Source organism: Oryctolagus cuniculus, chromosome 1 (genome assembly GCF_051225735.1).
Source record: "Oryctolagus cuniculus isolate XC-2025 breed Fujian yellow rabbit chromosome 1, ASM5122573v1, whole genome shotgun sequence".
In the NCBI taxonomy this organism is placed as follows: domain Eukaryota; kingdom Metazoa; phylum Chordata; class Mammalia; order Lagomorpha; family Leporidae; genus Oryctolagus; species Oryctolagus cuniculus.
In genome coordinates, this window is record NC_142867.1 from 218,756,066 (window position 1) to 219,044,423 (window position 288,358).

General features: G+C 42.6%; 1 protein-coding gene and 1 long non-coding RNA gene across 12 annotated transcripts; one reads left to right on the forward strand and one right to left on the reverse strand.

Annotated features, from left to right (window-relative positions):
• Positions 1-40,406: 40,406 nt before the first annotated feature.
• TNC (tenascin C) lies at positions 40,407-136,002 on the reverse strand. Of its 11 annotated transcripts, none has more exons than XM_008273387.5 (30): positions 135,635-136,002; positions 106,563-107,151; positions 102,637-104,046; positions 101,106-101,369; positions 99,915-100,030; positions 96,632-96,788; positions 92,947-93,216; positions 90,780-90,965; positions 90,423-90,512; positions 87,285-87,548; positions 82,835-83,107; positions 81,990-82,262; positions 81,111-81,383; positions 78,439-78,711; positions 75,861-76,133; positions 74,334-74,606; positions 71,491-71,766; positions 67,078-67,350; positions 64,784-65,056; positions 59,044-59,166; positions 57,604-57,747; positions 55,457-55,576; positions 53,531-53,674; positions 52,251-52,381; positions 49,207-49,339; positions 47,366-47,517; positions 46,483-46,579; positions 45,459-45,620; positions 42,633-42,796; positions 40,407-41,140 (listed from the first exon to the last, which is right to left on the reverse strand). In XM_008273387.5, the coding sequence occupies exons 2-30, from the start codon at positions 107,017-107,019 to the stop codon at positions 41,030-41,032; spliced, it is 7,155 nt and encodes a 2,384-aa protein (XP_008271609.4). In that variant the 5' UTR covers positions 107,020-107,151; positions 135,635-136,002; the 3' UTR covers positions 40,407-41,029. The 11 variants fall into 11 exon arrangements, with proteins under 11 accessions (XP_008271609.4, XP_051711716.3, XP_008271610.4 ...); XM_051855756.3 differs by having other exon boundaries at positions 106,563-107,148; positions 135,635-135,912; XM_008273388.5 differs by lacking the exon at positions 74,334-74,606.
• LOC127493243 (uncharacterized) lies at positions 53,656-182,089 on the forward strand. Its single transcript, XR_007923361.3, has 3 exons — positions 53,656-53,792; positions 179,133-179,166; positions 181,818-182,089. It is a non-coding gene; the product is annotated as an uncharacterized LOC127493243 (long non-coding RNA).
• The last annotated feature ends 106,269 nt before the right edge of the window (positions 182,090-288,358 follow it).

Consider the following 288,358-nt stretch of genomic DNA (forward strand, 5'->3'; position numbering starts at 1 on the left):
TGCCTATGGCTGACAGACAAGGAGGGCCAGGCATTTGGCCTAGTGGTACACTGGAGTACCACTAGGTACTAGCTCCTGATTTCATCTTCTTGATAATGTAGACCCTAGGAGGCAGTGGTGATGACTAAAATAGATGAGTTCCTGCCAGCTTGAAATCCATTGCAAGTTACCCAGTCATAAGAGTATATCACATGGCTGGCGCCACAGCTCAATAGGCTAATCCTCTGCCTGCAGCGCTGGCACACTGGGTTCTAGTCCCGGTCAAGGCGCCGGATTCTGTCCCGGTTGCCCCTCTTCCAGGCCAGCTCTCTGCTGTGGCCCGGGAGTGCAGTGGAGGATGGCCCAAGTCCTTGGGCCCTGCACCTGCATGGGAGACCAGGAGAAGCACCTGGCTCCTGGCTTCGGATCAGCGTGATGCTCACGCCGCAGTGCGCCAGCCGTGGCGGCCATTTGAGGGCAAACCACCGGCAAAAGGAAGACCTTTCTCTCTGTCTCTCTCTCTCACTGTCCACTTTGCCTGTCAAAAAAAAAAAAAGTATATCACATTTTTGTTTTCCTGGAGCTCCTTCTACAAACCTTTATTGTAGCAGACCAGATTGAAGACTGCATTGAGTTCTTTGCCTCCCTACTACATAGGAGAAACAGCATCATCTATTTCTACAGCAATTAGCACAAGGCCTAGGGTATAGTGCATAACGTACATGGGTTTGAATTATTGTACAACTGCAATCTTTGTTCCTCATGGTAGCTTTCAAACAGGTGAAGACAATGACCTTGGCTATCTTCAGTCATCTCTTCTGCTGGTGAGGCTCCCAGTACCTTCCACTGGTCCTGCATAGCAAGGTCCCCAGCCTCTTTTCTATCATTGCACCTGTATGGGAGACCCAGGTGAAGCTCCTGGCTCCTGGCTTCAGTCTGGCCCAGTCCTGGCTGTTTTGGCTATCCAGGGAGTGAAACAGTAGATAGAAGATCTGTCTCTCTCTGTCTCTCCCTCTTTCTCTGTAACTCTGACTTTCAAATAAATAAATACATTTTTTAAAAGATCATATGTGAAGCCACTCTGAGTTGCAGGTAAGACCTGAAGTAGGTTGATAGGAGCTCAAACAAAAGAAAACCTGGCTAAGATGTTCAGTCTGAGAATATAGGGAGAGTTTATAGATATGTGACCTTCTGTAATGAGGGAAAGGAGAGACCAGATCTTACAGAGGGACGAGGGGAGGAGGAAATAGAGAGATGGCCTATGACTGAGGTCTCCACAGGGCAGAGCTGGGGCCACCATATGCGTGATTGTACAGGTGTCATGGCCCCTGCTGGTAGGCTTAGGGGGCTGGCTGACACTGTAATGAAACCAGTGCTCTGCTTCCCAAATTGTAATCCCTGGGCCTGTCAGTACCTGGAGGGAATGCCTCTATGGCCTGATGGTGACCCTGGGAAAAGCATCCCATGGCTTGGGGGAGGGCGGCTCCGAACTGAGTGTTTGTGTCCCCACAAAATCGATATGCTGCAATATTATTTTCCATTGTGATTTTGTTTGGTGGTGAGACCTCCCGGGGGTCATTAGGGTTTGATAAAGTCATGAGGTGAGGTCTTCGTGATGGGATTAGTGCCCTTAGATAAAGAAGGGGACACACAGGATCTTGTTCTCTCTGCTGTGTGGGGGTACAAAACTGGGAAGGCTGCTCTTACCAGACAGTAGTTCTGTTGGTGCCTTGATTTGGGGCTTCCAGTTTTCCAGAATGATGAAATAATGAATGATCGTCCTTCAATCCACCCAGTCTTGCTAGTTTGTTATTGCAGCCTGATATGACAGTGGTCTAAGATAAATTTCACCCAGGAGACACTAATGTTGACTTTGAAGTTTCTGTAATATGATAATCCTTTTCCTAGCTCTTACATAAATCTCCAAGTGAAGACATCCTACTGATTAGCTTTTTGTGGGAAGTGTGTATATGCATGTGTAGAAATTAAAGAAGGGCTGGAATAAACAGCATTTGTAGAATCAGGAACTTGGATTAGGTTCATCAGAATACAAGACACCCCCCACCCTCCGCCCTTCACTTCCTGAAATTTATAGGCTTTCGTCATCCATGGAGCATGGAGCTGATGGTTTGAGCTGGACTTATCTGGATTTGAAAGGACAGGGAGGAAGCAAGTGACGCCGGACTTACATTTCATTGTTTGGTGCCTCCAGCATAGTGTCATTGGAAAATTATTTTATGGCCATCTGTCTCTTGCTTAAGAAAGCTACTATTGCATAAGGGATGGTTCACACAAATCATTACTTTGAAGAAGCAGTTTAAAACACCAATTACGTAAATAAACTGAGATTGTTATCTCTGACCCATGAGATAGTAGTTCATATATGTACTGTCTCTTCTGGAATGCATTTTTATAGCAAATTGGACAAGCTAGCTGACTGGAATGCATGGTGTAGAAGAGTAAACAGGAGCCCTGGGTTCAGGACTAAGTTTGGGTAAAACTTTCTAGCCCTCTGTGGTAAAATACATTCTGTGATATGAGTGTTAAACAAAATGACCTCCAGTATCTATATGAATCAAGACTACATTAGGGGCTGCCGCAGTGGCATAGCAGGTAAAGTAGCCACCTGCAGTGCTGGCATCCCATATGGGTGCCGGTTTGTGTCCCGGCTGCTCCGCTTCCGATCCAGCTCTGTGCTATGGCCTGGGAAAGCAGTAGAAGATGGCCCAAGCCCTTGGGCCCCTGCACCCATGTAGGAGACCCAGAAGAAGCTCCTGGCTCCTGGCTTCAGATCGGCTCAGCTCCAGCTATTGCAGCTAATTGGGGAGTGAAACAGCAGATGGAAGACCTTCCTCTCTCTCTCTCTCTGCCTCTCCTTCTCTCTGTGTGTAACTCTGACTTTCAAATAAATAATAAATAAATCTTTAAAAAAAGACTACACTAGTTATATGAAACAGTAACTTGGGTAGAATAGAAATATCCTTTTCTTAGCTAGGCTACAGGTGTTTCCATTCCAAGAAATCCTAAAGGACCCAGGGCCCTTTTATTTATTTATTTACTTATTTTGATAAAAAAAAAAAAAAGAAAGGCAGTATAAAGAGCCAAGAAAAGCACATCTTCCCTATTGATTTATGTACAACCTGGAAGCCACACACAGCTCTTCCACGCATATCCCCATTGGCCAGAACTGTGTCATGTGGTCTCATCTAGCTCCAAGGTACATTCAGGAATCCAGTAATACACCATTCGTTCTTTGCTGTTTCTTGCCAGCTAAACACTGGTGTTCTGCCACTCTGAGAAATGACACAAATGGATATTGCAGAACAGAAAGTAGTCTGCTGCAATTTCCTTCCAGATCTAACAATCTGCAATTCTCCATGTGGTTCACAGTTTGGATGATCTGCTGTCAAACCACCCCTTATCCACGGGGTCTTGTCTTCTGGATGATAGTCAGGACCCACTACTGAGAGAGTTAGCCACTAATTTAGACCAGGGCTGTTATGTAGAAACATAATGTGACTCACATAGTAATTAAAATTTTTCTTGCATCCACAGAGAAGAAGGCAAAAAGAAGCATGTGAAATCTATTAGAATAATTCATTTCATTTAACTTAATTATATAAAGAGTTATTAGGATATTTTCCATTCTCTTTTTCATACCAGCTTCTCAAAGTTTCACATTGTAGTTTATACTTTCAACACATCTCAGCTTGAAAGAGCTGCATTTCAAGTACTCGGCAACCACTGTGGCTAGTGTCTGCCAGAATACCACCACCACTGTATGCTCTGTAAGTTGTTCTGTCTTGAAGGGACTCTGACAACTAAGTAATTCACAATTAGCACAGTTATTATAGCCTACATTAATATGAAAGATAATATTTCCTTGTCCCCTGAGGCTCTCATGTGAATAATTGGCCATTGATTATTCACTTTCTGTATCTTCATAGATCTAACCAAATGCCCACATCAGCCAACCAGGTCAGATGGAGGTGATTGGAATCCAGCTCTGTCATGATGAGTAAACTATTTCACTCTTTTGAGAACCTCATCTATGAGGAGGTCACATGTTGAGAAATCTCTTTAGCTGTAGTTTTTGGGAAAGTAGACTCAGCAGAAATGGCATGGGCTGAAGAATAACGGACGTGGATTGTAGCTTCAACTTTCCCTTCACTCTTTGAGACTAAAAAATCTCATCTTCTCTTTGTATCCCACTTTCACACTTTGGGAGGTGGCTGAGGTAATAAGATGCTTAATATTCCTCTTCCTTCTTTTCAAACGGAACAACTTGACGTTATAGCAAAAGTAATTTGCATTTCTAGGACATGATTTGGGAGATGATTATTTTCTCAACTTCCAACTATTCCCAATAATTGCATTAAAAAGACAACTAAAATCTAGAAAGGAGAGACAGCCATAACAACTGAGTATTTCTAAATTGACATAGTCTTTGGAAAAAGGAGTGGGAAAGGACCAGTTAGAAAAATCTCTACTGGTGGCAAGTGACCCTTAGCATTAAATTTGAAAAGACACAAAACATCACAGGAGACCTCTGTTATTGATGGAAGTGTGTTCATATGCTAAGGAATCTTTCTGTAAGCCAGTTTTATAACATGTATCAAGACATAAAGAGTGTACATGCAATCATGTAAGATTTTTTTTTATTTGTTTATTTGAAATAGAGATATATAGAAAGACAAAGATCTCCCATCTGCTGGTTCATTCCCCAAATGCCCGTGACGATTAGGGCTGGACCAAGGCCAAAGCTAGGAGCTGGGAATTCCATCTAGGTTTCCTGTGTGGGTGGCAGGGACCCAACCACTAAGAATTTAAGGAAACTACCTGGGGCCAGTGTTGTGGAGCAGCAGGTTAAGCCACTGCTTGCAACACTGGCCATCCCACATTGAAGTGCTTGTTTGAGTCCTGGCTGCTCTGCTTCTTGTCCAGTTCCCTGTTAATGAGCTTGGGAAGGCAGCAGAAGATGGCCCAAGAGGTTGGGGGCCCTTCCTGCCACTTATGTGGGAGACCTGGATGGAGTTCTGTGTTCTCATCTTCAGACAGAAAAAGCCCTGGCCATTGCAACCATTTGGAGTGTGAACTGGCATATAGAAGATTCCTTTCTCTTGGTCTGCCACTCTCTAACTTTGCCTTTCCAATGTGTAAATAAAATTTTTTTAAAGGACACAATCTGATGTTCTCAAAGATCTATTTACACAAGTAAATGAGAAATACGGTGGCTGCAAAAAATAAGGTGTTAATAAAAAGTTATGGTACAGCCATGTATGGGGATTTATTAAACTGTTAGGAGTTTTCAAGGATATTTAATGATATATGCAAATACTTCACTACAATGTTGGACCATAAGAGGTGAGTAATAATATGCATGCTATTGTCATTCCCAATCCTCTTCTTAAATTAGTTCCTTCAAAGAGAATGCCCTCATGGTTCCTGATTTACCTTCTTACCCTCTGGTCCCTGGTTCCTCCTTTCCTCCTTTCCGCCCTTCACTATCTTATGGGTCAGAGTTTCCCAACTGCAAAGTTGTTGATATTTCAGGCTGGAAAATCTGTTGTTACAAGGGTGGAAGGGGGGCCGCCCTGTACTTTGTAAGATGTTGGCCAACATCCATAGCCTCTACTCACTTGGTGTCAGTTGTACCATCTCCTAAATAAGGAAACCAAAAATGTCTCCAGACATTGCTAAAAGTCTCCTGGGGGCTTAGTCACCCCCCTACTTGCTCGATCATTATCCAGATTTGGTAATTATTATTTTTATTCCTGAGATGAAAATTATGCTTCCTCCTGGCTCCCTTCCTCTGTCCCTTTTCCCACCCTTAATGCACAACTTAATACACTCATCTTAACACAAATTTTAATTCTCTAAGACAGCTCAGGAGACATTTCCTTCCACAGAATTCTGACTACCCTTGGAACAGGACTAAGTTAGTATGCAGAGAGGCCATTTTTCTCGAGGTTTATCCTCTGGTTTTCAGTGTGAATGAAGATGACAGCAACACAATTTTCGGTGATCAGGATCAGGAACTGATATCTGATCTGACTTTATCATGTGTTGCAGAAAACTCTTGCCCAGGAAGATAAAGCTAGAAACCAGTAAACAACTTCATTGTTAACCTCAGATACTTCATGGAACTCATTTATTCTGCCCAGAGCAACTGCATGCTCATCTGGTAAACACCATCCTTCTTAAGAAAATAGTTTGCTCAGCTGGAAAAACCCTCTTGCTCATAAAATAGCTACTCATGAAGATTCCCCTCAAGACCCTAGGCTCCAAGTGTCTATCAATCCTAGTTTTAAGGACAAAGACCTGCTTGATTTGCCAACTACAGATCCATGACCTCTGCAAATACCACTCTTGACCTTCTCTTTCCAAATCACACAAGACTCACCAGGTGGGTTTTTCCTCTTATTTGATCAGTAAAAACTGGGTTTTGCTTGGTAAACAGAAGTGTCTTTGATACACTGACAGTTCTGCATGGCCTTCCTACTTTTAAAAAAGGGAGCAGTATTATAAAGCCACTGACCCACTGACACCTGCAAAAAGACCAGGAGGAAATTTTGCAACAACAGCTTTTCTGTGTCTGAGGTCAAATAATATTCCTAGGTGAGCTGTCTTCCCACTGCTCTCTGTAAGCAGAGGGAGGCAACATGAGAATTTATGATCTTCCTGCCCACAGAGTGCATATGTGAGTAGAATAGCATTGGGGCTGCCAGTTTTATAAGAAAAGAAACAAGAAAGCATAGAAACACATCTAATGTATTAATAAATTCCTTTAATAAAAAATTAAAAAAACACAATGTAAGCATATACATGCATAGAGTGGAATTATTATAAGAATGGAATTATTTGGTTTTATACTTTTTCATTTTAAAATTTCTTTTCTTAATGAAAATGTCATTCTGTCTAGCCACATAATTGTTGTTATAATTTCAGGTGATATAATATGTCCATATAATTCTATTCTGTAGAGATTCAGGACGTTGGCTTCAAGGAAATGTTAAAGGACTGGAAACCTTTTTAATAAAGAGTTATTTATTTGTTTATTTGAAAAGCAAAGTGGCAGAGAGAAGGAGAGACAGAGAGAAATAAATCTGCCATATACTGGCTTACCTCTCAAATAACCACAATAGCCAGGGCTGGGTCAGGCCAAAACCAGGAACCTGGATTTCTGGGTTTCCCATGTGGGTGACAGGGGACCAAGTACTTGGGTCATCTTCTGCTTTCCCAGGTGCATTATCAGGGAGCTGGATCAGAAGAACAGCAGAGACTTGAACAGGTGCTCTTTATGGGATACCAACATTGCAAGCAGTGGCTTAATTGTCTACCCCACAAATCCAGGTTCAGAAGCTGAAGACTTGGTGCAATTGTTTGCGTAGAGTTTGAATATCTTTCAAAGGTTCATATGCTGGAGGTATGATCCCAGTGTGGTGGCATTGAGATGGTGCAGTCCAGTGGAAGGTAATTAGGTTGTAAGGGCCTCACCCTCAAAGGGATTAATGTAGTTCTTGCAGAAGAAATTTACATCTTGTGAGTTGCTGTAAACCAAGGCCATCCCACATACTTGGCCCCTTTACCTGCAGGCATTTCCCATTCTATTTGTCATCCCAGAGGCTGAACAAGTGGGGCTGCTCTGTGTTAGACTTCCAGACTCTTTTCAGCTTTAGCTTATTTGTTATAGTAACAGAATGTGGACCAGTGCTTGGGCTCATCTTTGTTCTGCACTGTTGAGGAGAATATGAGTAAAAACTACTACAGAGTTGAGAGTGTGTCATTTGTACCACGTATTAATTTGAAACATGAATGAACCATTATAATTACCTATGCTTTTTTGGACTCCTATTTTTGTGGTTATTAGTATATTCACTCATCAATAATTTGGGATGGGCAAGCTATGGGTTATGTGACAGGAAACAAGGTCCAGGCACTAAAAAAAGCTGCACTACTGTATACCTAGGGACTTGGATGACTGTCTAAGCTCAGTGTGCCTTTTATGTATGTGATAGGTCACTGTCACACTCTCTGAGTATGGCTTTGACTCTACCACATACTAGTTTGGTGACCAGGATCAAAAAGCTTCAACTTTTGGCTGCAGTTTTTTTCACTGGCAAAAGTGAGATCCTGTCCCTGGCTAGTGAGCCTTGTAGATTTGTTTTAAAGGCTGAGAGAGATAATGTACATATAGATACTTGGGAAATGGCTCAAATGTGTGGTATTGTAGGTATCCATCTCAGTTTTTCAAATGTCTCTTTGATTAACATAGGCGAAGATAACCAGCCAGCGTGGAGGTTAAATACTTGTTCTATTTAACACTATGGGATTGCATGAGATAGAGATAAAGGAATTTGGGCATCCCCACCTTATCTCAGAGTACCTTGGGGTGGAACAGCATCAGGAACCTGTCTGGAGGCCCCAAACTTGGAACCTGGTTCCCCTAGGGCTGTGTGGATGCTGCTGAATGCATACTTATGGAGTTAAGGATATTTAGAATTGTTTCATCAGCTGCCTACCATCTCTCATTAGCATTTCATGCCTAGCACATAGACCTGACTTTAAATTTTCAGGGTAGGGTCAAAAGAATGAGAGGAATGAAGAGGAGCAGTTAGATAAGCACATGTCCTGTGTCCATCCACTGTTTATTTGCTATGTGCAGCCTATTTTCTAGCAAATGTTATATACTACTCAGATGCACCACTAGTATAAAGTCTATGAATATCCATTTATAGGCTTCATGAATTTAAGTAATGTGACCCAGGTCACTGAGTCCATCAGTGTCAGAGCAGGGATTCACACCCAACTACATCAATTCTGTTCCACCTTCTTCCATCTAAGTGGCTCTCATTACCACTTGTGTGATTGAATCATTGTTATCTCAATTTGAGCTTTGTTGATTAGCACTGGATTTCTTTTCCTTTACACTTTATTCTTTATATTAACTGCAAGTAGCAAGAAGGCAGTGGGCAAAAAAGGCAAAATTGGAAACTTTAATGTTTAGTGGTCTTATCAGCTCCCTGTTAGCGGAGTGAATTTATGCCTGATTATGCAAGATGATTAAATATATAAAACATCATGGAAGTGAGCAATTTCCATAGAGATATGCCTTCTGTCTGTTTCCTCTGCAACTATCCACATTCTGATGTCCAAGAATGTCATAATCCAATGTTAACTGAATGAGATATGCTTGAAATGTCATAACAAATAAGGGAGCATACTCTACACTCTTAATATAAATCGCCTCCTCTCTTGGTGAACTGCTTTGTATAGCACTGGGCTCTAGGAATGGCAGCTTCAACACAATGGTACAGATTCTGCTTCAGGTTTTCCTCCATCACCTACATTTACGTAATTCAAGGAAACAACAAAGGTGTTTTAGCTTGATCATTTATTCTATATCTAAATAGAAGAGTGACTAGCATTAAGTGTTAAATCCTTTCCCTGGGCATATGCCTGTTTGACATCTTGTCAAAAGGTACCTTGTTGCTGACTTATTACATGACATCACAAAAGAAGGTTGGCGTCTGCCATCAGATGGGGGTGCAAACTGTTGAAATCCTTACTTAATGCATACTAAACTGATCCTCTGTAAAAAAAAAAAAAAGAAATTATCAACTCCCAACTTGACTCTCACTGGGATTAAACATGACAATAGGTCTGCTCTGATTTCATCATCATTAAAAAAAAATCATCTATTATTTTTCACTTTATGTTTCTGTGTGGGAGCAAACTGTTGAAATCCATACTTAATGTATACTAAGCTGATCTTCTGTATATTAAGATAATCGAAAATGAATCTTGATGTGAATGGAAGGGGAGAGGGAGTGGGAAAGGGGAGGGTAGTGGGTGGGAAGGACGGTATTGGGGGGGAAGCCATTGTAATCCATAAGTCGTACTTTGGAAATTTATATTCATTAAATAAAAGTTTAAAAAAAAAAAGAAGTTGATCTTTGATGTCTGGCTTACCACTTGTTTGAATCATTGTGATCTCAAAGCCAAATGACTCTCTACTTTTTCTTTCTGCCTCACCTATCCAACCTCCTTACTACAACCAGGGTTGTGTAACAGACTTGCGAAAAACTCCCTTTTCTATATTCAAGATTTCTGTGTTGGTCATGCATTCCTTTGATATTTAAAAAAAAGCATGGAAATTGATAAATACAATGTGATGGAATACTTTACAGCAGTTAAAATGAATGAACTAGATCAATCTATATGCAGCATCAAAGATAAAGACTCAATTCTATTCAATGAGTGAAAAAAGCATGTTGCAGATATATTACTAATGTTTCTTTTCAAGAGCAATTTTTTCAAAATTTTTATTTATTTGAGATGTAGAGTTACAGACAGAGGGAGAGACAGAGAAAGGTCTTCCATTCTCTGGTTAATTCCCCAAATGGCCACAACAGCCGGAGCTGAGCCTATCTGAAGCTAAGAGCCAGGAGTTTCCCCCAGGTCTCCCATGGGTGTGCAGGGGCCCAAGCATTTGGGCCACTTTCTACTGCATTCCCAGGACATTAGCAGAGAGCTGGATAGGAAGAGGAGCAGCCTGGACTCGAACCGACACTCATATGGGATGCCAGCACTGCAGGCAGAGGCTTAGCCTACTATGTCACAGCATTGGCCCCTCATGTTCAATTTGGAGCAAAGAATAAAATAAGTTGAGAAGGAAATGGTACAGTAGATAGTAACTGTCTTCCCTGCCAGAGTTAAAAACCATCAAGATCCAGTGGCCAGAGGCCAAGTTCTTTATGTATCTTCTGAAGGGCCCTTCGTATGGTTGAGCTGGGGACAGTGCATCCCCTTCCCTCCCCAGTGCTGGAATGGGCGTGAGGAAAGGCAGAGAACTCTAGCGACTTCTATTTCTACAGAAGCCCAGCTCTTTATATTCATTCCCTGTGAGCCCTTTCATAAAGCATGCAAATGGGGCATGGGGTTATACTGGCCACCTGTTCCCAAGTCTTACACAGGATTCCTAGTTCAAAATAAGGGGTGTTTTACAGGTATTGCTTTGAGATGGGCTTTGGGGGATTCCTAAACAAACTCCCAGACAGTAAGAGATGTTGCTGGTGGTGTATTTTTATACTTCAGTAAGACCCAAAGGTTTCAGCCTGAACTATCAGGCTCATGGCCTTTCATTAAATACGAGGTTCTTCTGCACCCAACATTAACATTGCCCAGCTCCCAGTGTTGGGATTTCACCCCCGGCAGCAATTAGCTTCCCAGTCAGCTCTCTGCAACTGTTGCCTACAAACAAGCTATGCCTCAATCACAAGGATGACTCACAAGGATTCTACCATGCACCTCCCTACCTTGAGCCCATTTGTGTGTGTGTCCATCAACCTGAGGTGACCTTGCTTCCACCACCGAACATATACTCACCCTGAAAGCCAGGGAACCCTTGTTTATTCCCATTGTACTGCTTTCAGCCTGGCCATTGGACCCTTGCCTGTGTCCTGATAACTTTCTCGTATCTGTCAGGAGTTGGATGGAACTGGGCATAAGACTGGATGCTCTGTGAGGACAGGGGCCTCAGCTTTTTTCCTTTCTGTGTTTTCTAAAATGGCAGAGACTAACACTCGTTGAAAGGGATGACACCTGAGTGCACCACTATGCCTTGCATGCTTGGGCCTTAATTCCCTCTTTCTGGATTCTAGCAGGGTCTCAGAAAATGATATTGTAGAAAGAGAGCTGAGAGGGGCCAGCGCTATGGCGCAGTTGGTTAATGCCCTGGCCTGAAGTGCCGGCATCCCATATGGACACCGGTTCTAGTCCCGGCTGCTCCTCTTCTGATCCAGCTCTCTTCTATGGCCTGGGAAAGCAGTAGAAGATGGCCCAAGTCCTTGGGCCCCTGTATCCATGTGGGAGAAGCTCCTGGCTCCTGGCTTCGGATTGGCGCAGCTCTGGCTGTTGTGGCCATCTGGGGAGTGAACCAGTGGATGCAAGACCTCTCTCTCTGTCTCTCCTCTCTCTCTAACTCTGCCTTTCAAATAAATAAAATACATCTTTAAAAACAATTAAAAAAGAAAAAAAAGAAAGAGCAGAGAAATGCATCAGGAGACTTGGGGTGTCATCTCTACCCTCCTGGCTGTTTGAATCAGGGAAAAGTCATTTTCTCTTTCTGAGCTTCAGTCTCAAATTGGGGAATGTCACTTATAGCTCTGAATGTATAGGAATCTGTTGTTCTGTTGTGCTTCTTCCAAATCAAATCTCCCTGTATTTCTGTATCTGTTACTTTCTGTCTTCCTCTTCTGTCCTTCCTCTCAGATGCATAATAAACCAAGAGTTTACAGTAAAAGCACAGGAAGAACTAAATGATGTGTTCTCTTCAGGAAAGTACCTGGTCCCCCAGGGAGCTGGTGGCTGCCTCAGGAGCCCCTGCCTCCTGAACTGTGTCTCCGGAGGACACTCGGTGTAGACCTTGCAACCCAACCTTCACCTTTGTTGTGGCTTTGACAGTGCTTGATGCACAAGCAGGCCTGAATCAGAGCCGTGGAAAGACTTGTTGCTCTCTGCCTCTGATCTCAGAGTCTGAATAGTGGCAATAGGGTGACAACTTGAGGGTCTATCAGGAATATACACAGAGAAGGGACCTTGGTAATCACACCTAACATGATTCCCAGACTTCAGGTGGGGCCAGCCTTTTCCTCCAAAGCTCTTTGCTCTTCTGAAGAGAAAATCAGACATGCTGTTCTGATTTGTGTGCATGCTGAAAATGCACAATTCCCTAAAGAAGTCCCTACATCAAATAATAGCTCCTGAATCTTCAAGAGCTATCTGTGCTCTTGAAAATAGTGGAAGAACCCTCAATTGGCTAATCCATGTCTCGTTTTTCTTGGTAGACATGAAGGTGATGGAGGATCCCAAAGAGATGATTTCAATTTGTGGCTTTAATTCAATTCAATTCATTCATTTATTTATTCCTTCAATCACTTTGTAAAGACTTGAGGACTTTTGTTATGCAAGGCACTCTTTGGGGCATTAAGGATGCAAAGGTTTTATATGGGTAGGTAGGTAAATCTCTATTTGGATGGATGGATGTGGAGATATAGATATGGACTTAGATGTGGGTATAGATATTAGTCCAGATATGAGTATGTATATGGTTATAGATGCAGACTTGGCCCTTGAAAAACTCAGTTTGCTAGGAGACACAAGCATTATACAAATAGTGGGAAAATGTGATAACCACTCAAATGGAAAATAATGGTGTGCCACACTCACATAAAATGAAGAAATCCTGACTTATTCTAGGGAGCAAGCAAGGCTCCCACAGAGAGCCACTTGGTCTAGTTACAATGGAAGGGTGCCACACCTCCTAACATCAACACTTGTCACAGTAATTGTGGTTTGGTTTCTGGAGTCAGACTGCCTGAGGTTTCAATGTCTTTGCTAAAAACGAAGTAATTCTACAAAGTCATCCCTCTTCTAGCCTTAGAATATTCTTTTCATTTCAGGTCATAAGATGGCTGCTGCTCCTCCAGGCATCAAAACTATTTTCAGATGTGAAGAAGGAAAGTACCAAAAACCAGAGGGGGCATTTCCTTTCAAAAAAGTTACCAAGGGGCTCCACTCAATGAATTTCACTCACATCTCATTGGCCAGAAATAGATCAACAACTCCTATTTGTGAAGATGTTGGTGGCTGGGAGGTAGGGGATTTTAAACTGCATACTTTGCCTCTTTGAACAAAATCAGAGAAGAGTGGGTGGTAAACTAGATCTGTCAACCCAGGGTATAATTGATACTAATTTCCTTTTGGTAACCTACATATCTTTCCCCACTTTTGACAACACCGTCTGAACTTTCTCATGAGAAACAAACGGTCTCCTAGATGGACATTGCTGATGTTCTGCCTTCTTGACACCAAACAATGGCTCTTGGGATTCTGAATGTTGATAAGAAGAGGCAAAGTGGGCAAAAATAGTTGGAGTCCATGCATTCCAAGGCACTGGCATGACTATTGGTTATATTCTGCTACTCTAGAATCCTGAAACTTCAGTTTTCTAGCTCTCTCCCAACTCTGGTGAGCCAATGAATGACTCTGCGACTCTTCCAAGGTACCCCCCATCAGAAGCATACTTTTTCCCTGAGCACCCAGCTCTTCTCTGGAAGCTCAACCTGGTTCTCAGATAGCTTGGTTTTTATCTTAGCTAGTTGCCTGTAAGTCTGTCCTCCCCTCTCTCCAAACCCAGCCTCAAGTCTGTAAACTCCTTGAGAGCAGAGACTGAGTCTAACTCATTTCAAGGTCTTCAGCACCTGGCATGGTGATTAGCATATTGGGCTTCTTAATATATGCTTAATGGTGTTGGTTTTTAAAGGCTCAGAAAAGGTACTGGGTACAAAGCAGAAGACAGGCATCTTGGCCATGGAGAGATTCCTGAGTGTCTAGAGATCTTCACTCAGAATCCAACCTGCTGAGTGGACTTGATGCCTCACTCTTCAGTAAGTCCTGAGTCATGGAATCATCCTCCTCCCTATATTACAAGTGCCCTTCCTCTTTCGGTTCTTCTTGCTCTTTCTCTACCTCCTCTTCCTCTTCCACCTCCTCCTCCACTTTTCCCTTTTCTTTTTCCTGCTTCTCCTTCTCCTCTTCCACCTTTGTCATCATAACCTTTATCATCATATCACTACCACTGTTAACTCCTTCTGAGCATCTGTTATGTGTTGGGCCTATTCTAATCATTATCCAAGAGGATAAACCTCTAGCCCAAGGTTACAGCTACCTCATGGCAGGGTTAGTGCTCAAAGTCAAGTCATAGTGACTCCCAATCTATGTTCCTGATTCCTCTTTTCTTCCTTCCTTCAGCCACAGAGGCTGACAGGGGACTCTGGGGAGGATGGGGAACCTCTCTAGCCATATCCCACCTCAGTTTGAAATCCTGACCTGAACTTCAGTGGCCTCCATTTTTGTTACCATTGCCATCTCATCCTCTCTCTGAGAAGATGCTAGGCAGCCTACATTACCTTATCTTCCAAGGAACTGATCATCTTTAATGGTAAGAGCACTAAGAATGATGCTTTTGGCTGTTACTGCTTCTGTCTTGTCTGCTATGGTATTCATTAATCCAGTGCAATTTCCTGAAATATGGATATGTCAGTCTATGGCTGGTGGGCAGCATGCTAGACATGAATATCTGCCCCACCAAGGATGGAGACTCTGTGCAAATGGCTTTGCTTCTGGTTTGCTATTGGCAGGTCTGATAAGGTCAAACTGTGTGTGGAGAGGAGGAAGATGTATGTGCATGTGGAAGGAAAACATCCTGGTTCTTGTATGGAACTGCTTCTAACTTGCTGTGTGATTCCATCAAGTCTCAGCTCTTCTCTGGCCATGTTTCTTGTCCATACCAGGGGTTGGTGTGACTTGGTACCTAAGCAGCTTGCACCTGGATCCCCTCATTAAGGTCTGTGAGTCTGTTTTAGGGGAGTTAGCTTGACTTATGATGCGTTATGGTTGTTGTGAGAGAGGTGACTATTGCTGTAGGGTGATGATATGTGCTTGTGGGTAGACAGAGAGGGGGAAATAGAAGTGATCTCCAGGTATGTGATGTCTACCTAGGTAGAGTATTTGGGAATTCAGCACCATTCTGAATTCTTGCAGATATCGAGAGCAATCTCTGCATACCACCCTAGAAATAAGCACTTCCCATTTATAGAGTACCTATTGTATACTGATGTGCTACTTCTAGGAGTTTTATATTTGTGTTTTTATTTTTACATGCATAGGTGATAATTACCCATATACTTCATGCCAAAACACACTGTCATCATTGGTCCAAAAGACCTCTCTGGTTTTATATTTTATTAGTATTATTTTTGCTTCAGTACCCTTGGTATCCTCTCTCATCTTCTACCCACCCCGTCGGAAGGATATGTGTATGAATTTTAAAATGCATAATGTTTATGATGAATATGTAAGCTTTTAGTTTATATTTATGAAGCTATTTCAAAAAGTTCATGGGAAGTAGTGTATTTTGGTGAAAAAGTTTTGAAAACCTTGCACAGTTTTTAAGTAATACACATTTTCCCATGACCTTTTTGATGATTCATCATATAGCTTATTCCCCTTCACTTAACAATTTCTCATTCCTTCACTTTACACCTTATATCGGAATCTGCCCACATCCATAGGTACCTTCTAGCTAACATTTCTAATTGCTTCATAATGTGTTGCAGTATGCAGCCTCTACATTGCACTCTTCCCTACTCCTGGGGATGGGTTGTGTGTTGCCTCAACTCCCAGCCACCATGAGTGCGGACTGCTCTGTGTGTGCCTTCACTGACTCCCTGCTGCTCAGAGGCAACCACTGTGACTCCATTTGACAGTAGAGCTGCTGTGAGAAAGGTATCAGAATGCACTGCCCCATACCGGGCGGTGGTGGTGGTGGTGGTGGTGGGAAGTTACTAACATGAATGCATTAGGTACTATTTTTGCTATTAATGGAGATAGTTTCAGGGACTTCCTAGTGTGACTGTTAGTGATTTATAAATGGTTTGCACCCTGGAGAGCTATTGGTTTGGTTCTACTAAGTCATTACTGCCTCACTTTGCTTGCTAAGCTTCCCCTTTTTAAATAGATCAGGAGCAGACTTCAGGTAAAAATATTCACAGGCAGCACACTCTGGCTGAAATTTAATTATGTTGAAAACTTAATTAAAATATAATTTAGCAAAAAGGCATTTACTTAAATGGCTCTTTCTATTTTTTAATAAGAAAAGCTGGTTTTCCATTTAAAGAAGTGACATTTTATATTTAATAGAATCTAAAATACTACTGATTACATAAAATATCATTATATATCCCATTAAAAAAGAAAAATTCAACTAATTAAACCATCATAAATTTTTCATTGTAAGAAGTGTGTTGCTTTCAAAGCTGCTAAAATATGAAGAAATGCACATCTGCTTCTGTTTCCTTTAAAAAATACAGTTATTGAAGTGAAGAAGAGAATTGATTTAAAGAAAAAGTAAACAAGTGACAATTTGGATGCTAGGTAAGTTTGGCAGAATTGAGGAGAGTGTGACTGGAGTTTGGAAAATTACATTACTTAAGTAGGTGATCCTCATACCAGCCTGTCTGTTTAGCAGGAAAGAAAAACCGGAGCAGGGACAAGTGGCCTTCCCAAGGCCACAAGATTAAGGATGGGTCTGAGGTCTCCACTTAGAGTTACCGAAAGTCCATGAAACCCATGACTGGATTCCAGCATGGCCTGGCTCTTGCTCCTCCTCTCTGAGAGGCCTTGACAAATCCCAAGAGCATGACCCCTTTCCCTCCAATCCAGAATCCTTCAATGCTTCTAATATGTTCATGTTTGTAAATTTTTATCACCCCGCTTGACCATGCATTGGTGCATTCCATGTGTTTGTTGCAGCAACTACGTTATCAGATGGAGAAGTCAATGATGATGAGTGGAGATTTCTGATATTGTGGCATCCTCAGGAATTGGGGACAGAGAATATTCCGGTAATACTTGTAGCAGTAGTAGTAATTTCCTTGTTACTTACAGGCTCTTTCACTTTTAGTTTCATTTGATTATTAACACAATTACTTGAAAAGATTTTATTCCCATTTTATAGATACGAACAGACAATATTAACTTGCTCCAAATCACATAATAATTGGTAGAGCTATAATTAGAGCCATGAAGTCACTGCCTCTCTATTTTTTAAGTTAAAGATTTTATTTTGAGATAATTATAGATTCACATGTTCTTGTAAGAAGCAATAGCAAGAGATCTGAGAGGTTGAGTATAAAATTGGCTTTATCGCTTTCCCCTCAATGGTAACATCTTGGAGAATTACAGACTAGCAGGAACAGGGTGCTGGCATCAGCACAAGCACTATCCAAAATATTTCATAGATGTGTCTCCTGGTGTTGCCCTTTTATATCTGCATCCCCCTTCCTTTCCCACATCCCTTCTATTGCTAACTCCTGGAAATCTCCATCCTACTCTTTATTTCATAATTTTGTCATTTAAAAAATGTTACTCAAATGGAATCACAGCATGTCACCATTTGAGACTGGCATTTTCTAACTCAGCTAAATTCCCTAGATATCCATGCAGCTTTGTTCCTTTTTATTACTGAGTAATATTCTATGATATGGATATATGACAACTTGTTTAACCATTTACCCATTGAAGGACATGTAGGTGCTTCCTGTTTTTGGCAATATGAGAAAGCTGTCATAGAATCTCATATATATAGGAGTTTGCATAAGCATCAGTCTTGCTCCTCAGGGATAAGTGGCCAAGAGTGCAACTGCTGCATTATTTGCATGTTTAGTCTTTTAAGAAACTGCCAGATTGTTTCCTGGAGAGCTTATACTCATTTACATCCCCATCAGCAATGTCTGAGTGACATAATTTCTCTGCATCCTAACTGACATTTTTCCACCAAATTTTATTGTAGCCATTTTGAGAAGTGTGTAGTTATATCACATTATAGTTTTAATATGCATTTCCCTAATGGCTAATGATACTGAACATCTTTTCATGTGCTCAGTTGCCATCTGTATTTCCTCTTAGGCAAAACACTGTTGTTTTTTTCTTTATTCTCTTCCATTTCCCCCTAATATTCTTTTTAAAAAATACTGAAAGCTTTATTAAGATAATTATAGATTTGTATGCCATTATAAGAAATAATAGAAGTCAGTAATAAAAACATAAATAACTTCATTAAAAAGTGTGCAAAGGGTTTGAAGAGACATTTTTCCAAAGAAAAAGTACAAATGGCCTATCAAAATATGAAAAGATGTTCAAGCTCATTAGCCATCAGGAAAATGGAGATTCAAATGACAATGCGATACCACTTTACACCCATTAGGACGATTACAATAAAGACCTTAACAAGTGTTGATGAAGATATGGTGAAATTGGATCCTTTTACTCTGTTGGTGGGGATATAAAATCATGCAGATATTTTGGAAAACAGTTTGATAACTTGTCAGAAGTGTAAACAGTCACCAGAGAATTCAACAATTGCATTTATATGCATATACACAAGAGAATTGAAACATATATTCACATAAAAGCTTATACATGAATATTTATAGTAGCATTATCTGTAATAGGCCAAAGGTAGAAATACCCAAATCAGATCAGATGATGAACAGATAAAAAAGATGGTATACCCATATAATAGACTGTTATTCAACAATAAAAGGAAATGAAATACTGATACCTACTACCATGAATGTTAACCAAAAAGTCAGTTGTAAAGGAACATTATTTCTATGATTTTATTTATATGAAATGTCAAAAATCGGCAAATCTACAGAGAAATAAAATAGATTAGTGGTTGCCTGGGGCTTTGGAGATGGAGAGTTGAGGAGTGATGGCTAAGAGGCATGGGGTTTCTTTTTGAGATAGTGAAAAGACTCTAAATTGATTGTGGCAATGGATGTACAACCCTATGAATATACTAAAAGCCGCTGAATTGTATAGTTTAAGTGGATGAATTGTATGGTATATGAATCATATCTTAATAAACCAGTTTAAAAAAGAAATAATACGGCAAATTCATGTACCTTTGACCTATCACCCACCCATGGTATTATGTCTACACATTATAGTACAGTAGAATATTGAGATGAGGATTTTGGGATTGACACAAGCTATTGATCTTATTTATACTCCTCCAATTTAACTTGTACTCTTCTTTTCTGTCTTCCATGTTTTGTTTTATGAATGTTATTCCATCTGTAGGTTCATGTTTCCATTGAGTAGAATACTACCTGTTTTATGGCTCTATTGGATGCTGTGTGAAGCAGCACACCAGAGACCTTGAATTTTTGCTCCTGTTCATAATTAGATGCCAGGCAGTTCCCCCTCTTGCCTTTACCCTCCCACCACACAGAGCTTCCTTCTCATTATGGTCAATGGAAAGAAATCACAAAGGGACATGAATTCCCACCCCCTCAATAATAGAGGAATGGCTGGGATTGTGGGTACATTCATCTAGATTCTAGAATCACTCACACTTCTCAAAGAGTAGGAAAGGATCTTACCGAAGGGAGGAAGGTGAATTCTGGAAGGGGGCTATGCCTCCATGTCTTCCTCCCACTGATTTCGGGAGTGATTTCTATAACTCCCAGTCAGGTCTGTAGATTGTCAGCACTTTCAGGGCTCTTGTATTTATTACGTTGCCCCAGCAAACACTCTCAGTGAGAGGCCTGGCAATGATTCATCTGTACTAATCCCTGTGTTTTCACCAGCCTTGTCTCTATGCGAGGGGACAGTCCCGGTGGCTCTTCTACAGCATCATCACTTCAGTTTCTCTCAAAATGGTTTGCTCAGAAAAAGCCCAGAAATTGGCTTCAGTTCGCTTTGGGCTTCCAAGGGAATTTCCCATCCTCCTCAGACTCCATGGCTGAAGATGCCTAAATGTTCACTCCTTACCCAGCAGGGCAAGTGTGAAAACTGACTCCAGCACAGCTATCTTTCAGGATCGAAGACAAACTTAGTAGAATCGCATAATGTGGGACAAGAGATGGGGGAAGTGGTACCAATAACTACTTTCTGTCTCTCAACTGTTGTCCCAATAGCCCCAAAACACCTATCCTGTCATCACTGACCAAATGCTAGCATCAACTTTACCCTCCACCTAGATCTTAAAATCCAGCCAAGATTTATGCATCTAAAACTTACCTTGTGCATATGTACCCTGTATGACCCAACTGTGTCCTCTGCCCTTTGATTTTCCCCTCTAAAACCCCAACACTCATGGTCCCAATTAAACTTGACCTTGTGACTGTACATGGTAAAATCTGCAAAAAATGAGAACTAATGATAATGATGAAAACCATAACGCCTCATACTCATTTGTAATAATTATAATAATAAACGAATTGAGCATTTATCGGGCAGGATGGCAAGCCTTTTATAAGCATAACTTCCCTGAATACTCACAACTTTTTTGAAACAAATAGTAGCTCAGAGATAGGAAAAGACTTATCCAACATTACATAGTGTACTGGTGATACAAATTTGAAATAAAAAGTTTAAAATTCTCTCCCTTGGTCATGGTTTTCTGATTGCCTTTTACCTCCTTCAAGCTGATTGTCCCAGAGAACAGATACTTGACCTCCTTGGTGAGACTAAAGACTTACAAACTGGTTCTTATAGAGAAGAAAATGATTTATTTAATTATTTCATCTCCTATTTATCATACCAAAGGCAAAGCATAGAGGAGTCAATATGGACCTCTGTACACCAGTAAGGCCCAAGAATGAGACTGGCTCAAGTTGTACCAGTCAGAATTCTCTGGAGAAATAGAACCAACAGAGTAATGAGGGAGGGAAGAAGGCAGGGAAGTGGGGGAAGGAGAAAAGAGACAGAGACAGAATCAGAGACAGAGACAAGAGATAGAGACAGACAGAGAGAGAGAGAGAGAGAGAGAGAGCAAGCAAACTGACCTCAAGTTTCACCTGCTACAAACAGTGGCAGGGCCATCTACATTTAGGTAAACCAATGGAGTTGCTTTTCACACTAACACCAAGAAGGCTTAATGCCTTGGAGCTCCTGTGTTTCCCCTATGTTTCCTCCCACCATACCATCTTAGGGAGGAGTTGGGAATAGCAGGCAAAAGCTACCATTCTTGTGACTAGACTTTTTTATTTGTTTTTCTAGAGAGACTGAGAAATTCCTAAAGGATCTGTTTAACATTGCTGGCTAAACTAAGTATACATTTTTTTAAACATTAAAGTCACATTTTCACACTAACTGGTCTGAACTAGATTCATTAAATGAAGCAATATGTATTGGAATATGATTACATGTGTGTTCTTGTCATGTTAGTAAGTGGTTCAGGAGCTTGAAAACCAGGTGTGCATCAGTTCACACCAAACTCTCGTGCTGTCTCCCAGACAATGTCAACATGATTCTCCAGCACTCCCCAGGAGCTACCATCACCCCTGGCTAACTCCTACACAGACCTGATCCCACTCTCTGGCCATGGCCTTCAGTTTCCCCTAAGTGCATTTTAGGCTAATGCTATACCAATGCCATACTACCCAATGCTATACTTTCATTTATAAAGTCTACAAAAGTATAAAATAACATCACACATGTTGCCACTATGCAACTTAGCACATGCTAAAATGTTATCGTACTTTTGTCTATGCTTCTCAAATGTCAATGAAACGTGAATGACATGCTGTCCTCTTTGATCCTTGTCCTTCTGCTCATTTTCCTCCAACTTCTTTCAGAGGCATTCAGGCTCATAAGTTTGTTGTGGATCCATCTAGTCTGCTTCAAAAATAGTTTTAAATGTATAATTGCCTACACTCGAAAATATGAAATATTTTGTGTGTTTTAAAACTTAATGGTACCCATCTCTACATGAATATATCAGAAGTTTCATGGAAAATAGAATTTAAAGATATGTTTATTTTTGTGCAAAAACTTAGAAATCTATGTGTGCTTTTTTTTTTTATAGGCAGAGTTAGAGAGAAAGGTCATCCTTCCATTGGTTCACCCCCCAAATGGCTGCCACGGCCAGCACACTGCACTGATCCAAAGCCAGGAGCCAGGTGCTTCCTCCTGGTCTCCCATGCTGGTGCAGGGCCCAAGCACTTGGGCCATCCTCCACTGCCTTCCCAGGCCACAGCAGAGAGCTGGACTAGAAGAGGAGCAACAGGGACAGAACCCAGTGCCCCAACCAGGATTAGAACCTGGGGTACCGGTGCCGCAGGTGGAGGATTAACCAAGTGAGCCCCATGTATGCTCTTTCATATACTTTTTCAAGACCCCTCATTTATGTAATTTGTCACTACATTTTCACTAACACTTAGCTTTGGAGATGACTTGTTCATGATTCTGGTTATTTAACTGTTACATTTGATTTGCTCTCCTATTGGTGGATAGTTTTTTTATTTTACAAATGTTTACTATCTGAGAAGAAGAGAGAGAGCTACCCACTGATTCACTCCCCAAATTCCTGTAGTGGCTGGGGCTGGCCTGAGGTCAAAACTGGAGCTGAAACTCAATCCAGGTCACTCACATGCGTGGCAGGAACCCAACCACTTGAGTCATCACCACTTTCTCCTGCATTAGCAGAAGGTTGGAGTTGTCTGGAGCAAACCCCATGTTTCAATTTGGGATGCAGGTATCTTCATTGGTATCTTAACCACTAAGCTAAAATTGTCCCTTTTTAAATTTATAGCCAGACTTGCAGTGGGCATTTCTATTTATGTTTTCATGGACACCTGTGTATATTTCTCTTTTATCTGCTTCTAGAAGGGGAAGTACTGGCTTTCTCTCTTTTTTTAAAAAAAAATTATTTATCTGAGAGGTGGAGTTACAGACAGAGAGAGGGAGAGACAGACAGAAAAGTCTTCCATCTGCTGGTTCACTCCCCAAATGGCCACAATGGCTGGAGCTGGGCTGCTCTGAAATCAGGAGCCAGGAGATTCTTCTGGTTCTCACAAGTGGGTGCAGGGGCCTAATCACTTGGGCCACTTTCTACTGCTTTCCCAGGCCCTAAGCAGAGAGCTGGATTGGGAAAGGAGCAGCTGGGACACAAACTGGCACCCATATGGGATGCCAGCACTGCAAGCAGAGACTTAGCCTACTATGCCACAGTGCCGGTCCCAATACTAGCTTTCTTATACTTGTTTGATGCAGTTATCATGCTTGAGGATAGATAACTTACATATGAGCCTGTCTCTCCTCCCAGGTGGAGAGTTCTTAGAGGTCAAAGGCTGTGTTTTATTCATTTCTGTATTGCCAGTGTCTGGGACATGATGTTGAGATAAATGAGCACATACATAAATGAAGAGATGCTCTCATCCCTCCCCCTGATTTTCCAAACCATCTCCATTCCTAACCCGAGCATGACAGGAGTAAAGGAAATTCTGTGACAACTCAACAGGTGTGTTATTTCATTATTGCAGCTTTCTGAGCTGTAGCACATTACAAGTGATAAAATCGAGGCTTAGAAAGGTGAAGTGGACTCCTCCCATCAAACAGTGTGATTGGAGTAAAGATTTGAATGGAGGCCTGCCCAAACCCAGAGCCTATGCTTCTCCACTCTCTCCTGCTACCAGTGAAATAGTGGAATTTGCTCCACGAAAATGTTTGATCTTTTGTCTTCATAAACATGACACTAGCTTCAACTCTTCTGTCCCCTTTAATGATTTTTTCCCCTTACTGTCTGGGGAAATCATCTTCATTAATTGCCCTGCAGCTTCAACTAATTGACTCACATCCTTCTCTCTTGGGCTTTGAGTCTACAAGTTATAATCCTAAAATGCTCCCCAGGGTGCTTTGGGATCAACTCCTTAATTTTAGAGGTGGAGCCAAGGAAACGTGATCAGGGTGACACAGTACAGGAGAAGCCAAGCTGAGCTCAGTACCAGGTCTCCTGTGACTGGGTCTTTGGTCAGTGTTCTGAGTTAGCTTATGAGGCTACAGCCTTGCCTCCTCCTCTTCCTCCTCCTTCCCCTCCTTCTAGATTTTATTTATTTATTTGAGAGGTGCAGACAGAGAGAGGGAGAAACAGACAGAAAGGTCTTCCACCCACTGATTCACTCCCCAGATGGCCACAATGGCTAGAGCTGAGCTGATCCGAAGACAGGAGCCAGGAGCTCTCCTATTGGTAGCATGCGGGTTCGGGGGCCCAAGCACTTGGGCCATCTTTCACTGCCTTCCAAGGCCATCAGCAGAGAGCTATATCAGAAGAGGAGCAGCTGAAATGTGAACCAGCACCCATATGGGATGCTAGAGCTGCAGACAGAGACTTGGCCTACTATGCCACAGTGCCAACCACCGGCATTGCCTTCTTAATGATTCTAGAAGTAATAAAGAAAAATAAGGGCTGGAGACTTGGAATGGACATCACAGAATGTCATCAGAGAAATCCAGTTTGAAAGGGCCAGGTGGAAGCCAGGTGGAAGGTGCTGGCTTTGATGGGCTGAGGTGAGAGGAGAGAGTGGACTGGACTGTGAGGGGCTATATCAGCCAGAATAGGCTAACTGCTAAGCATCAGCTCCATAGACTCTATGGCACTGCAATATAAATGTGTGTTGCTTGCTCATATCATGGGCCAAGGCTACTGCTGGGCTTGATCTCTGCTCTATCCAGTTGTTCAGAGCCAGGCTCTTTCCATTCTTACAGTCTTCCCTCTCCAACACACAGCCTGCAAAGTCAGTGCCAGTGAGGAACAGGCAGCCCAGGGTGAGTCAAGGAGAGGCAGGGCAGGGCTAGGCCTAGAGCAGCCCTCCCAGTTCCATGTCCTGTGACTGGTCTTTCTATTCCATCATCCTGCATCTCAGCATCTCTGGTCTTCAGTTTGCTCCTCTCTGAAATAGGAATCCTACAGCCTACTCTACTTGCCCTCGGGGTCGTGAGTTCAGGCACTGGCATGCGCTTTATAAATAGGCACCCCATAGCGATGGCTGTGCTTTCCTTTGTGTATCACAAGCAGCCGAGCCTCCTGCCCTACCGGACTAGAGTCTTTTCCCTCCGAGGCTTGAAAGAGGGTGACAAATCTGAGACACATTCCTTGTGAATGAAAAGACAGCTGCAGCATGACCCATCAGGACACAGCCTACTGCTGTCAGTTTGTGACGCAAGGCACATCACCTTGCAGATGACGCTGGTGAATCCATGCTGTGTGTTTATTTTGACAATGAGAATCTCTTCCTACTTGTCTCAGCTGCAGCCATTAAGCATACATCCTCAGGGTCAATCACTGATCTTGAACCCTGGTTGCAACACCATCAGATCCTGGCAGGGTGCTTGGTTTGTTCAGAGCAGTTGAATCTTGATTCTAGCGATTAGGTGGCCTCATGTTCTCATCTATAAAGTGGGAGAGTAGCTTATAAGGTTTTGAGGTCTAAATGAGCTAATTACGAAAACTGCTTAGCAGACAGACTGTAAATAAACAGGCAACACTCAGGAAAGCCGTGGTTACTTTCATGCCAGATCCAAAGTGCTAGAGATGAGTCTGGGCACTTGCATAAACGGTTGAGTCAGACCTTTAGTTTGTGGCTTCCCTGTTGGCCTATTTCTGTGAGCAACCTTTTGGCTCAGGGTCCCTTCTCTGCCAATCCCTTTTACTGCCCTGAACTTCAGCCAGCTTTGCTGAGGCCTGTTGACTCTCTCTGGTGCTTGCGAAGCCAGATCCAACCCCTTACACGCACTCATGCCATCACTGCTTCCCGGAGGCTTGTCTGCTTGGTTTTCAGGCTGGGCACTGCTGTCTAGACTCCACTGGCCTTACGGTCTGAAATCTAAAGCTTTTCCAAGGGCTGTTGACTGTTAGGCAAGGACTGACCTCATGGATTTCATCTCATAGAGCACCCCAGATTCTTCAACCACAATGAGCTCCCTCCTTGACTTATTAGGCCAGAGGCAGAGCCTGAGACAAGGGCTTGGGAGGTGGCTCCTGGGAATAGGAGTGAGGGAGTGATTAGGGTGAGACATGGGGGAAGGAAAAACCAATATTCAGTCAGTTCCTGCTCTGGGCAGCCATGGCTCAGTCCCACTGAGGCCCTCTGAGAAGATGGGAACCTGGGACGTTCATCACTTCTCCCTCCCTCACTGGTTGAGGGGCACCCAGAGATGTCCCTCTTTGGAAATATTCCTTGCTGAGAGCTGAGTGAGCTTCTAATGCTTGTGAGCAAGCCTCAAGACAGAAGTGGAGAGACTTGGAGGCACATGGTTGAAGGGAAACCTGCCTGCATGGGATGTGACATGGACGCAAGGAGTCTGGAGAGACAGCTGGAACTACATGCTAAGTATACTTAGCAAGCTGTTTCCCATGCTAGGAGCTTTGCATGAACTTTGCCCTGGAACACACTAAAGGCCCAGGATCAGACATCACCTTTCCAAAGAGAGATTTCTTGACATCCTATACAAATGTACCTACCTGTGATTACTCCATGCCATGCTCACGTCTTCCCGTGACCCTCCATTGGCAGCTGTCCAGTGTGGCTTAAAACCAACCAACCCACAAGTGGGTTCAGGTGTTGGGAGTAGGGTTCAAACAAGATCTATACCAGATGGGGATTATTACAGAAGAAATGGGGTAAGATGCCAGTGTCCATCTGGGAAGCAAGTACAAAAAGAGAGTTAAAGCTTTGGTTGATCATCAGGTGTTGGAGGAGAGATGTTAGGAGGTGAGAGGAAGGAACCCTATAGTCAGAGTCAAGCATAGGGAGCAGGAGAGCCACTGGCAGAGAATACCTGGGTAGCAGGAAAGGGTCAGAAGACAGGCCAGTGCTGTTTTCTACAGGCAGTGCAAGGCTGGCAGGAGGATCTCTTGGGAATGAACAAGATGCATCCTCTAGCCCTGATTGAAGCCAAACTAACATACTTCTCTGCCCCACTGTCAGGGAGGCCATACGGTGATACACTGAAGGTTTGGAAAAATAACCACTTCTTCCCACCCCTTGATGAAGATGTATGTCCATCTTACTGCAGTTCGTTCTGAAACTCTGAAGGCGATGGGAATCTAGGACCTAGAAATAGACCTTTTTGTTGAGTTTTGTTTTTGGAGTCATGGGCCCAAAATAAAATGGTTTCTGATGGCATTTTCTTGGTAAGGGCTTGGAGTTCTGAAGACTCTGGACTGCAGCCCAGCAGGGCAGAACCTTCCATTGGCCATAGTTTTAAGAGCTGTAGGTAAGAGAGCCACTTCTCCATCCAACCACACAGCAAGACCAGCTCATCTGCATACAAATGAGTCACTCTCCAGACTGGTCAGGAGCCAGGGCTGCAGCTCCCTTGTTATGACCTCATGATCCCTGTCTCTGTTCTCCACCCAACAGCAATGCCATCCTGGTCATGCACAGGAGGCTGCAGAATGATGGCTGGCTTGGAGACAGTGAAAACATTAGGGTGCATATCTTTCAAGTAGAGTTACAACAACAAATAACCCTTTAGCTTTCATTGATGCTGCACCCAGGTTTTGCAGTTCCTGATAGTGGATCTTTCTATGGAATTTACTCCTCATTAGCATCACCTTCAGAGTCTGCACAGTGTGGAATTAGTCCTTCTCATCATTTGCATTGCATTAATTCTGTGTATAGCCATCTTCAGTTCTAGATGATGGGGTTCTGGATTAAAGCATTCCATTTTAGTCCTCATGGCATTAAAGGACTTCAAGAGTGGAGTTTTGATTTTCCTAACTTCTCTGTGCCTCAGTTTCCTCTTCTGCACAATGGAGATCATGACATGAGAAGTACTTTTAACAAGCCTGGCATATGTCAGGAATTACCATGTTTGCTGCTATTATCTTTCTGCATCATCACTCATTTAGAGGTGGTGAAGAGAAGTCAGAGAAATTAGTCTTCTTTATTTTTTTAAGATTTACTTTTTACTTATTTGAAAGGCAGAGTTACAGAGAGAGGGAGAGAAGGAGAAGGAAGAAGAGGAAGAGGAAGAAGAGGAGGAGAGGGAGGAGCGATATTTTCCATCTATGGGTTCACTCCCCAAATGGCTGCAACAGCTGGGACTGCACAAGGCCAAAGCCAGGATCCACGAGCTGCTTCCGGGTCTCCCAAGCACTTGGGCCGTCTTCCATTGCTTTCCCAGGCACATTTGTACAATGCTAGATCAGAAGTGGAGCAGCCAGTACTCTACCAGCGCCATATGGACTGCCAACATCTTGGGAGAGGTTTAATCTGCTATGCCACATTGCTGGCCCCAGTTGGTGTCTTTTTCAAAGTGAGAATCCAAGTACAAGTTCATGTTTTTGGTATTCTTTTGTCTTACCTTTTTTGCAAAAAAAAAAAAAAATTGCAATGGTTTCTGGATTAAACAGAAAGGAAAACTGACCACTGGGAGGAAAAGAAGACCAGGCCAACAGAAGGAACTAAAGTGAATAAGTTATGCCACAGACCATGCCATGACAACTGGAAATAAGTGGCCAATGAATTTGTCCTCAATTTCCTAGCAGCTAAGGAAGCTGGAGAATGTGTTCAATGTCACATATTTTGCTTTCTGATGGCAGCATCAAATATTCACCCTGTCGCAAAAATAAGCTCTTTGGAGGTGGGAGAGGGGATCTGTTGCAGTAGCAATTTATTCTGTGGTAACCTTGGGTACAAATGCCTTTGAGTGCAGCTCTACTATGAAAGTCTGTTGAAGATGTGACCCCTACATTATCCTCTGGAAGACACAGGGACTTTGCTTTATGGAGCTCAGATATCAAAGTAGAAACCATTGTGTAAATGAGAGATGCATGCATGTATTGGCTGCTCTCACACTGAGCAGGGAGCTACTGAATTATTACATTTGGTTCTCTCCCCTGCCCCTGTTTCCTCCGTAAGCAGCTGCATAGCTGATGTCACTTGACATAACCTGTCTTAGCTTCCTCCTAAAAGAACTGACTGCATTCATGTTAGTTCCACCTATTGATCAGCCAATCAAATGGGTATTGATTGTTTTGTGTAAAGGAAGATTGCAGGGAAAAAAGGGGGGATTCACTGAACACCAACTGCATGCCAGACACCATCTGGGACACTTAATACACATTGCTGTGCTTGCTGCAATCATACAAGTTAGCACAGTACGGTACAGACAAGACTCATCATCAGCCGATTGGTCCTTTCATTGACTTAACCTAATGTTATCTTCCTTGCCTGGTGCTGCTGATGCAAAGAATGCTAAGAAATGTTTCCTGTTTCCAACCCACCCACAATCTGGTCGGGGAGACAATTCTCAAACTCAGTGCTCAAGTGCCTTATTATACCCAATCTCAAGGCTTAGTACTGAAAACAGGAATTATTTGATATCAGCAAGCTATCTGCATTCCAGTTGCATGCTCTTGGGAATTAAGTGTTGATGAGGGAGGAAGCTGAATGATGACATCACACCTTTCTTTACACTGAAAGTCTCCTTAATGGAGACCTTGTCTTTGAGCAAGACTCTTGTAGCTTCTAAGTGAAGTTTGGCTCTGGGCAATGTCTTGCAGAAATTGTCCTGACACAGATGATGAGACGCCCTGGCAACAGCTGCAGATTCTTTTCCATTGAGCATTTGCTTCAGAGAAACTAATTAAACTGAGAATTTTTAGAGGGTTTAGGGCTTTGTCAACTTGCAAGCGTGGATCCTCTCCAGCAAGTTCCTTGGGGGAAGGGCCCAGCCTGAGCAGAGAAACAGTGAGCATTTCTGTTTTTATTCTCTCCCCTGTCTCCCCAAGATACCACCTTCTGGTTCATGATAGCATTTGAATTTCCTGGTGCCTCAGCTCTTTTGGTTGCATTTGAAACTCAGGCTGGAGATGGAAAACCTGAGATGAACACATTTTCCACACTTCCTATGCAACAACTGGGTGAGCCAGAGGAGTAGAACTAGTGCATTTCATGGCTGGGTGAGGAGGGACATTCCAGTGCCATCTTACTTAACATCCTAGTGACACCGAGGAGTAGGAGTCTTCTAGCATCAGACACTCACTGCTTCTCTGACAGCCTGTTCATTCTTTGGATGGCTTTCATCACTTGAAGTTCTTCTTTCTTTGAGTGCACATTGTTCCCCTGGAGATCTCTCCCATTGGTCCTGTTCTTCTCTCTGTCACCAGGCAACATGAGCCTGTTCTCTCCTCTCTGCAGTGACCTTCATTGTCTTTGAGACAGAGATCACATCCTTACTCAAGATCCTATTTTTCCTCTTTCTGTCTTCTTACCGCCCTGGTGTTCTAAGTGTGCTCCCTTTCAAGGATGGCAAACACAGTAATCAGGCATCTACTAATTGAGTACCAGCCTCTTTTCTGGGCCTAATTGCAACCTCTGAATCTTTCCCAATATCTTCCAGTCGTTATGATAAATTGATTTATTAACAAAGGAATCTTAATTGTGCAACTACAATGTTCAAACCTCACACCCTGGGGCTGCAGCATTGGGCATGGCGGTGCCAACATAGCAGAGCAATCCATGCCCTGAGGGAATCTGTAGCCTGCTCTGAACAAACCAAGCATTGCACTGAGTTGAAGAGTTTTTTTGGAAAAAAATTATCAGTTGACTTGACAGGCACAGAGGCAGAGAGAGAGAGAGAGACAGAGAGAAAGACAGAGAGAGCATGCTCCCATCAGCTAGTTCATTTCCCCAACACCCAGAATGGCCAGGTCTGGGCTGAGGCTGAAGCTGGGAGCTGGAAATTCAACCTCGATCTCCCACATCAGTGGTAGAGCCCAAACACTTGAGTCATCCCTGCTGCCTTCCAGGGTGCCCATTGGTAGGAAGCTGGCGTTAGGTGCCAGGGCTGGTCCACTGACCTGAGTACCGAGATGTGGGACATGCACATCTTTTTTTTAAGATTTATTTATTTATTTGAAAGGCAGAGTCGCAGAGAGACAGACAGAGAGAGAGGTCTTCCATTCGCTGGTTCACTCCCCATATGGCTGCAATGGCCAGAGCTGAGCTGATCTGAAGCCAGGAGCTTCTTCCGAGTCTCCAACATGGGTGCAGGAGCCCAAGCATTTGGGCCACCTTCTACTGCTTTCCCAGACCATTAGCAGAGAGCTGGATCAGAAGTGGAGCAGCCAGGACTCGAACCGGCGCTCATTTGGGATGCCGGCACCGCAGGTGGTGGCTTCACCCACTACGTCACAGCACTGACCCCAGACATCCACATCTTAAATCCAGCTTCTCAACTGCCCACCTGAAGACTCTCTAGTATCTCTGAATTTGAAATGAGTGATATTTAAGGCGTATTTCCCCTCCAGCTACCCTGCTGGGTCTGTGTTCTGTAAGGTGATCCCAGTCCATTGGCCTGACCCTGTAGGGGATGTTGAATATTGGGGCTCTTGACAAAGCAGCTGCTTCGCTGATTCTTTCACTCACCTTGTTAGGTTTCTACTGTTGAGGGAATGGCGTGGGTGAGTGGGAACTGAATTCGAATCCACACTGATGATACCGTTGCTATGGGAAAATCACTTCCTCTCTGGGTTGGCTGTGAAATGCTGATCTGAGAATACAGCCAGCACTCAACAAGTTGGATAGCCAGTAATGAGTCCATGGACCTCTGGACTCTCCTCCTAGATGTGGTCCTCCATTGTGTGCTGGTTGAGAGACGGCAGGACTGGTCCTGTTGCAGGCACTGGAGATACAGCAGGGACACAGGTTCCTGTTGCCATGGAGTTGATTTCTAGAAAGGACCTGCATGAGTAAGTAACCAGTAGTGTTGGGAGGAAGCAGACCCCATATGGAGTAAAACAGGAGTAGTGGGCTGGGGAAGACCTGTGTGTGTGTGTGTGTGTGTGTGTGCAGGCGTGTGGGTTCTGCCTGGGTGGGCGTGCATGTGTGGGTAACTATGTAAGGTGTAAGGAAGTTCTCATGGAGAACATGACTTTGGGAGGTGCCTAAGGAAAGCGGGAATGTGGGCTGTGCATGTGCCAGGGCAAGGAACATTTCAGGCAAAGGGCTGGCAGTGGAGTGAGCCTCTGGCCTCCGAGCACCGTGAGAGAGGAGCTGTGGTCAGGGAAGAATGGGGTTGGCAGGGCGCTGCCACATCTCAGGCTTTCCTCTGAGCCAGAAGGCCAGCACTGGAGGGTTGAGCAGGGGAGTGAGGGATGGCTCAGGGTTGCACCAGGCTCTCACTACAGCTCGTGTGGTACAGACCCGCTCGAGGTGCTGGGAACACACACAAGGTTCTTGACTCTGTATTCCGTGACTCCCAAGTGCTCACGGTGATCCACAGGGATCAGCGCCTATGCCAGGCTTTACAGAGGAAGAGAAAACAAATCGCAGCAGCAGCAGCAGCAGCAGCAGCAGCAGCAGCAGGAGCAAGCTCACATCTTTAGAGGAGTCTCTCTCTGTGCTATGAAGGAAGCCCAGTGGGAAGGCGAGCAGGCGTCTTGCTGCTCAGAGGTCAGGGTCAAGCCAAAGGAACCACACAGACAACAGAGAATGTGCGGGCTTGGCCTTCACAACTCACAAGCAGGGAATTGTAAATACGAACAAATTAGCAATGGGGCATAGATTGCAGTGGAACTGTTAAACGTGCTGGGTTTTCTTGCAAAAAAAATTTTTTTTAACTTTTTTTAAAGATTTATTTATTTTTTGAAAGAATTACACAGAGAAGAGGAGAGGCAGAGAGAGAGAGAGAGAGAGGTCTTTCATCCATTGGTTCACTCCCCAACTGGCCGCAACAGCAGAAGCTGCACCAATCTAAAGCCAGGAGCCAGGAGCCTCTTCCAGGTCTCCCACACAGGTGCGGGACCCAAGGACTTGGGCCATCTTCTACTGCTTTCCCAGGCCATAGCAGAGAGCTGGGTTGGAAATGGAGCAGCCGGGATTTGAACCGGCACCCATATGGGATACCGGCACTGCACGCAGTGGCTTTAACCTGACTTTACCTGACAGCCCCGCAAAAATTTTTTTAAAAGATTTTATTTATTTATTTGAGAGGCAGAGTTACAGACAGAAGGAGAGACAGATAGAAAGGTCTTCACTCCCCAAATGGCTGCAATGGCCTGAGCTCAGATCTGAAGCCACGAGCCAGGAGCTTCTTCCAGCTCTCACACGTGGGTGTAGGGGCCCAAACACTTGGACCATCTTCTGCTGCTTTCCCAGGCCATTAACAGAAAGCTGGACTGGAAGAGGAGCAGCTGAGACACCAACTGGCACCCATATGGGATGTAAGCGCTGCAGGTGGAGGCTTAGCCAACCAAGCCATGATGCCAGTCCCCCTTGTAGAATTTGGATGAGGATTGGACATGGTGGGGAGATGAAACATTCCCTCCCCATGTTTCTTTTCCCTGTCTGCCACCCAGTACACATGTTCAAGAGGTAATATGTGGGAGGGTTTGGGGCTGCCGGCCAGAGGTTTTATGCAGCAGGTGGAGCTGGAGACCAGGAAAGGAGTTTGCCACGTTCCTCCTGGCCTCCAGGCTGTTTCAACCACTTATGGAGAGAAAGACTGGAGCAGAAATGATGAATTGTTTTCTCAAAGGTATCTGTAACCTGGGAGCTCCAGTGGCATCAGCCCCACCCATAGCCACAAGTCACCAGGGGCATTTGAGGGTCATGCATTTTTAAAGCCTGGTGGAGACTGCCACCTGCTGGCTGACTTGAGGATTTTACCCAGTTGCTCCGCTTTTCTGAATCTCAAGAGAAGCCCGTCTTGCCAGCATTATCTTCAGACCAGTGCTACCATTGTCTCTTTTAAATGATCACAAATTTTTGCCATGGCAGGTATTTTTCACTTACATTCTAAGGTAAACTAAGGAAGAACTAAGTGACTAGGCCAAGATGATACTGTAATTCTAAAGACGTGGAACTCAAGGTTAGCTCTTGCTACAAATATGAATTTTTTTAAAACTAAAGATTTATTCATTTGAAAGGCAGAGAGAGAGAGAGAGAGAGAGAGATTGATTGATTGATTCTATCTCCTGGTTCACTCCCCAAATGCCCACATCAACCTGGCCTGAGCCAGGCCAAAGCCAGGAGCCGGGAACTCCAAGTGTGTCTCCCGCATGGGTGGCAAAGGCCCAAGTGCTTGAACCACAATCTATTGCCTCCCAGGCACATTAGCAAGAAGCTGCATCTGAAGCAGAACAGCTGGGACTCAAACTGGCACTCTGAAATGGGACGCTAGCATTGGAGGCAGTGGCTAAACCCACTGTGCACAATGCCAGCCCTAAGATGATTACTTCAAAGAAGCTGTAATGGCCACATTTGCTTTGCCAACTGTAGAGTGTGTTGGGAACCCGGAAATGGCAGATTGCAAAGTGTCCTAAATGGCGAATGGATAAGGAGTAAATACACAACCGATGTCCCTTGGGGCAGTGTGGCTGTGCTCAGAGGACCCGGGGTTGAGTCCCGGCTCTGGCCCCCAGAGGCTGAGCAGACCTGGGGGAAGTCATTTCATTTCTCTGAGACACAACTCCTTTAACTGTAGTTGCAAAGGTGCTGGGCAAATGCAGGAGCTTATTGTTTTATAAAACACTGAACTCTGTTTTCCAATCCTGGAGGGGTTGGAGTGGTTCTCTAGAGAACCTTTTCCTGCCTGCTTTCTAGAGATTCCTCTGTGCAATGCCTTGGGAAGGAAGGAGGACCGGGAGAGTGAGCCCTCTGCTGGCCATGAAAATACCCCGGTTGTGTGCAAGAACTGAGCTCTCTGCACCCTGCCCCACTGAAGCTGGAGAACTCAGATGGGGCAAATGCCTAAGTGGGGGAGTGTGCTTTGAAAGAGCTGCCCTGGGAGGACACCCAGCCTTTCGGGCTAGGCCCTGTCACCCCCTTCACCTGTGCTGCCCACTACTGTCACCCTTTGGCAGCAATCACAGATTTGACCTTGGCATTGGTACCTGGCCCTGTGCTAATCAGGGTCACCTCGGAGGAGCCTCCCCGAATCCTCCAGCTGCCCAAGCTGGGTTCCCTGGAGCCTGCCCCAGTGCCCCAGAACCCTGCAGCTCTGCCCCCCTCCCCTAGCAAGGTTAACTTCACCAAAACTGACCTCCATGCCAAGGAAGAGTGCCCTCTAGGGACTGGGGCAGCTCAGAACAGGGCTGTGGACGTGGAGGCGCTCACAGGGGTCCCAAAACCTCATGAGCTTCGCCTTCTGAATATCCCCCAGAACCATGTGCTCTGTCTTCCTGGCCCACTCAGCCAGACTCCAAAACCTTCGGCTGGACTCCTGCAGGCATCTCCTCTGGCAGTTTTCCTACCTCATCTCCCAGCCCTGATCTAAAGTGCAACAGAAGATGGCCGTGTTGCTCCCCTGCTCAACACTCCTTAGCAGCTTTCCACTGCATTTAAGGGAAGCATCCAAGTCTTACTGTGACCTCAGAAGACCTGCACAGCCAAGTTCTGCCAGCCACAGCAGCCTCATCCTCCAGGTCCCCACCTCCTGTTTCCCCTACGGCTTTTGCTGTGCACAGCCTGGCAGCTTTGCATCCGTGGGGTTGCTCTGCCCTCAGCCTTTTGCCTCTCCCACCTCCTACACCCGGTGAACTTGTACTTGTCGTTGAGATCTCGGTTCCAATACTGCTTCTCCAGGGAAGCCTTTGCGATCAGGTCCCCCATTAGACTTCATAGCGCTGTTGTACTTGCTCCTGGGGCACCGTGCTCAGTTTGTGTTTATCCATCTGCTGGTCTGACCCTGCGGCTGTTCCAAGTCTCTTCCTGGCATGGAGGCTGCACCAGGGTAGGGACCATGGCTATTTTGTTCCCTTTGTCCTGGGTATAAGGTGGTGGGTGGAGTACTCAATACTTATTTTTAAATGAAATGAGAAGTGAGAACCTTAGGGAAGACCCATCAGCGTGGTCTATCAGGGGTTCTACAGATTCTTTGGGCTTAGGCAATGTATGGTGGGAAGGATGACAGGTTGGCTGGGACTAGATGCAAAGGAATGGAGGGAGGTGGAAGTCCCGGATGGCTGGGTGTGGCTTAGGCCACAGGAGGCTCAGTAAGGGGAAACCGGCAATATTTCACTCCCTTGAGAGCACAGCCAGCCAGGATACTCTAGAGGAGGAGCAAGATGACCTAGGATCTGACCATAATCTATTGCCAAATCACTGTGGTTCCTGGGGCAACCCCGATTCTTGCCTGGACTTAGATTTCCCCATTTGGATGAGAACAACGATCACCTATTCAATACAGCAGACATGAACTACATTGTCCCTTCCTCCTTCCTCTGCCCTGCTTCGGGTCCGGCCTCCACAGCTCCTTCTCCTACCTTTTCCCTTTCTCTGCAGAGCTTCTTACATTTGCAAAGCCCATTTGATTCACTTCTGTGTCATGTTCATCACTCAGTATTCCTTGTTAGAACGTAAGTTCCCCCGTAGTGGGGGTCTTGGTCCTTTTGTTCCCTGTTGAACCTCTTCTGTGTGAGGCGTGTTGGGCAAGCACTTGTTACATGAATGAAGTGCTGTTCTCAGTGGAGCATGGTGTGTTGAAGTAAGGGAGATGTCTGGACTGCAAAGGACTTGGATTTGGGCACAGGCAGGTGGTCTAGCAATTAAGATGCTGGCTAACATGTCTACATTTCCTATCAGAGTGCCTGGGTTCCAGTCTTGGCTCTATTTCCAATTCCAGCTTCTTGCTAATGTGCATCCTGGCATGGAGCAGGGATGGTTCAGTTTTCAGGTGCTTGCCACCTGCATGGGAGTCCCCGATTAAGTTCCTGGCTCCTGGCTTCAGCTCTGTCCAACCCCGGCTGTTTTAGGCATTTGAGAAGTGAACTGGTGGATGGGGCTCTCTGTCTGTCCCCCAGTCTCTCAGCCACTGAAACAAGTAAATAAATAAAATGAAAATGAAACAAACTTGAATTTTGGAATTAGGCAACATGGCTTTTAGTCTTGTCAAGTCACCTGGTCTTTATGAGGCTCTGTTTCCTACGATGCTCAGATGACTTTGAACATCGAAACGCCAAGCAGAGTGCCAGGTGTGCAGGAAAGCTGATGAATGTGAGGGGCTCCTGGTCCAGGTGAGGAGAGTACCAGTCAAAGCATTTGGCTGCAAGCATCAGAAATCAGCTGAGACTACCCAAGCTGAAAAGGGGTTTTCTGGAAGGATTTGGGGTGTCATAAAATTTGGTGGAAGTTTGGAGATGCAGGCTCAGAAATTTCTCAGGCACCAAAGGAGGCCAGGTCACAGGAGTCATCAGCCAGAGTGCCTTTGTCCCTGCTGAAAATTATTGTCCCTTGAGATGAAGATGCTGCTGTCCCCTGCCACAAGGGCTGGTCACAGAACCCACTGATGCAGGGCCCGTGGGCAAGTCAGGCTCCTGTGTGCTTTGTTTTGCATTCCTTGCTCGAAGTTACAGGTCCCTCTGTGGGTACCCAACTGGTGAAGCCCTAGTTCAGTGCCCATACCCTGGCTGCCCTGGAAGGAGGAAAGAGCCTTCCCCCTGGGACTTTTACAGTGGGAAGCAAGGTCTCACCAGATGAGAAATTCTCAAATTCTGGGAAACCACTAGATACCCAATGGCTGCCACAGGGAATAGACGGGCTTGGAATAGACAGGAGAATGGATAAGGCAGGCAGGCACCAGGTGCCCAGGCATTCCCAAGAGCCTGTCAGGGTCTGTGAGAAGACTTTAAGTTGAGGGACTCCTTCCAAAGGTGTTGGCGGTATGGAGGACACAAGGGCTGGCACAGCTTCCCATACCTAGCAACAGCTGGGGTGCAGAGACCGCTCCCAGGCCAGAAGGGACAGGTGGGGAGAGCCATTATCTGAAACCGGAAGACAGGTTGGTGTGGGGAGGGACACAACTAGCAGTCACTGTGCCCCTCTAATGGTGGACACTGCTCACAGGGATGCCGTGGAAATGGCCAGGAAGTACATGCCTGACTCCCCTCCACTGCCTGTCTCCCCGGTTCAGTGTCCTACTGGCATTTTCATAACCAGTGGGAACCCTGGGAGCACTGATGTATGTAATTCACATGGGGTGGCCCTGAAGGGTACAGAGCTTAAAGAGGAGGGGAGAAAAGATGGGGGCGGGGGCTGGGGAGGAACAGATCGTACATACTGGAAATGAATTCTCAATGGAGGTGGTTTGGCTGCCTCGGGGGGGAGGGGGGGTGCAGAGAGTGACCTGGACCTGGAGGGTATGATGGAACTTGAAGAAACTTTTCCAGACGAAGGAAGTGGTCTGAACTAGCTGGGGAGTCTGGGACCAAATCTGTTTGAGAAACGATGAGCTCACACTTTCAACTTGATGGGAGAGCTTGGACTTCTGTGGCTTCATACCCTTGGGTCTCCATTTGGGGCCATCTGCCACCCTCCTGTTTGATGAGGCTTTGTCAGCAGCCAGAATCTGGGGAGCAACTTGATAGCCGAGGTGTCTACAATTCTGCAGAGAGGGTAAGAGTTGGGCTTAGGGACTCCGGAGTCTGCAGCCTGGAGAGAGTTAAGTCTCCCACTTGAGGCTTGGTTGTTACAGGGGGCCCATTTGTTTGGGTTTCGGCAGCCAGGAGAGTGTTGCTATGGCGGAACTGCAAGCAACAGGTCTCAGGGTCTGGAACAGCGAATTGTGTATCTAACAAGACAGCATTTATTAAAGCAAGATAAACTCCACACTGAAGGATCTGGCTGGAGCTGCAAATTCCTCTGATCATCGCTTCTGAGACCTCGCATTCCATTTGAATGAGGCCCATCAGCACAAATATTTCCATTAAATTAATCAATTTGCTGCAAGCCCATCGGCGAATGAACTGGGAATTGTTCCATGAACTAATGTGCTCCTGGTGGTTGTGCCTCACTGTGGTTGCTGGGTGCCAACAGATCTGCTATTACTGGATATGCTGAGGCTGGAAACACTGGGCTCTCTTCCTTATTGGGGACTTTAGTGTAAAGGGCAAGAGATATTTCTAACAGACATTGCTTCTAAGAAATCAGGACTGTAGGGGGCCTGATGAGGGATCCTGGTGAACGTCCCCCACAGCCCTCAGTATGAAACCTGCCCTCAATCCCCATGGCACACAGGTCCTCAGCAAGGCGAGATCTTCGTCAACGGCCTGGGAGACAGCAGGTGCATTGGAGCCAGGAGGCACGGGACCTAAATCTTTACCCTGTTATTAATCAGGCGAGTACTCACAGCCAAGTTGATGTATTTCTATGAACCCCAGTCCATCCTATATAAAATGATAGCAGTAACAGCCAATACTTAGTTTAGAATTAATTAATGTAAAACAGCATGCTACAGGCCTTATATAGATGGCGTATTTAAATTTTACAGAAAGAATGTGATCCTCAGAAGAGGAAACTGAGGCAGGGAGAGATTAGGGAAAAGGGTGGCGTCAAGGCATGAACTCAGGCAGCCTGACAATAATCCTCACCTCAGGTTACATCTTAGTATTTCAAGGAGGTTGCATCAGAAAATGGGTATAACAGCAAGTTTTATTTTAAAAATTGCTTAATTTATTTATTTTGTTCATTTGAAAGGGAGGAAGGGACGGAGAGAGGAGGAGGAGGAAGAAGAAGCAGAAGAAGAAGAAGAGAGAGTCTTTATTCTGTTGATTCATTCCCTAAATGCTTGCAATGGCCAGGGCTGAGCTAGGCTGAAGCCAGGAGCTAGGAATTCAATCCCGGTCTCCCACATCAGGGGCAGGAATACTGCTAATTGAGTTATAACCTGCTATCTTCCAAGAGTGTTCATTGGTAGGAAGCTGCAATCAGAAGCGGAGCTGGGACTCGAATACAGGCAACTCCAGTGTGGGATGTGGGCATCCCAAGTGGCATCGGAACACTTGTGCCAAATGCCCTCCTCTAAAAGCATATTTTAAAACATAAACTATTATTCTAAGAAATGCTGAGCAAGAAGCTGAATCTTAAGTTATAAGCTGTATTCCAACCTCTTCCCCATAAATATTTTTCTCTCTCCCAGCCTATAGTCTCCTATTTCTCCTGTCCCTCCCAAAGGACCATAACCCCCCCCCCCCCATCTCATCTTTCTAGCATTCCTGCTTTTATTCAAATGCATTGGCTTTGGTGGAATTTCAGACTCAACCATGAAAGGCAAAATAACAGCCATACTCAAAAGTACTTGTGCTTTTATTAAAAAAAAAAATACAACCAGGTACTGTCCAGATGTGTTTTGAAAGGAATATTTCCTTAAAAATCCTTAGTTTGCATCACCATCATCATTATTATATTAATAATATTAATCATATCCTTGAAATCAAAACAGTATTGCTTTTCTGGTTTCTGTTGTATGAAATGTAAAAAAATGGATGGGGGAGGGGTGGCAGCTTCCAATGACACACATTTAATTTTTGCTAACAAAAATAATGATAATTAATTATACAGCTTTGTGTAAAATACGGCTTGTTCTAAAATAAACTACCATTGTACAACCCACCCCTCTCCCATTCCCAGAATCACCCAAGAGAAGTAAAAACGGTTGTGTTGTTCACTGGCAGATTCTTGCTGAATCCACCAACAGAACAGAAACCTGCTGGAGGCTGTGGTCTTTGGTGTGGAGGAAGGAATCGCAGAGTGGGTGATACCAGTGCATCGATGCTCCGTCGTCAGCTGGGACTCTTGCCAAAGGCCGCAGTGTGGCTGACCTGGTGGTTGGACCGGCGGTATTGATGCTTTGGTAAACTTCTTTCCATTCTCTGGGCTCTACTCCTCTCTCTCCCAGCTGTCCCTGGAAGTCACGCCCGTTTGCGCCTGCCTTCGAGATTCCGGAAGTTGCTGGGTCTCAGCTTCATCTCAGCAAACTGGATTGAGTATTCGTGGCCTTTCCAGTGGAACCAGTTAACCCCCTGTAAGAAAGAGCAGGCTTGTGTTGGGACGGGGATGGGCGACAGAGAGGGTAAGATGCTTTACAGTGGCCCGAGCAGAGCCAGAGCTGGGACCGAGCTCCTGTGACTCCTGTGTGCCCTTCTACGTCATCCATGGAAGGATGGGAAAAGACATGTAGCTTTTTTGTTTGTTGTAGAAGGCCTCTGGAACAGGGGGAACAGGGCAATAAAGGGTGACAATGGAATAAACTCCCAGGGGAAGTGTTATTCAAGCAGCCCAAGAAGATGGAAACACCAGTGGACTGGTTTCGAGAGATGTCTTAACTCTTGCCTTCTCCGTCACAGGAGCCTGAGAAACCATGCTGTGATTCTCTCACGTGGTGAAGAGAACATGAGACGGAGAAGGTGAGAGTGTGCTGAGAAGGATCAGCCATGATGTCAAGGTCAGATCAACATTTCAGGTCACAGGTGTTATTTGCTAGCAGTCACCCCAGGTATAAACACAAGTCTCAAAGTGACTGGTAACCGAGAACAGCAGCTTCCAACATCTGCTGCCAGTCGGAAGTCACCACTGGAGCCTACGGAAAGAAAAAAAGCACACAAACCACAAGAGAACAGCACACATAAACAAGGTGAGATGCTGCAGCCCACCTGAGATTGTAGCCTCAGAATCGCTGGGGCTGTCAGATTTAACTGGACCTTGGCGTTTTTATAAAGCCCCTGGGATCCTGAAGAGCAGCACGGGCAAGAATCATTGAGGTCCAGGGACCAATGCGGCATGGCCCTGTGAGAACCTCCACCCCTTCTCCCTGGAATGCGGACAAGCCTCGGAAAAGGGACGAGGGCAGGGACTTGGTCCTGGCTCAGTAGCTGGCTCTACTTGACTTTATCTGCCTTTCCGGCCCATGCAGGTGCAGGCAGATCTCAGTGTGGGGTGGATTATAGGATTTGTTCTCATCACCTGTTTTTTTTTAAAGGGAACCTCCAAAGTCTGCCTCTGTGACTCCTGAAGTTGGGGAACAGTTATATGTGGCTTAGGATTGCCCCAGGGACTGAAACTGGGGAGACTTGACTCTGCTTCTAATTTCTCTCTGTGATCCAAGGAATGTCACCTTTCTGTGGGTCTCGGTACCTTAAAAAAAATCCGTGGACTTCATTTTAAGGTATTCTTGGGGTTCTGAAGCTACATCTGGGCCAGGGCACCTCCAGGCTCTGCATCATCCCTGCTTTAGCCTCATGTGAGGGTTCAGAGATTTTGCTTGACGATAGCTTTTTGAATTCTACCAGGGGTTCTCCCTGGGATCTCCAAGAGTCAACATGTACCATTCCTCTTTTACCCAATCTGCAGGGCCACTGAGATTTCTTGTAGTGTTGGGAGAAGCACATTGCCCTTGTTGTGTCTCTGAGGTTGTGCCTTTTAATCCCAGCCAGCGTGGAGGGGCTGAGTTGCCCTTCCCCAGTCCCCAGTCCCTTCCCAAGCCTTGCCCGCCCAGGGCCCGCACGGTCCTCTCACCTGACTGTGGTTGTTGTCCCCGTATCTGCCCATCAGGTTGACACGGTGGCAGTTCTTGTACCAGAAAGCCCCCTTGTAGGACAGGGCACAGTTGGTGATGGCTGAGTCTGTGTCCTTGTCGAAGGTGGAGAAGGACCTGCCATTGTGGTATGCCATGGAGTCCCCTGGGAGAGAGTGAGAGAAAGGAGATGTGGATCAGAGAGATCCCAGCTGGAATCTCAGAAGGGCAGTGCCAAGGTGAAAACAACGGGGTCCTTCAACGCTGGCCTTCGAGTCACGATTGAACGCAGGGCTGGGCAGGGCATGAGCATCACACCCAGGGCTCATTTCTGATAGAGGCAGCATGAAGTGGAAGAAAGAAGCCTGCAGGTTGGGGCCGGCGCCATGGCTCACTTGGTTAATCCTCTGCCTGCAGCGCTGGCAACCCATATGGGCACCGGGTTCTGGTCCCGGTTGCTCGTCTTCCAGTCCAGCTCTCTGCTGTGGCCTGGGAGTGCAGTGGAGGATGGCCCAAGTGCTTGGGCCCCTGCACCTGCATGGGAGATCAGGAAGAAGCACCTGGCTCCTGGCTTCAGATCAGCGCAGCGCTGACTGTAGCGGCCATTTGGGGAGTGAACCAATGGGAACAGACCTTTCTCTCTGTCTGTCTCTCTCACTGTCTACTCTACCTGTCAAAAAAAAAAAAAAAAAAAAAAAAAAAAAAAAAGCCTGAAGGTGGCTGTAGGTGGCTTTCGAAGGCTCAGCCCCCAGTTCCAGTTCAATTACTCATTAGCCTTTGTGACCTTGCACAAGTTACGCCTCTAGCTTGCTCTCAGTTTTCTCACCTATAAAATGGTACTAGCAAGTACAGTCTATTCTACCTCCCAGGGCTGCTGTGACACTGGACATGAAGGTGCCCTGTATAAACACTGAGAGTGGTGTGCAATTAGTTATTATGAATGTAGTTTTTAAAATGATTTTTCTGCATTCCTTTTATATAAAAATCCTCAGAGAATAAGGTGAAACATCTGCATTTAATAATGCTTCCCTCACAGACAAGTATTTATAGCCATACTTATAATTAAGCCCTTTCAAGATTTAGATGTTGCCCAACAGTCTGTGTAACATTCAGTTATATCTTTGAAGTGTTTATCAGACCAATGTTCTCTTATTTTTAGACAAAAAGCTCATTTATAGATCACACTATCTGGGACTCTAGGTTGTAATTTGGTATATTGAATAGGAGGAGTGATTCAGTGCCATTTCTTTTGGTGACCCCTCACTCCCACCCAGGGCCAAGTGCGGTATCCCCCCAAAAATCAAGATGCTGAGGAATTCTACCCTGATACTTCACAGCAAGTTATCAAAGGAACCTGGGCACCTGTTGGACTGATGAGCAAGAGAATGGCAGGCAGAACAAGAGAAGGGAGAGGAAACAGGAGGCCAGGCACAGAGAAATGCAGGCCTCCTAGGGTTGTCCTGCTAATGCGAATTACTAAGGCTCCTCTGACATTGGAAATACAAACAGAGATGGACTGGGGCCACATTCCTCCTGCTGGGTGACTTTCTCTGCATGTAACAATATCCTTCTCGCCTGAAGGCAGCTCCAGCTGAGGAAATGTCAGAATTCTTTGAGGAATGCAAGAAGGAAAACCAAACTTGCCCCTGGGTATCTCCCTTTGTGACCACCAAACTCCCATCTCAAGAGAGCTTTGTGCCTCCCTTAGATGGGAGCCTGTCTTTTGGCAACCCCTCATCCAGGGATTCTTCCATTTATGGGTGTTTTCTTTCAGGGCTTAGAGAGGTTGGAAATGTGCCATAGTATCTGTCTCTTATGTTTTCGTAAACATGAACAAAAGCCACTCAAAGTGGGCATGGGTGGTCCCCGCTCTCACCCCTGTTTCCTCTTTGTTGCCAAGAGCAGGGCTGCTCAAAGTTCTCTGCAGGCACCTGCATTGCCTTCGTGAGTTGCTTCACCTTGGGCAAGTCCACAAGCTTTCCTGGGCCTGCTTCTTTGAGTGTAAGCTAGCAGGACCTTCCTGAAATAATCTTCTTGAGGAATAAGCAGAGATAATGCAGGTGAAATGCTACCTAAGAGGCTGCTCCCCAGAAGGCCTTACCACTGGGCCCTTATTTCTTTCTCCTTATTTCTTTATTTTCCTTATTTCCTTTTTCCTTATTTCTTTCTCCTCTAACGTGGAACCAGAAAACCACACAAGAGGCCATTTCAAGCCAAAGAAATCTTCAAAACCTGGACTAGGATTATGAACCAGACAAGGAATGAAAGGGCCCGTTGGGAGTAGGGAGCATCTGGTCATAGTGTCTGCAGGCTGAGTTGTATGACCTGCATGGCAAGGGTATCTTAGAAGAGAGTCAAGTAGTGAGGTGATGGAGTAGAGTGTTTGCTACTCAAAGCGTGGTTTATACCGCAGCAACAGCAGCAGCACCAGAAATGTAGCAGCACAAGTAATGTAGCATCCTGGCCTCACTCCACACTGGTCATATGCCCATAATAAATTGAGATGTCCTGGATTAGCTGAATATTAAAGACCCCAAGATACTGGTTTTCCAATTCTATATAATGGACATTCATAAATGGATACCAAAGACACAGATTTTGAATGAAGGTAGTTATAAATTTATCTTGGTTGGCCTGATTCCCAACGACCCTATGTCTATTTCCTATCACCTGCCTAACCCTTTCAATTACAGCTCTTCTGCATTAGCACCTACTAGGTATTCAAATATTTGTTGACTGAATGAAGGAAGGAGAAGAGGAAGTAGCAGAAGACACCAGCCAGGTTTCTGTGGTTTTGGAGGCTCTGAGTGTGGCTGCCCTGTACCTACCTGCTGTCCCACTGTAGCCCTCCACCCTCAGCCGATAGCGAGTCTTGGCATCTCCCACGCTGAACTTGTCGTAGACGGCAAAGGCTGTCTCCCCATGGTCTTTCAGGTCCACTCGCAGCTCATATTGCCCCTGGGCTGTGATTTTGCTGAGGTTGTCCAGACCTGTGGATGACAGGCAAGGGTTGCTGAGAAGCCAAAGTGACCCAAGCCATTGATTTTATTGTACCCTGTAAGAGCTGCAGGTGGTGTACTTGAAAGAGGTTCCCATCACACAGACTTGGGCTTAAAACTTGGTTTGTTCCTTACGGATACAACATCAAGTAAATACAGATGATGTTTTTGAACTTCAGGTAAAATTGGGTTGACATTTTTGTTATTCCAACAGCCTAGAGTATTGAGAAGATCAAAGGGGATAAGGTGATCAAAGCATCTTTTAAACTCTAAAGCTCCTTACACATACAAGGCAATGGGTGATAAAGGCAGAAGTAGAAATACAAGGCAATGTGTGATAAAGGCAATGGCGCACAGAACAATGCTCCATGTAGATGGTTATTGGAAAAAGTGAGTGGAGTAGATGGACAAGTAGACAGATGATGGCTGAATCATTCTTCAAATGCTCACAATGTTTGGGTCTAGACCAGGGAGTCAGCAAATCAACCCAGGTCTCCCATGAGGGAGCCATCACCTGGTACTCCTCAGGGTGCACATCAGTAGGAAACTAGCATCAGGAGCAGAGCTGGGACTTGAACCAAAGTACTCTGACATAGAACGTGCACCTCTTACTCACTGTGCCAAACACCCACCCCTAGGTTGGCCTGGAGGTTGGATTTCCCTTGAGCAGGGTTTTATTTGAAAGATCCTCAGCCATTTAAATAGTCTTTTCCATTGAGAGTCTGGTGGTCTGCCTACTACCAGATCTTTTCCCCTCCTAGTTCATTTCCCCCATGGGTCACTGTGGGTTAGGAAGAATGACAAGGAGGGCAGAAAGGGATATTTCAGATTCAGAAGTGCAGGGATGCAGTACCAAGCCAGAATTCTTCTCTGCGGTCCCCAAACCCAGCAGCGTAGGCCTTCCAGTTTCGGTAGAAGTCCTCACGGCCATTTTTGCGTCTCAGGAACACCTAGGAACATAATCAATGAACCTGGATGTGCTTAGGTTATCGAGAGAAATAGCAGGCAACTTCCTGAGAGGAAGAAACATGGGACTGAGGACACAGGACCTGTTCACAGCTTTGTCCATCACTAATTTGCCCTGTGACTTTGGGTAAGCCACTTTCTCTCTCTAAACCTTGGTGATCTCACCTGAAAAAACATGAACTTAACAAACTCCCCAGCATGAGGTGATAGTGATATGTCACCATAGGCTCATTCCTTGTGGCAAACACGCCACTCTGGAGCAGGAAGTAGATGGTGGGAGACCCCGTGTATGGTGTGGGGACAGGAAGTATCAGGGAACTCTCTGCTTTCTGATCAATTTCAAAATGAACCTAAAACTATTCTGAAAAAAAAAAATAAAGTTTATCAATTAGAAAAAAATCCTACCCAGTTTGTAGGGTAGTGGGGTTGAATTTATTCCTGGAAAACTACTAACACGGTGACTGGAAGCCAGTAGATGCTCAGCCTGTGCCAATGAACACAACTCATGGTTTTGATGAGCCCTGTCATTTATATATCATAGAGTTGGATGCAGGTCAGGTGAAATAAATTATAAGGAAATTACTTTTATATATCCCCAGCTTCTTTCCTATTCCCGAGTACCTCTATGTGACAGGTGCTCTCTTGCAAAACCTCAGGTACATCGGTGTTAGAGTTCTTTGGGAGAGGGAAAACCCCTCCTCCATCCCCTGCTGGGCCCTCTCTGCCCATTCTCCAGCCCTGAGAATTCTGGAGTCCAAGGTGATACTCACAATCCATCCACCCCCATCAGAGGTCATGTCACAGTAGACTTCCAGTGCCTGGGCCTTGTCACCATTCAGGTAAATTGTGTACAGGCCAGATGTTGTGTCTCCATTCAGCATTGCCTGAGAGCAGTCCCTGGGGAATGGGTACAGGAGTCCAACTGCAAGATAAGGAGAAAAAACAAAGCTCAGAGCAGGGGGAATGGGCTAAGAGCTTCCCTATTGCAGCCCAGCGATTTACTGGCTACACTCCCACGGGTAAGCAAATTGGCCTCTCTGAGTCTCTGTTCCCTCATATGTAAGATGGGGATAAAATCGACCTTGGAGGTACTGTGAGGATTAGAGGTTATGGACATAAGGGAACCAATTTGAGCCCTTATAATGATGGAAGTCATCCATTGGTAGAAGAGCAGGGCTTCTGTGAAGGGGACGTGTCACGTTAACCTGGACCTGCCTGAAGCAGCCAAGTAGCACCTGATGGACATCCAGGTACCGGCCAGGTGAGTAACTCAACCACGGATCAGGGGACCTTAATTAGGGTGCAAGTTGCTTTGAGTGTCTGACCAAAGCTTTGGCTCTTTCAGCCCCTCAGACAAATATATTTCAACCCACAACACACATCTTAGCCTCTTTAGATTATTCTAAGACAAGGGCTCCAGTCTTGAACCTGCCACTGATTGGCTGTGTGGCACTGAAGAGGTCATTTAACTGATCTGAGGCTGGGAATCCAAGGGCGATAAACCAAGAATGCCTGGGACGTTCCAAGTACAGCAATGTGATACAAAAAAATACACACTTGATAGAAAGGGGCCATCTTTGGGCTGTGCTTAGTTGAGGGCTGGAGAAGTGATGGTCATGAGTTCTTTATTTCTGATCTAACACCATCCCCTGATGTGCATCCATTTCCTTGCCTTGAGGTTGAATCAGGAGCTGTTTTCTTATTTATTTCACAGCCCTAGTCTTAAAATTCCTTTAGGACACACTTCTATTTTGTGCTCTAAGCACCTGACCTAAGATTGGCACAGAGGATACATCCTCTTCTGTCTAGTGAAATGTGAAGGGTGGGGCATTGCTGGGGTGCACTCAAGGTATCCTGGTTCAGGGCTTTCCAAAGGGGAGCTCCTCCCTTCCTCATGAGTGGATGCCGTCTCTCAGCAGCAGAACAACTTGCCTGCTGGCTACTTGCAGGGGTTACTCAGGGGCAGGAGCAGGGTAGGCTTCTCGGCATTGGATTACCAAGCCCAACTCTAACTCTAACTCGCAATGCAGCCTTGAGCGGTCAATTAGTCTCTGGAGCCTTGCTGTCTGCACCAGGAGGTTGGGCATGATAATCCTGGCCCATTGAACTCGTTTGAAACTGGAAGGCTTTGTAAATACTAATTGGTTGAAGGAGAAGAGAAGGGATCCCAAGCTTGTATTGAGTCCTACGTATTAAAGAGCCACCCAGTTATATGCATCACACACTTCACTAGGAGTACAACTAACTATAAAACCTCAGTGACCCATACAAGGTCCTCGAAAGGAAGGGAGGATTATAATCCCATTGTACAGATGAAGAAACTGAGGCTTGTAGAATGGAAGTGATGTTCCTAAGGCACACAGAACAAGCAGTGGAAATGGGGATTGAACCCAGATGGCTTTGTTGCCAGCCCTTCTTCCCTTCTACTGGATGCCCATAAACTACCTCCTCATCCATGCCCATGTTCCTTGGGCTTCCTGGTTATATCAAGAAATTGATAGTTTTCATAGATTTGTTTGAAAAAGTTGAAGCAGAAGTCAAAGAGGAAGTGCAGCTTTGACTTTGTCAGCAGGTTGGATCCCAAGGCTGGATGCTTCCTGGGCCCTCTTACTTGTGGTGAAGATGGTCTGGATCAGCTTGCTCCTCAGAGGCCCGTTCAGTGCCTGCACCTTGGCTGTGTAGTGGGTGGATGGGCTTAGGTCAGCCAGGCTGTACGAGGTGGTTTCTGGACCCACGATGACTTCCTAAGGGCAGAAGGTAGAGGAGAGTAGCTTTTAGCCACAGAGATTCTCAGGGTATAAACGATGGAGACATTCATTCACCCATAAATTCATTCAACAGAAATCCACTGAGTACTTCCTCTGTGCCAGGCTACCTGTGCCCAGCTGGAATGTCAGAGATGAGATGAGTACAGCATGAGCAAAGGTCCTGGGGGCAGAGTAAATTAATATAATGTGAAGAGGCAACACCTACTTCAACCATACATGGTTTTAGGTAGAGAAGCAGTGGGAAAGGTGGGCAAAGACCAGACTGCACAGGGCCTTAAGTGCTAAGCCATGCAATTTAAAGTTGATCATTGCAAGGAATGGGGTCATGTATAAGAAACTCCCCAGATGATTCTGCTGTGTAGTCAGCTTGGGAACCTCTCGAGTCCACAGGTGACTTTAAGAGCTCAGTAGGCACCGTGTCATGAAGGTTAGAGCTAACCTACCCTGCATCTCTTCCAGAACAGAGACACCCAGGAAACAGAGGTGTGTGGCCCACTCAACCTGTAGTTTGTGGCTGGACCCTGTGAGTGTCAGAGAACCTAAGAGAACTGCCCCTACTCCATAATTTTGGGTGGTAGAGAATAGTCTTGCATCCTGGTTTCACAAGCCAAACCAAACTATACAATGAAACACAGAAAAAAAAAATCTTGGAAGAAAAACTAGGCAGGTCGCAGTATACAACACCAATAGCAAACATATTCACCATTAACAGTTGATACACAAGGAATTCCTGCCCAGGACTTTTTGTCCTATACAAAGTTGACTGCTTGAGTAAGACACATAAAGTTGTGGATTGGCCATGTGGGAAAGGCATTTGGGGTGAATGCCTCTTTAATGTCAGTGACCCACCGACCCTGGTGCGGCCCCCAGGTCTGGCCCCTGGGGGAAGGATCACCTGTCAGACACAAAGCTGGGCTCATTGAATTACTTGCAGATACAATTACCAGTCAGCTCTCCAGGCTGCTGTGCAGCTGTTTCCTAGGCTATCAGGGTAGATTGAAGTGAGGCTCATGATTCAGGTGGACACAGATCCTGGAATGCATGACCGGGAGGGGACCTCAGAGATGTGACAGTTCTGTGTTCTCATTTGACTTGCTTCTGATGCCCACTAAGATCAGAATAAAGGATGTAAGGTACAAAGAAATCCACCAAGATGAAGGCAATGGAAGAGAAGACAGCCACAGACACATAACAGCAACAGCAGCTTGGAAGGAAAGTAGGTGATGCAGAGACCCCTGAGGGGCAGAATAGAGATGTGGCGGGGGAGAGGGGCTACTCAACAACAATGGGCCGAGCCAATTGGAGGCTGGCTGATGTCTGCCAGGGAGTTCTGCAAGTTCAGGAATGCCAAAATCTACAAAAGCCAAAATTCTTTGAAGGCCACTGTAGGGTGTGGCTGGACAAAGGTCTGTTTTGTTCAGAAGCTTTGTATAAGAAACAGATTGGCTGATCTCTCTCATTCCAGATGGAAAGCTGAGGTTTACTCTCTAGAGAGGTTGAGCCAGAGAAGAGGCTCTGGATTCAAATCTACTGGCCTCAGATCCTGGGAAGGCTGAGGTGTGGCCCTGGAAATATAAGATGAACTGAAGGTTTGTACACAGTGAGAATGCAGGCTTTGTAGCACTGCTATTTGGGGCCTCCCAATAAAATTGCTGGTTCCTTGCTAAACCCCCTCCTGTTGGCGAGCCCTTACTATGCAGCTGAACTCCCAATTACTTCTTTCATTCTTGGTTCGAGTACAGAAGGATGAAGGAGGACCAACAGACACTTGGTGGTTGATTCCAACATAAAAGAGGGAGACCTAAATCCAAACTGAACTAAAACAACAGTGAAACAGGGAAAAACGAAAGTTGAGAGCAGCAACTATGCAAGCTGTACAATACAATACCAACAAAGTGTATCATGAGTAAAAGAAGATGAAACACAAAACACAAACAATATGCCAGAAAAAGATGAATGTGCAGAGAATCAGAAAAAATATCTTGGAAATAAAAAGTGGGATAAGTGAAAAACTCAATATCAATTTAGAAGGTAAAAGTTAATTTTTTTTTTCCACTTGAATGAAGATCTACAGTTATTTCAAATTAAAAAGCAAAAGAGGGGCAGGTGTTTGGTGAAAAGGTTAAAAGTTACTGTGTGGGATGCTAGCATCCCTTATGGTAGTGGCTGGTTCCAGTGCCAGCTCCACTTCCAATCCAGCTTCCTGCTAGTCTGCACTCTGGGAAGCAGCGGGTGATGGCTCAAGTGCTTGAGTCCTTGACACCCACATGGAAGCCTACTATTGAGTTTCAGGCTCCTGGATTCAGCCTGGCTCAGCCTGTTGCAGGCATTTGGGAAGTGAACCAGCAGATAGAAGATATATATATATATATATATATATATATATATATATATATATATTTCAAAAATAAAATGGAAATATTTAATTTTTTAAAATGGTTGAAAAATTATGGGGAAGCATATAAATATATTAACAACAAATATAAACAGATTTAAGTTGATGTCATGAGCACATGGTAAAATATATTGCAATATATAAAGAAACCACTTGTGAGATCAAATATTTGGCAAAGACGCAGAAGCAGCTCTTGGTCTTTGCTCAGAAACATGGAAGGACCAAGAGTCCAGCTCCTAAAGCATCCTCAAGTCTTGTAGGCAGTGGTTCTTGGTTGGCTGGCAGAGCTGGGGTCTGATTAGAGTGAGGGAGGCTGGAGGGTTTTATTCTGAAGGCCTGGCATGGTGTCTGGTCCCTACTAATTATTATTATTATTATTGCTTCCCATCCGCACTGGGGCAGAGAAACAGCATGAGGTAATGCTTTACCGTGTTAAAGACCACGCGCATTCTCCCAGCAGCAGTGCAGGCTGGTTTACGTTCTTCAACATACCTTGACTGTTCCATCCACAGATTCATAGAGCAAGAGGTAACCAGTGATGGAGGCCCGGGGAGGTCGCCAGGTGAGGAGGGCAGTTTCTGATTGAACCTCGGTTGCAGTCAAGTCTCTTGGAGAATCGAGGTCTGGAAAAGACACGACAGGGGATAGCGCCATAGGTCAGCAAGTGACGGACAGGAATCTCAGCTGGGCGTCAAGAGGCTCCTTACCACTGACGGGCGTGACTGCGGGCAAGGACCTTTCCTTATAGATGAGAAGGTCAAGCTGATGTGGGAAAGCTTAGACAGATAATTTTACGTTCATGGGCTGGAAGCCGTACCTCCTTCCTCTGTGTTGCCATGTTCACCTACCAGTCAATCAGGGGACCCCTCCGCAGGAAGTACTGCCTCCTACCCGGGATGTGGGGGCGGTGCCACGGAAACACTTCCGCTTTTCTAAAACGTGCTTGCCTGCACGCCTGCTCATGGGCTCAGGATGAGCAGAACAGGGTATGATGATTCCCTTTCTTTGGCCCGTTCTCCCTTAATAAAGCCCTAACGGGCCTGTGTATTTTTCTCACTTTGTAAATAAAGTTTATCACACTGCCCGCCGTGTTTGGACCTGTATTTAGAATCCTTCTCTAAGTAAAAGGCAAGAACCCGGAAAATTAATTTAGGACCAATCTTAGCCCAGAACTGAGCCCTGTGATTTTCCATGGCTCACAGCACCCTCAGGGCTGGGTTTGCATAGCACAGCATGGTCTTGACGGGTCTCGGTTGGATTTGGGCCGACAGGTACAGCTGCAAACATCAGTAGCAACCCCTTGCTTCTAGGTAGAAGGACAGATGAGGGCCAACATCCAACTCACTGGCCTGAGACCACTTCCCTGCCATCTGAGGTTTGTAAAAAGGTCTCAGTGCATAAACACCGGACGGACATCTAGGAAAACTGGCCTTTCTGTTCAAAAATATTTCCTTGCCTGGAACAGGGATCATAAAGGGCTGGATTTAGGGCTGGGGGAGGGGAGAACTGTTTTTCCACTTAATAAGCCCTCCTCTTGAAATCTTCTCCGTGCCCGTGGGGAGAACGGGGTCATTTCAGTTCAAAAGGAAGCGGTGTGTTTCTGCAGGCCCTGATTGAGTGGGCACGGGCGAGTTTAACCGATGCTAAGGTCATCACATTGCAAGGGCCTGACTTAAGAGAGAAGAGTTGGCCAGGGGTTGCCGCTGAAGGAACAGGCAGTGGGTGGGCATCTGGGAAAGATGCCCCCGGCTGTCAGGGGGCTTTGTTCGTACCTGTTGTGAACTTGGTGGTGATGGGGGAGCTTTTCTGGGGACCTTTCTCCGCAAAGATTCTGAGTGTGTATTCCGTGGCAGGCTCGAGGTCCGTCAGAGCATACTCCACCGTGTTCCCAGACACCGTGCGGGTAATTTCCGGAGCTGCACATGAAATACGCGAAGCCAGGCCATTACCTCTCCCTGTCTGAGCCATCAGCGATCTTGGCAAAGAGCGCACTGCCTCCTTCTCAGAAACTTCCAGTGACCCGCGGAAAAGCAGGTTTGATTTCTGGAACGACTCACACTCCTTTCCCTCTCCTGGGCACTCACCTCATATGCAAAGAGTTTATCATATGGAGAGCGGATTTTTCCAGGCACCAAATCAGAGGGAAGGGGAACTGGGGGTCAGAAAATTGTTTTCCACGTGGTAAAGCGGCTGGAACCGCTTTGAGGCTGACACACAAGAACCGGCAAGAGGAGAGTTGCAGGTAGCATCCCGAGCCTCGAGTCTCCCCACCCCCAGTTTAATTTGTTCCTTTGCTTACTCTCTCTGCTTTTCCATTAACTCGCAAGTCCATTTAAAAATGGCTTGATTGCACACATTGATGGGGTACAATGTGATAATTCAGTGCGTCACAAAGTGTGTAATGATCAACTCATTTGTTAGTATTTCCATCTCCTTAAACGTTTTCACATGTCCTTTTGTAATTCACCAAATGTGGTTAAATCAGGGGCCACAAAGCCTCATGTTTCCTTGCTAACTCTCAGGCCCTCTGGGTCAACGTCCAGTGGTGGAAATGAACCCACAGTGGCCAGGTGTGTCTGTTTATTTCCTAATCCTAGGCCATCAGCCACCTGGTTTGCCAGGACCGGAGGGGTTTTCCAGGCATGGAACTTTCAGTGTGAAAACTAGGAAAGCCCCTTGCAAACTGGGACAAGTGGGCCACTGCACATTGTCCTCCGGGAGCCCCTTGTCCCCTCTGGACCAAAGCCTTTTTGAAACCCAAACACACAGTTTCCGTGATTCCCATAAACTATACCCTGACTTATTTTAGTTGAGACTTAAAACACCTGAAGTTTTCTGAAAAATTCACTTACAGGAATAAGAATTAAAGGGCCAAAGGAATAAGCCCAAATATATTCCCACCCCCAGCTTTGTTCTGTCTTCATAAAAGAATGCTCTCAGGCAGTCACCAGGCCTGAGTTAAAATGTTCAAAGGACCAGGCACAGGTAATGGCACCTGTGTTCCCAGACACATACTCCACCGTGGAGTATGCAGGTTGTCATTGCAAACAAAATGCTACTGAACTGTAAAATATGAAACTGATATAGGCCAGGCAGTTGAAAGAGGAGAGGTCTTTCTAGAATAGCTCATTAAAAAATTACTGGTGGGTTCATTGAAAAGAATTCTCTCTTATTTATATCTGATTTTACTCTCTGGTGATCTTGGTTTGCTGGTATCCTGAGTGAGTGTTTGATTTGCCAACTGGGTGAATTGAAAAGGCTTATTGCAAAAACAAAGAGAAATCATTTCAGATTTTTCAATTAGATTTGCTGCAGTGGGTCTCTTCTGTGGCCTCAAAGACACACAGGCGCCCCAGTGTAGTCTGAAATAGTCTGATCTCTCTTCCTTGGTGGAGGATGAGAACTGCTTGCCAGAGATGGCATCTCTCACCAACAGGCAGAGACACTAGCTGGGAGGAAGAATCAGGCTAGGAAGACGTGCGGAGGCTGGAGGTGGGCCTTGTTTCCCTGTTGCTGTGTTCAGTGGTCTACTGGCCTCCTCCGAGGTTGCATTTGAAGAGTCCCAAGGACATGACTGACCTTTCCAACCTACCCATGTGCCTTGGTAGTCCTGTATCAAATGGCACAGAGAATGGAGGAAGCGGTGGAAGAGTTGTGCGGGGCTATCTGAGTGGGGGGAGTCTTGGGCAGGGCCTTACCTCTCTCTCCTGTGTAGGAGATGACGTAACTGTCCACAGCGGCGATGGCTGGCTGCCACATGGCCAAGGCTTCTGAATCAGTGATGTTGGCTGTCACCAGGCTGGACGGACCATCCAGAGCTGCAAAGAAAGGTGGGGAGAGGGGGCAGTCAAGTGGTAGGACATTGGACCACAGCCGCTCTGTTGTCTACACTGCTTAGGACGCTGAGATGGTTTAGAATCCTGAGCCTGGAGTCAGGCTGACCTGGCTTGGAGTCACGACTCCTTCCCTTGCTGGCTGGGTTACTTTGGGACTCTATATTCTCACCTGTAAAGTGGGGATAATAATTCTGCTGTTTTTTTCCTCAGTGTTGTTTGATTTTCACATGCTATTACAGGTGGGGAGCTGCCATATAAATTGAAAAGGGCTGAAAACACGACAAGGATTACAGTTCATAGCACCTTCCCCAGGGAAAGACCTTAGAGACCTGACAGAGTTAAGACAGCTCAAGGCTTTTCTAGGCATTGGGCAATATCTGTAGCTGAGTGATTTGAAGATAATCTGGAGCCAGGTTCTAGAAGCTAGCAGTCTAGGTTCTATTGGGGCTTCTCTGCCCAGTGCCTTTGAAACTTATTTCCCTTCTGCAGATGTCACTGTCTTGGTTGTGAAAGGGTGAGTGCTATAAAGACCCATTAGACAACATGTGTGCAATGTACTCAGGGAAATTCTCAATAATTGCAAGTGCTATTAAAGTTATTTGGAGTCTTGGGTGTGAATTTCAATTGACTTAAATTGAGTAAGCGTTGACACCCAAGGTTTATTTTCCCTGGGCCTCTTTTAACTGACCACTTCCACTGCCCAATACCCCTCTCTTGGAAGCCAACCTAGATATCACTTTTTCCCTTTTGTTTTTGCGTTCGCTACTCAATTACTCCATGGGAGCAGTGGGAGGATGGAACTCAGTATCAATCGTTCACTTCCCAGATGAGGCACCTGAGTCTCAACATGAAACAACTGGCCTGGGAGTCGGGATGTGGCAGAGTAATTGGGGGAACCCACTATGAGTTCCTTCTGTTTGCATCCCTTGCATGCACAGAATCTCCTTTAACTGGTGATGACAGTGGGATCTTGGGAGAAATGCACCCAGCTTTTGTGATCTGTTGCCATGGAGAATTCATGAATGAAAGATGTCTTTGGGAAAGTAAGAGCCCATGTGGCAGGATAAACAGGACTCTGGGTTCAGATGGGATGTTTTAGTTGTATTTCATTAATTCTTTGAGGCTACTAGGATATTTTTAAAATTTCCTATAAGGATTATTGTTTGGATCCTCTGATGGTTTGGACTGGGCAGTTGTTCATGGATCAAAGGATAAATTGTTTAGAAACATGGCTGTCTGAAGAGAAATGTTCCACTCATTCTCCTTCAGAGTGGTTCATTATTTCCCTCTTCTCTAGTGACAAATCAGGTCATAGCAGGAAAATAACCATTTGTGTTCAAATCTGGCTCCAGCATTTACTACTTGTGTGGGTTTGGTCAAGGTACTTAATTCCTCCAGGTCTTAGTTGTCTCCTCTGTGAAATGGGAATGATAATAGCTGTGGGGTTTGAATGTGAAGGGTTTGGTCACACTGGCTGAAATGCAGTGGCTGCCAAATAGAAGCTGCTTTGTCTTCATCACCTGTCCCTGTGAAGCACCTGTTTTGATGAAGTCTCACATCGGTTCCAGGCAAGAGGAGGAGAAAGTGAGAAGGTGGCAGGCTAAAGGGTACACCTGTTGACATTTACAGAGTCTCCAGCACCCTGGGGGGAAGCTGGATTGTGCCCATCTTACAGAAAAGAAAAGTGGACTCCTGAGAAATTAATTGGCAGCTCACAGGGTTTTAAGCCAGGCCAATCTCACTCCCAAACTTGGGGTCTCCCACAATGCTTCAGGAAACAGAGACTTGGCAAGGATAAGGATGCACGTAAGATTCCCTGCTCCTCAGAGGCTGGGGATGGGCCAGAGAAAGGAGGCTTTTGGTGCTCTGAATCCAATTCACTTTCCGCTAGGATTACACAAAGAAGAGCTTCCTCCAGCTGCCAAGTCACAAGCCACATAGTGCAAGGTGAGAAATAATGCAGCATGCATACGTGAGCTCTGAAAGGCAAAATGCCAAACACAACACACCTGTGATGAGTGACCCGGAGAGAGGTTCACTTTCCTCAAAGCCCTTGGTGGCGATGATGTTGACAATGTATTCCATGCCAGGGATGAGTTTCACCAGCCTGGTCTGAGTCTCGGTGCCATCCACAGTTACCGTGGTGGGTGGACCTGGATCACAGTACAGACAAGAAGGCGAGTGGTGAACTTTACTGAAGCATATTCACTGTTGCCCCAAGGCTGGGTGTATCCATTTGGAAATGAAACACTATCTTTATCCAATAACCATTTTTTTAAACTTCATTTACTCCTACCCTCTGGCATAAGGAAAGACATTTTTTTTTTATAATGCTTTTTCCATTGGTGAAGATGCCAAAAACCAAGCCCAGGAGAGGAAAAAACATGAAGTCACAACATACTAAAAATGGCAAGTTTCCGTTCTGTAGAGAGTGGGCATGTTGTGTAAGTTTAAATTCCTTTCTTTCCCACAAAGAATATGGGAAGCTCCCTATGTGATGCATAATTGATCTGTTTAACTCCTATCTTGGTTTAAGATTATGCAGTCTCCATTACTAGCAGAAATTCTATTTAGGAAGAAATGATGGTCACAGTCAAGTCTGTGCACTAAATTTATTAACAAGCACAGAATTTCTCTTTCCAAGAGTTGCCTGGTTAGTGTACAGTTTGAATATGAGCTGGTCAAACTCCCCATAGGAAAGCTACTGCACATCTGTTAGGAGGTTATCAATTATTTTCTCTTGGCACATCTGTGGTAACAGGAGCTCACTATCTTCCAGAGTGTGTTTAGATGGATTTGACTATGCTGTGGTCTCTGTCAGAATACTTAAAAAATCATGGCAAATGAAGTTAAAGATAAGTTTATTTTGTTTCAAAAATTGATTTCCATTCTAGGTTTTTTTTTCATAATACATTTTCCATGAACTTTTGGAAGACTCCTTATCTGTTGGCTTTCAATAGTTTTTGCATCCGAATAAACTTATCTTTTAATTGCATTTCCACGAGATTTTTGAAGCAGTCTCATAGCCCACTTACTCTGAACTAGAACTTGCAGCTCTGCTGGGATCACAACTCTGTATCCTATACTGAGACAGACTTGGGCACCCAAGACTAGTTTTTGAGATGACTGTGCTCCAAGGTGGAAAGACTTATGCATTTTTAGTCTTTTGTCATTGCATGAAAACATTATTGTTGGATTTCTCATTGAGTTTTATTTCTCATGGAATTTTAGGATTTCAAGACCAGAAAGGGTCTTCATACAAAGACCCTTCACAAGGTAGTTTCTTCCAAGGGCCTCACAGAACTTTACAAACGGGGACTTTTCAGAAACAAGGAAATAGTTTTCTTTGGCTGTGATGTTTAGGGGAGATGGGCACTATCTGGGTCCCTTTTACTTTCAACACAAACCCACCATGCTCCTCCTCCAGCTCCCCTCTCCGAGTCACCTACCTCCTGACAAGGGCACGTAGGTGATCCGGAAGCTCTCCACCTGAGCGGTGGGTGCCTTCCAGCTGACGGTGGCTGCGTTTTCAGTGATGTCTGAGAAAACGATTTCCTTTGGAGAGCCCATGGCTGCCAAGGAAAGAACACAAGAGAAACCAAGAACAGTTAGCTGTCTTGCTCAGTGTTGCTATCTGGATTCCTTATCCAGGAAAACTCAGTGCCTGGAGATCATGGCTGAGTCAAGACTGTAGGATGACGATGTGATGATCTGTGGTCAAACAGAGACTTGCTAGAAGCAACTGTTCTTTCATTGCAGGTACAGGGCCCAGAACTGTAGAGTAGTCATTTGTGTTTCTTCAGGGGCAGTGTGAACACTAAGACCAACTTCCAAGCAAGTGAGGGAGAGTGGTTTTACAGGTTGAAATGTGCTACCTTGCCTTCTAGTTTGGTTTCTAGCATTTCCCTCCCAAATCTTTGCAGTTGAGTTCCTTTTTGATAGTAATACCAAGATTTAGAAGCTGTTCAGGTCTTTGCAATGTATAAGACTGAATCCTCACACAGAAACCTCCGAGAAGGTGTGGTTGTAGCCATCTTACCAAGAACCACACTGAGGATCTGTTCTCCAACAAACATTTTTGTGATGCGGCCTCTCTAGTTTCCAGGCCTGGGCAGCAGAGCCAAGCACTGCCCAGGATCCTGGAAATGATGCTCCTGTGGAAAATGACCTTGACAGACCGCTTCTTAGAACTGAAAGAAGGGCCAGTCCAGAAGAACAGCCTGAGACCCTCCCCAAAGTCAACACGCAACGGACACCGGGTCTACCTGTTGGGAAAGGAAGCCACAGGGCTCCAAATACTACCCGCCTTCAAACCCAGCTTCCTTGGCTCATCTCGTGTGGTTTTTGGCTTAGGTTTCACCCTGTTCAGTTGACCAAGCTTAACCAGAAAATTCAGGAAACAATTTTCAGGCTCTAGGGAGCTCCTTCCTCATCTTTTCCTGTCTCCAACCCACGTTGCTTATTAAGCTCTGAAACCCACAGACATTTAGAGAGATTTGTTCCCCTCCCCATGTCTTAATCTCTAAGACATCTCCTTTTTCAGCTTTCTTCTGTGACCTGCATGCCACCCCCAGATTCTGCGGCTGCCTAGGTTTTTGCCCTCTCCATGGAAAGTTTCGGAAACCACAAGGTCTCTGGAGCCTGCAAGATCCTGATTGTCCAAATTCCACTGAGAGGCTGGGTAACCAGGGGCATGTCCCTTCACTTCTGTGAGCTCCAGTTGCTCCATCTGTCCAGAGGGGAAAGTGGAACCCATCCACAGCAATGTTTTGTGGATTAGCAGAAATAATGAAAATAAAAACTCCTGGCATGGTATCTGGTTTCTTGTGAGAACTGCATGAAAATGATTGCCCTCACTATTTTCTTTCCTCTGTAGTTCGCCATGAATTCTAGGGTACTCCCCCCGGAAAGGTATAGAGGAGTCCCACTGAGAATGAAACCCCAGTAAAAGTGTATGAATTCCAGCCTCAGGGTCTCCTCTGCCAGCCTGGCTCATTGTGGCTTTTGTTCTTACTGAAAACCTCATGGCTCTGGGTTCTGGCACATTTTAGGAGGTGTAGCTTATAGCCAAAGCTTTCATCCCTGGATCCCAGTTTTCTCATCTGCAAAGTGGTAATAATTTCTGCCCTATCTTGATAAAATAGGAATAAGCAACCTTGTCCATCACAGTCCTGGGAGATGTGATTGGTACAAGTAGCCGTGGGAAGACAGCTGTGCACAACTTGGAAGAATGGCTCCACTGGTGGTGGAATTCTAGGGTCAAAGGGGGTGATGTTTTTGGAACTCAGAACTTTCTATGTGTGTCTTTTTTTTGCCATGAATAGGGCCCTTACAACAGATGCTATACACAGAGCAGCTGAATCACAGCAATTGAAAAGTTGGGGAGACCCAGGCCAGACAACGCTTCTTGTCTCTTTTCAAGGAGACTGTCAATTTTCAAAAATAAATAAATAAAACTCCATTAGAGAGATTTCTGGAACTGATAAGCATTCCCAAGGAGATTGAAGTAGACTTCTATTTACTCTCTCCATAAAAAGTTGCCTTCCAAAATCTGGAGTGGATGACTTTCCTTATGAAGCCATTGACCAATGTATTTTTATGGAACATTTAATGTGTTAGGTCCTATGCAAAGGTAAAGGGTCAACTACTATAGGCAGTCTGATTTCAGAGCAAGGATTTTTGGAGTTGGACCCACCTAGGTTTGAATTCTGCTCTGGCTTCACTACTTATAAATACGTTGGCCCCTGAGGCCTCAGTTTTCACTTCTGTGAAACGGGGCTTGGATCTGCCTGTGTCATGGAGGTTCCATGAGGTCAAGTGTGTCAGTTACTCCATTGGTGGTTATTACGTTCATGCTTCTGGGGGGAGCATGTGAGTCAGAGTCAGAGGTACTGAGCACAAAGGGCTTGTGTCATGCGGAAGGATGCCAAGCAGATGTGTCTGCAGACCCTCTGACCCAGGCCCCTGGACACAACGGCCTCTCAGCTCTGTTGTGGGTGGCTTCAAGTTCATCTGGATTGGAACCAAGCTGAGGAGCTGAGAGGCTGCTTGGCAGGGAAAAATGGGTCAGGCTGGGAGTGGGGCACCTTCTGGGAGTTAGGAGGAGAGGGACTGAACACCCTATTGGCCTCAGGGGTGGAAGAGAGTACGAAGAGTACATGTGTGGGGGTCAGGGTGGGACAGGTTCAAGAAACCCTTCTGGGTCCTCACTCTGTACACCTGAGGAGGGCTGTAGGAGCCTCCGGAAGAGAAGCACTAAGCCACCTTACTCAGGTGCTACTATATTTTCCCTATTTTATGCGCACTGGGGATCCTCATGATGGTGACGAGCTCACTGACATTTAACTTCCTGGAGGCAGAAGGAGCACTGGGCAACTCCGTGTCTCTCTAAAGGGAGCTGAGGCTATTGGCAGGAAGAGGCTCAAACTGCAGAGATGAAGAGAAGCCATTGCAATTGCTAGGATGAACTGATAGAATGAACAATAACATAATAACCTCAGTGTTCATCAATAGGGAACTGGTTAATAAATAATATCTGGGGATAATCTCTGAGATCAACTAAAAAATAAACACAACAAAGTATGGAAGAATGGGTACTATGTTAAACATTGTGCCCTCCTGAAAAAGTAAAAAATATAAATTTATGTCTAATTTTGTCTAATTGTGTATTTCTTGAAGGACACATAAGGAATTGGTAATATTGGTTGCTTTTAGATAGAGTAGCTGAGTGGAGAGATACAGTAGAATAGAGATTTCACTGTATACATTTTTAACTTTATAATTTTGAAACAAGTAGTCCATTAAAACTAAAATTTGTAGCATAATAATAAAAATAAAAAATAAAAATAATAAAAAAATAAAAACCAAGCATAATAATAGCTAATGTGGTTAGTATGTGCAAGGGAATTCTGCTAAACACCTGCCATTCACGATCTTATTTAAAACTCATGGCAGGCAGACCTTTGAGTTAAATCCTGTTTTCCAGATGAGGAAATTGAGGCTCAGTGAGGAAGGGAGTTGTGTCCAAGGTCACACAGCTGGTAACAGGTTTGAACTCTGTTCAGAGAGTGCCGGCTTAGCCAGGAGGCAACACTGCCTCTCAGCGGTTGGGCTCATGCTCCGGAGAGAGGGCGACGGTGCTTTTCAGCCAGAGGTGGAGCCACAGCCACTCCTCACCAGAAGGAAGAGGGCTAGCACAATACAGAGATGGGTTTGCAAAGGTCTAAGGGATGCCAGAGAAGAGAGGAGAAAAGAAGAAAAACAGAAAGGAGACTTTATAAAGCTGACAAGGTGAAGATAGAATTAGACATCTGCTGTATGGAATCCCCTCTCCTGACCCCCTCCGGGTCCTGGAGCACAGGTGTGCAAGTGCACACTATTTTCTTTGGCTGTAATCTACAAGGCCCCAGAAAAGGGAATCAAAGAGACAGGGCTTTTCAGAAATGACTCTCCCTTTTCTTTCCTTTTGTTCTTAAAAAAAAAAAAAGTAGCTCATGATTATTCATTCTCATGTGCTTTAGAACTGCAGGACTGCTAGAAAGAAAAAGGGTCAGCAAAACAAAATCAGTGATCAGATGTAAACTTTGAAGAGTGGTGTTTATAAACCCAGGTCAAAATCCAGCTCTGCCTCTGATCTGGAGGCATTTGATGGGCAGCCACAGGGAGGAGCAGACTTAGACCTTCTCTGGGATCAGGTGTCCCTGACAATAAGGAACAGGGTTTTTTCTGTTAAAATGACTTGGTCTTTTGAGTTCTACTTGAGATCTAGTTGTGTAGCTTCCACCATTGACTGCACCTTTCTGGGCATCACATCTTCATGTACAAACGAGACCCCGAGCTACGTCGTTTCCCAGATTCTTTTGCCCTCTGCCTGTGATTTTGTGAGCTTTTCCTCTGGTTCCTCTTTGAAGGAGCTGTGTCCTGAAGTAAATCACACACACCCCCAGCTGCAGGCCCTTCCTTTTTTCTCTAAGGAGGCACGTTAGTCTTACTGATATTAGAAAAGACATGTTATTAATCACTTCTTTCTCCTTGGAACAGCTCACATGGAAAATGACTTTCCTTTCCCTCTCTCGGTGCCTTTTCAAGTTGTTCCCAGTATGGGATAAAGTTATTGAGGTCTTTGCTTCTTCCATGCCAGCCATCGCACTGATTATTGACATGGAATCTGGGCTAAATCTTAATCTTGACAGGTGCATTGACACTTCTTCATTAACCCTACCTCATGGAGCTACAACTCTTGGCCAAAGCACAGTAAAATGCATCTCTGGATAAAATATGAAGAAATAATAGAAGGGGGGACCGGTGCCATGGCTCATTTGGTTAATCCTCTGCCTTGTGGCGCTGGCATCCCATGTGGGCTCTGGGTTCTAGTCCCGGTTGCTCCTCTTCCAGGCCAGCTCTCTGCTGTGGCCCTGGAGGACAGTGGAGGATGGCCCAGGTGCTTGGACCCCTGCACCTGCTTGGGAGACCAGGAAGAAGCACCTGGCTCCTGGCTTTGGATCGGCGCAGCGCTGGCTGTGGCAGCCATTTGGGGGGTGAATGGAAGGGGTCAACGGAAGGAAGACCTTTCTGTCTCTCTCTCTCACTGTCTATAACTCTACCTGTCAAGTTAATAAAAAAAAAATAGTAGATGCGTTCTTCAAAAAGTTCATGAAAAATGGAATAAAAAATGAGTTTATTTTGGTGCAAAAAACACATTGAAATCTATGCAGAGGTTTTTCATAATATACATTTTCCACAAGCTTTTTGAAGACTCATGGTATGCACGGGTTTAGAAAAGGTTTTACACAAAATGTATTTAAATTCCATTTTCCATGGACTACACTCTAGATAGGAAAGAAGAGTCTTTGGAATCTAAGATATGTGATAATTATAATGATGATAATGTATTGATGACAATGTGAATAGCTCTCATTTGCCCAGCTCCTGCCATGTGCCAGGCCTTCTGATATGGGCTCTATGTGAATTACCTCATTTCATCCTTACAATCCTATTAAGTCATAGGCACCACACTCTTTCTGCATAAAGACAGCCAAATTGTCCAAAATACCCCAATCAATAATTGAAAGAGCCAGGGTTTGAAGGCAAGCTTGTGTGCATCCAGTACTCTTGTGATCATGGACACCTGTGGGAAGAAAACCCTCAATTCATGACTTTTCTTGTTTTTTTCCTGTTTGTTTACGGTACCTGTTGTTGCTATAGCACTGACTGGCTGGGATCGCCTTCCATTGCTTATTCCATAGAGTTCGATTTCATATTCAGTCGCCTCTCTGAGACCTGTAACATCCCTGGTACGTTCAAGGGCAGGTAGGATTATTTCCAGTGGCTCAGACTGCTTTTTGGTGTCTCTTATTTTGAGAACAAAACTGTCAAACATCCCTTCATCAGCTGTCCAGGATAGACGGAAACCATCTGGGGTGGCATCTGAAACCAGAAGGTTATCCACTTCTGGTTCGGCTTCTAGAGAGGGAGAAAATGGAGGGGAAAGGAGGAAGGAACAACATTTAGCAGCCCGTGGAATGCTTTCTCCAGTGAGGGTATCAGAATGCAGTGATGCCCCAGCTTTCAGGACAGAAGTATCCTGAGATACCAAAAACAAAATCACTCAACATGAACAAGTCTAGTAGGGCTACGAGAGGGGAGAGATGGTGTTAACACAGTCAATACAGGCTACATGTATGCTTGCATATGTGAGTTTTGTCTACAAGCAATTCTATAAATCCACATCTGGACTCAGCATTGGTCCCTCCCATGCATTATTAAACAAGTTCAAAGCCAGTAACTTGTTTACATTTGCTCTCTGTCTTCCCGTGGCTGAATGCCCATCCTCTGTGAGACCTTCTTGAAAGGACAAATAAACCAGCATTAATGATCTGTGGAGCTGCCATTGATGACACTTCTGATTACATTTCCCTTGAGCCTGACCAAAATGGCTTTTAAACTGCTTCAGTCTTTTTGCTTTGTTCTTGGATCTGTTCTACAAAAGAAGGTTCCAACTCCCTGCTATTTGTTCTTCCTTGACTTTCTTTCCTTGCCATTTTAACCATTACATAAATGTTCAGATGGCAGAACTGAGGCTTTGAACCTCCTGTGATACATTTGAGTGTCATTCAAAAAGTTTATGGGAAAGTGGAATTTAAAGATAAGTTTATTGTGGCACAAAAAATGAAATCTATGCTTGTAATACACATTTTCCATGAACTTTCTGAAGATACCTTGAATTTTTGCCCCAAGGTTTCATCTTGGATTGTCTTAACTAGACAAAACTCTATTTCAAGGTAAATTTAGAGCCGAGTTTCCCAAAGTGTGCTCAAAGCAAACTTTCTACTTGATCTTCTTCCTTAAAAGGCATCCATTATCAATACGCCTGGAGGAGTTGCTCTTGGAGCCACCAATGCACATTAAGATGCTCTGAAAAGCCTCATGGTCGGCCGGCGCTGCGGCTCACTAGGCTAATCCTCCGCCTAGCGGCGCCGGCACACCGGGTTCTAGTCCCAGTCGGGGCGCCGGATTCTGTCCCAGTTGCCCCTCTTCCAGGCCAGCCCTCTGCTGTGGCCAGGGAGTGCAGTGGAGGATGGCCCAGGTGCTTGGGCCCTGCACCCCATGGGAGACCAGGAAAAGCACCTGGCTCCTGCCATCGGATCAGCGCGGTGCGCCGGCCGCAGCGCGCCGGCCGTGGCGGCCATTGGAGGGTGAACCAACGGCAAAAAGGAAGACCTTTCTCTCTGTCTCTCTCTCTCACTGTCCACTCTGCCTGTCAAAAAAAAAAAAAAAAAAAAAGCCTCATGGTCAAAGATCCTGCTGAACTTTGTCTAACTCAGTGTTCCCAAACATGGAACACTAGAAACACGAACATGGAACTCCTTCATCAAGTAAGACTTTTCATTTTTAGAGAGACTTTGGGAAACACAGGTTTCTGACTGTTAAAATTGTAATTGTTTTATTTCTCTAGGAATTATTAATCATGTGAAAATTATGGATTTAATCTGTGTTGAAGATTCTCTCTGATGTTAGTGTGTATTGATATCAGTTCATACATGGTTTGCCAGTAATGAACTCCCTGGGTAAATTTGTTAAGATCACTTTTGAGACTTTGAGGTGGCAAAAGTTTCACGTACATTTTCAAAATATACTCATTGGTATATTTTTCCTGAGAAGGCTGAAATGTAGCTGGGGACCAGCCAGGATGAACACAAGGGAAAGTGACATGGAGTAAGTATGTAAGAGCTATGGACAAGACATGGTCTACAAGGATTTGGGACACCAAGTGGAAACATTTCGACCTTCTCATTGCTAGGGTGGCAGTAGGGAGTGCTCATTAGATACATAAGACATGGGGTAGTATGGGAGGACGTGACAAAACAGTCCACATCTATGGAGTAAGCAGAGAATATTGACAAAGATGTTAAAATCACGTGATCTGGTAGACAAATGGAAGGGGACTGGGAAGAGGAGAGAATGGCTCACTTGAATTGAAATACCTGTGACAACCTCAGCCCTCAAGGGCTTGGTTTGATGCCCTTGGGTGAAGCCAGAGACCATAACCTCATAGCCAATGCCGGTTATGAGGCCTCTGAGCTCCAGCTTCCTCTGGGTTCCTGAAAGTGTGAATTCCTGGGGGTCCAGCAGCTTCCCAGAATCCACCACCGTAACTAGGAAGCTGTCAAAGGCATGCTCCGATGCCGTCCAGGAAACTGTGAACCCGTAGGGATTAATGTCGGAAATGGTTAGGTTTTCCAGAAGGGGCAGGGCCTCTGAAAGAAGGGGGGAGGGGTAAAAATAATGCAGGTTAGCAGCACTGACGTTGCCAGGACAGTACCCGTTTCCAAGAACACCAGCAGATACCCAGTCAATCATTCAGTGTGTTATACTCAGAAAATGAATATTTAGTAAGAGCTTATTGGGTGCCGGATAGTGTTAGCATGTATCATCCTCCTAACAAGCCTTTGCAGTAGGTACCTGCCCCATTTTTCAGGTGAGAAAACAGTTTCAGGGAGGTAGATTAACTTGGCCAAAGTCATAAGCTGTTGTGAGACAGGGCAAAGTTTTTGATTGGATCTGATTCTGAAGGCCATGGTTTTCTCCCAGTGTAAGCAGGATCTCTTATGTTGGGTTCGGACTCCTTCCTCTATTCCCTACTGCCTTCAGTCATGAGGCAAGTCAGTTTTCTATTTGTCTTTTTGCTGTACTTCATATGTTTCTATCCCACTTCTAGCTCACATTTTGAATCAAGTTGGTTAGGCCATTTAGTGAAATACCCTTACAAGTTGACATAAAGGTAAGATTTGCTATTTTTTTCCCCCTGTTTTCCTGGATAAAGTTAAAAGGAAGGCTATATCCGGGTCTTCAGTGAGGTCTATCATCCCTTTTTTCATTCATTCACCAAACATCTGTATCCCAGGCACTCTTCTTTCTCAGGTACCCAAGGGTTATTTTGTAGATTCAGGTTCCCAAAAAGAGTGAGGTTGTATCAACAAGTTCCTGTTAGTAATTATTCAGTTGATGAGGCTTTACGTTCATTATCCTGTTTAATCCTTACAGTGATGAGGAAGGAAACAGAGAGATCATGACTTATCCAAGATCACGCACCCACTAGGTGACTAAGCTGGGCTCTAGCTGGGGCTTCTGACTCCAACTTCTGTGTTCTTATCCATACCCCAAGGCAACATCTAATTAGCAAAACCTGTCAGTGCTAATAAGCTCTGAGTCAGTAGCAGGAACAGTGGAGAAGGCTCAGCACCTCCTCTCTATTAAGTTAACAGCACGTGTAATGGTGGACATATATATGTATATATATTTAAAACCGAGGGGCTGGGGATGGGAATTCCATGGCCAAGGCTTGTCCAGTTTAGAACCTCTTTTCCATTGCAGGTGCATGGAAACGTTCAAAGAGCTAAATGACCTTGCAATAATGCCCAGGGTCTAATTTTATGGGATACAAAGAAAAATGTTTTAAAAAGAAGTGTTTGGTGACTGAATGAATAAGTGAATGCATACCCTCATCTGCTAAGCAGGGACTTAAGTTTTGCTGTGGTTTGGACTTCCTGTACTTATTTTGAAACACTTGGTGTTTCTTTTGAGTCTTTTTTTTTTTTCCATGTAAAGAGCTCTCAAGAACCATAACTCTATCAAAGGCAAAGATGATCACAAATACAGCGCAAACAGTCGTCTTGGTCTGAGAGACAAGGGTTTCGAATTCTGTTGCAGGGTTTTGTTTAGATAAGTGAGCCTTTCTTTCATAGCTGCCCTTTTTTGCACCTCCCCAACATCAAAGCAGCAGATTCCAAGGAAAATGAGGGTGTTTAGGCTAATTAGTCAATCAAGGGCTTGTTTCTTAGAGTCCCTCCTATGTAGATTTTTTTTTTCTTTTTAACAAGCTGTTACAATGCAGACTCTTTTCACAGCAAGGATTAGCTGAGACAAAGCTGCAAAGACCTCTAGATTTCCAAGCCCTACTCTCCCAGCCTTCCTTTCTTCTGTGGGAGGTCCTGCAAGAGGCTACAAGTAAGGGCCTGATGGGATCTGTGGCCGTTCCTCCGCTCCTGGGCAGAGCATCTCATCTCATACCTGTGCTTCCCATTCTTCTGAACAAGTCACCAGATTGTGCCTTTGAAGATGGATGTGACTCATTTATTTCACATTAGAAACTGGATAAAAAAATAATTACTTTTTAATCTAACACTGAAATGTGCAGAGATGGGTGTTTTATCTAGCAGTTAAGATGCTGCCTAGGACAACCATGTTCCACGTTGGAGTGCCTGGGATTGACTGCTGACTCCAGCTTCCTGCTAATGCAGATCCTGGGAGACAGCAGTGATGGCTCAAGTAGTCGGATTCTGTCACCCGCAGGGGAAACCTGCATTGAATTCTCAGCTCCAGATTTCAGCCTGGTCCAGTCCTGGCTGTTGCTAGCATTTGGGGAGTGAACCAGTGGAAGGGAGCAGTCTCCTTGCCTTCCTCCTTCCCGCCTTCCCACCTTCTCAAATAAACACACGATAAAAATCCATTATTCTCTTAAAATTAATAGGGAAATTGTGATTGCATAACTCTGTATTTAGGCTCTTTGGTTATACTTTGCTTATACTGTTGGGAGGCAATAGAAAGGACCCAGAATCTATAAAATGCATACCAGATGCCAGGCACCCACACCTACTTAATCCAGAGACAGGTTGCTGGAGGTGCTGGTGGGTATCTTCTTTCCATATAGAAGGAAATAGGGGTTCAAACAACTTAAGTACTTGTTAAGTTTATATAGCTAAAAATGTGGGAGAAGTTTAGAAACCTTGCAGGCTTAACCTAAAAATACTCATTCTTTCTGGATACCTTAATGCTTCCAATTAAATATTTAATTAACCTTATTAACATATTTATAGCAATTTCAATTTCGGGAGAGACCTGGTTTAATGTCAAAGTCAAATGGCAAAGTCTGTCTCTTGAAAATTGTCTTTAATGGAAGGCAAGATACTTCTAAATGCTTTCTGAGACTTTTCAGCCTGGAGATCAGGAAAACTGACACCATGTGCAGCTGTTGCCATTGACTTAGGATAATATCAGGAAAGAAAATAGATAACCGTTGTTTATGCAATACAAAGGGAATTTAAAAGTCAAGGTCAATGAATGGATAAGGTTCAGTTAATTTAAGAATTTATTTGTCAGAATACTGAATTGAAGCTTCAGTCTGTTGTAGTTGTTAGTTCTAAAAAGATTTTTTAAAAGATGCTTTTTAAGAGAGAGAGACAGAGAGAATCTCCCATTTGTTGGTTCACTCCCCAAATGCCTACTGTGACTGAGACGGGGCTGGAGTGGGTGACAGAGCCCCTACTACTTGAACTACCACGTGTTGGCTTCTTTTGAGGTTTGGATTAGCAGGAAATTGGACTCAGGAGCTGGAGGTAAATATTGAACCCAGATGCTCTAATGTAGAATGCCATTAGGCCAAATGCCCAAGAAGCTTTTCTAAAGATAAAGATTGTTCTGGTATAAGTAGTTTATGAACTGTTTTACCTAGCATGATTTATGGGCAAAATTCCTGTTCTAGACCTTATTAAATTAGAATTCTCTCTTTTAGACAGAATCTCCAAACTCTGGATCAGACAACTAAAAAACTAGGCACAAAAAATCCCTGAAAACTTTATGTAGCTGTTGAGTTTCAGGTTTTGAAGTGTTGCTGTGAAAGACCTCTACTTTGCAACGATACCTCTTCTCTCTTGACTTAGACGGTACCATTGGCTGTTGTCAATAATGCTGCATTGCAACATAGGTGTCATAGGTGGATGAATTGGATGGCACAGTCACAAAATGGAATAGTAGTAGGCTTTATAAAAAAAAAGGGAATTTTGTCATTTGTGACAACATAGATGGGCCTGGAGGATGTTTTGTGAAGTGAAACATGCCTCACACAGGGACAGGGAATGCATGATCTCACTTCTGTGTAGAATCTAAAGATGTTAAACTCATAGAAGTGGAGAGGAGAATGGGGCATGCGGAAATGGAAAATGTTGGCCAAAGGTTACAAAGTTCAGGTGGAGACTACGCATAAGGTTTAGCGATCTTTTGTACAGCATGATGGCCATAGGTTATAATAATGTATATTTCAAAATATAAAAGAGAAGATTTTAAATGTTCTCACCATACACACAAACAAATATGTAAGTGAGGTGATGGCTATGTTAATTAGCTCGATCTCATCATCCCAGAATGCATACATATTTCAAAGATCATACTATACCCCATAAATATATACAGTTATTATTTGTCAATTAAAAACTGAAAAGTTTGCAGTTAGAGTGAAAACTCTGTTTTGAGTTGAATTTTCCCCCAGAGTGTCTATCTCCGTCTCCCCCTTTTCCTGTGTCAGCATTCTAAACAGTAAGTGAGAACCTCTGATTGAGTACCTGTAATGACAAAGGCAGTGAGGGGTCTGGTGGAGTCGCCAGCCCACGTGGTCCCTGCCACACTAACGTCATAGCCAGTGTTCTCCACCAAGCCTGTGATGTGAGCTTGCTGCGCATCTCCTGAGACTGTGAATTGCTGGGCCTCGTGCAGCAAGTGAACATCGCTCACATTGATAACAATCTTTGCAAAAAGCCCAGCTCGAGTGGTCCAGGAGACGTTGAAGCTGTGAGGAGTAATATTGCTAAAGATTAGCGTGCCCAACTGTGGTTCTGGCTCTGAAGGGAAGGAACATGGACAGAGAAAGAGACATTATTAGAGCAAGCAATGGATTTATCCAGAATGTAGCCATAGAATTTGAAAGCATTAATATCTCCAAATATTTGCAGAAATGGAAGTATATTAAACTATGTCCTCACCTGCATTGATTATAATATATAATCAGAACAAAAATATATAGATAGATAGATAGCTATATGTGTATATATATGTATATATAAATATGTAGATATAGATATATACCTATATATAGATGTAGAAATATAGGTATAGATACAGATATGTATAGACATGTCTACAGATATGTATCTGTATCTATATATCTACATCTATATATATCTATATCTACATATCTATATCTATCTTCCTCTGAGGATACTTTTAAAGTATGGACACAAGCATTTGCTTGTTGTATATGAAGGAAAGTGAATAAGCCACTAAAGCAGCAGATAGGATTAATATAATTGGTATTAAGTTCTGATTTTGAAAGTTTCTATTGGAACACTAGCCCTGTAAGATGTCCCAAGACAAGAGAGCTTCATGTTGAAAAGTACATGGTAAACACTGGAAATTATATCTCATTATAGACATTCACAAAACATATTAGCATTTTAAAGGCTCTGACAGATGGGTTCTGTAAGTTTATGCATTTTTTTTTTAGCCCCATGCTTTAAAAATTATCCATCAATGGGTATGTTATCTGAGGAAGATTCTTGGAACATTTCAAAGACCTGGTGTTCTACCAATCATGCTTTAACAAAAGTTACTTTGGAGTTCTTATTTAGTTTTCTTTTGATCTACTTGGATTGTGCAAGTTAAAGACCAATATTCATACAAGAGGAATTCTTTACAGTATTTAAGAATCCAAATGCATGCACTGTGGGAAACCTATATATATCAACTTAAATATTGTGTAAAGGTAAAGGAGGCTCCCATTAAAAAATTCTTGGTAGATTCAAAAGTTATAGGAAAACTTCAAGTTATTGCATTTTTGATTAAGAAACTTATTTATTGGATACTATGTAAAGGTGGTTGTTGCCACCGAGGTTAAATTTCTCTTGTGCCTTAAATCTCAATCATTGATGATGAAATCAACTCATTGAATGTAAGGGTCCTATATGGCTACTGTCAATTTCTAAGTCTATGTAGGACTGGCCCCCAAAAGCTCCTTTATCAAATAATACTGATGTAAAAACAGATTCAGTTCAGGCTGTGTTTTAGAGAGGCCAGTTTCCTGGAGGTTTGCTATTTCAAGATCAGGATTTGGGGGTGGAAGGAGGAAGACTATTTCTTCCAAGGACTAGGGAGGGAGTTGTTTTTCTTCAGCTCCTGAATTTGGAGGAGAGAAGGAGGAGCTCATTTAGACAAACTTTGCACAACTGCACTGCATAGCTTGATGCTCAAAGGACAAAAAGAGTCTGCCTCAGAATTAGAACGTGTCCATAGGCAATGACATGGGATTTCCTACTTCTCAATTAGACTGAGAAGCTAATGAAACTACAGTTTTCGTCTATAGTATTGGCAAATTCCCTCAACCACACAAAAGATAAAATGCCCCAAAATGGAGCTCTGCCCTTTCCCTATTTTTTGTTGCATCTCTTGAGTTGAGGATGCATGTTGGTAAGCTTCTCATGCTACCAAAGACTGACAATGCCAGCACATTCATCATGCAGAATGATGTAATTTCTTGAGGTCAGTTTGAGCTCCGGCTGCCTCTCAGAGGGTACAATCAAGCCGAAAAGTAAGATGCAAGAAAACATTGAGAAACAGAATATAGTTAGGATGTGAGCAATATTCCATGCAAACAAGGAACATTTTTCTCCTACCAGTTCTAACCCTTTGAGACAATTCCTTGACATGCTGTTGGCTTCTAGAAAAGATAGAGATGTTCAGAAGCTGAATCTGGACGTCATGCACTGGGGTTTGGACAAGATGATGGGTGGGAAAAAGATTCTGATGCTTGACCACAGGTATCAGTGGGTGACAAAACATGCTTGATGGAGTCAGTGTCAAAAAGGAGCAGTGTTTGTAGGGAATCCAGACAAAAGAAAGTTTCAAGGAGATGAGACCACTGAATCGTCTCATGCATTTCTTGGAGAGTGATCAAATTTTCTTGGCCTCATGCTAGGGACACCATTATTTAAAATCCTCTTAGGGAGAAAGAGATTAGATCATTCCAACTGAACCAAAAATGGCATGCGCACACCTCTTTGAATATGATGCAAGCAAATTTTGATTAGAAAGACCACAGGCAGATGGTAATGAGTGGTATTTGAAAAGATTATTTAAGATCAGATTAAAGGATGGTTTAGAAATTCAACCAAAGCAAGTCACGTTAACTCCATACATACAAACAGAGCAACTCCAGATGTGAGTAAATATTTAGGAAAAAGAGATTGACACTAAAATCCTTTAATTTGGGGTGAGGGTTATCTGAGAGCTTTAAAGCTTTGATTTGGCTGGCTCTATCAAACTTGAGGAAGTTGAAGAGTGGCTAGTGGGTAACTTTTGGAGTGCTACTCAGAGGAAGTTCAGTAAACAGCAAAGAACTCATAATGGGAAATACCTGTGGTTGTTTGGACCATCAGGGTCTGAGCACGTTGCCTGCCAATCAGCCCATGAAGGTGGGCAGTGTAATTAGAAGAAGCTTTGAGGTTGGTGATGACAGAACTGCGAGATGCCGCAGGCACAGAGTATACCGCCGTCTCCTGGGGGTGGTCAGAATTACTAACTTCTATAAGAAAACTATCAAAGGCAGGCTCCTGAGCTTTCCATGAGATGAACACACTGCCCCAGGTCACATTTGAGATAGTGAGGTGGCTAAGGAGAGGTTCAGCTACTAAAGTGAGAAGAAAAATATGACAGCATGTCACTTTAAACCATTATAGGTTCAAAATCAAAACACATAAGACTAAATCCATAAAGTTTTAGACTTCACTCCTGGTAAAAGTATTTGCTCTTTGTTGAAAACCAGTTTGAGCCAAATATATATGGTGGACTAATTATCTCCCCCGTGTTTGCTCCCACTTTAATGTGGCTGAGAAGGGAACTGTATCATGCTGGAACTACACCTGCCTTTTCTGTGGATCACTCAAATAACAATTGGTTGTTGCATGTAGAATGACAGATGTTTCTTCAAATGTGGGTGACCTAAAGAATAATCATTTTGATGTTACAACCTTTTTCTTGCATTCTCTAGAATATGCCCCCCTCCCCGAACTATAAGGGAAAATTCTCCTGTGTTGGGTCTAAATGTCATTCCCCCCACCGAGTTAGTTTGTGATCCTTAATTTACCTGCCAAGAGAAGGCATTGTCTAAAATTTGCTAAGAATGCTATTTCTGTTGAATGAAGCTCTTCTTTCTAAACTGTCTTTTGCTACATGACCCAGAGCTTTTAACATGGTATAGATGCCAAAGACACCACAGATTACAGTATGATCACTTCCCTCTTTCAAAAACCAAGATCCTTGTTTGAACCTGACAATTGTAACTTTATTTTTGTCATGTTGGTATCACTCACTGTCCTGGGGCAAGATATTTGGTCTGGTCTTTTCTCTTAGAGACAGTGTTAGAAACAACATAGCTACATGCTCTACTCATCTGATGAGTAATCTTTGCTCTTTCTCTTCACTTTCGCAATTGGAATCAGCATAATTTCATTAAACCATTGCGATGTTTGGGTATACAAAAGTCAAAGCCACTAGGAAGACAAAGACACTAGGAAAACACACAATGTGACTTTAAGACCTCGTGCAGACATCTTCCCAAGGCCAGGGCAACTCTGAAAATCATGGCTTTTTAGTTACTGCAGGAAAGAATTCTTTCTCCAAATCCTATAATGCAATCAGAACCAAAAGCACATTTTATGATCCAAATGTCCTAGTCAGTGATAAATCAAGAACATGGCATTATGCAAATCCACCACTGGGGCTGCTGTTGGAAGAGAGTCACGTTAAATATCGCTGCAGCCTAGCACCATAGAAGAGGTGGTGTGTCCTGTGGTTTCAACTTCCACGGAGCAGGAGGAGTGGCTTCACCCTGCAAAGAAGACTGTGGAAAGAGGATGTTGGGAATGAGACAATGCACATGTACCTGTGGTAGCTGTGGCACTGATGGTTTTGGTCCGGATGCTGGGAGCAAGGCCAGAGAGGTAGATAATAAAATCAGTGCTAGGGGTTAACCCTGAGATGTGGGCAGATCGCTCAGCACCAGAGATATTGTATTCCAGCGTCTCCAGCAACCTATTGGAATCAATAATTTCAATGGTAAAGGTCTCGAAGATCCCATCAGTAGCTGTCCAGGAAAGATTGAAGCTCTCAGGAGTTATGTCAGAAACATTTAAGTTTCCAATTTCAGGTTCTTTGGCTGAAAAAGGAGGGATAAGAGAGAAGAAACAAACGAGTTAATTATTTGGTTGTGTTTTCCGACTAAGGTTGTTAATAGAACCATTGCCAGGGAGGAAGATCTGATAGTTAAGCATGAGTGTGTAAATGAAGCAATGTTATCAATCAGTGCCAATGAGAGAGAAAAGGAGTTTTGTTAAAGGAAAACATTTTTAAAAAGGAAGGGATGGCAATTAGAGTGCCCTACTCTATAGTTGCCACACATGAGCATATCCTGGCCAGAATATCTCAAGGGAAAAGACCCAGTAAATGATCTCAGCAGAAATCTCTGTACTCTAGCTGTACATGTCTCTGGGTGTGCAACAGCAGGGGTTCTGGTCATGGGTCAGAAGATAGGAGCTCTGGCAACTTCCAGGGTCTTGAACTGCATGCAGGAGACGAGGATTATTTGTATGCCTCCTGCAGAATCCTTTGCTTTGAGGGTGCGCCCATCTATTTAAATGAAGGCTAAATCATTTCAACATCAATATCCTACTAAGGTGATACCTTGAGGCTTCTGGTTTTGTGACTTAAAGGGAATTGCAAATTTCTAAGTGTAATTCTTGGTACTTTTTCATATTTTAGACAAGGGCTAGCCAGGCATTCCCATTTTCTGTTAAAACAGCTTATGCCCACTTTACTCCTTCTATGTGGGCCAAAAAGGTCTGGCACAACATTGCCAACCAAGAGAGCTAAGCCAAGACAAGGCTGTTTAGGGAACCATTTTTGGCCAAGAAATAACTTTTAGTCTTGGAGATGATCCTGCCAGTGCTTTCTTAAGTAACAGGAATAAGACGTGCAGAAGGCAGGCAAGAAAACTTACACTGTCTCTTTAGCAAGGAAGAATGCCCCTAATCTGAGACCATCCCAATAGATTTGTTGATAAAGAACTCAGATGGGATTATGGGCCTTGCTCCCCATAGGCCATCATTGCCTCATCAGAGGCCATAATGTTGCTATTGATAAAACACACACACACGCACACGCACACGCACAAACACACACAAATACTAACCACACCCAAACCACAAGATCTGTATAAAAGATCAGAAGTGGTGGGTGATTTCCCTGCCTTCTGGAATGGGGTGGTTTATGGATGTCAGATGAAAGATGATTGGGCATGTTTAGAGAAGCCTCAGCTGTAATTTCTAGGCATTTCATGGTTGCCATCCATGGAGGGGTTGCTTGTATTTTATGGTGATCTCAGTGAGAGTAACTGAAATGACTGATGCTAAAATGCAGAGCCATGCTTTAGCCAGAGTCAGCTAGCACATGCAGATTTGCCGTGAATGTTTAGTTGCAATAATTACATAAAAGAGAGACAGTCCTATGTAAAACAAAGCAGTACGGCCTCTTCTGAGCTTCAGACCAGCTGAGGCACATCCTGAAGAGGGGCCGTAGAAAACAGTGCGAGGGGGAAGGCTGCTCACTTACGCAGGCTCCCGGGGAAGCACTGAATGCCTTGGAACAGGAGTAGAGTGATTAGTAAACCATAGCATCCCCTCCTGGGGCTGGGGCTAGGAGTCTGCCACCCAAAGGCCAGTGCTGCAAGGAACAGCTCTTGACTAAAAGAGCAAAAAGGATACCAGTTCTTGACATTCATTTCTTGCTCTGAATGCTGCTGTGTGTATTTCTGCTAACGAATGGCCTTCTGTTTGGTACAGTCGCCAAGCATAATTGTATGACTTTTTTCTTTTTGGTTTAGCTGTTTGCTAATCTGATGTTCTAACAATGACTCAGTAACTGAGGGAATTGCCTGGAGGAGGGTAATTCAGTTCTCTTATTATACCCAGTACATTTTAGAGAAACATTTCTTAAATGCAGGAACCACGGCGCCTATACCCTGGAGGGATTTAGAGATAGTAAGGCACCATTTCCAACTAGCAAAGGTCCCTCTAAAGTAAATAATCTGTGCCCCAGTGCACTCATGGGAAAGGAGGGCTTCTGGTTGTATTCCAGCACTAGAGAAGTGAATTAAAACCATCAGGCTGACTCCTGAAACAAAAAGCCATCATTCATCATTGTAGGACTGGCCAGATAAAGTGTGGGAGAGAGAGGCTGGGGCCTGAAGGTCAGAAAAGGCAACATCTGCATCATTCATCATTGAGATGGCAAAGACATCTTGATAAAGGCACAGCCCACAGGGCAGTCTCTGAGCATGCAAGGGCAGCGGCTGAAGGGTGCATAGAAATGATTCAGTTATGGAGGGGAGAAGACTGCTTGCGCAATCTAGTGGCAGGAAAGCAGGGAACTTCGGGGGAGAAAGCATTGACATGGAGAAGAGGTACCTGTGAAGGTCTCAGCAGAGAGCACTGGTGTTCTATAGCCCTGGATGACCCCATAGATGGACACTCTGTAAGGGGTGGCAGCTTTGAGGCCAGGAATATCCACAGCCTGGAGGCTGCCGGGCACCGTGAGGTTCTGAGCAGCCTCCACCTTGTTGGCCTCCTGCACCTGAATGACAAAGTACTCGTAGGCCTGGTCAGCTGTGGTCCAGTTGAGTGAGAGGCTGTCCCAGGCAACCTCAGTCACAGTTAATGCTCCCAGCTCGGGGAGCTTCTCTGAGGAAGGACAAAGAGGTAGGTGTCAGTTCTGTAAAGCCCAGACGAAGAAACCAAACGTCCCACAGCCCAACTCTAGGAAGGAAAGAAAAGGGAACAGAGAATTTTGGTAATTCCTGGTCTCTGGTCATTTGCAATTTGAGCATAGCACTCTGGCTACAGCTTTCTTCTGGAGTTGGAAATGGTCAGAAAGAGGATGTGTACATCGTTGATCTGGAGGATGGCAAAGGAGTCTGCACCAATATACAATCCCTGAATATGCATCGCTTGCCTGGCCACTAAAGGCGGCCAGGCCTTGGTTAGGTGGAGGCGGATAGGCCTTGGTTAGAATTCCAACTCTGACACCAATTGGGACATGCCACTCAGCTTCTTTTCTCATCCTCTTCACCTGTAAATGGAACTGATACTACCATTTCATTGGCTTGCGTGATGTTATGTGATGTTGAAGTGATGATATTTATCAACCTCTTAATACCATACTTAAGACAGAGTGAGAGTCCAGTAAGAGTCAGCTTAAGCAATATAATGTGGTCTTGGTGTTTGTCCTTGGAACTTCTTGATCTTTTGGGAGATAACGACTTGCTTCATTTCATTATTTGAAATTAGATCATCTCATTGCTGGCCATGTGCTGTCTGCCTGTGTTCATAAAGTGTACACTGTCTCAGGCTTGGACAAGTGAGATATTTTCTCTCTGGACTTTTCTCAGCTTTCAGGGATCAGAAGTGATATGTGTTCTTGGCTTTGTTCTCCTCATCCACCCTTCTTCAAGCACTTGGTGTCTGACTGAAGAATGGCTGCCTCACAAGCAGTGTGTCTACTTTTAATTAAGAATTGTTAATGTTTTGATCAGTCAGTGGTGCAGAGAAAGGCCCACTATGAATTTTTATTCTCCTACAGTGCAGGAAGGAAACTTAATGTAGTAATTAGTGTTGGTTTAGAAAGTGTGGATTCAGGTCATAGAAAAATCTGGTGCTTTGTGGGATGCTTCTCTGGGTTACATGGAATCTGTCAGCCTCTCTATTGAGGGCCACAATGGCCATGGGTTAGAAATTAGAGTAAAATAAATAAATAAATAAATAAATAAATCTCTACAGGTATTTCCATTAGAACAAGGTAGGGGTTGGATGCTTGTCCTCAGGAGTCCTAGGGCTCAGTGCACTATCAGAGCCTGACGGTAACCTCTTCCTTTTAGGGGGCTGACCTACATGGACTATCTTCCATATATAGTGGGTGCTTTTCTGGAAGAATTACTCTGAGGACACAGAAGGAATTTCCTGTGGCTCCCCAATTCACTAGCAAAGCTGCTTGCTTATGTACCACATAGTGGGATTCCTTGCAAGACTTCATTTGCAAAAAGAGTTTTTCTGTTAAGAACAAAATTCTGCAGACCACAGCTGTAGATGATCTGTATCCTGCACCTAGTCTGCATGTCTCAAAAGCCCTTTTTGCTCTCACTTGGTCTGAAGCTATTCCAGGAAACTGAGGATAATGGCATCCCATGGGACCTTAAGATTATCACACCATCACTTTTCATATTTTTGGAATTGTGTGTCATCTCTAGCAATGACTACATTTATTTGGCGTATATGAGCAAGGAGCAAAATCTATTTGAATTAGGTGATTTGGATGGCATTATCAGAACACAGGATATGGAGAGAGGGTTAATGGGCTTAGGGTCTACCATAGAAACCCTAATACTAAAAATTTGGTCCATTTGCTCACAGCCTCATTTGAAGCTATTTTTAAAAATTTCATGCACAGTGGATAGTTTTCTATGACAGATGGAGCAGCATATATTCAGGGGGGAAAATTAAGATGAATTGTGTTTTCTTTCCAGGTTGAATGAAATACATTGAACTCAAATGGGCTGTCCTTTCTTGGAAATGCCCCTGCCTTGAGTGTCTTTGAAGGAGACTTGGATAATTTCAGCAGAAGATGAATAGATTATTTCTAAAGGTTGTTCTGTAGAGATCCAAAGATTGAATATTAGTGATTCTGAGGTTGGCAATGACAATGTTGCTCTAGAAAGTTCTGATCTTAGCCTTGTGCCACAGCCTTACCGCTTCATTTGTTTTCGCATGCTTCTATTATGCAATTAGCTATTGTTGTTCAATACTACATGACGGGCACGGTGCTGAGTGCTTTCATTCAGTAGTTCATTTACTGCTCAGGATAGTGCTCTGAAGTATGGTTACTCTCTCTGATTTGAGTGTGAGAAAAGAAGGCTTAGAGATAGCAAGTGGTATACCCAAGGATATTCAGCTGACAAAGTGGAATTCCAGCCCAGACCTTCCTTCATGCTGCCTGTCAACCATGGAGAGGGAGGACCCTGAAGCTGGGGAATTATCTATTGCAATGACTCCCATCAGATCTCTGGTCTGGAAAGAGGGTCATGTACCTGTGATGACCTCCGCAGCCAGGGGTCGAGTGCTTCGGCCCCTGACCTCGCCATGCAGGGTGATTTTGTAAGGCGTTCCAGCCCTGAGGCCTGGGATTTCCACAAAGTGCAGGCTGCCAGGAACTGTAAGATTGCGAGCTTCTTCCACCTGGTCAGCCTCCTGGACCTGAATGACAAACTGGTCATAGGTCCCATCTGGTGTGGTCCAGTCCAGTCTGAGAGCATCCCAGCTAACCTTGGTCACTGTCAGGTTTCCCAGCTCTGGACTCTCCTCTGCATAAGGACACAGAGTTGCTGAGTTACTAAAAAAAGGCAACTGCACAGGGGGATTCAGGTGAGATGGCATTTTGGCTCAGGTTGGGATGAGTTGTCTGCTAAGTGTTGATTACAGGTGCATGCTTTACAGCTGAGTTGACATAATCTCATTGTTGGCACTAAAGCCAGAGTTTTCAACTCAGCCCTTGGGAATGAAAGTTGGTTTTAGGAATCGTTCACAATTTCCATTCTTTATATACAAATAGGGCTCTGGGGAGTCCTCCAGTGTCCTCAAAATGAGCTCAGAGCTATTATTTCTTCACATGAAAGTTGTGCTTTCCAATTTCTTAGATATTATGACTGAAACCTGCTTTGCAAGAGAAGTTAACTTCTCACTTTTGCAAAGGAAGAGTAGCTGGAATTTTCCATGGAACTGGATACATTAGGCTGTGACTGGGATGTGGCCAAATAAGGGATATGACATTTGGGAAGACACAGTGATGAGTCACCAGGATTTCCCCAACATGGTAGGTGCTGAACCCAGTTTAGAGCAGGCAAACACTTTGATTCCTCCTGAGCAGAGGCAGAGGGGGTGATGCAGGTGTGCAGAATGAGCCAGAATACCTGTTAAGACTTCAATAGAGAGAGGGGTTGTGATGAAGTCCCGAGTGACCCCTTGGATAGTGATGCTATAGAGAGTGGCTGCTTTGAGCCCAGGCAGGTCCGTGGACCTCAGTTCTCCTGGGACCGTGACATTCTGGGCTGCGTCTGTTGTGCCAGCCTCCTGCACCTGAATGAAAAAGTGCTCATAGGCCCCCTCTGGAGCAGTCCAGTTGAGCTTGAGGGCATCCCAGCCCACCTCGGCCACCGTGACCTCTCCCAAGCTGGGAGTTTCTCCTGGAGAAGGATAAAGAACTAGTTTAATGATCAAATCACACACCAAGATCCTGGGCATCTTTAAACACAACAAGAGGATTTAGATCACTTAGAAATGTGACTCTTTTTAGATAAGCATGCATCATGCAACTTTCCAAATTTTAGAAATAAAGCAAAGAGGGAGAATGTGGGAAAATACCAGTTTTTGTATCTTATTAAAGAATTTCCCTAATCTTTACTAAAAAAAGGGATTAATTTTGTGGTGTTATTTCCCTTTTTAAATGGAGTGTCTTCAATCCCTGAAAGGCAGAGAGGCTATTCATGGAGTTAACTGTCCCCTCCACTGGGGCTATGTGGAGGCTGTGTGTCCAGGTTGGGCTCTGCATAGCTCCAAAGGGTGTCATTCATGTGGAGTGAAATGACCATGGTGGCCCTGGAGTTGTGTCTTCTGCTGGCCTGGCTGTTCTGTTATTAGACCCTGTCACATTAAAACATGAAGCACAAGTCCATTCCAAAGTCAGTTATGCCTGATCATCCTTGGGCAGCTGCCTGTTGAGAGAAGCAAAAGCTAGAGATAGAAAGGTAAGAGGTACCTGTGGAGACCTCAGCAGAGAGCACTGGTGTTCTATAGCCCTGGATGACCCCATAGATGGACACTCTGTAGGGGGTGGCAGCCTTGAGTCCCGGGATGTCCACAGCCCGGAGGCTGCCGGGCACCGTGAGGTTCTGAGCAGCCTCCACCTTGTTGGCCTCCTGCACCTGAATGACAAAGTGCTCGTAGGCCTGGTCAGCTGTGGTCCAGTTGAGTGAGAGGCCATTCCAGCCAACCTCAGTCACGGTGAGGCTTTCCAGTTCAGGGGCTTGTTCTGAATAAGGACAGAGATGGGGTCAGTTACACAACTCTTCAAAATGCTTTCTTTCTGAGAACCCACGGTCCATGCTGAAAGGCCATCAGCATCCCAGTTCTGTGTTTCCCTCGCTGCATCCCCTGCTGGTGCTGCCCCCATTACAAACATCAACAGAGAAACAATACACATTTCGCCTTCATGCATATTTAGGCTTTTCCTTTGGGAACCATATTTCCCTATTGGCCAGTATCCTGTAAATTAGAAAACCCTTTACATCCATGCCAGTGAGACTCTAGGCTTCAGTTCCAATTTTCATCACAGGGAGCTGGCCTTCAGCTGTTCTGCATGACTTGGGCTGAGCTGTGTAGCTTTCTGTATTTTGTGACTATTGACCCTACTTGTTCTTGGGTTCCCTTCCTTTCTGCACTGCCTCTGTCTCCTCTGGATGGTATGTTTTACAGTTTATAATTAGGGTGAGCTAGTTGTAGGAGTTCAGATCAATTGACATAGGTCAGTTTGGGGGAAGATCAGAGATAAATGAACATTGGGTTGGCAAGATAGAACTGAGGAAGGCAACAAGTCTTAGAAAAATCGTTCCTTTTTGGACACAAAGAATGACTGAGGCCCTGGGAGAAACAAAGATTGTTAAGCTCAATGAAAATTGAAAGCACCATCTTCTTTTGTATCCTGAGCACACAGGATTCAGTAAAATAAAAATTAGCTTGTCTGAATCTGCCTAAGGGGGATATTTTCCCAGAGCTGGGCTTAAGTGGACTTTGCATGACCTAGCAAAAAATTTTTTTTCTGGAAATTAATCATGTAAACAAAAGAGTTGAATCTTCCTTAGCTCATTTCAAAAAGTAAATCATTTTCCTATTTATGCCTTCCATTGCTGCTAATTTCAAAGGAGCCCTGTGTGTCCACAAAAATCAACTTCTAACTTGAAAGTCTTAGTTTGCAATTTGATGGAGGACCCTTTGTTTTCAGCAGAAGAAACATCTCTATTGTGGAATCTGTTTAATTCAAAATTTTCCAAATTCTGAAAACTGTTTTCCTAATCACTTCACATTGGCAAAGTTTACACTCTTCCACATCTAGAACAGAGGTTCACAAATAGTGATTTAATGTGTACATCTAGTCTACTGCCCATTCTGATATAGTCACCAATCCAGCAACAGTTTTTACATCTGTAAATGATTGATAAAAATCCAAAGAATAGTACTTCATGAAACAAGTAGGTCATATGAAATTTAAGTTTTGTCATTATAAATAAAGTTTTATTAGAACATGGCCAACGTGATCACTCACATGTTATTGATCACTGCTTTAATTGTATCAGAGATTCCCTGGCCTGGCAAAATCTAAAGTATCAACCATCTGACACTGTACAGAAGATGCTAATCTGTAAACTCCTCATATAATTTCAAATCACGTCCTGGAGCTCACATTCAAGGTTTTAGCAGTTCTTAACCTCCTAAACCTAGTCTCTATGAGAGACAGGGATCCCAAGTTCAAGGTGTTGTATGTAGAGAAGGAGAAAAGAAGGATAGTCAGCTCTCCTTCAACCTAATGGCCCTTGTGTGGCCAGAAACAGTGCCTCCAGCTACAATGATTATACTTGGCCATGAGATTTAAGCACAACTAAACTCAGGAGCAGTCCTTGTGCATAAAGAGATGCAGGGCAAAACCAAAGCTCAGCGAACAGTGAAACTGATCCTATGGCTCTTAAGTGTCCCTTTCTGTCCCACTTCCTTCTTTTCTTTTCCCCCTGCCATCCCAACCCACTTGTCAGGGACTCAGCTACATTGACCATGCATCCCTTTGTGTGAATAAAGTCACTGTCTTTCCTCTCCAAGTATCCATATGTTAAATCTTTTCTTCAATTATGAAAGAAATTTCAGATGCCAGGTTGCAAGAGACAGGCGAGTCATCCTGGGAGAGGTAGGGAGGACCAGGATTCCCTGTGAAGCTGTTATAGGAAAGACATTTGGTGAGAGAAGAGGCGATACGTGTTGGAAAAATGTTTCTTCATGGTGAACATCATCTCATCTCTTGGCATCAGCTTTTTGATGTCACTAATAATCTTCACAGTGTCTCTCACCTCCGCTTCATGTATTCAGTCATTTTCAGGTAAATGTCATTTTGCTCAGTCAATAGTAATAATCATGCTAATGATACTTCCAGCAAAAATTCTGGCTATTCCTCCATTGTTTTTGGTAGGCAAAATCAAGAAACAGCATTGGGTTATTATTTAGGGAGGCAGCACTTTAGCCATGTCTGTAGTGGATGCTACAACTATCAAGAAATAAGTAAAATGCACAATGTTCATGAATAAAATTGGTAGACAAAGGAAAGGGAGAGGGTTAAGGATTAAAAAAGGAGGGGGAATACTATGAATAAAACATAAAGCAGACAATATTTGAGATGGGGACCATAAATGCTGACTCTACATTTCCTAAGCAAATGACAGCTGTGGGCTCAGTCCCAGGAAGCCAAGTGTTCCCACTGTATAGCACCACACTGAATTTCTTTGGCATTTCTCTATGAAAAGGCTGTTGTCTCTCTCTTACAGCTGTGCACAGGAATCTACCCTCTGAAAAATGTCAATGGGCCTGGGAAATCAGAATTTTGAAATTCCATTTCTGTATCCATGGTAGGTTGAGCAGCTGGCCTGGAGGAATTTCTGGCAGTACCAAGACCTTTAGATTCTCACCATCCTGTAGATGTTCTGGCTAGAGGATAGACCCACTTTTCATGTTCACTTATGGGAGAGAGCCTCTCCCGCAGCTGGGGGATGGGCATATTCAAGCCTAAAGACCCCACAGAGTAGATAAAAGAACTTCCGTCTCATCTTGCAGGCATAAGATATAGGGAATGAAAATTCAGTGAGTCTTCCTGTCAAGAGCGACACCCAAGCCCCTTAAGGTCGTATCCACGGCCATTTCAAGGCTGTCCCAACAGTCTCTAGTATTACCCCGTAGCAGGGTTAGCAGGGCTGCACAGCTTACATCTCATCAATATAGACTTCCTGACGCCTTTGACGCCTTCAAATACTGGTTCTCCTGCTGGAAATGTTCCTCCGCTGCTTGCTCAACTCCATTTCCTTTTTCAGAACTCAGCCAAGCATCATCTTTTCTAAAGTATCTTCTCAGCTACTCTTCAGTCCCTTCTCTCAGGCCTGGGCTGGGCACCTGTCTCTGTGTTCCTAGAGTCCCCTGCCTCCATGCTCCTGGAAACCTCTGCCACTGTGTTCCTGGAACACTCTGCCTCCACTAATCTTAACATCTAGTCTACCCGAAGGACTGTGAGCAGGTGCACACAAGTCAACATAACAGTGCTGACTGGGGACTCATTTCTGCTCCAATACCATTGCTGTCCAGTGCATGCAGATTTTTAATACATGCTTGCTAGTTAAAGTAAATACTGTTACTTGCCAAACCTGAAATAAGTAAACTTTTCCACCTATACATCTTGAATATTTGGTGGCAGATATTGAAATGCATACTGTTTGTATAGGAAGAGACTTTTTTTTTTTTCCTGATTGTCTCTTCCATGTAGCAACTGAGGAGACATGACAGCAGGTTCAGTGAGCAGGATGAATGGGCTAGAAGGGGCACTGGAGGTCAGGACTGAGCTGCCATCATGGAAAAACTTGGTTAACCTCTTACTGACTAAGAGAAAAGGAAAACATAAGAAGGGCATAGTGGAAGCTCAAGGACCATATGCAAGCTTTCTGGGGCGACTTTGGAAAAAAGCAGTAGACCTGGAACAGAAACATTTCATGGGAAATAACCACAGAATTATTACCAATCTCCTTGGCATCTTTAAAAGAAATCTAATGAAAAGTAAATGAATTATTAGGCTGAAAGAAAGGAAATAACAATTTAGAATATTCTGTGAAACACACAACAGGAACAGGAAAACAAAAATAAATACAAATCCTGATGCTTCAACTTCTCCTAGGAAGAAAATCACTATTGCCCAGCAAGGGAAATTTGCTGAATGAGTTGACAAGAAGAAAATTTCATATTCAGAAAAGACAATCAGTTGTTTCAAAGTGGCATTTAGAGGCTTCGTGGGTAGACAAAGCAGCATGTTTCCCCATCTGGCTTTCTCGTGGGTGGATAACATGGCTGGCAGGATCCACAAATCTCAGGATCACCAGCGGGTTTGGAGGAAGCTCGGGTGCACTCACCTATGGATGCCTTCACATGCGCAGGCTTGCTCTTGTGTCGGCCCTTCTCTGCTGTGAGGAGGATGCTGTATTCCTGTCCTGGTTCCAGCCCTGTCAGGATGTAGGAGGTGCTATCTCTCGGGAGCAGCACCTCTGCTGGCTGGCCCATGGGGGAGCTGTAGTTGAGGCGGTAACGGTCAAACTTGGCCAAAGGTGTCCTCCAGAGCAGGGTCAGACTGCTGTCAGTGGTGCCAGAAACCCGAAGGTCCTTGGGTGCATCCAAATCTGTGGGTGAAACAGAGATGAACACTCTTCAGACTATGAGGCAGGGCTGCTTCTGGGGCTGCCAGTCAACTCACTTGGCCAGACTCCTATGTCTGCCACATACGGGCTATGTGGCTGCAAGACATTCACCTCTGAGTCTCCGTCTCCACCTTTGTAAAATAGGCCTATTTACAGTTCCTTACAGCCATGTGCATGATGACGTTTCAGTAAATGGTGGAGTTCAAGAAGGACAGTGGTCCCATAAGAATATAATGGAGTTGAACAACTCCTGTTGCTTAGTGACCCTGTAGCTGTTGCCACGTCAGAGCACAATGCATTCTTCCTGTGTCTGTGGTGATGATGTTGGAGTAAACAAACCATATAGCCAGCTGTATGAACACATAGCTCATGTGATTATGTTCAGCCCTTCTCTATCCCCACCCAGATGCAGTAGCCCCTGGCTGCAATGGTTCTACCCCGTAAAATCTGCTTGATAAAAGTTCAGTGTTTTCAGCAGAAATTTCCCTACTCCCTGATGTGTTTTGGCTAGACAGTTGTTCACTGAAACATGGAATTGGTTATCAGCTTTACAAAAGTGTCTGGATTTCTTATAAAATCTGGTTTCAATTTTTCTTCAAAAATCCAGTTCTTGGGACTGGTGATGTGGTATCTGTGATGCTGATAGCACAGATACTTGACAATGACAGTCCACCATGCTACTGGTTTATGTATTCACTATGTTGTACTTTTAACCATTATTTACTCTAATTACCACAAACAGAATGCTATTTACAGAATGCTGGCAGCAGCTTTACACATCTCAACCTTGTCCCAAGAGGCCACATTGAGGGATTGGCCTTTACAATGTAGTTTGTTTAAGGACATTTTCTGACATTTCTACAATAGTGGAATCACCTCACTGTGCCTTTCACGGGACACTTTCCTGTCCTTAAGTGATGCATGACTGTAACTCATCCAACTTTTGGAAGATTAAAAATAATGCATTGATAGATCTGTACCACAAAATGCCACTCAGCTAAAAGCATTCCATATAAATAGATTATTGATGCAAGAAACAGTTTAGAGAATTGCCAAGAGAATTATGCTGAAGGAAAAAAAGCCAATTGCAACAGGTTACACACTGTATTGTCATGGGCTAGACATTGTCCCCCCAAAATGTCTGTGTTGAAACCTAACACCCATGTGGTGGTATTTGGAAGGCCTCACAAATGGGGTTGGTGCCCTGAGAAAAGTGGTCCTGGAGAGGACACAGTGAAGACACAGCAATCTCTGAACCAGGAAGGGGCCTCACTAGACATGGCATCTGCTGGGGCCTTGACCTTGTACTTTTCAGCCTTCAGAACTGCAAAAAATTAATTTCTTCTGCTTGGAAGCCATAAGCCTGGGGCGTTTTTGCTATGGTATCTTGAATGGGCCACTCCATGTAAGATTTCATTAGTATGGCATTCTTGAAATGCTAAAATTATAGAGATGAAGAACGGATCAGTGAATGTCAAGGTTAGGCAGAGGGGAAGAAAGGGAGGTGGCTGTGGCTTTTTAAAGGTAGTACAGGGGATCTTTTTACCAGAGGTACAAGCATTCTGTATCTTGACTATAGTGGTAAAATCATAAATCCACATGTGTGATAACACTGCATGGAACTAAACATACACACACACACACACACACACACACACGAGTGCATGCAGCATTGGTGAAACCTGAACAAAGTACATAGATTGCATCAATGCCAACTTACCAGTTGTAATATTGTTATACATTTATGAGAGATGCTACCCCTTGGGAAAACTGGGTGAAGGACAGAGGAATCTATGATTTCTCACACTTGCAATTGAAACTAAGATGATCCCAAATCAAAGGGTGAATAAAACAAAGCATAGGCAAGTGAGTCCCAGCATTGGCACCTGCATAATGTGGAAGCCTGATACAGCATCATCTGTGTCCTCCTTCCTCACCAGTCTCCTCCTCCCCCACAGTACCCAGGAAGGTCTGATGGAGGCTGATGGAGAGGTAGAGGAGTAGAGGAGGTTTTTTTTTTTTTTTTTCAGTGCAAATTTTCCAGGACAAAAAGAAAACTTGAACAAATACTCAATTACTTCAAATCATGTAGCCCTTCTCTATCCCCACCCAGAGGCAGTAGCCTCTGGCTGCAATGGTTCTCCCCGTAAAATCTGCTTGATAAAAGTTCAGTGTTTTCAGCAGAAATCTCCCTACTCCCTGATGTGTTTTGGCTAGACAGTTGTTCATTGAAACATGGAATTGGTTATCAGCTTTACAAAAGTGTCTGGATTTCTTATAAAATCTGGTTTCAATTTTTCTTCAAAAATCCAGTTCTTGGGACTGGTGATGTGGTATCTGTGATGCTGGCATGCAATATGGGCACCAGTTTGAGTCCTAGCTGCTCCACTTTCAATCTAGTTCCCTGCTAATGCACCTGCGAAAGTAGAGGAGGGTGGCCCAGGTTCCTGAGCTCCTGCACCTATGTGGGAGACCCGGCTGAGGCTCCTGGCTCCTGGCTTTGACTTGGATTGGTCCTAGCCTTTGTGGCGTTTGGGGAGTGAGCCAGCGGATGGAGAATCTCTTTCTCTGTATCTCCCTCTCCCTCTCTCTGTAACTCTTTCAAGTAAATAAAAAAAATCTTTAAAAAAAACCAATTTTGTTCCCCTTTCTGTATATATATAGAGAAGTGTTGGCTTCATTTAGGAGGGCTGAGCTGATGTTAGTTTTGAATATGAACACCTGGGGTAGATTTACAGACCCTTTCACCTCCCGGGGCTTCTACTTTTTCCTTCTAACGAGACGTCTGCCCCATCAGCCCTATCCTGTCTGCCTAGAGCCAGCTCAGTGGCAGTAAGAATTCAAGGCGTGCCTCACCTGTGGCTGCATTGATGGTTGCTGGGTCACTCTCCTTGTCTTCCTTCACAGCAGAGACTCCAATCCCATACTCTGTTCCTGGCTTCAGACCTAGGAGAGAACGTGTAGGTTGGTATTCAGCCTGAAACTGAAAAGGCTTTGAGAGGCCATAAAATTGGCCTTGAACTTGTCCCTGGTGGCTATGATTTCACAATGTCTGGAAGTTTTACATACTAACCTGCTGCAGCTCAAGGGGGAGAAATTGCTGCGAACTGGACCCACTTCTCCCTCTAGAGGGTTGCAGTAGGGACTTGTGGGAGCAGGTACCCATGCTTTGAGGACCCGTGAGGCTGGCTGCATGCAGGGTGCGGAGCTCACCTTTGAGAGTGGTTCTGGTTGTGCCTTGTTGGCTCTTTGAGACATCAGCTTCAGCATGGTCGCCTCCAGAGATGGGAGCATACTTAATTCGGTAACTGTCGATGGCTGCCTTGACATTCCGCCATTCCAGCGTGATGCTGTTATCTGTCTGGGAGACACGTCGGAGATTCCTGGGAGCATCCAGGCCTGTTTGAGAAAGGAGGGAACATATGAAAGGTGCCGCTGGACAGAAATGACATAATCACTCCTCCCCTCTTTCTTCAGTCTCCATAGCTAATGCACACATTTATTAAAAAAAAAAAAAACATCATTTATTTGAAAGGCAGAGTGATAGAGGGAGAGACACAGAGAGAGAGATCTTTCACATCTGCTGGTTCACTCCCAAAATAACAGCCAGGGTAGGGCCAGGGTGAAGCCAGGAACTCCATCCAGGTCTTCTGCGTAGGTAGCAGGGGCCCAAGTACTTGGGCCATTGTCTTCTCCCTTCCCAGGCGCATTAGCAGGAAGCTGGATGGGAGGCAAAGAAGCCAGCACTCTGATGTGGGATGTGGGCTTAACCCGCTGCACCACAATGCTGGCCTCTCATGCACAAATTTAAACAGATACTAATCATTTGGGTGACACTCGTGCTGTTTGAGTTTTTCTCAGACTTTGTGCTTAAAGAATAATGTGAAACTTACAAATAAGCTCCTGAGTGTGAGAACTGATCTTTTGTGCCTTCTTACTGCTACTTCTGATAACCCACACAGTGCTTATTGAGTGCTGAAAAAATATTTATTCAAGGAAGAATTAATACCTTGCTACTTTAAACATAAAGAAGTAAGATGGTTTCCTCATCACTAATATTTTCCATAGTATTTATTTTATTTTATAAATATTTATTTGAATTTTACTTTAACCAGAACTTTGGTCTGAGAGCATCAGACTAGCATCTTCTATGAGGTATTCAAAAAGTTCATCAAAAATGCATATTATTAGAAGAACTATGTATAGGTTTCTAAATTTTTATACCAAAATAAACTTACTTCTTTTTAAAGATATTTTTTTTGTATTTATTTGAAAGATAGAGTTACAGAGAGAGGTCTTCCCATCTGCTGATTCACTCCCCCAATGGCAACAACGGCTGGAGGTACACCATTCTGAAGCCAGGAGCTTCTTCTGCAGGGCCCCAAGGACTTGGGCCATCCTCTGCTGCTTCCCCAGACACATTAGCAGGGAGCTGGATCGGAAGGAGAGCAGCCGGGATTTGAACTGTTGCCCTTATGGGATGCCAACGCTGCAGGCTACAGGCTTTAACCTGCTGCCCCACAGCATCATTCCCAATAAACTTAATTTTTAAAAAATTACTTAAGGACCAGTGATGTGGTGCAGTGTGTTAAGCCACTGCTTGCAACACCTGCATCCCATGTCAGAGCACTGGCTGCTCCGCTTCTGATCCAGTATCCAGTTCTCTGCTGACATCACAGAGAAAGCAGCAGAGGATGGTTCAAGTACTTGGGTCCCTGTCACCCAGATGGGAGATCCATTTGGTGTTCCTGGCTTCTGGCCTCAGCCTGGCCCAGCCCCCCCCCCCCCCCATCACTCTGCTTTTCAAATAAATAAATAAATCTTAAACATGATTGGCTTATATATTTATTTATTTTAGAAGGAAAGAGAGAGAAATGGGGAGAAACGAAGAAAGGAGAGAGACGGGTGGCTGAGAGAACTCTCATTCTCTGGTTCACTCCACATATGCCTGCAATGACTGACTAGGAGCCAGGAACTCAATTCAGGTCTCCCATTTGGGTGGCAAGAACCCAACTACTTGAGTCATCACCTGTTGCCTCCTATGGTATGCACTGATAGGGAGCTAGAACTGGGAGTCAAACTGGGACATGAAGCCAGGCACTTGGATATGGGATGTGGGTATTTACAATGCTAGACCCAATATTTCCATTAATTTTTTTCCATGAATCGTGTGCATGTGTGTAGAAAAAAAAGTACTTTGGAATGTTGTTTGGGGTATTTTTTCTTTGAAAAATGAAGGATTGCTACAGTATTTTAAAATAAAATTTAAATGAGTAGAAATTCCTTCCTTCACTTTTTAACTGTCAAATGACCCTGGACGATACCCAACATGGGAGAAAATGGAGATGTTTCCCCTTGTTAACAGGGGAAAACCTGTTACCTGTTGTGAAGGTCTCTTTGGCCGGGTTGCTGGACATGTCACCCCTGCGGGAGATTAGGGACACTTCATACTTGGTGTCAGGCTTCAGGTTCCCGATGGAGTACTGGTTCTCGTCGTGTGTGAGATCAATGGTGGTGCGGTCACCGGGTACATCTTTGATGCCGTAGGAGAGTTCAATGCCGTCAATCTCAGCCAGGGGCTTGAACCAGGTGACCAGAGCCGTGGTGTCTGTGACATCTTTCACCTCGATCTGACTGGGGGCATCCAAGCCTGTGCCGGGGAGAGGAGAGAGCTGTTTCAGAGATGAAGGCCAGTGCTATGACTAAGCAGAGAGAGGACCTCGCTGTCCTGCAGAACAGGGCTGTGCGTTTAGATAGCGAGTGACAGCTTGATCTTCTTTTACCTCTCTGTGCTTCAGTTTCCTGTTTGGTAAGTCGTACATGGTGACAATGATAGCTGCCTTTGGAATTTTTGCCCTTTTCAAATACCAATGCAGACAAGACTTGTAAAGCATCTAGCACAGAGCCTGGCACGTGCCAGTGACATGATGCATGGTCCTTCCTTTGTCAATGTTATTGTTACTATTTTCACAAGGTGAGGACACACAGTGGGGGTTACTTTATTTGGTAGGAAATTGACTTGATTGATAACTTTTCTATGAGAATGACAGAGTAGAAAAGTAAGACAGTAGATGGTCTTGATAGTGCATGGAAAGTTATTGTTGATGAGAATTCATCGCTATCTCAAGCCTTGCCTATCTTTGTACCTCCTCTTGGCTTTCCTGCTGTCTTTCATTCACCTCATGCCGTGTCTACGCTGTGCCACGACAGCCTGCTCCTTAGAGCTTGGGAGCAGCCCATGCTGTTTGTCACCTCTTGGTTTTTGTACGTGCTCCTCCTTTGTTTCTTCTCCCTGACGCTAACCCTTCCCCCACTTAAAATCTTTTATGCGCCTTTCAAAATCCCTCATGCATGACACCCCCTAACAAAAAGCCTCCTTTGACCTTGCTGTAATCAGGTGAACGTACACTTGCTTCCTATGACTGCAATAGTCAGTCCTTAAAGAGCATTTTAGTATCTCACTTTTCTCATTGATCTGTAATGGATTTATTTACAGTGTGAATCAATTTAGATGGGGTCATTCATTCATTCCAACAGTGGGTCTTGGGCCTTCTGTAATCCCCAGTGTCAAGGCAGGAACATGTTCTACCTTGAGTAAACATTTCTTTCTTCTTTTTAAATACTTAAGTTCATGTTTTTGGCATTGATTGGGTAGACAGTACAAATGAAATAAACTTGGCTTTTGCAGAGAGTGAGAATGAGAAATAATTCATTGTTGACTATGAGGCAGCTGCAGAGTTTATTTTTGAAGTCATGTTAGTTCATCGGTTTCAGCTCACAAGATAATAAACCCATAAAATGCACAGTGAAAATTGCTTCAAATTGGTAATGAACCTGACCATCCTACATAAATGCCAACAAGCACTCAAAGTATTCCTACTGCCTTCCTTAGCACACTTTTAATTAAAGAAGTTAAGATTCAGTCAAGGACATTGATATCACAATAGACTTTGGACTCTTCAATAGTGAAAACTAACATTGTTCTGTGCTCATGTATCATGTGCTAGGTCATTTATGTCTTTATTCTTAAAAACAGGATGCGATAAACCCATTTTTCATGTGTTGGACTTAAAGCTGAAAGAAATGGACTTTTCCAAGGTGATGGTGAATGGTGAAGATAGGATTCAGTTAATCCAAACTTAACTCAGTTTTTACCATATGACAATGCTTCTTTTAAAAAAAGTCCTCATAAGCCAATGGTAGTTTTAATTCAGCCTTGACAGAATGGGTGACATGTGTTTTGCAACAAAGTTTAAGGTCCTTTGAGCCTGGAAAAAGCTCAGACATGCTAGCAAAATGGACAGGTAAATATCTGTCCCTCATTGGTGTTGGTGTTTATGGTTATAGAACTTCAAATGGTGGAGTATTTGTCCTGCAATAAGAAGAAAACAGCCAATCCTTAAATTTAAATTAGAAAGAAAAAGGGGATGAAAGAAATGTCCTCTGCGTTTTCCATGTGGTTACTCCACAGCGAATCTGCATTTGCTTGATCATTTCTGTGCGTTGCCTTCCTGGTGATCTAATGATTTTTCCTGTTGCTACCTGCCTGCTACCTACCACAGAGGGTTGTTGTCAGGATGATGGAAAACACTTGCTTAAGAGTGAGACGATTCTATGAGTTGGCTCTGAGCTACACAAAATGTGCAAATGTTTAAATGCAAGATGTTCTTTCTTGTCCTTAGTCAACAGATTTAACTTTTCCAACAACCCCCTGCCAAGAAGAGACTATTCCTTAAAGATTTGGCACACGTGCTATTTTGAAAAAAAAAAAATAGAGGTTTTCCTGAATGGCAATGCACAAATTATTTTCTTTCTTTTTAAAAATTTGCTTTCTGGGAGAACAATCCCAAATTCAGAATTTTTGACCACCAGATGGTCTTAGTAGTGCTAAATCCTACTCTACCTCAATAATTTCTGACATCATTAGTATTGAGTAAAACTTTTTAAATATTCAGTGTATATGTAAGGAGAAGGAGGAAGAAGCAGATAATGGAGTGAGGGAGAGGGAGAGGGAAAGAAAAAAAGAAAGAGGGACAGAGACAACAGCAAAGACAGAGACTTTCCAATTCTTCTGGTTTAATTCTCAAATGCCAGCAATAGCCAGAGCTGGACCAAGCCAAAGTTGGGGAGCTTGGAATTCAACCCATGTCTCCTGCATGGATGACAGGGACTTGAATAATAACCTGCTGCCTCCCAGGGTGCATTAGCAGGAATAGGGGATCAGAGTAGAGTTAGGACTCGAAGCCAGGCGTTCCAATATGAGAGGCAGGCAGCATAAGCAGCACCTTACCCATTGTGCCAATCATCTGCCCCTTATGTGAATTTTTATTTAGGTTTCTGTTGAACAGATGGAATCAACATTCTGCATAAACCAGAGACTAGTCAATGCTAGTGGTAATGGGGTTAAAGTTAGAAACCAACCCTGGCTTAAACTTGTGGCTCTGATAGTATTAACTAAGTGGTGTTAAAGCAATTTCATTTCTTGAAATCTTAAGTTTCTACTCTTGAAAAATACAATAACATTGATTTTTGTCCTATGTCTGACGTGGTGCTGGGTGCTAATATTAGATGATGTAGTAGACAGTTAGTAATGACCTCAATTACTTATCTTCATGAACCCATGCCCCTTGTGATTTTGAAGCTCTTCTCATCAAGAGATGGCTCTATTTCCCCACACTTTACATCTGTGATGGCCTTAAGATTTGCTTTAACAGAAGTGATGGAGTGTCAGTTTTCATCCTGCACAATAGCCGTGTGAACAGGTCCAGGCTAGCATCCTGGGGGATGAGGGACCACGTGGAGCTGGAAAGACCATGCTGTCTAAGGCCATCCTAAGCCAATCAGCCCCCATCCTACTCATACACATGAGTGAGCCCAGGTCAAGAACAGACACATTGCTCAACTGAGCCAACTGTACATCCCCAAGGTGCAGAATTGTTTTAAGCCACTGCATCAACAAAAGCTAATTGAAATAGATGCTATGAGAGGCTGCACGGTTGAACAGAGATGTTGTGGGGTACAGTTGACTTCATCACTGCATTAGCAGCACTCGAGGTGATACTCACGGGTGGTGGTCACCCTCTTTAGGCCAGGGCCTCGGGTATTGTTTTTCACGATGTGCAGAGATATCTCGTAGTCTTGCCCAGGAGCTAGGCCAGTTTGCCGGTAAGAGGTCTCTGGCCTCCTAAGGCTTTTGGTGATCTCTCCCTCATCTTCTTTATTCTGAAAGACACAGGCATCATGGTGAGACTTAGAGGAGGTGTCAGCTCCTTCAATTCAACACTTATCTGTTCCTCTTTTTTTTTTTTTTTTTTTTTTAAACTTTTATTTAATGTATATAATTTTCCAAAGTACGACTTATGGATTACAATGGCTTCCCCCCCATACCGTCCCTCCCACCCACAACACTCCCCTTTCCCACTCCCTCTCCCCTTCCATTCACATCAAGATTCATTTTCGATTATCTTAATATACAGAAGATCAGCTTAGTATACATTAAGTATGGATTTCAACAGTTTGCTCCCACACAGAAACATAAAGTGAAAAATAATAGATGATTTTTTTTTTAAATGATGATGAAATCAGATCAGACCTATTGTCATGTTTAATCCCAGTGAGAGTCAAGTTGGGAATTGATAATTTCTTTTTTTCTTTTCTTTTTTTTTTTTTTACAGAAGATCAGTTTAGTATGCATTAAGTAAAGATTTCAACAGTTTGCACCCCCATAGAAACACAAAGTGAAATATATTGTTTGAGTACTCGTTATAGCATTAAATCTCAATGCACAGCACATTAAGGATAGAGATCCTACATGAGGAGTAAGTGCACAGTGACTCCTGTTGTTGACTTTACCAATTGACACTCCTGTCTATGGCATCAGTAATCTCCCTATGCTCCAGTCATGAGTTTCCAAGGCTATGGAAGCCCTCTGAGTTCTCCGACTCTTATCTTGTTTAGACAAGACAAGGTCATAGTCAAAGTGGAGGTTCTCTCCTCCCTTCAGAGAAAGGTACCTCCGTCTTTGATGACCTGTTCTTTCCACTGGGATCTCACTCGCAGAGATCTTTTGCCAGAGTGTCTTGGCTTTCCATGCCTGAAATACTCTCATGAGCTCTTCAGCCAGCTCCGAATGCCTTTAGGGCTGATTCTGAGGCCAGAGTGCTATTTAGGACATCTGCCATTCTATGAGTCTGCTGAGTATCTCACTTCCCATGTTGGATCACTCTCCCCTTTATTTACTCCATCAGTTAGCATTAGGAGGTACTAGACTTGTCTATGTGCTCCCTTAGACTCCCAGTCCCTTCACCATGACCAACTGTGAACTGAAACTGATCACCTGGAACAGTGAGATGGCATTGGTACATGCCACCTCGATGGGATTGAATTGGAATCCCCTGGTATGCTTCCAACTCCACCACTTGGGGCAAGTCAGCCTGAGCATGTCCCAAATTATACATCTCTTCCCTCTCCCATTCCCACTTTTATGTTCAACAGGGATCACATTTCAGTTAATATTCAACACTTAAGAATAACTGTGCATCAATTACAGATCTAAACCAGTCATATTAAGTAGAACAGATAAAAAAACTACTAAGAGGGATAATGTATTAAGTTGTTCATTAACATTCAGGGCCATGCTGATCAAGCCACCATTTCCCATAGTGTCCACCTCACTCCAATAGGTTTCCCTCTTGGTGTTCAGTCAGTCGTCACCGATCAGGGAGAACATATGGTATTTGTCCCTTTGGGACTGGCTTACTTCACTCAGCATGATGTGTTCCAGATTCCTCCATTTTGTTGCAAATGACTGGATTTCGTTGTTTCTTACTGCGGTATAGTATTCTAAAGAGTACATATCCCATAGTTTCTTTATCCAGTCTATCGTTGATGGGCATTTAGGTTGGTTCCAGGTCTTAGCTATTGTGAATTGAGCTGCAATAAACATTAGGGTGCAGACCTCTTTTTTGTTTGCCAATTTAAATTCCTTTGGGTAAATTCCAAGGAGTGGGATGGCTGGGTCGAACGGTAGGGTTATCTTCAGGTTTCTGAGGAATCTCCAGACTGACTTCCATAGTGGCTTGACCAGTTTGCATTCCCACCAACAGTGGGTTAGTGTCCCTTTTTCCCCACATCCTCGCCAGCATCTGTTGTTGGTAGATTTCTGCATGTGAGCCATTCTAACCGGGGTGAGGTGAAACCTCATTGTGGTTTTGATTTGCATTTCCCTGATTGCCAATGATCTGTTCCTCTTTTATTCTTCTTTCAGTTTTTTTCGTTTTTTTTTTTTTTTTTTTTGACAGGCAGAGTGGACAGTGAGAGAGAGGGACAGAGAGAAAGGTCTTCCTTTTGCCGTTGGTTCACCCTCCAATGGCCGCCGCGGCCGGCGCGCTGCGGCCGGCGCACCGCGCTGATCCGATGGCAGGAGCCAGGAGCCAGGTGCTTTTCCTGGTCTCCCATGGGGTGCAGGGCCCAAGCACCTGGGCCATCCTCCACTGCACTCCCTGGCCACAGCAGAGGGCTGGCCTGGAAGAGGGGCAACCGGGACAGAATCCGGCGCCCCGACCGGGACTAGAACCCGGTGTGCCGGCGCCGCTAGGCGGAGGATTAGCCTAGTGAGCCGCGGCGCCGGCCCTTCTTTCAGTTTTTTTCATTAGGCACTTACTATGCAGATCAAGATGTCAGCTGCTAAGGATGTAGACATGGTAAAGATGCTTCTCAAGTATACTTCTCCCTCTCCTAAACCTCTGTTTGATGTACAGAGGTAATAACAGAATGTGAGGGTTCAGGGAATTCTGAAGCCCAGGCTTAGGGGCTCCTGTGGTAGCATCAGAGAAGTAGGGCAACTGTTTCATGATCACACAGGAAGTTGGTAGCAGAGCCCAGGATTAAATTCAGAAACCAGTTTCCATGCCTAAGTTGTGCTTTTGTGCCTGGAGAGGAGGGCTGCTCAAGTTCACTCACAGTGCAGTGATGAAGAACTCTGCCAAGACACTCAGGGTTCAAATCCCTTCTCTGCCACTTGTTAGCTGTGTGATTTAGGGTGAGAAATGCCTGGAGGCATTTTGAGAGGCAGATTTGCATTTCTTCTCTTCTTTGCCTTGGACTCAAGATTTGCAAGACTAGAAGGAGTAACTGGAACCTAGAAATGACTTAAGTTAGGTTTATCTTGGCTCTCAGCTCCCCATGCTATACTCAGTGACATAAAGTCAAGTGAAAAACAACACCCCTCAAAATATATATGCAAACACTCAAGATGCTAAGGAAATCAAGTGAATGTAGAAGTCTGCAGCATCTTTGTTTCAGATCACTGAGGTTCATTCAATACACTAGCTTCTTAGTGCTACATACCATATTGCGAAAGATGATTTCCCATGTTTCAAAAGCAATATCCAGAGGGTCCCATTCTACGTCGACAGATGTCTCCTTGATAGATTTGAATCTTAGGCCTTCAGGGGCAGGCAAGTCTACAAGGAATATCACAAACATAATATAAGAATGGGGCAGGTGTGTGGTGGGGGCCACCCAGCCATGATGCCAGGCTGCATGCCTGCCAGAGCCCCGGGGCTGAATCCCAGAGCTGGAGTCTGTTTGAAGGTTCTTCTGTTTTGTTTTGTTTTGTTTTGTTGTTGCTCTTTGTTTTTTACTGTGAGGCAGTATAAAGTTAACATTAGGACCAATTATATGATTAAATAATGGCAATTTCATAAGAATGAGGCTAATACAAACATAGGCTTTGAAGTCCGACTGGGCTAGAATGTGAATTCCATGATGACAAGCACTGCAACCTTGGGAAGTAGCACAGAATGGCCTGAGCCTTGCTTTCTTTCCCTGGGAGGAGTAAATATGCCTGCCCTTTGGGAATGCATGGACATCCAAGTGACACATTTTAGTGGACTGCAGAGCCTCTCCCCTGGCATGTAGCAAGTGGCAGCAGATGCTGCTCTCACTAAGCCACAAAGGGCCTTTTTCCAGCCACAACTTGCTTTTCCAGGCTGTAGATAATTACACTGATCCTGGGCTCTTAAGGGAACAACTGGAAATAGAATGTTTCTACATTAAAAAAACCCTAGGTCCTAGTTTTATAAAAAGGTAACAGAATGATTCAGAGCATAAATCTGCCAAGACTGCCTGGATTCAAATCTCATCTCCATACCTGTTAGCTACATGATTTGGGATGAGGTGTTTAACCATCCAGAGTCTCAGTTTCCTCATCAGTGAAATGGGCTTAAGAATAGCTCCTACTGGATTGGGTTAAAGGAGCTAGTATACATAGAGTGGGTAAAACAGTCTGCTGAATTAACAAGTAATTATTAAATGTTACCTGCAGTGTAAAAGGGATATGGGGCGGGGAGAGCAAGGAGAGAGTTGGTAGAAATGAGGCATTTCTATAAGAGACTGATGCACTTAAGTGGGTGCCAGGGTCTGAACTGATACAACTATCCCAGGGCAACTAGAGGGCTGTGGGCTGAAGGTGAAGAGGTGATTTGTGGGATGGGCCCAAGGCCGGTGCAGTGTCTCAGAGGAGTACAGCTGACTCACACGTGGCCACTCTGGCGCTGACGGGAATGCTCCTCTTGTTCTCCAAGATGGCAAAGACACGAATGAAGTATTCCACACCAGGCTCCAACTCCCGGATGGTGGTAGATGTCTGGTCCCCAGGCACACGGAATTGCATTTCCAGGCCATCTGCTTGGGTGGGTGTGTACACAACAAGGTACTCCGTGACCCGCATCTCATTGTCCCAGGCCAGGTTGACAGTCTCTTCTGTCACTTCTGTGACAATGAGGTCTTTAGGAGGGGACACTGGCAAGAGTAAGAAAGGACATCTGGGGTCAGTGACATACCATGTGAAATCCCAATAGGTTTGTTTCCCTTGCCCTGTCTTTTCTACTCTTGGCAACAGAGTTCTGAAATTCTCCCCTGGACATCCAGTTTCTGATTGTCTCTAGATTCCAGAACCCCTCAAGGGCACCCTGCTATGACCCATCTTTAGATGCTGTTTTGGCCATAATTTGTCCATGCCCTTCAGGCTGAAGTTCCAGGTCAACAGCATACTCCCCAGTGATCTTTGCTGCAGCCCCTCCTACTTCTCCTCTTGCTGGGTCTCCGTTTCAATTCAGGCCATTGACATGGCAAAGTGCAATCTGGGTCTGACTCCCTGTCCTGGACGTGTGTTATACATCTGTGGCCCTGGAAGTGTATTTTCAGTTCATTTGGTTTAATGTTGGTTTTCTAGATGTGAATGATGCAAAGGGACTTGCCCAAGTTTGCATGCCTCATCAAGTTTGGAGCTCACGTTAAACACAGAGGCATCCTTTTATTCCTGTCTACCAATGTCAGCTCTCCTCCAGATAACGTCAGATAACATGGAGCAAGAAGTAAAGAGGGCTCTCAGTAAATACGAACATTACAATTCTTTGTTGTGCTTTTGTTCAGCCAGTGTTTCCTGAGTACTTACTATATACCATGTTCTGTGCTAAGTGCTGGGAATGGTGTTCACATTCATTGAAGCAAGACAATAATGAGAAGATGATTTAAGAGACAGGTCTACCTCGTAGGTGATCAGCATTTAGACATTAGCTAAGTGTGCATTTAAAACAGTTTCTCTCATGTAATCTCACCATCAATTCAATTCAGTTGAGTGTTTGCTTCCACAAAGAACAATGTCATTTACTATCAGTTCAGTGTCAGTAGTGAGTAAGAAGTGAGGTTGGTATTTAGTCAAAGAGAGGTTGTTACTTCATCTGCTATCTTTGGGCACTTGGATATTAAACTCAGGATAGATGACATAGGCAGATGCAAACATCAGCTCTGTGATGCATTAGCTGCGTGTCATTGAGACATTATACCTTTCTGAGCCTCTGAGCCCCTTGCCAGAAAGCCCTGTAACAAGAGAATGAATAAGTCTCCCTCAAAGAGTTAGAGTGTGTGTGTGTGTGTGTATTGAATCTAGCATATTAATGTATTAGAAAAGTCTGTGTGGGTTATAGATTTAAACATAGCTCTCTACCACACTCCAGGTGTACACCCCACGGTGGTTGTCATCACACTCATTGTGTCAGGTACTCACCCTCTGAGCAGTCTTCCCCGCTGTGGCCCTCATTGCAGATGCACCTGCCCGCCACACACTGACCCCAGTTGCTGCAGTCATTGGGGCAGGAGCGCTGCCCACAGTCCAGGCCTGTGAAGCCCTCGTGGCAGATGCACTGGCCGTCCTCGCAGCGGCCCTGGCCGTGACAGTCATCGGGACACCTTCGTTCCTTGCAGTCTTTGCCCACGAAGCCTTCGTGGCACACACACTGCCCGTTCACACAGCGCCCTTGGCCATGGCAGTCATTCAGACAGGAGAGCTCTGCACAGTCGGGGCCAGTGAAGCCGTCCTCACACACACACTGCCCATCGACACAGCGGCCCCTGTTGCTGCAGTCCCTGGGGCATCGGCGATCCCGGCAGTCTTCTCCAGTGTAGTCATCATCACAGACACACATGCCATTCACGCAGCGGCCGTGCTGGTGACAATCATTGGGGCAGCTCATTTCACTGCAATCATAGCCCTTGAAGCCCTGTTCACATATGCATTTGCCTTGCACACAGCGGCCCCGGCTGTGACAGTCACTGGGGCACCGCTGTTGGCCACAGTCCTCCCCAGTGTAGCCCTCATCACACACGCACTGTCCGTTGACGCAGCGGCCCCGGCTGCTACAGCTGTTGGGACATTTGAGTTCCCCACAGTCTGCTCCCTTGAATCCATCATCACACTCACACTGCCCGTTGATGCAGCGGCCGCGGTTGTGACAATCAGCAGGACATCTCTTCTCGCTGCAGTCTGCACCTGCAAAGCCGTCATCACATATGCACTGCCCCTCCTCGCAGCGGCCCTGGCCACGGCAGTCATTCGGGCAGGTGAGTTTGCCACAGTCTTCGCCTGTGAAGCCTTCTTCACAGTAGCAGGTGCCGTTGACACAGCGGCCCCGGTCGAAGCAGTCATTGGGGCAGATGAGCTCACTACAGTCTTCCCCAGTAAAGCCCTCATCGCACACACACTCATTCTCCACGCACCGCCCTCGGTTGTAGCAGTTGTTGAGGCACAGGGGCTCATTGCAGTCTTCGCCAGCAAAGCCATCCTGGCACACACACCGGCCATCCACGCAGGTGCCATGCTCCTTGCTGCAGGGCACTGGGCAGATCTCTTGGCTGCAGTCAGCCCCGGTGTAGCCTTCAAAACAGATGCAGACCCCATTCACACACCTCCCCTGGTCATTGCAGTCACTGGGACAAGCCAGCTGGCTGCAGTCCTCACCAGTGAAGCCCTCATCACAGACACACTGTCCATCGATGCATTGGCCTTGAAGGTGACAGTTGCCTGGACATTCAGGCTCAGAGCAGTTGGGTCCTTTCCAGCCAGGTTCACAAACACAGCCGCATCCTTCAGTGCTGAAATTGCCCCTGCCGCTGCAGAAGGGTCTGGTGTCCAGGCGGCCTGCCATGGAGAGAACAAAGGCTCTTAGGTGAATTCAAGCAGCAGAAGTTCTTGGTGCCTACCCACAAAACTCAGACCCAAATTTAGCCAGAGAATAGTTGCACCTTCAGGTTCCTTTGGCTTGAAAACCTGTTCATCTAGTGTATGAAATCAAATGGATTCACATCCAACACCAGGTAGCAGTTCTTGACCTGTACTCCCTGAAACTATTCTTGCATGCAAAGGTTTTGTGTGTGTGTGTGTGTGTGTGTGTGTGTATTTCCAATCATGGGCAGGGGCTCCATGATTTTCATCCCATTTTCAAGGAGTCCCATGACCCACTGTGTTGTGGCATGCACTGTGGTCAGCTATTTTTCTGCCTTTCCGGTGTCCAGTCAAGGCCAGACATTTAAGAGATGCTGAAAAAATACTTGTTCAATGGAACTTCATTCTCACTATTTGCCTCAATAGCTGTGGCACATTTGGGAAGGGATTTAGACTCTTTGGAACTCAGTTTCCTCATAGGTCAAGTGGGACCAAGAGCCTACTACCCTGGGGTATATAAATGAAGACAATGAGAGCTAATTTTTGTATTTATTCATTGAGATTTCCTCTTTTTTCTTTTCCAAATCTTTTTCTTTGCGCGCGCGCGCATGTGTGTGTGTGTGTGTGTGTGTGTGGAGAGGGGATTGATTCAAGTTGGTGTATGGATTACATGACTAATCTTTCTAATTTTCTGTAACTGAAATGATGTCCCTATACAGTGGCTTTCTAACTGGGTCAGGACATCTTTCAATTTGGTTCTTCCTGCAGAAACCCCATGCACCTCTGTCTTTTCAATCTCCTGCAAGCTGAGGTGCTGGGTCGATTTGAAGAAGGCAGGGTTGGAGCTGATCTGATTCCAGCCCTTTGAATTCTAAATATTGTCTTGGCCCAACTTATAAGAGCCATAGGTCTAACCTTCATGGAGACCAAGGGGAAGAATACAACTCACTGTTATATTATCTGCCCCTAGATACACTTGTGTTAATACATTTATCTCCTGTCAGCAGGAGAGAAGGGAATTTTTAAAAAGTTATTGAGAATCTAAACCTATGTCCAATAAGGTGGCCACTGGCAACATTTGGCTCTTAAGTACTGAATTATGGTTCGTCTAAATTGAGATGAACTGTAAGTGTAAGATATATAGCAGATCTCAAAGACTTAGCATAAACGAATAGAATGTGAAATATTTCTTAATTTTTATATTGATTCTATGCTGAAAAGTAAATTTTTTTTCACATTGAATAAAATAGGTGGTTAAGACAACTTTTACCTGTTTCTGTTTTAGGAATTGTGACAACTGGAAACTTAAGATTATATGTGTGGCTAATACTTGTATTAGCACCGTCTACAGTGATTTTAGCCCACTGTTTAGCATTGATCACATTGGGTACTTTGACCTGCATTTTTCCATGGAGTTGACAGAAGTAAAATATAAACTAACTTTTCCATAAAGAAAACTTTAAAAAAAAAAGTCTAAGAAACCTACAACATGTCCTATTAGACTTATTCCATTTATGGCTGTTAGATCTACTATTGAAATAATTATCAAAATATTTCCTGATATATTCTTTCTGAGTGGCAGAAATAGAGATTTTCATCTATGATTTGAAGTTGTCAGAATACCTGCAGTTCTATTGACTTTAGGGAATACAGATAAAGACATGACTGAAAACCAGCAAAATTCCTTAAAAATGGGATGTCTGTGGGGATATAGTATCAGTGGGAAAGAATGGGTTCCAGAAGCCCATAGGCATGTTCAAAGGTTGTTTATTATTACTCTCTGTGTCATCTTATGCCCAAGGTTATCTTCTTTGCTAGATCCGCAGGTAGGGGTATTGAGGTGAGGCTTAGTGAAAGGGTTGTTTATGCTTGCTGCATAGATAGGGATTAATTCCCTGTTGGCATCATTTTAATCATCACCAAGCCATTAAATTGGAATTTTGTTTTAATACCAATAGACTCAGCACCACCCCATGCAACACCAAATATGTTTAAGAACCACGGGATGTGGAATGCTGTGATGTAAGAGCTAACTTGGCTACTCACTGCAGGACCTTGAACAACCCATCCTCAGTTTTCCTGTTTGTACAGTGTGGTGATGGAGTGTCATCAGGACCTTTCCAAGAGTGCTCTTTAGGGCATGAATTTCATGATACATTCAAAGGGCTTTTGAGAGCGAATGGGTATATTTCATGGACAAATAAATTTCAGACACTTAAAGTGAAATGGAGGTTTTTCAAAGCAGGATTTCTCAAAGGCCTAAACGTCTCTCTGAGAAATGTTTTCTACCATGACTTCTCCAAAAGCAGGGGAGAGAGAGAGCTACATCGTTCATATTTACTTAATCCTAAAACTTAAAATTTCTTTGTAATCAACACCTGGTGAGCTTAGGTTCCCAGAAACCCACTTTGGAAACACCTGATGTATCCTGTTATGCCCATTCTTTCTCCCCATTTTGCAGTCTTGTGATCAGACCAGTCCCCAGTTTGTACCTTCAGCAGCCTGGGGACAGCAGCCTGCTCCCATGGTGCACTGTTCCCGCAGGGAAGATACCACACTCTCTAGCTCCTCCAGCCTGCTCAGGAGCTCCTTGACGTCGGGAGCTGCGGCACAGCCACAGGCCCTGCGGGGGATGTTGATGCGATGTGTGAAGACAATTTGGTTTTCCCCATCCACTGTGTGTTCCTGGAAGCTCTCACTGGGCTCAGATGGTGGAGCCAGGTCTTTCTCCCCACTGGCTGATTCCAGATCCACTGAACACTGGGACCCCACGGGCAGCTTGATGTTGTAGACGTGGTTAAAAACCACTGGCTGATTCTCCTCTGGCAGGGTGACGTTCACCCCACTCTGTCGTTTGTGCCGGATGACTCTCTTGAGTACACCACCTTCAGTAGGGAGGGCAAGAAAAGCCAGCAAGACGCCTGGCAACAGCCAAGTCATGGCCCCCATGGTGGAGGTGGGTGAGTTGGGTGTTTCTGGAGTTCTAAGGTCCTCGGGTGTATCACTTGAGCAGAATTGCAGATTTAGAAGTACAGAACAGAATCCAAATCAGTCACCTCTGATCTTCTTAAAAATGATCTTCTAGAAGTAAATGAAAGAAAACAATAAACTTATTAGTATCTGCTACTGATAAAACCCATTGAATCTCTAAAATTACAGTGAATGTGGTTTTATGTCTCCTGAGTTTGAGGCTCTCCTGATATCCCTTCATTATATACTAATATAAAATGAATTCTAAAAAGCAATTTGCTATCTTGAAGAAGTGATTTCAATCACTCTTTAACTTCCAGGGAGGCAGAGGGTATGGAGGAAATAGTCTAACGTTGGAACAAGACAGAATGGGCATGTCTCTTGGCTCTAGCCCTGGGCCCTTGGGTAAATTTTATAACTTTCATTGCTTTTTCTGTACTGTGAAAATCATAACTAATGGCAGGGCTAAAAGAGTGATGTCAGTGAGAACACTGAGCAGAAGTCATTCTTGCATTCATTGATTCATTCAATATTTACTAGATAAGCCTCCTGAATGAGTCATTAAAATGACATGAAGGCTGTAATAACTTTGGCCTCTCATTGACCCTTTAAAGTGATTTTAACGCCATCTACCGCTTCTCTTCTGTCATAGGAGGCAGAGGTTAAAGTGAAGGACTCCAGAAGGCAAACTGAGCTTTAATCCCACCTGGGCATCTCACTAGCTATGTGGCTGTCAGCATAGGATTCTTTCTATACCTCAGATCCCTTCTTTGATTCAGTTTCAAAGCCCTCAGAAGTCCAGTGTTTAGAAAAGTCTGACAGAATGTTCCTGAAATAGTTGTCTACACTGAGAGCCATGGCAAGAGATAGCTTAGAAAAATTGTGCATGAGCCACTAAAGTCTTCTCCAATCAATAAGAACTTCCAGATTTTGTATTGTGTTTCCCACAATAAGCCCGGTTCTGTAGATGGCAGAAATAAAGATCAAATGTCTTCCCATAGAGGACTTAGCAACAGAAGAAGAAAATGGGATCATCCATTCAATACTTGGAGAATAAAGCAATAAAGAGTGTAAAGGATTAATATTGTGGTATAGAATATAGGATGTGAAAAACAGAAATGAATTGTCAAAAAAGTGATAGGGCCTGGCTTATTGGAAAGGATGGAATTTAAGCTGAGCCTTAAATAGCAAGAAAGTCCAGATGGACAGAGTTATGAAGGAGAATATACTACTGTGAATCAGTTTTCATGTTGCTAAAGTCATCTTACTCATCTGTCTCAGGGTTAGTAACTTGTGGGGGCAAACAGGTAGCAGAAGAAACCAGAGATGTCTAAGATGGTTGATAAATTATGGCATAAAGAGGGTAAGCAGGACTTAACATGGGGGTAGTTATAATATTGACTAAAATAATGCCTTAGATTCATGCAAGGATAGTCGCTACATGCTATAATCACTTATTGTCCTCTTTAATTAGGAAATACACCTGAATGTAGTTCAAGAAAATGGTTGAAAAACTATTTGTTCTGTAATAATCACTCCTGAAACTGACATTTCCCCATACCTATGTTATTCTTGCACATTCTATCAGCTACCTGTATTTATATTTATTAGCCATGGCATTTATGGCTCTTATCCGGTAAGTTTTCTAACATTTTTTCCCCAGTAACATCATATCTCAGTGACAGAACACATCTACGTGGTCCCTCGTGGTCACAGGAAGTCTTCTGCAAAACCTGGGTGGTGGCAGGAAGAATTGAGCGGAGAAGCATTTCTATTAGACTTAGCAGGGGTCCAGAGGTCTAGAAAGCAAGAGCTGTACATTTTATCCAGAATGTTCTGCCCACAACCCCATCACATCCCAATTGCTTTCATATTTATGTTGATATTTTACCAACTACCCACGTAGTATCTACTTAGGCCATTTCTTCTTTGTGTAGACCATAAAAGTAAAATAAAACAAATCCAAAAATAAAATGCTGTTTTCTGAGCATGCTTTCTTATTCAAATTAGTTTTCTAGAAAACAGTTTGTGACTTTGTGATGTAGGTAAGGCCACTGAATGAAGAGGAAAGCTCGGCATGTTCATTCTCTCAAACCAATTTGGTCCATCTGTTTACTGGACAAATATTTATTGAATGCATACTCTATTGGAATGACTGCTTGAACTCCCTTACTCCCTTTGCCTTCATAAAGTCCTTCTTTCCTGCCTTCTTCCCATCAATTCAATTCTTAGCTTTTTTTTTTTTTTTTTTTTGAGGAAGGGCCATGGGCCAAGCAGCTTGAAATGCTTTTGGATTTTTACCCAACACTTTTGTGTGAGTTGCTAAATGACTTACATTTCCATCTAAAAAGGCATTGGAGTTGCTGGTTGAGACTTCAAGGCAATCAGTTTAGGGTAGTATTGATCAGAGTGTGGGTTGGGTGAGGAATTTTCACTGTGTGTTTAAGAGATGTATGCTGGTGCAGCCAAATGTTGCCCTGTTTGGGGAAGGATATGCTATTCTTGAATAGTGTGTATTTTCCATTGACTCATGGTGGTCTGAGGGTCAGTGCATGTTTTTGATCTTTGAGAAAACCCACAGTATTGTCAGAGTTGTGGAAAATGCTTAGCCTATGGAATTAGATGCATCTGGGTTCAAATGCCGCTCACTAGCCCTCTAACTTTGGCAAGCTGCTTATCTACTCTAAACCATGACCTCATTTATAAACTAGGAGTCAAAAACCATTCCAGAGAGAACTGAGGATTAGAGATTTGAAAATAAAGCACACAGCCTGCTGTCAGGCCCATAGTAAGTACTCATTAAACAGTAGCTGCTGCTCTGTCACATCCCCAGGGACAAAACCTAGTGAGATACAATGCCAACAGCCTCCTTTTGCTTCCACTTGAGCTTGACAGCCTACTTGAGTCCAGTCCTAAATTCAGCAGCAGTTTGGCACTAGATCGAAGAGGAGGTACAGAAATCACCGATGGGTGAAGAGATAAGCTGCGTGAAGATCAATTTACTAGAACTGCAAATATTTCCATCAGAAAGGAAAAAGATACAAAGTAATGACCTTTAAGAATGTAAAATAATTTCAGGCAGACAAGTGGCTGATTTGTATCTCCTTTGAGGATAGATCTAGGGAAAATTAATTGAAATTGCATTTTGAGATACTCAGGTTATGCATAAAGAATCAAGTTCTGATAGTAGGGCTTTTAGAATTTCAGGATGAGCAATTTATTCCACTGAGACCCTTAAAATAGTACAGGCAGATTTTATGTTTACAGGAAGTGATCAGTAATGAAAGGTCTGGAAAATACCTTGTAGGAGGAAGAGATATGGACCTGTGCTTTTCCTGTAGCTGAGAAAACCAAGGTTGAGGTGGGAAATGTTACTATGTAATAACTCTGGGCAAGCAGGTTCTGTTTTTGTGGCCCCAAAGGACAGAATAAGCGCCAATTATGTGTATCTGTGTTGGAAGATCACTTACAAAAAGGCAAATTTCAGCTCAAAAGGAAAACTATTTTTTCTAGTTGGAATTGTCACCCAATAGAAAAAGCTTCTTTGAGAATGCAGCAAGCTCCATAGCACCAGAACAGAAATGCCAGGAGAGTGGTGTTGAAGAGCACAGGTTTCACAAAATCTGTTGGCTTTGAATCACTGATCAGTCACTTCCTGCTTCATGGACAAGGTATTAGCCACTAATACAAGCCAGAGTCCTGTCATCATTAAAGGTGTTGAGTATCCTCACTGGGGTCACTGTGAAAAGTGCATGAAATAATGTATATGAAAGGAATATCAGTCTTTGGCAGCAGCCACACTTCAATCAAGGGAAAGTTTTGTGGTGAAAAATATGGACTTCAATTAATATTTTATTCTAGAATTTTCTTTCCCTCAACCCTTGAAACCCTTACCTTGTCATATGCAGTTCCGTTTTTAAGTGAGGATAAGGGATTTTCAGTGAAAGGGAAAATTCTTCTCTCTCAGTGTCTCCAGACAGGTATGTCCCAAGAGATAGATAAACGAGTATATATAGATACTCCTCAGGTTATGATGGGGCTATGTCCCAAGAAATCTAGCCTAGGTTAAAAATGTTATAAGCCAAAGATACAATTAGCATACCTACCTACTGAACACTCTGACTCAGCCCTAGTCAGCAGAGTTTCAATTATTCAGCCAGGACCCTCCTGGCTGTGTGGCTGCTGGGAGCTTCAGCTCCGTGTCTCTGCCCAATGTCAAGAGCAAGTATGAGGCTGCAAGTCAGTAGCCCAGAAAAAGACCACAATTCAGAATCCAAAGGCTTGTTTCCACTAGGTGTTTGTCATTTTGTACCTTGGTAGATCCAAAAAACAGTTGAACTTTTGTTGTGCTAGGAACAATTTGCATGTGTGTCTTTCTGAGATGAAAGGACCTATGGGTCACTGGTGGTAAAGGGTATCAGGAAGAGGCAAAGCTTTCACAGTGTCTCGAACAGAGATTGTTGGGTCACATGCCCAAAGGACTATGTCCGACCCGGGTATGTCTCACTGCTCTGCAGCCTGCCTCAGCATCTGCCTGACGCAGAAGCAGCCAGGTGTGGATCAGACTTTGCTTTCTGCCCTTTCCAAAAGCAACTTTCAGAGCCAAATGAATACCTGTGAATTGTGGGATTCTTTTTTGTGAGATTTTCCAGGTATCTCCATCCCTGCTAGTGTCTCAAGACATAATTAAGTGAAAAAATGTTCATTTTTTATTGTTTGGATGTTAAATGACCCCCCCCCAAAAGACCTAAGTTTTAAATATTTGGACCCCTGAGTAGCACTATTGGGAAATAGCAGAACCAGTAGGAAGTGTGGCCTGGTGAGAGGTCCTTGGGTCACTGGGGTGTACCCTTGAAGAGGGCCTGAGTTGCTTCCTCTTTCTTGTTCTTAGCTTGAGTTGTAACTACTTTCTCTGACACACTTCTCTCACCTGTGGCTTTTACTAGAGGCCAAAAGCCATGGGCTACTCAATCTTGGACTTGAATTTCCAAAACTGTGAGCTAAATTAAACATTTCTCTTTATTAAGTTAGTTGACTGAGACAGTCATTGTTCCATTGCAAAGCTGACTTATAAAACTACTGTAAAGATTTTTGCGTGAGATAGATTTAAGGTTGACAAATTTTGTAACTACTAGCCACATGTGGTTATTAAAACTGAAGTTAATTTGGGGCAGACATTTAGCCTAGTATGTAAGATACTGGTTAAGATACCTGTATCCCATATTGGAATGTGTGGGTTTGATACTCTCCTCTGGCTCCTGACTCCAGCTTCCTGCTAGTGCAGATTCTGGAAGGCAGCTTAATGATGGCTTAAGTAATTTAGTTTCTGCCACCCATGTGGAAGAACTGGATTGAGTTTCTAACTCAGCTTTGGCTTAACCCAGCCCCGGCCACTGTGGGCATTTGAGGCATGGAGGAGCAGATGGGAGTACATTCTGTCTCTCTCTGGTTCTCAAAGAAATAGAACTCTAAATTAATTTGAATTAAATGCAATTAAAAATCTCACCCCTCAGTTGTACTACCCACGTTTCAAGGATTTCATCACCACAGGTAGCTAAAGTAGCCGAAGGTGCAGATGATGGACATTTTCATCTTGCAGGAGGGCAAGTTCTGTTGAGCATTGCTTGATTTTTGTTAAGCCCATGACACAGATGAGGAAACAGACTCAAAGGATCGAAGAGAATCTAAAATAAAGTTCTGATGTTGTTGTATTCTGTCTACTGAAAGTGAGTACCTCAGACACAGGTGCTATGGGATGAGTGAGAAAATATGGCATCTTTTCATTAACTGACTTAAATGTAAGCAAGCACATATGTGCTCTGCAGTTTTCATATGTTACGTATTTGACCATATTCAGGTACAAGTGAAGAATGGTCTCAAAGAGTATGTGCTCCTCAAATCTGAAGGGGTAGTAACTGAGATAACTTCATTGGACAAACTGGGAAGCCAAATCCTATTGGATTTTTGGCTTATAGTTTTATATTTTATGATGCCTCTTTCTCTTAACTTGTTGTCCAAACTTCCATATTTTTTCCTCCAGTAAGGCTATTTGGTAGCTAACGTTTGGGAAGCAGCATGAATAAATTACATTATTTTTAGACACCTCACTACAAGACAAAGACTATGGCTGTATGAAGGAATCAACAGTCTTTGAATTTTCCCCTGGTCACAGATGGAGAACAAACCATTTGAATTTTAGATGAAGATGAATTATCCAATTGGCTAGTCAGATTTCAGAGTTAGTTACTCGTGACTTCATTTTTAATAGCTTATAGAATATATTTACCTCGTGGACTTGGGCAGGATAGGAAATATCCTAGTTTGGGGGACAAGGAGGGTTCTTACATTTGGAAATCCAGATGATTTTGTTTCCACATATGTTGGCAACACATGAGGCAGCTTACACCGAACTTTTCTTCTCACTTACAGGCAAGAGAATTTTATTGTGTGTAGTCAGTCAACCATGGAGCTGCTTACATGGGCGTTCTTAAATGTTCTAGAAATTCCTCACCCTTTGTCCTTCCCAACATCCATAAATTCCTTCTTGGAATGTGTCAGGAAGACAGAAAGGAGCCAGGAAACAGCCTTAAGTGTGGATTTTTTCCGAGGACATCTGATCCCCACAGTTGAGTGATCCAACACAACCTGTGTCATAAAAGAATTGAGAAACCTCTAACCGCCAAACCAAAGACTTATCCAAGCCTGAGGTGTCTGCATTCTAGGCCTGAGTAGTAGTTATGCATTTAGGTAGCACATGGCTTAACCAATTCCCAGTTAGGATGGTAGTGGAGCCAGCAATCTTCCCAGAGGTCTGTGGGTTTATTCATTTTTAAGATGATTTATTCTTATATTCAATAGAGATGAGCTGAATGAGTGTAAGAACAGGCCACAGGATACCCCAGGGGTAGTGGGGGAAGTTTTAGAGACCAATGATGGACAGAGCTTGCTCTCAGTGAATCCACAATCCAGTAAAGGAGGCAGACGCATCAGCATCCTTATTGGGAAGAATGAAAAATAATAACATTGACAAATTCCCCAGAAGAGCATATGAGATGTTTGAGAATGTATGCTCTAGACTCAGTCAAATACTGTTAGATCCTGGCTCTGCCACTTGCTATTAATTTAAACCATATGGAATCTCCATTTTTTTTTCCCCGAGGAAAAAAATGGTTGAGTAGTAGCATCTCCATATGCTTTCTAGTAGCTGTGACCTCGCATGTGTAACATTATCCCTCTAGGCCTCAATTCTCTCGTATGTAAAATGGTAACACTAATATGAACCCAACACAGTACTTCAAACCTTGAGTGAGAAAACTGGTATTAATGGGGCCAGCATTGTGGTGTAGTGGGTTAAGCACCAGCCTGCAGCACCGGCATCCCATATGGGCCCCAGTTTGAGTCGTGGCTTCTCCACTTCCAATCCAGCTTCCTGCTAATGTGCCTGGCACACTAGCAGCAGAGGATGGCCCAAGTGCTTGGGCCCCTCCACCCATGTGGGAGACCTGGAAGAAGCTCCTGGCTTCAGCCTGACACAGCCCTGGCTGTTGTGAATTAGTGGATAGAAGATCTCTCTTTCTCTGTTTCTCTCTTTCTCTCTGTTTCTCTCCCTCTCTTTATAACCCCGCCTTTCATATAAATAAAATAAACCTTAAAAAAAACTGAGGTTAAAGCAGATATGCAAGACACACAGTAGCTAACACTTGCAAGCAGAGAGTCCTTAGAAACTGGTGTGTATAATTACTCATGACTTTTCAATGGAGAGAAGGCAGAAGGCTCATGTCTGAAGGATGAGAGATTCATTAAAGAATTTTGGGAAGTCCCCTCATGCCTGTTGTTACTTTTTCCATGGAAGTGTGTGATTCTTGGTGTTTCAGTTTGTCAATCAACCCTGTAATCCTTCAGAGAGTGGATAAGTTGTGTCTATAGCCTTAGTTTTCTTCCTAGCTTTTCTACTCAAACTCAGTAGCAGAAAAAGCAAGTGAATGAGCCAGGGTGGGGCTCTTTTCTGGGAGGCCAACTCCCTGGCCAAAGTTTCTCAGACACAGCGCTGCTACTGGAATGGTTGTCCATGCTGTCGAGCCAGGGATTTCTCCAGAACACATTGCTTGTGGTTTAGTCTTTCAGGACTGTGCTCCTAATGGGAAACATTTGGCCCACCTTCTCAGCTCTTTCCATCGACACAGACACCAGATTATAGACTCAAAGTCATGCTTGAGCAGGGCTTAGATGCAACTGTAGAAGGTCACTGAGTAAAGGGGTAGCAAATCTGTCATTCACACACATAGTTCTGCTGCTAATCAATATCCACACACTTGTGGGGCCCCACATGCTGAGCTGGGAAGATCAGGGATAGGTTGCTAATAACAACAGAATAAAAGTAACAAAATATTAATTATCATTTATTATTTTTCCAAAGCCTATGAAAATCATTTTTAAAACTCCAGTTTTGATTTCTTACAAAATTAGATGAGATTCAAATAGAGATTAAGTTGCGGAGTCTGGATTTGAACTCAAGCCCATCTGAGTAGAAAAATCAGTACTCTGAACCGCCACTTTACACAGACATTTGTGCTGAAGGGTCAAGGACAGGAGTTGTTTTTCAACTTTCCACGCTTTGTCCATCTCTCTTCCAAACACTTGGCTCAAAGTTGAAGACCATCAATCTTTTGGAATTAGACCCAAAGAATGCCAGACATCCTGCTGCTGTTGTAGAGAAGAAGCAAAGCAGAAAGACCTCTAAGATACTGTCATGTCTCAGTTATCACTGAGGAGGGTTCCAGATGTGTTGGAGGCTTCTAGAAAACCCTGTTGCTAATTGAGAGAACAAATCTATCTGTCCTTCAAGATGCAGCTAAAAAACATCTGTCTTTGGAAGTGTTGTTATTCAGGTGACTTCAGCTACTGAGCTTCTCCTCTTGTGAATAGTCTGAGTATTTGATATTATTCCCATCAAATATCATTAAAAGGAAGAATTGGGGTGACTTTGTTATACATCCTTTTTCTTAAGGAATTATCTAACTCTACCATGTAATTATGTTATACCATAAGCAACTAGCTGGGATACAGTTAGTATGCATTCTGTAAGCTCTGAAGATGGGAACTATGAGTGGATTTCAAGAGTTTCATTAAAATGCAATGAAAAGAAAATGAATTTTTTCATTAATTTTTTCAGTAAATTTTTGTAGTCCCCTCATATATCTGAGACATTCCTTCCTGAATCCCTAATATCTAACACTGTGTGTGTAGTAGATAGTAAATGCATAGTATAGTTGCATAATTTGAATACAATAAAGCTGAATATACTTATGACTTTGAACTTACACATAAAAGACTCTTACATTTGTGGAATTAATGAATGAACAAAATGATCTTATTTTCTTGATGACTCTAATTTAATTAGTCCTCCTGTGATCTCTTATAAGGCAAAATGTACCAAGGAATTCATCATATTCTCGATTCTGCAATTCATTTTTATTCATTCAGGTCTTCAGTGGTTACTGATTATGCATCACACATTATGCTAACAGACTTCTCTCCTTGCCACGAGATTCTAGTCAATACCATACGGCTCTGGAAAGCACAGTGCCGTTTGCTGTAAGACAAGCTTTCTCTACTACGAAGGAAATTGCTACTAGCAGGAGTTGGACAGGCACACTGTGAAACCCTTGTTTTGATATGAAGGAAGCATCCTGGCTTATTAGTCAGCAATCTTTCTAATTTTCTTGTGGTATTGATTATTTGTTAAATTCAGGTCATTTCCCACCTTTAGAATTTTGGTTTTTCATTATTTTAAGTTCCTGGAGATTTGAGGCCCTTTAGCAGAAAGTACAATAGATGGAGGAGTCGGAGGAAGCGTTCTGGCCAACTGCTCATTGTGTGACCTTGGGCAAGTCTCATTCACTCTTCAGTCTTGAAGTTTTCTTGCAAAACAAAAAATTGTATGTGGCCTCAAGCTCTAGGGTCCCTTTGGTTCTAGTGATCTGTGTCTCAGGGCTAATTTGGCAATTTTTCTGTTTTCATTTCATTGGCAATTTTCATTTCACTTTAGATCCAGGTCAAATGGCCAATGGTAAGTACAAACCTCCTGAATACTATGTTTCTTTCTTTAGCTATTTGGCTTAAGCCTTCGTGGTACTTCATTGCTACCTCCTTTCTCCCACCCCTTGAACAGAAGTTTCATTACCAACCAAATTAAATCCACAAATCTTAATCCATAAAATATTTCTTAGCAGACACAATAATGAGCTTCACATTTGTGGTTTAGTATACCTAAGAGAAGCTTCGATGAAATATGACTAGATCCATTGATACATTCAGACCACAAACTGACCTGGTATGGTCTGGTTTTAATTTTTGAAGTAAAACTTCTGCAGAATACTGCTTTCTCTTTTCTATTTCTGGATTCAACAGAAAATAAAAAGTGGGTCTGACCAGGTAACAGCAATATAGATTCCTATAAAATTCTGGAAAATTATTTCAAAAATAGATTTAAATTCATTTCTAATAGAAAAATGACCTCTACTGTTTCAGCCTTCATCCAGAATTTTAAGAAATATGATTGACTCTTTCACAAATGTTGGAAAGTTTTGAGTTCTTGAGTTAAGGTTAATAAAGATATTTTCAAGGAAGGCCAAACTACAGACTGACTCACACCTCAATCGTAAATAACAGAATTTCTGAAAAGGACTCTATGACATAGTGGCCTTTGTGAAACTATTAACAGCCACTCAATTTCAAAGATTAAGTCTGGAAAGGCTTTGAAAATTCATAAGAAGTCATTACTATGGGAGAGAGAAGAGTGTAACCTTTAGAGGCAGAAGACCTGAGATATAATGAACTTACCGACTGGGGAGCCAGGGCCAAAGTCCTATAATTTTCTGAACTGAGACTTACTCAGCTGTAAGATGGGAATCTATTCAAAGTTAATGGAGACAGTCAGTGGGATAATAGGGCTGTAAATGCTAGGCATAATAATAAATTCTACCCGAATGTTAGTATCTCTTCCTTTTTCCTTATTTTTTTCACCTTATCAGTAAGTGAAATGGAATCAACACGTTTAAAAAAGAGAACAGAGGCAAATGTTTACTCTAGTGGCTAAGACACCTGTTAAGATGTCCATGGTCCATAATGGAGGGCTTGGGTTCTGTCTCCAGCTCCAAACTCTAGCTTCCTGCTAATGCAGATCCTATGCAGTGGTGGTGATGGCTCAAGTGGTTATGCTCCTGCCACTCACGAGGGAGGCCTGGATTTGTTCTAGGCTCACTGACTTGGACCTGATCCAGCTCTGGCCATTGCAGATATTTGTGGGAGTGACTAAGCTAATGGGAATATTTCTCTTTGTGTCTCTGTCTACCTCTCATTCTGTTCCTCAAATAAATAAATAAATAAAAAACTTAAAAAGAGCAAAATTGCAGAAGTAGTTTAAGTACTTGTTAAGAGGCTGAATTGTTTTGCAATGACAATTAGGTGTCAACTTCAATATTTTGATATGGTTTTCTGGAATTGCTTTGAGAAAGATTCTGTGGCCATGTTTGGATTCAGGGGGAAAAGATGTTGAGATGGATTTGCAGGACTAGGCAGGTTTGTAAATCTTTTCCAATCCAATGTGCTAATATTCAAAGTAACAGAATTCTGCTTGACTTTACTGAGTTTTGCATCAGAGGGAGCCAAGTGGAGCCAGTGACAATACAAAAATCTACATAAATCAAGTTCAATTAAGTTTGATATCTTCTGATAGAAGATGACTCCTTAAATAAAAACATGTCTCTAAGATTAGAAGTAGGAAACTGAACCGTTAGGCAAAACTAAAAGTATTTCAGGAACTAATTTGTGTGAGGCCAGGCAAGGAAATCATACTTTGTCTACTTTCCCTTTCCCCAAAATGGGACCATTTAAAAACAACCACTGTTGATTGAATACATTTGTGTCAGGCAGGCACTGCTCTGTGTGTTTTATGGGAATTATATCACTGAGTCCTCTCTAAGACCTCTGAAGTAATTACCTTTATCTTCCTCAGTTTACAGATAAGAAAAGGGAGGCTCGCATAATTCAAGGTCAGCCTCTTAAAAGGGTAAGCAGGAGTTTCATGTAGCTGGACTGACTCACTGGTCAGAAACTCCATTCTCAGCCTTTGGCATTACTGCTGCGGTTTAATGATATCTAAGGGTGGTTTACGTGACTAAGTTAAAAAGGCTAACTTCAAAAGGAACCAGTGGTCAGGGTCCAGGATAACTTTTCATCATTGCTGATGAAGGGTCTTTATGATTAATAGACAAAGAGAAGCTGTACAAGAGCCTGAAAGAGAGAGATATCTCTTCCCCTTGACTTGGGTTGAATTTAGCTGTATGATGTTAAGTCAAACTTTCTGAAGTATAATCTACATCCTACTCATAGGTCTTGATGCAGGGAAAATATTTCCTAATTACACATGTTTGGAGAATGCTATTGTAGACCAAATGTTATTTTAAGTCTTTACTTCAGGACTTTCCAGGGTCTTTTATGTGTTCATGTTTATTGGAAATCTCTAAGAATGGGACAGTTTATAGAGTGTTTCCCACGCTTACTTGATTATTTTGTGTTTGAAGTATGTCCCGGGATTTGATGGCACACAAAGGGAAAAATGCTAGTGCAGTGCAAATCTGAGGCCCCTTGCACTCTAGTTTTCTTATGACTCTGTGATGGGGCTGTGATGTGTGTGAAGCTCCAGGATGGACGACCTGGTGTGAGTGAGGGGAGAAACTAACACTTATCCTGTGCTGTTTAATCCTGATGCCAACCTTATGAGTTAAAGAACATTGTTTGTCTTTTATTGGCAAGAAAACAAGTGGCTTGAGATGGGTAAGTTGCCTTTTCCATAAGTATCTGAATCAGAATTAAGAACCCAGTTTTACAACTCCAAACTATATATACTTTTTTTGTTTTTGCTATATTGAGTTGTTCTTTGCAGCAAATTTGTTGTCCAATTGAAAGCATTAGTAATTATGTCATAAATATCAGAGTGAAACCCATTATCATTAATGGAAAGAGAATTGTTAGATTCCTAAAATGGGATGTTTGAGTGTGATATTGGGGAATTGATGTATACATGATTAATTACAGCTTTGAACTTGAGGGAAGGGCACAAAGCCAACTGAACTATAACATCTTGGTCTCAGGCAATTTTTTTTTTTTTTATTTATTTGACAGGTAGAGTTACAGACAGTGAGAGAGAGAGAGAGAGACAGATAGACAGACAGAGAGAAAGGTCTTCCCTCCATTGGTTCACTCCCCAAGTGGCTGCAATGGCCAGAACTGCACCGATCCGAAGCCAGGAACCAAGAGCCTCCTCCTGGTCTCCCATGCGGGGCAGGGGCCCAAGCACCTGGGCCATCTTCCACTGCTTCCCCTGGGCCACAGCAGAGAGCTGTACTGGAAAAGGAGCAGCCGGGGCTAGAACCGGTGTCCATATGGGATGCCTGCGCCACAGGCAAAGGATTAACCAAGTGAGCCACGGCACTGGCCCCTAGGCAAATATTTTTATTATCATTTTTGACATATATTTGGGGTACCATGTACCATGTGATTTTTCAATATGTACATATACTATGCAATATTCAAATCAAGATCAGTATATTCTGTCTTCTCAAATATTGATTATTTCTTTATAGTGAAAGCATTCCATATCCTTTCATCTGGTCCTTATTAAATAAACGTTCAGTACTTTATCATTATCTGTAGTCATGCTACTGTGCAATAATCAGGACTTCTATCTAACAGTACCTTCATAGCCCTTTACCAACTTTTCCTCATCCCATTTGCTCTCTCCTGTCCCCAACCTCTAGTCTCCGCAGTTCTACTCTCAACTTCTATGAGATCAACATTTTAGATTCCACACGTGTCTGAGAGCAGGCAATATTTGTCTTTTTGTGTCTGGCAAACTTGTAAAGTCCTCAGGGAACAATCTGCTCTCCTTCATCTGGCCCGGGAAGAAGGTTAATCAGTGAGAGGAAGACAAAGTGAGAAGTAGCAGACAGGGGAGATTAAAAAAAATCTATCAGTTCTGGAAATTTGGCCTTACACTCCGTACTATCTAAAAACAGTATGGCTTCCAAGAAATCAGTCAAAGCACCAGAGCATTTCAAAGGCCTGGAGACTACAACTTTCATTTCTGAAAGCATGGACTTGTATGAACAAGCAAATAACAAAATCAGGAAAAGGGGAAAATCCCTTCTAGACAGGATCACTTAATTCAGCAATGGCAGGAAAGTGAAGAAATTTAGGATGAATCATACAAATGAGTAACTCTTTTATCATTTTCTAAGCTTCCTCCTTGTTTTAGAAGGGAAGTTACTAGATGAATCTTAATTTATGCCTTATAACTCCCATATGTGTAAGTTTAATAATATCTACCTTGCTAGGTTATGGTGATTGGAAATCATGCATAAACATTTAGCATGCTAACTGGCAGGAGTCAACTATCTTTTCTTTTTCTATTTATTCTTTATTTATTCTTATTTTAAAGGGAGAGAGAGGAAGAGAAAGGGAGAGAAATCTTTCATCTGCTGGTTCACTACCCAAATACCCCAACAGCTTGGACTAGGTCAGGCAGAAACTAGGAGGCCAGAACCCCATCTACATCTCCCAGCTGGGTGGAGAGACCCAAGCACCTTAGTCATCACCTGCTGCTCCCCGCTATGTACATAAACAGTAAGCCAAATTGGAAGTAGAGTAGAGACTCAAAGCCAGGCACTCTGGTATGGGACATGAATGGGTGTCTTGAGCACTGAGCCAAACATCCCAGTACACATTTTCATAAATGACAGGACAGTAAGAGTGTGAAGCCTTGCAGTCAGATGATCTAGCACAGCTACTCAATTCTAGGATTGTAGAGAAAGTAGTTTCAGAGACTACATAACTGTGGCTATTTTCCAGTAAATTTGTATTTACAAAAATAGATTTCTGCCTCTTGCTAGACTATAGTAGTTACTCCATAAATGGCAGCTTTTATTATAAAACCAAATACAAATTGAACTGGACAGGAAGGAAACCAACATTTTGTGTAGTGCCCCCTATGTACTTGTTTTAAGCCAGAGTTTGTCATGAGATAGTTTGTCATGAGATGGATATCATTAGGTTGACTTGGAAAAACTCAGGGAAGTGCAGTAACTAGTTTAAGAGGCAGAGCCAGCTTCTGGACCCTGATCTATGGCTCTCATAAGTTCACTTTCAACTATGTTGAGGTACACTGGGTTGATTCCTCAATCAACTTCCTTCAGTTCACATCAGGTAGAAACTTAAAATTCGAACTTCCCCATTGAGAGAGTCCACCCCATGTCTACACTTTCTATTTCCTGGACTTCCAGCAGCTCTCCAGTGGCTGGCCACATGTAAGCACTAAAATATTTGGCCTTTGTCTTTCTCCCAAAGCCTCTGGCTGGAGCCCAAGGTGTATACACTTCCTCTTTGGAGAACACTTAAGGCAAGGTGTACTGTTTGCAAATTCCTATTAGCTTCTGGGCAAATGTTGGCAAATTTCCTTTGGCCTGAGATGTAGTTCCAGAGTCTGCTGAGATCTGGCTGTGTTCATTGATTATCTGAGCCAAAAAGGCTTCTAATTAGGGTGATACCCTGCATGTCTCTACCTCCAGAGCTAGGCTTTCCTGCCCTGGGCATGCCTGTTTTGGCCCAAGTGGTTTTCCTGGCATTTTACTATACATTTAGATGAGTGAGAGAAAATTTACAATCCCTTTAAAATCTTCAAAGCCTTGTGCTTCAGTACAGAATATCCCAGACTGTTCCAAAATGTTTTTAGGGAGCTGTGCTGTGGAAAAGGGTATCTGTGGTCAAATGAGTTTGGAGATCCTGGGTTGACCAGATTGAACAGATTAATTCCTGCAGAATTTCTCAGATCACACACTCAGCTGCCCCAAACTATCTGTTGGCTTCTAATCACATTCAACATAAAACACAATTGAGAGCCAAGCTTGTCCCTCTATTGCATTCAGATGTCTACTTGAACCTTTAATCGGTGGGTATTATCTGTTTCCTTGCATTCTATTTCTTCTTAGCAAAGATCACCATGTGAAATTGTGCTATATGCTTATTTGATTCTTTTTTATTTTCTAATTCCCCCCATGCTATGGTGTGAATGTAAACCCTCCAAAATTGCCATGTTGAAAATAAAATACCAATGTGGTAATATTGGCTGGTGATACCTTTGGGAAGAAAGCAGGTCATGAAGACAGAGCCCTCATGAATGGAGTAAGTTTCTAAAAGAAGGAGACCCTTGGGGCCAGCACTGTCATGTAGTGGGCAAAGCCACTGCCTGCAATGCTGGCATCGCCTATGGGCACCGGTTTGTGTCCGGTCATTCCACTTCTGATCCAGCTCCCTACTATTGTGCCTGGGAGAGAAATGGAGAATGGCCCAAGTGTTTGGGCCCCTGCCAGCCACATGGGAGAATTGGAAGAAGCTCCTGGCCCCTGGCTTCAGTCTGGCTCAAGATGTTGCAGCCATTTGGGAAGTGAAATAGTGGATGTAGGATCTTTCTCTTTCCCTCCCTCTCTCCTTTTCTTTCTCCCCCTCTCTATCTCTCTTTCCCTCCCTCTCTCCCTCCCTCCCTCTCTCTATTTGTGTGTGTCTATGTATGTCTACCTCTGTCGCTAACTCTGCCTTTCAAATAAATAAATAAATCTTAAAAAAGACCATAGAAAGCTGCCTGTGAAGACACAGCTGGAAGAAACCATCTGTGACAAGGATGTGGACTTTGTTGTCCCCAGACAACAAATCTGCTGCCATCCTGACACTAGTCTTATCAGCTTCCCAAACTGGGAGAAACTTATTTCTGTTGTTTAGAAGCCACTCAGTCTATGGTATTTTGTTATAGCTGCCTGTATGGACTAAGGAACTTCACTGTAATATAAAGTCCATGAAAAGTATCTGTCCTCTATTATTTATTGTATCACCCCAGCTTTTATAACTATGCATTGAATGGACATTCGAACTGAATTTCCAAGAATGGGACACAGTGTCAAATGTTCCCCAAACTCATTTGACCATAGAAAAATTTCAGGCACATTTCATGAGAATTCTTTCCAGCAGGACACACTCTGAAAGTTGCTTCTCTAGTACAGTCTTATCATCAAGAACCATTTCAATGGCAGGAAACAATAATGGCAATGGTGACAATAAAACATTTGTATTGAGTGCCAGTGTATGTGCTAAGCAGTCCAAGTTCACTATGACATATAGTCATCACACTAACCTCCTAACACAGGTACTATTATGTTGCCTGTAGTATGGATGAGGAAAACAAAGCTTGGAGAAAGTGAATTAATTGGGGCAAGATCACTTAGCCAACACATACTTCTTGAACCCACAGATTTCTGATGCAAAGCCATATCTATAACCATTATGCATTCCTTCCCCTAAGCTATGAATTTACTATGTCCTGAGATAGAGAGCTCTTTGTCTCCATTCCTTCATTTAACTCATTCATTTTCCCAGTAGTTCCTTAACTTATCTTTGTTAAAACCTCCAGATTTTCAGTTATCTCTTGTGACTCAGTCTCAGATCCCCAGACAGGCCTTCTCTGTCCTTGGTACTAGATTTTCCACATCTCAAGCAATGCCTGCTTTTATCTGGGGTGGGGGCACCTCTGAAAGCAAGGGAATTCCTTGAAATCTACATTCTGAGATGGTTTTCTGTCCCAGGACTGGGCTGGATTCCTCTTGACACATGCTATGACATCACTCTTCACTGTTGCAAGCCTAGATAGTGAAGTATGAAAACAACCCCAAGCTCTCAACTTTATAAACAGACTCTGGGGAGGAAAGAAGGGAATGTCCAAGTCTGGGACAAAACAAGGATTCTATTTAAAAAATTTTCCCCAGAAACCTTTTATTGAAGATATACAAACTTCATACATTTCTTAAATACAACTTCAGGAACATAGTGATTCTCCCCACTGCACCCACCCTCCCACCCTTCTTCCTCTTCCCTCTCCTATTCCCATTCTCATTTTTTACTACGATCTATTTTCAATTAACTTTATACACATAAGATTAAGTCTGTACTGAGTAAAGATCTTGTTAATTGTTGAGGAATAATTTTATGCCAGTGTGCTCAGTTTAAAATAAACCAGATGCAAATTCTCCCTTTAAGAATGGCATTGTTATGGGATTACATCAAGTTAAGATGCTTCTGCACTGCAAAGGAAACATTCAACAGAGTTCATAGTCAACCAACAGAATGGGAGAAAATATTTGCAAACTATGAAACTGATAAAGGATTAATAACCAGAATCTATAAAGAGCTCAAGAAACTCAACAACAATAAAAACAACAATCCAGTTAAGAAAAGGGCAAAGAACTAGAACAGGCACTTTTCAAAAGAGGAAATTCAAATGGTCAACAGATACATGAAGAAGTGCTCAGAATCAGTAGCCATCAGGGATTTGCAAATCAAAACCACAATGAGGTTTTCACCTCACCCCATTTAGACCTCATAGAGCAGTCAAAAAAAATTACAAGGATGTAGGAGAAAAGGTACAGTAATCCACTGTTTATGGGAATGTAAGCTAGTACAGCATATGTGGAAGTATGGAGATTCCTCAGAAATCTGAAAATAGATCTGCCATATGACTCAGCAGTCCCATTTCTGGGAATTTACCCAAACAAAAAGAAATCAACATATGAAATGAAATCAACATATGAAAGAGTTTTCTGTACCCCCATGTTTATTGCAGCTCAATTCACAATAGCAAGATATGGAATCAATTCAGCTGTCTACCAACTGATTAGTGGATAATAAATATTGTTATGTACATGTATATACGTGTGTGTGTGTGTATAGATATATAGTATGGAATACTACTCAGCTATAAAAAAACAATGAAATTTTGTCTTTAGCAACAACATGTATGTCACTGGAAACTATTATGCTTAGTGAAATAATGCAGTCCCCCAAAGATAAATACCGTATTTTTTCCTGATCTGTGGTAACTAATAGAGTATAAAAATGTAATGTGTATGAACATTTTGAAATTTTGGGATCCACTGATTGTTTACAGCCCTTGTCTCTACTGTTGAGGAACGGTATTATTTTCTGCTTACTCTTTGTTGAATGCTTTACTTAGTGTAGAGTTAATCATATGAATATAAAATAAATTGAAAGTAGATTATTGTAAAAATAAAAGAAAGAATAAGAAAGGAAAGAGGAGCAAGGGTAGAGTGGGAAGCATTGCTATATTCCTAAGCCTGTATATATGACATACATGACATTTGTTCACCTTAAAAACTAAGTAAATTAATTAATTTTAAAAAGAATGGCATTGTTGAAGCAAGCAGTTAGCCTAGTGGTTAAGATGCTCACCTCCTACATCAGAGTGCCTGTGTTCAACTTCCAGATACAGCTCCTGATTTTAGATTCCTGCCAATGAAGACCCTGGAAGGCAGTAGTGATGGTTCACATAGTGGAGGTTCTGCCACTTACATAGGAGAACTGGACTGTATTCCTGGCGTCCAGTTTTGACCCTAGTCCAGTGGATGGAAACTCTGTTTGTCTATTTGTATTTTAAGTAAATTATTTTAAAACTTTTAAAAAGAACTTTATTTTCAGGAGTTTACCTATGAGCAGACAGGAAATTCCAGAATAATGAGGGAGAAGATAGAGAAAAATATGGTGGAATAGTATGATAGTGAAAAGACATCTGCCTGGAGGAGTTGGTTCCTGGCCTAAGTTTTGAAAGACTAGAAGTAGTGAAATGCATAGGAAGGGAATTGTAGGTAAGAAGAAATGGCATTTGCAAGGGCATAAAAAGAATAAAACAGTTGATGTGGAGAGCATGGATTACAGTTGAAGTACAGGGTCTGTTTGAAGAACAGGAGCCTGATCATGGTAAACTTTGAGTGTTAGGCTGGGAGGCTGAATTTTTCCTGTGAGTAGAAGAGAAACATTTGGAAATCTTTAGGCCTAGGAATGTTGACCTCTGCAACCCAAAGTTGAGGGAGGATTGAAAAGAGAAGACTGCTGCAGAGGAGACCGATGTGGAAGCTATTGTAGTGGCTCATCTGTGAGATGTCAGGGGTTGAACATGCGGGGTGATGATAGAGGGGGAGGGTGATGATGAAGGATGTAGGTGATGATGGAGGGTGAGGAAGCGGTAAACTGATTTACTTTCAAGGCACATGTTGAGTCTGTAAAATGCTGTGAAATGGGGAGTGGTAAGAGAAATAGAATTGATCCCATATTTTAGTCTTCATTATATCTGTGAGAGAAATAGTTTTCAGGGCACCACAACAAATGAGTTTCCAACACCTTGAATATCTTGCTCTTAAATAAAACACATCTGGAATCATTGCTTTGGAAAACCTTACCCTGGATGATTTTTAAGACAATCATGGAAATTCACTGAACTATGACATTAAATGCAGGACTCTTTGATATTTCTTATAAATGGTCAAAAATTTAAATAATATAGAAACTACCTTAGAACTGCTATAATTACTGGTTGCTCATCAATAGATGTACAGCTGGGTTAAGCAAATTTGCTATTGATAAGGGGTTGCCAGAAAATGTGGGAGATGCAAAGCAGACTCAAAAGTGGCCCCTATTAATACTACCTCCTGGTATTCCCTTGTGTAATCACCTCCACTTGAGTGTGAGATGGCCTAATACTTTGTTTCTAATCAACAACATATAACAAAGGTGTTGAGTGTCACCTCCATGATTAGGTTATATAAACATAACATCCTTCTTACTTGAAGACTCTCTGCTTCTCTTATTGGTTTTGATAAAATAAATGACATTGTTGGAGATGCCCATGGGGCAAGACTTTGAGAGTAGTGGAAGACCAACAGCCAGGAAGGAACGGATGCATTCAGGCCAACAACCTTTGAGGAACTGAGTCCAACCAATAGCCCTATTAGTGATTCTGGAAGATAATCATTCCCCAACTGAAACTTCAAATGAGACCCCAACCCTGGCTAGCACTGAGATGGTAGCCTGTTGAGATTCCATGAAGCAGAAAATCCAGTTGAATTATTCTTGACCTATAGAAGCTGTGAGATAATAAATGCATTATTTTAAGCCACTAAGTTTTATGGTAATTGGCTGTGCAACTATAATTAACAACCACAGAATTATTTGTTATCCATGTCTCAGTCCCTGGGAGCTAAGGCTGTTCAGAGAATATGACTGTTCATTTTTCTTTTCTAAAAGAATGTATTAATTCTGCTACTTTTTATATTGTCCCTAGCTTCCAAGAGCGAGAGTCAGAAGACCTAGGCATCAGTCCTGGTGTTGTTGCCAACTGGCATGAGATCTTAGGAAGATCTTTCCCTTCTCCATGTCTCAGTTTCACCATCTTGAAAAATGAGGGATAATATGCTAGGCCAGCAATTTATGAAAACATTTTTTTTTGTCACAGATCTCTTTCATTTAATGAAATTTCATGAGGATGCCCAGTGTACAAAACAGATAGAAGTGAAGGGGCTTTTGTTGAAATAATTTTGAGTGGAGCCCCCTGTTTAGCTTCCCCAGCTCCCCACGGCAGCCTTCAATCTACCTCTGAGGAGCCTTTTCAAACCCAGTCTGTCAGCTGTGGGTTAGAGGCTGCCAGTTTCAACATTCTATGGGCTCCAGGGAGTTTTTTTTTTTTTTTTTAAACCAAACTACTAGTAAGTTGGAGTCCCTTTTCTGTACCATCTCTGTGTGGACCCCTGCATGACAATCCCATGCCCCAGGGCGTCTCGGATATCAGCCTGCTCCCTTTGGGGGCTGTGTTAACAGTACATCTGCCCGTGCTGGTCCAGTTTTGGCTTCCTGAGCTTCCTAGCAGACAGACCCTCTCTGTAATAGCAAAGTACTGTAGGTATTTGCTACCACCAGACTACCTTACCTCCCTAGGTGGGTGAAAAGCCATAGCTTTCTTCTCTGCATACATTCTTGTCTTTTCAAGACAAGTACCTATATAATGGATGCCATGCTCCTAAGGGTCCCTGGCCGTCTGGAGTTCAGGGGAGCCCTGGGCTCTTTCATTGTGACTGTGGTATTATTTCTGCAGGTGAGGGTATATCCATTCACATTTCGCTGCATGCCTACCAGAATTCCCCAGTTGGCACACTGACTATGCCAATGTCAGATATTCAGATATTCCCTATTCTATGTCTGTGTTTTTAGAGTTTTGAACAAAATTATTTAATATTTTTTCACTCAAACATTCAGATATTTGGTCTTTTTTTAAAGATTTATTTATTTTACTTGAAAGTCAAAGTTACACAGAGAAGAGAGGCAGAGAGAGAGAGAGAGAGAGAGAGGTCTTCCATCTGATGGATCACTCCCCAGTTGGCCCCAACGGCCAGAACTGCGCCGATCTGAAGCCAGGAGCCAGGAGCTTCCTCCGGGTGTCCTGTGCGGGTGCAGGGGCCTAAGGAATTGAGCAATCTTTTACTGCTATCCCAGGCCATAGCAAAGAGCTGGATGGGAAGTGGAGCAGCCGGGACTTGAACCGGTGCCTGTATTGGATGCCGGCACTTCAGCCCAGGGTGTTAACCCGCTGCGCCACAGCACCGGCCCTAGTCTTTATTATTTTTTTTAACCTATCAGATTTGGTTTTACCTTGGTACCCTCCACTGGGTGATGAACGTTGAACTTTCTTGCAAAGCATCCCTTTGCCTCCTTTCTACCAATGGTTATTCATTCATTGAGCATTGCTTCTACTTAACTATAATATGTGTTCCTCACAGGGGTGAGGAACCTTTCTTCTGCCAAATGCCACTGAGAAATTTATAACATCATTGGCAGGTCATACAAAATTATCAACTTAACAATCAGCCTGCTTTAGATGTATTGAATTTTGAGTCCCACCTGTGGTAGCCTTGGTAGGGCTAGGCCAGATGATTTTCTTGGCCTTACGTGGCCCGTGGGCTGGATGTTCCTGACATCTGCATGAACAGCCTACTAACTCAAATATTTTCCCATCTGGAAAAAGGAAATAATCCCTGAGTACTGTGTGGTGAAATGAGAGGGGCACAGTTTTGTGGAATTAGGCCTGAGGGAGAACCCCCAGGCCACCCCATGCTACTTTGTGAAAGTGACAACCATCTGTAAAATAATGTATACCTGATGGGAGAACCTCAGGTTGATGCATAGAAAAGTTATTTTATAAATTTAGAAATTTCTTAGCATCCTACTTTGTTAAAAACATATTTTGCATGTGAGGATGCTTCATAAGCCATAGATCAGAGCAAAAACTTAGGTGCAAAAAGTGTTTTCAGCAGCAAAGCAATATTGCCTTATTGTTCCATTTCCTGGAGGATAGCAGAGAGTTTGTTCACAGTAAGTTACCACAGGCCTGATTCCCGCCCATAGGGGAATGGATTTGTGGACAACACACGCCAGCAGACACAGTTCCTGCTTCCTTGATGTTCTTGACCTCAATAGCCTCTAGTCCCGTGGGGTAGGGGAGGTGACTATGGGGCAGTTATGATATGGAGAGGTCAGCAGGAAGAGGACAGAGCCCCTTGGCAGGGGGAATCAAGGCAGGGCAAGCAGGGCTTCATGCCAACAGTACTTGCTTACATGACTGTGCTTCAGTGTTGATCCAGTTTTGTGTCCATACAGCTTACAGCCCGGAGAAAACATTACACTAGGAATCATACACGAATTGCTAACTACACTTTCAGCAGGAGGCGGAACCTGGAAGAGCAAGTTGAAGATAGAAAGATGGCTGCCCCATTGCAAAGAACATCAGGGTCTGAAAGACAAGCTTTTGGCTCTTTCTTAGCTTTGACATGTCATGCCCTCTCTCTGTTGGAAGATGAATGGAATAACAGTGCTGAACATGAATGTTTATACCCTATGACACCCACTTTCTCAGAACTTGGAGCTGGGTTTGAGTTCTGGCTCTAGCAATCACTTCTGTGTGGTGTTGGGTGAAGTGCTTAAGTGTTTCCTACCATAGATTTTCTGATATTTGGATGAGGGTGGGCAGTGATGCTTACTGGAACCAATGGGTGATAATTAAATGACATAGTGCCCGTACAGTCCTCAGTAAATATCAGCTACTACAATTAGGCTCTAGGTCCCACCTAGAAGAACATTTTGGACATGTTCAAAGCTTATGTAGAAGGTAACAGAAACCAACTCACCTACATTAGGGTAAGAGGTGATCAGCTGTTCATTCTGAAGCCAAGCTGCTTACTTTCAGAGCTTGTAAAAATGTCTCAGGTTCTTGCCATAGGATATTTGGAGAGGGTTAAAGAATAAAACAAAGCTATCTGAGTTACCATGGATGCATAATTAAAGATTAGTGAGCTTAAGGAAATTTTGAAATTCTGAGACAATTTTGTCATAAAATGCTTTTTTTCCCCCCAGTTCCTCAGAGAAGGGACTTTGTATTCACCCTCTGCTTTCGTCGTTGGCATTCTGCCTTTATTTGATGATGGAGGGAAATAGACAGCGATAATACTGTTGAGTTCCAGGTTGGTGCTAAAGAGGAGAGGCTGGAAATGCAAGACAAGGAGGAAGGAAGCATGAAAGGGTTTCTAGGCTTAAGGACACAGCTGAGGGTTAGAATCAGATAGGTATACAGACTTTTCTCTTTTGCGGAGAAGTCCTAGAATGTGCATGGTCCCTTGTGGTAGGTCAGGCCACTGCTTGTCTCTTGTGTTGGACAGAACTGTTGTCTGGAGTCTGCAGGAGCTTATGTTCCACCACACCTTGAAGGGGTTTTCCTACTTCGAAAGGAGCCTTCATCTAATGTTTCCTACGTGTTGAAGGTGTTCAGTGGGCCCAGAATTTGTGGATTCAAGGGGATTCCCTGAAATCTCAGAGTGAGAGGTATCTGGATCATAATCTTCCTTTATGATATTTTTGTCTGAATTCGAAGCCTATAACCCTTTCTCAGTTGTCCTGGGATTCACTTTGCTGGGGCTGGGGCATACTGATTTCACTCTATATCCAAATCAACCCTTTATAAACCAGATGTTCAGCTCACATGGCTCTCAGACAGGATTCAAGTACTGCTCTGCTTTCCCGATCCAATCTCCCACCCGTATAGTATGCAGAAGTGTGTGCCTCGTTTTCTGGGATGAAAATCAGCAGTAATGACCTAAGTGCTACCTCTGGTTTCATTCTTTGCTCTCCCAGGGCTGAAATTTGAACTTTTCTGTTTCCAGGCAGAGAGCGACACCACCGTGGGTTGACCTTTTCTGAGTACCATGAAAAATGATACACACAGGGCTATTCTGGAAACCAGTGGACCCCAGTGCCAAGGGGGGCTGCTCCACTGTGCTGGCCATCCACGTGAGGTTCTACACTCAGTCAGCCCAGGCTGACATCAGGAAGCAGTGCGGCATAGGAGAAGGAGCAAGAGGGTTTTAGTTAGAAAGCTTGGGTTCAAAGCCAACTCTGCCCTACATACGGAATGATCTCAGTGAGTCAGTTAACTTTCTTGGGTCTCAATTTCTCTATCCATGAAATAGAGCCAATAATTCATAACTTCCAGGCTTATAGAGAGAATTGTATGAGAAGCCACAGATAAACCTTCTATCATGTATGTCATACATAGTCAGCCTTTAATTTTCACTATTTTATGTTCCTGTGTGTGTGTGTTTTTATCACAAGGGGATTCTGTATTTAGTGCCAACCAAATGTTTGTAACCTACTTTCTGCTTTTCAAATTGAAGTGGCTTCAGTGTGGAGGATCTTGTGTTTTAGCCAGTTGGGTGTTTTTTTTCCATAAGAAAGCATGGCTTGTGTCTAGAGAAATCCAAGGAGAGAAGAGAAGAGGTGTGCTTAGTTAATAGTAAGTATTAGAAGGGGCAGGATTAAGGGGGATATGTTTTTCATTCTGTCAGCTTGAATTCCCTTTCCAAATTCCATTCTGGTTATATGATCAGGCTACTGCTGTATTTATGGGTGGCCACAGTCTGCCTGGAGGGGCATATTTAGTCAGAAAGGAAGTTTGTTTTCCTTCTACAGGCAGTGCAAGAAACAGAAGCATTTGAAAGGAACACAGTAGAATGTGCCTCTGAGTTGATGATCGTGGGGACCTGGGTCTGAAACCTGGCTCCATCACTCTAGGTGTGAAGACTCTGGAGAATTTGCTCCATTTCTCTGCTCTCCAAGCCATCTCCTTTGCCAGTAGGCACAGAGATACACTGTGGATGTTTAGGGAGAGGGTGCCCATGGAAGGCCAACTCATTACAGAGTAGGCTTAGAACAATCAGGCTCTGTTAAGCTGTTTTATACTACTTACAAACATTTTTATCTGTTGTAGAATTTGGGAAATGGCTCTCACTCCCTTTAGAGATGCTGACAAAGAGAAACAAAAAAACCTTGCTCAGTGCAGAATTGCAGCTGAAGTGCATGTCACCTCACTTCATGGTTTGTAACTACAATGTGTTATTACACAGGCTGAGCATGATACTGTGAGGTTTGGACTCTCTGATTCCATTTTAATAAAAGCAGCCCCACCTCTACCTGTCATAGACTAGGATTTTGCATTACATTATTGGTATGAATATTTCCCTTATTAAACTTAAGTTTGAAAATCATTGTTTTAGAACATTAACCCTGGACAGATCCTTATAAATTCATCAGCAGAAAAGCTAAGAGAAACCTTCTTCTATTGACCCTTTATAGTGTGCCAAGTATAGTGTCAAAAGTGTGCCACTTAAGATCTCATTTAAACACCCCAAGAGCCCTGAGTGGTACAGATTGTCATCCTCTTTACATGGATTACAGAGCCAAGGGTTGTGGATCCAGTACCTTCTTGGGAAGGGGGCGAGGGATTAGTGGCACATGAGGTAGTGAAGCTGAGTTTTTAACACAAGTACAGAGGGAAAATACTTAATGACCACAGAGCCTGAGGACTTCCTTTTCAATCCTATCCAATCACACAGTTTGAGCAAACCAGAGCATTTTCTTATTCTGGACCCACTCCTTCCCCCGGACACCTTCAGGTCACCTCCTGAAGTGCACAGAACCGGAGCACACCGACTTACATCCCCTGCAAATGGCTCAGATGCTCGTGATGCCAGAAAACTTCCCACTGGTTTATTTAGGGGAGGAAGCCTTCCCTTAGTCCTGCATGGGGCTTCCCATATCCCAGGACAAGACCGGGAAACTGGCTGGGGTGGGTGAGAGTTTTCATTTCTAAAGGGCATATGGGAAAGTGTCATCTAAAAAGGGAAAACGGGATTAGAAAAACGTGAAAAAGAGGCACTCATTCTTCTTCCAGTCCTGCATTTCTTGAGAGCCCTCAGCAGCACCAGCACCGCACCTTATAGCCTGCAGCTCTGGGATCTGCAAGTGCCTAAATGCGAAACCTTCTGGCACTGTGGATTCAAAACTCAACAGTTCTGTGCAGCCCGGGCTGCCACCTCTCCTCCCAACCTGTGCCAACACAACCTCCTGCTTGTAGATGCAGCCAAGTCTCCAAGTTGCCTGGCTAGTGAGCCACACTGACAGGGCGCCATAAAAGGCGGGTGGGGGGGGCTGGGGGAGTGAGAAACGCACAAGAAGCAATTCAAGATTGGCTAAGTGCCTCTTTTAACTTCCAGAGTAAGGGCAGATTTTGGCAATGGCTGTGATTATCCAAACTTCCCCTTATTAAGCACTCACTGACAACCTCTTTATACTTAATTTTCTCTTTATATGACAACAGACTAATTGTCCCCATTTTAAAGAAGTGCACACTGAGGCTCAGCCAGTTTACATATTTTTCTCAGGGTTCTATTCCCGGTGCTGGTGGGGATACCAGTTACCTCTGGCTTTAAGGCTTGAGTTCCTAATCCCCTTCCAGCACCCATTGATGAGAGGAATCCCTGTGTTCCTTCCAAAATCCACCAAGGGAAAGAAGCTTTTCATATGGAGTGGGGTGGGAGGTGAGGAGGGGGAGGCGAGATTAAGGTGTAGCACTGGCTCAGCGCACCCCAAACTTGCGTCTGTCTGTAGCCTGCTGGAGGATCAGGAAATCGGGAGGTGTCCACAAGAAGCTCCCTGCCTTTAGGAACTGCCGTTCAGCTGGCAGGCTGGAGTTAGGCATCTGGCCCCGGGAGTCACCTCATCTCTCCTGTCCCAAACTCTCATCTCTGTTGGTGACCCACAACAGGGTGGATATTGTGAGCATCGAGTCAGAGAACAGGTACAAAACTCCTTGTAAACTGTGCAAGCTGTTTAGATCTAAAATGTGTTGTCTTCCCCACGCTCTTTTAACAGTCGTTCCCTAATGCACCCCGGTGCACCCCGGAGAAAGGCACATTAGGAGCAAACGCTGCTTCCCTGACCCTCCAAGAAAAATATCCACAGGTGAATCAGCTTGGCAGGGAGTTAGAGAAATCCCCACTTCTGCTCTACAGAACGACAGAGATCAAAACTTGACAAAAAGTTCCTCTCTGGTGTGACTTGTCACTGGGTGAAAACCAACAGACAAAATCCAAGACTGGACAGGACAACGTCAAGGTGTATCACGATCATTAGCAACCCATAGCCCCTTTGGGCAGCGGAGAAAATAAAGCAGAGGTTTTATAATGAGACCCACAACCCATAAATGTGCCTGGAGTACAGTCTACCATTCCCCTCTTCTGTGATGAGGGAGAAGCTGACTTACCTTTCCGGAGTAGGAGAGACCTAGATCCTGGCATGCCGCAGTTCCAAGGAATAAGTACCTGGCTGTGAGCAGCGGCAGGGTTCCCTCGTGTGCAGTCCCCCAGCGGCCCCCCAGTCACGCTGTCTTTGTGCCGACCAGAGGCGTGCCCGCGTGTCTGCCCGGGAGAGGCTGGCGTGTGGCACTAGACAGGTTGTGGCCAGAGCAGCCAGCTTTGGCTGGCTTATATAGCCCGCTCCTTCCTCCGTAATGGGACGCCTCGCCTCCAGACATCCTTTCCCACTTTTTCAGTTGGTGAATTAAAGGAACAGCCCTCCCAGCGGAACAGGGTTAGCTCATGAAAGACACACTCCCTCCAGGCTTTCAGCCAGGGAAAGAACCTATTTGCATACAATTTATGGCGAAAGGAGGAATTCCAGTTTCCCCCGCCCCCGACTTCGGGTAGCTGTTAGTGATGTGTGATTTTTGCTGTGCTCCCCAAACGGGGTTTTCTAATTGTGAAACAGAAGTCCGGGGAGCGAGCCGGAGGGAGCGGGATTAGCAGCCCTGGCTCGGAGACTCCCGGCAAGTTTCAAACTCCGCTGGGCTCGCCTGGGCTCTGGGCAGCAGCTGCTCTGTGGCACCTCAGAGACATCAGAGTTCCTGGAAAGAGCAGATAAAGCCCTTCAAAAGCCCAGGGCGTCTCAGGTTTCTCTGGGCCAGGATTAGTTCTCAGCAGGTGGGAACCGCGGGGTGCCCAGATCAGTCCTGCTAGTCTCAAGTGGGAGCCAGCCTTGCCCAGCTGCCTGGAGGAGTCTTTGTTCCCACCCCAGAGTCCTACTGGGGAGCAGCTTCTTGACATTGTTCCAGCCTAGTGCTAGGCACGGACTTCTCAGCAGGATCCCTTACAGGAAAAGGTACCAACTTAATTTTTGAGCCACAAACTGAGCCGTTGCTTCCCAGCCACTGTGGATTGTTTCCCAGCTCTGAGTCATGCATTCAGTTCCTTTGGTGGTTAGCATGCATTGAACACAGGGCATTAGAGGGAGTGGGGAAGGAGTGCAACACCCACAATGGAGGGACTTCTAAGCTGGTTGTGGCACAAAGGAGTTGGTGGTGGCAAAGGGAAAGGAAGCACCTTGTCACCTGAAGCTCCCACTGAGCCCTCCTTTATCAGGACTGTGTTAGGTGCTGTGCAGGAGACTCTTGAACACGATTCATTGTATCTTTGCAACCACCAGGTATGGAGTATGCAAGTGTCCCCTTTTTACAGATGCTAAAACTGAGGTTTAAAGATTTATTTATTTATTTGAAAGGCAGAGTTACAGAGAGGCAGAGGCAGGGGGAGAGGTCTTCCATCCACTGGGTCACTTCCCAGATGGCGGCAATGGCCAGAGCTGTGCCTATTCAAAGCCAGGAGCCAGGAGCTTCTTCTGGGTCTCCCATGTGGGTGCAGGGGCCCAAGGACTTGGACCATTTTCCACTGCTTTCCCAGGCTATAGCAGAGAGCTGGATTGGAAGTGGAGCAGCCGGGACTAGACTGGTGCCCATATGGGATTCTGGCACTGCAGGCAGCTGCGTTACCATTTATGCCACAGCGCCGGCCCCAAAAACTGAAGTTTAGAGAAATAATTTGACTATGACTTCACTGGGGAGCATTCAGCTTTCCACCTCATGCTCTGTAGTTGCTTCCATTGCATACAATTATCTAGGAGGATTGTGATATTTGAAGGCTTTTACATCCTGTTACTTTTACATCCTGTTAGAATGTTACAGCATTTGTACAAAAATCACTGCCATACATGAATATGGAAAATACCAATTTTTATTCTGCCGAGCTTAAATTAGGAGAGATCTTTAATATGTTCAATTAGCTGCTAATGAAAGAGATTTCAATTATGCACTGATTTTCAATACTAAATGATAACATCCCTACAGTTATTATTGCTGTGGTCTCAGTTTCCCCACCGGAAAACAGCACGATAGAATTAGGTCATTTTGATGGTGTCTGCTCTGGCATTCTAGGATTCTTTGTTAATGCAACCCTCCCAGACAGTGAGAAAGCCCATAAATAGCCATGTCATAAAGCAGCTCATTTGAACTTTTAAAACATTGTGGCTGAATCAAATGTTGATTGTTTTGGAAGTTTTTAATTCAGTGCTTTTGCCAAAGCATATTTTAGTAGCATGAGGCTGTGTCTTTCAACTGCTCCCAGGCCTCTTTGTTTTCCTGTGTCCTCTGACTTTATCTTCAGGGTGAGGGAATAAAATGTTAATGTATGATGCATGTCATATGGCATAGAAACTGTATTTACATATCCCAAATAATATATGCTTTTAATTATGTATGTTTAAATAAGACCATTGAGCATGCTAGAAAGCTGGATGATGAATATGGCTTCTGCTGGAAATATTCCAAATCCAAACCTTCTCCCTCCTCCCCAAAACTCCCCCACAAGGTTAATATCCTACAGCCGTTGATTAGTGTCTACTACAATTGGCTTAGCCAATCACAGGGAAAATAAAACCATATATGAGCAGGCTGGCCCTCATTAAAGAAACAGGCTAGTGGAGCTCACCAGCATATTATTATCATGCATTAAGTTCACAGCTATCATAGAAATATTGGCTAATAATACGGAGGGGTGGTTAGCTTTGTGCATCTTTAGGAGAGACTACTTGTTTTCTTTTTTAACTTTTATTTAATAAATATAAATTTCCAAAGTACAACTTTCGGATTATAGCAGCTTTTTCCCCCCATAACCTCCCTCCCAACTGCAACCATCCCATCTCACACCTTCTCACCCATCCATTCACATATTAATTTTCAATTATTTATATATACAGAAGATCAGTTTAGTATATACTAAGTAAAGATTTCAACAGTTTGCACCCACACAGAAACACAAAGTATAAAATACTGTTTGAGTACTAGTTATGCCATTAGTTCACATAGTACAACACATTAAGGACAGAGATCCTGCATGGGGAGTAAGTGGACAGTGACTCCTGTTGTTGATTTAACAATTGACACTCTTGTTTATGACGTCAGTGATCACCCGAGGCTCTTGTCATGAGCTGCCAAGGCTATGGAAGCCTCTTGAGTTCGCCAAAATAGAGGCTACTTGTAAAGGGAGTTTGTTCCAAAAACTGCATGGTATCCTGAGCCACACCTTGGCGTTTGAACAAGCAGGGTCTAGGCAAGGACTTGTTTTCCACCCGCCAACCTTTTGCAACCTCTTCTCCAGGCAAATAAGTCTGCACATGCCATGGACTCTCCTCTCTCTGCACCTTGGATCATGCTGCCCTTCTCGTAGAATCCTTGCCTCTGTCTCCTTGCATCTCCTGCTCAGTCAGTTCTGATCTGTCTGCACTGTGGAGCTCCCTTGATGGATTTCTTTTGCAAGACAAGCCTCCAGTATGCCACTCTGTTAAGACAGTCATCACTTCCACAAGGTATTATATATGTACCCATCTAGATATTTTCCTCCAAGACTCTAGATTTCCTGTTTAGTGACCATGCTTACTTTTTCTGTGTCTAGCAAGGGTCTTTGGCTTTGTAGAAGCTCAGTAGGTGTTAGCTGAGTGAATGAAATAGTGGAGGTACACATAAATGTTTGGCAAGTTGTGTTTTATGACTTTCTTCCTTTTTCACCCATAAAACCTAAGAAGAAGATTGGATTATTGTGTCCAATACAGTCATTGCACAGAGAGGAGAAATGATTTCCAGGGCCTGTAAGGTTACAGTCCCTAGATGGGGCCATCCAGGTCAGAGTTGAGCAATCAACCTATACCAGACATTACAGCAGAGGTGTTTATGGAAATTAATAACCATTCGTCCTCCTGTTTGGCAGAAGTTGTCACCCCTCTAGGCATCTGCTCTCTCGTGGTTGTATCCTCCTCTGTACTATAAGCACTTTTTTTTCCCATGTGAAAGGGCAAAGTGAATGCTTGTAAACACACCTCTGCACAGAGCTCCCTGCCAAGCCCTGATGTTGTGATTGCTTGTTAGCACTTCTCATTCATGAGTTCTTGGTGGAAGCTGTGGTTTGGAGGCCAGAGGGAGCCTTGGGGTTGCCTCAGGTGAGATCATCCTCATTTCCCAAAGCTTAACTGCAATATATCCCTGTCCCCCACATCTCCCGCAGTGGGACCCACCAGCTGATGGAATATTGGTCAAGACTAGTCCTATCTGGAGAAGCTGAGAGTCCATTTCTCCATAGGATCCCTTGCTTTCCACTCCAATTATTTACTCCTTCCCTGTTCCCAACCCTCTCCTCTTCATGGGATTCATCTAGTGTGCCAACTCCTCTCCAAATGCTCCATGTGACTCTAATTGCCAGGAATCTCTTCCCAGTGAGGAAGGAGCTCTGCTCCAGTGCTAGGGGCTAGTGATTCAATGAGATGTATTGCTTAGCGTAAAGTCTTCCTCACTTGTTAGCTGCAGATCCTGGTTGAGGGCTCTTCTTTTCCATCTCCTCTCACTTTTTCTTAGATAGCAAACACAACAAAAAAACTAAGGCTTGATTGAATGAATGGCAAAACAGATGGGAACTTCCCTGCCTGATGGAACAGGACAAATCAGCTCTAACATCAAGCACTTGAGTGGATTGTCTGGACAACACAGCAGAGAAGAAAGAGATTTGATGGGGGAATAAGCTTGAGTTTTGATGCTGTACCACCTTACTGTTTGACTTTGGGCAAAACCTTCTGTTTCCTGGCCCTCAGTGTCATGGGCACCAAATGGATGACTCCCAAGGATCTAAACAACTCAAAACCTTTCAGTAAAAAAATCAGAAAAATACTTTAGAAGCCTCTGAACCTTTACACATTCAATCCTCCACAATGAGCCCTGTCTATCCATATGGCAAATATTATTTCTTCAACACTTACTTCTTAGTGCTTCTTCTCAGAATGTTTCCATGATCCTCACACCCAGAGAGAAGGTCCTGTGCTCCATGCTCATCCACACGATTGGTTTTCATTTTTAGCCTGTTACACGCTGTGTTTCCTTTGCCTGTTGACTTCACTTGCTCAGGGGTACCATAAGGTAGGCTCAGTGCCTTTTCGCCTGCTTATTAGCGTATCTATTATAGCCAGCATCTGTTTGTAACTGGTACGTATGCCGCACCATATTTGCTAATTATTTTGAGCAGCATTTATGGATACATCTAATTTTTAGGATTGTGTTTGAGCATAAGATATTTTAGAGGTAAACAGTATAGAATGTTTTTGAAATGACTTATTAATTAGATTATTAGAGCCCTTCATTGCCATCAGTTATTTCCTAATCTGTTCCTCCAGCTGGTCTGCGAGTGTTCATTGAGCAAAAGCACTGTGCTTTCCTTGCCACGTGCCCAAAGCTCTGAGCCTGTTAATGAACCCAGGACATGAATGAGGGACCAGCTGATCGGCTGCATGATGGAAAAGGGATAAGGTTTGCGAAAGTAGTCTTGGGTTCTATTCATGTTGCTACTTGGAAGGTGAGTCACCTTGGGGGAAAAAGCATGCTCCCTCTCTGGAGCTCAGTTCCTCTTTTGCGAGACGAGAATAGAATTCCACACCTTGGGTACCTCCCAGAGTTCACATGAAGCCCGAGTAAGGCAGCAGATGAGAAAGTGCTTGGCAAACTGTATATTCTCGATAGAGTTATCTTGACCCCCCCCACCCCCACTCCCCACATGCTGAAGTCTCAGTGGAAAGCTCGCATTTTGCATGTCTGTGCCTATTTTGTGAAAGCATGAGTGAGTCCCAGCTTCTGTCTGAATGTCTACAACATTTCTGGGCTCTGTGCAAGTTCAGCAGGGAGGGGGGGTAGAAGCCACCTGGTGCTGTCTTGCTAGCACTTTGCGACTGCTTCTTAGCTGGAGGCTGAAGAGAGGGGAGTTTACAACCAGCACTGGCCAAAGTTGGAAGGTCTGAAGTTGTGTCTTCGTTCAGAGGGCTGAGAAGGCGGTTTTGGTCATGCTTGCGGATCGGAGCCCAAGCTGTGGTAATGAATACAAATGAGTCAGACCATTTGCACTTACTGCAGGTCACAGGGGGAATACGCGGCTTTGAAATCAGTGCAGACTGAATTTCTATGCTTGATTTTCCACAGCTGAGTTGGACACTTGCGAGGAAGTGTCATTCATCTCTTTTCCTTATTTCTCTCCTAGATCTCTTACATTTCTTTTGTAGACAATGAAGGGTATCCGTGCTGACATTTACAGAGTGTTCCTGTGACCGAGACACTATTCAAGCAGCTTGCATGCATTAAATTTTGCAATCTTTATAATGAACCTCTTGAACAGGTCCTATTCACTACTCCCATTTTGCAGATGGGGATTATGAGGTGTGGAGGGATGAAGAAAATGTGCAAAAAAATATGAGTAATAGGAAGCCCCAAGAGGATCTGAACTTAGAACACTCCAGCCCTCAACTTTCTGACTATTTTGAGGGGTTGTTTCTATGTATGTATTTTAACAATTGCCCTAAGGCAAGGATGGCATTCTTGAACTCAGATGGACCATGCTGTGCGGTTATGGTATTTGTACATAAAGATCCAGTGAGGTAGGGAGGGCTGTGGTTATGTTGCCATGGCTGTTGTGGCAGTAGAGTGCAGTGGAAGATCATCTTGTGTCTGTGCTAATCCTATAATTGGGGAGCTTTGTAGCATGGACTCAGTTACAATCCTAAACTCACTAGCTATGAAAGGGAGAGGGATCTTGGGAAAATTACCCAACTTTTTCTATTACAATTTCCTCATATGTATAATAGAGATGATGATACCTGACGCTTAGAATTTTCCCCAGTATTAAAGTGGCTACACTTGGTCAGATGTCAACACTATTGCTTGTCACATTCAAAGTAATCTCCAAATTGTGGCCATTGGCTATTATAGATCAGACATTTATGCCAGTCTGAGCCTTTCTTTTCTCATGTGTTAATGATGGAAAAAATAATCTCAGAACTATATTCCAGAAATGTAAAGGGTTAGTGAAAAGCTGTGCAAGGGAATAAAAATATGTAACTCCTGTTGGTGCACCATGTGATCCCATCCCATTGTAGATATATTTTATCAGTCACTCTGTTTACTAAAACATCCTTGATAAACTTTCTAAGCAACACACACTCATCACAGGCACAAGAATGAGCTCACTGAGAAGAGTATTGTCCTGAAGGGATGTTTATTGCTGCTCAGAGAGGCTATTTGTCTGGAAGAAATAGTATTGACTTACTTTAAAAAGTAGACCTATTTGCCCATCCGTTCAATTGCAGGCTTTGAAGGAGAGCTCTGTTCTTTAATTGTTCTCCAGGTCGGTGCACATTTTGTTTCTCAGGAGGAAAATGTTCCCCTAGTCAGAATCAGCTGGGAGGCATCACCTGCTTCAGAGCTGGAAACTCCCTTGATAGGGCTTAGAGGTTGATGGATTGGTATCACACACGAGAGTATCTCAACTCGTGGAAAATGTATGGTATGAAGAAACTCTAAGAATTTTGATTCACATCAAAATTAACTTACCTTTAATCTCATTTCCATGATTTTTTTGAAGTAGCCTTGTAGATATTTGAGTCTCTCACCTCCTTGGGGAGTACCCTGGGCTGTCCCTTTGTTCTGATTGGGCACTATTCCCCACCCCACAGCCTTCCAATAACAACAGTGGTAGCAATGATAGCCACTTATAATGGTCAACAGCATTACAAAGCATTTGAATGCTATCAGTCCCCACACCAGGCTAGGTTGGTACAAATGAGGAAATAAATAGGAGGAGACGTCAAAAGACTTGCTTAACATCACACAAATCTATGTGCAGTTTGAGAGACAGATGATTCCTACATGCAAATTTCTGGGTTTTTCTTTGATTTCCATAGCAGAAACTATCTATATTAGTTTGTTTTGCATTATAATAGAATAATAGTCGAGGAAAGTTAACCATAAAGAAAAGTTTATTTATGCTTGCAATTTTGGAGGTTCAAGGGTAGAGTGCTGGACATTGGTTCAGTGAAGGTAAGAACCCTCTTGGCTGTGTTACATTGTAGTTGGAGCATTGCAAGGAGGAGAATCCACTTGAAAAAAGAAGCCAGAGAGAGACTGGGATACCAAAATCTCCTTTGAGGACATGCTCTTAAATGACCTCAGGACTCTCAAGTAAGCTCCACCCCTTAATGGTGCTGGCACCTCCCAATCCTGCCACGTTGGGGTCATGTCTCATGAAAGTTTAGGGGGACACACTTAAACAATAGACCATCTATAAGGAGTATATTTCATCAGCTGTATAGAACTCTTGGTATAATATAAGAAGCTCATGATCTGAAACCAGACTTGGGTTCAGTGTTAGTTCTGCCATTTATTAGCATGTAATCATTTTCAAATTCCTTCACTTATGTGCGCCCCATCTTATACCTATATCTGTAAAATCAGAGTGAGAATGCCTCCTTCATGGGGTTGACAGGAGGATTATGTGAGAATGAAACATGATTCCCCCATGATGTCTGTGTCCTAATCCACAGCCCATGTGAGAATATTTGGTGGAGAAAGGGCTTTGCAGGTTTGTGTATGTTAAGGATTTTGAGATGGGGAGATTATTCTGGAGTAAATTATAAGTGTTCTTGTAAGAAGAATGCAGAGACATATATGATTACACAGGCGGAGAAGACAATGTGATGAGGGAACAGAGATTGGAGTGATGTGGCCACAGGCCAATGAAATGCCAGCAGTCACCAGAAGCTGAAAGATTGTTGGAACAGATGACACACTCCTTGTCAAAGTCCCTAGAAAGACCAATTGTGTTGACACTTTGATTGTAGATCACTAAAACTCACATCAGAATTGTGGCCTAGAAAAGAGTAAGAGAATAAATTTCTGCTGTTTAAAGGCACTAACTTTCCGATACTTTGTTAAAGTAGTCATAGGAAACTCATGCAAGAACTAAGAGGGATACTATCTCTATGTTGTGTATAATAAGACCTTAATAATGGTAATACTTAATGTTTCTCTAAGAAACTCTTTGGGAGAAATGGAATTAACTTTCTTTGAAAACTGAAATTATATTTCCATAGAGTTTTAGTTCTGCAATGTAAATCTCTAGACTTTCAAACACTGTTTTTGTTGCAACTCCTTTAATATGATTTTTTAGGTGTGGGAAGGGACAGGAAATTGGAGTTGCAACCTCTACCACTAGCCTGAGAGTTTTGAAGTGGCATCTTGACGTCAGGCTTTGCACCCCTGAGTGGTTTAGCCCACAGGGAGAAGTAAATCTTAACTTACACATTTCATCCTTATCATTCCAGGGTCAACCTGACCCCAACGAATGTCAGGCTTATCTGGGTAGCTGCTCATCTATAACTGAGAGGGTTCACCCACAGCACACTTTGTCAAGCTGAAAAGAGAGAAGAGACATTCATGCTCAAATTACAGATAAGAATGAGGCCTAGAGTGGTTGCCTGCTTTGCCTACACACTGTGAACTGTGGTGAGTCTGATAACTTGTGAAACAGTGTTCCATATGGAGGAAGAAACTGGTCTCGTCTACATTAGTGTACAACCTGCAAGAACTAGATGGGTTTTTGCTTAAAAAAATCCTTCACATAGTTCAAGTTTCTTCTACTTAGACAGCAAAGACATAAAATGGGCCCAAGAAGGGAAATGGACGCGCACAAGGGCTTCTGTGAATAGTCAAGTCCCATCTCTCTCTTCAGCTCCCTTCTTGTTTCTATTGTGTTCAGTGACCTCATCAGATGTGGTTATAGTATCAGAACTGAGGGGCCCCTTAGTGAGACATCAAGCACATTTTTCAGACAGTGTCTCAGAGAAGCACTTCTCTAGGGAAACTTCAAAAGCTTTCTGCATTCTTTAAAATTTTTTATTAATATAATGAGAACAGATTTTATGCATTCCATAGGTACAGTTCCAAGAAGACAACCACAATTCCCTCACTCCCGTGCTCACCCCCAAACTCCCTCTCTCCTTCCCCTCTGTTCATTGGTTTTTTTCAAAGACAGAATTTTAAATCATTCTATATTCACAGGATTAATTCACCACTAAGCATAATAGTCAACAAGGAAAAAGTAAGAAGACCACAGTTTCACAGGGGTATAAACAAGGGCTAAAGATGACAAAGCTTTCTATATTCTTCAGAACACCTGCTAGACCAGGATTGGGCTCAACTTGTAGATAAATGACATATGGGGAATGTTCTTAAGTGACTATAGATAGATGACTCATCGTTCAAGGCAGATGATAGAAGTGCCCCCCCCCCCCACCAAGGAAATACTGTATAAGGAAACCATGGTGAAGCCTTGATAATCCCCATGCATAGGAGGGGCTGGGGGACAGGATGAATCAGTGAGACAGCTGCACAGCAGAAGACCAACTGAGAGCTGCTTGCTTTGAAGTGTTTGCTACCAGTGGCTCAACCAAGCAAATAAAGAACTGCTGAGGAGAGATCTTCTGAGATCCTGGTTCAATGAACCAAAGATAGTAGTAAATGATTGCCTTTGAAGTAAGTAAAAGTACTTTGGCTCTTTAGCAAGTTACAGTGTTGTTTTCATGGTTAATAAAATGGGCAGTTCATGCACATGTGCAACCATATTTTACCTGAAAAATGACGCTTTCATATGGTTGAACTTAATGCAGTCCAATCTTTATCATAAATTCTAGATTAGACCTTGACTAAATTTTAAAAATATTTTGCCTACTGTCATTCTTGCAAAGGAAAAACAAGCCACACCCCAAACAGGTGTTCAGGAGGGTCTTCATGAAAGACAGTGAGCTATTCCACTCCCTAAAGTCCTTGGAACCACAGTTGATCAATAAGTACTTTTCTCCTATCTGTGGATACTCTACTGATACTCTACTGATCTCAAAGCTATGTGTAGAACTGCGGTATATCAGAAGGACATCCAAACAAGGAGATATCACAAACTGTTAGTATCAGATAACAGATTCAGGACCTTTGAAAGCTAGGAAGATGAGCAGAGAGCATACGTCAAAGGAAAGGTGCTCCTGATCACATACCTGGTCAAATGTGTGAGTGTGTGGTTGTTTTATAGAGGGCCCCTCACAGGGGAATGGAATTTCCTCTTTCATTTACACACTGGGGATCCCCTATAAATAATGATTGCTAATTTTTACAGAACATTTACTATGTGGTAGGTACCATGCTTAGAAATTTATATATACTAATCTTATGCAATCTTTGTAACAACTCTATGTATATATTCTGTTGTTAATATCAAATAGAGACCCCAGGAAGAGAAGTTATTTGACCAGATGTGGGATTAGGACCCAAAAACTTATTTTGTTTGTGTAGAATCCTCTTCACTGTGTTTTCTGAAAAAGATGTTTTAGTGCATTGTTAATCTTGTTGAAATAAATATGAAGAAGAAGGGAGAATGCTAAGGTAACATGCTCAATGACTAATTCTTCCATTCAACTATTTCTTACCCCACATGTACTGATAGCATACACAGTTTCTATGCTGGTAGATGTAGGGAATACAGCTGCAAACATGATACGTGCAGTTCTTTTCTGTTGTACTTCACTTCTCCTGCAATGTTTCTCAATATAGGGATGATTTTGTCCTCCAGACATATTTGGTAATGTCTGGAGACTGTTCAGCTGCCACAATTTTTAGGGTTGCTACTGGCATTGAATGTGGGGAGACCAGAAATTCTGCATTCTGCTAGATATCTGCAATGCACAGCATAGTCCCTCAAAACAATTATTTGGTCTAAAATTTCAATAGTGCTGGGTTTAAATGAGGTTGATCAGTGAGTATGTAGGAATGTGTAGCAGTACAAGAGATATCTAACATATCAGATTGGAAAGACCTTTACTTGGACCCCCAGATAACATTGGGACATACATGGCCTTGGGTAAAACTAATCCAGTTGACATGCAGTGGTGGGATGGTGTGTGCCAAAAATTGTAATTGTAGTTTTCATGAAGTGATAGAGATACCCAAGACAATGCCTCAGGAAATAATGGGATCTTGGCTGGTCAAGGCCATGGGGTGTATCCAGAGAAACTGTGACCCGAGCAGGCTCCTAGGAATTGGCAATATCTTAACATCACAGCTAGGTATCAAAGGAGCAGAGATACTTTAGGAGTGCAAGTATATACAATGAGGATATCTGCTATAACCTAGGAGAAACTTGTTAACTAAATGTTTTGGAATATATAAGACCTTTGGTTCTTGAATAAACTAAGTGGGAAAGGAAACAACTTGCAATACAGTTGAAATTTCAACCACTCATTTCGGTGATAACTCAGAAGAGAATGGCATGATTAGGAGAAATAAAGAAATAAGATGTATCTGACCCTCAAGTATTGTAATGTATTCATTATGGGGCTACATATCTAGAGCTCCTACCTTACGGCAAGCTACAGAGAATATTAATTTCCTTCTTCCTTCCCAGAGAGAACAATTACAGATGAAGTAATAGCTCTTCCTGTTTTCAGAGAAGTTGCAGGATGACTCGGGAGATGAGACCTACAATCGTGCCAAACTTTTCAGTGCCTAAACATTCTGTTTCAAATGATAGCCAAGAAGTATATGTGGTTTAGTTTATTAACTGTTTCATTTGTGCATCAGATTTTCCTTTCTCCAGGGGTACTGAGACCAGAGGATGCAGAGTTGCCTTGAAGACTGCCAAGCCCTTTATTGTTGTCTGCCCGAAGCAATACAATAGAAATGGCTGGTTTCATTTGAGTAACTTAGAAGAATATCCAATGTCAATATCATTTTCTGGATATTGGAAGTGCCAACAAGATTTAACTAGCATATTGGTTGTTAAATGTTGTCAATAGAATTGCCAAAACATAGAATTGATGAGTGATAAGATATCAGAATGTTAATTTTGTCTGAGTTGTAATTCAATGGACAGATGCTCCCTAAGGCATCAGTGTCTTTATTTTACAAATATTTTACAAATATTCAGTGGACTCACATAGGCATCACAGCTAGGTACTTATAATGGGTCCATCTCATGTATTGAAAAGTAGTTCATCTGGCCCTGGTGGAGTTTATAGAAACATTAATTACAAAATAATTTAATGTGTGCTATAGTTGAAATCACCATAATGACAGGGGCATAGACAAGCAGAGAATTTAATTTTTCTAATAATTTAAAATCTCATGAGGAAATACAATGTATATGTGTGTGTGTGTGTGTGTGTGTGTGTGTGAAAGAGAGAGAGAGCGCGCGCGAGAGCACACAAGCACATATGAGCATATTGCAAATGAGTTCCTAGTGCCAAGTTCTATGTGAGGCACCTGAGAAGGAGTGAATAAAAGAGGCATGGTCCCTACTGTCATAGAACTTGCAGGCTCATAGATGGGACTATTAAACACCACATAAATGCACAAACAAGCATGATTACAAAGAGTGATAAGTATAATGAAGGGAAATCCAAACAGTTGGGAGACTCTGAGTTCCCACTATCTGGTTTTAGTCAATTTCATCGATCCTGATAGGTATTTTCATCTTCATTTTGCTGAGGAGTTAACAGAGTCTCCCAGCCAGAATGTGCTTCATCTGGCGCTGTTTACCTACTACGTGTCAGAATTAGGATTAGAACCCAGAACTGTTTAATGCCAAATCAATATTCTCAACTCCAAGTCCTCGTTGATGAACCTCATCACATATGGGCCATCCAGGGTCAGTTTCACTTACTAGAAACATAATCATTAAAAACAGTAACTTTTCTTTTGGCCGATTATTTACCTTGTATTCCTTTTGTATGTACCACTCACTTAGGGGTTAAATAAGAAACATCTCATGTTGATTTGTAAGTGTGGTTTTGTGTTGTTTGAGTAAGGGCATGGAAAGTCTCATTCCCCCACCCAAATCTACCCACCTACAGTTTAGGCTGATGCTGGGTGCATAAGTTCTTATTAAATACTCACTGGTTTAAATTGTAGATCTTCAAATTTTATGACGTTGGATACAGATTCTAAGGTAATGGGCTAAAATAACCAAATGACTGTGTGTAAATCTTGGTTTAAATCCTGGCTAAAATATTTTGTAGATGTATGCTTCTGGGTGAGACTTTTGCCTTCCCCAAGCCTCAATGTCTTGTCTGTGAGGCAGAAATCAGAACACTCTGCAGGGCTGCCATGAGCATAAAGTGATATAAAGTTCTTAGCATCATGCTTAGAACACAGTGCTAAGTAGTGGTCATCTCTATTACTTCTAATTTTTCTTCTTTAGTTAACAGCAATCATCTGAACCATCAAGGAAGGCTACTGCTCAACTTTTAATTCCTTTTTGAAACCACATGAGAAGCTGCAGACTTATTATATTCTATCAGTTCCTGAATTCTTTTCCCTACTTTTATCAAGAAGGGTGTCTGATACGTTCTGCCTTTTGGTTTGTGTCAGTGGGTATTTACTGCGAGTATTTGGAAATGACTGAAGACATTTGTGTTGTCACGCCTGGGGTTGGAGTGTGTGGGATGGATAGCAATGGTATTGGCAAGTAGGAGGGTAACGGCTGAGGAAGCTGCTGAACTTCCTACAGTGCACAGGACAGCTCCCCTCCAGAAAGAATCATTCGGTTGAAAAATGTCAGTAGTGCTGAGATTCAGAAACCCTGATTTATATGCACCAGCACCACATCCATGTTCCTGTGCACATGCAACATGCAAGCATATGGCTGGAAACATACTTATGCATGTATGTACATGTATGCCCTGGGTCCTTGACCCACTGTGGAAGGAGCAGTGTATGCAGACCGGAGCCCGAGTGAGGTCCAAGATGATGTCATGCTGGGGGAGACCGAGGCCGGCTGTGGTGAGACACATGACGCATGGGGGATCTCACCATTTCCGTGCAGACCCCTCACCTCCCCGCCGCCGCCACCTCATATCCTGCTCAGGTCCCTCCTGGGAACGAGGGAAACCTCGCAGCAGATGGGGTTTCACTTAGTCACAGTGTCTGCAGCCAGCTTGGATTACAGCAACAGCAGCTCTGGCTCCAGAGACGCACAGTTGCCTGGTGTGCTCTGGGTTGGCCTTTCACCTTCTGGGACCCAAACTCACCCTGAGAATGGCCAGGAGCATGACTTTTTAGCAGTGCTATCTTTCAAAAGGAAGGAAGCTGAGAAGTAGAAAAAGCCAAAAAGATACTGATTTCTTCTTTGGAGGTTAGGGGCTGGATATTTCTGTCTGTGCATGCACTTGTGCCTGCCATGCCAGATGATAAGCATGGGCTGTGGCATAGAAGGCTAAGCCTCCACCTGCAGCACCAGCATCTCATATGGGTACCAGTTCAAGTCCCGGCTGCTCCACTTCGGACCAGCTCCCTGCTAATGTGCCTGGGAAAGTAGCAGAAGATGGCCCAAGCCCTTGGGCCCCTGTAGCCATGTGGGAGACCAGGAAGAAGCTCCTGGCTCCTGGCTCCTGGCTGCTGGCTCCTGGCTTTGGCCTGGCTCAGCCCCGGCTGTTGTGGCCATTTGGGGATGGAAGATCTCTTTCTCTCTCTCTCTCCTTCTCTCTCTCTCTCTATCTCTACCTTTCAAATATAAGTAAGTAAATCTTTAAAAAATAAATATGTAGATGATAGAAATCTTGATGGAGTTTGCATTTCACATGTGTCTTAGTTCAGGCTGCTATAATAGGGGGCCATAGACTGAGTGGCTTTAAACAAAAAATTATTTCTCACACTCGTGGAGCCTGGGAAGACTGAGATGAAAGGGCTGTGTGGTGAGAGTCTGCTTCCTGGTTCACACTGGGCCATCTTTTCATTGTGTCCCCACATCATAGAAGGGACACAGAAGTTCTCTGGGGCCTCTGTTACAAGGCACTGATCCCACTCATAATTAATTCATCTTAACAACCTAATCACCTCCCAAGGCCTTGCTCCCCAACACTATGACATTGAGGATTAGGCTTCAACATGTGAATTGTGGGGTGATACAAACATTCAGTCTATAGCAAGTTGTAAAGAGTAAGAAAGTCTACTAACTCCTGGGTACTTTTTATAGTTCAAGTACTTTGTTACGTGTTTACCAAGTCATGTCACATATGTATAATTCTAAATCAGTGATGTGTAGATTACCATCTCCACTTGAGGACTGATCTGACAGAGGGTCACTGAAGCTAACTGCCTTCCACTGGCTGCTCCATGGAGAAAAACAGATTCCAACACGGGTCTCAAGGTCTAGGTCTTAATCACTGAACCAGATGCCTCTCAGTGGTTTAGACTCCAGAGAGAAAAGGTCTGATGTTTTGCAGAGAGCTAGTCCAAGACCTCCAGGTGATGGACACATATGACTCCTTTTGGCAGTGCTCTTTTGAAAACGGGTGACACCAGTGACCTTAGTTTCTAGTTCTTCCATTTCTCACTTGCACGTGCACTCCATGCCCTTCCCAATGAACACAAGCAGCAGCTACCCCCTGTCTCAGGGTTTCCCTAAAAACTTAATACAGTGCTAGCCACCAGGTACTTAAACATCCAGTGCCTGATTTTAAGAAGACTACAGTCAAGTATGCAAAGGAGACAAAGATTAGTGCTCTTGGAATACAGTAGGTGAATGCTAGGTGTGGATCAACTACCTGCAAAGAGGATTTATCTCTGAACCAAGTTTTGAAATAGCGTCAAAGCAATGTGGCCTGGGAAGGGTGTTCTGATGGGACAGCAACATGTGCAAAGGAAAGGAGGCGGGGACGACAGCTCAGAGCAGTGAGCAGTTCAGGAGAGGTGGGCACAGGATCATGGTGAGTATTGTGTACTAAGAAGCATGCGTTCATTCAGCTTTTTTGACCTTCCCAAAATGTGAGTGTCCATTTGGGAACAGAGAGTTTCATGGAACACAATGGAACTATCCGTAGCTGGACTTGATGAGAAGGTACTGCTCTTCCATAGTGGTTTGGTCACCACCAGCAACTCGGTGTGCTTGCTTTTAGGCTTGGGAAATCTACTGATCATGTGATCCTTTAGGATATACTCCATATTCATCTTGGCTACACATTGCAATCTCCCCTTGCTTTGCTGTGAGCCAGAGTAGGCAGTGACTCTCTACCTACTTAGGTACTACTCTTTATTTTGCCAAGGACTCTCCAATACAATGAAATCCTTCCTCCCTACACCCCAGGGGCACTGACGGCTCTTTCTGCTCTCCAGAGAAGACTGAGAGAAGACTGAGTCACTGTATGGTCATTACCTCTAGACTTAACATCGTCTAGCACTCACGGAAGAGATGAAGAGTGAGGATGCATGAGAATTAGAATCTCAGTTTCTCGTTTGTAATCTATTTTTGGATAGGAAGCAGAGCCGCATGGAAAAGATTTGATAATGTTAACAAATGACACAACAATAACCAGCTGAGCCAGGAAGTGTTTCTTTTCATGCTCATGTGATGCGCTTTGATTATACAGACTTCTGAGAAGACAGCCTTCTCATCATCTCTAAAAGGTCACTTCTTTTGATGCCCAAACTGACTGCCCCCTGTTCTGCAAGTCATTTCTTAGAATTCAGCTCAGATTGCCTCTCTGTACTTTACTTGTATCTCTATTCTTTGATTACCCCACACTGCTGGATCCTAAATAATTACATCCATATGTGCCTCTCATGAGTTTATAAAATAAGGAGAGTAACATTTATGATGGGCCTTTATGTGGCACACACTGGAATAATTGTTTTGTAAATTCTATTTTATGGAATCTTTTCAAATTGACTGTAGACAGATATTACCATCCCTGTATGAAAAATGAGTAAATGGGGAATCCAAGATTAATTAAGCTCCCAAGAGGTTTTAAAATGTATGCCTTTCTCTGTCTCTACTTGCTTCACCTGTCTGGCATAACAGTTCCCAGGGCATGGTAGTAACAAAATAAGTTTTGTTGAAATCCTTGGAATCTTCCTTTTCTTTGCTCAAGTAATACAATATCCATCTAAGGCTCATCTTATATTAAAAAATGTGCTAGGAAGGCTCAACAGTGGTGCATCCAAGGAGTCAGAGCGTTAAGTATCCTGGGCTGCTGCCACAGACATTTGCCAGGAGGTAAAGGACATGTATTGTTCTGTGCTTCATCATAGCAGAAAGAATGCTCAGTGACGTCATGGTGTATTTCAGGACCAGATTTGCAAAACTCCACTTCCAAACAGCTGTGTGTCATGATGTGGGCAGGACTAGGGCATCTGGACCACCCCACATTCTGCCCTTTCTTGTCTTGTCTCTGGTTGCTAGCAAGCCCTATGTCTCTTCCTTGATGAAGCAAAACTCTTTCTGAGTCAGTCCCTGATTTTGGAAAATCTTCAAGCATCTGCTTCTAAGTGTGTGTGTGTGTGTGTGTGTTTGTGTGTGTTGCTGGGGGTGTGGAGGGGGGTCAGGAAGAGTGAGAAATGGTTTCCATTCAGTAGTCTGGGGCCCTCTCCATTGCAAAGTTACTCCCTAAAAGGAAATGCTACAAGAGCTGTTCTTCTGTAGAATTCAGAGTGGATTCATTTCTGTTTTGGAAGAACAGGCATGAAAAATTCATCATGTACTCATCCACAGTCAGAAATCCTGTTCAGATCTCTAAGATTGCAGAGGGAGTATTTGTTAGCCCCTGTTTTGCATGAGCTGGATGCATTGGTTCCCCAGCTGAAGGGCTGTGGTCACGTGGAGATGCTGAAGCCATCTTCACCATTCCCAGGAGAGGGATGCTGGGTGGCCCTAAAGAGTTAATAACAATGCTCACCTTCACTTAACTTTTTCACTCAGCTTAGTTGCAAAAGCATAAAATCTTTAGGGGAACAAAGCATTACTTAGGAGGTGGCAATGATAATGAATATGTTTATTCATTTATTTAATACATATTTGTCTATTACTTGCTTTAAGTTGAGTGTTGTGCTGGGAAGTGAGGAATTTAGATGAACCAGGGAGTTTCTTAAGAGGCTTGTAGCCCAGAAGAGGAGACAGAGAGGATACAGACAACTGACAATTGCAATCCAATGGGATACAGGTTCTGATTGGGCAAGCAGAGGATCTGGGAGTCAGTGATGACTGGGGTTGGGGAAGAGCTTTCTAGAGAGTGATGCACCTGAGCAAGGAGGAAGTAGGAGAAAGGGAAGAGCGGTTGAACTCCCTCTCAGAGCAAGGAGCTGACAAACAGCATGCTGCCCCCTGGGAATGTTTCCGAGATGAAGTCAGGGAATGGAGGCAGTGCTGGGACTTGAGCTGTTAGGACACACAAGACTGGCAGGTTCACACACAGGGCCTTGAAAACTATGCGAACAAGTTTGGATTATTCTCCTCTGGGAAGGTGATGGGAGCCATTCCAGGTCATCAGTAGGGGAGGGACAAGGATAGAGTCATGCTTTAGAAACGTCAACCCGGCAGCAACATGTAACAGGGTCAAGAAGGCATTTTGGGGCCGGTGCCGCTGCTCAATAGGCTAATCCTCCGCCTGTGGCGCCGGCACCCCGGGTTCTAGTCCTGGTCAGGGCACCGGATTCTGTCCCAGTTGCTTCTTTTCCAGTCCAGCTCTCTGCTGTGGCCCGGGAGTGCAGTGGAGGATGGCCCAAGTCCTTGGGCCCTGCACCCTCATGGGAGACCAGGAGAAGCACCTGACTCCTGGCTTTGGATCAGCACGGTGCGCCGGGCGCACCGTGCTGGGTGCAGCGGCCATTGCGGGGTGAATCAACGGAAAAGGAAGACCTTTCTCTCTGTCTCTTTCTCTCTCACTGTCCACTATGCCTGTCAAAAAAAAAAAAAAAAAAAAAGGCATTTTGGAGCTAGGAAGACCAAGGAGACGCTTCTGTGGTTGTGTAAACGAGAGGGGATGTTGGCTTGGAGCAGGTAGGAAATATGGGTATGGAGAGAAGTGGGCAGACTCTAGTGACATGAAAGATAAATTTGCAGGATGTTGGAATTGAAGTAGAAAGAAGTAACATCCTGGGTGGGAAGCCCAATGTTTGATGCCATTCAGTGAAATGGGGCAGAAGCAGAAGGAGAATGGGTGAAGAGTGACCATCATTGGGACCTAGTAGTTCCAGCTCAGGAACACAGAAAATAGTTACAAAAGGATTCTTTTGTGGGCCTGGCCTCAACAGGAAACTGCCCTGTTCCATCCTTCTCTAGTCTAGGCTGATGAGCACAATGACACAGACCCTAACCTGAGACAGAGCTAAGTTTGGCCAAGTTTCTCCCTACTGGTCCTTTACCCTCTCTGATTTAGTGTGGTTTTAGTCTCACTGTCCATGGCAGTAAGATAGTAATCATAACACATACAGAGAGATAGTACTATGACTAAGTGCTATGGTTAGGTGCATGTAAGCCACACTGCCAGGATTTGTAAGCAGTCTGGTTCTTACATGGTTTTTTAAAGATTTATTTTATTTATTTGAAAGACAGAGTTACAGAGAGAGGTAGAGCCAGAGAAAGGTCCTCCATCCACTGGTTAGTTCCCCAAATGCTGCAATGGCCAGAGATAAGCTGATCCGAAGTCAGGAGCCAGGAGCTTCTTCCGGGTCTCCCACACAGGTGCAGAGGCCCAAGCACTTGGGCTATCCTCCACTGCTTTCCCAGGTGCACTAGCAGGGACTTGGATTGGACGTGGAGCAGCCAGAACTTGAACTGGTACCCATATGGGATGCTGGCACTGCAGGCCGAGGCTTTAACCTGCTGCTCCATAGCACTGGCCCCAGTCTAGTTCTTATTCACTAGCGACTTGAGAATGTCACTCAAGCCATCTGTGATTTCATGTTCACATCAATAAAGTGAAAGTACTCATTTGTACCTAACAAATTGATTGTTGAAAAAAAAGTAACAATATGTATTTGTTTACAGGTTTCTGTTGACCTTAATAAACTGTGAGAAGAAATTCAAGGGCAGAGCCTTTGTCTTTTTTGCCCCTGATAGTCCCTGATCTTAACCCAGACCTTGGTACGGAGTGAGGAAAGGTTTACTGCATGAATCAGTGGATATGTAAATCCCGTCTAAAGCAGAGCAATAGTAGGCAGAGGACATGTCATTTTCCCTTCCATATCTCCTTGCCTTGGCTTAACCCTAGCTCAGCAGTCTGCCCAGAAAGTGGAGCATCTGGAACCAATCAGAGAAGGAAAGAATGTTCTAAGAGATGATACAAATAGTTTTTGCTTTTCTGCATTCCCCAGATAAGGCATTGACTCCTAGGCACCAGCAATATATACTGTAATTAAAGACTTAATTTTCTTTCTCAACAAAGACCTAGAGTTTTTCAAATGCAAGTTAGGGGACCAGTTACATAGGGCTACATGGGTCCAGGAGTCAGTACACCGGATTGGAACTAACTGAGGATGGACAAGGAAATGTAGACTTAATATGAAATCTGCTCAAATTTGATTTCAAACATTTATGTTTAGAAAATGGGTTATCCTCAACTCTTTTACCACAATTAGTCCATTGGCAAATCAAGTCCTTTTCAACATTTACCATTTGATCTCCTCTATTACAACTTCAAATATATTTGTTATGTTTATTTAAAAGAGAGATTGAAAGGAAGCCAAAGAGGGTGAGAGAGAAATCTCCTATCTGGGGAATCACTCCTCCCCTCTGCAAATACCCATCATGGCCAGGGGTTGTACTGGAATGCAGCCAGCAGCCAGGAGCCAGGAACACAATCCAGATCTCCCACATGGGAGGCAGAGACCTAACTACTTGAGTCATTACCAGCTGCTTCCCAGGGTCTGCATCCGTAGGAAGCTGGAATCCGTAGTGGAGCCAGGACTCACACCCCGATACTTCCATATGGAAGTGGGCATCCCAAATAGCATCTTAACTGCTGTGCCAAGCACCTTCCCCCATGATAAGTATTGAAGAGGATTCACTATGTTAAAATATGGTACTCTTCAGGAGTTTGCTTTTGTGCCATCCAAAATAATCTTGGAAAACTACGTACATTTTAAAAATGACATTTTTATTTTAAGTTTAAGTAATTGTACAGATAGAACATCAAGTTTTAAAAATGTAGTCATTTAAAAATAAAAACATTTTATTATTATTTTAAGTTGATTAAAGGTATTTAAATTACACAGTTTTTCAACATCAACATTTGCCCATTAAGAAATATACAGATGGCATTTTCCTCAGTGGTTGAAATCTTAGCTTCTTTTTGTTTTTAAGTGTGCATTTCCATTTAATTTCCTCCACAATAGTTTATCCTACTGTAACTTATTTTTATATTTGAAATTCTCTCCTTATATTATCATATTTCTCTGAAACAAAAAATACAAATTGATATGGAAATTTCTGTAATGATCTATAAGTATAATGTCCTTATAAGGAATAATTCTTCTGGATTGAATTATAATAATAATCCAATTGACCAATCCTCTATACATTGACTAAAATACTGGTAAATATAACATGAAACATAAGCTTTATTGGAAATGAATCTTTTAGTGAAATGACTTTTTTTCAATTAGACCATATATCTTTTGAAGAATATTCAATATTCTTAGGTGAGATGCCATTATTTAAGCTCTTTTCCCAGTTTTTGTTGTTTGTAAACTCTGAGAAACCTGTTCACAAAAGTAAGTAGTTGGGGAAGGAAGGAGTTTTGTTAAAATGGTCTCATCACTTCCTATCAGTGCATGCCAAAATCACACAAGGATCAATCATTGGAAAGTATTTTTAATGATCTCTCAACCTACATTCTAATTGGGTTCCCTTTTAATTTTATTGTAATTAAAGGATGTGGTGTCATCTGACTTGTAAAATGATTTTTTACTGGATCATTCATCCTTAACTTTCTGAATACCACAAAATTTTGAGTTGTACCTTATTTGATCTCCCAGATATTTTCATACTTTGTCAATTTTGAATGAGTGAGAGGTATAGCTTCCTTTTGGGAAGGGAGAAGAAATTTAGGAAAAGGGTAATCTACTCAAATTTTTGAGAAAGAATGCAAATGGAAGTTGAGGATCTGAAAATTCCTTTAAAATCTTTGCCAGCTGGGTTCCTTGGAAAGTCCTTGAGTATACCAGAGGTCAATGTGTGTCACAGTTTGAAATTTGGTATATGAGATATCCTTTCCATAATTGAATTAATCCTCCCTGGAGAGAGAACATGGTTTTACAGGTAATGATGAGACAACAATGCGAAGCAGCCAGAAGTCAAGTTCACATGGGCTTCAATGTGTCAGTCTCTTTAATTCAAACGCAGAAGAAACTAACTTCTGTTTCAGCAATCTAAGGTTTTCTCATGAATGCATTGGGATTCTAATGATTTCTCAAATTATGGAAACAGAATATTCAATAAGGAATGAGCTTCATATATCATTTAGTCTGGAGAAAACAATTAAGCATTGCTTTTTGTACTGAATTGATTGTTACTGTCTGCTTTGAGTTCTGTGTCAAGAGGGATTTAGAGGCATCATCTGAGTTCTGCAAGAACCAAGTGCCTGTCAGAGGAAGCAAGCAAAAAAGGGCCATGGTACTCTCCATTTCCATCGTTGAGTTGGCCCAAATACATCTAGTCTATATCACACGGGGAAACTGAGGCCCAGGGAGAGCAGGAAGCACTACCAAAATCCCACAGCCAATTGGTGGCAGGATAAGTACAATTACTTATTTTTTTCTTCAACATTCAGTGCTCATTGTGAACTTGTTGCTAACATTGGCAACTGGAAAGTTTTGGGATATTTTAGAGCTGGAATGGAGTAAGTTCTTATTGTACAAATATGAACTGTTCTTTCATTAGTAGGCTTTTCGCTTCCTTCATATTTGTACTCTGTGCTATTTGATGAAAGGAGGAAATAGGTCATCCATTATGAAAAGATTGAAAAACTGAAAATACTAAGAGCATGGTCTTAGTTGCCCATTCATAATGGTGCTCAGGAAAAACCATAAGACATACAAACAACTCACTGCTCATCTGGCTGTTCCTTCTATCTCACTCTGGTCCAGGGAAATAGATCTACAGAAGAGAGGCTTGTAAACTTCCTATTCCTACATTCATTCAGGAGATCCACTCATTCCTAGCATCTCCCACATCCGTAAGGCCCTACATGGTCCTTTACTCATGTGAGTATTGTAAACCCTTGGGATTGGAGTGGAAGTAGAGAGAGGTATAAGAGAGGTTCAACAGGACACGTACTTTGATGGAGGGGTTAATTTTATATATTGCAAGTGGATTTTACCAAGTGCACAAAATTTATTATCAATTTCTTCCTTTTCCTTTTAGATTTCTTTCTACATGAACCTACATGTACCTCATTCTGTTTAACTAAAATTAGTTAATTCCAGACTTTAGCTATTGCTAACAATGCTTCAGTAAACAGCCTCTTGCATTCATCTTGGTGCTCTTCTGAGAATTTCTCTTAAGAATAAATTCCTAGAAGTGGACTGGCTGCAACAAAGGGTGCATGGACTGTCAATTTCCATAGATACTGCCAGATGGGTCATTGAAGAGGTCACACCAGTTTATACTCTCAGCTATGACATATGGAAACGACTGCTCTCCACATCTGACTGACATTAGGTGTTTTCCAATATTGAATTAGACTTGAAGTGTCCCTCTTGGCTGCCCCCGTCTGTGTCATCCCAAAGTAATACAGCTGGGGAGTGCCTGATGCCACAGACTCCACTCAGAAGTTTGAATGCTCCTGCTTCAGTGGGAACAGGGGTGTTTCTTTGGTCTGTGACCTACTTGGCATTTGTCCCTGACAAACCCAGCCAGTGTGAGGAGCCAGCCTCTGTGATCATTAGAAAGAGTGGGCTGGAAACAAATTGATCTGTTCACAGCTGGCCATTTCTGTCTTTCCCTTCAACTTGGACCCAGCTCCTAACAAGGTCGCCGATGTTCTGCGGCAACAAAGATGTTATTATTGAGGACTACCTCCTTTGGGGGAAAAGCCTTGTTCCCCAGGAACTGCCTCTGTAGTGTCAACTGTGACAGACCTGGGAGACAGAGCATTTCTGTGCATCTCCAAGGGTCTCCAAAGCAACACCCAAGGGGTCCACCCTTTTGATGACCATGTACTCTTCTGCTGGTATCCGCATTGTTTTTAAAGGATGTCAGATAATTCCATTCACTAGTGTATAACCCCTTATTCATCCTGGTGGCTGTGGTCAGAGGGTGAGAGAGATTGGGTCTCAAAAGGATAACTGTGCAGGCACAGGGGAAAAGCGTCCAGTGCTGGTTTTTGGCACTGCCACGCTTAGCATCATTTTGTTTCTCCACATTCTTTTTCTCCATCACGCCCACTGCACCTGATAGAAATCTCTGATTATTGCCTACTTCTTCTACCAGAATAAAGCCTCCATGCAGTCCATGATATTGTTTAGTTTGTGAACACATCGTAAGTTCTTAGAATACTTCCTCATACATTGAACATTCTTGGTATGTATCTGTTGAGTGAATGAGTTTAATGAGCACATGCTGTGTTAGACACTTTATTGTATGTGATGCCTTTAAATAAATAAGCTTTGTGAGATATAGCTATCGTCTTCATTTATATAGCTAAGGGAACTGGATTTTAGATATTAACTAATGCTTCCAGAATCACAACATTGGTAATTGATAGAACATAGATTTTCATTTGGGCCTGACTCATTCCAAACCCATCTTCTAGACCATCAGGATTCCGATCCTTCACAGCTTAAATTCCAGTATATTTAAGGCTTTCACAAGCAGTGAGTGAAGTGCTCACTGAGACATTTCCATGCCTATGGTGTTTTCAACAAGAACAGGTCCCATTAAAATTTTAAGTTTTTATTACATCCTTACTGATTTTGGAGCAGGCAGTAGGATAACCTATAGGCATTTGCACAAAGTTTGGGACCTTTGAACTGAGAAATAAGGGGATTCTAGAAGACCTTATGTTCACCATGAGTGAGTGTAGGGACGGGAAGGAATATTTAGCTAGGTTGTGTTCTATGCCAGGGACCATGCTTTAAATATATAATTTCACTTAGTATTAAAACAACACTTTTCTTAAATTTTCAGACCAGAATTTTGAAGTTTAGTTTGATCAAGCTATGTGTAATAATAGGAATCTATATGAGCATACAAGAGGGCTTTAAAATGTCAGTGGAAAAATAGAAATTTCAAATCCCCTTCACATCCACAGAGCCTCTTCTCTTTTTTATCCACTGTGCCACAGAGTGTTGGGCGGGGACTGCGCTATTCTTGACTAAGCGCAGTCATAGGCAAGAAGGTGCTGCATCATTGACTTGTTGCAAGGCCCCTGGCAGCCTAGATCTTAGACAGTGCCCCTGAGGGCTACTTGGGGTTTGGCACCATGCCTGGTATGACTTTATCCTTTTATTGTTTCTTTCCTTTGTTGTCCAATCCTTAGAGAGAGCCCTGTCTCTTGTTGGAAACTGCTGGAGTGAGAGTTTTCCACAGAGGTTCCGGAAGCACACACTCCATGCTGTGATTTTTCCTGAGAATTGGCTGCAAGGTAATGCTCTGAGGTCAGTCCTTCCAGCTCTCAACTCAAAGATCTCAAACTCTAGGCTCCCATGGGTCTTGAGCTGCCAGTTATGATGAAATGTTAGCCCAGAAGAAAATATCTTTTTTCCTATTTTGGGTTTCTAATCAGGACAGCATGGTTACAGGATGATTTATGGACTTTGAGTATTTTCAAAAAAAAGTTTCTTTTAATGATGTTCCTTCTCCAGGCATTTTTCTTATCACTTGGGCTCAGCTTGATGCTTCGCTGGAATGTGCCTTTTTTCCTCCCATCTAAAATGCCAAACACATGTCCCCAGTCTGGGTCATGAAACTGAAAATCTTAAGGGAATTCTTTATATAAAGTTTCTACAGATTTTGTTTAGATATAGTCGGTCCCAAAGACATTGCAGTCACAGTGTAAGGGGATGGCATTTTCCTTCTGAAATAATAGAAATGCTGAAGGAGAGAGAGAGAGAGAGAAATAAGGAAGGAAGGAAAGAAGACAGACAAGGGGAAGGAAGAGAGAGAGAGGGACCGAGAGATTGATTCTCTGAAGCATTTTGCTCATTATTTCTTGTTCATCTATATAATCATTTGACAAATACCTCAGTATTTGTGCTGGACATTGTGCTGGATCCAGAGCACATGGTAATAGCTCTGATAGGATCTCATCCTGCAGGGGCACGTGGTCTATTGCACCAGTCATGGGAGTCACATGGCCTGACCCCTCCTACCTCTGGAACCCTTCTTTGATGGCTCTTCTGTCCTGGCACTACTATTCTCCCATCCTAGCCCCCAGGTTTTCCCATCTATGTTCTCCTTCAATACTTTGATCCACGTACTTTTTCGCCCCAGAACACTTGTCTACTCTCTCTCCTTCTGACAAACTTGTTCTTTCAGTACAATTCTAGATGTCATATCCTCCTGGAAGTCTTCCTGATACCCATCTCATATTGGGCTTGAGACCTTACATGTGTTCTCATTCCTCCTCCTATTGTATAACACTTATATTGCACTGTGATCAGCTACTTCCTTGTCTCCTTCTCTTACTACATTGCAAGCTTCTTGAGGACAATGATAAAATAATAGCGTTCATAAAATATGCCTAGGGCGGGTGTTTGGCCTTAAGACATTGGTTAAGATGCCTGTATCCTATATCAGAGTACCTCTATTTGCATCTTGGCTCCAGCTTCAGTTTCAGTTTCCTGCCAATGTGCACTCTAGGAGGCAGCAGATCATGGCTCAAGTGGTTGGATTCTAGCCACCCATGTGGGAGACCAGCATTGAATTCATGGCTCCTGGATTCAACCCAGTACAGCCTCAGTTGTTGCAGGCATTTTGGGGAGTGGATTGGTAGATGAGAAATCTCTATCTTTCTCTTATTCTCTCTCTTTGCCTCTTGAATTAAAATATCCCTAAATACGTTCCAAGTGCATAGCACACAGTGAGCACTTGATAATTATTCTTGGGAAGTGGTATTGAATATGGACAGAATAAATGAATTCTAAGAACTGCGTAGGGATTCTTATGGGGATTAAATCAATAGATGTTTGCAAAGAGCTTAAATAATGCCTGCTTCTCAAAAATACATTCCAGCACTATTTAATAAAATGCAGAAAAGAAAGGAAAAGGAATACTTTAAGATGTCCTGGGATCCAGGATAAAGGGTTACCTATAATGCATTTTAAAGAGAAAATTAGTTCGAAAACTGAATGAATAAGGGTCCTGAAGGTAAGCAAAGAGGTAAAGTGTCTATGGTAGAGAGAATCGTAAATGCCAAAGCATAAAAGCAACAGAGAATACATGTTTGAGAAGCTTTGGCTTCCTCATGTGTTTGGAGGAGAGAATATTTGGGTGGGTGTGAGTGGATAAATGGGAGAGGAGATTTGTAAGTGGATTAAAAATGGTCTTATGGCCCGATGCCCAATGGAAAGAAGATTAGAAGGAGAATAAGGGAACTAGAACTTGAGGACAAACTGACTTAACTCTTTAAGTGGCCTTGTCCAATTACATGACTTTTCTTTCCTTTTTATTGTTAAAAGACTTATTTATTTGATCTTTTCATCTTCTGGTTCACTCCCCAAACAGTGACAATGGCTGGAGCTGAGTCTGGCGGAAGCCATGAGCTTCTTCCAGATCTCCCACAAGAGTGTAGGGGTCCAAGCACTCAGACCATTTTCTTGTCTGCTGCTTTCCTTGCTGGATCAAAAGTGGAGCAGCCAGGACTTGAACTGGAGCCCATAGGGGATGCTGGCATTGCAGGTAGAGGCTTAACCTGCTATGCCACAGTGCTGACCTCAACATGTGACTTTTCTGTACCTTAGTTTCCTCTTCTACATACTGTGGGGCACATACTAGATGATCTCAGAAGCCTGTTTTCATCTAAGACATCTAAGGAATTTGGGAACACTAGAAGCTTCTTGAGAACGAGGGACTCATGGCTGATGCCTGGCAAATGTGGTCATCATTACCATAATTCAATATTATTACTTTTTCTATTATACTACTATATACTATTTCTAGTGTTATACCAGTTCGATACATCTAGTACTATTACTACTGTATTACTATATTACAACCAGTACTATTATCACTAAGCTGTTACATTATTGCTTATAATATGCTACAACTACTACACTACTACCACTACTACCATATGATTATGCTATTATTAATGTCATACTATTACTCCTATGCTACTGGAAGAAATAGTACTTACAATCATAATGTTGGTATTATATTTATCATACACTACTTCTTTAAAAAAGTTTATTTATTTGAAAGAGAAAGGGACGGAGAGAGGGAGGGAGGGAGGGAAGAGAGAGAGATCTTCCATCTACTTGCTTTCTCCCCAGAGGGCTGAAAGGGCCAGGGCTGGGTCAGGCCAAAGCCAGGAGCCAGGAACTTTACCTGAGTCTCCCACCCGGGTGGCAGGGGCCCAAGTACTTGGGTCATCTTCCATTGCATTTCTCAGTCCATTAGCAGGCAGCTGGATCAGAAGTGGAGCAGCTGGGACATGAACTAGCACCCATATGGTTTGGTGATAATAGGCAATGACTTTACTCACTATAACACAATGCCAACCCCTGTAATTTCTATAATACTACTACAACTACCAGACATAATAGCTAACATGTATTTAGATCCTATTCAATGTCAGTCACTACTTTATGTATATTGACTCCTAATTCTCCCAATAATTCTAGGTCCTCTTTTCATTGAAATTTTGTGGTATAAGAAACTGAGCATCAGAGAGGTTAAGGAACTTACTCAAGAGGCTGGGTTTGAAATTTAGGTAACACAGCGTAGGAGCCTGTAATCTCCTGAGGACTCTAGGCAGCTCTGTTGAATGACTAAGTAGAAGGTTGAATGAAGTTATATCTTCAACTGATGTTTCTGAATTGTTATTTTGGTAAGAAATCACAGGGAAATTATTACCTATTGGAGATGGGTTGACCAAGGGTTGTTAGCTCAATCTGTAAACTCTTACTTCCACAACCATCATGTATCAAGCATGAATTACATGAAATGAAAGATAAAGTGGTTTATTTAGCAAAATTCATTTATCATTCAGCAGTGTAAGACCATGACTGCAAGCACTGCCTGCGTGCCATTCTGAAATTACCTGTGACACTTGTGGTCTTCTGGAGGCGCATGGTGAGAGGTGTTCACTTGAAGGATTCTGGCTTGTGTTTCCGCATGGCCTGAGAGAGGAAGCTGCTGACACCTTGGCCAATAGGAGTTTTATGTGCTCTATAGTGTACTTACTCATTCCTGTTAAGGCCTCTAACATTTTGGGAACCTGATGAGAAGGAGCATCATTCCTGGCATTATGGGGCCATTGTGGAATTAAAAAATGTTTATGGGAGGGCATCTTTGCACATTATCCATTTCCAAACCATCTAGAAACATATCTAAGAACTTCTCATTAACTTCCCTTCATGGTTATTGAATCTGCTAACTTGAAATTTCCCTGGCTCTTTGCTTGTATTTGGAGTCTGCGTTTTATCTTGTGGATCCTCTGGGCTCTGTTTTGGACTGCTGGAACATTTTGCTCCCACAGCTGTTGGAAATGACCCATCAACATAACCAGAAGCAGTTGCTCAGCATCTGAACAGCAAGACCAAAAGGGGTGAAAAAAAATGGAAGTCACGGTTAGTAAGCAACTGACCTCATTCTGTAGGAATTCTTTCTGGAAAGGGAGCGACAGAATGTTGTGACAGGCGGTAAGTCATCTGTAAGAACGTTCACCATGGAATTCTAGCAAGAAAATTGGCTCAAGAAACCTCTGGGTAATGCAAATAGAGCCTGCTTTGAGGCTCAAGAGGGGAGTACTAGAAAACTTCAGCCTTGCAAGGGAGGCTATCTATTCCTGTGCTGAAGTCAGCTGAAGCTGTAAACAACACTGGAGATATCAAACTGCTAGGATAGTGTTTATACAAAGGAGCCTTCTGGTTCTCGAGTCAGCGTGGCTTCAGGAAGGCCAGCCATGAGATATATGGGGAAGAAGTAAAGGGCAAGCTGCTAAATGTGTAGCTAGGAGTTACTGTTTCCATTTTATGGAGGCTTAGATGGATGAAGGAATTTCCTAACTTGATGAAGTTTGTAAGTTCCGGAGTCTGAGTTTAAACTCAAGTGTGTCTGATTCCAAATCCTGTCATTCTGAGAGGAGCTCTATGCATTGCGCATACTTTTCTGTGTCCATTGTCTCATCTGCTGTGCTAGGTAGTAGAATCCTGGAACATCAGAGTTGGAAAGGCCTCTGAGCATCCCATGGTCTAATCTCTCTGTACAGTTGAGAATGGGCCCAGAGAAGGGAAGACATTGTTCTGACTCAAAGGCCAGGGCCCAAATACAGTTTGGTTGACCTTCTATTTAGAACTCTGCCTCTGACCAGGCCCCTTGTGCCAAATGAATACTCAACATAGTTTGCTGGTTGATTAAAGATAATGTAATTTATGGCAGTGCCATCTGTCCTCCCAGGAAGTGACAGCTAAAGCCTAAGAGTTCACCTTTGACCCCCTTGCTGCTCTTCTGGCTGGTGGTTATCAGTATTTGGTAGGTAAAGGCTTTCTCCTTCAGATCAGTAGACAATGGTATGTGAAACATTAGAGGTGATAAGATAAATCAGTCACAGTTAGTTAGCTTCAAGAATTTACCAAGACGTTGGAGATCAGACATGAGAACAGCTTATTTTAATGCACTAGGAAATATATTATACACCTGGGCAGTATGGAAACTGAAATAAAGGCACCTACCTCTGTTTGGGAAATTAAAGGAGTCTTCTTGGAGGATTAATTAAGCTAATTTTATGATTTCATCTATTCAACAAACATTTAGTGGGCACCTTTTTGGTATCAGATGATCTTCCAGATATTAAAAAAATCCAAGAATAAGAAAGTACGACTATTTCTCTATCTAGAGGTATGTAATATCTATTATTAAACAAAACATTATTCAAAGAAGCAATAGTGAAGAAAACTATAGCAAGGCAAAGGTTTAGAGAATAATATGGGTTTGAGGTTTTATTTTTAAAAAGGTATCCAGGAAAAGCTTCTTCAAAGGGATGTATTTTGTTAAAAATTAATGCACACTTTGGAGAAGTGTGCATGTGTGTGTGGGTGTGGCGGGTACTCCTATGCATTAACTCACTCCCCAAATGCCCATATTGGCCCCCAGCTGGAGCTGAAAGTGGGAACCAGGAACTCAGTCCAGGTATCTCATGTGGGTGACAGGAACCCAGCTACTTGGGATGTTATTGCTGCTTGTCAGTGTGCATCAGCAGGAAGCTGGAGTCAGGAGCCAGGTGTCAAACCCAGGTCCTCTGATGTGGAATCTGGGCATTCTAACCAGCATTTCAGCTGCTAGACTAAATGTCCATCTAAGGAGAAGTCTTTGGGTCATAGAACTAAGGGAAATGACAGAGCACATTCTTGCAAATATGTATGAGAAATGCTCCTCAGGCAAGGAAAATATTAGAGCCAATCTCTTGAGACAGGAACTATCTTGGTGAATTTGAATAAAGCGTGGGGACAGACATTTAGTTTAAGTGGTTAAGACTCCACTTGGGATGCCTTCATTCCATATGGGAACGCCTGAGTTCAAGTCCTGGTTCTGTTCCCAATTTCAGCTCCCTGATGATTCAGACAGTGGGTTAAGTGGTTTTGTCCCTGTCATGTTTGTGGGACACCTGGATTGAGTTCCCAGCTCCTGGCATTGGCCTGGTGTAGTTCCAGCCATTGAAAGCACTTGAGAAATGAATGAGTGGATAGGAGATCTCTGTCTGTCTCTCTTTGTATTTCTGCTTTTCATATGAATGAAAAAAAGAACAAAAGAGAAAGCCAGTATTGGTAGAGTGGGATTATTGAAGGTTTCTGCAGGAAGAAATGGAGAAGGAGATGAAGAAAATGGTCAGATTGCATGTGGTGTAGGTTACAGGTGAATAGAAGGCAGTCAGATGTAGAGGAATTTCCAATCCTTTCATTCCTGGTGAGCATCACTGATAATGCATGACACCAATGCATAGTAAAAGAAAAAGCTAATAATAACTGAATCATTCTGACTGTACATCTTGAGATATTGTCATGGAGCACAATTAATGTGTTTCTGCCCATAAGGCAAGATTGCATCAAAGAATCTCCCTGGAGAATGCAGTGGCCAGAACTTAAGTTCCAGCATTCCTACCCACTCCACCATCCATCCTATATTATCATGTCTCTCTCTGGTTCCTTGTCATGTTACTAATATATCCCTTCAGGGAGATGGTGCCGTGCCAAGTAAAGTTGTCTCCATAAATATTTAGACTGAATAGAAAGTGTGCCAGAGATGCAAAGAATCTGTCCAGAGGGAGGAAAGACTTTGCTCTTTGTTGCTTCTTCCAGCTTGTTATTTAATTCATGGATATAGTATCTTCAAATAGTACATATTGATCAATTTCCCTAAAAGAATACCAGAGAAACCTTAGCCTCCTCATCCTTCTGTCATGCCCTAAACAGCATTTTCTTCTCACCAGGGAGCACAGATTCCTTCATTTTTCCTTTGTTCTCTATCTCTTCTTTATCTCCATATTTCTGATCCCACAGAGTGTCAGGCTCTGTTAAATGTATCCATGCTGAGTCTACATCCACAGCCTCTTCTCATCTCCTTCATCTGTATATTCATTCTACTCAATCTGCTCCATCTATCTCGCTTTGCCTGAGTCTGTTCCCACTGAGGTCAACCTAGTCTTCATATTACTAAACTTCATGACCATCTTTCTGGTTCATATTTTGCCAGACCTCCTCACTGAAATGCATAATGTGAATCGGTCCTGGCTGAAACACGACATGTCTCCTGTGACATCTTTGCGCTGTTCTTCTGCTTGGACTACTCTGGCTATTTCTTCTACTCTGTCCCTTACATTTTTGCCTTCCCGTGGGTTGTGTCTTTGTACTCTTCTTTCTCGAAGTCCATTCCCCTCATGCCACCCTCCTCTCTTAGGGGTCTGGACTTTGCCTCTAATAGCTTCTGAAGCCCTCTACTCTATCTAGACTCAATAGCTGGTTCCTGTCTGTGGGCCTGGAATGACCAGCCTCAGACAATTCCCCCTCTCATCTGATTAACAAGTTCAAAGTGACCTTTGATGCAACTTCTTATTTCTATTCCAGTTGCATTTACCTCTTCACCTGTTTTCAAATCCTCGTACCAGATACTTCCTTAAGAGGCAGAGAAACCATGCTTTCCTGGTAATCGCATGATGGAAATTATTCCACTTGAAAGTTTGATGATGACACACACTGACTTGATAAAGATGTTCAAACTCCTCCCAGCTGCCTGTTTAGCATAAAGAGCTCTTCTCCAGACCTGGAGGTGAAACTCTTATCTTCTCCTTTAATCAAATGAATTTAGGCTGAAAAGAACCCCAGTCAGCAGCCAGCATTTCACTAGCATTCCACCTCTCCCAGCATCCATGATATTTTTCCTGCTTTACTGGGTGAGAAGAGTTGCTTGATTTTAAAAGCTCTCAATCAACAGGAATCAAGTGAATTTATGACTACAAAAATAGAAAGTGCTTAAGGCTGTACAAAGAAAGGTAAAAAGGTGCAGAGATCTTTTAGTTGTCTATAGGTATTATCATCTGTGATTTTGACAGTGGAAGAAAAAATGTTAGAGAGGGAATGTGACATGGCCGAAGTTGTTGATTAAAAAAATTTAGACAAGGTGGAATGTAATCCCAATTTGTAACTCCTAATGAGATAACTTTTGCCAGCACACAGCATACCTGAGATAATAAGCCTCTTAATGTTTCCTAGTGCATATTGCAAATTGTTTAAATCAGGAGTGCATGTGTGAGATCTAGGGCGCTATCTAATTCAACAATGCTGTACTTTCAAAATTAGAAGTTGGAAGAGTTACCTTCCTAGTCTACCTGTTTATATACCATTTTGTTGTAGACTAGTACATTGAAAACAGGCAAATTTCATTTTTAATTGGAAGAGTAGTATAAATATTCTTAGGAGTTACACTAGTATTATAATGAATCAATTCTTATGATTAAGATAATAAAGCACATCTATAATAGCATTGCATTTTTTAGTTTTGTCAATAAGTTTGTTGGTTCTGCATCACTCACTCCTGTTAAAAAGTTAACAGTCAAGGTTTGGGGATGCACTTATCCTTTAATTGAAGGTGCACCAACCAGAGTCCATGGAGATGCTGGATCTCCCCCTTATCTTCTGGCTCCCAGCATGGGAGAAGTGGCTTAATTAGCTTGGGGAGTCTGGGAGAAGTTGCTGAGCATATTTAGTTTACCACAGTGATTCAGTCTGGCCCCAGCCTCAATACTACCATAAAACTTGTTAGAAAGGCAGGTTCTCAGACCCCACCCAAGCTTACTGAATCCGAAAATCTGGGGATAGGCCGCATCGTGTGCGTTCACAAACCTACCACGTGTTTCTTGTGCCCACTTGGGTTTTAGAACCACTGATTAGCTTGTTCCTCCAACTTCTTTGTGTCTGCCTGCCTGCAGAGGGATCTTGTTTCCATCATGTTGTTCAAAAAAATGTCTACCTGAAAGTGTCATTGGGAAGAGAGCATGCAATTAGGCAGGGAAGCCCATGACTAGGTGTTCCGATATGATTCCATGTGCAGCGGTAGAGAGCCCAGGATTTCACAACCATAGACCATGTTCTCCAATCAACATTCTAAAATGAAGCTGACATTTTGATTTCCTTGCTTACTCTGGCCCTAATTTCAACTCATGCAGCTGATTCTGAATTTGTGAGTGGAAGGAGGAAGACGTGTCTTTAATGGCACCTTAAAACCATGGTGATCGTTACTTTTTTCTTTATAGTCATATACACTCCACTCATTTTAGTGGTAGTAACTGGAGCCCAGAGAAAGGAAGGCATCACTCAAACTCAGAGGTTTAACTGGAGAGAGCCGTGTTCCACTTCTGGAGCTAGACCCATGCATCCAGCCATGATGTACATTAACCAGTTCCAAGTTGAAGCAAGGAAATGCATATTTGGAGCAATTCAGCTCACCACATTGAACACTTCCTAATTTTTATTTCAGCCTAGAAATCCTGGATACCTCTCTATCTACCTCATTTCCGTGCCTCCTCCTCCCACTCCCCCAGTTGGTGAATGCAGCCTCTCTCAGTGTCCCATCCTTGCATTCTTTTTCCAGCTCCTCGCATCCAACTTCCTTAACAGGAATTTAAAATGAATTGCAGCTGTTCAGCAGTTCTCTGCGTGGGACCTAAACCGAGCTCATCCTAGGAGAAAAACATAGCACAATGAGGAAATGCTCTTAACTACGACACTGAGCTAACCTTCATTTCCTTTTAGTCATTTTTGTTTCCAGTTTGCAACGTGATTATTTCCCCAAATTGGGATACTTGATTGTCTGCCAGAGACATTTCCTATGAATTCACAAATCCGACTCTCAGAAATGTATTTTATTTTGACCAATCTAATTTTCATTGTCATTATGCTTTTCTCTTCCATGACTCCTCTTCTTGACTGTCTACTTGCATGAATTTTTCAGTCAGAAAGTTTACAGCAACTTCTAGCTTTGGCACTACAGACTAATCAGTTCACCTCTGTGTACATTGATAGTGTCAGCTAATCTTTGTTGAGCAATTACTATATGCAAGATAAGGTGCTAAGCATTTTATATGTGCTGTCTTAACTGGGCCTCACTCTAACCTATAACATTATTATAATCCTCACATTTTAGGTGAGAAATTCAGGCATTATGCATTTATGTAAGCTATCCAAGATCACACAGCTAGTAGATGAGAGGCAGTGCTTGAGCACTAGTTATTTGAGTCCATAGACTGTCCTTTAGACCTGTGTTTTGCCATGGACTCCATATATATGGGTCTGGAAGATGTCTTTTATTTTTTTCTTTGATAGGCAGAGTTAGACAGTGAGAGAAAGAGAGAGAGTTATAGAGAGACAGAGAGGAAAGTCTTTCCCCTCCCCTTGGTTCACTCCTCTAATAGCTGCTACAGCTGGCGCTGTGCTGATCCGAAGCCAGAAGCTGGGTGCTTCCTCCCAGTCTCCCATGTGGGTGCAGGGACCCAAGTGCTTGGCCCATCCTCCACTGCCCTCCCGAGCCACAGCAGAGAGCTGGACTGGAAGAGGAGCAACCAGGACTAGTACCCGGCCTCCCAATTGGGACTAGAACCCGGGGTGCCGGCGCCGCAGGTGGAGGATTAGCCAGGTGAGCCATGGTGCCGGCCAGGAAGATGTCTTCTTGATGCATCACTCCTTTCTTTGTTTAGTATTTGCTGTGGTAGAGGATTGATACCAAGTCGTGGGTCTCTAAGACCATTTTACACAATGAAATATTTGACAGCTTTTTGGGGTTGCTCAACTGATAGGGAGGAGAGGGTATGCTGGATTGATGGAAAGTGTAATTAACGGCCTCTGTAGAAGCAAGACAAGGGGTTGTTTGATACAAATTTGATGCCAAAGGGAAGAACTAGAGGTAGATGATTTTTTGAGAAATATTTAGGGTTTGCCATTAGGTACAAAAGGTTAAAACCCATCTCCATAGGTCCCTCTTTGGTCTGAAGATATCCAGCAACATGGAGTATGATATAAGTCTGGGAGATATTCTGGTATAATGTGCCAGATTGGCCCAAGTTTATAGGAAGTCCCCTGGCAGATTCTCAAGTTCTTAAAGGGAAAAAACAACATGGATGAAATCAAGAAAGAATGGATTAATTGGGACACCTACAGAAATCAAAGATGTGCACAGAATTTATACACCAAATATGGACAAAAATAGGACTGATACAACTTGTTCTTCATAGAAAACTCACATGACTCATTTCATTAATCCAGGAAGAATGGGGCCTGAGTTAGTACTTTGACATATAAACTAGGTGTAAGGGGGATACTGTGACTGAGCTGAGTCTGAGAGGGCCAGTAGGAATTAGGCAATGAAGGAAGATGGCAAAGATTGGTGATCCAGAAATGAAAATGTTACTTGCTCTCATCTGTGGATGTGCTGGTTGTCAGTGACAGAAAGTCTGACTAAGTGTGGGAAAAAGAACTGTAAGCTTTTCTTGTTTGGCTTTGGTTTTGTCCTTTCTTGTTTTTTAATATTTGTTTGATTTTAAAAAATTATTTAAAGTGTACAAATTTCATTTGTTTCATATGTACAAAATTAGGAACATAGTGATTCTTCCCACCCTACTCCCTCCCACTCACGCCCCCACCCTTCTTTCTCCTCCCTCTCTTATTCCCATTCTTATTTTCAGTTCACTTTATACTCATATGGTTAACCCTACATTATGTAAAGAGTTCAACAAATAGCATGAAGGAAAGAAAACACTGACTGAAAGGCAGAGCTGCAGAGATAGTGAGATATACAGATAGAGCTAGAGCGAGAGCAGGAGTGAGAGCAAGACTGAGAGAATGATTTAGTCTTCCATTGTCTGGTTCATTCCACAAATGGCGGTAATGGCCAGGGCTGGGCCAGGCCAAGAGGATCCTGGAACTCCATCTGGGTCTTGCACATGTGTGGCAGGCCCAAGTACTCAGTCTGTTAACTACTGCTTTCCCAGGTACATTAGCAGAGAGCTAGATCAGAAGCGGAGCAGCTGGCTCTTTTACCTATAAAATCTTTCCTTAACATCATCAAAGCTTGCATCTGTATTTTCCTTTGTTCTCCTGTAATCAACTCATGTTGATCATCACAAGTCTGGGTATCTTATTTACATTCACATCCAGAAGACTAGGGGGTGCATGGTACCACCTACACTGAATCCCTTTTTTTGTTTCAGAAAAAAATGAAAGATTTTCTAGAATACACAGCAACTTTACACTTACATTTTATTGTCTGCAGCAAAATCATGTGGCCATTCTTGGCTGCTTTTCCAGATTCCACTGAGGATGTAGATGAGGAAAAATGTCACTGGGGATGTGTGTAAGGTTGGCCAACTGACAGCATCTTCCACAGCACCCCTATTGTCCTGACAGCTTTATGAAGGCAGTGTTGATATTTCTTTATTTCCTCCAAGTGTAGAATACAGTGTCAAAACATAAAACATTCATTGCCAAAATAAATCAACTTAGTTCATTTCAACAAGCATTTTCTAACTATGATGTACATGTTAGAAACTGTATTGATACAGATCAAGGAACATGGAACCTGTAAGATAGTGGACATATATGAAACACATACATGGTATAGTATGCTATGAAGCATGTTAGTCTGCAGCAACACATAGGAAGATGACTGAGGAAACCCAAAAAAGGAGCATGTAGTTCACCCCAGTGCTAGAGAAGAAAGATAAAAAGTGAGCTAGTTAGGACAGTTTAGGTTATATTTAGGCAAAAAAATGATCCCTAAATCTCAATGTACAGTCACAAGATTGATTTCTTTGTCATACTGTTTGGCCATGTGGCTTATCTCTGGATCTATAGTTCTATTTCACTTCTATCTTAGCCTGCGATCCAGATTGAGTGAATGCGCAACCTCTATCTGAAACCAAAAGAACAGAGAGCAGAGGGAACAGAGATCATAGTAACTGCATTGGCTTGCAGAAGCTTTTCCTGAGAAATGACAGATAGCACTTCTGCTTCTGTCTTCCTTAGCCAACACAAGTCACAGAACTCTGCCAGAACTGAAGGGTGAAGATGTACAGGTGGGAGAGTAATAAAGTCTACTACATGGAGCCAGGGCTGGGTCCAGTTGATTGCTCTCTGTTTCTTCTGGTCTACCTTCCCTGTTTCCCCTTTTCTCAATGCCCAATCATTAACCTCACTTGGTGCAGAGAGCTGTGGGCTGAGCTGAGGGCCCATGATGGATTGGGAGAGACCGAAGGCTGTCTTCATCTCCACTGAGTCCAGACAAGGAGTCTGAGGATAGGGGCCTAAGTGCACAGCCAGGATCATCCTTGCAGGATGTGGCTAGAAGAGTGAAGACACTATCTGTGTCTTTCCTAATGCTGTCTGAACAGGATCTATCCCAGGATATAGAGGCTGATGACCCAGAAACCTGAGAAATTGTTACTGCCAGCCAGCACTGGCTTAGCACATGCCAGTTATGAGGATGAACTACTTGCATGTGTGGGATTTTGCCTATGTAGGGGCCATTGGGAGAGTAAGCTGGGGATAGGGGCATTGACCTGAACCCTAACTTGTTATCAGTGGGAATAAACATGCTCAAATATGAACTGAGTACACAAAGAGCCAGGATAAGCCTCAGCTTGACCTGAATAGTTAGATTTTTCTGCTCCCTTGTCTTCTTTCTGTCTGCTGCTTGCTTTTTGTGTTTCTTGCATTCAAATTCTCCATTGAAACATTATTACAGAATAAGTTTTAATATCAATTGTTCCTAAGATACTCACAAACTCAGATTTTTGTCTGTACCAAAAATTATACCTTCAGCCTCCAACATAGAGGTAGATAGAATGCCTGGCAAGAACAACATAAAATTTGGTTTCATTCCTGGATCTATAACTTTCAGATTCTCTTCAACTTCTCTTTCCCTTCTATAAAATATAGATGCTGATCATAGCCTTTCTGCTACCTTAAATAACTATTGTGGGAATCTAATAAGAGCCTTCATTATTGAATACTTACTGGGTACCAGACACTGGAAAATAGGAACACATTATCTTTTGTAAGATTTATGTAGCTGAAGGTAATTTATTTTAAGATTTATTTATTTACTTGAAAGAGTTACACAAAGAGAGAAGGAGAGGCAGAGAGAGAGAGAGAGAGAGAGAGGTCTTCCATTGGCTGGTTCACTCCCCAGATGGCTGCAATGGCCAGAGCTGTGCCAATCCAAAACCAGGGGCCAGGAGTTTCTCTGGGTCTCCCAAGTGGGTGCAGGGACCCAAGGACTTGGGTCTTTTTCTACTGCTTTCCCAGGCCATAGCAGAGAGCTGGATTGGAAGTGGGCAGCCAGGATAAGAACCGGCGCTCATATGGGATGCCGGCACTCTAGGTGGTGGCTTTTCCTGTTAAGCCACAGTGCCGGCCCCTGAAGGTGATTTCTATTGTAATTGTTCTATTTGGGAAAAAGTTGAGTTCACAAATGTACACAATTATGTATGTTCCTTCTCTAATTCTGGCATCAGAATCTCTATTTAAAGCTTCAGACTGTTAATAATAATCTTCAATCATCATGTGGACCATGAGTATTCTGAAACTGAAATTGCCAATATGTCCTACCTGGATTATGGCAGTGTCTTCTTACCTTGTTTCTCTCCCCAACTCTAAATTGTTCCAATTCATTTTATGTATATCAGACAAATCTAAAGGCATTCTGCTGAAAATCCTTCCATGACTCTCTGCCCTTCTGAGAAGTCCACATTTTAAGACTCTCTCCAGATTCTTTGGAACCTAGCCCCTGCCAGATTCTCCAGGCTTATCTCTCAACATACTTCTTCCTATCCCAACATTTTCACATAAACCCACAAGCTGTAATGCAACCCCAGAGTCCTAAAATAGAGATTCCAGCACCTTATACCCTTAGAGAACATCTAGAATGTCTAGAACATCTTTGTTCTTGAAACTTCTCACTTAAGTTCAACAATGGTGTGTTTGAGATCTCAGCATAACGGTTTCTTCAGTTCATCTGGGGAGTCTTGCATGACATTTATCCTTTCTTCCCCATTGCTCACATCAAATGTGATAGTGTTGTCTGTTTCATGTTCAGGTTGATAATAGAATTTGCATTCTTTGAAATTACTGATCTAATTTCCTTTCTTTTTATCTACTTTCTTCCATAAGCAGTACTTGAGTTCAGACTTTGGGTCAGGCATTGTATCCATAAGATGCTCATGTCTTCAGGCCTGAGATGGTGCATCATACTAAGCAAAGAAGCAATAAATATGAGGGGCTGGTGCCATGGCTCACTTGGTTAATCCTCCGCCTGAGGTGCTGGTATCCCATGTGGGTGCCAGGTTCTGGTCCCCGTTGCTCCTCTTCCAGTCCAGCTCTCTGCTGTGGCCCGGGAGGGCAGTGGAGGATGACCCAAGTGCTTGGGCCCTGCACCTGCATGGGAGACCAGGAAGAAGCACCTGACTCCTGGCTTCAGATCAGTGTAGCGCCGGCCGTGGCAGCCATTTGGGTAGTGAACCAATGGAAGGAAGATCTTTCTCTCTGTCTCTCTCTCTCTCACTGTCTATAACTCTACCTGTCAAATAAAAAAAAAAGAAGCAATAAATATGAGTGATGAAATGTCAAACAATGGATCAAAAATTCAGTTCAAATAAACCCAGTTTAAATAAACCTATTTATCACCTAAATCAATCTGGAGCTTCAGGAAGATCAGCATTTTTTCTAATCTTTACTTTTGGCCATATTCTTAATTTTTTTCTGGTGTCACCTTTTGACAGAGAGATCTGTTTTTCAAAATATATTGCCACATTTTTGTAGAACATATCATCCCGTCAGTGAATCACTCTAATTCCTGATTTAGCTTCCTTTTAATCTTATTTTTATTTTACTCTCTTGGGTGGTAGAAAGACATGAGCATAGGGCCCAAGACCCCTGGATACTCTCAGTTATAAGATAGGTCCTTGGGGAAGTCAGTTACTCCTATGGAGAGTCATTGTCCTTACCTGAGCAAAGGAGATGACATTATCTAGTCTTATAAGGACTAACTCTAAATATGTATAAGTGTCTGCCATAGTTTCTAAAATGATTTTCCAAAAATATGTCTGCTTGTTTCATTCAACTCCTACTTTTCCAGGATAAATCTAGAAAGAGGGAAGAAGAGTATTATACACATTAGCAAATGAATGCAATGTGCTGAGAAGATAGAGAATTGGAATCATTGGCTAAAGTGTTCATATTACTCTTAGAATTATTTGACAATTTTTTAGAGCTCCTTGTCTTCATATGTAAAAATGTATCTCTTATTTTGTATATGGGAATATTGATTGGTAAATGAGAGAATGAATATAAATTCCTTCATCAAGAGACTGTCACATTGGGAAGCTTCAGTCCATTTTAGTGATAATATTGTATAGCCCTCTTCATTCACATCATGTGGTCAACCAGTCTTTAGTTTTGAGACTCTTTTACTCTGACAGCTGGTCCAGACTGGCATTAGTCTTAGGGGGCAGTGACAGAGTCCATCTGCTCTAATGGATATGACCTGCAAACTATGTACTTTGACAGAGTGAGGACAAGAACCAGATCACGCAGCACTTTATTCCAAGGCCAACTGCAAAGCCCAAGTGAATTTTCTGATATCTCTGAACTTTCAGGGAGGAGTGATGGGACTTGCTGGGATTTTGTTGCTCTTCTTCCATTGCGGGTCTTAATGAAAATAATGTCAGCCGAGAAATACTGGTGTCAGGCATTGTTGGAATTTTCCATATGTTATCATTACACAGCATTTCCAGTTACAAAAATGAGTGGAGCTGTTTTTCCCTGTTGCTTAATGGGTGAGGAGACTCTTAACAGAATGCATGTCTCAGTGTGGCACAATGGACAGTGATCTGTGGTGCAACCTTGAGTAAATCACAGAACTATTCATGATCTCAGTGACGCTCGCCATGGGAAAGCTGGAGACCACATGTGAGAGAATGAGGCTCTGATTAGAACTTGGGCTCTGACATGAGAGAGAATCGTGCTTGGAGTCCAGTTCTATTAAGACCAGTGCGGGATACTGGGTGCATTACTCGAACTCTCTGAACTTTCATTTTCTTTCCTATTACAGGGGCTGGTGATTGGTCCAGTCTTATGGAGCCAATGTGAGTATTAAAAGGTAGAATGCATGTAACATACTTTAAACAACTTCTCGATATGCTTGGTGGGATTATCCTGCTACTGTTATTATTAGGAATAAATACTTGCTGAGAACATGCCATCTTCCATATCCTCTGGTTGAGTTTTCATGTTCAGTTCTCACAAGAGAAGAAAATATTATCCTGAGGTTGAATGTGAAAAAATTATGACTTAGAGGGTTCAAGTAACTTGCCCAAAGTCATATGGGTGTGAGTGGCAGGGCTGAATTTTTTAAATTTTTATTTATTTATTTATTTATTTATTTATTTATTTATTTGAGAGGTAGAGTTACAAAGAGAGGGAGAGACAGAGAAAAAGGTCTTCCATTTGCTGGCTCACTCCCCAAATGGATGAGACAGCCAGAGCTTGGCCAATCTGAAGCTAGGAGCCAGGAGCTTCCTCTGGGTCTCCCACGCAGGTGTAGGGGCCCAAGCACTTGGGCCATCTTCTTCCCCAGGCCATAGCAGAGAGCTGGATCAGAAGTGGAGCAGCTGGGACTTGAACCGGTGTCCAGATGGGAGCCACAGGAGGAGGCTTAGCTTATTACACCACACTGATGGCCCCCAGAGCTGAAATTTAAACCAATGATTGATACCAAAGCCTATTGATTGGACTTTCTACTGAAAGATAAAAACCAGGTGAACCTGTTAAATATTTCCCTGATAAAATTTTGGAGATCAGTGCCTAAGCAAACCAATTAACTTCAGATAAAGACTATTTGTAGAGCATTCTGGATATTCCTAATGCTGTGAGAGATAAAGAAAAATAGGTGACCAGATCTTAGGCTGTAGGAATTTTTGATTTATTTGAATATTTAAGAAGAAAAAGAGACAGGGAGTGTTAATATTGCATGGGTGCTGTGGATCCCAGGTGCTCCCAGGGTCACAGGCAATGATTCCTAGCTCATGTGTTCAAAATATCTTCCAAGAAGGCCCTGGAAGAGAAAAAGGAGCTGATGTGGATAATACAATAGTCATCCAATGCTTGGTGATGTGGAACTACTGTAAATTCAACAGGAGCCTGTCCAGGTGCCCATTCTCTGGGGATCCTTCTCTGGTGCCCAGATTGGTGCTTACTGTGTAATTCTTCCCTACTCACTGCTTCATCAACAGCAATTTACTCCACTGTTGCCTTTGCTAAATATACACGCTTCGCAATGAAATGCTTGGTCTTTCTTCTTTGTTATTTTTCCCGTAACACATTGCCTGGTACATATCAAATGCCAGAATGTGATTGACACAGACTTATAGGAAAGAATGATCATCTGTCTTTTTGGCTGGATTTTCCTGCTCCAGGCTGGTGATCTTTTGGGAGATGTGTTTCAGTCACTCTTATGGCAGATGAGTAACAAGTACAGGATTCTGGAAGAGCAATGCTTGCAGCAAGTCCTGTCATACTTCCTATGTGATAAGATTCCCTCTGCAGCGAGGCAGCTCCGTGACTCAGTGTTATGGAGTATGTTTGTGACCCTCATCCCATCTTATAGGATGAAGCCCTAATATGAAGGCATTAACAATTGGGGCCTATAGGAAGTAATTTTGATCATATAAGGTCTAATCCTAATTAGGTGTGGGTAGAGTCCTAATGAATGTGATTAGTGCCTTTAGAAGAGTCATAAGAGGATTTAGTTCTCTGCTTTCTCAGTGTGAAGATACAGAGAGCAAATGGCCACCTATGGACTAGGAAGTGAGTCTTCACTAGACACCTAGACACTTGGAGTCCTTGATCTTGGACTTCCCAGCTTCCAAAGGGTGAGAAATAAAGGTTTGTTTTTTAAACCACCCACCCAGTCTATGGCATTTTTGCTATAGAAGCCAAAAGAACCGAGACACTAGGGCACTTTCAGTGGCCTCCTTGTGGAGTGTTGTCATCCTGCAATATCTCTGGGGATGTCCAAGTTCCAGATTTCCCTGTCATTCCAGGGCTAGCAGATAGAAATCCACAGCAAAGTGAACACCCATCCTTCAATTTTCAGTATATGCTCTGCTCTCTCACTCACAGGCTGTTTTTCCTTCTTCTCTTCCTTTTCAATAACTCCTGTGGCTCTACTGGGCTCAACATCAATCCCCTGCCTATGGGAATCTTGGTACTCCAAGGTACCCTTTCTTTGGGCCTTCTACAGCATAGCCTTCATCAATCAAATTAATGCTTTGATTAATTGTTCAATTATCTTTTTCTCTATGTTGTTCATCATCTTTAGCTTTAATTAGTTTACCAGGTGAATTTATCAGTGGCTGAACTTCAGAGAACTTCAGAGTTTGGGGCTTTGGAGAAAATGTTCATAGCACTGGGAGTTTTTGGTGGAGGACAATAAGAAGCAGAAGGAAGGTATCTGACTCATTGTCAGATGTGCCCCAACAGAGGCCTTTGAGCCTGATAGCATTAAGAAGCTTTGTGAGTAAGAACTGAGAGGGGAGTCCAAAGATGGAAAACTTTACTCACTAGATAATCTGACCATGAGCCAGTCCACACAAATGAAACGTGATCTGATCAAAGCTTGCCTCCTTGATCATGGTCATATATCGTTAAGTGTGTGCTTTTCAACCTACAAAGCACTGTCACATAATGTTCCAGCAGCCTTATGTGTTATGCACAGCAGAATTCCTCTCATTCACAGGCAATGAATCTGAGGCTTGAAGAGTGACTTGCTGAAGTCCTATGGCACCCACATGTGCCCCAGGTCTTTGACTGTTGTGGAAGCTGCTCCAGTCCTTACCACACCTCGGTAGGAGAGGTCTTCGGACAACTTAGAGATAAACACTTGTCATCTCTTTTCTCAGAGAATTCAGTGTGACTTGCTGTTGAGAATTGTGACAGGATGATTTCGTATTCTGTAGAGGTATCATATGAAGATGACCAAACCTGCCCTGGGAAAATGCAACTGAATGTAGAAAATTACAAGAAAGGAAAACAGAAAATACAAATATGCAAATCCCATGTACTCACGAGATTGATATATTTGAGCTTCCTCTGTGGCTGTGTTTCCCAGGAGCCAAAGAAAAAAAGGAGAAATAGGTTGTCATTTACTCTCTGGAAAATAGTAGTTCTTGAGCCAAAGAAATCTTTTGCAAGATTTAAATCTCAGAAAAGTCTTTACCATTTATTCAGCAAGTATTTATTTACTGTGCATCAGGTCCCACTCTGGCATGGACATAGTTGGGGAGGGAGATGTAAAACATCATACTATATTGTGTATATCATAAGAGGGATCAAAACTGAGATGGGTAAGATGATAAGAGAGAATATAGAAAAACTTGGTTTTTGGGGCAGTTATGGAATGTTTGGAGAAGGTGATGTTGCGGTTGAGAATGGGCTGGAGACAATGTTTTAACAGTATGGAGCACTGAAAGAACAGACATTGTGTTCAGCAAGAACAGCAGAAGCAAAGGCCCTGAGGCTGGTAAGAACTTGCTACATTCCAGAAACTTCAGGAAGGACAGTGTGAGCTAGAGAGGGCAAGGAGAATAGCCTGAGATGAGCCCTGAGAGTAGGAAGGAAGAGACTCCCAACCCATCCCTACCCCTTAGAGCCTTCCTGGTCTTGTTAAGATGTGGTCTTTACCCTGGAGAGAGCCATTAAGGTTCTGCAGGATTTCAAGCAAGAAAGTGGCTCATCAGATTTGGAGACCATGAGGAGGTTATGGAGCTGTCCTTGTCAGAGGTGAGAGTGATCTAGAAATGCAGGGAGAAATGGAGATACTCAAAAGATTCTGGAATTGGAAGTCCACTAGCTTGATGCAGCTACACCAGGGGAGGGCTGCTGCTGCACAGAGACAAGTGGTGGGTGATGTTCCTCACATCTCCCAAGTCCCAGAAGTCAACACTGTGGAAGAAAGGTGGGGTGGAAGTCTAGCCTTTATGGAACTGGTTGATATGGTCCTTCCTGCCTCAATTTGCTGGGTAATAGGAGACACTGAGAGCAAACATCCGTACACAAAGCCCAAATGTGCATGCCGCACAGTCACTACTGCTCACATCTGGCAGTTTTCACAAAGCAATTGGAAAAAAAAGTTATTTTTGGTTCTTTTTTGTTGTAATCATGGGTGGTGGGGTTTGGTCTCCATGGTGAAAGGAGCAGGCTTCTGGCAGAGCAAAGCAGCCACAGATTTTCCTGAATAATGGGTCTCCCTTCATGGACAAAGCCTGGGACTCCTCGATGACTCACCTCTGAGGGGCTCAGCTTGTCTTGGGATCCAAGAAAGGAAGAGAGCTGGCGTCAGGCCTGGTGACATAGTGGCTTTTCACTCACTTTTTTGTCATTGCCCCAGTGGGTACATCTGCCCCCAGAATTTGTCAGTTTGTGTCAAGATACAATGAAGATTTGTTCCCTGTATCCGATGCGATGACCTCATACTTCTTTAAGGCAGAGTAAGAGCTGGGGCGTGGGAGGTAAGAAATGAATGAAGTGAAATGGGCAGATTATAAAGTTAGAACTTCATGTTGGGTAAAATCTGGAATGCCTCTTATCTGGGAAACTAAAAATCCAGGGCATTAACCACGCTGGCAACAAGGATCCAAGTTTCCTCCTGTTTAGCTAATTTAAAAAGGAGTTATGAACATCCAAACCACTGGGGTGACGTGTGTGGACTTATTTTCCTTTCTTGTGCTGAAAGTCTGATGCAGAGCAGTGGCTTTTAACATTTTTTAACAATGACCCATACTCAGAAGTACATCGTATATTGTGACTCAAACATATGTATGCACTGAGAACAATTTTATGAAAAATATAATAAATAACATTAATGAATATTTCATGTATTTTATTTGTTAAATTATTTTTACTTATTTCATATAATTTTTAAATATTTATTTATCTGAAAGGCAGAGTTACACAGAGAATGTGAGATAGTGAGTTTCCATTTGCCAGTTCACTCTGCCAAATGGTGACATTGGCCAGGGCTAGACCAGGCCAAAGCCAGGAACCCGAAGTTTCTTCTGGGTCTCTCACATGGGTGGCAGGAGCCCAAACACTTTGGTCCACCTTCCACAACTTTTCCAAGGCAATTAGCAGGGAGCTAGATCAGAAATGGAGCAGGTGAAACTTGAATCAGAGACCATAAGGGATGCTGGTGCTGTAGGCAGTGGCTTTACCCACTGTGCCATAATGCTGGCTACAGTTACATTATTTTTATTTTCAAAAAATCAGTGGATGACTAAATGCAGCAGCTTCAAGAACCCCTAACGGGGTGTGACCTGCAGTGGGAAAACATGGATGTTGAGGAAAGAGCATGGGTTTGCATGTTGAGCCTAAGGACTTACCTCTGCAATCTTAGTGTTGTGGAGGTTTTCTGAGCCTTACTGTGTGAGTCAGCACGGGGCTGGCTGTGCTTCAGTAATGAACACCCCCAACATTTCAGTGGCTTAAAACAACAAACATTTATGTCACACTCATGTGACATCAAAGCATTGCATTCTTGTGGTGCTCAAAGATCAAGGCTGCAGGAATACCCATAACTGCCATGCTTTCCCACCTGCTGCAAGAGCGATTTGACTTCCAGCTCTGGCCCTTCCTTACTTTCTGAGCCTAGGCATGTCATCGACCAGGGCTAACTTCATGGGCCTGGGATCTGTGTAGCCACACACTGCCTGGTCTTCACAAAAGCTTTGTCCTTGGCTTAATACTCTGTCACCACTGTCTTGAAATCCTTAATAAATTTTGAACAAGAAACCTCACACTTTCATTTTGCACTGGGTCCCATTATTTTGTAGCTGATCTGCATACAATTCCCTTGGTCTCCTTTTCTGCCTCATAAAATGGGTTGATTGTGTAGAACTTGTAGGGTTCTTAAGAGGACTGAAGGCAGGAAGGCACAGTAGCCCTACCTGTTAAATAAAACTGCTGCTTTTATTTTGTGACATCATCTTCAGTTTTAACACTGTGAAAAACTTCTGTTTAATCGAGTTGGTGTCCTCATCTTGAAAAATAACACTTCCCTATGTGACCCTCCTCTCTCCCTTTGTGTATGTGAATTTTGTTCATTATTTAAGACTCAACTCTGGTATCTCTTTGGAACCTACTTCCATGACTGCTCAAGCTGCTCCCAGGACCCCTACATGATTCATTGTGGATCCTTCTTCATGACCTTCTTCCTTCTATTCCTTCCACTCCCCGGGAACACTTGGTCAGAACTGCTTGAACCTTGTCTAGGACACTGAACAGCCTCCTTATCAGTTGCTTCATGTTCAGTTGGCTCTTGGATCCTTGCCTGCATGATGACAAGATCATCTTCCCATTACCCTAAAATGCCTTTTCTTCCACGCCATTGCCTGTTTTCAGAAGCTGTCAACAGCTCCTGCCACCTAAGCGGTGTTGTGTTAGGCTTTAGTCTTGCATGTAGGATCTGGCCCTGAGGTCTCTTTTCCTGTCTGTTTCCCCTGCTTCCCTTGTAGACTTCTCCTGCCTCCCTGCTTTACACAGTCTCTGAAATAGAGCTTATTCTCTTACTTTCAATTCCTTGTACATTCTTTTCCTTCTACTGAAATGACCTGCCTCCAACCTTCCCCTGGAAGAATTCAACTTACCTTTCACTACTTGGCTGAAATCCAACCTCCTCCCAGCAAATGCAGACTCAGGATAAAATATGCCCCCCTTCTTCTGCATGCCTGTGGCATTTCCTAGAATTTTGCATGTATCTTGAATGTGTTGGGCAATCCAGCCAAAGTCTTGGTTGCCTTTTCCATTGTGTCTGTGTTCCAGAGAGAGGACAATAACAAGATATACCTAGTGAGTCAGCCACATTTTGTGGGAGCCCCCTGGAGTGAAGGGCTCCTGCAGAGATTTTCTGGTTCTTTTCCCATTCCCCTCAGCTGGTCTGAATAATCTCCCCTCCCTTGGGCCTTCTTGGCACTTTGTACATTCTGCTAACATTGCACTCACCACTTTCCATTCCAATTATTTTTTGACATGTCTGGCTCCCCCATTAGGCATGTCTTATTCATTATTACAGATACAACAGGGCCTGGTGCCCAGTCAAGACTCATTGAAAGAATGGACTCATGGAAGGATAGAGACCCAGGGAAGGGAAAGTTGCTGGCTATTGTAAGTGGGTATGATGGGGAAGGACTCCATGTATAAGTGTAGGGCAAGTTAGGCTATGGCAGCTGTGATTCTAAACTCTTATTGGCTCCAAACAACAAATAAATGAAAGGACTTCAAAAAGTTCATGGAAAATGGAATATTAAAGTTTATATTGTTGCAGAAGTTTTTGAAATCCATGGCAGTTTTTTCATAATATACATTTCATTAATTTTTTAAAAAATATAAAAAGTATCAAAGTATCACATAAAATTATGGCTATTTATGAGAACTATGATATTTTGATATATATGTATGTATACACATTATATAATGTACAATGGAGGTAAATACATCTATCTCAAACATCTAACAAAGAAAATTAGATATCCCACCCTTCTGTGGCTCTTTATGTTTTATCATGAGCAAGCTAGACAGGATAAAAGATTGAAAATCAGGTCTTTTGATGGGTTTTGTCCCCCCTTGTAACTAAATGTCAAGCTGATAAGTTTTTTCTTCCCCAAAATTGTGCTCAAAAACCCCGCTACCAGCAGCCTCTTTGGGTTTTGCCTCTCGGAGCCTCCCTTCCAGGCCACGCTGGCCGCAGCTCTCTGACTAATAAATCTAGCTTCTAAACACTTAAAAGAAAATAAAACAGAGACATACATACCATATTAGCATTATCTACTTCTGACTTCTATCTAACTATAACTTAATATCCATTCATCAACATTTCCCTACCCCCTTTTTCCTCACCCTATGGTACCTACCATTATACATTTAACTTTTAGGAGATCACTTTTTTAAATGAACTTTGTAAGTTATTTGTATAGATGCATTTCATTTTTTTTATTTATCATGGTTGTCATCACATTTTTAGGAAGTTTTTAAATTTTTTTTTGCATCAAAATCAACTTATTTTATTCCATTTCTCAGATTTTTTTGAAAGTCCCCTGGTATTATTTCTCATTCAAATTCATATCTACTGTTTTTTGCCCATAATTCTATTCTCTCTTTTATCCTGGCATAAAGTCTGATAGAGAAGCCTCAATATAGGATGTGCCATTCTGTGTCAGAAGAGGAGACAGGGGAGGCATGCCATGGCTCTCAAAGCATTTGTGGAGAAATTGTTAATGTCCTATCTTGTTGGCCAGATCAAGTCTCATGGCCACAGAATGATGATACTGTTAGAGAGATGGGCTGGTAGAAAGGGGTATCTGGATTTGATGGTGGTTGTGGTGGGTGGTTAGGAACTGCCATCATTTACCCACTGATGAACTGTGACCCCGTATATATTCACAGGATGTTGCACCCTGGACATTGGACAATATATGTCTTATCCTGTGGTTTAGGCAGACCGTGAATATTGGGTTGAATGTTTTGTGTGTGATATATACCTCTGTATTGGTTTGCAGTTACTGATGTAATACGTTTGCACAGATATAGTAGGTTAAGAAGGCACAAATCTATCATCTTACAGTTTTGGAGATCAGAAGTCCAGAATTAGTATCACGAGGCTAAAGTCGAGGCATCTACAAACATATTCCTTTAGAAGGATCTGCAGGAGAGTCCCTTCCTTGTATTTTCTGGATTCTGGTGATTGCCTATACTCCTTGGCTCATGGCTGTTCCTTCGTTATCAAAGCCAGCAGGGTAGTATTTGTCAACTTCTTTCCTGACTTCTAACCTCTTGTCTCCCTTTCACAAAGACCCTTGTGATTGTATCTTCATCTCAAGATCTTTAACTGAATCACATCTGCAAACTTCCTTTCGCCATATGAGGCAGCATCTTTGAGTTGGAATTAAGGCATCGTTTAGCTTATTATACCCTCTAAGTAGTTGTATTTGGCTTTGGTTTAACCAAAATAATCAAGAGGAGATGAATTCAGCCTTAGTGAAGCACTCTCTGCCTTTTCCCTGCTAGAAACTTCATGCTTTGTTTCGGTCAGCCCTTGCTGTGACTCTGCAAGGTAGGTCTTCATTATGTTCATTCTATGAATAAACTAACTGAAGATTGCTTAAATAAATATGTATTCAGCTTGTAAGAGATGGAAGTGAAATTTGAATGTAAATTAGTTTGCCTAAAAAAAAGATCACTCTTTTCCTACAACTTCAAACACTCCACCGCCAGAGCTATTATTTTCTCATAACTGAAATGATAGGATGAGAAATATTCCAGCGTTTCACATCTCTGCTCCCCTGGAGGCTACAGAGGCTCACTGGAGGGATTTCCTTTTCCTGTTTCGGGAGTCAAGGAGACTCCTGACTCCTTCGGCTTTTCTCTTGGGACTCAGTCCTGGGTACTCAGGTTTTGTGGAAGGGACACACCCAAGTGCCTTGAGTGAGTCATACTCTGCCTGGAGCTAAAATGTGTTGAGGCGGGAAGGCTTTTGCCTCCCCAGCCTATGAAATGGTTTCCATTACAGCATTTCTGCCGACAGCAGCAGTTCTTTCCTTTGATCCTCCTCCCCATGAATGCAGAGCCACCGGCATCTGATTGAGTTGGTGGAAGATTGAGGGGGGCGCTGGAGAGAGCCCTGGGCTGGCTGCCAGGGTCATGGGAAGCTTGTGCCAGTGTTGCCTCGCACTGGTCTCTTTGCATCTTGGACTCGCTGCTCCAGTTTCTGAGCCCTCTGGTCCTATGTGAACCCAAAGTCTTAGAGATTATCTGCTCTTAGAATTGAAGGTAACCCTGCTTAGCAAAAGGCTACCATTTTCATTGGCGTAAGCAGTGTCAGAAAGACTTTGGAAGACATGCTTCACTGTCTCTGAACAGATAGTATGGCAGAGAGCTTGAGGGCTCCAGCTCTGCTCCTTTGGTTGGGTTATCTTGGGCAAGCTTCTTAATCTCTATGCCTCACTTTCTTCGTCAATGCAGTGGGGATAAAGAGAATGATGATCTTTTCCTCCAGGATTGTGAAGATCTTAGAGAAGCTAGAACAGCACTGGAAATGTTCAGTCGAACGAAAATACTCAGCGTGTGCCTCCTGCCCACGTTCATTCTTTTTAAGTACCCTGGAGAGAAAGGAACTTTGACTATAGATTGAGAATCACTTGGTTTTTATGTTGGTCTCTTCTACTCATCAGTTATGTGAGCTTAAGCAACTAGACTGGACTCTCTGATCCTCAGAATTTTTTGTCTTTAAAATGAGGATAATAATAAAATCAACTTCACATTTTTTATTGGTGAGGGGAGATGATGGTTAATGAAGCAATGCTTGGAAACTCCTAGCAAAGAGTGGCATATGGAAAATGTTTGTTCTCTTTGGATGTCACCCTCTTCTTGTATGATAGACTTCTTTAACATTTCTAATCTGCTTTGAATTTAATTCCATTTTCTAAGGTGTCAGCATGCATAATTTGATGCTTTGGATAAAGTTAAGTTTTTATATGGAGCTCACACATTTGCAAATATGTGTATTAAACTATGTCCTGGTGTGTAACAAGGGGCAGATTTTTCTGGGATCCTTTACCTTCCCCTCTCCCCCGCCCCCTGCAACTACCAGTCTCAACATCTGCATATAATTAATGCAGAGAGGCGGTTTATAGCTGGCCACCCAAATGCATCTGAAACACTACATTTAAAATACTAGAAGGATGAGCCCAGCGAACTGCTATAAACTTCAAAGCACCAATTAAGGACTGAGACATGCAATGCAAAAAGATATACCTAAGATTTCTGGTGTTGGGTTTACTAAAAATAATTTCAGAGAGGAGGGAATCATGGCTGTGTAGAATGTCAGGAAAGGGAAAGTTGAGGTGAGCCACGTGCCCCAGACTGGCCTGGTCTGACTTTGATCACAGAATCAGATAGCAGTAGGCACAGCTTAACTCCATTCCTCCAGTGGCAAGAAAAAAATCAGAAGGCTCACAGAGGTGAGACTGTAATTGAATGAGAGCTTCCATAGTTGGAGGAAGATAGACTGGATCTGCTGAAGACTTTCGCTCTTTCTGCCTGGAACACAGGGAATAATAACTATGCCAACTAACATTTATTGAGCAATTGTAATGTGTGAGATGGCTTTACACTGAATTTAATTTATAGCTCATCATGTGAGAAGTCAGGTGGGTTAATAGGTAGTCAGGGGATCCCAGTGGAATTTGGGGTATAAAATATTTGCTTCCTTCTTTGTTCTTTAGCAAGAACAAGCAGGCCTCCCTCCTTCCTTAGGGATCTCCAGATTTACCAGATGAATAGTAAGGGAGCTCTTCCTGAGCTCACAGATTATTGTGGAAACAAGTTACCTATCCCACCCTTCTGGATGGTCTTTTGTTTTATCTGGGCAGGCCAGACAGGATGGAGAACTGTAAATCAGGTCCTTTGGGTTTTGCCCCTGCCTGGTAACTGAATGCCAATCTGATTGTCAATTTTTTTTCCCTTCCAAATGAAATTGTACTTAAAAACCCCACTACCACCAGCCCCTTTGGGTTTTTTCCTTTCTTGGAAGCCCCATTCCATCCTGCTCTGGCTGGAGGTCTTTGACTCTAATAAATCTATTTAAATCTCTCTGCTGTCCACGTGGAAATTCTTCTTCCCTGTGAGACAAAGAACCAAGGTAACAATAATTTCTCCACCACAGTTTTCTGTAGCAATAACAAATCATAAAGGAGGCACTGCTAATATTCCCATTTTACAGAAAGAGCAACTGAGGCTGAGAAAGCCGCGGTGCCTTCTTCAGAGCCAGGTAGCTCACAAATTTGAACATAGATCTACTTAATGCAGAACTACTTCTGTGAAACTTCTCAAGGGAACAGATAGCATCGACTATGAGTAGTTCAGCCACTGATCTTGAAGGTTGAGCAATGGATAAAATGACCTCTTGGATACATCCAAGATTTGGGGAGTGCAAGATACCCATCTCCTTTCTAAACTGAATATGAGTGCGTCACAAGAGTCCTTCCAAAGAAGCCGCTGAACATTCCCAGTCTATGTATCCCTTGTATGTATTGTTCCCTTAAAACTGCAGCATTGAATTTATTCACTTGGAAGTTAACTTGTCTGTCTGTTGTTTGCTAGAGAGTAAGTTTCCTTTTTGATCAAATTCATACAAACTCACATGCAGTCCAGGCTCAGGATGCATTTTTTAAATTGATTTAAAATTGTTCCTTGAGGTTTTCTTTCCCTTATTTTGATGATGGGAGGAACAGAAAGGTTTTCAGTGGGTCCTTTATGTATTGTCTCTTGCTACAGGTGTGGTCTGGGCCCAAAGTTTGGGGATGGAGTTTTCTGCCCTTGCTCTCAGTTTGCACTAGTTCCTAAGATGGGGCAACCTCCCCCATCCTCTTATCATCACCCATCCATCCACTGTAATTCAAATAACCATTGTACTTCACCTAAAAATATTGAATGGTCTATTGATTCTCCTTACCTCCTATAATTTATTTCATTTAAAAATAGTTATAAGCATAATACAAGCATATAGAAAGTACTGATTAATTAATAACTCACTTAGTGATAACAGCTTTTTAATCACATATGTACATTTATAAAAGCAATATATGTGATGGCTGTATATGCATGTAAACTTGGAGTAAATTGTATCATACTAATCGTACTAAATACATCATTATGTAAGTTACTTTTTCTTTTTAAAAGTTAACATTAAGGGGCCAGTGCTGTGGCATGGTGGGTTAAAGCCGCTGCCTGCAATGCTGGCATCCCATATGGGTGCAGTTTCAGGTACTGGCTGCACCACTTCTGATCCAGCTTTCTGCTAATGCACCTGGGAAAGCAGTGGAAGATGGCCCAAGTGCTTGGGCTCCTGCAACCATGTGGGAGAGCCAGAGGAACCTCCTGGCTTTGGAACACACAGCTTCATCCATTGCAGGCATTTGGGGAGTAAACCAGCATATAGAAGATCTCTCTGTCCACCTCTCCCTCTCTTTCTGTAATTCTGCCTTTCAGATAAATAAATAAATCTTTGAAAAATACTCAGCATTGTTTTGAAGAATAGCTGTTGACAAATGTGGATAAATTTACCCACTTTTAGCAGCTCCATGGAGTACCCTTGTGTGACTATTACACAGTCTAATTTGTCTGCTCTTCTACTGGTATGTGTTTAGGTTGGTTGGTTCCCATTGTTATAGAAAACACTGCAGTGAGCTTTCTGTACACATCTGTGCAGATTTGTATATATAACTGTGGAGCAAATACCTCAATTTGGAATTTCCAGATCACATAATATGTTCATATTTATATTTACTAAATAATATCACATTGCTGTCTGAAATCATTGTACCACTTTACCTTCTTAGCAGCACTGGATGAGGGTTTTCATTTCCCTGAAACTTTACAGTAAGTAATTGGCATTGCCAGACATTTGATAACCTAATAAGTCTGACAAAGTGCTTCACTGTCTAAATTTGCATTTGTTTGTGAGAACAATTTAGTTGTATTTATTTACTATATAGTAATTTGTGTTTATTGATGAGAATAACTTTTTACATGCTTTTTGGCTGTTTTGACTTTTTCTCTCATTAAATGATTTGTTCATGCCTTTTCCTATTTTTCCTCTCAAAATTATATAGTATTTATTTTATTTATGGGAAATTCTTCCCGTATGTAGTCTGCATGTTAATTCTTTGTTATTTAAAAATTAAGACAAAACTTGCAAATAACTTCTTCAAGTCTGTGGTGTAGTTACATCTTTGAGGTGTCTTTATTTTGATTTTTTATTTATTGTAGTTACAATATCACTTTTTTTTGGTTTGAGCTTTTAATGTCTGATTCAGTAAATTTTAAATCTTGAGGTCAAAGAATTATTTTTCAATTGTTTGCTTAGAAAAGTTTAAAAGTTTTACTTCTTTAATTGTGATCTTAAATCTATCTGGAATTTATTTTGCTTTACTTAAAGCAGTGTTCCAATTTTGTTTCTTTTTCTATATGGAAAGCCAATTGCTTTGTACTACTTATTGAATAGTCTACGCTTTTTCTATTTATTTATAATGGCATTTTTGATAATGCCAAGTTTCCATGGGTCTATTTTAAGATGTTCAAGTCAATTATATTGATCCATTTGCCACTTTTTATATCAAAAACATATTGCCTTACATATTACACTGATAGAATAAGGTTTGATATCTGATCTTGTTGTGTTTTATTATTTTTTAAAAACTTTCTTTTATCTGCTTTCTTCCCTATGAGGTGTATAAATCTTGGCTACTCTGTTTATTGTGTAGCCTTTTGAGATTTTTACTCAAATTGCAGCAAATGTATTTACTATTTAAGTGATAAAACAGAGGCTCCTTTGATACCGAGTCTCTTCTTCCATCAGTCTTTTATCAGACATTCTTTTATGTCTTTTGAAAAAATTTTCAGTGTTTTTTCTAAATGTTTATTTGCATTTTTGCTAGAATGGCTCATAGAAGTTCTGTGATTTTTCTTGCTGTTGTGGACGTATCCTCGATATCCATTGAACTTATAATTGATATTGCTGTTTTCTGGAAACACCAATGAATTTGTGTATTGATCCAGTAACTGTTGCAGAACCTCGAAACCTGTGTCTGCTTGTCTACTGTGTAGTGAGCCAATCAGTGACATCAGGATGGTGGAAGAGAGTAGGTATTTCTCTTTGTCAAGTGCAGAGCAAGGAATTCTCTTAATTGTTGGGCGCCCTGAGGGATTCAGGGTTAAGGAGTCTGATAGATTGAAGTTGGGACTGAGAGGTGCATGACTGGCTCCAGCACAGGTCTTGGTCTGCAGTACTCATTGTATGTCTTTGGTCCACAATACGATGCCCATCATGTTCTTTTGGGAATTTTGCTGATGGCAAAGTAGGCTCCAGCCAGTCTGGCGGTTATGTTCTGATGGCTTTTACCTTGTTTACTCAGAGCCTGAGGTTCCCATATCCCTTCAAGACAGGGTCTAACATCAAGATAGTATCTAAAGAGGAGATCAGTGCATGCTGGGTCTTGTGATCAGGACCTGGTGCATTACTCCCTCAATCTGGTTAGTCTTTAGAAGCTGATTGTCATGAAATCATCAAAACATAGCAAAGAAACTGCAAGCCGAGGAAGGGCGACTGAGAGAGCAGGGCCTGAGCATATATACATCAAAGGCGCAGTGCAGGAGCTCTGTTTCAGAACTTGCTGAATCCCATGATCTTTTCTAACATCCTTCTCTGTCAACTCTAATTCTGTTCTCCAGTGAAGGCCGTCTCATCTCTTTGTACCTAGTTTATTTTTAGAAGAATCAGCCACTGACCACTTTTTTTTTTTAATAAGATTTATTTATTTATTTGAAAGGCAGAGTAACAGATTGGGGAGGGGGGGGGGAGGAGGGAGGGAGGGAGAGAGAGAGAGAGGGAGGGAGGGAGAGTCTTCCATTCGCTGGTTCACTCCCCAGATGGCTGCAATGGCCAGAACTGTGCCCATCCAAAGCAAGGAGCTTCTTCCAGGTCTCCCACTTAAGTGCAGAGACCCAAAGACTTGAGCTGTCTTCCCAGGCCATAGCAGAGAGCTGGTTCACAAGTGGAGCAGCTGGAACTTGAACCAGCGCCCATATGGGATGCAGTGGCACTGCAGGAAGCATCTTTAACCTGCTCCGCCACAGCGCCAGCCCCTGTACCAGTTTTAAAATCTCATGTCTGTTTTCTTGTTTATTGGCCAGGGCTCCCAGGTCATGTTGAATATTGGGTATGCCGGCAGGCATCCTTTGCTTCTTCCAGATTTTAAACAATGTTTTTGTTTCTGGCTTTCTAGCACTAGTAGAAAGGCCATGGAGCACAGTGATGAAACAAAACAGCTCTGAGGTCAAATGAAGAGTTGTATGATTTGGAACAGATTATTTTACCCCTGTGTCCATGTTTTATCCATCTGTAAAATGATAACAAAAACATACTTATAGCATATGAATTGTATAAAAATGGATCATATTCAATTATATGCATATATTTATGTATATATGTATGTGCATGGATATGTACAGTATTTACAGCAGTTCCTGGTAGAAATTAAATGATAAATAAGTATTGGATAATTAAAAAGAAAATATATTTGTTGTATATTTTTATGCAGATTTTTTTGTACTTTTTATTTGAAAATAACAATAGATCATGCAAAGTTTCAAAAATAGTGCTGAGTTCGTTCCCCTTATCTATTTTCCTTCAATGATAACATCTTATATAATGATATTAATCAAAGCTGGGAAATTAGTGTAATCTATAGATATAACTTAGATCTCTCTAGTCTTTTAGTCATATATTTATATGGGCTGCAGTATTACATTTAAATACATGCATGTGACAAAGATTCTTTATAAGCTTGAGGAAATCTCTTTGCATTTCTGTTTTTCCTAAAGTGATGGGCTTTGAGTGAATTCCGCAGCACCATTTTCATTTCTTCTGATAGACAGTCTTTAGTTTTTAAAGTTCTCAGAAATTAATGTGCATTTTACAGTCAATGAGATCTAAATGTTTTGCTAGATGATACCTGACATTCTTGTCATTATCTGTGCATGTGGGAACTTGAATTAACTATTAATGTTCTAATGCCTTGAGCTGGGTTACATGCTTTGCTGATACTGCATATATACTACAGGTTGAGTTCTAATGCCATTTGAAATATAACATCATAGCATGAGTCACCATTGAAAAAGAAGCTGATGTATTTGAAAAGCAGTTGAAGTGGGCAGCATACAGGTTAAAATGATTAGGTTTGTGAGCTGGAAGACCATGCCTTCACCACGCCCCTATGTGACCTCACATCCTACCTGATACCTCACCATGCTCCTGTGTGACTTCATCCCCCCCTGACCACACAAGGGTACCCACCAGCCAATCAAGTTAATTAACCACTTCCCTTTGGAAGTGGGTTAAAAGCCTGGGACACGATGTGTCCCGCTCTTCTTTTCTTCCCTGGCCTCTTGCCAGGAGGGGGCTTGCCATAGCCCTGCACCTCCAGGGCGCATGGCCTTTGGGCTGGGTACTCTAGGCTTCTGGCCTAGATGCTCCTCCACGTGGCTGGTTCCTGGTGCTCGTTATGAACCCCTATTCACCTCTCTCTCCTAAATAAAGCTCTCACTCTCCTATGCATCTTTTTCACTAAATAAAAGCTTAAAATGTACCATGCTGCCTCATTTATCTGTGCTGGTATTTAGAATTCTTCTCTAAATATTAGGCAAGAACCCTCTTGGGCTTATTAATACTGGGGATTTATTAACAAGCATATTATGAAATCGTTTGGCACCCCAAAATTCAAGTAGCATATGTGGCACCCCAGATGGCGCTTCTGGGAAACTTTAAAGGGCCACATTTTTGTATAAATTTTAGGGAATCATCTCCGATTTCACAGGGACTTTGAAGAAAATCCTAGAAACCAGACGAGGGCATCTGGGAGGATGCGGCAACACCAATGCTCTTGATTGCACAGTGAATGGATAGTAATGCAGATTGAAAGGTGCACATCAGTGGCTTTGCACCAAAGCTGGTTTAAAAGAATAGGATTCTGAATGCAAAAAAAAAAAAAAAAAAAAGAATATTTTAACGTTGGTTTGCTTATAATTCGCTTTATGAGTGCACAAGTACGTTATATAAGAATTTATTACTATGAGCTCATTCATTAAGCATTCTTATTGTAAGAAGACTAATAAGAAAGCATGGAGACATAGTTAAAATAGCAGCTGTAGCAGTAAAGTTTCAATCAGAGAAGCAGAGCCAGATCAGAGAAGCACATCTATAGATATTGACGTAGATGTATAGCTGTAGATGTCCTTATCCAGACAAATGCATGCAGGGATGGATTTACTGCTAGGAATTGGCTTAGACATTTATGAGAGTTGGCTACACAAACTTGAAATCCCCAGAAAGAAGGGTATAACAATCAGGCTGGAACTCCACACTTACAAGTTGTTACAAGCTCATGGAATGCTTAGGCTCTCTTTTCAGGGACTCTCTGGTTGGGTCAAGCCCACCCAGGATAGTATCTCTTTTGATTAATTTGTAATCAGCAAATTAGGCATTGCAAAACCTCTTCACAGCACCACCTACATCTGGGTTTACCTAACACTTTTGAACTTCTTTTCAGCTTAAAAGATCATCACCATAACTTTTTTTTATTTTTTAAATAGTTCTTGAAATAAGGATGCATTTAAATATGGAGGATGTCTTGGATGTAATGAAGTATGTCTTCTAATTCACTCTTTTAACTCATTATCTCTTTTTCTTATTCTCCTTGATGGAACAAAGCCTTAAGCCTCAGTCATTTTCCCTCATTGCCCAAAAGATAGATATTTATTCCTTGTCCCTGAATCTGAATCTCAATTCAATCTCACACCCTGCTGTCTTTACAGCACCCCCACCCCCCATTGTTCCCCAGGTTTGGAGGCCTAGCCACTTGAAAGACAAGTATGGAGGAATTCATCTCTGCCTCCTGCCCCTATCCCCACTCCCACCCCTAGCCCAGCTGTGATATAAAAAGGTCCGGTCCCTGGGGTTGGGGCCCTCTGCCATGTGTGCAGTCTGTGCATGCTGGCGGTTGGTCACCCACCTCTGCAGATTTATTTTCTCTGAATAAATTCGATCTGGCTGTAGATTCGTACCCTCTTCATCTCTGTTTTGCACCTCTTTTCCTTACAATTTGGTGCCCTGCTTGAGGATACACCAGTCTGCACTCTTTTCTTAACACTCTTTGTCTGAAATAGGTTTCTTTGAGTTATTAAAAATAAATTTTAATTATATTTTTCTATTTACAAATTTTCTATTGGATTCTTTTTTTTCTATTCATTATTATTCTTATTCACTATTCCTGTTTTTGGTTCATAATTTCTGAAATTTCTTTAAAAACTAGATCTAGAACTTCCATATGATACAGAAACCCCACTATTTGATAGCTATGCAAAAGACATGAAGTCTTTGTATCAAAAAGATACCTGCTCCACTGTGTTTATTGCAGCACTATTCACAATCACCAAGGTATTTTCTCTTGGACAATTGCAAATGTACTTACTGAAAGTCTTGTATTAGATTAGAAACTTTAATGTTGTTTATAGTTGATTTATCTCCTGATTATTATTTTTATCTTGATCTTTACATTGTTTTGAATTATTTTGATTTTTGATTTGGTTTTGTTTTGCTCTTTAGATGTTGGGCTTTCTTTTTTAGGCTTTTGTGTGCTTTGTAGGATTATCTTATGTTGAAGGAGTTTTGTTTTCTGCTGGTGTCTTACCTCCTTTAGAAGATTTGTAATGTTTTCTTCCAATGGACCTTGAATCTGCTATCCAGGACTGTGTTTTATGTCAGCTGTTTGAGATTCCTGCTCTGTGGACAGAGTGGGGTATTTGGATCCAGTTACTTAAAGGAGCATATGGCTTGGTTCAGCTTGACTCTTGGCTGTAAGGCTGTGTTCGCACACACAGTCCACTTGTCAGGTGCTCTAGCCCTAGACACTGGAACATTTAATTTTCAGTCTCCTTAATAGGGGATCTTCATCTTCCACTTGATTCTCAGAAGGGAGCCTGACTCCAGTCTTCAACCTTGCTTCAACTGGGTTCCCTGTGCTTCCCTCAGAAGTAGAAATCCTGCCTGCCTCTGCCTCTGCCTCTGCCTCTGCCTCTGCCTCTGCCTGCCTGGGGGCCTGGAATTCCTGTTGCTTCAGCCCCTCTTTACCTGTATTTATTCTGTTTCTCATTCACGGAGATGTTTATCATGTGTGTGAGACCAGCTTTTGTTTTCAGTGAGCCCTTTACAGCTGTTATCCATCATTGTCATGGGGTTGGAAAGATGCCACCTCCTTGGATGCCTCCTTTCCTTTCCAACCTGGAAGGCTTACTGGTATTTCCTAAAAGGCAACTCTCGGCATGTCATCTCCTCCTTTGTAAGGTTTCAGTGTGGTCAGATCGAACTTAGCACAAATGACAAGAATGCTGCCAGACCCCTGAAGACCTTTAGTTACCTGGCCTCTGCCCCCTATTTACGTGGAGCTGTTTTTAGTTCCCTGACTACCCTGTGCTTCCTCTCACCACCAGGCTTTCCCAGGGGCTCTTTGTCCATCTGATACACTCGCCTCTCTGCCTTGTTGGTATTTAATCCTCTGGAGTCTCCTGCTCTTCCTTCAATGTCATTTCCTCTTCTATACCTCGCCCCATGAACTTTCATTCCTACTGCTACTTCTTAAATGAGAACTCTTTCTTTTCTTTGAGATAACTTTTTCAAAAAGATTTATTTCTGTATTTGTTTAAAGGTAGAACAGGAAAAGAGAATGAGGGACAGAGAGAGAGAGGTATCTTCCATCTGTTGTTTCACAACCCAAATATCTGTGACAGCCAGTCTGGACCAGGCTGAACCAAGGAGCCAGGAACTGGTCTCGCACATGGTTGAACCATCATCTGCCATCTTCCCAGGCATGTTAGCAGGAAACCAAGCTGCAGGAATTTGAACCAGCACTCTGGTGTGTGAATGGGGTCTTAACCTGCTGTGCCACAACGCCAACCCCTTGGAGCTACTTTTTAATCAATCTGTGGTGAATCTCTTAGGTAGGAAGTCAGATTTGAGCTTATGTGTGTGTGACATAAAGGCCCAAAGAGTTGACATCTAGGTCCAGTATATGCATCTCAAAGTCATCGTTTCAGGGGCAACCCAGTATTTGCATCCTGCCTTCCCCCTTCTACCTGATAACCTGCCAGGTGGGGGTCCCCACCTCTTCTGCCTGATAACCTTCCAGGTGCAGCCCAGTGTCTGCACTTCAAATGTGCCCAGCCCCTTCTACATGATAACCATCCTTCCTCTAAGGCTCCTCTAATGTGGTGAGATGCCAGCCAGGCTTCCCCCTGTCTGATAACTTCAGGGGAAAACTCAGAAAGGAATTTTTAGTATTTATATCCAAAAAGTCCTTTGTTCCAAGAGGAGCAGAGGTGGAGAGGCAAGACCCACCCCCTTAAAAACCCTCAGCCTCAACCAGGCTGCGCACCCAGCCCTCTGCCTCCCTGCTGAGCCTCCCGACTGGCCTGGCCAGGTGTACCCTCTCCACTCAACCATGTAACCCCGCTCTCCCCCAGTCTGAGCGACTGCGAACTCTCTCTCAGGTTCTGTCTGGAGAGGTGCCCATCCGTTCTTACAGATGTCCCTGCCCTAATAAAGCTTCCTATTTTACTTTCTGCTACTCTCTGTCTCATGCCTGAATTCTTTCTTGTGCGAAGACAAGAACCCTGCCATTCACGGGTAACAAATCCTTGACTTAAGCTCCTTGTATGTAGGAAGAATGTCTTACTCATTTAGTCTTCCATCACCACACCTAGCACATCACTGATATGTAAATATTAGTAGAATGAATAAATGTAAAAGGAGATGCAATTTGCTCACTCATCTCATTTCCTCCTTGCATCTGGAGGGAGCCCTGACTTTCTTGTGATGTCGTAGAAAACACTATCCTTTTACAGTATCAGCTTGCTGAAGAGTCACTAGTCACTTAAATTCCTGTAAGGGGATTCTGAGCTTCTTGGTGTGCTGAAGGCTCTGGGGGGAGTGATGGGATTCTAGTGTACAACAGAGAGGGCCTGGAGGGGTGAGTTAGAATGTCCTGTGTTCTGTGACAGAGAGATCCTTTTGTCCCCACTTGGTGTTGTTAGGGAGTGACACACAGACTTTCCAGGTCTGGCATGGCTTGTGACTCTGAAGTAGGCAGGCATACAGGCTAAAATTAGATTTGTGAATTGGAAGACTACGCCTTCACCATGCCCCTGTGTGACCTCATACCCCTACCTGATGCCTTCACCACTCCCCTGTGTGGCCTCATTTCCCCTACCTAGCCACACCTGGGTGCCCACCAGCCAATCAGGTTAATTAACCACTCCCCTTTGGAAGTGGATTAAAGCCAGACATGGTGTGGCCCAGCCCGGCTCTTCTTCCCTGACCTCTTGTCAGGAGGGGACTTGCTGTAGCCCTGTGCCTCCAGGGCGCATGGCCTTTGGGCCATGTGCTCTAGGCTTCCTGGCCCAGATACAGGCCTAGATGCTCATCCACATGGCTGATTCCTGGTGTTTGGTATGAACCCCTATTCACCTCTCTCTCCTAAATAAAGCTCTCACTCTCCTATGCATCTTTCTCACTAAATAAAAGCTTAAAATGTACCATGCTGGGGCCGGCACCGTGGCTCAATAGGCTAATCCTCCACCTTGCGGCGCCGGCACACCGGGTTCTAGTCCCGGTTGGGGCGCCGGATTCTGTCCCGGTTGCCCCTCTTCCAGGCCAGCTCTCTGCTATGGCCAGGGAGTGCAGTGGAGGATGGCCCAGGTGCTTGGGCCCTGCACCCCATGGGAGACCAGGAAAAGCACCTGGCTCCTGCCATCGGATCAGCGCGGTGCGCCGGCTGCAGCGGCGGCCATTGGAGGGTGAACCAACGGCAAAGGAAGACCTTTCTCTCTCTGTCTCTCTCTCTCACTGTCCACTCTGCCTGTCAAAAAAAAAAAAAAAAATGTACCATGCTGCCTCATTTATCTGTGCTGGTATTTAGAATTCTTCTCTAAATATTAGGCAAGAACCCTCTTGGGCTTATTAATATCGGATATTTATTAATAAGTGCATGGTGAAATCGTATGGCACCCCAAATTCCGGTTGCACATGTGGCACCTCAGATAGCACTGCTGGGGAACTTTAAGGGGCCACATTGCAGTGTAAATTTTAGGGGGTCTTCTCCGATTTCAACTCGACAGTAATTATTAGGATGTATTGCTACCCCCTTGAAACTGCCAGTCCATGCAGACCAGTGCATGAAAGTTGATCTGAGCTCAGGGGCCCTAGGGGAGCAGAGCTACTCCTCTCCATTCTGAAGTAGACATAGTTCTGTGCTTGGACGTAGGCCTGTGACCTTGGCTGCAGCCAGTGGGTGCTGGGAAATCTGAGTTTACTTATTGATCACCAGAGCAGCTGTTTAGGTTGGCTTTCAGGATGATCCCTCACAGAGAGCTGTGGTTGTGCCAAAAGCTCTCTTACTCGTTTTCCTCCACCATTTTTATGTGCAATTTAGTTAAAAAAAAAAAAAAAAAAACTTGCCTTTCATGTGTAGGCCAAGATGGTGACTTCATAAAGGAGAGGAAATGGGAAAGCAAGAAACTTCCTTGAAAGATTTAAAATAAATTATTTTTTGTAATAATAAATGGTGCATTGAAATATTTTACCTGAGGAACTCTGATAGTTGAATGGGCTGAAATCTAGGTATTTGGGGATGGTTACCAATCCTTCTCCAGGACTTGGAGAAGTTTTGTACTTGCCTGATCTCTACTTTCTATTCTTTATTTATTTTCATTCCTTAGAGAAGAGGTGTATGTCAAATTTTATTCTATTCTATTTATTTATTTATTTGAAAGTCAGAGTTACACAGAGAGAGGAGAGGCAGAGAGAGAGAGAGAGGGAGAGAAAAGTCTTACATCCACTGGTTCACTCCCCAACTGATCACAATGGTTTGAGCTGGGCCGATCCAAAGCCAGGAACCAGGAGCTTCTTCTGGGTCTCCCACATGCGCGCAGTGGCCCAAGGACTTAGGCCATCCTCTACCACCTTTCCAGGCCATAGCAGAGATCTGGCTCGGAAGTAGAGCAGCTGGGACTCTAACCGGTGCCCACATGGGATGCTAGCACTGCAGGTGGTGGCTTTAACCGGTACGCCACAGTGCCAGCCCCAACTTCTCAGTATTCTCTGCTCTGCTATGTGACCTGAGACCACTATTCAGGCTGGAGGTGCAGAGAGGGGAAGAGTCACATTACCTGTGATTTCTAGAGTATCTTTCCTAAGATACTCCTGAGAAGTATCTTAGGAAGAGTGTCAGTTTAGAAGGGAAAGCAGAGGAAACCACTATAATGTTCGTCCTCTCATTCACTAGCCATGTGGCCTTAGGAAAATCATGGACAGATGTGAGCCCAGCATCTGTCCAGGCCTCTGTTTACCCACCTGTAAATGTGAGGGTTGCAGCCAAGGGTAGTCACTTTGTTGTCTTGGGAGGAATCAGATTGTTTAAGAAAGTAGAGAACGAACAGGGTGAATGAGAGGCCACATGAAGTCAATATACAAATCCAGTGAAGTCGTTGCTGTGCAGGAAGCAAACCATGAGCATCAGCATCTCTAATTACTTCAAAAGAATCCTCTCTCTGAGTTAAAATATATATTATTTTAACAAAATTACATACTTACTAATTTCGTTGGATGGTTTATTTTTTAATTTAAATACATTTACTTATTTTTTAAAAATATTTATTTTATTTATTTGAAAGAGTTACAAAGAGATGTAGAGCCAGAAATAGGGAGAGGTCTTCCATCCACTGATTCCCTCCCCAGTGACTGCAATGGCCAGAGCTGAGCTGATCCGAAGCCAGGAGCCAGGAGCTTCTTCCCAGTCTCCCATGTGGGTGCAGGGGCCCAAGGACTTCTACTGCTTTCCCAGGCCTTAGCAGAGAGCTCGGCGAGAAGTGGAGCAGCCAGGACTCGAATTGGCACACATATGGGATGCCAGCCCTGTAGACCAAGGCTTTAACCCACTGTGCCACAGCACCGGCTCCCTTACTTGTTTTAAGAGATTTACTTATTTATTTGAAATGCAAAGTTAGAGACAAGGAGAAACAGAACGAGAGAGAGAAATATATCTTCCATCCGCTGGTTCACTCTCCAAATAGCCTCAATGACTGGGGATGGGCCAGATCAAAGCCGGGATCCTGGAACTTGATTTGTGTCTCCCACATGGGTACAGGGATCCAGGCACTTGGACCATTCTCCACTGACTTCCCAGGCAGTTTAGCAGCGAACTAGATTGGAAGATGAGCAGCAGAGACCAGAAGCAGCATGCTGGTATCACAGATTGTGGCTCAACGTACTACACCACATTGCCAGCCCCTAGATACATTTTTTTTTTTTTTGACAGGCAGAGTGGATAGTGAGAGAGAGAGAGAGAGAGAGAGAGAGAAAGGTCTTCCTTTTGCTGTTGGTTCACCGTCCAATGGCTGCCACGGCTGGCGCGCTGCGGCTGGCACACCGCGCTAATCTGAAGCCAGGAGCCAGGTGCTTCTCCTGGTCTCCCATGGGGTGCAGGGCCCAAGCACTTGGGCCATCCTCCACTGCACTCCCGGGCCACAGCAGAGAGCTGGACTGGAAGAGGGGCAACCTGGACAGAATCTGGCGCCCCGACCGGGACTAGAACCCGGTGTGCCAGCGCCGCTAGGTGGAGGATTAGCCTATTGAGCTGTGGCACTGGCCTAGATACATTTATTTTAACAGGAAAATTTTTCATGTTGTAAATGGAAAGTAAGCATAATTCACTATAAAATGAAGATAAATTGGCATTTTGAAAATTATTTATTTATTTTAAAGAATTACAGAGAGAGAGGGAGAAAGAGAGAGAGAGAGAGAGAGGAGAGAGAGAGATCGTCCATCCACAGGTCCACTCTCCAGATGGCCTTAATGGCCAGGGCTGGGCCAGGCTGAAGTCAGGAGCCAGGAGCTTCTTCTGGGTCTCCCACATGGGTGCAGGGGCCCGAGGACCTGGGCTATCCTCCACTGCTTCCCCAGGCCATCAGAAGGGAACTGGATCAGAAGTGGAACAGCTAGAACAGGAGCAGGCAGCCATACAGGAAACAGGCATTGCAGGTGGTGGCTTTACCTGTTATACCAAAATGCCAGCCCCTGAACTGGCATTTATTTCTTTTCAAAATACAATTTATTATTTTTATGTTATTGTGCATATTTAATATACACAACATGTTATATATACATAAAGTGTATGTATGTATACATAAAGTGAAAAGGTTACTGTGGTAAGGAAAATGAACATATCCATCATCTCAAATATTACTCATTGTTTATTTTTGTAGCAAAAGTAATATCTATTCATTTAGCATGAATCCAGTGTAGGGTAAAATTTTATTACCTTCAGTCCCCCTGCTGCACATTAAGTCTCAGAACTTGTTCATCTTACATTTCTGCTACTTTATATCCTCTGACCTACATCTGTTCATCTCCCCACTCATACACACCCATGCTAATCACTGTTTTGTTCTATCTCTATAGAAATGTTATACTATTTTTTAGATTCCACAGATAAATGAGATTATGCAATATTTTGTTTCTGTTACCTGGCCTATTTCACTTAGCATAATGTCCATCCATTCACTTAACATAGTGACTCATCCATGCTATGACAAATGGCAATATTATGTTCTTTGTAGGGTTGGATAATATTTCATGATTATATTTATATATATATATATTCTAATCTATGTCCACCTCATCTATATCCATATCTATTTCCATCTCATCTTTATCTGCGTCCATCTCTATCTACACCACATTTCTTTCCTTTCATTGGTTGATGCACTCTTAAGTTGTTTCCATATCTTGACTGTTGTGGATACTGCTGCAATGAACATGGAGAGCAGATGCCATTTATTAGATGGTGATTGCATTTTTTTGGGTATATGCCCAGAAGTGAGCTTGCAGGATCTATAGAAGTTCTGTTTTTAAATTTCTTTAGAAACTTCCATACTGTTTCCCATAATGGCTGTGCCAATCTATCCTTTTCAATATAATTTCCGTTTCGATAATGTTGCCTGGAGAAGGCTCTGAGCCTAAGGCATCCTATCTCTTATTAATAAGGGAGATGAGGCAGGCGCCGCGGCTCAATAGGCTAATCCTCCACCTAGCGGCGCTGGCACACCAGGTTCTAGTCCCGGTCGGGGCACCGGATTCTGTCCCAGTTGCCCCTCTTCCAGGCCAGCTCTCTGCTGTGGCCAGGGAGTGCAGTGGAGGATGGCCTAAGTGCCTGGGTCTGCACCCCATGGGAGACCAGGAGAAGCACCTGGCTCCTGGCTTCAGATTAGCGCGGTGCGCCGGCCACAGCGCGCCACCGTGGCAGCCATTGGAGGGTGAACCAATGGCAAAGGAAGACCTTTCTCTCTGTCTCTCTGTCTCTCACTGTCTACTCTGCCTGTCAAAAAAAAAAAACAAACAAACAAAAAAAAAACATATCAGGACTGGTGTTGTGGCATCCCATATAGGCACTGATTTGAGTCCCAGCTGCTGCTCTTCTGATCCAGCTTTCTGCTAATGTGCCTGGGAAAGCAGCAGAAGATGGCTCAAGTGCTTGGATCCCTGAACCCACACAGGAGACCTGGATGAAGTTTCCTGGTTGTCTCCATTCAGGGAGTGAAACAGTGAATGCAAGATTTTTCTCTACCTCTCCTTCTATCCCTGTAACTCTGACCTCCAAATAAATAAAAATAACTCTTTTAAAAAGCACATGTCATATATGATGCACTCTGGACAATGCACCAGTTGCCATGGATATGCTAAAATGTGGTGTTCAAATGAACACAAATATCCAACTCTTCAGCCAATTTTTTGACACCCATATCTCTACTTGAATTTATGGAATTTTTTAGTTTCTATTAAAAACACCACTGAGTCTATCTGTATCTTGGATTTGCCTAGGACTAAAGAGAGAAACATATTTTGATGTGCAGGAATGCAAAGGGCCTTGTGGTTCTCTACCCAAGTAGAGCAGAATTTAAGAGTATTGGCTAACAAAACATTCAAACCAGATGGGTACCAAGCATGTCAAAGCATTTTGTAGAAGTAGTTTGGTGACTATTTCTAGATACAAAAGCAGTCCTGTTCTTCAGTTGTGTTGTCTTCTTTAAACACCTACCACCTACCACCGGAACTTGTACTTAATTGCATTTTCTTAAGACAATTTACAGTTACTGAAACACAAGCGTACTGCACTGAAGGGCTCAGGTTTTCTCTCTACCAGTGAAGCGACAGAAGCACAAAGGGGACCAATGTGTGGCTCAAGGGATATTAGTGAATCGCTAGCAGACAGGGGACTCGTCAGCCTTATAAATGAAGTCATGTTTTGCCTACAACCCAAGAAAGCATGAATCACTGGTTTTGATTTCTTTCTTTTTATTTTATTAGTTTTAAACTGCTAAATGGATCACCCTCCTCCTACTCCTCAACTCCAGCTCCTTTCAAATTTGGAAGCCAATTACATTCCAGGGAAGCAGAGATCTGGTGATAAAGTACTTGCTGCAAGTTTCAGACTATTTTTACGGCTTGCTTATAAAATCGTGAAAGCTGGTCTAATGGTGGAAAGGTTGATGCTGCCCAATGCTAAATAGTACAATTAGAGGGACACTCAGATATCCTCCCTGAGCATCCCGTCTCCTCTTGGTATCCCAAAACACAGATCTTTCACGTAGTAGTTCAGGCTCCTCCTTATTTTCAGGGGTCATCATATGGATCTTCTCTGCCAGATATCCCAACTACTAATGAAAAAAACAAAGCAGCTGGGCCGAGACAGTTGCAACCACTGGGGACAGAGGCAGGGCTGACGGACCAGCATCTAGGTGGGGGATAGCTTGAGGAATCTGCATCAGAGGAAAAGACCAAGGTATCATTTCACAGAGGTCTTCTGCTTCTGGTATTCTTTCTTGTCTGCTCTAAGGCTTTATCAACTGAGGGCCTGGAGGGTAGGGTAGAAGTGAGTCTATTACTTATAATATTCTACATCAATTTAAAATAAAAGAGTTAGTTCAGAATCAGCTCTTTTGACTGATACAAACTTAAAGGGGTTAAGTCATTCAATTCAGGTCAAATTCTAAAATATAGGTCTTATTCAACTACTTAACTATATAATCCATGTCAAGAAAAATGGCTTTGGTCAAGAGCTCTCAATTCTTATCTGAAAGAGCAAAATGTTGAGAGTTCTATTTTTAATGTAATATTCTAAATTTCAAAATTGAATAATTGCATCAAATAACTAAATCTCTAATATAGCAACATCAGTGGGCAAATAACAAGAACAATACATTCATAAAAGCTACATAGCATTTATTAAGCACATAATATACCACATTCCATCCACATTGCTGAGAAATTTGCTTTCCATGTATACTACCTCTCTAGCTCCTGTAATTCTAAAGGGATTTTGTTTCATCTTTCTGGCAACTCTGTAAAATAGTTATGATGACCTATTAATTTGACAGATATTATTATTACATGCAGAAATTGTTCAAAGTCCTTGGGATGCAAAACAGTTGGGCAAGATGAGCATTCTTTCTGCTCTCAGATTTACAACATAGTGGAGAGAGAACACTGACAGTAAAATGATCCCTTTAAAATTTTGTTTCTTTTAAAAATTTATTTATGTATTTGAAAGGTGAAGAGACAGAGATCTCTCATCCACTGGTTCACTCCCCAAAGGCCCATGACACTGTACGCTAGACCAGGCCAAAGCTAGGAGACTGGAACTCCATCTGGGTCTCCCATGTGGGTGGCAGGGACCTGACTACTTGAGCTACCAACTGTCTCCTGGGATGCACATTAGCAGGAAATGGGGTTGGAAGTGGATCTGGGACTTCAACCAGGAACTCCAATATGGGATTCTGTAGTCCCAAGTAGCATCTTAACCACTGCAGCAAGCACCTGTCCCTAAACTATAGTTTCAAATAGTTTAGTTTCTTTACAGTTTTTTGTTTAGACCTGTAAATTTGAAGCAAACATCTATAGTAATATGATTCCTTTAGGAGGTAGCAAAGTGATGAGGAAGACAAATGAGGCGAATGGAGACCTTTAGACAGGAGACAAAGGGAAAGCCTTCCTTTCTTTATGGTGAGCTTCCAGGTAAAATCACTATCCCAGGCCAAGCTCTGTGGTGGAGAAGATGTTGGAATGTTTCAGATACTGAAAGAAACTCCCTGTGACTGGTGATGGTGGGAAGGGAAGAGCGATAAAGGATGCGATTGAGGATGCCAGCAGGGGCCAGATTATACAGAATCTTGTGGGTCATGGTGCAGAATTAAAGCAAGGAAACTGAGTCAGGGAGCAAAAGTAAGTCTCTTTTCCTGGACCACACAGACTGTATGACCTAAAGCATCGCTGAGCCACAGGAGAATTTCTCTGCGTCTCTCTCCTTAGCTCTATCACTCCCTCTATTTTTATATTTTTATATGTATTCCTGCCTCTATCTCTCCCATCTCTATCTGTACATTTAGCTTGACATATACCTATAGGATCGATAGGTCTCTATATCTATTTACTTATCTATCAGCTATCATCTTTTTATTGTTTATCAGTTACTATGTGCTTGGGATTTTAGCCTGTGGAGATATAATAAACATGGCTGTCAGTGTTCCTACCTTTGGGATCTTCATTAAGTACAATAAAGCAAACTAAAGCAAGAAAAAAGAATGCAGAATGAAGGAGGCTGTTTTAGATAAGACGCTTTAGGCAGGAAAATGCTTCTTGAACAGAGACATGAGTTAGGAGAGGAAGCAGCTATCAGCTCTGAGCTCTAAAGCTAATGATTTTGTCATTTGCATTTCTAAGTAAAGAAAAATGACATGCTGTGATTATTGTGTGTGTGTGCATGTACACATGTGCATGTGTGCACTTGTTAGCCAAACCATTTCTCAGACCAGAGACAGCGAGAAAAGCTCAGCCTACGTTGTGTAAACAGGATTTGGAAGCATCAGTTTAGTAAAATTTTGCCAGGCTTGGAGAACCATGGAAGCAGTGTTTCTGGAAAGAAAGAGCCCAGCCAGACAGAAGTTCTGTGTGTTTCAGATGTGAGGCTCTGGCGTCTGCATGCCAGGTGTCAGTTACCCCTGGAGAGACTGTTACGGCATTTTTACTGCAGTGTTCATTGGCTTGGATAAGAGTAGACCTCCACAAAAGATTGAGGGAGATTGATGAGTCCAGTAACAGCCAATAAGAGAAGACTAAATGTTGGAATTTGGTAATCATTGGATCTGGGCACTGCAATATATTCCTGTAAAGGACTCATGATTAAGTCATACTCTTTTCTCTGTATACTTCTCTCTAATTTTTTTCCCCAGCAGAATTTCTACTCTTTGACAATAATTAATACATATCAAAATTCTGAACATGTAGGGACTCCTTGTTGTATGAGCCCTTGGATAATTTAGATGTGAATGAAAAATAAAAATATACTATATTGTTTTTAAAATGACTATAAAGTGGAGTAAACCACCCAGGATTAAATTTGGCAGTTCACATGTTGATTCCAACCACTTTGGCCTTTTTGATGACATGGACCAAGATATTTCAAAGGGTACTTGGTGATTTATTGAGTCCTATGCAATTATTATTCAGAGAAGAAAGAAAATGTGTCAGGTTATAGTTCTGGAAACTACTAAGGCATTTATCCATGCATGCTTTTGTCCATCCATCCAGGAGGCATTTATGGAACACTGTTAATTACAGATGAATAAGGCATGGCCTCTGTCTCCAGAGAGCTCACAGTCCAGTGACGGACATGGGAAAGATATTTGACCAAAAAGATTAGTGCAGGACTGTGGTAAAGATCAGATGCTGGCTGGCGCCGTGGCTCAATAGGCTAATCCTCCACCTAGCGGCGCTGGCACACCGGGTTCTAGTCCTGGTTGGGGCGCCGGATTCTGTCCCGGTTGCCCCTCTTCCAGGCCAGCTCTCTGCTGTGGCCAGGGAGTGCAGTGGAGGATGGCCCAAGTGCTTGGGCCCTGCACCCGCATGGGAGACTAGGAGAAGCACCTGGCTCCTGGCTTCGGATCAGCGTGATGTGCCAGCCACAGTGTGCCAGTCGCGGCGGCCATTGGAGGGTGAACCAACGGCAAAAGGAAGACCTTTCTCTCTGCCTGTCCAAAAAAAAAAAAAAAAAAAAAAAAAAAAAGATCAGATGTGCTTGTGGGCAGTTTCCCATGAACACTGCTCATCCTGGAGAGGAATGGTGTGTGGGAGTTTGCAGGCAGAGAAGGCCTGAAGAGGCTTTTCAGTAAGACAAACTTGTAAGAACCTGTACTTAGGCACAGAGGGTGGAAGAGCAAGACTCACTCAAGGAAGTGCGGTAAATTTGCACAATCAGAGTCCTGACTGGACATCTTTTCAGGTGGTAGGGCTGGGTATGTGGAGGAAAATAATGGCCAGAAGTGAGAGTCAGTATTTTTAGGGACAAGATTATGCGAGGCCTAAAGACTATGTCAGTGAACTTGGGTTTGGTGCTAGTAGCTCTAAGAAACCAGAGATATATTATTTATCAGTTATTTTTGAATTATTTATTTGAGAGGCAATAGAGAGGAGGACAGGGAGAGGTGAAGCGGAGGAGAGAAATAGGAAACAAATCAAAAACATGAAAAAATATCCATTCCACTTCCAAGCTACGTGTACATTTCTGACATGCATCAATTACTCTGGAAGCATGATTGTTGATTGTCTGACGTCATTTTTCATTCATGAAAGAAACCCTTCTTTTTTTTTCTTTTAAAGATTTATTTATTTATCTGAAAGTCAGTTACACAGAGAAAGAAGGAGAGGCAGAGAGAGAGAGAGAGAAAGGGAGAGAGGGAGAGGGAGAGGTCTTCCATCCACTGGTTCACTCCCCAATTGGCTGCAACGGCCAGAGCTGTGCTGATCTGAAGCCAGGAGCCAAGAACTTCCCCAGTGTCTCCCACGTGGGTGCAAAGGCCCTAGGACTTGGGACATCTTCTACTGATTTCCCAGGCCATTGCCAGAGCTGGATTGGAAGCAGAGCAGCCGGGACTTGAACTGGTGCCCATATAGGATACCAGCACTGCAGGCAGTGGCTTTAACTGCTACGCCACAGTGCCGGCCCTACCCTTCTGTGTTGAATCCTCAGCTGTGCCTGAGAATAAGCCTGGGACAGAGAAGATGGTTGGTGAGTGAGCCAGGAGTTGATCTGTGAATGATTCAAACTGTGTATGAGCCCATTTGAACATTTATTGAATTATTCATGTTAATATGTTGGTCATTGTAACAAAAGTAAGTCAAAAGCAGCAATATAGCAATGACTTCATAGTTACTTACTGAGGATCCTCTTCGAGCTAGTCACAATCTCAGGTTCTGCATGCATCATCTGAGTTAACCTTCATCATCTCCTCATAGCATCAGTTTTATCATCCCACTTTACATATGGGAACACCAAGGTTGATGGAGCTTACTCAACACTCTCAGGGTCACACAGATTGAGAGGTGGGAAAGTAGGATGAGATGCCAATACTGCTTGACAGCAGTCTGTGCCTCTTCTCTCTCACTGCTATTCCAAGTATCAGTAGGTGCTTTAACTGAAAGAGGAGGCGTGTTTGTTTCTCTGGCTCTAGAGGACGGAGGCTCTTCTGGATGGGGAGGAGGAGGGCTTCTGCTGGACAACATGGCGATCCTGGATCTTGGTGAACAGGACTGACTTTTCCAGGAGGCTCTGACAGCCATCCCTGGATGAGAAATGTTGATGTAAAAAATGGACAGCCATCTCTCAGGGTATGTGTAGAGTAATTTCTATTCTGCCAGGTAGAATTAAATGTGTTCAGTTCTGTTTGTATGATCCTGAGATATTCTTTGGATAAATAGTTCCTGACATCTGGAGGGTATTTCACATTAGACAAACACTTGCAAGGACCATCTTATTTGATCCCAAGTAGAACTTTTGTGGGGGGGGGGGGGGGTTGAGGCAGCCCAAAGAAGCAACGTGACTTGTCCAGGGATATACAGAGTGAGTGGGAGATTTGGAAACAGAGCTGAGTCAGAAAATTCCAAGATCAGTGCTTCTTCCCCTGTGTGTAATGTTTACTTCAGTGGAGCAGATCTCCTGATCTGTAGGGCAATGTCATGCAGAGTGAGCAGTTTGTCCCATAATGAGAATGGACCTCATGCTGAGACAGTCATCCATTTCTATGTGGGTCAATATTCCCTGAGGCCTGGACCTCCTTCTGGAAAAAAAAGAGGCATTTTTCAAAATCTTCCTTAATTATCTCATCAGTCTAACATGTTGCTTTCTATCTAACTTTGCCCTATTTCCATGGGCAATTTATGTATACCCAGAGATGTTAGAGTGGTATTTTTTGCCTCAAAGATTTTATGTTTGGCTTATTCTTCCTGACATGTGACTCCAGGGCATAGGTTTAAGTCCCCCATTTGTGTAGCCCAGAGGGTCAAGCCGTCTTGGGCCAGGAAATGCATTGACTCCTGACTGGAAATTTGTGTGCTAAATATAAGCAGATCTCCCTTGCTACTAGATTGTGAGCCCATGTGAAACGAATCATTCACTCGGTACAAACATGCATCATCAGGCCGCACTCTGGAGCTCCAACCAATTCATCTGGCTTCTCATGGAGCAGTGGGTGACTAAGGAGTGCAGGGGCATGGGGAGACTGCTCAGTCCTGTCCATCTAAGGCAATATCTGTGTGGTTTGATGGGATAGATGTGGTGAGTTTGGGGCCAAATGGTTGTGTTAGACATTCAGACTGGAACTTCAACACCATCTGAATAGTTTCAATTCTGTGTATGTAGGACACTAGGGTTTGGGGGTGGAGGTGACTTTCTCATGATCTCACAGCAATTTGGTGGCTTAGTCAGGGTTTTATCAAAGGTCAAAATGCCCAGGCCAGTATTCATTCCCTTATGTAAGGCTGCCTGTGCCATTGCTTTTCCGTGGGCTTCTTAGGTTTCTTACGCTTTGAATCCTGGAAGTCTTGGGGTGACTTCTGTGAGTCTTAGGAACTTTCAAGAGAATATGATGATTAATGCCATCTACTGGGAGTTGATATTAGGTCAAGATAGATGTTCTGTGTATTTTTTATACATAACAATCTTTTTTTAAAGATTTATTTATTTATTTGACAGTTACACAGAGAGAAGAGAGGCAGAGAGAGAGAGAGAGAGAATGTGAGAGAGTTTTCCATCCACTGGTTCACTCTCCAACTGGCCACAATGGCCAGAGCTGCGCCAATCTGAAGCCAGGAGCCAGGAGCTTCCTTCGGGTCCCCCATGAGGGTGCAGGGGCCCAAGGACTTGGGCCATCTTCTGCTTTCCCAGGCCATCACAGAGAGCTGGATTGGAAGTGGAACAGCGCCGGCCCCAACATAACAATCTTAAAGTACCATGAAGTTTGTGTTTTTCCTCTCGTGTTTTGAAGTGGAGGGAACTGATACTCACAGATGGCAATTTCCCAGGGACATAGAGTCTACGAGGGGGCACAGCCTGGATTCACATCAAGATGTAACCCAGAGGTGTGGTGCAAAGGATTCAGAGAGGTCCTATGGTGACATCTGATCAGTTAACAGAGATGGCTGGGACCAGCATTTCATCACCTCAAAGGGATTTTTTGAGCATCTGTTAATATCTTGAAGGATAGTTTTAAAAATGAATCTTTAAAATTCATTAATTTTTATTTTAGTTTTGAATATTTGTTTATTTGAAAGAGAGAGAGAGAAAAGAGTGAATATCTTCCATCTGCTGGTTTACTCTAAATGACTGCAACACCTGGGGTGAGGCCAGGCAAAAGCCAGGAACTAGGAACTCCATTTGGGTTTCCCACATGAGTGGCAGGGATCCACATACTTGGGCCATCTTCTGTTTTCTCAGGCACATTAATAGGCAGCTGTATCAGAAGCAGAGCAGCTGGGACTTGAACCAATGCTTATATAAGATTCCAGTGTCACAGGTGGTGGCTTACTCACTGTGTCACAATGCTGGCCCCTATTTATTAGAAAGGGAAAGAGACAAAGACACATAGAAGGAGATCTTTCATCTGGTAATTTACTCCCCAAATGCCTGCAACAGCAAAGGCTGGGCCAAGATGAAGCCAGGAACTCAGAACTCAATCTAGCTCTCTTATGTGGATGGCGGAAACCCTAGTCCTTGAACCATTACCTGGTACTCCCAGGAAATACATTATCAGGAAGCTAGGATTAGAAGCATAACTGGGGCCAGGGCTGTGGCTCACTAGGCTAATCCTCGACCTGTGGCGCCGGCACCCCGGGTTCTAGTCCCTGTTGGGGCACCGGTTCTGTTCCGGTTGCTCCTCTTCCAGTCCAGCTCTCTGCTGTGGCCTGGGAAGGCAGTGGAGGATGGCCCAAGTGCTTGGGCCCTGCACCTGCATGGGAGACCAGGAGGAAGCACCTGACTCCTTGCTTCAGATTGGTGCAGGCGCCGGCCGTAGTGGCCATTTGGGGGTGAACCAACGGAAGGAAGACATTTCGCTCTGTCTCTCTCTCTCTCTCACTGTCTAACTTTGCCTGTCAAAAAAAAAAAAAAAAAAAAAAGAAAGAAAGAAAGAAAGAAAGAAAGAAAGAAAGAAAGAAAGAAAGAAAGAAGCAGAACTGGAACTAGAACTCAGGCCCTCTGATGTGAACATCCCAAGGTTCTTTTAACCATTGAACCAAATGCCCATCCCAGTTATATGTATTTCAAAGATGAACATATTATTATCCCAGTCTTCTGGGAAAACTGTCTGCTGGTAGAAATGCAAGCAAACTCCTACTATATTGGAGAAATTGTCAAATGGATGGATGATAAGGTCTAAGAGGAATAGAGCAAAAGGAATATATGATTTTGTACAAAGAATAAAAATAGTTTGTCAGAGGAGTTGACATTTTTCTGTTAAACAAGTGAGGAAAGAATTCAAAGCATAAGATGATTGTATGTGTAAAAAAATGGAAGCAGAATAAATTGTGGAATTATGGAATACTTCAGAAATACAGATCATTAGGTATTGTAAATTTGTGAAAATACAAGCAGAGAACCCTAAAAGATAATATCAAATTCACAGGTTTTTAAGGACCTTGAATATTTTGTTAATAGGATTGGAATTTTTCTCTGAGAACAACTGAGAAAACTGTGGGTAGATTTCAAGCAAGAGTGACATGATTGACATATTTTTATAGGATTAGTTTTGACTATTACTAATGGAAACCTCCACCTTGATACTGATTTAAAAACAGTTAAAGTTATTTATTATGTAAAAGTATCAAGTTACATAATCTAGTACTGATATGGGGACTTCAGTAATTCAAGCTCTTTCCTAACATCCCTGTTTGTGGCCTCATATTTGAAACCCATTTATATTAAAAATTCACAGTCCTGACAGAGATATAGAATCAGTGATAAAGAAGAGTGTTAAATCTAGGCCATAGGGTTCTTTTAAAGAAATTTCCAGAAACTTCTGCAAGACACTTCTGATTTTGTCTCTTTCAATGAAACTTAGCCATATATCTATACCCAACTACAAGGATGGTTTGGAAGTTTAGTCTTTATTCTGGACCATCTTAGGCCTATACAAAAATACAGTTGTATATGTTTCTTCAGGGACCAGAATGGATACTGAGAAAAGTTAGCAGCTATTAATTTTAAAGAGCTCACTTCAATAGCTCTATCCAAGATGGAAAATGATATAGAAATAAGACTAAAGTTGTGAACTTGGAGGTGCTCGCCCCTTACATTACCTAGGCATTGCCAAATTAAGGAAATTGCTCTCTCAGCTTTATTTCTATGCTATTGAGTCAGAGTTAGACATGTCTACTTGAGTCAATGAGTCATAACCATGGTTGGGCAGACCTGTTTAGGTATGTAGAATGGACTACAACATGAGTCTGGTTTGGACTGAATCCTTTATTGGCTTAAAACTCTTTTCATTGTGCTTTTGACCACAAAGAGCTATATCAGGTTTCTTGTTCTGATCATTTATAGAGCTAGGACAGGAAAGAGGAAGTTTCTGTACATTCCATTCTGATTAGCAGAGTTAACAGGCTGTGTTTATTAGATATTCATGGAGTTAGATTAAGAATATGAGCTTTAGAATCAAAAATTGCCTTCAGCAAGCAACATGTCATATTGCTTCCTTTCTGGCTCTTTGTTTACTTTTGTCTGATCCCTAAACTATTCACTTTCAAAGGGGATGAGGAAAGTAGTCACCCGTGTTTTTGACTGTCTGTAAAATATAGTGGCATAGAAGGGAGTTGAAGATGGAAGAATTTAGTCTTTGACCCTGACAATACTCATTTGGTTGTGTCTACCTACATGCATCTCCTTTAGTAATCTACTCCTGGCTCAAGAAGTATGTTGAGAGCTTGATAAGTGCAATAATCCAGCATATGTCCAATGTTGGTTCATCAAGTCCTCACCAGCCCCTCCAATCTGCACTCCCTTTACATTCCACTCTTTTTTCCGATGACCTTATGTCCACTGTCCTCCAGAATCCTGGTCTTCCCACTTTACTCAGTTTTGTTGGGTCCTACATTGTAGCTTGCTTCTTGGCTATAGTATTGCTAGGGATCTGAAAGAGTAAGATTTTGCTTGAGAACTCCAAGGTTGAGATATAATAATATCTATAGTATTATATGGACATCTATATAATATCGACATAATATAAAACAACTGGTATGAATTTTCAGTTTTTATTTATATGATTAATTCTGGACCTTGGTAGTCATGTAGGTTTTTCAGGTTTTCTTATTAGTAAGAGAGGATAATGATCCTGTACATTATTCTGAAGATTAGATGAGTTTATATGTGTATCTCACATTTTGATATAGTACTTGGCATATAACAAGTAAGAAATAAATATTTGCTATTGATAATAGTTTTGGGGCTGGGAATTTAAAAAATAAGGTCAGGAAATTGGAGGAGCTAAGTCATGAGAGCTACTTTATGTCAAAGAAGTTGGAATCTGGCAAAAGGGAAGAGGGGCTTCAGACAGGAGACTGTATTAGTTTCTTATTGTTATTAGAGTAAGTTATAAAAAATATTACAGTTCTGCATATCAGAAAACTGAAGTGGGTAGGCCAGGCTGCCTTCCTCTGGCTTTAGGAGAACACTGCCTTTTCCACTTCTAGGTTGTGCCTGTTCCAAGGCTCATGACCACATCAAGCTCTGCCTCTACAGTCAAATCTCCTATGTGACACTGAATCTACTGCTTCCTTCTTACAAACACCTTTATGATTACAACAGGTCCAGCCAGTTAATTCAGGGCAGTCTGCCCATCCAAGTGTCTTAATTATATCTGCAAAGTCCCTTTTGCTCTGTAAGGTAAAACATTCACAGAGTCTGGGTTTTAGGATATGGGCTCCCCACCCACCCACACCGTGTGCGGGTATTATTTAGCCCATGATGTAAAGTAATATGGCTATTTGGAGATTTCCAGTTAAGATGCTTCTGTGAGATTTGGGTACGGGTGGCAGATCTGGACATAAACATTAGGGTCAATAAGGGAGATGAGGAGGAGTGGAAGATGAGGAACTAAATTCACCAGGACATGGTTAAAGAGAGTAGGAAAGGGAATGATTTCTGGATTTCTAACTGCAGGGATTGAGAGAATGGTGGAATCAAAAGGGGTTGGAAACTACAAGTTAGGTGATTCATGTGGATCAAGGCTTTCCAAGAATTGCTATTTCTTGTTCCTACAGTCATTCCTTATGAAACACAGAAGGCAGCTTGGCCTAAAAGAGTGACTCCAATACTTCATTAATTCTTTTTTTTAAGATTTATTTATTTATTTGAAAGTCAGAGTTATAGAGAGGCAGAGAGAGAGAAGAAAGAGAGAGAGAGATCGATCTTCCTTCCACTGGTTCACTCCCCAGATGGTCACAATGGCCAGAGTTGAGCTGATCTGAAGCCAGGAGTTTCTTGCTGGTCTCCCACATGGCCATCTTCTACTACTTTCCCAGACACATTAGCAGGGAACTGGATTGGAAGTGGAGCAGCCAGGACTTGAACTGGTGCCCATATGGGATGCCAGCACTGCAGGTGGTGGTTTTACCTGCTATGCCACAGTGCCAGCTGCTTGTCATTAATTCTTAACAACTAATTCCATATCATTGTTTCAAATGCTTCAAAGTATGAATTTTTTTTGTTCCATTGGTCTCCAGTAAAAAGTAGCCTCATCCTAATCAATTGTTTCATAAAAGCACAATTCTGATATCCCTGGATTTTTTGGTATACATTATAGGTTATATCTTAACATATATATATATATATATATATATGTTATTTCTTCATATCTATCCATTAAATGGAAATATTTTCCCATGAACCATCTAAAATGATCCCTCAAACCACTGGTACTTAGCATAACACATGAGGATAAACACTAGCGTAATGACAAGAACAGAGTCTGAGAGATTCAAACCTACATTGAGCATGCCACTCGCTCTCTCCAGATTTTTCCTTTCTCATTTGTGAATTAGAGACAACACCTCTTGTAAAAATGATTTAATTAGATAATGTATGGGAAATACTCGATACTATGTCTCATGGAAGGAATGCTACCTGCATAACTTCATATGGCTCATCTGATGATGATTTTTCCTTGTGTATTTTAAATAATTCAAAGCCTTTACATGAGGCCTGCCAGTTAATTCTGATAAATTCAGTAGAAAATCTATTGTCTTTGCAGTCTAGGTGACAGAACAATTTAACGTAATGTTACTCATGATCTCTTGAGTTTTCTATACTTTCTTTTTTTTTTAACTTTTATTTAAAAATATAAATGTCCAAAGTACAGCTTTTGGATTACAGTGGCTTTCCCCCCCACCATAACTTCCCTCCTACCCACAACCGTCCCATCTCCCGCTCCCATTCCATTCACATCAAGATTCATTTTCGATTATCTTTATATTCAGAAGATCAATCTAGTATATATTAAGTAAAGATTTCAACAGTTTGCACCCACACAGAAATACAAAGTGTAAAGTACTGTTTGAGTACTAGTTATAGCATTAATTCACATTGTACAACACATTAAGGACAGAGATCCTACATGGGGAGTAAGTGCATAGTGATTCCTGATGTTGACTTAACAAATTGGCACTCTTCTTTATGGCGTCAGTAATCACCCTAGGCTCTTGTCATGAGTTGCCAAGGCTATGGAAGCCTTTTGAGTTCACCAACTGTGATCTTATTTAGACAAGGTCATAGTCAAAGTGGAAGTTCTCTCCTCCCTTCATAGAAAGGTACCTCCTTCTTTGATGGCCCATTCTTTCCACTGGGATCTCACTTGCAGAGTTCTTTCATTTAGTTTTTTTGTTTTTTTGTTTGTTTTTTTTTTTTTTTTTTTTTTTTTTTTTTTTTTTGGCCAGGGTGTTTTGGCTTTCCATGCCTGAAATACTCTCATGGGCTCTTCAGCCAGATCTGACTGCCTTAAGGGCTGATTCTGAGGCCAGAGTGCTGTTTAGGACATCTGCCATTCTATGAGTCTGCTGTGTACCCCACTTCCCATGTTGGATCGTTCTCTCCTTTTTAATTCTTTCAGATAGTATTAGCAGACACTAGTCTTGTTTATGTGATCCCTTTGACTCTTAATCCTTTCATTATGATCAATTGTGAACTAAAACTGATCACTTGGGCTAGTGAGATGGCATTGGTACATGCCACCTTGATGGGATTGAATTGGAATCCCCTGGCACATTTCTAACTCTACCATTTGGGGAGGATTAGCCTAGTGAGCCATGGCGCCAGCCGATGATATGGATTCTTCCAATCCATGAGCATGGAAGATTTTTCCATTTTTTGGCATCCTCTTCTATTTCTTTCTTTAAGATTTTGTAATTCTCATCGTAGAGATCTTTAATGTCCTTGATTAAGTTTATTCCAAGGTATTTGATTGTTTTTGTGGGTATTGTGAATGGGATTGATCTTAGAAGTTCTTTCTCAGCCATGGCATTGCCTGTGTATACAAAGGTTGTTGATTTTTGTGCATTGATTTTATATCCTGCTACTTTGCCAAACTCTTCTATGAGTTCCAGTAGTCTCTCAGCAGAGTTCTTTGGATCCCCTAAATAAAGAATCATATCATCTGCAAAGAGGGATAGTTTGAGTTCTTCCTTCCCAATTTGTATCCCTTTAATTTCTCTTTCTTGCCTAATGGCTCTGGCTAAAACTTCCAGAACTATATTGGATAGCAGTGGTGAGAGTGGGCATCCTTGTCTGGTACCAGATCTCAGAGGAAATGCTTCCAACTTTTCCTCATTCAATAGGATGCTGGCCATGGGTTTTTCATAAATTGCTTTGATTGTATTGAGGAATGCTCCTTCCAAACCCAATTTGCTTAGAGTTTTCATCATGAAAGGGTGTTGAATTTTATCAAATGCTTTCTCTGCATCTATTGAGATAATCATATGATTTTTCTTCTGCATTCTGTTAATGTGGTATATAACATTGATTGATTTGTGAACATTGAACCATCCCTGCATACCAGGGATAAATCCCACTTGGTCTGGGTGGATGATCTTTCTGATGCGTTGTTGTATTCTGTTGGCCAGAATTTTATTGAGGATTTTTGCATCTATGTTCATCAGGGATATTGGCCTGTAATTCTCTTTCAATGCTGCATCTTTTTCAGGCTTATGGATTAAGGTGATGCTGGCTTCATGGAAAGAATTTGGGAGGATTCCCTCGTTTTCAATTTTTCTGAATAGTCTGAGAAGAATTGGAGTTAGTTCTTCTTTAAATGTCTTGTAGAATTCAGCAGTGAATCCATCTGGTCCTGGGCTTTTCTTTGTTGGGAGGGCCTTTATTACTGTTTCAATTTCTGTCTCAGTTGTGGGTCTGTTTAGGTTTTCGATGTCTTCCTGGTTCAATTTAGGTAGGTTGCATGTGTCCAGGAATCTATCCATTTCTGATAGGTTTCCCTGTTTGCTGGTATACAACTCCTTGTAGTAATTTCTGATGACTCTTTTTTATTTCTGTGGTGTCTGTTGTTACATTTCCTTTTTCATCTCTGATTTTATTGATTTGGGTCTTTTCTTTTTTTAGTTGTGCCAATGGTGTGTCAATTTTGTTTATTTTTCAAAAAACCAGCTCTTAGTTTTTCTGTGGCATAGTAGATTAAGTCTCTGCCTGCACCACCGGCATCCCATATGGGCACTGGTTTGTATCCTGGCTGTTCCATGTCTGATCCAGCTCCCTGCTGATGGCCTGGGAAAGCAGTAGAAGATGGCCTCACATGGGGGACCTGAATGAAGCTTCTGGTTTCTGGCTTCGTAACCTCTCAGCTCCAGCCTTTGTGGCCATTTGGGGAATAAACCAGTGGGTGGAAGAGCCCTCCCTCTCCCTCTCCCTCTCCCTCTCCCTCTCCCTCTCCCTCTCCCTCTCCCTCTCCCTCTCCCTCCCTCCCTCTCCCTCTCCCTCCCTCCCTCTCTCTCTCTGTAACTATGCCTCTCAAGTAAATACATACATCTTTAGAAAAAGGCATTTAAGGTGAAGTGATGGAAGGGCTTTGCAAAGCAACTCATCCCTGTTGAGTGTTCCAGGAGAGTTTTGGGTCTGGTGGTGCTAGAGCCTGGGGGAGGAAACCTAGTTTCTCTTGCGTAGTAGGCTGACCATAGATGATGTTATTTTTTGGCATATTTTTTATTAAAAATAGAAAACAGGATATTGTATGTTTTTACTATTAAAGAACTGTTAAATGCTTGAAGAGATAAGTATATTTATAGATTAGACATTAGATAATGTATATATGCAAAGAAACATCACACAGCACCCTGTGAACACAATATTTTTATGTCTGTTAATTTTTTTTTTTAAAATTAACAATAATTTAAAAGTGATGAAGTCCAGGCTTGAGATGGGGGCCTCAGCCCCACTGTTTTCTGAGCTAACCTGGGATCATTCCTGAATACATGGTTCTGGAGCACATCGCTTACAAATCCCAGTCGTGTAGCTCATTGGAAGATATACTGTAAGTCTGCAAGACAGAACCAACCTGGGTTTTTCAAAAAACCTCCCCAGGATCTTTCTTCCCCTTTATGCCCTTACTCAGAATAACAGAATTAGACTCAGAGCAGTATTTGCTGAAGATAGCACTGTTTGCACGAGCTTTCCATTAATACATCTGGTTTTCCTTTAGTAAAAGGCCCTCAAACCCTATAAAACTGAAGTCTTTTGAATCAAACCACAAATTCCTTAAAGCTAACCTCAGCAGAATGCCCTACGCACACTGCGTATTTAGTCCCTCTAACCTTCATCCTGTTTCTTTCCTCTTCACCAAGCTTGCAGGATCCAAGCTTATATGATAAGTCAGTTTTTTTCCCCAATTCACTTCATATTAATAAAAATTAGAGGTCATTTTTCTGTCTTAGACCTGTGATTTAGAATAGCTACCATTTATTGAGATCTAATTATATGCCAAGTGCTTTTACATAGTATCCCCTTTTATCCTACAACACACTTGCGAGGTAGGTGGTATTTTTCCATGATTTCCAACGAGGAATGAGAAACAAAGAGAAGTCACTGTTTCATTGCCTTGCTGATGCTGAGCAGTAGAGTGTGACTCAAATTCAGTCTCTGCAACTCCAGTACCATCACTGCTCCCATCTGTCTTGCTTATAATAGAGACCTAAGAGTTAAATGACTTTATATTTAAAAGTTCCTCATCTGCCCCAGGCAATCATCATCCCAATTATTTACTTTGTGGTGATGACAGTAGTTGCTACTACTAATAATGAAAGCTCCTATTTTCTGAACATTATACTGAGCCCTTTACATACCTTAAATTTAATAAAAATAAAACAAAAACCCTGTTTTTTTTTTAAATATTTGTTTTATTCAAGAGGGAGAGAGAGAGAAAAAGAGAGAGAGAGAGAGAGAGAGAGAGAGAGAGAGAGAGAGGTCTTTTATACACTGATTCACTTCCCAAATGCCTGCAATAGCTGTAGCTGGCCCAGGTGGATCTCTCACATGGTCTTCCAGGGACCCAAGTACTTGAGCCATCACCTGCTGTGCCCCAGGGTTCACATTAGCAGGAAGCTGGAACCGTAATTATAGCTGAGATTCAGATCCAGATACTTCACTGGTTTTGGATGTGGGCATTCTTGGAGGAATCTTGACAGCTGGGCCAAATGCTTACCCTTAATTTTTAAAATGATCTCTCAAGGCAAGTGTTATCTACATTTTACAGATTTGTAAACTGAGATGCAAAATTGTTTAGTAATCTGCTTAAGGTCACTGAGCAGCCAATTAGTCAGAACTGCAAATATTAATGAAAAGCAACACTTTGGTGCATGCCAGAACCTTTGAACTCTTTTACAGAGTTAACTCCTTCAATCCCCACAGCAATCCCATAAGGCAGACAGAATTGTCTTCTGCCTCCCACAAGTGAGGACACTAAGGCACAGAGGATGCAGGGATTTCTCAAGGCTGCACAGCTTGTGAATGGGAATCAGTGCATCCTGGGGTCCCAAATGAGAGCAGATAACCACAGCACCCTGCTGCCTCATTTTCTCAAGGCAGAACGTGTTTGCATTGACCAGGTACTTACTTGCATGAGAGTGAATTTAACATTGTATTCCTCAGTCCAGTCCAGTTATTCTCCAGTGACTTCATTGTGTTGAAAAGACAGGACTTGATGTATGCCCTGCCAGTGGTGATCATGGTTACTGAGCTGGATTCACGTTGATGTCTGGGAGTCTGGACTGAATGTTGATGATGTACAAAGGTGACTTGCGAAAACTGCTCTTCTCTGTCTGCAAGCCAGCGCTCTGCTTGGCAGGAAGAGCCCTCGCAGCTTGTGGTGGATTTCCCTCCTGTCAGGCCTTATCTAAAGGCTGAGCAAATCACACTGGAATCCTCTGGGAAGTTGGAAGAGGGGAAAAATTAAGCGTTGGGTGGGAGTAGAGATGTGGAGAAGTTTCAGCTGGAAGATGGAATATTGACGAGAACAAAGGTGAAATTGATGTCAGCCAGCTTTTCCTTCAGGAATGAAGGCTCAGGAATGGAAATGAAAAGAGAGGAACTTTCTGTTTAATTGCAGGAATGGAAACAGACAAGTTAACATCTGGAGGACTTCTGAGTGGATAACTGGACTTTAGATAGGTGTTACCCTTTTTTAGTTCTCTGATTTTATTCCTTCAATCTTTTTTGCATCTATACTGATGTACACACAGCACAGCCAAGAGTGGATGCCTTCATACTGGAAATGTCTTTGAAGTTACATGTTTTATTAATTCATAACGACTAGATAAGAATTTGCCTCTTACACTTGTTTTCACATAAAATAATCCAAATTACTGTCAAGTTAAATTTCTTAACACTCAAATTTTCAAGTAAAAAGGACACATGATGCTTATTGTTGGGATGAGGACAACACTGCTATTAGCGCTTAAGAGGCATTCCTGGAGCCAGCACTGTGGCGCAGCAGATCAGGCTGCTGCTTGCCACGCCTCCGTTGTCATCCCAGCTGTCTGCTCATGTACCTGAGGAGGCCGCAGAAGATGGGCCAAGTATGCAGGCCCCAACTGCCGTCATGAGAGATCCAGGTGGAGTTCCAGACTTCTGACTTGGCTTGGTCCAGCCCCAGCCATTTGTGGCCATTTGTGTGGGGAGCAATCCGGACTAGACTAAGTTACTGGAATTAAGACTTATTCTGTGCATCTGCTCTCCCACAATATGGCGCTGGGAGAGAAGAAAACAGCTTCTACGCAGCTGCCTCCAGTTCAACCAATAAACTGTAGGACTTGCTCCTGATTGGAGGAGAGCAGCGTACTCGGCGTGTGGGCAGCCGAGTTGGGATTGGTGGAAGAGGACTATAAAGGAGGAGAGAGACGGCATGCACCAGGAACATCTAAGGGGAACACCTGTGCAGCCCCCAAGAGAGCCGGCCGGCGGTGTGCCGCTCCCCTGCGGAAGTGGGGAATGTGGCAGGGGGAACCGCCCTTCCACGGAGGTGGAAGGGACAGTAGCCAACCCGGGAAGAACCAGCAGCAAACCCGGGGAGGGCCGAGCAGATGAAAGAACAGCGCAGGGTCCTGTGTCGTTCCTCCACGAAGAGGGGGAGCGACAATTTGGAAAGTAAACTGCCATTTGGGCAGATGGATGGTTTCTCTCTCTCCCCCCTCCAATACATACATAAATAATTAAATCTTTAAAAAAAGAGGCATCAACCTACCCCCAGATTTATGGGAATATGTTCCTCAGTTATGCAGATTTGCAGGGAGGTGTTGCCCAATAATGCAGAGGTTAAGGAAGGAAAAGTGTGAAGGGGACAGATGTTTGTCTTTCACCTGTGTTGTGTCAGGCACTGTGTATTATTGAGTATGTACAGTCTTGTTTAATAACAATAGTAATACATAGTAATTATTTTCCCCATTTTCTTGATGAAGGAGCAAATGGAGAAGAGTGGATTAAATTGTACAATGCATGTGATTAGAACCTGCAGGAGCCAGAGCTTAAAAACCAGTTAGGGGCCTTGCGCTGTGGTACAGTGGGCTGGGCCTCTACCTGCGGCACTGGCATCCCATATGGGTGCCGGTTCGGGTCCTGGCTGCTCCACTTCCAATTCAGCTCTCTGCTGTGGCCTGGGAAAGCAGTGGAAGATGGCCCAAGTGCTTGGGCCCCTGCACCCACGTGAGGAACCAGGAGGAAGCTTCTGGCTCCTGGCTTTGCACTGGCTCACCTCCAGCCATTGTGGGCATTTGGAGAGTGAACCATAGGATGGAAGACTTCTCTCTCTTTGCCTCTGCCTCTCTGTAACTCTGCCTTTCAAATAAATAAATATATCTTTTTTAAAAAAGAAAACTAGTTTGTCTGACTTCAAAATATATGCTGTTTTCCCAAACCATTCTTCACTTCCTCTCAGAGTAAAGTGGAGATAAATCTAGAAGTCAGGCGGTCAGGAGACACTCTGTTTTCCAGGGGGAAAGACCAAACCAAAATAAAACCATGGAATTCTGAAATTCAACCTAACTTGGAATAGTAGCTTTTTGGAATATCATGTTCTTTCTGGGTAAAAAAAAAGTGGGGCTATTTCATGCTCTAAGATAGTTGGCTTTGCCCCCACTGCCAGGTAGAAAGTAGGCTGTTTATGAAGGGAGCATTAGTTTTAATAAGAAAATAGTACATCACATGTCATAATTTAATGTGCCATGCATTTCATTGATTTATTCAAACTGCTTTGTGGTCATTTGAAAAACGTGCTTCTATTTCTCTACTGCTATTTAGTACTGCAGGTCTTTCATCAGGAGGGTAGTCTGTTTCGCCATGAGTTAACTCTGTGCTGCTCTTGTGTCTCGGTTTGTCTGACAAAGTATAGCAGGAGTGACAATGTGCCAGTTCTGGGTCTAGACTCTAAGAGACATTGCATGCTTCTGTTTCTCTCATTGGCTCCTGTATCCCTGTCAATGCCATGGGAACAGAATTAGGCCACAGTTCAGGAGGAAGGGAGAGACATGTGTGGGCAGCCGCATGCAGAAGCAGAGCTGCCTGGCTGAACACAGCTAACCTCATTCTCCTGAGGGATACCAGCGGAAACCAGAAGGACTGCCCATCTAAGGCAGCCTTAAATTGCTGACACACAGAATTTGGAGCTAAATAGATGGTTGTGGCTTTCAGCCACTGTGTTTTGGAGTGGTTTGTTTTGCAGCAGTAGATAACTGGTATCTATTCACTGAAAGAGAACTGGGTGCCAACATCATGGCAAGCTATAGGGGCACAGAGGCAATCAAGACATGGTCCTTGTTCGAGCAGCCAGCACTCCAAATGGGAAGTCAGACATGTAAACAGACATTCACAACATGGCAGGTTGCGTGATTAATCAAGTAACTTATGAAATCCTCTTAGTTGCAATAGTTCCGCTTGCTTAAATAACAACCATTATCACAGGGAGCACAGGACCAGTTGGTTTCAATAATTTGTGGGATAGTGTCATCCAAACCTCAGACTGCAACAGTGGTCATTCAACGAGGAGCCTTCAGGATTACCCAATGCTATTTATATCTATTATATGATCCGCATTAAGTAACCTCAAATGGGAGCCAGTAGCTCGAAGCCAGAACTTTTTGGAAGGGCTTCTTTAAAGTGATATCATTCTCTGTTTAAATTTGGAATAGCCAGGTATTTGGAGGCATCAAGCAAAGATTTCAGTCCCTTGTACTTTTAATTATTTTTTTAAAAAAAATGAATACAGTCTAGGCTTCAGAAATCAGGGATTTGTTGAGTACCTTTTCTTTTTTGGAGAGAAAAGTGAGGCACCTGACAGATTAGTGTAGAGAAGATACACCTGGGTTTGAATCCCAGCTAAAGATATCAGGCCATTAGCTTGTTCCAGAATTCCCCATAAATTTCACATTGCTTGTGTTTAAGTAGGGATAAAGATCGCTATCTTATAAGGTTATGATGAGAACTAAATGTACCTGGCACATAGTTAGTGTTAACTCTCTCCCTATTTTGTTGATTTTTTTCTAGTTCCTTCTATTGCCATTTCCTCCTTTTTTCCAAAGGAACCAACTGGAGTCCTAATATATTCTTGAAATTAGGTTCCGATTATCAGCAGAATGGGTGAGTTTGAAGCCTTCCTCACTGTCTGTGAAAGCACCTTTTAAAAGTGAGGGCTCACTAGGCTAATCCTCCACCTTGCGGCGCTGGCACACCGGGTTCTAGTCCCGGTCGGGGCGCTGGATTCTGTCCCAGTTGCCCCTCTTCCAGGCCAGCTCTCTGCTGTGGCCAGGGAGTGCAGTGGAGGATGGCCCAAGTGCTTGGGCCCTGCACCCCATGGGAGACCAGGATAAGTACCTGGCTCCTGCCATCGATCAGCACAGTGCACTGGCTGCAGCGTGCCGGCCGCGGTGGCCATTGGAGGGTGAACCAACGGCAAAGGAAGACCTTTCTCTCTGTCTCTCTCTCTCACTGTCCATTCTGCCTGTCAAAAAAAAAAAGTGACTTTGAATGACTGCTTGAGATCTATTCATGATCATGTAGAGCAAGGTTATTTTGGGCAAATTCTGCATTGAGTGCAAATGCACATATGAGCACCAGTCCACCACTTTGGTCCAAAGAAAAAAATGATGATTTATGATATCTTTGTCACCTCAATGCAGTAACTCTCAACTGACTGGTATGTTAATGAGGACACGGACGTAGTTAGGAAAACTGTCCTAGAATTTCTTGTGCTTTGAATGTAGCACATTCAGTGTTTTTATGTGAACAAGAGAGGAAGTGGGAGAATTATTTCCTCTTCCTTCTCTTTGCTATTAACCTCGGTGGTTTAATTTCCCTTCTATAGAGGGAACACTTAACAGAAAGCACATGTGAGAATTAAATAACTACAGCATGGAATGAAGTCTGAATCAATGGAACACGTCAGGACTGTTTACAGTGACGGTGAATTGACAACCCTTTAGATGCAGTTGTCTTACCTGGACGGTAGGACTAACCACTGAGGGATCAGCATGGGGTTTTAAGGATGCTCCAAGGAATCTTTCCCCACTTTTTTTTTTTTTTTTGACTGGCAGAGTGGACAGTGAGAGAGAGAGAGAGACAGAGAGAAAGATCTTCCTTTACTGTTGGTTCACCCTCCAATGGCCACTGCGGCCAGCGTGCTGTGGCCAGCTAGCTGTGCTGATCCGAAGCCAGGAGCCAGGTGCTTCCTCCTGGTCTCCCATGGGGTGCAGGGCCCAAGGACTTGGGCCATCCTCCACTGCCCTCCTGGGCCATAGCAGAGAACTGGACTGGAAGAGGAGTAACAGGGACAGAATCTAGCACCCCAACCGGGACTAGAACCCTGGGTGCCAGTGCCGCAGGCGGAGGATTAGCCTATTGAGCCATGGCGCCGGCCAGCATGGGGTTTTAAAGATGCTCCAAGGAATCTTTCCCCACTTCCTAGTTTCAGGGATCTTGCACTTACTGTCTCTTTTCCTAGAAATTCCATATATTTGTTTGTGCAAGCCTCAGTTGTTTCTGGTCTCTGTCCAGGTGTCACCTTCTTACACGGACCTTCCTTGATTATGTTATCCAAAATCACCTTTCTAACTCCGTCTGCTTTTCTCAGTTACATTTTACACTGGTGGGGCTGGGGCTGTGGTGCTGTGGGTTAACGCCCTGGCCTGAAGCACCGGCATCCCATATGGGCGCCGGTTCGAGACTCGGCTGCTCCACTTCCGATCCAACTCTCTGCTATGGCCTGGGAAAGCAGTAGAAGATGATCCAGGTCCTTGGGCCCCTGCAGCCATGTGGGAGACCCAGAAGAAGGTCCTGGCTCCTGGCTTTGGATCGGCGCAGCTCTGGCTATTGTAGCCAACTGGGGAGTGAACCATGGGATGTAGGACCCCCCCCCCCCAACCCTGCCTCTCCTCTCTCTTTGTAACTCTGACTTTCAAATAAATAAATAAATCTTTAAAAAAAATTTTACACTGGAGTGCCTGACATTGTATCAAGAATCATATGTTGACCTGTTAATTGTCCATCTTCTGCAATTGAATTTCAGCTTCACTGTGGCTGGGACTTTGTTCAATTCTGGATCTTCAGCACTTACAATCATAGTACCTATGACATAGCAGGCACTTGAGCCAGGCATTTGCTAAGTAAATTAGTGGATTCACGTACAAGATCATTTTGGCATCAGACATCACAGGCACATGATAAGCATGCTGTAACTGTTAGCAGAATTAATGATTGTGTATGCTCAAGTGCAACCAGCATTGTGGAATCACAGTTCCCCAGGAAGACAGTGTCTCCTTCTCGCCCCTGCAGATTGCATAAGGAACGTCCAGACACTTTCTCTTTCCAGCATGACGTAATGTGGAACAAGAAGACCTGCAGAACATGCTGCTCACAGACCAGACAGATGATCTCATCCCCTTCCTGGGCATTCCCAGGCTTTGCTATTAGAAAAGAAATTACAATATTCAGTTCACAGGTGGTTGTTTCAGTCTCAACCCTTTGTTGGCAAAATGCTGTAACTCATCTTAGCTCAGTTCCCTGGTGGCTGGTGTGGGGGAGGGGGATGTCAGATACTGTCTGGGCTATTTCTTCCGCCAAATGGAATAGATTTAGCCTGAGAAACTGGGACAGAAATGGGGGAAGGGGGTAGAAAAAGCCTTTTAACATCAGCCACAGGGGACAAGCTGAGAGCAACTGACTGGGGGTGATGGAGGAGTTTAAAAAACAAAGTAAGCAAAGTGTTTCATTGACACCAGAAGGTTGAGGTTGTTCTTGGGATTGTTTCAAAGGTTTAGGGCTTCAAGAAAGAATGTGCTGGATTTCTCTCACATGGTTTGCTCTCATTTAGAAATTTGTTTGGTTTTGAGGTCTGTGTGTATATAAAAACAATAAAAATTCGGAGTTACAGGTATTTACTGCCCTACGGTTTATGGCACATTTTAATACACAGATCTTTACAAAGTCTCTGAAAATGAGGGGTGCAGAGTTACATCTTTTATGGTTGAGGAGGCTGAGGTTCAGAGAGGAGAGGTGAATTAATTGGCTTTGCACAGCTGAGGAGAATTAGAATTGGTAATAGAGCCCAGATTTGGTGATCCTTAGTCCAAAACTTAAACAGTGACCTCTGGGGGCTGGTGCTGTGGCATAGTGGGTTAAGCCCAGTCTGCAGCATGGATATCTCATATGAGTGCTGGTTTGAGTCCCATCTGCTCTCCTTCTGATCTAGCTCCTGGGAAAGCAGCAGAGGATGACCCAATGGCTTGGGCCCCTGTACCCACGGGGAGACCTGGTAGAAGCTTCTGGCTCCTGGCTTTGGCCTGCTCCAGCCCTGGTCATTGCAGCCATTTGAGAAATGAACAAGAAGATAAAAAATCTCTCTCTTCTCTCTCTGTCTCTCCCTCTCTTTTTGTAACTCTTTCAAATACATAAATAAAATATTTTTTAAAAAAGATGACCTCTGTCAACCACAGTGTCTATTCCTTCCCAGCTCAGCTGCTAGAGACCCCACTTCAGACCCAAATCTGGTGTGGGCCTGGTAGGATGGATGGGTCTGCACACGGTCCAAACTGAAGTCCACCTTGATTTTTCATGAACGATTAGCAACCCAAATGTAACTGTTGACCCTGCTCTCCTAACCCTCCACCATACTGTCTTTTTGCAGAAACTAGTATCACCAGTATGTCAACTCCTAGATACAAAGTCATCTACATTATAGCTGCTTCTTCCATGCAATCCCAGATGAAAGTCATCCAATTTTCATTTTCAAACATATCCTGGCTCTGCCCACTTGTCCCCATCCTGCTGTTACTAACTTAGTTAAGGCACCATCCTTGAGCCTAGATTATGGCAGCAGCCTTCCAGCTCCCCACTCTTCCCCTACTCTTGCTTCTTTCATTCATTCGCAGCAATGAAGTCTTAACATGCAATCATTTCTTGTGCTTAACTCCCTAGGACCTCTCAATACACAAGTAAAATTCAAAGTCCTTGACTTGATCACAAGACTCTGCTTAATCTAGTGCTTGACTTTCTTGACAAACGTATTTGTGACTGTTTCAATCTTGCTTATTCTATTCAATGAGTTGGCATATGTGGAGAAAGCTTCTTGAGAATAGAATGAACCCTACAGAGATGATACACTGAGAGATCAAATTGTAGAGGTGTTGTGTGAACTTCTGAGTCCATTTGTGCCCTCAACACTGCATTAAGTTGTGAAGCCAATACATCCTTTCCCCTATTTTTGCTTAAATTAAAATTAGTGGGTTTGAGTTTATTACCACTTGCAACTAATAATTCCTGGATTTCCAGGAACATAGTGTTGGATGGGGAAAGTTGACAGATGATACAGTGAACACTCTGGAAAGAGATGGCTGCTGTGGTGCAGGTCAACTGAAGATGGTTTTAAGCAGCCTGAGAGAAGAGCAAGTGTCTGCTACCTTGCAGGAGGCAACATCTGTTCTGAATCTTGAAGCAAGAAAAGCAGGTAGCAAAGTAATTCTCATTCTGAGGTTGGTAGAGAGGTGTTTCAGGCAGGAGGGAGACATCAAAGCCTAATAGGAAAGAATATGATAATTTCAAGGAACTTCAAGTAGTTCGGTGAAACTTTTTAAACAAATTATTATTTTTTATTTGAATGATGGAGATAAGGACAGAGAGAGAAAGAGGTATAGGTAGGGGTGGGGGTGAGGTTGGGGAGTAGAGGTAGAGATGGAGAGGAAGTTCTTCCTTATGCTGGTTCACTCCCAAAATGGCTGCAATAGCTAAGTCTGCTACAAGCCCAAGCCAGGAGCCAGGAACTCCATGCTAGTTTCTCACATGGTTGAAAATGGCCTGAATACTTGGGCCATCTTCCACTGCCTTCCCAGGCACATTAGAAGAAAGCAGGACTGGAAATGGAGCAGCCAGGACTTGAACTGGTCTTCTCATGTGGGATGCTGGAATGGTGACTTAAATCTCTGTATTACAACAATGGGCCCAGTTCTGGGTAACTTTGTAGTCAGAGCAGTGGAGGCAAGGAGAGAGAAGCTAGAGAGAGAGGCAGAGGCCAGACCATGAAGTGGATCACATGTTATCCTAAGAAGATGAATATTATCCTGGTAGTTTTGCGGAGATTTTGAGAAGTTAATTTCTCCACTTTTTAAACAGGTGTTCTAACCCTGCCCAATGTACCTTAAAGAATTAGTGTGAAGGTCTCTTAATAAAATGGCTATAAATTTGCTTTTAAAATATTTATTTACTTAAAAAGAGTGTGTGAAAGTGTATGTGTGTGCGTGTATTCTCCATTCCCTAGTTTACTCCCTAAAATGCCTGCAAGAGCTTAAGCTGGCCAGGTTGAAGCCAGGAGCCATGAACTCAATCCGAATCTCCCAAGTGGTCTAAGTATTTGATCCATCCTCTGCTGCCTTCTCTGGTGTATTAACAAGGAGCTGGATCAGAAGAGGAGTAGCTGAGACTCACACCAGCACTCGGGTATGAGATGTGGGCATCCCTAGAGATGGCTCCATGCTGCCACAGTGCCTGCCCCCTGAATGAACTTCAAACAAAGGATGGATGCACTCATTATACAAAGGAAAGAAGGAAACTGGAATCTGTTTGGTATCTCCTTCCTGCCAGGCCATGGGCCAAGAGAGAGATTCAGGAACATTGGAGACGCTGAGAGGATGCAGGGCGGGTTTGGGGAGCCTCACACACATTCTGTTTCTGCAGGGAAGACCTGTGTGCTGGGCATCTTTGGGAGTTGAAGGTATCCTGGCAGTGGGGAGAGGAGAAAATACTGCTTATGATCTTAACCTGTTTCACCACTTTCCAGAGCAAGGCCTGCTCCCTGCCCCTCTGGGCCCCTTGCTTGCATTCCAGCAACAGGAATCAGACTGGCTTTTCTGAGGCTCAAGTTCCAGACACTTCAGCATCCAGGAGCTTTGTTCTCAGAAATTATCACCCCACCGCCATCTCTTCTGGCCTTACTTCCTGTGTGTTTTAATGACCCCCCTCTCCAACCCTGGATCATTACAGCTGAGCAAAGCCAAGAAAATGCCACAGCTGCAGGGTTTGACCCAGGCAGTGCCAGCTCTTGCATTCTTGGGGGCATTGTGGGCTGGAAAGCAGGGATGTAATTGACAATACACCAGAACAAGGGCTTCTTCTCCTGAGGGGACCCATCCGTGAGACCAGGAACTCTCAAGCCACGTTCTTGGCGTCAGCCTTCCTGGACCATTCACTATGGCCACTAAGTATCAGGCTGGCTCTGGGCTCATTGCTTCTATTTAGTGAGCTGGAATGATTGAGCTCTGCCATGTTACGATAGGGTCTGCCCAAAGAAAACTCCATAGCTTTGTCACAAAAGATGAAACTATGTGTCTTTCCAGTTCAGGAGGTGCCATGACTACATTTACAATGGGAAGTATATCCTCCCCCCTACTTTATTTCTCATTCTGGGTTGGAAAGTGTGATGAAGTAGTAGAGGATGCTTTGCGTTAATGTTTAATTGATTCACATTTTTTTTGTTCAACTGTGGAGGACTGTTCTGTGTCAGGTTTTGTGCTAGGTTTGAATAACATAAAAGGCATTGCCTTGCCTTCCAGGAAGGTGCAGTTTATTTGTGCTGTTGAGCAGGATGCTAACTCAAAACCAGAAGCCAGAAAATCCCAATCCCTTCCCTGCCCTGCTTCAGTGTTGTGTGTGGCTGACTGCATGGTGGGGGCTGTTCATCCACAAAAATTCTATCTTGTCAAATGGGACCGTCTTATAATCAAAGAAGGCCTTACAAGTTTTGCCATAATGATCTCACAATCATTTTTACTTTTGTTTGTAAATTGTTATTTACTTATTTTTATTTTATTGGGAAGACAGAGAAATTAGGAAAGACAGAAAGAAAATCTTCCAAATGCCTATAACAGGTAGGGTTGGACCAGGCCAAAGCCAGGAGCCCAGAACTTCATCAGGTGGTTGCACATGAATATCAGGGGCCCAAGTACTTAAACCATCATCGGCAACCTCTCATGATGTGAATTATCAGGAAGCTGGATTAGAAGTAGAATAGCTGGGACTCACTCCAGGCTCTCTGAATATTGGAAGTGGATCTAGTAAGCAATGAAACTGCCGTGATAAAGGCCTGCCCAATTGTTTTATTTTTAATAGCAAAAATGTTCAGAGAAAACATATGAATACAGATAGGGCTTAATATGTACAGAAGTCACCTGGACAACTGACAAACTAAGAGGTGTGGGGAGCAGCCCGGACTGGACTGAGTTACTGGAATTAAGACTTATTCTATGCATCTGCTCTCCCACAATATGGCGCTGGGAGAGAAGTAAACAGCTTCCGCACAGCTGCCTCCAGTTCAACCAATAAACTGTAGGACTTGCTACTGATTGGAGGAGGGCAGTGTACTCGGCGTGTGGGCAGCCGAGTTGGGATTGGCGGAGGAGGACTATAAAGGAGGAGAGAGACGGCATGCACCAGGAACATCTAAGGGGAACACCTGAGGGAACACCTGTGCAGCCCCCGAGAAAGCCGGCCGGTGGTGTGCCGCTCCCCTGCGGAAGTGGGGAATGTGGCCAGGGGGAACTGCCCTTCCACGGAGGTGGAAGGGATAGTAGCCAACCCGGGAAGAACCAGCAGCAAACCCGGGGAGGGCCGAGCAGACGAAAGAACAGCGCAGGGTCCTGTGTCTTTCCTCCACGAAGAGGGGGAGCAACAAAGAGGCAAAGATAATTTTACATTTTATTTTTCCTGATGGACTGCATTGTGGAATTCAGGAGCATATAGAGTGAATTTAAACACGCAGACACACACACACACACATACACAAATGCACACAGTGTTCTGTTGCTAGGCAAACTAGTTCCTGTGGCTTGTGGATTTACAAAGAACTAGACCTCAAACAAATCTGCTAAATGCAAAGATGATGAGGCTCTGGCAGGCTGTCGGATGACTTCTGTCAGCTGAAGCCTGATGCCGGGAGTTTGTATAAAACAGCTTCCTGAAAACAGAGTTGGAAGAACATGAGATGATTAAGTATATTTATGATTTTCTGACTGCAAATACACATGGTAACTTAATTTATAAATTAAAATTTTAAGTAGACATTTTATTATCTCATCCATACTTCTAATGTTTATGTAAGTTAGCCAGATAACGTGCCTTTTACATCTTCTTAGAGAGGCGAGGACAAGCTTGCATTATTGTATTAGATGCTTGTATTAGACCCTGCTCTGTGCTTGGGACAGGTGTTAGTTAGATGGCAGAGTAAGCTACTTGGATTTTGCACAGGGACTTCCATCTCTAAACTTTAGTCTCCTTTCTGCGAAAGCAGAGTGATGAAGTGCCCCATTTCCTTTCCCCATTAGGAATTACACTGCTCTTGAAGGCAGGCAGCCATGGGAAATTGCACATCTACATGCAGGATGTATTTTGTATTCTCTCCTCCCCATTTTATTCCCAACTAATTGAGCTGGAAGGCTCCATTAAACAAACACACCTCCAGAACTTAGCATATTCCTCTACCCCAGACTCTAAATGGAAAAAGTAAAGAATGTTTTCTTTCCCCTCTCTGGTATATACATTTAGGATTTATAAAGCATCACGGGAGAAAGGAAGTGGTTGTTGACTTTCTGATAATGCTATTCCGTTCCTTGGTGCATCTTTCTTGCCCCATTTCAGATAGGTCAAATTAGTGTAATCATCGTGCGGACAATGTAATGACACTTAAGGGAGGGGACATACAAATTAGTTTTGCAGCAAAAAAAGGTTTGTAAATCCGCTTTTTTTCTGAGCCCAATTGTTCTGCCACATCAGCTGTCCCCACAGGATGGATCATTCTTGTGACTATAAAATCATCTGAGATATTTCCTGTTAAACAGCCTCTGCCACTTCTGTATTTGTTTGTTTTATTCCAGGAGCCTAGAAACACAGTTCAGCTTTATAGGTGGGCTCTGGCTAGCTATTATAGTCTTTTTTTTAAAGAATGCTTTTATTTAATAAATTTCATAAGTACAACTTTTGGTATTATAGTCTTCATATAACTTGATTGCACACATTTATAGAAAACATCCAAAGATAGGAAAATATTTTCTTTTCTCTAATTAATATAAAAGAGTTAGAATAGAACTTTGAATATTTTGTATTTATGTTTAGTTCATAGCTATTACTTATCTCTGGAACAGAAAAATCACGTTTAATAGCTTTGTTTAAAGGTTTTTATTTCTTCCATCCTTGTTGCTGTAGAGTCTAGCTCAATATGTGTGCATCTGAGAAAGGGAAACAGGCTGGGAACAAAATAGTGTTCTGGTCTCTACCCAAAACATCAGTGTGTTTTTTTTTTTTTTCCCATAATCTTGGAAGTCTTTTCAACGTTGCTTTGATTGGTTTCCTTACCACTCCCCTTAATACAGAGTGAGATGCTAGTTTGTGGCCCAGGATAAGAGAAAGAGAGGAGCCAAGGGACTCTCGTGGGACAGCATGGCCACTCAAGTCTTCTAAACCCAAGGGGCTTTACATAAATTGGAGATGCCCTGGAAGGAGACCAGAAGTCTTTTGAGCTCTTTACCCATCGCTAATTCTGGCTCCAGCTGGACTCCGGCTTGGGTGATGAAAGGGAGTGAAAGCAGCAGGCCACAGTGAGCATTTTGGACAGGATCCATTCAGCCTGCATTTACTCCCCCGGCACTGTGGGGTTTCCGTGGCAACAGGCACATGTTTCCGTGTGTTACATGTAGAGGGCCTACACTTTACAGTCACTCCCTGTCAGGAAAAGCTGATCTTATGCCACTTCCTTCCTGGTAGTCTGAATGGGCTCTACCATGAGTCCATTTCCCCTTTTTCCATGTGATCTGCACAGAGAGAATGCAGAAACCACTGCAGATCCCATTGAAGGCATCTGAAAATGGAGTCTGCTGCAAAGACAGTTGGCATAGTTGGGGCAGATCAGAAATAGAGGCTGAGGCCCCTTTCCTGCCCTCACTTGGCTCCCTGCCTTGGCTGGGTTTTGAGGGCCAGTTTGAGATGAAAAGATTATCTGGATATTGGCCATCACCATTCTGCTCCAAGGGGTGTGATTCATGAGGCAACTGATACCAAAGAGAACTCTATGCATGAGTCTGAATAATGATCCTCTGTGATGTCTGTCTACTGGTCATTGGAGGACACTGAGAGTTAGGTGCTTGCAAACTGTCTACAGGGTCATAGAGTCACAGTCAAAGGGTATCTAGTTCAGTGTTCCGATTGTATGATAGAACACTCTCTCTTTCCTCTTCTGTTCCCATCAACCACAGTCCACAAAATAGGACCCTTTTTCATCTGCAAGATTTCAGGGAGAGAGAGTCCATTCTTCTAGCCTTCTCATTTGCTCAATCTCACAGGAGACAGTACTACTTTTCTAATGATGACAAGAGTCTGATTTCCATTTGTGTGTTTCTCTGCAGGCTGCAGGTACTGTGGTGAAGATTGTGTGACATGGGACTTCTCTTGGAGTCTTGTGAGTCTTGGTATCTACTTGCACACTAGACAACCATTTTCATTTCTTTGTTTATCTGGTTCAGGACTTTTATTTATGGATAGTTAAAATAATTGAGGGTTTAAAAATTAGTAACTGGATTTGATACATGGTCTATTTATGCATAATTGTTCTGCTTGGAGAGTGATTACTTTTGATTTGGATATTAAATAAGAGAATTGAGATATTTTATAATAAATTATTAATTTGCAATTTATCTTGAATGAACTGGAATATGAGTTCTCCATGGTGATGTTCTGTAGGGGATGAACCTGTGCTACACCTCAAGAAGGATTCTGGGAGCTCCAGTGTGCCAGAATGCTCTATATACCCATGTTATACATTTATAATACTTAGCACATCAGTGTCCTATGGAGGGTATGGCCCCTACAAACATGAGATTGTTTGCTTGATATTAAGAGAGGATCCCTCTCTCTCTCTCTGGAGGGTGGGTCATATGTCAAGTTTGACATGTGATCTGTTCTTTAGTGTGTTTTTTTGAGGTATGCAGAATGCCAGGATGCCCCCATGACTGGCTGAATTAAGCTTCCCCATGTCAAGGTGCTGAGGTCTCATTATAAAACCTGCTCTGTAGAGAAGGCAGGGAGGAGAGACAACAGCTTTCTTCTGGGAAGAACAAAGAAAATGAGTTGTGCTCTGTGAGAATGAATGGGCTTTCACTAGGTACAGAAGGAGTTTTCTGAGCATGAGGATCATCATAATGTGGAAAAGGGCAATTCTGAAGCACATGACACTTACGAGAATAGTATTTTGATGTGCTTAGAATGCATGATGTGTGACAGGGGCCTGGGAGAGATGATTCTGAGACAGATAACAGTCTTCTGTTGTCAGTGGAAATCTATTGCAGGTCAGTTTTTCAGTAGTTCAGTTATTACACAAACAATGCACAATTAGATTCTCTTTGACATATCTGAAATATTATAAATAATCCTATTTTGACTTCATCTTCTAATCCTTATCTGTTATGTGGCCACCTCGAGTGGGGCTTCCCAACCTCTGTACTTTTGGTATTTGGACTAGATAATTCTTTGCTGACAGTGGTTCTCCTCCAGGACATTCTAGAATGTTTCATATTTCTTCTGTTCTCCACTCATAAATGGCAGTAGCCCCTGTCATTCCTTCCTGCACTGCTCTCCCCTTAGTTTTAATAGTCAGTGCTGTTTCCAGAAATTGCCAAATACCCCTAAAGGGGCAAGATTACTCCAAACTGAAACTCACTGACATAGCAGGAACAAGTGTTATCTATTTACTGTATAAGCTAATAATATGTATTTCTACATTAATCTATAGATCTATTTATCAATAGAACAGTTTTTTTTTCCTTTGTCACATAAATATTACTAGGTTACATGTGTATTTTAACTTGCTTATTTTGTGTGCCTATGTGTTTCAGATAAATAAATGAGATATGTTTTTTGAGATATGTTTGAGATAGAAAGTTGTCAGGTTTATATTTTGCTTTGTTTTTAAAATATGGCTTTGGGGGGCAGGTATTGTGGCACATTGAGTTATACTCCTACTCGGGACACCTGTATCATATATTTGAGTGCTTGTTCGAATCCTGTCTACTCTGCTTCTGGTATAACTTCTTTCTTACGTGTTTGGGAGGGTAGCAGATGATGGTCCAGGCGCATGGGTCCCTGCCACCCACATGCGAGACCTGGTTGGAATTCCTGGCTTTGGTCTGGCCTGACCCTGGTTATTGCGGGGCATTTGTTGGTTGAACCCACAGATAGAAAATCTCCCCTTCTTCCCTCCATCCCTACCACTCTACCTTTCAAATAAATTAATTAATTAAAAACAAAAAATAAATATGGTATGATATTCTGTAAAAGGCACATAGCATAGTTTATTTGTCTATATTATGTTATTGGACCTATAGCTTCCTTGTTTCTTTTTCTTTTTTTGTGTTTCAAATAATTTTGCAATAATGTCAACATATTTCTTTACGGTAAGCACAGAACAATTTAAACCAGGAATACAAGGCAGGCTTGCTGTTATTCATCTCCAAAATGACGAGACCATTAAGTAGATTCTTTGTGCTTAGAGAACTGCTTTCCCATTGAAAACAACCCTAAGGGGAAAGGCATGAGGGGGAGGTGGTGGCAAGGAAGAGAAGGGTGGAGGGGAGAAAGGGAGCGAAGGAACAAAAAGGGGTTTACTAGCCCCTCCACTGACTGAAACCACAGGGTTGCTGAGCATCCGTTCAGAAAAAATGTTGAATAGCACAACAGGGCATTTCAGATGTCAAAGGAGGCAGCCTGGGGCAATAGGAGGGAGGGTGAAGGATGAAGTTTCTGAATTTGTTTCCCAAAGTTCTCAAGACTTTGACTCCCACCCACTGGTTTGATCCAAAGCCCAAACCAATTGCCTCTAATATCTTTTATTCCAAAGAAATAAATGTCCTTTAATTTCTTATTAAGCTAATTATCTGAGAGTTGTTTTGTGTTCTGAAAAAGACATACAAAATCTGAACAGACGCTTTGCTTCATGGGTGGATGGGTTGGCACAGGGCTGGATTCCTCCATGAAAAATTAATAAATAACCTTCCCCTTTCTTATTTCACTGCACTAGCAGGTGTCAGTATCTGACAGTCTTCTCTATAATATGTCCACAGGGAAGGGACCAGCTCTTTGGGGATTCATCAGCTCTGCCCTGGGAGAATGTGAAACTAAAGTTCCCTATTTTAACATGCCTGATCAGCAATCTTCCACCCAACCTTTAAGATCTGGCTTCCCCTTGCTCTCCTGCTCAACTCCTGGGTGCCTTTCTGTTCTCGTTCTCCTAATATTCTGATTCCTTATAGCCATTTTGAATGCCTATACTGCTGTACTTGATTGTACCTTGGGTCAATATCACAATGCCTTGAGGGCAAAATGATGTCTAAGGCAACTCTAAGCAGTCTTGACTGCTTTACATGATATTGCATTCTACTAGTCAGCACAGGTCACAGAATGAACCTAAATGCAGGATGAAATGAAGTAGGTGGAGGAACTGAAAAGTCAAAGGGCAAAGGAGACTGGATATGGGGAGGGTATTATCTTTTTTTAATAAATTTTTATTTTCTAAATAATATTTTTATAAATTTTTATAAATTTTTTTATAAATAATCTACCCGAGCCAATTTTGTTAAGGCTACACAGACCTCATGACTAATGCTTCCAATTTTCTCTCTCTGGGAAAAAATTTGCACATATTAATAAATAAATATGTTAGAAGATTCATTGTACATTAATTTGCAATAACAAAAACAACAATAAACACAAAAAATAAAGATCTAATAATATAGATGTAGATAATCTGAGTATGTCCAAAGGACTTAATACTATGCTTTACTTTTAAAAAACTGGAACATTCCTATGTAGTAGCATGTTTAGATAGTCTATGTAAGATTAATTATTATTTATTTCATTATTGTTAATAATTTTATTATTCTATATATAAATTACAAATTTATACATGCAATATATTTATGAAAAGGAAAAATTAACATTATTTCAAAAATATTTATTTATGATATTTATTTGAAAGATGAGACCTCTCATCTACTGTTTCACTTTCCAAATGCCAACAACAGCTAGGTCATGACCAGAACCTGGGAATCAGGACTGGGAACTGAATCCAATTGTTCTAAGGGGTGGTAGAGACCCAACTTCTTGCTATCTCTCAAGGCAGGCTTTAGCAGGATGCTGGAATTGGTAGCAGAACCAAGACCTGAACCCAGACCCTCAGATATGGGGTATACCCATTAAAAGCAGTGTCAAAAATACTACACCAAATATTTGCCCAAAAGAATATGTTTTACTGGTAAATATAGCTACAGATAATGCCTAGAAATAGGTATGTGAATTTCTATAGTAAATGGGAAACACTAGTTATCATTAGGTCAGTGATTGTCAACTGGGGGTGATTTTTTTTCTACCAGGGAACACTTGGCAACAGCTGAAGACATACAATTTTGGGGGAGTAAATGGTGCTACTGGTATCTGGGGGTAGAGGCCAAGGATGTTGCTGAAATGTTAGAAAATTCCCCCACAGCTAAGAATTATCCAGTGCAAATTGTTAATCATGCCAAGGTTAAGAATGGATAGCTCCAGACATCTGGAGTATGTTCATTTCTATTGGAATAGTAAGTATGCTAAAGTTAACCTGTGTAAGGTAGACCTTTAATATCTACACCCCTAATCAGTACTCTCCCTCATCCCACCAATTTCCCCCTAGTCAGGATTTGGCAACTCTCTTATGGCTTTTCACTTGCCTCAGTTCTCACATCTACTCTATCGACAGCCCTTCCTTCTGACTGTGACATGAATTGACTATTCTTTGCCACCTCCATTTACTTTTCCTGTCACTGAAGTCAGGCCATGTTTATATTTTCACATTGCACAGAAAGAGGGTAAGGGAGGATGAGGGAGGCTAGGACCATGTGTCCAGGAAAGGAGGTTGTAGAGAAAATGAATAGAAACTAGGAAAATACAGTTTCTGATGGAGTGTCAGTGAGGACCAGAATGTGGAATATTCTTCTATAGTAATAGAAGAAAATGCTAAATTAGAACACACTTTCACTCACGAACACAGCTAACTGATTTTCAGGGAGCCTGCCCAAGCTAGATTTTTATGTGGTCATCTGACACTGTGAGCAGGATTTAGTCAGAGGGAACAATAACTCTTCGTCAGCATAGCTACATGGCTCACAGTCTGCCATGGCAACAAACGAAGTGTCCAATGTTCTCGGAGGGCGAAAGGTAAGAAAGGAGCTGCTCAGTGAGTAGACTGGGGTGCGTGTCCGGGTTGGGGCAGGGAGTTGCAATCTAAGCCATTTATTTATTTATTTTGACAGAGTGGACAGTGAGAGAGACAGAGAGAAAGGTCTTTCTTTTACGTTGGTTCACCCCCACCAATGGCCGCTGCAGCTGGCGTACCGGGCTGATCCGAGGCCAGGAGCCAGGTGCTCTCCTGGTCTCCTATGCGGGTGCAGGGCCCAAGCACTTGGGCCATCCTCCACTGCACTCCCAGGCCACAGCAGAGAGCTGGCCTGGAAGAGGAGCAACCGGGACAGAATCCGGCACCCCGACCAGGACTAGAACCCGGGGTGCCGGTGCCGCAGGCGGAGGATTAGCCTATTGAGACGTGGCGCCGGCCAATCTAAGCCATTTTTGTAATTGAAGTGAAAAACTGATTAAGTTTTCTGAGACTTGAAGTTTGAGTCAGAGAGAAGTTTCAATCCATACTGATGCGTTGAACTTGCTGAACATCCAAAGTTCTTGTTTCTCCATTTGAAAGTGGGTTTAAGAGCTCTGGCTCTTCGGGCTCAGAAGACTAGAGCTTCCTGGGGCAGGTGTTGCAGCACAGCGGATAAAGCTGCTGCTTGGGACGCCAACATCCCACACTGGAGTGCCAGTTTGAGAGGTAGCTACTCTGCTTCTGAGCTGACTTCCTGCTAATGCATCCTGGAAGGAAGCAGATGGTGGCCCAAGAGCCTGGGCTCCTGCTGAACATGTTGGATGGAATTATAGGCTCCCGGGTTCTGCCTTTGGTCTAGCCCTGTCTGTTGCTTCTATTGGGGGATTGAGCCAGCAGATTGAAGATACCAACCACCCCGACCCCTGTTGTGACTTAAGTAGAAGAAAAGAAAAGAAAACATTAAGAATAACAACAAAAAGATTAGAGCTTTCCCTCAGCAGGGACACATTCCTGTGCAGCTTGAGTTTTTTGAGTGCTACATACTGGTAGGGCTCAAAATTAAGAAAAGCACCCCAGTAGGACATAGAGAAAAACAGATTTTCATGTTTTAATTTTAAGATGGAGGACTTGACTCACTACCTTATCATCACTCAACCTAGCACTCTACCTCAAGAAATTACCAAGGGGCCAATTCCAAGGAGGTACTAAAATTAGAATTACCCATTTTTACATTGAAGACTGTGGAATCAACCCACCTGCTACATTCCCATTTTAGTCAATAATGAATATAATGGGGGGCCCGGTGCTGTGGTACAGGAGGTTAATCATCTGCCTGCGGCGCCAGCATCCCATATGGGTGGTTCTAGTCCTGGCTGCTCTTCTAATCGAGCTCTCTGCTGATGGACTGGGAAAACAGTAGAAGATGGTGCAAGTCTTTGGGCCCCTGTACCCACGTGGGAGACCTGGAGGAGGCTCCTGGCCCCTGGCTTCGGATCGGCCCAGCTTTGGCTGTTGCTGCTGTTTGGGGAATGAACCAGCAGATGGAAGACCTTTCTCTCTGTCTCTCTCTCTCACTGTCTGTAACTCTACCTGTCAAATAAATATAATAAAATAAAAAATTATAAAAAATAAAATAATGAATCATAATTGATAACAATGAATCCAGAAGGCCAGCCACTCCTTGTCACCTGGATTCATCCCTGTGGGTTCTGCATGATTCCTAAGTTGGGCTGCCTGCTGACTCTTCCCTATTTCCTGAATCTTTTCACTCTGTCCTCTCAAATTCATCATCTCTCATTTATGTCCTCAATTTCTTCCCTTGAGTTTTCCTTTAACTCTCTTTTCCTAAGTAAACAAGTAGATCAGAGGTTGTAATGCACACTGCAGCCCTCACAAACATGTTTTTCTTCCACATCCCTGCTGCCCTCCAAGGGTGGGTATTTTCTTTGACATTTCCAGAAAAGTGTCTCCTTTCTTGAAAAGAAATGGGTTATAGTTGCTTTGAAAAATACATGATCAGTCTATCCTTCATGCCATCTCCTGAGCCATTAAACATTTCAGCTCCTGCATCACAGCTGTTCTTTTCACCCTTACGTCTGTCACCTTTGTCATATCCAGTGACTGGCACATTCCCATTACTCCCCAGTGGGAGTGCTCACTGATGCTTGCTGAATGAATGAATAAACAAATGAGTGAGCACTGTTGTAAAGATTAAGTGAGATAAATTAAAATCACTTATTTAGTACAACATGACTTATAATACATTTTTTTAACTTTTAAAAACTTTTCTATTTATACAAAGGGAACATATTTCATGTATATAGTTTTTTTAACTTTTATTTAAAAAATATAAATTTCCAAAGTACAGCTGTTGGATTACAATGGCTTCCCATCCCCATAACTTCCCTCGCACCCACAACCCTCCCACCTCCCGCTCCCTCTCCCATTCCATTCACATCAAGATTCATTTTCAATTATCTTTATATACAGAAGATCAGTTTAGTATATATTAAGTAAAGATTTCAACAGTTTTCACCCACACAGAACATAAAGTGTAAAGTACTGTTTGAGTACAAGTTATAGCATTAATTCACATTGAACAACACTGTTCTTAATGAAATTCTTAATGAAATTGAGTTGATTATATCTATGTACCCCGCAACAACAACTATTCTACCATAATATTTACCACTGATTATACTTATTTTAAATTTTTATTTACAAGTTTTTTAAGCTTTACTTTTATGCTTTGTTTGATGATTATTCACCATGAAATTGTTTGCTTTAAATATACAATTCAAAAGGTTTTAGTATATCCACAAAGTTGTGCGATCATTGCTAATATCTACTTTAGGAATATCTACATTACCCCAAAAGGTAGTTATGTGCCCTTTGGGAGTCCCTCTCATAGAATAGCAATCACTCCCATAGGTCTTTCTCTCAGAATTTGACAACACAATAATCCACTCTCTGTCACTATAGATTTTGCTTATTCTGAATATTTCATATAAACAAAATCATACAATATATTCCTATTTGTACCTGGCTTCATTATCTTAGCAGGATGTTTTCCAGCTCCATTCATATTGTGGAATATATCAATGTTTTAGTACTTCTAATAGCTGAATGGTATTTCACTATATATAAACATTGTAAAGAACATCTACAAATATTGATGTATACAAATGTTCATACCATAACATTAATCCTAAGAGCTAAAAGGTAAAACAACTCAATATTTATCAATTGTTGAATGCATATTTTTAAAGAATACAGAATTGGGAGGAGAGTTCACATAGTGGGAACTGCCTTATTCAAAGTTTTGAATTTGACAGTATTAGGTGAATTTTATTCAACAAATAAGTGAATGAATGGCTATTACCACTATGGTAATGATAATGGTGATGAAAATACTGAGGATGATTGAAATTACTACTTGAATTCCATTAGGTTTCTAACTCTTTTTAGACTTTAGTTTCCTCATTAATAAAATGGGGCAGATAGTGATAGCTATAATGACTTCAGAGGTATGATAGTTATTCCTACATGTAACTTAATTCTCCTTTGCAAACCCTTTTGCCAGGCTTGGCACATATATTTTAAACACTGAGCATTTAAGATAAATACAAGAACCAAGAGTGAAAGTTCTACTGATTAAGAACTTTGTATATAAAGTAAGATTCTAGTTCTTTAGAAACTAAAATTACACTTGATCTCTTGAATAACATAAGCTTACTGATAAAATGTTATGAATCTCAGTGATAAGGTTGAGGTAGAGGGTTATGCATTTTGACAATTTGATATTTAGTTCATGTTTTCTTGACCCCAATAACATAATTAAGTCATAAGCTGCCTAAGGTGGGGCTATAACCTGTTGTCATGACTTCAGTGACAAGCAGAGTGGTTAATACTTAGTTGCTACTCCATTCATTCTTTGCAGATGACTAAATAAAAAGGCAGTTTTTGATATAGAAAGGTGTTGAAATAGCTCTCTAGGCTTAGCCTGGACATGTGAGCGCAGTGGTTTACAGATTTCTCCCCTCAGTACTAGCACCAGCAAATTGGAGTGGACCTATTGAAGGACATTATGCACTGGGGATATAACATGCTTCCCAGCTCCACTTACAAAAAAAAAAAAAAAAAAAGAATCCAACCTCATGCAGACAAACCCTTATTTCTCCATTGCACTATGGCAAGACCACTAAGGCCCACACTCACAGGCACTGGGGGACTGTCTTGCTTCAAGAGAAAGGCCTGTCATGAGAAATGAAATATACAACCCATGGTGTTTCAGACTGAGGGACAAAAAAGTAGATTATTTGTGGTAGGAACAGAGACAGTCATTCTGGGAGATATCTTCAGACTAAAATAAAACCTAGCCAGTCTTTGTGGCTGGGCCCTGGAGAAACTAACCTCAGAGCCATATGGCTGATGGGAAGAAAGAGACTAATTTCATCTGTAAAATGATAGGGCTGGATGAGATAATAATCACTCTCATCTCCCCCAGCTCTGACCACTCTGTGGTTTCTTCAAGAAACCTCACTGAGGGGGATGTGGAGTCCCTGTGCACCCTTGGCCTGGGAGAGCTGTGGGAGGTCCACATCCTGTCCTAGAGGGCCTGCGGAGGCTTTCTGAGTTCTGCAGCTGCATTTATTAACCTAGCGTCTGGCTCTTGATGAGTGCAGAACCCCTCCTCTGCTTACTCATATTCACCTGCACATACACACATGTTACCTACTCAACACAGATGCAGTTTCCAAGGGAGGAAGGCTTTCCGCCAAGCTCTAAGTTTCTGGAGTCATCTCGGTCACTGGTGTGTTTTTAAGACAGAAATCTGACTTAAATTGTTCCATAGCATCTGTTGCCATTGGGTTTAAGCCAAAATCCTGTCAGAGCACCCACATCGCTGAAGGATAGGGTCCCATTCAATTTCTCCCTAATCATTCTCAGATACCAATACACTTTTCCTCCTTCCTCCCTCCCCTCTCTCCCTCCCTTCATACCTTTCTTCCTTCCTTCTCGCTTCATGTAGACAATGTCATCTCTCATCAGGAGCCTTTGCATGTGTTACTTTTTTATACTCTCACAAGAACATGAGTTGTCTTTAAATATGTCAATCAGATCACAACACTCACCTGCTAAGATTGCTTTGGCTTCCATCACACTTAGAATGCAACCAAACTTGCACTCTTCCCCATTTGACCACACAGTAGCTGGCTCTGCCTTCCTTCTTCCTACCGTTTCATGTCACTTTTAGCCTCCAGTTGACAGCCATGACTGATTATTCTGTGCTCAGGTCATGCCACACTTCCTCTGAATGTAGGAATTCCACACTAACACTTCACTCTGCCTGCATATTATTGGTCTCCATCATTGCCTGGATGATTAATTTTCTCTCAGGCTTTAATTGAAATGAAAATTCCTTGGAGTTGTCTTTGGCTACTGAGTCTAAATTTGTAGCTTCCATCCATGGAATACTGTTTTATTTTATTCATGGCACAGAACTCTTCTGATAGTTTTAAAATGATTTTATCTGTTTGAAAGGCAGAGAGAGAGAAGAGAGGAGAATGGAGGAGAGGAGAAGAGAGAAGATGAGGAGAGGAGAGGGGAGAGCAAGAGGGAAGAGGGAAGGAGAGGAAAAAGAGGAGAACAGAGAGATCTTCCAATCTTCCATTCCTTGGTTACTCCCAAATGGCTGCAGCAGCTAGTCCTGGGACAGGCTGAAGCCAGGAGCCCAGAATACCATCCAGGTCTCTCATATGGGTGACAGGGACCCAAATACTGGGACCATACTCTACTGTATTCCCAGATGTATTAACAGGGAGCTGGATCAGAAACAGAGCAGCCAGGACTTGAACTGGAGCTCTGTTATAAGATGCCAGCATTGCAAGTGGCAGCTTAGCTCACTACAACACAATGCTGGCCCCCCTTCCTGATATTTTATTAATAATTTGTTATTGATCAACTGGCTGTAGGGTTGGCTCTGTAAGATAAAAGATCCTATTTTCCTGTTCAGTACTTTAACCTCAGTGTCTAGAATAGTTCCTAGAACATGTTAGGTACTTAGGACTTAGGTGAATGAATGAATGAACATTTCTCACTTACCTTATCTTTCTCTCCATGAATAATTCCTGTGTATCAATTAGTCTCCCATTTTCACATCTTTCCTTCCAGAAAGACTTTGCTGACTCTGTGGGATGAACTAGATGACCCTATCTGTGTTCCCCTAGTAATTTCTACTTTCTGCATCTAGGTATTTATGAGGCTGAAATCTTAACGCTTCTTATCTTGCCATTCTTCCCTGGTCTATATTCTTTTTAGAAGCAAACACTTAAATCTGCACATGGCCACATTGCCAATCCTTAGCTCAATTCTGAGCATTTGGATAAGCTTTAAAAAAGAATAAATTGTTTGTTCCTTCACTACCAGTATGTAATATGTTTCCTAGGTAGTAGTAGCCTCTAGATGAATTATCTCAAGGAGAACGAAAGACTCTTACTGCCTACAAATTTTTGGTGTTTTATTTAAATTTTCTTTTATTCTCACAAAAGCCCTTGATAAGAGTAAATACTAAGTTTGTTTTATGGGTGCAGGAATTGAAGCTGAGAGTCATTTCTTGGCCAAACTAGAAAATGGAAGTAGTGTTCTTTCCCGTTTTTTTCATTTTCTATTCTCTCTTTTTACCACTGCTTCACTCACGTTGGTGCAGACTGTGAAGCAGAAGTATTTGAGAATTTTGTTAGCCATCCTCAAACTAACAGCTTCCTTCAGATCCCTCAGAAAGGGGGCTCTAGTTAGAGGTCCAGCCTCCATAAATGGGGGGAACCTGGCACTCTGGTTTCAGGTACCCAGTGTGGAAGTGGCTCACTGAAGGCAATGTGTTTCCCTGATCAAGCCCCAGTGCTGCTCTGTCCCCTTCTAGCTTGGCCACCTCTGACTCTAGCAGTTTTCTGGCAACACTGTTCATTATGTTGTTGGATAACAGAAGGAAAGAGAGGGGCCCCTCATGGCTGGTTTGTGATTTGTTGGAAAGAAAGAATACTGGATCCAGTCCTGAGTATGTGGTGCCAGGTTCTTTCCTCCCTGGGTTCAGGTAGCTGCTGGGGCTTGTGTCTGATCCTTATATGGCCACCCCCAGCCTCGGAGGTTATCAGCTTGGTAAATTAGTTCCTCTCCCTCCTTGCTATCCTGTCTGATCTCTTCTGACTCATCCCTCCCTCCTTCTTCTTATCCTAAGAGTTCACAGCAATGGAGTCTGGGGAGGAAAGCAGCAGCCAAAGCTATACAGGCAGATGAAATCCTCACGTTTTCTAGACAAGCTTTCCAGTTTTAGCTGGACTGCTCTGGATGGACCGGCAGGTGAAAAGCTCGATGTGAAAGCCAGCACTCTCCCACACAATATTAGTCTTAGCCAGCACTCTCCCACACAATATTTGGAGGAGGCTTGCACACCTTCCACAAACTCTAGCCCATGGGTGGCTGTTAGTAATTGCATTTACTTCACGGTGTTGTTGAGGGTAGGTATCAGACCCCTTGGAAGGGAAATCAGGACACAAGAAAGGAAGACCTATTGTTGCTACAAACTCCCTGGTGATCTTGGGAAAGTCATTTCATTTCATGTCTTATGGAGCCATTAATTGAGTGGTTTAGATATCTGCTGATATGCAGAGTAGTGTTATCCCAAAAGAACCCTTCCTCAACATAACCTTTTAATTTTCTGATTTTAAATTCATGCTTAACTAACAGAGAAACATCCCCATGCTATATTAAGTAAAAAAGCAATTGTAGAACAGTATCAAAGTATGTCCTTATACTGTACAATGTTTTGGTAATTCAAAATAATTATCAGTACATTAAAAGAAAGCTTTAATTAACACACAATTATTCTTAGGTGTTTAAATTTAACTGAAAAGTGATCCCTGTTAAATATGAGAGTGAGAATTAGAGAGGGAGGAGATGTAAAGTTTGGGACATGCTCAGTCAGACTTGCCCAAAACGGTAGAGTTAGAAACATACCTGGGGATTCCAATTCAATCCCATCAAGGTGGCATGTACCAATGACATCTCACTAATCAAAGTGATCAGTTTCAGTTCATAATTGATCATAATGAAAGGATTAAGAGTCAAAGGGATCACATAAACAAGACTAGTGTCTCCAAGTACTAACTGATAGAATTAAAAAGGAGAGAATGCCGGCGCCGCGGCTCACTAGGCTAATCCTCCGCCTAGCGGCGCCGGCACACCGGGTTCTAGTCCCGGTCGGGGCGCCGGATTCTGTTCCGGTTGCCCCTCTTCCAGGCCAGCCCTCTGCTGTGGCCAGGGAGTGCAGTGGAGGATGGCCCAGGTGCTTGGGCCCTGCACCCCATGGGAGACCAGGAAAAGCACCTGGCTCCTGGCTCCTGCCATCGGATCAGCGCGGTGCGCCGGCTGCAGCGCGCCGGCCGCGGCGGCCATTGGAGGGTGAACCAACGGCAAAGGAAGACCTTTCTCTCTGTCTCTCTCTCTCGCTGTCCACTCTGCCTGTCAAAAAAAAAAAAAAAAAAAAAAAAAAAAAAAAAAAAAAGGAGAGAATGATCCAACATGGGAAGTGGGATACACAGCAGACTCATAGAATGACAGATGTCCTAAACAGCACTCTGGCCTCAGAATCAACCCTTGAGGCATTTGGATCCGGCTAAACAGCCCATGAGAGTATTTCAGGCATGGAAAGCCAAGACACTGTGGCAAATAATAATAATAAAAAAGACCTAAGTGAAAGATCTCTGTGAGTGAGATCCCAGCAGAAAGAATGGGCCATCAAAGAAGGAGGTACCTTTCTATGAAGGGAGGAGGGAACTTCCACTTTGACTATGACCTTGTCTAAATAAGATAGGAGTTGGTGAACTCAAAAGGCTTCCATAGCCTTGGCAACTCATGACAAGAGCCTCGGGTGATTACTGACACCATAAATGAGAGTGTCAATTGTTAAATCAACAACAGGAGTCACTGTGCACTTACTTCTCATGTAGGATCTCTGTCCTTAATGTGTTGTACAATGTGAAGTAATGCTATAACTAGTACTGAAACAGTACTTTACACTTTGTGTTTCTGTGTGGGTGCAAACTGTTGAAATCTTTACTTAATATATACTAGATTGATCATCTGTATTTAAAGATACTTGAAAATGAATCTAGATGTGAATGGGATGGAGAGGGAGCAGGAGATGGGAAGGTTGCGGGTGGGAGGGAATTATGAGAGGGAAAAAGCCACTATAATCCAAAAGCTGTACTTTAGAAATTTATATTTATTAAATAAAAGTTAAAAAGTAAAAAATAAAGCTTTACTGAGTTTATCCTTCAAATAATCAATTTATTCAAAGGCTGCATTGAAAGTCTATTTGATATTAGAATTTGGGACACAGCAATGAACAAAAAGAAAGCCATTATCCTGGCGGAGTCTAAAGTCTAGGGAGTTGATGGGGACTCCTGACTTATTTTTAAAAGATTTTTACAAAGTAATTGTCCTGCAGTTGAGGCTGGCCTTCCTCCATGTCTGATGAAGAGAAAGGACTCTGACAGCCCCTTTTCTTACAACAAGGGGTGTATTGTTCACATTCTCTTTAGTGCCACATCCTCTCTTTAGTGCTTCCACTGAACTTGCCCTTCCTGAACTCCTACCCAACCTTAAGCTTGTGCCAATAATTTGTACAGCATCTTGCCTCCCTGTCCTCACCTCTTCACTGCTCTTGCTTTCCTCAGCCTGCCCTAATCAGGCTCTGTCCTTTCTGTTCTACTAGGAATCTTTTTGTTAACTTCACAATATTACAGATATTGTGTGTTCTCTCTCCCTCCCCTAAAACACCAAAAGGCAAAAATGCACACTTGGAATAATTTTAAGAGGTATATTAACTGTTAATTGTGCCTGGATTTGTAGACTTTATGGAGGGCTGTTTAGTGCCATGTCCCTGAGCTTTCATCCTCTGGCCACTGCTTACATTAGCAGACTCATCTTTACTTAGTGGTCTTAGGATTTTAGGTTGCTTTTCAGGTGTCTTTCTTGCCACCATATCTTTATTCATGCCATTCTTCCTACTTGGACATTCTTTTCTTGACATTCATGTTTTCAGTGAATATTTTTTGTTTTATTTTTCCCAGACACACACAACTCCTGTCCTTTTTTTTTTTTTTAAAGATTTATTTATTTATTTACTTGAAAGGCAGAATCACAGAGATAGAGAGAGAGAGAGAGAGAGAGAGAGAGAGATCTTTCATTTGCTGGTTCAGTCCTCAAATGGCTGCAATGGCTGGGACTGGGTTAGGCCAAGCCAGGGGCCGGGATCTTCCTCCAGGTCTTGCACGTAGGTGCAGGGACTCAAGCACTTGGAGCATCCTCTGATGCTTTCCCAGGCACATTAGCAGGGAACTGGATCAGAGGTGGAGCAGCTGGGACTTGAACAAGTGCCCAAATGGGATGCTGGCATCCCAGGTGGTGGCTTAACCCTCTGAACCACAATGCCAACCCTCTCTCTTGTCTTTTTTTAGTTTCGTTATCTTCATTTCTTATTCCTAGGATGCCCTAATTTCTTTTTGTAGAATTATATCTCCCATACTGTGGGCAGTGATGCTCTGTTGGATCTTCCTGCCCAAGCATTTAGTGCAGTCAAGGAATGGGCATCCAACAGGCCAGTCCACTGCAGTGGCTTTCAATGTGGAAAGCCTGGGCTTCAGCAGAAGTCAGCTTATGAAGAGCCCTGGCAGCTCTGCCAGCCAAGAGTTGGATCACTAGAAATGGAACTGCCCTGGAGTTAAGGATGCCCAGGTCAGAGCCACCGATCTTTCTGGCTCCAAGCTGAAAAGCCCTTCATTCAGCCCAGCTTCCAAGGTGACTGCTGCTGCTGAGGAGACAGCAAAGAAGGGTCAGTAACATTGCAGACAAAACTGTAGGTTTCCTGTTAGAGATGCCATCTGCTTTTACCTGACCAGCTCTCCTCTCAGGTCAGCAAGGTAATGGAAGTCAACAGGGTGCCTTCCCCAAGAGGTTCACATCTCCCTTATGATGTATCTCATCGGCCAGATGATTATCAAGCCCCTTCTGTCAGTTTCTATTTGCCTCTCAATTGGAGAACTTATTCGTGGCTTAGATAACACCTTTCTATGTCCTCTAATAATGATTCTGTCCTTTGTATGTAGCCTACTTGGGCCTCATTCTTTTACAATCATAGCCTCTACTCTGACATCTATGGCTCTACTCCCGACCTGTGTATTGATGGTCCTCTCCCCCACTTAATGTTGTATGGTTGTTCAGAATTTCTCTACAGACAAACCCTTCTACCTGCAAAAGTTGAGTGGCCTTTCTCCTGGTTTTGGTTGGGATCAGCTTTAAACCATGTCCATCAAACTGTCCTCACAAGGGTCCAGAGACCCCCCTCACTCCCTCTCACTATGAAATCCTCTCGTTACCTGGTTAATGCCACTCTTAGGATCATTGGTTGCTATTCTCACACTGTCTTTTATACTACAGTGTCTAAGTGTTTACAGGAGTTGATAATGAAACGAACCAAGGCCTTCAGCAACCAGGCCATCAACCAAATGCTGCTACAGGGATATACTTGGCTCCCCACCCAGGAGACAGCGGCTTGAGACATCGCCCCATGCCAGCGAAGAGTACCTTGTCACCCCATATCAGCAGAAAGTAGCTTTAAAGACAGATCATCATCCCTCTACCCCTCCTGGACTTTTGGGACTAATGTACTCCCATACAACTTCTGCTTTATAAAAAAACAAAAGTAGGGAATGTTAGGAAAATGCGCAGTTTTACCTGTGGTATGATCTACACCCTGACACCATCCTAGTGTCTAGCCCCCACCACCATTGCTGAAAGCCAGGTGGCTACATTGCCTGACCACCGGTATTAAGCTCCACCCTCATCCTAATGGGATTCATTGTTCCTACTTCCCTGCCCACCCTCGGCAAAGTTTTATAAGGACCTGTTCGTGAACACATGGCTCTCTCTAGCCTCCTCCTCTCTCACCTGCTCTCTCGTCTCGCGCGCTCTCTTTCTCCTTCTCTCCTTCTCTCCGTCTCTCTTCTCTCTTCTCTCTCCCCTCTCTCAGCTCCTCTTTCCTCTCGCTCTCTCTTTTCTCCTCACTATATCCTCTCCTCTCTTTCTCTCTCTTACATTCTCCTTCTCTTTTTCCTTCTTCGTCCCTTCCCTCCAGTCTTCTGGGTTTTCCCCAATAAACCCTTTCCCTTAAAAAAAAAATTGGAATTGGAAAAAAAAAATGGAATTGAAAAAATTGTCTCTGAGAGAGACAAATTGGGATGATTGGGATAGACTAAATGATGATATGTATGGGTTCATCCATTCTGGGTCCACATACCAGGCATTTCTGACACCAATACCCTGCAGAGATACCTGGTTTCCATCTATTCTGTCTCCTCCTTCAACCTTTTTACCCCCCTTCATTGTCTTCTTAGAAGCTCATAGCATGTACCTTTCTTTCAAATTATTCACAGTTGGTTTCTGGTCCTTCAAATCTACAAGCAATAACAACTACGATAACAATACTGATACCTCCTTCAAGACTAAGATGAGGAGGTACTTTTTTTTTTTTTTTTTTTTTTTTTTTTTTTTTGCATACTCTGCAGACTTCCTCTTTTATCCTACCTTGGCCTGCAGTTGTTCTAGTGGATTCTTCTCTTGTAGAATTATAACTGACCTTTTCTTCAATAGGCTCTCTGGGAGGGAAAGGTCTTATTTCATTTAAAGTTGTTTTCCTAGAGTCTAAGGATATCCTTATATGGAATATCACTAGAGCCCAAATCAAGGTTGTTCAAGAGTGAATGAGAACCAGAACTTTTCTATCCATGGGGCTAGTACATTCTTTTTCTTTATTGACAGATGATGAGTTGATAGGATTATTTCCTTTTTCAGAAGCTAAAATTTTGTTTTCTATCATTTTCTTTCTAAGAGATTTGACAAGACTGTGTTTAGGAACTGGATTCCCTCTGTATCAGTCGGGCTCCAGTCAGCTAAACAGAAAGCATGTCAGGAATTTCAAATACAGAGAATTTAATATAGGAGATTGATTACACATGTGTTAGAAAGCTGACACAGCAAATGGATGCTGAGGTAATTCAGACATTAATAACTACAGGCAGGAAGTTGCTACTATGTCTTAGGGAGAACAGAAGGGAAAAGGTGGTGTGAGGAAAATGTATGAGTTTGGAAGAAGTACTCTATATGGCCGAGACTTACACTTTTGAAGAAGAATAATGTGAGCTAAATTCTTGAGCTCAGACCTGTTGGACCAGCTTGTGCTCTTTGCTAGAGAGGCAGGTGCAAGAATGGCTGGAGGAAGCTGGAGGCTGCAACCCCAGCCCATATTTTGCTTCTGGAGAGCGTTTGAAAGGATCTGGAATTAGGTAGAGAATTCTCCTGAGCTTGCCAACTGCTGGTCTCTTGTCAGTTGCTCCTGTTGATGGACTCTGGTGGAAAGTGAGCCAGCAAGGAGTCTGGGATGTACAGTTTGCAGAACCACAATTCCCGCATCAGAGAGTAGAAATGGGGAAGGAGATACTTAAGGCTTAGAGATGCTGAGTAAATAACTGACATACACGGTTCTGGTGAAGCAAGGCTAAGCAGATTTGGCCTCTGAGGGAATGTGGTGAAATGGTCTCGTTGTGTGACTGGTTTTCAACATGATTCTCAATAACTCTCAAGTAAGGAATGGAAGCTTGGGAAAGGACGTTTGTGGAAAGATCCTGGTGCCAACGTAGAAAGTGGCTCCAAAGTCAAAGCATTCCTGCAAGCCCCAACACATGGAGCCCATGATTTATTTTAGTTTTTGCTTATTTTTTCCTCTTTCTTCAGCCCCCGGTTCCAAGAACGCCCTCTGGGCCAGATGCCCCCATGGCTCAGATACTTGGAAACTGCCATTTACTGTAAAGCTTACTGCTCTTCAGGCCTCCCTGCCAAACCCCTGACTGTGTGCAGTCACACCCTGTTCCTCCAGAGCATACTGTTCCACGTGTTACCTCCTTCCTTGGAAAGAGAACACAAAAACTTAACACATCCCATTGCCCCAATTCCTTCTCTTTTTAATTTTCTACTATTTTCGCTCGTTCCCTAATTCTGATTCTTGGTGTATACCCCTGGATTTTTTCCTATTTTACTGTTCTTACAGGGTTCACCATACAGAAAGAGTATTGTGATAATAGTGATGGTGAAATTTTGTGACTGCACAAAGCTTTAGATTCTTTGAAGAGGTGCTTTTCATTTTCAACTTCATTGACCCAGGATTTGAATGATTCAGGTTTATGGATTTATGGATTTAGGAAATCATCTTTAAATCCTGATAAGTTAAATCTAATTTAACTTGAAAAGTTTATGTTCTGTAATTCCTCTACTTTAATAGAGGACTAATGTCTACCCACAAAGTTTTGCTAGGAAGGTTAAATGACACAGGTTCTATACTATATCTGGCCTAGTAATACCAAATGAATCTTAGTTCTTTTTCCCCAAGTGAGAAACGATGTTGTTCTCATACATGTTTGAGGAAAGGAGGCCAAAGTATTATATGAATTTGGCCTGATTTATACAATATATTTCTTTTTTTAACTTTTAATTAATAAATACAATTTTCCAAAGTACAGCTGTTGGATTACAGTGGCTTTTTCTCCCACATAACTTCCCTCCCACCCGCAACCCTCCCATCTCCCGCTCCCTCTCCCATCCCATTCACATCTAGATTCATTTTCAAGTATCTTTAAATACAGATGATCAATCTAGTATATATTAAGTAAAGATTTCAACAGTTTGCACCCACACAGAAATACAAAGTGTAAAGTACTGTTTCAGTACTAGTTATAGCATTACTTTACATTGGACAACACATTAAGGACAGAGATCCTACATGGGGAGTAAGTGCACAGTGACTCCTGATGTTGACTTAACAAATTGACACTCTCGTTTATGGCATCAGTAATCACCCGAGGTTCTTGTCATGAGTTTCCAAGGCTATGGAAGCCTTTTGAGTTCACCAACTCTGATCTTATTTAGACAAGGTCATAGTCAAAGTGGAAGTTCCCTCCTCCCTTCAGAAAAAAGTACCTCCTTCTTTGATGGCCTGTTCTTTCTGTTGGGATCTCACTCACAGAGATCTTTCATTTAGGTCTTTATTATTATTATTATTATTATTAGCCACAGTGTCTTGGCTTTCCATGCCTGAAATACTCTCATGGGCTGTTTAGCCGGATCCAAATGCCTTAAGGGTTGATTCTGAGGTCAGAGTGCTGTTTAGGATATCTGTCATTCTATGAGTCTGCTGTGTATCATGCTTCCCATTTTGGATCATTCTCTCCTTTTTAATTCTATCAGTTAGTATTTGGAGACACTAGTCTTGTTTATGTGATCCCTTTGACTCTTAATCCTTTCATTATGATCAATTATGAACTGAAACTGATCACCTGGACTAGTGAGATGGCATTGGTACATGCCACCTTGATGGGATTGAATTGGAATCCCCAGGTATGTTTCTAACGCTACCGTTTGGGCAAGTCCAATTGAGCATATCCCAAACTGTACATCTCCTCCCTCTCTTATTTCCACTCTCATATTTAACAGGGATCCCTTTTCAGTTAAATTTAAACACCTAAGAATAATTGTGTGTTAATTACAGAGTTCAACCAATAGTATTAAGTAGAACAAAAAAAATACTAAAAGGGATAAAATTTTAAGTTCATCAACATTCAGGACAAGGGCTGATCAAGTTACTGTTTCTCATGGTGTCCACTTCACTTCAACAGGTTTCCTTTTTGTTGCTCGGGTAGTTGTCACCGATCAGGGAGAACATACGATATTTGTTCCTTTGGGATGGGCTTATTTCACTCAGCATGATGTTTTCCAGATTCCTCCATTTTGTTGCAAATGACCATATTTCATTGTTTTTTACTGCTGTATAGCATTCTATAGAATATATATCCCACAATTTTTTTATCCAGTCTACTGTTGATGGGGATTTAGGTTGATTCCAGTTCTTAGCTATTGTGAATTGAGCTGCAATAAACATTAAGGTGCAGACAGCTTTTTTATTTGTCAATTTAAAATATACAATATATTTCACATCAAGAAAGGGTTTTAAAAGAGGATTGTCATAATGGTATTTGGAGGAACATTCTTTGTTCCTATAAGAAAACAGAGTGGTATCATTAAATGAGTTGCAATAGTGGACTGACTTCTGTTCTTCAGTTTTCCTGCTGTACAATCTATTCTTTGAGTTTGTGTGAGGGGGGAAATGAAGAGGAGAAGATTGGAAACAAAAGTATGATAGTGGGACAACATAAAATGTTACAAAGGACAGAAAGTAAAGTATAGGACTTGAAATTAGCCTTAATTATGAAGATCCTTGAATGCCTGGCTAAAGAGGATGCAATTCGTTTCTTAGGCAATAAGAATTCAGAAGTAAAGGGTAAAAGTATAATTGTATAAAATGAATTTGCCTTTTCATATATAAAAATGTTTCCTTAAAAGGCTGACAAAGAGAGTCTGAGAAATGCAAGATCCAAGAAGATTTATCTGTGGTCATTTTCCTCATCTCTCTAAATAACTTAGGAGAAATGTACTTAAAGTAAATGCTAGTAATTTAAGTGTACCTGTCATTTTGTCATTTTATTTCCCATTTTCCCACTCACATAGAAAATGACTTGCCATTGTTTGCTTCAAACAGAGGAAAGATTTCATCAATAGGCCAATGAAATTGATACCTAAAGAAAATAGCAGGGGATCTCATCATGATTTATTCCATTAGATGCATTTGTTCTAGAAAAGCATCACTAGGGCTGACACAGTGGCATAGTAGGCTAAGCCTCTGCCTGCAGCATTGGCATCCCTTGTGGGCACTGGCTTGTGTCCCAGCTGCTCCTCTTCCAGTACAGTTCTTTTCTTCTTGACTAGAAAACAGTGGAAGATGAACCCTGCTGGGCCACTGACCCCATGTGGGAGGCTCCTGGTTCCTGGCTTTGGATAGGACCCACTCCGGGCTTTGTGGCCATTTGGGGAGTAAACCAGTGGATGGAAGACCTTTCTCTCTGTCTCTACCTCTCTCTGATTCTGCCTCTCAAACAAATATATAAAATCTTAAAAAAGAAAGAAAAGGGTCATTGGTACCATTAAGGAGTCAGCATTCTAATTAAGGATAATCAACCTGGAAAGCATGATGAGAGGCAAACATTGGACCTTCAGAGTGGACTTGCAAGAAAAAACTTCTAGAAAAACTTCCTGGAAAATACACAGTAGAAAGGAATGAATGACCCAGTTGAGTTTTGAAGGATGAAGAGGAGATAATCACATTGAGGAAGTTCAGGAGACAGATCAGATGGAGCAAAGACCTTCCTAATGCATTAGATGAGAAGCAACGCGTGGGGGACATTGCAATTTGTTATGCTGCAGGGAATCAGGCAGAGAGAGACAGGGGCAGAGTGGAGCTGAGGAAATGAGGCAGGACCAGAAGGAATGGGATCATGTAGGCTCATCTCAGAAATTCACTTTATCCTGATTGTGAGGAAAAGATGTTAAGGGGTTCTGAGCAGCTGAATGACACTGTACCATTTAGATTTTATTCTGCTCTGGGGGCTGTATGAGGGGAGGAACAGGATGATTGGAGAAAGATAAGATTGGAGGTATTAGCAATTCTCCAGGTAGGCAAGGGAGACCAGGACAATGCAAAGCATCAAGGAGGTTATGGAACGAGGGTGTTTAGGAGTAGGCTGTTGATTGAACCAGATTAGTGACAGTCCTGATTGTCTAGCCATGATGACTTGTGAACAATGTTGTCAACCACCAAACAGGGAGCACAAAAAGGAGGTGCCATGTTGAGGAAAGATAATATGGTAGGAATGGACTTGAGGTGCCTTCAAAATGTGAACCACATATCTTCCTAATTGTACCAACTGCTGTTTAACCTTGAGTAAATGGTTTAATCTTCTGGGTTTCAACATAGTTATCTAATTTTCAAGGGAGAAATAGCACAAGTGTCTAGTTTTTAGGGAAAGATTAATTTTCCCATGGAACTCAAAGTGGGTTTTTTTTTTAAACAAACTGTTTTCATTAGCACCTTATTTACATTAATCCCAAGGAATAAACAAGAAATCTCTGCCCCTAAAAGGAATAAATTCCCCTTTCTGAGCCACAATTGCTTTTGCTGACCATGTTAAGTGTCTGTGTCTGTGGATGATGCTCTTTTGGGAGTCTTGGTGTCAAGGTGACAGGTTCCATTGCGAGGGTCCCAGGGCTGGAAACGTGCTTCCTGTGAATGCACATCAACAAATTCAAACGTCTTAAGGGACAAATGTGAAGCAGAAAGCGTTTTGACATTTGTAAAAATCTTTGAGATGATCTTTATTTTACATGTATTTCTCCCATATCACATTTGCAAAGATTGCGAAATGAACTTCACCTTAAAATAATGTGTCCTTCTCTGCCAAAATAATGATAAATGGTTTTCTCCTCTCTGTAAAAGGCATCTGTTTTGGACCCCAAACTTCTTTTTGTTGTTGTCATTTCTCAGCCAAGAATGGATGAGATAGAAAAGGGAACAGAGCAGAAGCCCTCGGTCCACATTTTTACTACCAGTTAGCCGTGAAATAAACAAGTCTTCACCATTCTTACCACATGTGCTCTTGGACCAAAAGCCCTTTTGGTCTGACAATCCAGCTTTTGCTATGAACTGTGAGCTAGCATATTTTAAACTTGGCTTCTGAGTTGGTGAAGAGAGCTTTCTTGTCTTCTCCTAATAAAATGCAGACGACTCTCCTTCTCAACTTCATAAATCCCCAAAGCTGTGCTTGAATATGAATCTCATCTTCTTTAAGGATACAAATGATTTGCTACTAAATCTTACTGTGTGTTATCCCCAATTCTTCATTCCAAACTGCTTTCTAAAGTGCTCCATATAGAGTAAGTGCTCATTAAATATTACTAAATGAGGATGTGAGAAGCATGAGCATTAGGCTTAGTGTATGATCTGGTATTGCAAGCTTTTATCTAAAATGTGAGGGAGTACTGCCTGCTACATTAGAAGAAAGACCTTCAAGTCCATTACAGCAGGATTAACAACTTGATTCCATTCCTTCTTAGCTATGTGAGGGGAAGAGTTGGGTCAATTTATTTAACTTCTCTGTGACACAATATGGTACAGTAACTGAGGATCAGGATTCTGAATTTGAATCTTGATTCTATCGTTAATTAACTAGAGGACCTTAGGATCTTACTCAAGTTCCCCTGTTGCCTCATTTATAAAATAGGAAACATAATGATATCTACCACTGCAGGCTCGTTGTGAGGTTTTACAAGTTAATCTATACAAAGCACTTGAGCAAAAGAAGTTGGCATCTAGTAAGGACCTTGTAGGTGTTAATATTATTTTGTGGCTTTCATTCTACTGTCTCTTATTGTGCTATTCCAACTGTAAGAATAGTGGCAGCTAGCTGTGTAATTTTTTCCTAGGGAGTTGTTCCATAGTTTTCAACAACTTGGGGGTGGTATTGGGATGATCATTTAACCTCAGTCACTTTTTTGCATAATTAAAAGTAAATTTATTAAACGTTATACATAAAATACAGCTGATTATACTAGGAAAATAATGAGTTTATGATGATGATTATTTCATCATTTGAATATTTTTTAATAGAAAGCTTTTATTTAATAAATATAAATTTCATAGGTACAACTTTTAGATTATAGCAATTCTTCCCCCCATAAACACCCTCCCACCCACAAACCATCCCATCTCCTATTCCCTCTCCCATCATATTCTTCATTAAGATTCATTTTTAATTATCTTTATATGCAAAAGATCAACTCTGTACTAAGTAAAGATTTCAATAGTTTGCATCCACACAGACACAAAGTATAAAGTGCTGTTTGAAGATGAATTTTACCATTAATTCTCATAGTACAACACATTAAGGACAGAGGTCCTACATGGGGAGCAAGTGCACAGTGACTGCTGTTGTTGATGTAAAATTTGACACTCTTATTTATGACATCAGTAATCACCCAAGGCTCTTGTCATGAGCTGCCAAGGCTATGGAAGCCTCTTGAGTCCACAAATTCCAACATTATTTAGACAAGGCCATAATCAAAGTGGAAGTTTTCTCCTCCCTTCAGAGAAAGGTGCGTCCTTCTTTGATGGCCTCTTCTTTCCACCAGGACCTCACTCACAGAGATCTTTCATTTAGGTAATTTTTTGCCACACTGTCTTGGCTTTCCATGTCTGAAATGCTCTCATGGGCATTTTAGCCAGATCCGAATGCCCTAAGGGCTGATTCTGAGGCCAGAGTGCTGTTTAGGGCATTTGTCATCTATGAGTCTGCTTTGTGTCCTGCTTTCCATGTTGGATTATTCTCTCCTTTTTAATTCTATAAATTATTATTAGCAGACACTCATCTTATTTCTATCATCCATTTGATACTTATTCTAGTTTTATGATCAGTTATGAACTTAAACTGATCACTTTAGTAAGATGACATTGGTACATGCCAACTTAATGGAATTTGGAGTCCCAAGCCGCTTTGGATTTCTGTTTTCACATGTGCCAATGAGATCCTGCTCAATCTCCATACTGTTTAAATACAGTTTAGGCTTTTTGTGAGGCCAGAAATGTGAAAATAAGATTACAACTGTGAAAACACTTAGTGAACTCTCAAATGCTCTATAAATGTGAGTTTATTAGTTGGAACTCTTTCCACTACAAGTGACAAAAAAGCAACTAATGTTAGCTTATGCCAGAAAGAGGATTCATTGAATCTTGTAATTGGATTCTAGGGTCACTCACAGACTTCAGGAATAATTTTAATAACCAGGTCTTTGGGGGCCTGGATTCATGGCCATTATAAATAGATCATGTAGTTTATATGTGTCTTTCATCTCTGATAGCTACCTTCCCTGCCGCTACACAACATTCTTTCTCATGAAATGAGGAGGATGGCACCAGAAGGCCAACTTCAAATTGTTTCAGTATCCCAATCCAGCAAAAAAGGGGAAATCTCCTAATAATGTCCTTTATATTCACTTCAGGTAAGGATTATGATTGACCTTGATTTAATTTCTTGCCTAAACTTGGACCAATTGTGTCCTAGGGAATGGAGTACCAAGATTGTTTAGGCATTAACTATTTAACATGGGGCAAAGCAGTGCATTATCACCAGAAGAGAAAGAGAGGGAAACTAGTGCTGAACAGATTTAAAATAGTATCTCAGATTATCAGTATTAATACTAGTTTCTTTAACTTCTGTAGAGATGACACTATTGAAACTCCTTGTATATCTGAAAGCTTGAATGCTTTCCAATTTATGTCAGAGACAGATTATCAGAATCCTGAAGATGTCTTTGTAGGAGAGAAATCCTACTAGTACAGTGTTCTTAACCTCTGAGCTATTGATGTTTTGGACTGGAAAATTCTTTGTTGTGGGGTACTGTGGTGTGCATAACAGGATGTTTCCAGTATTTTTGGCCTCTAACCACAGGTACCAGTAGCATTTCTCTCCTCCTTGTGACAACCCAAAGTGTTTTCAGACGTTGACAATGTCACTTAAAGGATATGTCTTGTTCCCCAGTTGGAGTGGAACCTAAATAGTAATTCACACTTCTCTATTATTCACTCTCACTCTCAAATGATGGAGGACATGCCAGATGGCTCTGTTGTTGTTATAATTTTATGGCCTGTATCCCCTGTTGCCATACCATGTTATATTGAAGCACCACTCCACTGGGCAGGAAGAAGTTTAATGCTGTTGATAAAGACTTCAGAATGTATGATTCAGGACAGTTTGGGGTCTAGCCCATTGTCTGAAAATGAGTTACAGTGTGTGGCTGAGCATCTTTTTTTCTCTCTGGGCCTTGGTTTTCCCTGTTGGCAGAGTGGACAGATAATGCTTCATGTTGTCCTAAAATTTTATGATACAAATTGATCAGATTTGAAATATGAAATTTGAAATCACTCTATAGAATTCACTTATTGAGTCTGCTGAGTATCTCACTTCCCATGTTGGATCACTCTCCCCTTTATTTATTCTATCGGTTAGTGTTAGCAGGTACTAGACTTGTTTATGTGCTCCCTTTGACTCTTAGTCCTTTCATTATGATCAATTGTGAACTGAAATTGATCACTTGGAATAGTGAGATGGCATTGGTACATGCCACCTTGATGGGATTGAATTGGAATCCCCTGGTAGCACTTTGGCCTCAGAATCAGCCCTAAAGGCATTCGGATCTGGCTGAAAGGCCCATGAGAGTATTTCAGGCATGGAAAGCCAAGACACTCTGGCAAAAGATCTCTGTGAGTGAGATCCCAGTGGAAAGAACAGGTCTTCAAAGAAGGAGGTACCTTTCTCTGAAGGGAGAAGAGAACCTCCACTTTGACTATGACCTTGTCTAAACAAGATAAGAGTCGGAGAACTCAGAGGGATTCCATAGCCTTGGAAACTCATGACTGAAGCATAGGGAGATTACTGATGCCATAGACAGGAGTGTCAATTGGTAAAGTCAACAACAGGAGTCACTGTGCACTTACTCCTCATGTAGGATCTCTGTCCTTAATGTGCTGTACATTGAGATTTAATGCTATAACAAGTACTCAAACAATATATTTCACTTTGTGTTTCTATGGGGGTGCAAACTGTTGAAATCTTTACTTAATGCATACTAAACTGATCCTCTGTAAAAAAAAAAAAAAAAAAGAAATTATCAACTCCTAACTTGACTCTCACTGGGATTAAACATGACAATAGGTCTGATCTGATTTCATCATCATTTTTAAAAAAATCATCTATTATTTTTCACTTTATGTTTCTGTGTGGGAGCAAACTGTTGAAATCCTTAGTTAATGTATACTAAGTTGATCTTCTGTATATTAAGATAATCGAAAATGAATCTTGATGTGAATGGAAGGGGAGAGGGAGTGGGAAAGGGGAGGGTTGTGGGTGGGAGAGACGGTATGGGGGGGAAGCCATTGTAATCCATAAATCGTACTTTGGAAATTTATATTCATTAAATAAAAGTTAAAAAAAAAAGAATTCACTTATTGAATAATGTGTGCTGAGTCTAAATGTTCCATGGCACCCCTTTTGTTTCTTGAAGTTACAATTATACTGAATTAATTTTAGTGGAATCTCATTGCTACCTGATGTTTGGTCTTGGATTATCTCTAAAGATTAGTGCATCTTTGGTAGGAAGATAATATAGGCAGAGAACCACTAAGTGCAACTGCAGTATATTGTGTGAGGGACTGAAATAGTGAGAAATGAATTGAGTGGTTGTGCAAGGCCTTGGATGCCAGTGCAATGGGCACAAAACTATTACTCAAAGAGGGTAACAGAATCATAATAATGCAAATATCCCTATAACTGGGTAAATTAATTTTACTGTTACATTTGAATTTAGGAATATGTTAAAGTGAAATTACCCAGATTTAATTGGAATGGTTATTAGCTTGTGGCCATTATATTTTCCCCTCAAAATTATATGGAATCCAGCATTCATTTTATTGAGAAAACTAAGGCTTAAAAAGAGGATTTATGAGCAATAATCACACTATGAGTTAACCGCTGAATAGAGCAAGCCATCCAAGGGTCAAAACACTTAACCCAAGGAGTGTCCACCATATCATCCTTTGGGGAATTACCCTATTGTAAAGTGGGGGAGTGTAGAAACACTCAACTCGCCTCTTGCCTAATAGTAGAGTTCTTTAAAGGGAGTCATGTTGATGCTGAATTTTCCATCTTCCTTTCCTTTGCCTCCCTATTATTAAGAGGATTTTCCACTTTGATTTCAGTAGTATTCTTGCTGTTTATGCCTAGCTAGTGGCAGACCATGGCTCATGATGAGATCCAGGACAGAGCTCATGGAGCAAATCCCACATAGCTTCCTCCCCTTCCTTCTGGCTGAACAAAATGCCAAATGATATTTCTTGGCAGATGGAAATGGGCAATAATATATATTTCTTGAACACATACTATATTTTCGTTTTTGCACTAGTTTCCTGTGACCGTGAAAACAATTACCACAAAAGTGATCGCTTAAATCAACATAAATTTATTCTAAGTTCTGGAGACCAGTAGCATAAAATCAAGGTGCTGGAAGGGCCACACTGTCTTCACAGGATGTAGGGGAAAACCGTCTCCTCCTCTTTTTCAGATGCTGGTGGCTCCAGGTGTTGTTTGGTTTGTGACCATATTCTGATCTTTGTTTCTATAGTCACTTTTTTCTCCTCCTCTTCTGTAGGTATCTCTGAAAAGAAGACTCTGGATTTAGGGACCTCCTAGATAATCCAGGATGATCTCATCATCCCAACATCCTTAATTTAATTACATCCTCAAAAAACCTTTACAAATAAGGTAGCAGTCACATGTTACGGCAATGAGAACATAAATGTATGCTTTAATGTATGCATTATAATTTAACCCACAGAGTATCTTATGGATTCTTCACAAGTCTGGGTCTTATGAGTGAACACTGGCTTTTGTTGTCAATACATTCATTTTAGGACAGTGATATGAGAATAGAGGGCACCATGTATTGAAGATGTGTGTTCAGACACACTGGGTTGAATAAGTGGTTCTCTGTAGTATTTGGTTTGACCTTGTTTTTACTTTGATGATGATGTAAAGGAATCTTGATCTAATTCTGACCCTGTCTTTACGTAGCTATGAGTGAATTTTTAACAAGTCTATTTGTCTCTTGTTCCTCAGATTTTCCAACTGTTAAATGAGTTGGACTCTGAACTCTTAAGTTTATGAATAGAAACTTGCATCAAAATCAATTTTCAGGGACATTGATATGAAGAAATGGTGCTTTATTTGCAATAATAATGATTACTAAAATATTTAAAATATTCAAACTTTTCAGTTGCTACTCAACTGGTGTCACAGAATCCAAATGCTAGAAAGCCTGGTGAGGATCATATTCCCTGAAGTACTCTCCCCCCACCTCCTATTAATAGGGGGGCTGAGCCTCCTATTAAATCTTTGAAACACAAGTCATATATTCTTCTTCCCACGATCTTCTTACACTGAGTTAACTCATTTCCTCCTTGTTTGTTTTCCCACAATACTTTACCTTGTGTACATTTGAATAATGACTCTTATCAATGTATACTGATCATTTTTTCTTTTAAAGATTTATTTATTTTACTTGAAAGTCACAGTTACACAGAGAGAGGAGAGGCGAGGCAGAGAGAGAGAGAGAGAGAGAGAGAGAAATGACTTCCATCTGCTGGTTCAATCCCCAGATGGCCTCAACAGCCAAAGCTGTGCCGATCTGTAGCCAGCAGCCAGGAGCTTCTTTCAGGTCTCCCACGTGGGTGCAGGGGACCAATGACTTTGGCCATCTTCCGCTGCTTTCCTAGGCCATCGTAGAGAGCTGGATCGGAAGTGGAGCAGCCAGGTCTCGAACCAGCACCCATATGGGATACTGGCACTGCAGGCAGCGGCTTTACCCACTATTCCACAGCGCCGGCTTCAATCATTTCTTCTTACCTCATTCCTCTATGGCATTCAAGAAGGGAGTGATATAGACTTTCTTTGAGAAAAGCTAAAGCAGGAAACCTATATATTCACTTTTTTCTTGATATTTGATTGGAAAAGTACCTGACCATTAGAGGAGATGGTCTGTGTTAGTGAGATACCAACAAAGAAAAAAAAAAAAAAGGAAAAGAGTTTAAGAAGGAAATCTAAAGCATTGGGTTTTCTTTGCAAGATAATACTTTCCTTCATTTCTTCGCTCTTTTCTATTACCATTTCCTTTCCATTATTGCTATTCCTTCCCTTCCTTTATCAAGCACACGGTCTGAGCTCCTACTGTTGTGCAGTGTAGTCACTGCTAGATCTAAGGATAAGCAGATGAATAAGCTACTGTGTTACCATCAGATAACTTAGTCTCAGGATCAAGGAATAAAAGAACTATAGCATGCCAGATTATATCCCATCATATCATATATAACAAATACTACAGAACATAGTACATGCCACTTTTTTATAATTTTAAATTATAAAATACATCATATTATACCTTAAAAAAAGGATGTACCAAATGCTTCAGTAGATTCTTCTCGTTTGCATTCTAAGTCACATAGAAAACATATTAGGTATTGCACGCATATCCATCAAAGAGGAGAGGATTTGAATTGAGAATATTCAAAGGCTCTGAACCTATAGGCTTGAAAGAAAAACTCAGATACATATATAATAACCCAACAAAATTATCTGAGACCATATTTTTAGAGAATTTTTTTTTTTTTAGCTTACTTGGGTTTTTTAATCCCCACTGTAGGGCTTGTACCTCCACTAGCTTCATGACTGCTGTGTCAATATTGTCATCTGCCTGTGTTTTCTTAGTCCTCATGTCTGCACATGTACCATTTTCCAAGAAGACATCTGTCCACCACTTCTCCCTTCAGTTGATTGATCTCAAAACCTAGCTCAGACCTTTCTTCTTGGAAAGGTATCTCAGCAAGCCCTTTACTTGATGGAATCACTCTTCTCTTTTCAGAGCCCCTGTTTTCTTCATTATGTTGCCACACTAAAGGCATTTGGTCATATGTTTCCATGTTTCTTCAACTTAACCCTGAGTTCCATGAAGATGGAGATAATACCGTTGTTTGTAGTTATGTCCTTAGTTCTGGTCACAGGACCTTACACTTACTAGTTGCTTAACCTGTGGAAAATAGAGGTAGAGAGGAAGAAAGGAATGAAGAAAGGAAAGGAAGGAAGGAAGAGAGGAGGGTGGGACAGAAAAAGACAAAGATGCGAGAAGGTATTGGGACAGTTACCACCAAATGACAATAAGAGACTTTCAGGTCCCGGGGCCAAGCTCAGCATGAATTATGTTATGTATAAGCTCTTCAGGAAGAATTTCCAACAGCTGCCCACTGTCTGGCTTGGGGGTGGGGTGGGGGCAGGATATATGGCCACTCAGCTACTTCATAAACATGCTGGGGAGCTAAGGAGGACTTCATTGTTTACCCCTGGAAGCCAGTGGGTTGCTTTTGTTTGTTGTGTCTCTGCTGCTATGGCTCCCAGATGACACCCCATCTGCATAAGCGCTGCGGCAGCAGAGATGGAGCCGCCAGGCGGGTTTTCTCAGAACCAAGAGCCTCTGCAATCCAGCAGCTGACAAAGGCTGCGAGTAGGCCCCAACTGCAGGGGAAGGAATGCGGATTTGTCTTGATCTGCCCCATGTGAGGGGAAATGATAAAGAAGGAGTCATAAAAGACTGGCAGCAGCTCAACTATTTGGTACCAAAGGCCTCTTCCAAGGAATCATTTTCAAAGATGCATCCGTGCCCTGGCAAACATGCACGTGAATGCTCTTCTGGCCTTTTCCATTCTTCTCTTGCTTTTTTTTTTTTTCTTTATCTTCCTTCTCTTTCTTCTTTTCAAACATTCCCTGTTCTTTCAGTGAAAAGAATTAGTAGAATGGCCAGGTCTCAGGCATCAGGTAAAGACTGGGAACAGAGGAAAGGGAAGAAGGCAAACATTTCTTGCAGAGACAGCAGGACTCTGTGAAAGAAGAAATGGTCGCTCTTTTGGGGACATTCCAAGTTTTGAAGCCCATCGTGCAAAGCCCATTGATTTCTTCCTGCTCACTGTGGTGTTGATTGCATCCCAAGGTTCCCATCATTTTTCCCATTTTTTTTATTTTCCTCCAAGTATCTGCCTGAGTATACCTTGGGGAAGAGATTACCCTTAGGTGGTCTTTGCCATCTTTTCTTTCTATTCCAGGAAGTAAGTCCCTGCTGACACACAATGTAACTATAAAACCTTCCCTGGATATCCCCCAGGCAGAGTCAGGGCTTCCTTTCTCTTGGGCTCTTGAACTTCTATCTACTTATTTGCTTGTTCCTTCATTGTCAGACCCCTTATGTCCCCTAGCTCTGCAGCTTATAGGGATCACCTAGTTTGTTATGGTTAAGATAGGAAATGGCTCAGGGCTATGTTCCACAGATGGTGGGATTCCATGTGTCCCAAGGCCACATCCAAACAGGTGAGCTTTTGTCTTAAACCATCATTTCTAGCCTGGGATTCCTGCCTCTCAGATTCAGGATTTCTTCACAGCACAACAGTCACTCCACCCTTCATCATGCATCATTAGTAGTAAAACAGCTTCTTTTCATTTATTCCCCACCCCCCATACTCACACATGGGAATGGTGGGTAGCAGACTTCAAACCTTAACAACTGTACATGGAAATTAAACAAGCTCAGACTTCATTCTTATCATTCTTCTTCCTTTCTTCTCCTTACTAGTTCTTTCAGCCATCCTTTCCAATATTCTACTTTATTTCTTGAGAAGACAGTTCAGATGTTGTATCTAACCCTGGCCAGGGCTATTTTTTATTAGCAAAATAATCCATGAGAGATTTTGCTATTTAAAAGCCATTCTCTCTCTTAAGCACAACTTAATCTCTGGATTTTAAACTAACAGCTTTCTACACTATATATTTACTCAATTTAAAAACATTGGCTGTTCTGGATGATGTTCTAGAGCCTACTCACTATGGAGGTATAAAAGAAAATATTCTAATTTTCATCACTCTGTTTAATATTTTACACAATATTCTCTGCTAAATCTTGAGGGAAGATGCCATATTTCATTTATGTCCCTGTTCTTGGTGCCTAATATACATTTACAATGCACAATAAGTATGTAAATTTGTGGCAAAGTGGTTTCAGGTATTATTGAACATATTTTACAAGTGAGAAGATGAGACTCAGAAAACTCAGGTAGTAAATCTTTATCATACTGTAAGTGACAGAGTCATGTTACAAAATACCCAGAGGTCCAGAGATCAGATGTCATGATTCTACCATATTAGTGGCATCTACCCTGCATATAATGATTTGTTTCAGATATGACACATATGCAGGCTGTCTGTCAGTACCTGGAGGTGCAACTTCCTCTGCTCTCTTGCTTGTGTGTGGATGGGTGGTGTGTGTGGTGGGGGAGGGATAGGCACAGGCTCCATTCCTGGGCTGGCCAGGTCTGGTGCTTTAGCAGCCTCTCCAGTTGGTGGCTGAAGAAAGCCTCTCTGAATCAACACAAGGAGTTCCTGAGTATCTTCTCATACAGCTGGCCCTTAAGGTACAAATGAGGTACACAACAGAAGCAGGGGTCAGGCCTAGAAGGTAAGACTCATGCATCCCTGTCAGGGTGCCTGGATTCAATACCTGGTGGTGGCTCCTGATTCAACCTCCAGGTAATGTAGACCCTGGGAGGTAGCATAGTTGGTTTAAGGGACTGGGCTCCTGCCACTCACATAAAAGGCCTGTATTGCATTCCCAGCTCCCTGCTTCAACCTGGCCCAGCCCTAGCCATTGCAGGCATTTGGGAAGTGAGCCAAAAGATTGGAGTGCTCTCTCTCTCTCTCTCTCTCACTCTCTTTCTCACACATACACACACAGAAAGAAGAGAGAGAGAGAAAGAGAGAGAGAGATTCTCAAATAAGTAAATGAAAACTTCTAAATAAGGGTCATAAGCAACCAAAAATGGGTAAAAGAAGGTAAAAATGGACAAAGGGATGTTGCCCAGTGTATTAGTTTTCTATTGTTGTGTGACAAATGACTGTAAATGTCTGTGGATGAAGAGTCCAGTCATGGCCGAACTGCGTGCTCTGTTAAGACCTCAGGGAGCTGGGATGAAGCTGGCTGTTCTCTGTTTGGAATGTGGCTGGAGAAGAATGAATGTCCAAGCTCCTTCACCTTGGTAGCAGGATTCATGCCCTTGTTGCTATACAGCCAAGAACCCTAACATTTGGCTGTCAGTAGATTTAAAGTTCTTCTTCCTGGGTTATTTTCCATTTTAATGAAATATAAATAATATTTCATAAGTACTGAAATTCTAGCAAAAATCGCATGAGCATCATTTTTGAAACACACACTTTACTATTCATTTCAACCTGAATAATAAGAATGTCAGAAATTTGTCCTATGGAATTAATAATCCAAATAGAACTGAGATGTCCTGACAGTTTTTTTTCTTTAGTGTGTGAGCTTGCAAAGCAGCTGCTATCAGGTCAGAGTTGCTTGAATTCAACTGGAAATTCCCAGGCCTTCAGTTGAGACTACTTAGTGACTTCACTTACTACCACACCAACACCCTGCTCTCCAGCCAGCCTGTGTCACTTTTCCTTACACCATTTACAGGGCTGGCATTGCTCCGGTGTCATTCACTAAGCTCCTAGTATGACCTTTATGGATTATTTGGGGAGCCATGGAGACTTGGTTGGGAACCAGGTCTCAAGCACACCAATGCCCAAAGGCTTGATTCATGTCAGTACGTTTATTTGCCATTGAAGGTGTCAGAGTCGCAGTGACTTCAAATTAAGATAATTTTAGATAAAAATTATACTTAAATAGTTAAAGTTTGCAACTTATTTCAGGAGGAGCAGGCTGTGCCTGTTTTTATTTAAAGATGGGCTGTGTTGTAGACTCAGTCATCTCAGTCAGGAGTTGATAAGCCTTTTCCGGAAAAGGTCAGGCAATGAACACATCAGGCTTTGTGGGCTAAATGTTCTCTGTTACAGCTACTCAACACTGACAATATGTAAGGGAATGAGCATGGCTGCATTCCAACACATATTTATCCATGGACACAAAAATCTGAATTTTATATTATTTTCATGGGTCATGAAATATTATATTCTTCTTTTAAGTGTTCGTATAGATTACAATTACAAAACCTATTACTGGATTCTGGACCATAAAAATCAAGCAATAAGCTAGATTTAGCCATAGAGCATAGTTGGTCAACCCGTTACAGCTACAAAGCAAGGACCTATCTGTTGTTCTGGGGGAAGGAATCGATTCTCTCTTATACCCCTTTGGAAGTCAGGACTGCCTTTAGGATTGCAGGGATCTCTGGAGATACGTGCTGGAGAGAACTGTCTCTGAGATTGTGTTTTCAAAATAAGTGCTTGCTGTGTTTGGAGGCAGCAAAGGAAGATTCTTCTAGATTTCAGGCTTATTGCATCTCATGGAGGACAGCTGGTCCTAGCTAAGCTATGATTTCAGTGATCTCAAGGGCAGGTGAGGAGGCCATACTAGGAAGATCAAGAGCAGCAACAGCTGCAAAGAGGCTGAAATCATCTCAGTAGAGCAAGGAGTGACCTGTAGAAGAGCAGATGGCTGTTGGGAGATAAATGACTGATTTATACTAACGTGACGACCAGGACAGATTTGTGGAACATTTCAAAGTGTCCTGGAAATTCCCAGAGATATTTGGGGGAGTGTGGTGCAAAAGAATGAATTTTCTACATTTGAGTAGCTGGAGGGATAATAGCCCTATAATTTGGGTATGTAAAGAAATATAGCTTTTTTGCTATGGTTTAGTTTTTAAAGTCTGAGATGTATGTTGTCATAAATACTCTTGGTTGCCAGGCACCATCTGTATCTCTGTTAGTCTTTTTTAAATATAAACATAATTTTTAAATAATTTAAAACCTTTAGAAAAGTTTCAAAATAGTACAAAGAGTTCCCATAGTCCCTTCACTCAGATTCCTTTATGGTAAACATTTTCACATATTTGCCTTAGCATTTTCTATTACACACACACACACACACATATGCACACACTCATATCTATTGTTTCTGAAACATTTGAAAATAAGTTGCATCAGTTTGTATTTTTAAAAACAGGAACATTCTCATACATAATACCAACACAAACCATCAAAATCAGGAAGTTAATCTTGACCCAATATTACTGCCAATTGTCATACCCAATTGAAATTTCTCTGTTGCCTCAATAGTGTTCTTTTTATGTCCTGGAGTCAATTCAGGAATGTCTGTGCATTTAGTTGTCATGTCTTTTTCTTCTTCAATTTGAACAATTTTTCTGTCTTTCCGTCTATTACAGGATTTAAACATTTTTGAATAAAGCAGGTTGATTACTTTGTAGAAAGCCCCTAAGTGTGGATTTGTCTGATGTTTCTCCAAGATTTGTGAAGTCTTAACAGTAATATGTCAATATTCTCTTCATGGTATGGTATCATTAGGAACCAAATGCTAATTTGTCTAGTTACTAGTGATATTAACTCTTACCACTTGGCTAAGAGGTATCTGTAAAGGTTTCTCTATTGTGGTGTTAGCTAATAAATATTTTTTACTCATCAATTGATGTTGCTCCCCCTCTTCGTGGAGGAACGACACTAAACCCTGCCTAGGTTTCCTATCCGAGTCACGGCACCATTATGTCGCTCCCCCTCTTCGCGGAGGAACAACACAGGACCCTGCGCTGTTCTTTTGTCTGCTCGGCCCTCCCCGGGTTTGCTGCTGGTTCTTCCCGGGTTGGCTACCGACCCTTCCACCTCTGTGGAAGGGTGGTTCCCCCTGCCACTTTCCCCACTTCCGCGGGGGAGCGGCACACCGCCGGCCGGCTCTCTCGGGGGCTGCACAGGTGTTCCTTCAGATAGATGTTCCTGGTGCATGTTGTCTCTCTCCTCCTTTATAGCCCTCTTCCACCAATCCCAACTCTGCTACTCACACGCCGAGTACGCTGCTCTCCTCCAATCAGGAGCAGGTCCTGCTGCTTATTGGTTGAACTGGAGGCAGCTGCGTAGAAGCTGTTTACTCCTCTCCCAGCGCCATATTGTGGGAGAGCAGATGCATAGAATAAGTCTTAATTCCAGTAACTTAGTCTAGTCTGAGTTGCTCCCCACAAATTGAAAATTCAGAAAAACATATTTTGGGAGATATACTTCATGTTTCTGTGATAAGTTAGAGCCTTTTCTCTACACCATGTATTTTTATTAGATTAATGGATTTCCAATTGTCTCAAAGAGCTACAACCTATAAATATAATTATTAATTTTATACTCAAATTGTCCTAGCTTTTTTCAGTGGATTTCTTCAAACTAGTTCCAGGAGATTTTTGATTTCCACCATAATTATTTCAGTGATTCCTTTGTTTATGACAATAAAATAATCCTGACTTATCTTGAATTTTCATTTCTTTCTTTCTTTTTTTTGACAGGCAGATTTAGACAGTGAGAGAGAGAGAGAGAGAGAGAGAGAGAGAGAGAGAGAAAGGTCTTCCTTCCATTGGTTCACCCCCCAAATGGCCACTACGGCCAGCGTGCTGCACCAATCCAAAGCCAGGAGCCAGGTGCTTCCTCCTGGTCTCCCATGTGGGTGCAGGGCCCAAGCAATTGGGCCATCCTCCACTGCACTCCCAGGCCACAGCAGAGAGCTGGACTGGAAGAGGAGCAACCAGGACAGAATCCGGTGCAGGCAGAGGATTAGCCTAGTGAGCTGTGGCACTGGCCTAATTTTCATTTCTGTAGCTCTGGCTCAACCAGTACTCTTAGAAGCCCTAATTTCTTTAATGAGGAGTCATGTATAGAAAACAAGAGATGATCACATATGGAAACCGAGAATAAAGCCATGTCATTTGCAAAAAAAGATGTTAATGTTTCTGGGTTCTTTTATGGACAGAGATAGAACATACAGGCAGACACACAAACATAGAGCATACACAGACACACACAGATGTGAACACAATACACACTCACACATCTGTTATCTATCTATATAAGTTAAATCCATGAATTTACCTTACCACTTTCAGTTTCAGTATGCACAATACTATGGGATTTGTTCTAGACTTATCTCTCTTCATATTTTTAAATCCCTTCTCTTTCAATGAAAAACCAAACTTACAGCATTTTAAATTTATGTATCTATTTGTTTTTTAGTCCTTCCTGTATATAACCCATCTCCTGGTTATGAGAGCATGCCAACTCCAACTTTCCAGCTTCCAGACCCTGTATTCTCAAGATTAGTTCCCCAGGAAGAGAGAAGGAAAAGGGAGAAGTGGAATAGGAAAGGAAAGAAGAAAATGTTGACTCTACCTTTGTTGTCCTTGCTCACGGGCTGTGTAAAACCTGGGCCCTGATAAAGTGGGAAAGGGGAAGAAAGAAAGAAAAAAAAAAGAGGAAGTAGGAAAGCCAACTACCCTTCCTTTGCCAGGCAAGCCAGCCAAAATATCAGCCTTGCTTAAAGAGAAAGGAAGGGAAGAAGGTGGAGAAAGGAGAAATCCTGTTTCTTCCTTCCAGCGTTGGCAGAAAATTCCAACCCCATTCTTATTTGTTTTTATTGTATTCAGCTGGAAAGCTAAGTACTGAATTACTCTTACTGCTTTGGTATATAAGTGTGATCTAGCTTAGCCCCTAGAGATAAATAATCAAACACTTCTGGAAAGTTTTGCCTTTCTGAGAAATGAGTCTCTATTGAGTCTTCCTGCATTTTTCCTGCCTAAAGTTGTGGGGGCCGTCTTTTCCTTCTGACACTGTAGGTGGGAGGGTCAAGAGACTCTAAGAGATTCAGGTAATGGAATTAATGCCAGTAGGCAATTACCTCTTCTTATGTGAATACATTAAACCTCTATTAATTCAACCACTGTAGGTATAGTAGTTACTTATGTTTAATTGAGTGCATTTTCAACTGAATCTCAACTTGAGCAGGGAGCCTATGTGCTGCAGTGAAGATGATCCATCTCTAATTCTAGGGATAGATCTGATGGGTTTAAGGATAGTCCCATCCTGCTTTTAGTAGTTGACTAAGGGGTGGAACAGGGATCAATTCTGAAAGTAGTATGGGAGGAGAAGTTAGCTATGGGGAGCATCAGTCTATGACCTTCTCATGGAGTTACTGTGGTTGGGTATGAGGCTCACAGCTGCTTTGAATATATACCTATGTGCCTGAAGATGAAGGTGACATACTGAGTAGAACCTGAACGAGAACAGTAGCATTAAATATAAATTCGTGCATGCTTTACTAGGTGACCCTCAAATATTGGAACTGGCACATTTTCTTACCAAGTTGATTTGAACTGAATTTTCTATTACTTACCTATGAAATCAGCCTGAGAGACAGACAGATACTAGCAGTATGCATCAGGCTCATTTCTTAGCACCTAGGAAATAAGTCTATTTTCAATCAAACCACATGAAATAGTTTTGTAAGCGTCATGATAAGGAAAATACAGGACAGAGTGCTTAGAGGAAGTATGAATGGTATGTCTTCTTAATTGACAAGGATTTTACTATGCATAAAAGTCACAAAGGGAAGAGAGATTATAGGCAAAATATTCAGTACATAAGCATGAAACAAAGATCAGGAAGGGTGGTTATAGGGGCATTAATATTAGAATGAAAACCACAAGCTATTATTGGTTTAACAAAGGAACATGTTGGTCCTATGTTAGAGCTGTATAGATATCCCTGTTGACTACAAAGAATATATGTCCACAGTTGTGGAGAATAAAAGATGGAAGACTAAATGCTCTTAGGATAGAGGGAACTCTTAAATTATTAATCCATTTCTCAGAAATGTCTCTTCTTGTGAGGCTGGATTGTGGTGTAGACCTCTTTTCTTCAAAGAGTATGCTGAGTTTGATCCATGAATCTGAATAATTTTCTTCATTTTACTGATAATACTGTGTTTCTTCGATCTGGAATCAGAGGCCAGAGAGCTGTACATCTCAAGACTTGAGGCTGTTCACAACTCTAATCAAATAAGGCACATATATCTATGTGTGTTTTCTTCAACTAAGTCGTGAAACAAAATCTCCTGGGGCAAAGCTCAACCCTGTTCTGAAGGAGCAGCAAATATGCTCTGTGGCTTCTTTTCACTGCTCCATATCTGGCCCCTGACCAATGGCACAGATCTGATGCAGATTTTATTTGATGTTATTAACAAATGTATCTTTTGGAAAAGGACAATAGGAATCTGCCCTCCATGTATATCACAATGGAAACCCAGAGCACTAGTCATGCCAATAGGTTGTTTGCTTAATTCCAGAGAAAAATAACCCAGTTATATTAATTAAAATCCAAAGACAAAGATGCAATTCAAAAGAAAAGTAAGAAAAGAGGCAAATGTTGGATAAAAACATAAAAATAGTTATTTTAAATTATGGGATCTTTTATCTGAAGAATCAAAGAATTAACACAAATGACATTGGAACAGATAAAGAATTTAGAAAATTGGCCACAGGAAAAATCTAGTAAAAATCAATTATAGACATTAAGAATATAAATAATTTAATGCTATACATTAACAAAACAGCAAAAACAAATGCACTGATGAAAAGATCAAGACTGTTCTTCAGCCCTACATTAGATCAGGCAACCAAATGTCAACTCTATTTTACTCAACTTGTTGTCACTCCCCGTCTTCGTGGAGGAACGACACTAAACCCTGCCTAGGCTTCCTATCCGAGTCACGGCACCATTATGTCGCTCCCCCTCTTCGTGGAGGAACGACACTAAACCCTGCGCTGTTCTTTCATCTGCTCGGCCCTCCCCGGGTTTGCTGCTGGTTCTTCCCGGGTTGGCTACTGTCCCTTCCACCTCCGTGGAAGGGCGGTTCCCCCTGGCCGCTTTCCCCACTTCCGCAGGGGAGCAGCACACCGCCGGCCGGCTCTCTCGGGGGCTGCACAGGTGTTCCCTTAGATGTTCCCCTTAGATGTTCCTGGTGCATGCCGTCTCTCTCCTCTTTTATAGTCCTCCTCCGCCAATCCCAACTCGGCTGCCCACACGCCGAGTACGCTGCTCTCCTCCAATCAGGAGCAAGTCCTACAGTTTATTGGTTGAACTGGAGGCAGCTGTGCAGAAGCTGTTTACTTCTCTCCCAGCACCATATTGTGGGATAGCAGATGCATAGAATAAGTCTTAATTCCAGTAACTCAGTCCAGTCCGGGCTGCTCCCCACACTTGTAAGGAAGATCATTATTTATTTAACATTTACTATGTCTCTACTTGTTACCAAGTATTCTTATACCTTGTTTCTTGATCCTCCTAGCGATCTTTGTGGTAGGTTCTATTAACCCCACTTTGCATATGAGAAAATTGAGAGAAAGGAGTCTCTAGGTCCTATACCTGGAAAATGGCACAGTGGAAATAAAACTCCTCCTTGCCTAATTCATTCACAATTTTCCCATCATTTTCACCATAAAATGTCTTAAATTGAGTCTTCTGTTGTAGAACTCCCCCTTTAAGCTGACAATGTTCTTTTTTATGGGAATACCCTAACTACTGTTTCTTCCTGGCTCTTCCATATTTCTAAACCAACATTTTTCATAGTTGGCTTCCTTGCAGTTTCTTTGTGCCACCAGTGAAGTGTACCTATCCAGAGTCAGCAAGTCTCTATCTGGTTTGATTTAGAGTAGTTGCTGTTTGGATTGAGAAAACAAAACTGTAGCTATGTTATTTTTAAATCAGTTCTTGTGTTTTCAAAGCTGAATGTGGAGAATCTGTGGCATTTTGTTTTGTTTGTTTAAGTTAAAACTTGAAAGAGTATTAGGAGGAATTGTGGTGTTCTCCTTTCTTCAACTTGATTGGATTAATTGTCCTCACTAGGAGGAAGTTGTCATAGACCATTCATTCCTCAAATGTGAGTCCACAGACATCAGGGCCTTATTCACCAGTGCCATGTTAAACATCAGTAGTGCACACGCATGTTGCATGCCTTGTCTCTAATGAAATTTCCCCCAGAAATAGGATCTATGCACTATTCTTGCTTTTGAGAAATGCAGGTATGTATGAATTGGCAGAAAACCATAGAGGGGTCTTTCTGAAACTCTGTGGCTTTTGCCTAAAATAATTAATGCAAAGTCTCTTGGAAAACTAGTCTACAGAATTTTTTATTTTGAAAAGAAGATGTAAAATGGAGACCAGAAATTACCTGGGGGTGGAGATACTGACCTTTCAGAGGCAGATCTCATAATTTCTTTTTGTGTTGCTTAGTATCTAATGCTACATCATTAGGTATGCATTAGTGAGGTTTCTGATATAAATGGAAAACTTGGAATTGTATATAACTCATTCACTACCGGGAACTCTGATTTATGAAGTACACAAAGCAATTAATTTGTAAATGAAATATAGAGTAAGAACATAGAATTTGTCTATTAGATTTGCAGTTTAGCACTTTTTATATGCTTTTTCTTCTACTTTGAATATTTATCCTTCTTATTTACTTAAATAATACTTAGACTTTAAGGCTCAATTGAACATTCACATCCCTTGTGAAGGTATTGGCACACACACTCTCTCTCTCCCCTTCTCTCCCTCTCCCTCTCTCCCTTTCCCTCTGTCAGACGGTTATTGTTGTCTCTTTGCCTCCAATATGACCCCTCCCTTTTATAAATATCACAATAAATTGAAATTATTTATTTTCCCAGGTGTATCCCTGACTATACCCTATCTTTTGTATCTTAATATTCACAATACCTACTCCAGTGCCCAAAGTCCTGTAGGTGTTAAAAATGTTTGTTTTGTTTGTCTTGCTCTATTTAAATGGGATAATTTTTAGAATAAGTTCATTTGGCTTGCATTGTCCAGATCTCTTTTCCAACTAGTCACTGGGGATAGAAATGCAGAGTCAAAAGCTATAATGTCAGAACCCACTTACCCAGCTCATCCAATTATAGTTGTTTGTATTCTACTTTCACAGTTCCTGTCATATCTACCTAGCCCCTTTATCAGTGCTCATATTTTCTGACATTAGGTCTTTAAAAAAAAGTTTAAACTAAATCTTAAATAATTGAATGACTTACTTTACTTTCATTCTAAGCAATTGTGTAATGTCAAGTATATGCTATAATAATGATCTTCTAGTGTACCATACAATAATTCAGAACTGCTAAAATATTTAGAAGATTGTCCACGAAGTACTATAAACATCTCACATTCTTCCAGTGGCACACACACTTTCATTAGGAAACACTGAGCTTTGGGTCCTTCTTATTTACAAGTGAGGGCTTTACATGCACAGAGAAGTACATGTCTAACCTGAGTTCCCAAAGCCAGAGAGCCTGGACTGAAATTCTGGTCTTCATAGCTGGCCTTCAATGGAAGCACCATGAATTAAGCCAAATATGTACGTTTCCTTGGCACTCCAGTACCTTGTGCAGCCTTTGTTAATGCTCCAAGCTTTTGTGGCTAGGGTGAAAGCAAGACACTACACAGCTCTCTGACTGTGCCGTAGCAACCAAGCACAACACAGATGGCCAGGCTGGCAATCTGCCCACCAGGCGCTGATTACATACCTGGTGGTGAGACACAATGGCGGCTTCCCTTACACAGGGTAGCGTGTATTTGCACAGTGCGGTTGGAATTAATAGTGATATGCAATGAAGATTGTATCCTGTGCCTTCAGGCCAATTTGCTGTTTTTGAGTCTAGAGGCAATAGCTTTCTGCTAGTGTAATGACAACTTGTCTCTTGCAGCTGGATCATGTTAGGACAGTAGGAATTTTCCTTTTTTTTTTTTTTTTTATTCTTGGTCCCTTTTCAATAGTGCCTTGTAATAATAGGGTAGCATTTTCCCAAGATGTTTCTTGCCAATTACACACATGTATTGGCTCATGAAGGCTAGAGTATTGTTTGGCATCAAAAAATGGAAATTGTATTTACAGACCTGTTTCTGTTTTACAGGTAGAGTGAACCAAGACTTATTATATGCCTGTTGCTATTTGTTAAATTGGATGCATGAGTATTATATATAAGTATAAACATTCTACCTGGCCCTGGGCATACAAGATAGATAATTCAGTATGTGATTCAAGAGGCATTTAGACCAGTAGAGGAGACAGTCATTCAAGCTAATAACTATAATACATCTTGGCAAATGGTCTAATAGAGGGGTGTAACTCTTTAATGGTGGGCTATACTGCAGGGACAGAGAAAAGGGGACTTTTAATTCAGGAATTGAAAATGAAAGCTTTGTGCTGGATAAGTACTTGCAGGGAAATACATTATGGCACAGTAGTGAAAGATCTTGTTTTGCCACTCAATCATTTTGTGACCTTAGTAAAGTCTCTAGACCTTCCAGGACTGTTTGTTTATATGTACAATGAAGATAAGATAGAAGGGCCGCTGCCGTGGCGTAGTAGCAGTAGGTTAATCCTCTGCCTGCGGCGCTGGCATCCCATTTGGGTGCCAGTTCTAGTCCTGGCTGCTACTCTTCCAATCTGGCTCTCTGCTGTGGTCTGGAAGGGCAGTAGAGGATGTCCCAAGTCCTTGGACCCCTGCACCCACGTGGGAGACTGGGAAGAAGCTCCTGGCTCCTGGCTGCAGATCAGCGCAGCTCCGGCCATTGTGGCCAATTGGGGAGTGAACCATCGGATGGAAGAATTTATTCCCTCCCTCCCTCCCTCCCTCTCCCTTTCACTGTCTATAGCCCTACCTGTCAAATAAATAAAATCTTTTAAAAAAAGATAGGATATAGAGTTCACATTATATATGTGTATATAAAGCAAGAACAAAATAAAATAATCATTATGAAATACTAATCATCTTTTCTGGCATCTAAAACATATTTGTTAAATATTAGCTCTGGTTGCCATTGTTATCACTGCTATTTGTTATCATTATTATTATTACCTGATGATGATGTAAGTTGCCTTGAAGGCAGACTTGTGATGTGGTATTATTGTTGGCATCAAAAATATCTGGATACACATTCTACTTTGAATTTCATCACCTGTGTATCTTTGAGTGCAGTCTTCCATCGTCTGAGATAACTCACATTACTTGACCAAGCTGGAAAAGGAAGTAATTGATTGTCATCCATAGTTTTTCTTCCAGAAGAAAACAAAGTGAACAAAGTGACACTTCCAGAATTGTGGCCAAAATATCACACTAGACATTCATTAAGCTCTCAGAGACATTGCTTCTCGGGTTTTGGAGGTAGCATGTTTTGGGGGGAATACCACAATATGATCATGGTACATTGTACTTTTGGTATATGAGTCAGATTTGGACTAGGTCCGTAATCATAAGATGCATTTCAGCCTTAGAACTTGAGTTCTGTTGAAACATTGAACAATGGATGGAAGTTGAGTAATTTCTATTATGTGAAGAAGGGTAGGCTTGAAGATGATTCCAGGAAAGGGAATGCTCACAGCTAGTGGGAATCCAAGATAGCAAATACTGTACAAGAGAATAAGGTCAGATGAAAGGGGCGTATAGTATTCTGTGGAAGCACAGAAGTGAGTGCTTCATCCTTCCTGGGGGGTTGAGGAAGTGAGGACTGCAGAGTTATGAGAACTAAGTCACAATCATCACAAAGTGCAAACAAGAAAGAATAGGTAGAAAGAAAAGAATTGTTGTTGTTGTTGTTGTTGTTTTTAAAAAAGAAGCCCTAAATGGAAGATCTCTGCGAGTGAGATCCCAGTGGAAAGAATGGGTCATCAAAGAAGGAGGTACCTTCCTCTGAAGGGAGGAGAGAACTTCCACTTTGACCATGGCCTTGTCTAAATATGATCAGAGCCAGTGAACTCAGGGGGCTTCCATAGCCTTGGCAGCTCATGACAAGAGCCTCGGGTGATTACTGACGCCATAAACAAGAGTGTCAATTTGTTAAGTCAACAACAGGAGTCACTGTGCACTTACTCCTCATGTAGGATCTCTGTCCTTAGTGTGCTGTACATTGTGATTTAATGCTATAACTAGTACTCAAACAGTATTTTTCACTTTATGTTTCTGTGTGGGAGCAAACTGTTGAAATCTTTACTTAATGTATGCTAAACTGATCTTCTGTATATAAAGAGAATTGAAAATGAATCATGATGTGAATGGAAGGGGAGAGGGAGTGGGAAAGGGGACGGTTGCGGGTGGGAGGGACATTATGGGGGGGAAGCCATTGTAATCCATAAGCTGTACTTTGGAAATTTATATTCATTAAATAAAAGTTAAAAAAAAGAAAAAAAATGTAAATATCTGGAAGAATAGACTTGTATTTGGAGAATGATGTAACATAACTAGTCTGGTTTATCTGGAAAAGAGAGCCAGACTAGAAAGAATGGTTGAAACCAGATTCGGGGAATAAATAATGGAAAAATGCTCTGGGTTGGGGTCCTTGAATGTGTTTCACTGCCCCATCACTTCACCCTCACCAGCATAACTGAACTGGTCAACAGTGAATACCAACCATTAAGACTCTTAATCTTCATAAAATGGAAGGCATGTTTTACTTAAGATTAAATTTATGTGACACTAATATGTAATTTATGTTGGCACTCCCACACTCCTGAATAAAAGAAACATAAAGACGATCAACATTTGTTTCCATTTCTTGTAAAGTGTGGAGTTCAAGGCTATCATGGTGGCTCTGGTTGAAGAGAGTCTCAGGCACCTGGGCTGCTTTCTAGGTTGCTCCCCTACCTTAATGTGCTCTAGGTTTCTTGTCTGCATTCTTGACAGTTTCAAGGGGGAAGAGACAAGAGAGACATGGAGTGCACTGGAGGTGTTCTAAAAAAGATTTCACAATATTTTTTCTTGAATCCTGCCCAGAAGTTAGTCACATGACTGTGTCTAAAGGTAAAGGATTCTAAGAAATAAAGTATTCTGGGTAGCCATTTGTTCAGCTAATAATATAAGCTGTTCACTTTGGAAAAGTGGTGAGTGGACAATTACCTACTAAAGGTAAAATTCTAACCAGATTTCCTAGCTAATTGTAATTTAGAGAAACTGGGTAACTTACTCATGGTGACACAACTTGTGAATGCCTAATATTTTAACTGGTTCCAGTTTCTGGTGGTCGTCACATCAGAATGCTCTCCAACTCAAGCTAGTGTACTCAAAACACAGTCCAAAAGCAGAGCCCAGGACAATGAGTAAGGAGGGGAATTCAGAAGGTAATCATAGTTTTTCTCACCAGTGTTGTTTTCCCATGCCTGACAGGTTCCTGGGATTATTTTCTTTTTGATTTGGAAAGAGATAGTCTTGGGAAAACTGTCCTGAGGATGAGATGGTAAAAAATCAGGGAAAGGCAGGAAGGCAATGAAACAAAACCACAGTGAGCCTTGATTATGAAACAGTAAGATTACTTTTCATCAGTCCTGTGGGAAGAATTCAGAATTCCCTTTAAAATTATTCACCTGAAAGATAAATGACTGTAGCATGTATCCAGTGTCTCCTTTCCCTGTGAGCCGAGGTGTGGTCCTGATGGCTTTAACTCCAGATACTTGTGAGCTTTATCTGCCTGCTCCATGTGCCAACTTTAGTAAATGAAAGAAAGTTTGGAGAAAAAAATCTTAGATGAAAAGCCTTGATAGGCCAGCGCCACGGCTCACTGGGCTAATCCTCTGCCTGTGGCACCGGCACTCTGGGTTCTAGTCCCGGTCGGGGCGCCAGACTCTGTCCCAGTTGCTCCTCTTCCAGTCCAGCTCTCTGCTGTGGCCCGGGAAGGCAGTGGAGGATGGCCCAAGTGCTTGGGCCCTGCACCCGCATGGGAGACCAGGAGGAAGCACCTGGCTCCTGGCTTCAGATCAGCATGGTGTGCCAGCCGTAGCGCGCCGGCCGTAGTGGCCATTTGGGGGGTGAACAATGGAAAAAGGAAGACCTTTCTCTCTGTCTTTCTCTCTCACTGTCTAAATCTGCCTGTCAAAAAAAAAAAAAAAGGCCTTGACAGTATCAAGTGAGTATGAATTATTGCTATAATGAGAACTCCAATTACAGGTGAGTTCAAGGAACAAGATGGGCATCAGAGAAGTCTTTTACATCATGTGTGTATTACCTTTTTTTTTTAATATTTTATTTGTTTTCATTTTATTTGAGAGAGAGAATATCTTAATCTGTTGGTTCACTCCCCAAATGCACTCAACGGCCAGGGCTGTTTGAGGTTGACACTAAGAGCCTAGAATTCAATCTGGGTCTCCTAGATGGATGGTAGGTACCCACATACTTAAATCAACACCTTCTGTCTTACAGGGAATGCATTAGCAGGATGCTAGAGCAGAAGGGGAGCCTAGACTCAAAGCAGGTATTCATTATGGGATGCGAACATCCTGGTACTGTCTTTACCACCATACCAATACACACACCCTAATAGCATCTTTAAAAGCTTTGAAAAGGGGCTTACATTGTGCTGTAGTGGGTAAAGCTACAACCTCAAATGCCAGATTTCCATATGGGTGCTGGTTCATGTCCCAGCTCCTTCACTTTTGATCCAGCTCCCTGCTAATGGCCTGGGGAAAGCAGCAGAAGATGGTCCAAGTATTTGGGCATCTGCCACCCATGTGGGAGACCTGGATGAAACTCCTGGCTTCTGGCTTTTCCTGGCCCAACGCTGCCTGTTGTGGCTATCTAGGGAGTGAACCAACAGATGGAAGACTCATCCTCTCCTCTCCCCTTGTGTGCTCCCCTCCCCTCCCCTCCCCTCTTCCTCCTCCTCCTCTTCTTCTTCCTCTCTGTCTCTCTCTCTGTTACTCTTTTGAATAAGAATAATTTTTTTTAACTTTTATTTAATAAATATAAATTTCCAAAGTACAATTTTTGGATTATAGCAGCTTTTTCCTCCCATAACCTCCCTCTCACCTGCAACCATTCCATCTCCTACTCCCTCTCTCATCCCATTCAAATCAAGATTAATTTTCAATGATCTTTATATACAGAAGATCAATTTAGTATATACTAAGTAAAGAAATCAAGAGTTTGCACCCACACAGAAACACAAAGTACAAAGTATTGTTTGAATACTAGTTATACCGTTAATTCACATAGTACAACACATTAAGGACAGAGATCCTACATAAGCAGTAAGTGCACAGTGATTCCTGATGTTGATTTAACAAATTGACACTCTTATTTATGATGTCAGTAATCACCCGAGGGTCTTGTCATGAGTTGCCAAGGCTATAGAAGCCTTTTGAGTTCGCCAACTCCGATCGCATTTAGACAAGGTCATAGTCAAAGTGGAAGTTCTCTCCTCCCTTCAGAGAAAGGTACCTCCTTCTTTGATGGCCCCATTCTTTCTGTTGAGATCTCATTCATAGAGATCTTTCATTTAGGTGGTGTTTTTTTTTTTTTTTTTTTTTTTTTCCCCACAGTGTCTTGGCTTTCCATACCTGAAATACTCATGTGCTTTTTAGCTGGATCCAAATGCCTTAAGGGCTGATTCTGAGGCCAGTCTGCTGTTTAGGACATCTACCAAGGAATAATTTTTTTTTTTTTTTTTTTTTTTTTACTAGCAGATGGGAACTCTCGCTCTCTCTGCTTTTCTTTTTTATTTA

Bases quoted from the DNA above. Each gene is read 5' to 3' on its own strand.
- TNC (XM_008273387.5), bottom strand. From the start codon at position 107,019: ATGGGGGCCATGACTTGGCTGTTGCCAGGCGTCTTGCTGGCTTTTCTT. The intron at 82,263-82,834 runs GTACCTCTTACC...ATCCTTCTCCAG, and splicing joins CTCTGCTGAGGTCTCCACAG to GAGAAACTCCCAGCTTGGGA. The intron at 71,767-74,333 runs GTATTTCCCATT...CCTTCCCTTCAG, and splicing joins GATGGTCCAAACAACCACAG to AGCCAGAACCACAGTTGGGC.